At 44.9% G+C, this 284,981-nt stretch overlaps 2 protein-coding genes, 5 long non-coding RNA genes and 3 other non-coding genes across 59 annotated transcripts; 2 read left to right on the top strand and 8 right to left on the bottom strand.

The window, feature by feature from the left end:
• Positions 1–21,850: 21,850 nt before the first annotated feature.
• On the bottom strand, positions 21,851–25,539 carry LOC145541970 (uncharacterized). Its single transcript, XR_014079479.1, has 2 exons — positions 24,565–25,539; positions 21,851–23,180 (listed from the first exon to the last, which is right to left on the bottom strand). It is a non-coding gene; the product is annotated as an uncharacterized LOC145541970 (long non-coding RNA).
• A 42,249-nt stretch (positions 25,540–67,788) lies between these two features.
• LOC145543701 (uncharacterized) lies at positions 67,789–74,578 on the bottom strand. Its single transcript, XR_014080972.1, has 2 exons — positions 68,697–74,578; positions 67,789–68,111 (listed from the first exon to the last, which is right to left on the bottom strand). It is a non-coding gene; the product is annotated as an uncharacterized LOC145543701 (long non-coding RNA).
• A 6,153-nt stretch (positions 74,579–80,731) lies between these two features.
• Positions 80,732–119,448, bottom strand: SDC3 (syndecan 3). Its single transcript, XM_081586131.1, has 5 exons — positions 119,163–119,448; positions 90,776–90,893; positions 88,306–88,919; positions 85,733–86,024; positions 80,732–84,775 (listed from the first exon to the last, which is right to left on the bottom strand). The coding sequence occupies exons 1-5, from the start codon at positions 119,298–119,300 to the stop codon at positions 84,609–84,611; spliced, it is 1,329 nt and encodes a 442-aa protein (XP_081442257.1). The 5' UTR covers positions 119,301–119,448; the 3' UTR covers positions 80,732–84,608.
• On the top strand, positions 84,439–87,924 carry LOC145543700 (uncharacterized). The gene is made up of 2 exons (XR_014080971.1): positions 84,439–85,352; positions 87,857–87,924. It is a non-coding gene; the product is annotated as an uncharacterized LOC145543700 (long non-coding RNA).
• Positions 119,449–134,342: 14,894 nt separating the features above from the next.
• PUM1 (pumilio RNA binding family member 1) lies at positions 134,343–255,939 on the bottom strand. 50 transcript variants are annotated; one of them, XM_081586076.1, is made up of 22 exons: positions 255,860–255,939; positions 251,428–251,801; positions 220,607–220,675; positions 202,232–202,340; positions 201,084–201,262; positions 191,061–191,227; positions 188,770–189,040; positions 178,941–179,034; positions 177,459–177,563; positions 173,637–173,788; positions 168,985–169,123; positions 167,592–167,735; positions 166,417–166,713; positions 165,102–165,338; positions 153,931–154,198; positions 151,450–151,579; positions 150,341–150,475; positions 147,089–147,226; positions 144,198–144,323; positions 142,820–142,941; positions 138,121–138,313; positions 134,343–134,954 (listed from the first exon to the last, which is right to left on the bottom strand). In XM_081586076.1, the coding sequence occupies exons 2-22, from the start codon at positions 251,788–251,790 to the stop codon at positions 134,823–134,825; spliced, it is 3,570 nt and encodes a 1,189-aa protein (XP_081442202.1). In that variant the 5' UTR covers positions 251,791–251,801; positions 255,860–255,939; the 3' UTR covers positions 134,343–134,822. The 50 variants fall into 50 exon arrangements, with proteins under 50 accessions (XP_081442202.1, XP_081442205.1, XP_081442208.1 ...); XM_081586079.1 differs by having other exon boundaries at positions 150,347–150,475; XM_081586082.1 differs by having other exon boundaries at positions 166,417–166,632.
• Positions 137,208–137,292, bottom strand: LOC145543966 (small nucleolar RNA SNORD103/SNORD85). Its single transcript, XR_014081195.1, has one exon. It is a non-coding gene; the product is annotated as a small nucleolar RNA SNORD103/SNORD85 (small nucleolar RNA).
• LOC145543967 (small nucleolar RNA SNORD103/SNORD85) lies at positions 149,390–149,474 on the bottom strand. Its single transcript, XR_014081196.1, has one exon. It is a non-coding gene; the product is annotated as a small nucleolar RNA SNORD103/SNORD85 (small nucleolar RNA).
• Positions 168,791–168,867, bottom strand: LOC145543968 (small nucleolar RNA SNORD103/SNORD85). The gene has a single exon (XR_014081197.1). It is a non-coding gene; the product is annotated as a small nucleolar RNA SNORD103/SNORD85 (small nucleolar RNA).
• LOC145543698 (uncharacterized) lies at positions 234,185–241,908 on the top strand. Its single transcript, XR_014080970.1, has 2 exons — positions 234,185–237,682; positions 240,970–241,908. It is a non-coding gene; the product is annotated as an uncharacterized LOC145543698 (long non-coding RNA).
• LOC145543697 (uncharacterized) lies at positions 239,665–242,020 on the bottom strand. Its single transcript, XR_014080969.1, has 2 exons — positions 241,030–242,020; positions 239,665–240,386 (listed from the first exon to the last, which is right to left on the bottom strand). It is a non-coding gene; the product is annotated as an uncharacterized LOC145543697 (long non-coding RNA).
• Positions 255,940–284,981: the final 29,042 nt, after the last annotated feature.

Here is a 284,981-nt window from a genome sequence, read left to right as displayed (position 1 = left end):
CTGGCCACTGACTGTCCAGAAAGGCCAGCAGAGCCATAAACAAGAGCGGCGGGAGCTTCCAGGCTGGTTGGGGCCAGCTTATTTGGACCAGAGTAGAGCGCACAGGCCCAGGGTGTCCCAAAATAAAACTCATGTGGCTGGGGCTGGGAGCCAATCCCTCTGTGGAAAATTTAAGATAATTTTTCATGGCTGCAAGGTCCAGGCCTCTAGATGGGCCACCCAGAATCACCCCATTGCCAAGGTCCTGATGGTTCTAGACGTCCAAGGAAGCCATCCCCCTGTCTCTGGTCTCCCTCCTACTGCCAGGAGTCACAGTACGGCCAGAGCCGTCGGATATTCAGAGTGCTACCCCTTCCAGCATCACACATATGCGGAAACTGAGGCCAGAGAAAGAAAACTAAAACCATTAGAGCTGGGACTTCCCTGGTGGTTCAGTGGTTAAGATTCTGCCTTTCAGCGCAGGGTGTGCTCCTCTGGTTGGGAAGCTAAGACCTCACTTGCCTCGAGGCCAAAAAACCAAAACACGAAATAGAAACAATATTGTAACAAATTCAATAAAGACTTTAAAAATGGTCCCCTTTAAAAAATAATACTAAATACATTAATAAATAAAACCATAAGGGCAGACGTGTGCTTTGTCAGATTCTTGAGGGTATTGTGCACAGTTGTTGTTCAGTCACTCAGTTGTGTCTTTGCGACCCCATGAACTGCAGCACGCCAGGCTTCCCTGTCCTTCACCATCTCCCAGAGTTTGCTCAAACTCATGTCCATCAAGTTGATGATACCATCCAACCATCTCATCCTCTGTCGCCCCTTTCTCCTCTTGCCTTCAATCTCCCCAAGGATCAGGGTCTTTTCTAATGAGTTAGCTCTTCTCATCACGTGGCCAAAGTGTCGGTGCTGAGCGTAAATTAACACTGAAGGAAGCAACTGAGCGAGCTGCGAGGAGGCAGAAGAATAAGCGAGCAGAACATGGGGCCGGCTGCAGAAGGTCAGGGGTGTGGGGTCTCAGCCGGGGGGTCTTGACAAAGGAGAGGGGCCTCAAGGGGGCCTTGCAGATGCAATCTGTGCCCAGGAGAGAGGAGGGGATGAGACGGGCACTTCTGGGAGCAGAAGCAGAGCAGGCAAAGGTGAAGAGGTGGGACCACGACGCCCTGCACACACAGGGCTCATCCACGGCCAGAGGCCACGCTCCGACCACCCAGAGGGAAAGAGAGTCACCCGAGCTTGGACCCGTGTCCCTGATCCCGAATCACGTGCCCTTCCGGTGACCCGAGGCTGCCCACCCAAGGGCTGGAGGAGCCAAGAGCGAGCCCCAAGGACCCCTTCAATCCTTGGTCATATCGCACAAGGCAGGAGCCTCAAACGGAAAGAGTTTGGGGCTTGGAAATGTCCTTGTCCTCGGATTCCTCAGCGGGGAAGGAGCCTGGGGCCTCTGGAAGAATCTAGGTTTCAGAGTCAGACATGGAGCCCCAGTTCCCTCCCGGGTTTGCTAACGTTCACAGCAGAGGCTGCTGAGTCCCTGCCCATCAGGGCAGACTCTCAGTTAATCCCCCCAGCCCCAATGCTGTCATCCCCATTTTGCAGATGAAGGGACTGAGGCGCAGAGGTTAAGCAGCTTGCTCAAGGTCATAGAGTGGTAAGGGGACAAGCCAGGAGCTCAGCCCCAGGTTGCCTGACACCAGAGTTGTCACCAGCTCCTCCCATTTCCAGGCAAGTCGCTAAACCCCTCCTGGCCTCTGCATCCTCAAAGCCACTGTGACTCCTGTGGGGGCATCAGGATAGGAGAAAATGCCTGTCGGGGACCTGGCCCATCCCCAGCCATGCAGTCTACACATCCCAAAGCCCTCATCCCCCTGCCCTTTCCCAGGGTCCCTGCCTCCCCTCCCAGGACAAGGCTGGGCCCCTCTAGCGCAGCAGGGCAGGGGTTCAAGAGAATCAGGGGTGCACTGGGGGCCCAGCTAAGGGACCGGGCATCCAGGGGAACACGGGTCCTCTTCATGGCCAGCTCAGGCAGTTGGATCCACCCTTGTCCCCCTGGACCCGCTGGGGACTTGGGGTTTACATACATCTGATTAGCATAAATTAGCAGCTGCCAGCAGGAGGGAGGAACACATTCCGGGGGGGCCCAGTCTTGTTTTTGGAACCCTTATCGAGTGCTGCTGAGGGCTCCCCTTGTTCACCAGCCACCGGATGGCCGTCTGGTGTTTGTGTATCCAGCAGCGGCCCACCCCAGCCCCCAGTGAGCCCATGACCCGCGGGCTCCAAGGATAACACAGAGGGAAAGAGCGTGATGCCCAGGAGGGGACACGATGCCCCAGGAGCAAGATGCCCTCAGACTCCAGACCCAACCCCAACCCCAGACCCTCACCCAGGATCCCTGTGCGCTGGGAGAAAGACCTCTGTGCAGGGCAGTGGGGGATGCAGGGGGAGGGCCTGAATGGCCTCCCCCAGTTCTCCCATCAGGGAAGCAGCGGTCCTCCTGAGCCGCTCGGGCCGGGTTACTTTCACAGAGCCCTTCCCACTGGGCATACCAACCCAGTTCCCTGGGGACGAAGTTGGTGGGCCCTGACTTCCCAAGCAAACGGAAGACAACTTCCATCCCCCAAATGCCACTGTGTGCCAAGCCCAGGTTGGGTACTTGCTGTGTCATCCAAGGATCCCATGGGTGGTAGAAGGGACATGGACAGCTTTTGTCTACCCACCAGCCCTTCCCTCTGCTTCCGGTAACTGCAGCCATTAGAGGTGCTTATTAGGTGAACTATGAGCAAGAACTCTGGAATCAAAGTTCAGATCCCAGCCTCACCACTCACCAGCTGTGTGCCTCTCTGCCTCAGTTTCTTGGCCTGCAGAATGGGATCATTGTTACCAGAGTGAAATGAATTAGTGCATTTAAGGTACTTCTTAGACCTGCACTGGGATATGGTAAGTATGATGTGTTAGCTATTGCTAATTGCCTTAGCAAGGCTGCTAATCACAGGACCTTGCTCTCCAACCACAAGGGTGGACACGTGACCTGCTGTTGTTATTCAGTCATAAGCCATGTCTGACTCTCTGTGACCCTGTGTACTGCAGCATGACAAGCCTCCCTGTCTCTCACTGTCTACCAGAGTTTGCCCAAGTTGGTGTCCATTGAGTCGGTGATGCTATCCAACTATCTCATCCTCTGCTGCCCTCTTCTCCTTTTGCCTTCAATCCTTCCCGACCACAAGGGTAAACACGTGACCTAGAGGTGGCTAACTGGAACATCTCATCTCCAGCTGACCACAGTGATTGTCCCAGGAATAGACAAGCTCAGCCAATCAGACTTTTGTGCTGGTGTTTCTATTTGGATGTTGGTAGAGACGCTCTCTGTTTCTCTGGTGTGGCTGAGCTGAAAGAACAGCCCAATGCTGTGCCTGGCCCTGCCCGCCTGTCCTCACTCACCATGCCAAGCAGGAGAAAGTGTGGTGTAGTGTGCAGTGGGAGAAAGGGAGGCCACCACCTAGAGACAAGCAGAGCCCAGAGAGAGGTAAGACAGACTGGGAAACCAAGAGACATGGAAGCTGACAGCGTGACTGGCTGACAGCAAAGCCCACCCCATTATTTCCCTCCCTGCACCTCCCCTGCTGTGAGCCAGTGAAAATCCTGAATAACCTGAGGTTTATCATCTCTGTTGTACAAACAAGCAAACTGAAGCTTAGAATGATGTGTGTCTTAATCTATTGAGGCTTCCATAATAAAAAAAACGTAGTCTAGCTGGCTTACAAACAATGGAAAATTATTTCTTACAGTTTCGGAGGCCAGGAAGTCCCTGCTTCTTGGTTCACAGACGGCCATCTTCACTTGAACTCACATGTGTAAGGGGCAAGCGGACTTGTGGGCGCCCCTTTAATAAGGGCACTGATGTCACTTTGGAGGGCTCCACCCTCGTGGCCTAATTACCTCCCAAAGGCCTCACCTCTTAATACCATCACCTCGGGATTAGGTTTCAACATAGGAATTTGGGGGAGACATAAACATTTAGCCCAGAGGAGGAATGATCTGCTTATGGAGGGGAGAGGTAAATGGTGGAGCCAAAGGCAGGTGGCCCTCCAGAGTCCAGGGAGGGAAGGAAGGAGGGAGGGACAGAGACAATTTAGCCTCTTTGTCTTCGCATCCCTTCTTGGACTGGACATTAGCCCTCTGTTTGGACAGCTGCCTGGGAGAACCTGAGCTGGAAATCCAGCTCTGCCATTGTCTTGCTGTGGGAACTTTAGGCAACTCACTTTTCTTCTCTGAGCCCAGTTTCCTCATCTGTAAAATGGGTAGAATAGTCCTTATTTTACTATGTTAGCATAAACTCATGTCACATTGAGAGTGCCCAGCGCATACTCAGCACCCAGTAAATGTTCACTTTTCTATTCCCCTCAAACCGCATCATTCATCTCAATCCTCCAGGAAGCCAAAACACCTTAGATCTGAAGGGCCCTTCATGTTCTCAATGTATCACCAAGTCAGGACGGTAACCTCCATTTTAGAGACGGGGAACTGAAGCTCAAGACAGTTTCAGCAACATACCCAACTTGTCACACAGCAATGGACCTCTCAAACTCCAACCAAATTGTCCTGAGTCCCTGCCCCAGCATTCTTTGCAGTCAGAGGCTGAGAGTCCAAGTGGGAGAGATGAGGGTCGGGTAAGTGGTGTGGACTGAAGGGGGTGGGGGTGAGCCCTGAGCATCCTGCCCAGCTTCCAGGGGCTCAGCCCTTCCCACTCCCTCCAGGCCTAGGCTCTGGGTCCTCGGTAAAGGACTCCCCCTGCTGGCCAGACAGGGAACTCCAACCCAGGCTCCGGGTCAATCCCAGGAAAGGCACGCAGACAGTTAAGGAGCTTGGAGCTTGCACTCCGTGTGACTTTAGGGAAAGGAGTTTACCTCTCTGAGCTTCGGGTTTTTTCATAGGCCAAATGGGAGTAATAGTGTAATAAATGAAACAATGCTGGAAAATGCTTGGCACAATGCCCAGACCAGTGGTTTTCACACTTGAGTGTGCATCAGAATTACCTGGGCTTTCCAGGTGGCTGTAGTAAAGAATCCGTCTGCCAATCAGGAGATACGCAGGAGATGTGGGTTCAATCCCTGGGTAGTGGAGCTCCCTTGGAGGAGAAATGGCAATCCACTCCAGTATTCTTGCCTGAAAAATCCTATGCGCAAAGGAGCCTGGTGGGCTATAGTCCATGGGGTTGCAAAACAGTTCGACACAGCTTAGAGACTAAGCAACAATGAAAATAAAGAAATAACCCAACTGTGCATCAAAGAATGAATGATGAACAAAGCGTAAAATATGCATACAATGGAATATTATCCAGCTTTTAAATTTGACATATGCATGGATTCACCTTGAAGAGATTATGCTAAGTGAAACAAGACAAATATTGTATGATTCTGCTTATATGAGTTACCTCAGATAGCCAAATTCATAGAGACAGAAAGTAAAACGGTGGTTGCCAAGGGCTGGGAAGAGCAGAGAATGGGGAGTTCCTGTTTTCGCAGGTACTGAGTTTGAGTTTTAGAAGATGAGAACATTCTGGAGGCAGATGGTGGTAACAACAGTATGAATGTATTTAATGCCACTGAACCCCTACACTCAAAAATGGTAAAAATGGTAAATTGTATGTTATGCATACCTTACCCAAAAAATCAATCAATAAACATAAATAAAAGAGCACTTGGTACAAGATCTGAAGGATGAGCATTCCTCAAAAGAAGGGGATGTTGTCCAAGCAGAGGGAGCCATGTGAGTCCAGCCTGGGAGGCCAGGGTCCTCAGGGAGTCTTGGGGTGGGGCAGAGAGAGGTTGGGGCCAGGAACTTATCCCTGAGGCCCCTGAGACTCAGTATCCCCGTCTGCAACATGGGGATGATCCACTCACTTCACCTCACAGAGAAAAAGGATCTCCATCAACTCCCCAGAAACAAGAGAAAAACATCTCAACCGGGAGCTTGGTTTCTCTGAGATAGGGAGGCTAGTAATGGGATTACATTTGGGGGTTCAAAAGCATCCAAAGCTTCCCAGGAACTATAGCAACCCCATCTGCACCCATCTCCCCCTTAAAGGAGAGAAAACGGCTTCTCCTACAGTGGGGCCCTAACCCAGGAAGGAGGCCTTGGGGACTGGGGCCTGGATGAGCAGTGTTCCAGAGTGGCCACCAGGAGGCGCACTGCACCCACAAACCCAGCGTGTCTCCTACTCTGGATGGAGGGAGAGAGGATTGTCCTGGGGGCACTTTCCTAGGCAGCAGGCTCCAAGATCAGTTGAAAGCTGCCCCTGGGTGGGGAACACCCTGCACCATGAACTCACAGCCACGGAGATGTCCAGGTTGAAAAGGGTCTAGAAAGGGGATTCTTTACAGAGATGAGGAGTCCAGAGTGTAGAAGGCGCCTGGCAAGGTTGCATGGCAGGGCAGAACAGTACTGGAACCCCACGACTCTCGGCCTCCAGCACACACACCTATTCCTTCTCTCCAGGCTCCCGGAGAGCTGGGCCCAGACAGAGGCCAGGGACCAAGACAAAATGGAATTGTGGGGAGATGGGGCTAGAGCATATCCACCATCCCCTGTCCTCCCAGGACACAGACACAGAAGCAAAACTTGCCTGCATCCTTCCTGAGCAGCTCAGGAACCTATAGTGGGTCCCAGTGAGCCCTCTCTACTCCTCCAAGGGGCTTATTTGGGGATAGGGCTGTGACTGGCCAGGCAGACCAGGCTGCTGCAGTAGCTGGCTCAAAGCTCAGCGGAGAGCCATTGATTGGGTCTGTGGTCAGGAGGGCACTGGGGTCAGTCTGTTATAAGTCTGCAGAGGACGGTCATCAGATAGTCATCTGATGGGTCCCCCGGGCCCTCTCTGGAGGCAGCAGGACTGGGGAGGTGTCAGGGAGCCCCCTGGGTCTCTTCAGGGCCTTTCTCCCTTCCTCCGCATCCTGACCCCACTTCCCTCCTCAAATTGCCACTGAAAACTGTACTTCCTCCCTGTGGAACAAGGCCTCATCCTTCTAGGAACCTGTCCCAAAGAAACCATCAGAAACAGACAGTTGTAGCAGAGGCACCTTGGTGCAGAAGTTTGTGAATTCCTCAGAACAACTCTACAGCTTAGATACGATGAGTTCGTTCCCATTTTCCAGCAGGGGCACCCACAGCCTGGACAAGGAGGTCACATTTTACAAATGAAGAAATGAAGCCCAGAAAACAAACTGTCCTGCTATTCAAGCTCTCTAGGCACCCCCATCACTGCCCAGACCTTGGATAACAGAAGCACCTAAAAAGTCCCTCGACTCCCCAGGCTGTAGTCGAGTCTCTATAGGGGGACACTGACACGTGAAGAGACCTGCATGGAGAGATCAAAATAGAAGGGCAGGAAAGAACATGAGCTGGCTCCACAGCATCTTTCCCAGCTACCCCCTCACTGCCTCCTGCAACTCTATAGGGAGGAAAGCTAAGGTCTCATTTTTCAAACTACCTTCCAGCCAACAGTAACCAGGGACACGTTCTGGCCAAGGAGATCTAGGTGGGAGTCTATTAGAATGGACTTCACTTCCCCAAAACACAAAACCTCACAAATTAGAGAACTTTGGCCTTTCCACAACCTTCCTGACTGAAATGCAAATGTGAGTGCTGGAGGTCTGGCAGCCACTTTAGAACTATGAGGGCAAAAAAACAAAACACAAGCTAGAAACAATGGAGTACAGAGAGCCTATTCTCTGACACTGTCACTGAGCTGCCACATCAGCCCTAGATTTCTCATTATGTGAGAATGTTAACCCCTAGTCATTTCAACACTACTAAGTTTTCTGTTTGCTGCAGCCTATCTTGGTTTTCATTCCCATCTGACACAGAGCAGTAATGAGTAGAGGTTAAGAGCAAAGTCTTAAAATATTAGCCTATAGGTTAGCAACTATTTATTCTTGAGCAAGTGGTTTTGTGGTCTAAGAGCCTCCATTTTCTCATCTATTAAATGGGCCACAGGTGTACCTACTGATAGTGTGGTTGGAAGGGTTAAACAGGACACTTGAGTGCCCTCAGCCCAGGACAGAGCACACACACACACAGTTCAGCTGTTATTAGGAAACAAGCAAAAGGCAGTAAAGAGAAAGAGAGACCCTACTCTATATATTCTCCTCTCAAGAAAGGACATTTGGAAATGAGATTTGATTAGGGGAGATCAAGCATCAGCTCCTGACAGATCAGTAGCTCCCTGAACCCCCAGACTGTTGACTGACCTCACCTTTAATTAAGGGCAAAGCTTAGTAGACTCAATTAGCTGACCCACTAGGCAAGTGGGCTGCTTGTCAGAGAGTCAGGGCTGGCCGAACACACTGGGGACATGGGAAGGGTCAGGCGAGTGTATACTCCTCGGTTCTGTCTCGTCACAACAAAGATTTGGAGCAACGGACATTAAAGCCCTTGGCGCGTCACAGCTCTTGGGTCTTGGACAGACCATGTTATAGCTCTTAGACAAATCAGTGTTGCAGCTCTATTTTATTTAGATAATAGCAGGAAAATCCATCCTCGAGGCGTGAGGGCATGTTGACCCAAAGACTCAAAGAGAAGAACGCCCCAGCGGGCGAGAGAGAGAGAGAGCGCTTTGGCTCCTCTTTTTATATGTTTTTTCCTCCCCCGGGCCTGCCCTATGTAAATTGGGTTAGCCAGGAGTGCTGTTTGTTCTACCTGAAGTCCTCACTCCGGTCCTCGGACCTTCCTTTGACCTTCCTTTGTTCTATTTTCTCGGGCTTTTCCCTTCCTTGTCTTATAGCCACCGCCATTTTGGACTCCTGTTTTCTATTCTAACTACCTAACAGAAGGAACTGCCCCCTGTACACACACACACACACACACACACACACACACACACACACACACACACACACAGCCTTCCAAGTCTCTCCTGTGTCACTCTTCGGAATCAGGCATTCCACTATTAGGGATTCACTTCTTTGGATCCAAAGGCTTGAAGAAACTTGGTTCAGGGTAGGATTCAGGGCATGGATCTTTGTACAGCTCCCTGGTAATCTGGGCCAGCACCCTGCTGAAAAGCCATGGCTTTAGAGGCCACTAGTGAGGTGTGACGGAGAAGGCAATGGCACCCCACTCCAGTATTCTTGCCTGGAGAATCCCAGGGACGGCGGAGCCTGGTGGGCTGCCGTCTATGGGGTCGCACAGAGTCGGACACGACTGAAGTGACTTAGCAGTAGCAGCAGCAGTGAGGTGTGAGTGTCACGTCACCCTCTAAGCTGTGGTCAGCACTGGCGCCTGGGAGCAGGGAAGAGGAAGGAAAGGAACTCACACCACGGGGAGGCCACGCCCCTCACCAGACACTGCCGAGCACACTCAGCCCTCACCTTGTCAGCACAGCAATCCTGAGAAAGGAGGTTATTGTCCCCAAGATGAGGAAAAAAGCCTCAGAAAAGGTAAGGGACTTGCCCGAGTTCCCACAAGTAATATCAAAGAGCTGGAATTCAAACCCAGGCCTCAGCACTCCCATCACAGCCCCGGTCCCAGCCTTCCCTAACTGGCTCTGTATCCTGGACAACCCCACCCCCACCCCCAGGCCTTCTGTAACATTCAGGGGTTGAGAGTCACGATCTTGAGTGAGCCCAAGAAGTCAGACACTGCCTAAGACCGAACCCCAGCCCCACTCCTTACAGGTGAACTTAGGCCTGTTCCTTAATCCTGTTGTGCCTCCATTTGCTCATCTGTAAAATGGGGCTAATACCAGTCTGGCCTTCATACAGTCACAGTGAGGATGAACTGAGCTGATATCCGGAAGGTGCTTGGAGGGAAGGGGTTGTGTCTGGCATGGAGGGAGAGGCATCCTGCTTTGAGTCTCATGTCAGTCACTCACTTGAGTGGTGAGATCCACCCCCCCGCAAGACAGGTCCCTTGGAGGGGGTGAGGCTGGCATCGGAGTTGAGGCTGGCTCAGGGGGAGGGAGAAAGCACCTTCCAACCAATCACAGTCTGGATAACGTGTCAGGGAAAGGTCTGCCAGAGCCCCAGGCTCCTTGCTCTTTGGCCCCTTGCTGGTCCCACGAATCCCTGGGCAGATAAAGCCCAGCTCCTCACTTCCTGCCTCTCAATGAGGCCCTTTGTCTGGCAGGGATCAGAGGCCAGATCTGGCCCCACTAGGTCCTGATCAAACTGCAGTGCCGACCTGGCACAAAGGGCCCTCACACACGCCCGAGAGGCCCGGCTCTGCTCAGGACCCGCCCTCTGTCCCCCAACTTCCGCGGCCCGGGTGGCCGAGGGGAGCCCACGCCAGTCGCCTGCCCCACATCACAGGCAGAGGGCACAGAGGCCAAGACCTGCCTGCGGGGGGCCGGGGAGGGCCCTCGATAAGGGGGTGGCAGGAAGGGGCTCAGCAGGGGCCGCTGGGAATCAAAGCCTCCTAAAGTTCCCCATTCAGGAGCCAGAGGGCCCTGCTCTTTAAAATAAATAAATAATACGTTCAAAGTCCTCTTGTAGCTTCTCCTCCGGACTCAATGCCAGCTGCTCCCCAGCCGCACAAAGCTCTGCCCACTGCTGCCTCCCCCCCCACCACCTCTTCCTCTTCTCCAAACCCACTGACTCTTCCCCACCCCCACCAAACCCCCTAACCGTCCCCCCACTCCGACCTGGCCCCAGCCTCTCCCTCTGCCTGTGGCACTTCCCTCCACCAGCTCCCCATCCCTTGTCCTCACTTTTCTCCAGCCCCTGCTCCATAGCCTGTATCACCCACTGGCCTCCTCTGCGTCTGCTGTGGAGGTTTAGTCACTGAGTCATGTCCGACTCTTTGTGACCCCCATGGACTGTAGCCCTCCAGGCTCCTCTGTGCATGGACTTCTCCAGGCAAGAATGCTGGAGTGGGTTGCCATTTCCTTCTCCAGTGTCTGCTGAGTCCCCCCCAGTAAGTAGGCTCCATGTTCACAGACGTTTCACCAGTTTGGGTCAATGCCAGCCACCCAGAAGAGTGCCCAGCACATAGTAGGAACTTCAGAAACACTCATTGGGTCAGCGAATGAGCCAGGTATGGAAGGAAGAGTGAAAGTTTGTCAAGGCCAGGAAGGGGGATTTGGGAAGAGATGCTGGCAGAGGAACTAGATGGAGGAGGCTGAGGCATAAGAGAACACAGCGTGTTCAGGGAGGTGGGGAGTGGAGCGTGCAGGGTAGAAGGCGGAGGGTCTGAGTCTAGGGCTGGGTAGTTGCGCGAGAACCTGGCCACGAAGAGTTTTGTTCATTTATTCATTCATTCAGTATGTATTAAGCCCTATGTGGAGTCTGGCCTTCCGCCCACCTAAGGGGAGGGGACTTAACCCTGAAGGTACTTGGGAGCCATTGAGAGACACAGAGCAAGGGAAGCACATCTCCCTGCGGGTCACGATGCTCCACACTAGGGAACCCCAGTGGTCTCCCCCCGGGGGTCTGCCCCCCACACACACACCAGCCTTCACTCCTGGGCAGCCCTCTGGAGGTCTGGGAAGAGCACACCCAACTAAGGTTTCTCCTGAGGCTGCACAGTAACCGTCTCCATATGAGCCAGGCTGTCCATCTGTGACCCTCTCAGTATGTGGGTCCCCCCCGACCCAGATGGGGGACTTGAACCTCCCGGGCTGGTGGATTCTCTTCCTGAGAATCCAACTCTTACATTTTTAAGGTGGGGCAACTGAGGCTATCAAAAAGGATTTATTCAAGGTCATACTGCACATCAGTCACAACTCTTTCGTTTACAAGGAAAGTGAAGTGAAAGTGAAAGTCACTCAGTCGTGTCCAACTCTTTGCGACCCCATGGGCTATACAGTCCATTGAATTCTCCAGGCCAGGATACTGGAGTGGGTAGCCATTCCCTTCTCCAGGGGATCTTCCTAATCCAGGGATCGAACCCAGGTCTCCCGCATTGCAGGCGGATTCTTTACCAGCTGAGCCACAAGGAGAGCCCGTTTACAAGGAACAAGCACCCAATTCAGATGGACTTCTTTTAAAAGAAGAAGAAAAAGAAGAAGCAGAGAGGGAAGAAGGGACCTTACTCACATAACTAGGATGCTAAAGCGTGAACTTCAGGTACAGTTGGATCCAGGCCTCAAACAATGGCTGGCTCAGCTTGGGACACCTGCTGCCCATCCCTTGGACCAATCATTGAGCCAAGGGTCTGCAGAACTCTCAATGGCCAAGCCTAGGTAAAATATGCCTCTTGTTGGAATGGATATCAGGTGGGCAGAGAGTGTCAGCCCCACAGGACACCCCAGGACCGAGGAAAGACCAGGACCCTAAAGAAAAACCAGAGTGTTGACCTGAGAAGGGTGAAAACAGAAGCAAGTGGCCACCCTCCCCCAGGAACTCAGTGATCGAACCAAGGTCAGAACCCCTGCCGCCTGACTCCAGGCCTCCCACCATCCCACTGCCACAAATCCTGTGAGCAAGATTAACCAGACATCAGCGTGGGAGGGAGCAGATGGGGCCAGGGTGGGAGGTGCAGGAGCTGGAGGCAGGGGGCCAGTCGGGTGATCGTCTGGGCGAGAGGTAATGAGCCCCTTGACAGAAACGCATCAATCTAACTCCCTAACCCACTTTCCCACTTTGGCATTTTGCTGGGGGAAATATCTGTCACTTGTTGAAGATGAATGATATACCAACACCATTATTAATGTATTTTTAAGTGGTGTTTAGAATCCACTTCATTTTAAATAAAAGAACGTGATGAAGATCTCTCCTGACTTGTTTAGATGCTAGAGGCGCTGGCACGATGTGGCTGCTGTGACATCTGGACTCTGCCCCCAGCATGGTGCACTGAGCTAGGTCCACCTCGACCCAGTAAGTGGCAGGACAAGGCAACTTCCAGTGAGAGAAGCCTAAGGCTGGTGAGGGCAGGTCAGATGAGTGATTTCTTCTATAGCTGGCAAAAGCATCAGTGTCATTTTTCTGGAAAGTCATTTAATAGGATGTTTTGGCTCACTCATCACTTCTGAAAAGCTCTCTTGAAGATATCACTGGAGATGTTCATCACGGCATTGTTTACGACAGAGAGAAACGAGAAATAACCTAAATGTCCAAGCAGAGGAGAACAGTTGTGCAAACTTAAGGCAGGTCCACTCAATGGAACATTTTATGTCTATTCAAAGAAAACATTGCCTACGATGATTATTGACTTCAAATGATTTGATTGGGAAAAGCAGAAGTTTAAAGAAACTCAAGCCAAAAGGAGGGTTATTTTAAGCATCAGAGGAGTTTCCCAGAATTCAATCGCCAGCAGCACAACGAGACACACCAATCCTGCCAGGTCCTCAGACAGTATATATCTTCCCAATGGGGTCTCTCATCCCTGCTTCTCTCTCACTTCAATGTCCTCTTTCTGCAGACCATCTTGGTGGTTCCACCCGCCCCCCCCCAAACACACACACACCGCCGAGTTTACCTAGTACTGTATTCCATCACATTATTTGATTCAATCTTCTCCTCCTGTCAAAAGAAAAACAGAAAAGGAGGGAGGGACGAAAAAGAAAAAAAAAAGGAAAAAGAATATCTAGAAGGTCTCAGTTCAGTTCAGTTTGGAGAAGGCAATGGCACCCCACTCCAGTACTCTTGCCTGGAAAATCCCATGGACGGAGGAGCCTGGTAGGCTACAGTCCATGGGGTCGCCAAGAGTCGGACACGACCGAGCGACTTCACTTTCACTTTTCCCTTTCATGCACTGGAGAAGGAAATGGCAATCCACTCCAGTATTCTTGCCTGGAGAATCCCAGGGACGGCGGAGCCTGATGGGCTGCCATCTATGGGGTCGCACAGAGTCGGACACGACTGAAGCGACTTAGCAGCAGCAGCAGCAGCAGTTCAGTTCAGTCGCTCAGTTGTGTCCGACTCTTTGCGATCCCATGGACTACAGCACACCAGGCTTCCCTGTCCATCACCATCTCCCAAAGCTTGCTCAAACTCATGTAAATTGAGTTGGTGATGCCATCCAACCTCTGTCATCTTATCCTCTGTCATCCTCTTCTCCTCCCACCTTCAATCTTTCCCAGCATCAGGGTCTTTTCTAATGAGTCAGTTCTTCACATCAGCATCAGGTGGCCAAAGGATTGGACTTTCAGCTTCAGCATCAGTCCTCCAGTGAATATTCAGGACTGATTTCCTTTAGGATTGACTGGTTTGATCTTGCTGTCCAAGACTCTCACGAGTCTTCTCTAACACCACAGTTCAAAAGCATCAATTCTTCAGCGTTCAGCTTTCTTTATAGTCCAACTCTCACATCCATACATGACTACTGGAAAAACCATAGCCTTCACTATGTGGACCTTTGTCAGTAAAGGAAGGTCTCAGCCTGGTCAAACCAGCTGTGCTAGACCACGTGGGCTACCCACATGACACCAGGCTTTGATCTTGATTATTTAGATGGGGTAAGGCAGGGGAAACAGTTGCTATCTCAAATAAGAGTACATAATCCAGGGTGTATCAGTTATCTATTGCTGCATAACAAAAGACCCCCTTTAAACATTTGTGGTTTAAAGCAGCATTGATCTCACACTCTTCCTGAGAGGCAAGAGTTTGCAGCACAGCTTAGGTGAGTGGCCTAAGGGTCTCATGTGAGGTTTGATGCTACTTTTTCTGTTGGTTTGATGGGACTGGAGGACCTGCTTGCAAGCTCACCCACATGGTTGTTGACGAAGGCTTCAGTTTCTGGTTGGCTATTGGCTGGAGGCTACAATGCCTCCTCACACTACCCTCTCCATCAGGCTGTTCACAGCGGTACAGCTGGCCTTCCCAAGAGCAAATGATCTAAGAGAGAGAGAGAGAGAATGACCAGGACTGAAGCTGTTGAGTCTTTTCTAACCTAACCTCAGAAGTGACCCCACAAGTTCTTCCACATCTTATTGGTCACACAGACCAACCCTGGCACGAGGTTGTGGGAGAGGGACTATACAAGACTGTGAACCCCAGGAGGACATATCAGTGGGGGCCACCTTTGAGCCTGGCTAACACCCAGAAAGCCAAAAAATTGGTGCCTGAGAAAACCAATCAGCACCCACTCCCCCTGATGGCCCGATGGTTAGTCATTGTCTTCAGTGCTCAGGTCTGCTCTTCCCCGCCCATCACAAGCCATCAGAAACCATCCATTCCTCAGGACTGCAGCAGGAGCCACACTGGACAAGCCCCCCACCCAAACATCCATGAGAATGGCTCCAATTAAAAAGACCAACCACGACAAGTGTTGGTAAGGATGTAGAGCAACAGGAACTCTCCTCCACTGCTGGCGTGAATGTAAAACAGTACAACCATTTGGGAAAACAGTCCACCCTTCCAAGTACCCCAGACCTTCCATTGCTAGGGATTTACCTCGGAGAAAAGAAACATATAGCCACAACAAGACTTGTATATAAATCTTCCCAGAAGCTTTATTTGTAATAGTCCAAAACTAACAATAGAAACAACCCATTGTCCATCCAAAGTGAATGGGAAAACAAACTGGTGTATCCATAGGATAGAATAGCACTCAGAAATAAAAGGAATGCAGAACCCTAAGAATGAATTGCAAAAAGATTATGCTGACTGAAGGAAACTAGACCCAAAAGTCTACAAACTCTGTGATTTCCTTGAGGTAAACTTCTAGAAAAGGTCAAGTGATCTATAGTGACAGAAAACAGATTGGGGCTGGCCTGAGAGTGGGAGTGAAGGGAGGGAGGGGTGGCTAAGCAGAAGCACAAAACCTTCCAAAGTTTGATGGGGATGTCAACAGTATTGATCGTGGTGGTGCCTCCACCAGTATATGTACCTATTCAAGCTCTCCGGGATGTAGGTTTTCAATAAGTTGTATACATGAAAGATGCACAATGTATTTTAAGTTGTTTCTTAAAAACCCAAATGCATAATCCCTTAATTGAGGAACTCACCAAACTCCTGGGGTCAGCTTTGACGACTCTTTGCAAGAGTTGGTACAATGGGTTGTACCTCATGGATGGGCTTGAGTGATACCAACTGGACATCATCTCCTTGGCAGGTTTAGAACTTGTTAATCCATGATTCTGGAAACTGGCTTCCTATACCCACCAAAGGTCATTCAGCAAGTTCATGGCAGGGTGTGGAGCTAAGCACAGCTCTCCTGATTGCCTGGCCCTTCTCTTCCCCACGGCGGAAGGAGAAATAGAAGCACATGGGCTGCTTCATGGTTCTCCAAGCTGCTTGACATCTGTAATCTCATTTCCTCGATTAATCCCATTTAACACAGTTGAGTGTGTAATGGATAAGACGGTGCTGGGAGGACAGACAGCTTGTTTATTTATGGCAGGCATCTATTCTGATGGCTCAGGGCCCAGGCCAGGGCAACTGTTAGATATCTTGAATAACCCTCCTGGGTTAAGCATTCTGGGCTTTGGAGTCAGAAAGATCTGGGATGGAATCCAGGCACTACCACTTAACTAGTGGACGAACATGAGCAAACCATTTAACCCCTCTGTACCTCAGTCTCCTCCTCTCTAAAATGGGAATAATAGCAGTAACTGCCTCACAATGCTGCCAGGAGGATCAAATGGGATAACAGCTTCCAGCTCATGGTATGTGCATGCTAAGTCGCTTCAGTTGTGTCTAACTCTTTGCAACCCCATAGACTGTAGCCTGCCAGGCTCCTATGTCCATGGGATTCTCCAGGCAAGAATACTGGAGCGTCATGACCTCCTTCAGGAGATCCTCCCAACCCAGGGATTGAATCCACGTCTCTTACGTCTCCTGGATTGGCAGGAGGGTTCTTTACCACTAGCACCACCTGGGAAGCCCATCCAGCTCATAGTAAACATTTAAAGCCTGGCAGCTGTCATTACAACTATTACTACTATTAATCCTCACAATACTCTTATGAAGTAGGTCCCATTATTATCCCTACTTTACACATAAAGAAACTGAGGCTCAGAGAGGCAAAGCAATTCACCCAAGATGACCCAGCAAATAAGTGGCAGAGCCAGGACTTGACCTCACATCCCCTCTATGGTTCCAAAGCCTCCAGCAGGAATTCTAAGATAAGCAGCTGTGATCAAAGTCCCCTCAAAGCCCTCTAGTTACAGTTAGAGCTGAAGGGAACCGAGGCCTGGCAAGGATGGTGCAATTGAGGTCAGGTCAAGAGTCCCCTCTCTGGACTCTGGGCTCAGCCACTGAGAAAAGCAAGATAGCGCAGAGAACAGAGACCATGAGCCCAGAGAATGGGCCCCCAAACCCAACACATCCCTGAGAGTGGCCAGGCCTGCTCCTTCCACCAGCAGCCAACAGTCCTCAGAGGCTGAACCCCAAACTGTGATAGGGTCAGTGTGGGACCCTAGGCAGGTCCCAGCAACTGAGAGCCCTGCACCCGGCCATAAGCCATGGGCGCCGGACAAGATGGCAGCTCAGGACGTCTTAGTGTCCAATGTGCCAGGAAAGTCTGGATGCCGAGGGTAGTCAACTCCAGGTGGGCTGAGGACTTGAAAATCCAAAGAGGGTGTCCCAGGTAGAGCCCACTGGAGCAAGGTTCCAGCACCAGCGTGGGGTCACCATTGATCCAAACAAAGCGGCCTGTGGCGGGTGGGTGGAGCAATGGCTTGGAGTGGAGACAGCAAGCTTGGATCCACATTCCACTCCAATGTTCACCAGCTCTACCAGCCTGGCCATTTCACTGCCTGGCTCTGAGCCTCAGTATCTTCATCCACAAAACGGGGACAGCCACACCAGCTTTATCGGGTTATGTGGCACTTAAAAAAATCATTTACCTAAGCACCTGTGGTATAATAATCAGTGGTGGTTGCTTTAATCACTGCTTCTCACCTTCACCCATGCAGTTCGTGAAGGTCTGAGTCCTCGGGTTGTAGGAAAATCCATCCACCCAGACGACAGGCACCCCACAGTAGACACTGCACCCCACAGCGCTCAGACACAGAAATGAGTGCATACTCACCCTCGCACACAGAGACCCCACCTGAGCATGTGCATGCACTATCTGCGCTCCTGGGGATTCGCTGCAGGATTTGCTGGAGAGACACGAAGAGTTAACAGCAGCTCCGCTGACACCAGGAACCAGCCGGCTCCCTGCCAGGACCTCCCCAAAGGAGGAGACATTTCCTGTGGCTTGGCTGTTGGAGGAGCCCATGACCTGAGCGCTGCTTCAGTAGGTTTCTCATCAAGCCAGCAGGCCCCTAGCACAACCTATGGCACCAGGGGATCTGGAGAGAGGAGAACCCAGGGTCCTGGGGAGAAAGAAAAGGCTTCCTGCCCAGTTCACCCTCCTTGCAGTTTGAGATTGTACCAAACCCGCCTTGGGGTCGACCAGTGAGTGTGTGAGCCGCCAGGAGCCCAGGATGGGGGAGCCTGGTGGGAAGGAGGCTGGACAGAGAGCCGGGGGTGATGGGAGGTCATTGTGGCAGGATGGTACAGTGGTTACACCAGTGAGCTTGGGCAGGAGAGCCCTGATTTGTCCCCCAGCTCTGCCATGTATTAGCTGTGTGACCCAGACAAGTTACTTAACCTCTCTGGACTTCAACTTCCCACCTATCAAATGGAGATGATATTATGAGTGGGATAATGTTACACGGTAGGGTTACTGGGAGTAGGGGGGAAGAGTTAACAACATCACATATGCCCCTGGATGTAGCAAACACTCAGTGGTATGAGTCATTTTTATCAAGGGTCCAGGAGCAAGAAATGGCCTCTAGAAGTGGGTATCCCGTGGATTACAAAGCAACAGCTCATGAGCCCAAATGCAGCCACAAATGGCCTTTGTTTGGCCCACACAGTGTCTTTCTTTTTTCCTTTCTTTTTAAAATTTTGCCAACATTTAATAATCAGATTTCACATGAAAATCTGAATTTTCTGCTTCTCTTGAAAAGTATAAACATTGGCAATCCTAGGCCCGCTTTCCTGCCCGTCAGGTACCCTCCAGAGCCGAGTGGCCACTGCCCAGCTCCCCCCAGCCTTTCCTGGGTCCAGCCACCTCCCCTGCCTCTGCCCTGTGGGCCCTGGAGGTTGTACCCCCTGACCTGGTGCAGTGCCTTCATGAGACACACGGGGAAATGGGGCTCTAAAGGGGGCAGAAACCCAGCGAGGGTCACACGGCAAGTCGGCGGCAGAGCTGAAATTGGGGCTCAGGTGGCCAGATCCCCAGTCCTCCCTGAACACTGGGGAGATACTAACGAGAGAAACTGGCCATGCCCCCAAATCTCCTGTGTCTACAGCCCTTACTGGAGAGATACAAGCTTCACTGAGCATGGGACTCCTTCCCCGAGCCTTAATTTCTTCATCTTTAAAATGGGATAACCGTCCCTTCCTCAGGGTGATTGTGAGGAAGAAATGAATTTTTAAAGTAAGGATCTTAGTGCAGCAATTGATTGACAAGTAGCAGTCTTCATCACTGTTATCATTGAATCCCGGCCTGCATGATGCATGCTCACCATCTCATTGCTTCGTCTAACCAGCTGTTGTCACATCACTCTGCTTAGCCCCATCTGACAGATGAGAAAACTGAGGCCCAGAGGAGGGGCATGAGACTCAGACAGCCTAGGAGTGATGGAGCCAGAATTTGGGATTCCAAGTTCAAGCCAGTACTGTCTGGCTCCCAAACCCCAGCTTTCCTCATGCATCAGAGGCCTCTGCAGAGTCCACATGTGACAACTGAGGGCCTACTATGTGCCCTCAGGCCCTGTTGCAGACACGAGGGACAAGGTAGAGAACACAACAGACAGACAGGGGTAGGACTATAAACCATAAACAAATTGCGCAGGCTCTGGCGGTGGTAGATGCTAGGAAGAAAACAGCAGAGAATTAGAGAGTGCCTGGATCGGCAGAGTGGGCACCTTGGGCAGAGCCGTCAGGGCAGGCTGCCCCAGGAAGGTGACATTAAACTGGGACCTGAAGGCTGAGCAGGAACCAACCAGGCAACAACTGGGCAGAAGGCTCTAGACCGGACCAGGGCTGGTATTCCCCAGGCACAGGTGGAAGGCCAGTGTGGCTGGAACAGGAGGAAGAAGACAGAGACAAGGTCAGAAAGGTGAGTGGTAGCCTGAGTACTGAGCAATAGGGCCCCTGGCTTAAAAATAATAATACCCTCCACTCTTCATCCAGGGCATGCCAGGTGCCAGGCACTGCACTGAGACTTCTGCCTGCAAAACCTCATTCCATCCTCCCCAGATACCTGCGAGCTAGAGCTCATTGTCCTGCTTGTCAGTGATGACACTAAGGCTCCGAGAGAGGCAGAGGCTTGACCGGGACCACCCCAGCGGGGAGATGAGTGCAGGTCTGGAATTCCCATCTGAATGGCAGGCTGTCTCCAGGTACCACCTATTGTGAGCAAGGGCAGACCCCTGGCCTTGATGAGATCAGAACAGGAACTAAAGGGTCAGCTCCCAGCCGAGCAGGCCTCTTCCTGGAGCAATAAGGTTTTTAAGGTTCCCATCCCCGGTGACACCAAGCTTCCAGCCCACGGGCAGGGGCACACAACACACCCGCTCACATACCTATGCAGGCTCACACATACACAGCAGCCCAGCCAAGAGAAAGGATTGGGGAAGGGGCAAGAGATGGTCAGGAGGAAACTGTGCTCTCCATATGTAATGAGCTTTCAGGCACCCGGCGGCTGTGGGCAGGTCCCCCCAGCCTCCTTCTCTCATTGAGGGGTGCAGCTCATCACTCAAGCTGGAAGCCTGGGCAGCAGCTCCCAGTCTCATCTCTCCTACCCTCCCCACGTCTAACCCAATACAAAGTCCATCCTAGTTCCCACACCTAGTTCCCACCCCTGCCCCTGACCCGGGCTCGAAAGGCAAGCATCTTTCCTGCTTTCATGTCCCTTCAGTCCACTGCCATCCCCTCGAGCTGGAGAACCAGGGGCAAGACGCTGGTGGCAGGTCCTGAGGACTTGGGGCTGGGCAAACCGGTTCAAACGGAGACCAGAGCACTTGTCCGGTGACGTCACCAGCCCTGGGCACCTGCTGATGGACACCAGCGTCAGCCGTTGACATGCAAACACACACACACACACACACACACACACACACACACACACACACACACAGACCTTGAGTCTCCGTTTCGTGGCTATCAGGTTGCAGTGACGCTGCTCCAAGACAAAACAGGAAATCCCACGACGGGGCCAGCCAGATGGGGTGAAGGCTGAGAATCTGAAAACCTCCTCTGCGCTCCACGATCACCCTGTCCCCACCCCCGACCTGGAGTTCCCCTGCAAGGAACACCACCCCCCACCCCACCCCAGGCATGGACAGAGCCCCGTCTGGGACTTAGGGCCTCGAATTCCTGCTCTGGACAAGCTCCTTGCCCCGCACGGAGCCTCCTGTCTCTACCGGTAAGGCATGGGTGGATGATCCCCGGGGTCCTTCCCAGTTGAGACAGTCCACCTTTTATGGGCATTTTGGTTCCCAGACCCAGTTGGCTGGGAGTCTCCAAACCCTAAGGTGCAGTCAGCGGGCAAGCCAGCAGAGGGCGCGCACGCCCCGTTTACGGGAGACCGAGGCCCCCCAGCCCTGGAAGGACCCTGGAAACAGTGAGTCTTCACTTGTACCCTCTCCTACTCTGGTTTTCCAAGGGCTCCACAGTCTCAAGACCAGGCCTCTGTGCCTTTGCACATAATGCAGTGTCCCCCGCCGGCCAGTCCTGATCTTGCCTGCAAATCTGAGCGAGGCATCTCACCTCTCAGCTAGGGAACACTGTCCCTGCTCCTCTGGGCAATCACATCTCTCTGAACTGCTTTATCCAGATCCTTAGTGCACATTGCAGGTCTGGCATTAAAGAGGGATGGATGCATTGGTGGATAGGGGGATGGATGGAAGAAAACCACCTACAAGCCACGCACATAGTTTTCCAAAAACAAATAATATGACAGTGAAAATGATTTACTGGGGAGGAAATCATTTTAAGAAATAAAACGTTTACTGAGGTCTAAGGAACTGACAACTGGATGGACATTTGTATAACAGTATAACAATCTTATTAAATTCTTACCAAAGTCCTTTGGGGCAGGTAATGATGCCCCCATTTTACAGAGAGGGCAACTGAATCTTAAAGGGAACAAAGATTGCCCAAAGTAACCCTGCAGGTATGTAGAAGAAGCAGGATTTGAACTCAGATCTGTTTCACGATTCATCCTGCTATTACCCAAATGCCAGCTCTGAGCTCATGGCCCTCCTGACTCCCCAGCAGGGCCCTCTGGGTAATCCCAAGAGGCAGACAAAAAATAGACAGGCCTCGACTGGACTGGCAGCCATTGGTCCTAGTTTTCACTAATTCTATCTTGACTCTCAAATTCTAGAGAGCCTAATTCTGACCCTACTAATAAAAGCTGACATTTGCAAACTGCTTACTAAGCACCAAGCACTCTGGATGGAATATCTGTGATCCTCACCAAAACCCAATATGAGGCATATTATCCCCATTTTACAGATGAGGAAACTGAGATTCTGAAAGGTCAAGTGATTGTCTGATGTCACATAGCTAATAGGTGGCAGAGGCAGAATTCAAACCCAGAGCTCTCTGTTTCCACGACCCAAGCTCTTTACTTACACTCACATTTTCCCATCCTCCAGCAGACATTCCAAAGGTCTCCCCTGGCCAAGACTCAGCTGGACTCATCCTGAACAGGTATGACCCTCCTCAGGCCCCCAGACAATCAGAGTCAAGACCATAGCCCCAAGCCCTTGCTTCATTTTGACTTTCTGGAGTTCTCAACCAAGGAGGAGGAACTTTAAGGAAACTGAAATGAATACCCCTTCTCTCCAGAAGCACCAGAGTCCCCAAACCCTTGTCCTAAACTTGGCTTTGAATCACCCAGATCCTGGCTCTGCCACTGAGTCTCTCAGGGCTGGAGAGGGTCCTTTAATAGCTCTAAGCCTCCATTTTCTCATCTGTAAAGTGAGATAATAGGATCAGGATCTCAGGTGACAGAGGGGACTCCTAGCATATTCAGGGGCTCATTCCATTCTAGTTCCCTTCCCTTGAAGCTCCAAAGGTGGATCCAAAGACCCAGCCATGGGAGACCTCCCATTTATTCACACACCCATTCAGCAAACCTCTGGGCACAGCTGTTTTGTGCCAGGCTCTGTGCTCTGTGACCTTGGATGAGTCACTTCATCTGTCTGTCCTTCCACTGATCATCTATAAAGTGGAGATGAACATGGCACATCACCTGCCCCCTGGATGGTCAGGAGAGCTAGAAATCCTGCAGGTGAAGTCTCGGCACAGTCCCTGGTACAAAGAAAGAGTCAGTGGTGACAGCTATTTCGATATTATTGAGGAGTTTTCAAAGTCTGATTGGGGGAAGAGACAGCTAATCAAATAATTGTCATACAATGGGATCACTGCTAATACTGGGCTTAAAGGAAACAAACAGATTGCCCAAGTGGATGGGCACTGGGGACCGGATGCTGAGGGGACACAGAAGAAGGAGCAACTAGCCCTGCCTGGGGAAATCAGGGAAGGCTGCCCAGAGGAGGTGCTGTTTGAAGCATAAAGAGGATTTCATCACAAGAAGGAGGGAAGGATTCCTGGCAGGGGAACAGCAGTTGCAGAAGCTCAGAGACTCTTGGCATAAAGAGATGCTCAGTAAAGAGCTGGTTGTGTCTGGAAGTTTGAGGACAGGGATCTGGGAGGTGATGGTGAACCATGTCATTGGTCTGACTGGGGAGGGGTTGGGACTCTCTCCTGGGGCAATAGGGAGCCTGAGAGAGAAAACCCAGTTCATCTTTGAGGAAGAGGCTCCAAATAGAGGCAGGGCCAAGGGGGATGGTGCAGGGCAGGGCAGGGCAGGAGAGAGACTGAGGAGGAGAGAGAAAATCAAGGAGAAGAAGAGGTGTTAGGGGTCAGAGAACCTACTCTGACTCTAAGCCCCCAAGACTTCTGCCAGGAAGGAGGGGCTGAAGCAAGGTGAGGGGACAGTGGACAAGCACCTCCCCTGTCAGCCAGGGCCGGAGCCAAGGCCGGGGGTCGGGAGGGGGTGCTGCTGGCACACTGGTCACTCACTCCACTAATTGGATTTCTGAGAAATTGCTCTCCTCCTCCACACCTGGGCAGCCAGGCAGCTCCATTAAAGCAGCTCTGTCAATCAGCCCAGGAGAAAGAACTAGGTACTGAGCAAGAAGGGGCTGACACCGACCCTGGGGATTCTCAGAATGGCCCCTGGGAGGGCTGGGGCTCAGGGCCGATCATGCAGGGAGGCTGGTGGGGACACGGTTAGGGGCGAGGAGGCTGGAGCTAGCAGTCTGCTTCCAAACTCAGCCTTTCATGGCTGTGTGACCTTGGGCCACACTTCCTTAGCCTCTCTGTGCCTCAAATGGGAATCCTCATAGGGTCTATTCAAGACAGAGAGGGTGTTCTGAGGAATCTTAAATAAAACCTGTCAAGCGCTGGCCACACGGCAATCTCTGGGTGAGGGCTGGGAGCTAATGTTAGTGAGGAGAGGGGGGGTCGTCTAATACCCCCAACAATCTCAACCCACAGCTTTCAAAGGCTCCCAAGATAAAATCCAAGTTTCTTGGGTGTCCCCTGTTCCGTTCCCCAGGCCACCCCTGCTCCTCCCACGCTGAACCCCTACCCTCTGTCTGTGCTGGTGCTTCTGCCAGGATACCCTCACCTCATCCCCTTGTCTCTCTAATGAAAGTGTGAGTCACTCAGTCGTATCCAACTCTTGTGACCCCGCGCACTGTAGGCCACCAGGCTCCTCTGTCCATGGAATTCTCCAGACATGAATACTAGAGTGGGTTCCCATTCCCTTCTTCAGGGGATCTTCCCCACCCAGGGATCGAACCCTGGTCTCTCTCACTGCAGGCGGATTCTTTACCGTCTGAGCTGCCAGCAAGACTCCTCGTTTCCACAGTGGGTCTCTGCTGCGAGGCGCTGTTCTCTGGCTTGGGCCATCTCTCCTGCCCCATCATGCCGCTTCATCAGGGGTGGCTCTCTCCTCTGGACTTCCCCTTAGAGCACCGGCTAACATCTGTCATTTATGGCTTACATTCTGCTCCTTGAGAATACTGGGGACCCCCGGAGAGTGGGGTTGTTGCTGTTTAGCCGCTCAGTCATGTCTGACTCTTTGCCACCCCATGGACTGCAGCACACCAGGCTTCCCTGTCTTTCACTATCTCCCAGAGCTTGTTCAAACTCATGTCCATTGAGTCAATGATGCCATCCAACCATCTCAACCTCTGGCGTCCCCTTCTCCTCCTGACTTCATCTTTCCCAGCATCAGGGTCTTTTCCAATGAGTCAGTTCTTCACATCAAGTGGCCAAAGTATTGGAGTTTCAGCTTCAGCATCAGTCCTTCCAGTGAATATTCAGGACTGATTTCCTTTAGGATGTACTGGTTGGATCTCCTTGCAGTCCAAGGGATTCTCAAGAGTCTTCTCCAACACCACAGTTCAAAAGCATCAGTTCTTCAGTGCTCAACCTTCTTTATGGTCCAACTCTCACATCCATACATGAGACAGAGACTGTGTCCGAAAGCCAGAACCCAACACACCGTGGGCCTCAGCTAAGAGTGGGTGAGTGAATGAGTGTACAAGCACCAGCCAGCCCCAACGTAAACTGCCTCCTCTGAGACGGGCTCTGTGCCAGGTGCCTGGCATGGGGCACCTCACTTGATGCTCACAAGTGCTTTGTGAAGTAGGGAGCACCCACAGGTGGGTGCTGTGACACCCACCTCACAGATGAGGAAACCAAGGCTCAAGGCTGAAGAACTGTCCAAGGCCACCCAGGCAAGAAGGGGTAGAGAGAGATGAGAACTCAGGTCTGCCACACCCCCCCTCACTCCAGAAGTCACTCCCAGGCTCTCTTCCACTTCCTAAACCCCTCCCGCCGTGGACCAAACAAAACACACTGACAGGCATTACCTCTTCTGCGGGGAGAAACCACAGAGAACCAGAGACTGCACTTCCAACCCTGGCTGCCAGCTTTCCTGGAGGTGGGACCCGGAGCAGGGTGCAAGTAGGGAAGTGAGGGAGAGGGGGTGAATCAGGTCCGGCTCACAGAGCAGGCAGCACCAGGTGGGAGCTGGTGTTTTATTACTGATCTGTGTCATAGTTGGCTCAGATGAACCTTCCTCCCATTTCACAGATGAAGAAACTGAGTTTCCAAATGCTGGAGTGACTTGCCCAACTCACAGATGTAGTAGATGACAGAACAGAGGTTCCAACCCCTGCTTTCAGCACCAGACCTAGAACCTTATCCCAAATGACTTCCCAAACAGTTCTCACGCCTCAGTAACCTAAATGTGTCACGGGACCAACCCCTGCTTTCAGCACCAGACCTAGAACCTTATCCCAAATGACTTCCCAAACAGTTCTCACGCCTCAGTAACCTAAATGTGTCACTCTGCAAGTGACAAGAGCCGACATTTACTGAGCACTTACTATGTGCCTGTTCTAAGCCCTTTACTTGTATTATTAGCTCATGTAATCTCAGCCACCCTAATGTGGGTCTTAAGATTATCTCCAGTTTACAGATGGTAAACTGAGGCACAGATGGCTTGAGCCACCTCCCAAAGGCCCCAATGCCACAAAGAGGCTGGAACAGGAATTAGAAGGCAGGCAGCCTGATCCCAGGTCCAGCGGCAGGTTGGGTGTGAGATCGGGTAAAGGCGAGGTTATATAGAGGTCCATCATCCAGAGATCAGGCCGGGAGTCAGGGCTGGAGGGCACAGAAGCGGAATCCCAACCTGAGGACCTCCCCTGGAACCCCGCCCTCTGCTTGCCTGTGGATCTGGGGACTCGGAAATGGGAGGGGCAGGGGGATGCGCCTCCCATCCCGTTTCCGACCTAGGGGCACCCTGACCCGGTCAAGGTTAAGCTGTGCCTGGCTGGTCCCCAGGGCTCCCCTGGGAGCGCCTGGGAAGCCACACGGCGGCCCGTTTCATTAGCGACTTGGCCGCCGGCCTGCAGCGCTGGGGCGTGAGGTGGGGCCCAGAGGCCGGCCCTTCCTGGGCCTGGATGCTCCTCCCCGCTCCAGTATCCTTCTCCCGAGGGACTAGTCTCCATCCATCCCCTCCCTCGCCCACCTCCACGCGCAGCCGGGCTCCGTGCCAGGCCCAGACGTAGCCCTGCCCGGCTGCTCAGCTAACACAGTTACCACCGCGCGGGGAATGCCTTTCAATCAGGAGATTAATGAAAATAAATGCTCACGCTTGTGCCAGGCTTCCAATCCTCCCTGTTGAGAATGCTTTACATATATCCGCTCGGGCGACCTTCCCCCACAGTACTCAGAGGAAGTACCACTCTCAGCTCCATTTGACTGTTGAGGAAACTGAGGTCCAAGGACCTGCGCTAGTAAATGGTGAACACCCATTTTCTGGAAGTTTCCAAAAAAAGGAAAAAGGAGAGCAGCTGTCATTTACTGAGCACCGGGCTCACTAGAAACCTCACTGCTCTTGCTGGATATCAAAGAAAGTGCATGAGCTATCCTGTTTTTTACCTGTTAAATCAGGGAGGTAGGTACAACCAGGGTGTTACCACCAAATCTTCTCAGGAGAGAATGGCAGTGCAGTAGAACTAAGTTTTTAATTTGGACCTGAAGTTGGTACCAAAGCCACATTTTTGCACCCAGACCACATGCCTCTCTGTGCTGAGGCCTATGCAGGAGGCCGTGGGAGCACCAGCAGAGAGGTATCAGGAGAGGCTCCCTAGAAGAAGCGATATTTGGACTGGGTCTTGAAGGATGAGTAGGAGTTCACAAGAGGGCAGCATGCTGCAAAGGTCAGAATTCCCAAGGACAAGTCCTGACTTTCCCTCTTAATTGCTGAATGACTTTCGCAAAATTTGTTCGCCTCTCTGAGCCTCAGTTTCTTCATCTGCAAAATGGGGATAATAGTCCTGAGGTTGTCTGGATTGAGTGAGATCACAAAGTATAAAGTACTTGGTCAGCCATCACGAGAGGAGTGGTGGGAGGGTACACTGGCATGCTGACCACCCACTGGGTTGTGTATGCTGCCCTTCATGGAAATGCTTCCTTTCTGCTCATGAAAAGAAAAGAGCTGAATGATATCCCTGTTCTACCAGTGAGGAAACTGAAGCTTACTGAGGTTAAAGAAATGGCCCAAGGAAACAGAACAGTGACTGTAGGAGCCAAGATCTGAACCAAGATTCACCTGACCACAAAGACCATCACCATTTCACTGTATCTGCTCTAGCGGCTGTCTTGCCTTCCATGGATCCACCCACCACAATTAACCCTTTTCTCATTGTGTCACACTGAAGCAGGTTTCAGATTGGTGTCCTTAAAACATTCAACTGCACATCTTTGGTAACAAACCCTTGCCACAGTTTACATTATTCCCTCAAATGAGATTATTGGTTCCAGAGGTAGGAACATTACTGTAACTTTTGATGACTATTTTCAAAATGCTTTCAAAAGAGTTCCCGTTTTGCATTCCCACCTGCAACGCATAAGAGGCAGGTTGTCACTGGATTCTCACCAGTTTGTTTTTCAATCTCCCAGATGTCCAAGATGAAATACGGTGTCACATAGATGTGTTGACATTATTATTATTATTACTACCACTGACGCTGAGTGTTTTTCCGGGGCTGGAAATTTAACAGGATATGTGTCAGAAGTCATGGGTGTGGGGAGGGACAGGAGTCAGGCGTGAAGGCACCCAGAGCAGAGGATGTTCACTTCTGGTTGAATGATTGGTAAACAGAGTGCCCGGCTGGGGTGAGCAGGATTTCTGACGCATGGGAACAGGCTTTGGCACTTGCTCGTTCCTCTTTCCAGAGAACTCTTTCCTGGCTCCTCACCAGCTGCGCTCTCAGCTCCTACATCAGCTCCTCAGAGAGGTCCCCCTGACCCTCTCCATCTTACGGCACCCCCTTCCAGTGTCTCTCTGATTTATCCTCTTCACAGCCCAGCCCACCTAAAATGCGTATTCATTTATTTCCGGCCTGTTTTCTGTCTCTGTCTCTGGAATGTGAGCCCCTTGAGAACAGGGCTGATGCTGCTTCTCCCAGTGCCTGTATCCCGGGCCTGAAGCGATGCTTTTAATGAATTAATTCAGTGTTTCTCTTTGTGGATCATCTTGCCATCTAGCAGTGCTGTTCCTATTGGCATCTCTTTGCCCAGTAGTGAGCCAACTCCTACCTCGCGTTCCCCAGCCCCCATCTGCCCCAGCACCACTTACACGAGGCACAGTGTACAAGCTGACTTCCTTGAAGTTCCTACACCACCATGTTGCTCAGGCTCTTCCCTTCCTCGGACCCCACTTCCTGGGTACCAGGGCTCCCCTTCCTTAGGACTGCACCTCAGAATTCCATCTCCCTCCCTGTGTCAGACAGAAGCAGTCCACTCCCCTCTCGGACCAGCCTCTGGAGACCCACTAGCATCCCTGCCCCTAGAAGGACCACCCAGTCCGGGTTCCCTGCAGAGCAGCAGGTCAGGAAAGCGGGCAGAGACATTGATATCCACTGTGCCCTTACCCTCCTCCATCACGCTTGGTGCAGTGAGGGATGTTCTCTAGAGTCTTAACTCCCTACAACCACACTCAGCGTCAAAACCAGAACCAAAGATGATCTAGACTGTATGGGTTTTAACAATATTTTTTTTCTGTGTTCTCAAACTGTATCACTCTATTATCGCTAAGTCCTGTCCGACTATTTGTGATCCCATGAACTGCAGCACACCGGGCCTCCCTGTCCCTCACCATCTCCCGGAGTTTGCCCAAGTTCATGTCCATTGAATCTACTATAACCTTCACATAATAGCATTTCTCCTTTGGAATCTCCAAAGAACCTCCTGTGTGTGCAGGAGCTGTCTCCCTGATTCCACATGGCAGGTACCATCTTCCTTCTTGCCAGTTTACCTGTGGGCAAGGGCCCAGTGACCCAGTGGAATGCCAGAAGCCACCATGGCAGCTCTCTTGCCAACTCCACGGAGATCCACCAGCCAGTACTTCTTGGCCGAGCCCGAATTAGGCAGACAGCAACAGAGGACCTAGGGAGAGGGGTTCTGTGGGGTTCAGAGGAGAAAAGACTGTTACCTTTAGGAAACAGGTTGACCTGAATGAGTGGTTTTAACTGCAAGGCAAAGCGAAGGAGTGATTTGGTGCTAATGAGTATTGATTACAGGGAGGAAGCGGGTTAATTGAGTGAGTTGGAAAGTTGGTTGCCAAGGTAACATCTCACTTGGAATAAAATCATCACAGTGAGTGCAAACTGTGTCTGGAAAAGGACCAGAGGTGCAGCTGAATCTTCCCTGTTTTTGGACTGAGAATATGAGCATCGAAACATTGGGAGGTATGGAAAAGGACATTTTAACAAAGGCTAATTCCTTTCTACAAAGAAGACACATACAAGTGAGCTGAGGACAGAAGCCTCTCTCTTCTTCGGATCGCTCTGTCCACAGAATGCAGGCGAGAAACCCCGGGCCTCTGTGGCAAGTGGGCAGGATGTCAGCTTTCCAGTGGAAACAGTGGAAGTGACAGAAAGGAACTATTTTCCTGAGGTTTAAAAGAAAAGTTAAAGTTTCTTTGCCTAGAAGTTGATCACAGTTGAGCTTAAGAGAAAGGTGACAGTTTGTGCCTAAGGTTTATATTTCTTTATATTTTGCTCTATATTTGATCCTATTAAATGTTGAAAATAAGCCACTGGAAAGATCAGAGTAAACCTGATATCCCAATCTAGCAAATATTTAATACCTTGAGGTATGTGTTTTGTTTACTAACTTTCCTCTTTACGTGTTATTTTCATATCGTTAGCTTTCCTTCACCCTGATCTCAATTGTTTTTACCCTATTATATGCACCACTTCAAATTCTTTTTGAAATGAGTCTAAAGAAATACAATCTGTCATTTCTATAAGATGTTGTAGCGATAACATGTACATTTTGAATAGAAAAGCCAAAGAAACTGAATCTCAAGTGTTATATCCCACTTGTTAGTTATATCCACCTAGAAAAGGCTTTCCTGATACACCTATTACAGGCTCTCATGATGGCAATGAACAGAACCCCAGACTTAATATCTAAAAAGAGATGACAGACTTCCATTTGCAACTAGCAGGGGAATGAAATTGTCACAGCCTATAAAAATGAGGGAAATGATTAATTTTTTAATGAGTGGTGTCTGGCTGTAGCCTCTGTGGAAAGGTTAACCAAAACATAGCTGGGATAAATCTGTGTGAATTGACATGGGTGAGGTGCAATTTAATTATGACCATCAAAGTCTTGCTGGATTATCACACTCTAGACTGTGAGCACCTGTTCTTCTTTTCTCTAAAGACAGAGCAAAAGGCAGGAGAGTGACCTCCTTGTGTAAGAATTCTTAATGCATACACAAGACTTGAAATAACTTTAATTGCTTTTATTGTCACACCCCCACAGTTATCACCTTGGTGATAAAAGTTTCAGCTTTGTCTCCATGCACACATGCAGACAATGTATCTTTTTCTAACAAATTAGAATTGTACCTTTTTGAAGCTTGCTGTATAATACATATTAGTATCTTGTGAATATCTTCACCAATGAGTTACAATTTACATCATTTTAAAGGCTACATAGAAATCCATTCTGTGAATGGAACATCATTTATTTATTGAGTCACCTGTTTTTGTGCATACAAGGTAGAGGGTTGCTTTTTGTTTGGGGGGTTTTGTTTTGTTTTGTTTTTTAGCTGTTATAAACAACACTTCAAAAATCATCCTTGTAATTAAATCACTGACGCCTCCATGAGTTTCTCCTTTGAATAAATTTTAAGAAGTGAAATTTCTGGGTCAATTTGCCTGCAAATTATAATGCTTCTCCTAGGTATTTCCAAATTGCAGGAAGTGTTAAAAATTCAGTTTACATCTGGAAACCATGTCTTTAAAGAGAGAATTATTCAAGTAATTATAGAGGAAAATCAGAAAATAATATGACCAAAAGTATGAAAGTCAAAATCACTCATCGTTTTACCATCCAGATATAATGCCTGTTACTGCCTTGAAATCCACCACCTCTCTCTGTCTCTCTGTCTCCCTCTCTCTCACTCTGTCTCTGCTTGTCTCTGACTCTTTCTCTGTCTCTCCTGTATCTCTGCCTCTGTCTCTTTCCCTCTCCCACCCCCAAATCTATCTGCCTACCTATCTCTTGCTCGCTCGCTCTCTGTCCCTCTGTCTGTCCTTCTTTCCTCACCCTCTGTCTCACTGTCTCCTGGGTCTCTCTGTCTCACTCTTTCCTGTGCCTCGTTCTGTCTCTGTCTCCCTCTTTCTCAGCAAAACCGGGGTCACTTCTCGCACGGAGCTCTGTGGTCCAGGCAGCACTAATAATTCCCCACATTCGGGCAGAACCTGCGAGCTGGCCTTTCACATGTTATTATCGCCCTTTCCCAGGTGAGACCCCGAGGCTCAGGGCAAGGCTTCCTTGCCCAAGCCCCACAGCTCCTGAGTGTCTCCAGGTCAGGATTTTTTAAGGCTCCGGGCTGTCCCGGCCATTTCCCGAGTCCACACGTATGTGAGGCAGCTAAACACAATCCTCACCCAGCCCAGACTGTTGCCAGGAAACCATGGGGACAGGGCCTAGGAGGAGGCTGCGGGGACTGGCCGGTGCTTCTCTCTCTACCTCTGGGCCTGCATCTCTGCATCCATTTCCTCCACTTTGCACCTCCTCCAGTCCACGCTCCCCCATCCTCCCTCCTCCCCCGGGCCCCAGGCGAACTCCAGCATCAGGTCCCAGCCTCCATGGGACCTCTCCAGGAACCCTCCCCCTCCCCACACCCAAGTCCAGTTTGGCCACCCCTCCCCGGCCTCTCATAGGACCCTCTTCCACTAGCCTCACACATGTGCTCTGATGGCCAGTTTCCCTGCCGTCCAAGGCTGAGCCCCCCGGGACTCAGGGCAGGTGCCGGACCCACCATCCGCTCTCTGGGGCCCGACACAGGACACACACCAGGGAAGTCTGTTGAAGGAATGCACAGGCCTGCTGGGCCCTGGCAGCACGGGCCCTCCCCTTTCCTGCCCTCCCCCCTCCCTCCTCCCCCTCCCTTCTCTCCTCCTTTCTCTCATCTCCTCTGGTTCTCTCCTTCCATCTCCAGCTACACTTTCTCCTTCTTTGATCTCATCGAGCCCTGTGGCTTGAAATGTCACATCTACACTCTCAGCTCCCAAATCCCTCTTCCTTGAACTCCAGACCCAATATCTCCACTCACGTGGCCCCCCAGGCATCTCAAACACAAATATCCAAAAGTAAGCTCTGGGCTTTCTCCGCAAAAAGCCAGCTGTCCAGCACATCCTGGGTCTGTGCTTTCTCAGGTAGCAACATCACCCATCTACTCAGTCGCTCAAGACAGAAATTAGGAGTCATCCTTCGTTCCTTCCTGTTCCTCATCCCCTGCTTCCAGCCCATCAGCAGGTTCTGTCCACTCTGCTTGCAAACTCCATCCCACTCGGAAGCCTCCCTCCATCCCCATTGCCAGCCTCGCAGCCTGGGTACCACCATCTTCACCCTGGACGACTGTGATGTCCTTCCTCCTGGCCTTCTTTCCTGCCCCTCTCCTACTGCTCCCCACGTGGCAGCCAGAGGGAGCTGCTCCCGACAGAAATCAGGTCAACTCTCCTCTTAGAACCTGTGGATTCCACTGCCCTTAGAATAAACCACATTTCACATCCCAGCCTAAGAGGCTCTGCACGATCTGGCCCCCTGCCTGCCTCTCCTGTTCATCCTGGGCCTCCCTCCCCCTTGCTCACCACCTCCAAGACCCTCTGATCCCTTCCAGTCTTGAGAACACAGCAAACCCATTCTCACCTCCAGGCCTTTGTCCATGCTGTGCCCCCTACTGGGGTCTCCCGTCCCTCTCCTGGCTAACTCTTCCCACCATTCAGAACTCTTATCCTTATATGTTACCTATGCAGAGAAACCATCCCTGACGACATCACTTTCTCTGAAGAATATTCATTTAGGACTCCCCTGGCAGTCCATTGGCTAAGACTCTGCACTGCCAGTGCAGGGGGTACGGGTTTGATCCTTGGTCTGGGAACTTAAGATCCCACATGCCGTGCAGTGAGAACAAACTGTAAAATTTTTTAAAAAGAATATTCTCTTGTTTTCCCCTATCTCAACATACTACTTAACTCAATATGTATTATATTTGTTTCCTTTGTTTTCCATCTCTCTAGTAGATGCTCCACGGGGCAGAAACTGGGTCATCACATAGCAGGTGCTCAATAAAAATTAACTGACCAAATAATAAAGTGGTTAAGAGTGCACGCTGCCACATGACACCTGCATGACCTTGGACAGGGTCTTGCACCCTCTTTGCCTCAATGTCTTCAGTCATAAATTGGAAATAAGAGTCTTGCTTCATAGAGTTGTCACAGGGAGTAAATGAGATGAGGTTAAGTGAAGTTCTTCACACAATAAATGCATTAAAAGCATAGTAAATAAATAAGTGCTCAAGAGATACAAGTAGTTTTCAACACATGTGTCGGATGAATAAGCAACCCTATAAAGCACGTATTCAGAGACACAGGATCTAAGGCTCAGAGAGAACGACTTGTTCAAGGTCACATGGCTAACGAGTGTGGAGTTAGGGTCCCCTCGCAGGTCTGTCCAGCGGCAAGTGTGCCAACAGTGTGTCGATTCTCAGGGTGTATGTGGGTGCCATGGTGTGTAGATGGTGGCTGAATAGACCTGGAACTCAGAGACCAGCAGGGCCCAGGGGAAACAGAATAAAGGAACACAGCCCTGGGAGAGGAAGAGCCCAGGTGCGGGGTCAGAACGGGAGGGACCCCAAGGGTGTGAGCACATAAAGACATATCCCCAGTTTACCTAAAAATAAGGGAGTGTGGATCTCCATGTCCTGAGATTGGTGTGGGAGCCTGGAACCACCAGCAGACCCTGCATGCTGGAATTACCTCCTCTCTGACCCTAGGGACTCTCCTAACCCTGCCAAGGTGGAGAGGCAGGGACTCAGGGGACAGAGTGACTCCCCTCCCCAGGTATCCCCTCAGGATGCTGAGGTGCTGAGGCCAGGGGAAACAACGCATCAGCAGGTGGGCTGGGGTCCAGGCCCATCCTGGAAAAGGCCAGCTACGAGTTTCCATGGAGCCCGTCGCCATGGTAACCAAACCTCAGCGGCAGGACTCCAGCAGAGCCAGGAAAGACAAGCTCCTTTCTTGTCCATATCCCAGGAGCCTAAGGAGGGGGTGCGGAGGGAAGTGGGGACAATCAGGCTTTCTGAGCCAGGGTGGAGGTGGGGGCAGGGAGAAGTGGAGGTTGTCTTCCTGCTCAACGGGTCAGCCATAAACCACAGGAACGTGGCACCCTATTTCACGCCTCCGTGCCTTTGCTTACTATTCTGTCCCATGGAATAATAAGCCCTCTCCCCACCTCTGTCTTCCCAGAGTGCTCCCTGCTATCAACCATGCCTGACTTTTTACCTGCTGACCCTTTCTGGCAGAATCAGCCCCTCCCACCTCTGGCCACTCAAAGTCCTTCTTTCTCATACATTCCCAGTATGTCTGGCTCCCTCAAGAGCTGGGGGAGGGTGGGTGGTGGTTCAGAGCATGGGTTCTGAAGTCACAGAGACCTGAGTTTGAATCCCAGGTCTGCCATTAACAGGTGGGGTGACTCGTGGTAAGCCAGGTACCCCTCCGATCCTCAGCTTCCTCACCTGCCACTTGCCAGGTAGGTGATCTCGGGCAAGTTTCCAAACCTCTCTGAGTCTCGCTGTCTTTTCCAAGAGGAAGTGATCCCAGAGCCTGGGGCACAGTCCGCATGGTTGTTCTCACTCTACCTCTCCATCTTCTTGCGGGTGGACTTCCAGCTCCCACTAGACCTGGTTTTTCCCCCAGGCTCACACCCAGACTCCCACCCCTGTATTGACCCCCTCTTCTGTCAGGACAGGAGTCTGGCCTTGCCCATCTCTGTAGGGCAGGGTCTTTGAGGCCCCAAATGTCCCTGGTGCTCAGCACAGAGCTGGCATTTCCAGCCCAACGCTGGTGAGGGAGCCTTGTGATGGAGAACAGACCCCCTAGGGCATGCTGACAGCAGAGTCAGCCTTTGGGCTTCGTGTGTGTGTGTGTGTGTGTGTGTGTGTGTGTGTGTGTGAGAGAGAATGGCTGGTAGCAGATGTTCTAATATACACTCAGACACACACATGTATCTACTTTCTCACAAATTCTCATACATGCTGCATACAAACTTGTCAAAGGAAGGACAAGGGCATCCCTGGTCACATTGGTCTGTATCCCAGAGGCTACCCCATGACCCTGTTTCCCCCTCTGGAGCCCAAACCCCAAGGCTGTTTGTTTTTACAGAGCAGGTTAGGAGTGAAGCAGTGATCCTGCCTGGTCTTGTGAATCTGTGACTCAGGCTGTGGAAGTAACTCAGGTCAGTAGCCCGATGGTGGATCTACCTGGACACCGTTCTCTAGCTCTGGAAGCAGCCAGATCCCTGGGATCATGCAGACAGCACTCCTGCCTCCATCCTTGCTGCTGTGGGGCCAGTGAGGGACAGTCACGCTGTCCCCCATCCTGCTGCCACTTCCCTTTGAGCTCCTTGGGTGAGGCTGGGGTCTCTGATCCTCAGCCTTTCTGTTCCATCCTGGGCAACTGAGTCCACCGGGCTAGGCCACACCCTCTGCCTCCATGGAGTCCCTCCACATCCATCTTGAGAAGCAGGCAAGGAGGTGATTACGTCCCTCAAGGCACAAAGCTGCTAAACGTTTGCTGACACTGATGGAGCCCTTCCTCTATCCCTCAGCACTTCACCTGTATTAACCTTTGATCCTCATGTGAACTCTATAAGGGAGGAGTTACAGAGTTCCCATTGTACAGATGGGAGCATTGAGGCACAGAGCAGATAAGAAACACAGCTAGGAGGGTATCCCCAGCAGCATTTAAATTCAATTTGGGTGCAGAGCCGGAACTCTTGAGCATTTGTTACATCACACTGCACTGAGCCCTGGGGTGGGAGGGGGCTCCAAAGTGAGATCCCAGTCTCCCTCCCAAAAGACTGTGAGATCCATGCAAGTCACAGTCAGATGGAGAGCAGAATTCCAGCTCCATCCATTCATTCAACATGTTTACTTAGCCCCTGACATGTGTGAGCCCTGCACAAGGCTCTTAGCTGCTCTGAAAAGCACAAACAAACATCCTTGGTTGCACGAAGCAGTCATTTCAGTGGAGGAGACCCAATACACAAGGTAAATAAATAGCATGTTCGCAGGCAGTGCTAAAGGGAAAAATAAAGCAGGGAAAGGGAATGATGAAGGGCTGAGGGGTATGGGAAGCATTCTGATTCTCAAAAACCAAGGTGATGCTTGTGTTAAGACCGAAAGTGAGGAAAGCCATGCACTACTCACATGCATCTGGGGCAAGGACATTTCAGGTTGCAGGAAAGGCAGGTGCCAGAGCCTGAAGGCAGGAGCATGGCTGGGCAGCCCAGAATCAGCATGGCCAGTGTGACTGGAGTAACTGAGAGGAAGGGGGAAGTCGGAGTACGTTTGGATGAGACTAGAGGGGCATTCCGACCATGTGGGGACTCGAGGAAGCTGGCTTATGCTCAGGTGAGATGAGAAGCCGGAGCAGTGAGGTAACTTGACAGACAGAGCCGCCTGGGGGAGGGATCTTTAGACCTGTAGCCAAGTGGGCTTTCAAACACCCAACCCAGATGTAACCTTGGGTCACTGGCAGCCCAAAGCCAGCCCACCATGGCCACTTGGTATCAGAGAACCAAGCAGAACATAGCTCCTCTGCAGGCCCAGAGACGGCAGAGCTGTGCTCAGTGCCTTTCCCCACACTAGCCTATTATCAACCACAGGGGTCAGGGAGGGGCAGAGAGAGAGGGGGGTGTTACACTGATGCCCCTCTGCACCCCTCCTTCCCATAACAAGCCGTTTGGTTATAAAACGGCAGGAAATGAGTCTGGCCCAGGTATCCCGTGGTGGAGAACCTGGCCCAGGCAGGGAAGGCCCTAATTATTCCTATCTCCCCACCAGCCATGAGCTCCCTCTGACATAAAGAATAACCCTCATGTCTGCAGAGAAATGTACATTCTGTCATGGACTTCCCATTTGAAGGGGGGAAAACTGAGGCAAAGAGAGAGAAAGGGATTGCCTGCAGTCTTAGAGATAAGTGAAAGAGCTGAGACTTGAACCCAGGTCAGCCTCACTCCACCCCACAATGGCCCTTCCATTCCATATGCCCCAGCTGGTAGCTGGGTTACCATTTAGGGTTAGCATTTCAGCCAAGCCAGCACCACTGTCTATATTTGGAAGTTGTGTGTGAACGCTTAGGACATGGAACACTTTTAGTATTAAAAATAGCAAGGCGTGTGTATTTTACTGAATAAAAAATGTAAATAAAACAATAACAACAAATAGTAAACGTAAAATGGTACCCTATTATCTATACCTGCCAATAAGTATGTGACCCATAGTAGTGGTGGCTGATGTTTGCAAGCACTGACTATATGCTAGGACCATGCCAGGCACTCTATGGGCTCCAACTCCCAGGAGAACATCACCCTCTCATTCCAGCCTTTGAATGTGCAGTGCTCAGCTATTTCTTGGGATAATTTTGAGGACCGGTGATCTCAAAGATCTTTGCCTTCTCTGTGCCTTACAACTGGGTCTTGAACAGGCCCTTTCCTAGCTAGGCTAACACTTTGGAAAACCCTGTCTCGGGGGTCCTCATGCCGTCCCTTAACTCACTGTAAGGCCCTGGATCGAAGTTCCTGGAGCCTCAAGTTCCTCATCGAGAATGTGGAGAAGAGATTATTGGTATCGGGTAGCTGTGCAGTCTAAACATGAGAACCCATATAAAGCCACTGAGCTATGCTGTGCTGAGCTGTGCTCAGTTGCTCAGTCATGTCTGATGCTTTGTGACCCCATCAACAGTAGCCTGCCATGCTCCTCTATCCATGGAATTTTCCAGGCAGGAATACTGGAGAGGATTGCCATTTCCTACTCTAGGGGATCTGCCTGACCCAGGGATTGAACCTGTGTCTCCTGCATCTCCTGAATTGGCAGGTGAATTTTTTACCACCGAGCCACCTGGGAAGCCCCTGGGAGGGCTTCCATAGCAAAGCATATGGGAGTCCATTCACTTTCACTTTTCACTTTCATGCATTGGAGAAGGAAATGGCAACCCACTCCAGTGTTCTTGCCTGGAGAATCCCAGGGACGGGGGAGCCTGGTGGGCTGCCTTCTCTGGAGTCGCACAGAGTCGGACACGACTGAAGTGACTTAGCAGCAGCAACAAAGGGTAACGTGGTTAGCAGTTGGTGGGAATTGGTCCCTATTCCTGCCAGATTGGGAATAACAGAATGCTGCTTACAGCAGTGGCTTTCAAAGTAATATATTGCCTCTCCCTCACGAGGTTTTACTTCTCCAGCAGAGCTGGGGTGGGACCTGAGAATCTGCATTCTAACAAGCTCCCAAGTGATGTTGGTGCTGCTGGTTCAGGGTCCAGACTTTGAGGACCACTGCCCTGGCTCTGACTTGGGCTGCTCATTGCCACTGACCTGGGAGGGCCCTGAGGCCTGAGATGCCCCACCAGAGATTCTGATGTAATTGCTCACGGATACAGCATTGGGAGTTTTGAAGCCCCTTCTATCAGCCAAATGTCTCTAAAATGCAGTCAAAATTGAGAACCACTTCCCAGGAGCAGAGGAAGGAGCTGAACAGATGCTGAGTGAGCCTCCTGCCACCCCCACCCAACCGCTAAAAGGGATCAGCCTTAGGGATGCAGAAGGAAGCTACATCATTGCTAACAGTAATAAAAAGCTAACATTTCTGGGCACTCCCACATGCCACGTTGTTGTTGTTTAGTCGTTAAGTTTTATCCAACTCTTTTGTGACCCCCATGGACTGCAGCCTACAGGCTCCTCTGCCCATAGGATTTCCCAGGCAAGAATATTGGAGTGGGCTTCCATTTCCTTCTCAAGAAGATCTTCCCAATTTAGGGATTGAACTCACATCTCCTGCATTGGCAGGCAGATTCTTTACCACTGAGCCACCATGGAAGCCCCATGCATGCCAGGCACTATCCTAAATACTTTACATCTAATAATTCATTTTATCCCCATAACAACCCCATGAGTGGGATAATAGCATTATTTGCAATTTACTTTTCTGTCTAATTGATACACAAGGAAGTTAGGTCACTTGTTGAGGGTCAAACAGCCAGAAAGTGATGGAGAGGGATTTGAAATTCTCAAGGTCCTCACTCTTAACACTAGGCCACAGAGAATTAATTCTCTGTGAAATAAAGATGTCTCTAGTTGGGGAGGAAACCCAATTTTGCATCTATTTTATGCTCTGGAAGACTTTCAGGGACATTGGACCAAACGTGATGTGAAGTAGACTTGTAAATATCTGGCGTTGGCTTACCTTTCCCAAAGCACATTTACAGGCTTTCTCATATTGTGATGGCAGCTCTCACTACCACCCTTTCCCCAACCCACACTCCAACCAAATAAATTACTTTGCAATTTAATCCAATTAAACCAACATTTATTAAGTGCCTTCCTGTGCCAGTAGCCAGGCTACAGCCTGGGGACACAGGGATGCTGAGACTCTGAGGCCCTGAGAAGAAGCAGTGTGTCCAAGGGCGATTTCAAGGCAGAGCCAGCAACTCCACCCACTGCTCTGGCCTTGAGGAGCTGAGCAAGGAGCAGGGAGAGGAACATGGAGATGAGACCCTGCAATAGTGGGCTTTCCTTCCTCGGAAACCCACAGGCCAGGGGTAAACTGAGCCTCCGAGGGCTCCAGGAGAAGGGACTCCGTGTTGGCAGCTCCCCTGGTTGGCAGAACCAGGGGAGGGGTGTGAACATCCAGGCTTAGGGCAAGAAGAAGCTGCTGCTCACACCTGGATTTTGACTAAGTATAGCTCCATCGGTAAAGCCTGCAATTCAGGAGACCAGGGTTCGATTCCTGGGTCAGAAAGATCCCCTGGAGAAGGAAATGGCAGTCCATTCCAGTATTCTTGCCTGGAAAATCCCATGGGTGGAGGAGCCTAGCGGGCTACAGTCCATGGGGTCGCAAGAGTCAGACATGACTTAGCGACTAAACCACCACCACCACCTTCCCACCCCCAGCTAGGCATCTTTCCTACTAAAGAAGGGAATTGCTCCAGGCACCATGGAAGGCCCTACTGGGGATTTAACTTCCCAACAAGACCCTGATCTTTTATCTCCAGGTGAGGTCATACACACAATCCCAGGATCTTTGTCTGTTCATTATGTTAATTTGTAAATGACTACGGTAATTAACCACCATCTTTGTTACTCTATTTTGGGCACGTCTTCATCTTTTTAAAACCATATCCAGAAGCCTCAAAAAGAGAAGTAGTCCAAGTCTCTCTTCATCTCTGAGAGGCTCTGCTGACAGACTGAGGGACAGTTGCCCAGAGAGGAAGAGTGACTTGCCTAAGGTCATGCAGCAAGCCAGTGTCAGAGTTCAGACCAGAATTCAGGCATCTTGACCCCTACTCAGATCTCTCCAAGTTCTAAAGGACACTCTTACCTGACAAATCTGCTCTTACGTGTCCCAGTCCTTAAGTGGCCTCAGTAGCCACCATTATGCTGGTCACCCTTGCCCAGACCTCTCCACAGACGGCCCCACCTGGACATCTCATGAGCACCTCAGGCTCTGTGGCTCCAACTCTACATTAACCACCTTTCCCTTGAAATCGCTCCCCACCTGTGACCCTCTCCTCCCATCTTCAGTCTCTCAAGACAAGCCTGAGTGTTGCCCTGGGCACCTCTCTCTCCCTCACCCTCACAGCCTCTAACGAACTGGCAAGTCTCGTCCATGCTGCCTATCATCTCCATCTCTTGAACTGACCCACTTTTCCCATTCCCTTCACCGCCACACAAACTCCAATCTCTTCCTTTCGCCCCTCATCTATCAGAACAACCTCTCCCCCTCCAGTTCGCCCTTTCCTTCAACAAAAGCTGGAGCACCTACTGTGGGCAGGGACAGACGAGATCCCAGCTGCCAGCCAGACTGTAGGGAACCTACCTCTGACCACGCCTCTCCCTGACCCAGATCCCTTGCGTGGCTCCCCATCAGCCCTGGAGTCAAGTGCAAACTCCCCATCCAGGTATTCACATTCCTGGACCCTCTACCCTCCACAGAACCATCCAGGCTAATCTGCTCTTCTGCGCCTCCCAAGGCGATACAAACAAGCTAGTGTCCATTCTCCCAAATACATCAGCTCAAAAGATGTCTCCTCCAGGAAGCTGCCTTGCCTGAGTCCTCACACCTGGCCGAATGAGTTTTGCCCTCCTCTGGAATCCCAGCAAAACCCGAGGTGCATATATATATATATATGTCTGCCTCCCAGACAGAGCCGTGACTCCTGGAACCCAGGGGACCGAGCCAATGCTGGCATGGAGCCTGGCACCAAGATGCACCCATAGGTTGTGTGGATTAGATGGACTAACATGTAAAAGGATAGAGAAGTCCAACTATCTTTTTCATTCATTCATTCCAGTGCCTACACACTTGACATTTTCTGGAAGCTCCTCCAATTGTTTAACCTAGTTGTTTAACCTTCAGTTGTTAAACCCAGTTTAACCTCCAGTTGTTTAACCTAAATCCCTCTGCTGTAATTACTAAAGTTTATGCCTGTTCCCGGAGAAGGCAATGGCACCCCACTCCAGTACTCTTGCCTGGAAAATCCCATGGACGGAGGAGCCTGGTAGGCTGCAGTCCATGGGGTCGCCAAGAGTCGGACACGACTGAGCGACTTCACTTTCACTTTTCACTTTCATGCATTGGAGAAGGAAATAGCAACCAACTCCAGTGTTCTTGCCTGGAGAATCCCAGGGACGGGGGAGCCTGGTGGGCTGCCGTCTATGGGGTCGCACAGAGTCAGACACGACTGAAGTGACTTAGCAGCAGCAGCAGCAGCATACCTGTTCCTTCTCTAAGTCTGCCCTCTGGGTCTCTCCTTGCTCCATAGCACAGAGCGTTCAGCCTTCCCCTTGACTGAGTGACTAGTCAGCAAGAACAAAAATCTGTGAGGTACATCAAAGAAAGGCTGGCCTGCAGCCTCACCAGGGTCTCAAGACCTGGGCCGGGGCACAGAGCTTTCCAACAGTCTCAGGAAGAATGTGCCTCTGAGACTGGTGAGGCAGGCCTTGCGGTTTGAAGCAGTGAGTCACCTTCTGGCTGCAAGTCAAGGAGCTCTCACTGAGCCCTTGTTTGGAGAAGGCACCCGCCAGCAAGACCGGAGGGAGAGACGGCTGCGGAAGCAGAGATGCCAGGAGACAGGGAGATGCGCTCAGAGTCAGGGACCCCAGGGCAGAGACAAGAGGGTGAAGAAGGAGCCACCCAGCCCTAAGGGAGACAGACAGACAGAAGGACCCAGACAACCTGATACAGGAAAGACGCGCAGAGAAAGAGAGAGCAGAAATTCAGGCTCAGGGCAGAGGGAGAGGAAGAGCGAGCAAAGGCAGAGCGAGGCAAGGAGTAGAAGGCCTAATCGGACGACTGAAGCAGACAGGTCCCAGGGCTCCCCGCGCGCTCTTTCCTCCCCATCTCATCTCCCACCCGCAGCCCGGCCCGGCCGCGGACGAGAGCGGAGCCAATGAGCTGCAAGACCTGGGCATTACGTCACCAGAACCAGCTGCCATTGGTTAGCCCAGCCACCGGGGGGCTGGCTGTTGCTATGACAGCGCAGGCTGGCTCTGGGCAGGAATTCTAGGCTGAGGCTCCGGGTGGAGAGCCCAGTTTCCCAGCTCTTTCGAGCCTATGGCGGGGCGTGGGATTCCTTCATCTCTCCCCCACTCCCCCTCTCAACCCGAAGGACCTAAACTCCTCCAGAGGCGCTCATTTACACACACACCCCGTTGTCGCCTGGCCTCCAGTGGGGGAATTCAGGCATTCATCCTGCAAATAGCGGTGAGCACCATCCGCCGGCGAGGTGCCGCCTGGGTTCTACGGATACAGAGATGAGCAAGCCTCCATCCGTTCCTTACGGAGCCCCCAGTCTGAGCAAGCCAGTGGTTGAGCCGAAAATCACAAGACAGTGTGCTGAGGTCTAAAAGGATGGTGAGCCCTCAACCTGGCAGGCTAGGAAGGCTTCCAGGAGAAAGAGATGCCAAGGTGGGACCTGAAGGAGGAAGTGCGGGGAAGGGAATTCCAAGCAGAGGAAACAGCCTGTACAAAGACTGGGAGGCAAGAGAAAGCAAGGAACACTTGGGGTCCTACAGCAGGAAATGAGGGGGATGATTGAAAAGGAAGAGGAGTCGAGGTAAACAGAGGGTTTCCAAGTCATGCTAAGGAATCTTGGACCATATTCCCAGCAGGGTTTGGAGAGGAGAGATTAGGTTAAGTTGCACCGTAGAAAGATCTTCACTCTTGCTGCTGTGTGGAGGATGGGCTGGAGGGGGATATTGCAAAGACCTGGGAGATGACTAGGACTCCTGTGTGGAGATTGGGAGAACCAAATTCAGGAAGGAGAGTAAAGGAGGTGGCACCACAGGTCCGGTGACTGAATGGATGTCACCACTGCACCTGGGAAGTTGGGAGGGCTTTCCTGCTTTCCAGACAAGACCATCACTCCCCCTTCCATACAACACTGGTATTCTGTGTATGCAACTTTTTGAGTCATGCTGCACTGAGAAGATGTCTGTGTGTTTCCATGTCTGCCCCACCATACACACATCTCCAGACTGTTGTTCACCTCTATACTCCCAGCACTGGGCACAGAGCCTCATCCCAAGTACAAGTTCATGACACTGATCCAAACCCCCATCATCCCCCAACCCATGACCTGACCCTGGCCCAGCCCCCATCCAGCCTCCCCACCTTCCATGTACTTCTTTCTTGACTTAGAGTCAAGCTGTAGCCACCAACTACAAGTGCCCTCCCCTATCATGTCTCTCCCTCCTCTCAGCCCCCAGCACAAAAGAAAAGTCTCCTCTCTCCTAGGTCCAGATTTTCAAAGACTGATGGGGCCTATTTTCTGGTTAGCAGGGTCATTATAGTACAATCAGAGGGTTGTTATTGAGAATTAAATAAGGTTTGTTGCCTGGCACATAGTAACTATCCAATCAATCAGATAGTGATGACATTATTATTATGGAGCGTTACAGGAGGATGGAAAGGCTAGGACTCTAATATGCCTCAGCTCTGCACTGGGATATGGGCGTTTGCTTAGCTCATCATGAAGAGATGTTTTGACTCCTTGTGTGTCTCTCATACTTGCTATACACTCTCTTGGGGAAAACATAAGACAAAGTATGATGGTGAGACAAGAATCGTGGATTTTTGTCATGATGCCATGTTAATACTATTAAGTCTCACCTACATCCCTAAAACCATGATTACAGATGATCTCTTCCAAGTAAGACAGGCTGCTGCTGCTGCTGCTGCTGCTAAGTCGCTTCAGTTGTGTCCGACTCTGTGCGACCCCACAGACGGCAGCCCACCAGGCTCCCCCAACCCTGGAATTCTCCAGGCAAGAACACTGGAGTGGGTTGCTATTTCCTTCTCCAATGCATGAAAGTGAAAAGTGAAAGTGAAGTTGCTCGGTCGTGTCTGACTCTTTGCGACCCCATGAACTGTAGCCTACCAGGCTCCTCTGTCCATGGGATTTTCCAGGCAAGAGTACTGGAGTGGGGTGCCATTGCCTTCTCCATAAGACAGGCTAGCAGCTTCTTAAGTGTCAAGAGAATCAATCCAGATCTTACAATCAATGACTCTTCCAGGATGTCAGGGCTGGTAGTGTCTTTAGTTAAAATCCTCTCGTTCAACCTTTGTGGGATTTTGTTGTTGTTGTTGGTTTGGTTTGGTTTTGGTTTTGGCAGACCACTCTGCTTACAGGATCTTAGTTCCACAACCAGGGGTTGAATCTCCTGAATATGATTCTCCCCATCTCCACTCAGGAGTCCTAGCCATCCCACTGGTCCTTGCAATAGCCCCCTCCAGCCCATCCTCCACCCAGCAGCAAGAGGTTCAATCTCTGGCAGTGAAAACATGGAATCCTAACCACTGGAATGCCAAGGAATTCCCAACCTTTGGTTTTATAGATGCAGAAATTGAGGGCCAGAGAAGGGAAGTGATTGCCTGGAGTTGTACAGTTGAGTTGTATGGCAGAATCAGGAAATATTGTAGGTGCTCCAACTTCTAATCCACTGCATTTTTCCAACTCTTTTCTGACTTGCAATTGAATGGTGGTTAGAACTTTCTCCAGCCCAGGGCACATTTGGGGTCTTCACATACATTACTACTTCAGACATTAATGACAATCCTGCAAGGTGGATATGATTAGTCTCATTTGAAAGTCTCAGAGAGATAAAGTGACTCACCCAAGACTACACAACCTTACTGAATCGAACCCAGGTCTGTCAGATTCCAAAGCCCACAGTCTTGGGACTACAGTATGTTGACTCTAGGACCACTCGATAGGGTTTTTTGGGACATGTGGGCATCAGAAAGAGTTGCCAACATAATCACTGAAAGAAGAAGAGGTGAACCCCTCTATGTGATAAAAATAAAAGAGACCCTAGAACCTTTTACATGTTTGTGTCTTATATATCCATCCTGTTTTGTAGAAGCACTCCTTAAAATAATCCTATGACTCATGAAGTTACATCCCAGCCTGAGGATCTAGCAGGGGATTCTGAGAGGCTGATCAAAGACTTGAGCACATTTACATAGCTGAATGAGAGAAGGTTGCCACGCAGGGCCACACAGAGGTTTGCACCTGGGGAAAAGGTACCAGCAAGCTGGAAGATAGAAGGCAAGCAGGGTGGGGTTAGTAGGTTCTGGAATGCCATTAATTGAGTATTTTGAATTGTTCTTATGGTCCAAGGGAAAAAGGGGCCATCCCTCAATGCCAGGCTTCAGAGTCCCTGTTAGTTGGAAGTGTTTTCATAATCCAGGAGCATCAGAACCTGGTAACAGAAGTGACTGGGATGAAGGCTTAGCAAAGTGCTCATAAAGAAGAATTGAGAGTTTATAGCCAGGATCTCAAAACTGAGTCAAGACAGCGCTTATGAAATGATATATTATTGGGATGACAGCTAGGAGCAGTGGGCAGGGCTGGGATCTGTTTTAGAAGCACAGCTGACAGGACTTATTGGTGGATACTCTACATGTGGACTTGAGGAAAAAAGAGGAACCTTGAATGACCATGACCTTTCAGAAGCAGAGAGCCTGGTTTTCGAGAACAGCTCTCCCACTGAAAACAAAGATGCCTGATAAAAATTTAAAAGCCTCTCCAAAGCAATGATGAACTTGTGAGATCATAAGAAATGAACAGGGCAAGTTGGAAGGAAATATAAAAACTCAGAGAGGAAGGTGGTCACGGAAGCCTCTTTTGCCCTGAGGACATTGACCAAGAATAATACAGAGCAGACACAAATAAACAATGTCAAAAATAAAAGGGGGCGGGCCGTTCAGTGAGGATGCTACAGACATCAAAAAGAAGAGGACATGGTGAAAATGTTCCTGCCCAGGAAGTTTGAAGTTCTAGGTGAGATGGACAAATCCCTAGAAAAACAGAGCTTCCCCATACAGACTCAAGGAAAAAAAAAAAAACATGTTACAACCACTTTGAAAAAAGACTTTGGCTTTTTCTGGGAAAGCCAAAAATAGATACACGCTGTGACCAGCAGTAAGTTCTAGGTACATACCTTAACCAAATTCATGCATTTATGTATCATAAAAATGTATAAGAATATTTTTAGAAGCACAGAAGCACATTCATACCAGCTAAAAATTGAAAACAACCCAAAGATCCATCAAGAGTAAAATGTGGCATATACATTTTAGTGGCATAATATGCAACAATAAAAATGCATGAACCACAGTTACACACAACCACAGAAAGAATATTAGAAACATAAGTTTGAAAGGAAGAAAGAAGACACGAAAAAATATAGTTAGGGTGACTCCATCAATATAAAGTTCAAATATAGGAAAAATTATAATATAAATACATATATTTTCTTTTCAGCATTTATAAGAAACTTTTGAGTGCTGGCAGTGTTATTTCTTGGCCAAGATGATAATTTCTTGGGTGTTTATTTGTTAAGTTAGTGTTTTTTGGGGGGGGGTGGTTTTGCATACTTTCTTCTCAAAAGAATGTGGCTAGGCACCTGGATGAATAATGGTGCCAACTTCAGATTTGGAAATTTTCAGGAGAAGGGATGAAGTGAGAAGATGGAAAATCTATTTTTGCCATATAAAGGTTGACTTATCCATTGGACATTCAAGAGGTGATCTTGAGTGTGCAATTGATTATAGGATTTCAGAAGAGACCCAACTCTCCATTTTGACTGAATGGAAGAAGATATTTATAATAGACATATATGACAAAGAACTCACATCCAGAACTCATAAAGAACTTCAACAAATGAAGGGAAAAGATAGACCACCTTCTAGAAAAATGGGCAAGAGACTTGAGCACACTAGGTATTAATGTAAGAAACTACACAATGAGTAGCTTTATGGGAATAAAGTGAAATGCAATGGCATGGAATCCCCCTTGTTGCTTTGAGAGACTGTCACTTCCAGGAAAGGACCTAAGATGCAAGAAATTGAAACTCATATTTTTGGTTAAGTTCCAGTCCAAAGACAAGAGTTCAGAAAGTCCTGAAGACATGGCCAACAGAACTTTCACTCAAGATGGAGGCCAACCCATCTGATACCTGACACGTCCACACATGCTTGGACCTCTACTGGTCTTGAGCATTTTTTACTGGTGTCCCATGGCCAAAACTTCAAGATTTAACCAAATAAAGTCACCCCACCCATGTCATGGACCTGGGTCTTCTAGCAAGTAACCTTAGCTTTAATGCAAAATAATAATGTAGTTAATCTTAACTGGGGTGAGAAATTGTTAACTCACATGTTTCTTTTAACATAGTAAGGCAATAAAGAAATGAATCATAGTATTAGTACTTTTATAAAGCTGTGTTTACAGGTGTAGTGAATTTTATAATCATTGTTTTGTTTTATGGATGTTCTACTTGGTTTTTTATGGTGTATGAAATGAATTCCGAGCAACTAATTTTATGTCTGATTAGATTTACAGAAGTTGTTTAAGTGCTTAGGAATAATTTGTTCGTCATATTTGAAAGTCTCCCTTGTCAGGTATTTGAAGTGTTTTGAATCAGATAAATTGAATTGCAATTGTAGTTTGAAATATCTAAAGGAATTTGCTTAATTAAATGTGTAAATGGTGTTAAAAGTCTATGGGAATTTAGTCTATCAAATGTATGAGTTAATTGAATACGAATCAATGAACAAGTAAATGCGATCTTGCTTTTATACAAAAATTACTAAGTTCAGAAGTAAAATATCAAGATCTATAAGTTGAAAGAGAAAGTTAAAGAAAGAGCTATAACTTTAATAAATTGAATTGTGATAGGAATGTAAGTGATTGTAATTACCTCACACTAGCTGAATCCTAACATCTAAATGGCTTACAAAAAAAATAGAAAATATGTGGTAATTAATACACATGTGTTCCTCACTACCAGAGCATTTGCACTGTACACAGGTCCAGGTGGGAAAACGTAGTGTGCCCTGCAGATGGATCTCCACTCTTCTCCCATAGGGATCAGCATTTTGCCTGATTCTTTTCTGTACATTTTCCTTGTTTCTGCCAGACACCTGGGGGCACTCCCAGCCCAAGTCCCATTCAGACGGACTCAAGCATCTTAACCTATCCTGTGCTGGTTACTTACAGAAGGAAATGGCAACCCACTCCAGTATTCTCGCCTGGAGAATCCCCACGGACAGAAGATCCTGGCAGGCCACAGTCCATAGGGTCACAAAGAGTCAGACATGACCAAGCGACTAAGCATGTCACATGTTCATTGTGGCACAGAAGGAAAACCACACCCTACACTGTATATATCAAGATACGCAAACCTACTCCCCATTTGTTCACACAGGGTTAAATAATTGGGTAACCTTTTAACGATAAAAAGTAGGAAATAATAATTTCTTATTGATTTTCATTTTTCATGCTTTATTTGAGGAAGACATCCTTGAAAGATTATCATCTAGGTGTTTAACAGTGTTTCTGAAATATTTGGGTTAATTGATTGGGAGTTTGGATGAGCTGTGAAACTGTCTAGTCTTCAAAGTGTCACTTTCTTACACATCTTCAGGGTCAGAGTCTATTTGTGTGATGAGAAATGCTGTACTTCCCTTCCGGGCAGAGAGTCCTTCTCGAAGAGAGGAGGCAGCCTTCACGTCTCTCTCATCACTGGAACGCTTTAACTTCCCATTTGTTTTTCATCTTTGCACACACACATGCCTGGGGAATCTCTAGGGAGGAGGGCTGATGTGCCAGGAGGCATTTTCCATCCCTGGGTCCTTGGCCGAGTCACCGTATTTATACCAGGAGGACCTCACCTACTGCTCCAACGAGATGTTGATGGATGTCATTACAGACACTGAGAAATGATTCAGCTCTCCCTGCACAAAGGACAGGCTTTGGAGCAGCTTTCTGAAGGTCAAGGTTCAGTTCCTAGAATGTTAATATGTGTCCGAGCTGCTGTGAGCATGAGTGGTCATCATCTCTTTTAACCCTTGAGTTTTACAGTGTTGGACCTTGAGGATTGGAGGAGGAAGTGAGCTTTCCCAGGGCACCCCATTAAGGAGAGTCAGCCCACAGACAGGCCAGTGCTTGCTTCTCCTCACCGCCTGTGTTGTTTCGTACATCGATTAGATTTATGTCTCCTAGGTACCATGCTGGGGAGCTTCACACACAGGCTGGGCTGTATGGTTGCCGTTTGTCAGATGAGAAAACTGAATACAGACTCAAGTTACTCAAGTAAGTAACTTGCCCAAGGATCCTAACCTGGTTCTGGCAATGCCAAAGCCCCTCTTTGTTCCAATATCCAGGTCTGAACATGCGTGCTCAGTCGCTTCAGTCCTGTCCGACTCTTTGCGACACTACAGACTGTAGCCCACCAGGCTCCTCTGTCCATGGGATGCTCCAGGCAAGAATACTGGAGTGGGTTGCCATGCCCTCCTCCAGGGAATCTTCCCGACCCAAGGGATCGAACCTGTGTCTCCTACATCTTCTGCATTGCAGGCTGATTCTTTATCCACCAAGCCACCCGGGAAGCCCCTATCCAGATCTACTCATAACTATGGGCACATGGGCAGATTACCAAGAAGGGAGCAACATAATGATGAATGGAGAAGGGCTCGACACTCCAGTTGACAAAAGAGGCTCTGAGGTCCTTTATAACTGAGGGTCAATGCAGGGAACTTGCTTTTAGACTTTTCTCCACTGTAGTAAAATGACTCAAAGAGCTTTCATGCTGACCTTGAGGGTGGAGAACTGATTCTTCCGGGGAGTATGAACCATTTCCAAGTTGATTTATGAGGCTGTGAGGCTGGTGAGCTTTGCCATCCTCTATCTGAGAGCTATAACCAGGGACAGGGGTTGTGATGGGGTCTCTGTGTGAATGCAGGAATGCTGAAATATTGAGCAGCCCAGACACCAGCCTCTTCTGCCTCTGAGGAGACTCCATTCTCTACCCTGAACTGAGAGACAGTAATCCATATTGAACATTTTCCTTGCCTACTGCTGGAAAAGTCTACTACTACAAACTGGGGGAAACTGTTCTGGACTCAAGAAAATTCTCCATCCTCAACTCTAGACAATTCGATTCCTAGGCCTGAGAAAACTTCTGTCTATGGCTCTGGAAAACCCTCCATCTTTGGATCTGGGAAGCATTGCTTCTTGGGCACAGGAACATACCTCAGTGCAGGCTCTGAAAAACGTTGATCCTGACCCTAGGAATCACTCCATTGCTGGCTCTGGAAAACACACCATCCTAAGCTGTACGGAATACTCCCTTCAAGACTGAAAACTACTCTGCCTAGGGCTCTAGAAAACACAGTATCCAAAAATCTAGAAAAATGTTCATCACAAGATCTGGAGAGCTTCCCACTCTAAGTCTGGAGGTCTGAGCAGGATGCTGGTAACCTTAGCAATGGGCTCTTGGTGGGGGAGGGGACCTACTGATTGGTAGTGTTTGCTGATTTTCGTGGCAATTGGAATACTCCCATCATGGCTGATTTCGAATTAGCAGTTTGACATTGCTGAAAGTGGATTTGGGAGGGGACACTAGTCACTTCATACAATCACTAGTAAGAGCTGGCTGCCTTATCCTTCGTTTCTAGCCCCAGAGGGTAGAGGGCCATAACTGTAGGGTGTAGAGGACTCTGAGTCGCTGGGTGTGGGAAGACTTGAAGCCTCAGAGCAGAGAAGACTAGGTCTGGAGTCATCACAGCTCAGGGGTCTGAAAGACTACCAAGCCCTGGGTGAAGAAGACACCAAGACAGATGGGTAGCTAGTCCCTTGTCACTTGATTTATGGTGTCCCTCTGTCAGGGAACCATTGATTGTTAACCAAAACCACCCACCTTGGCCAGGCACAATGATCACCACTTGCTTGAGTTGTCTTACAACAGGAGATCCTGATCAAGAACTCGGTGCTGATGAAAACTAACCAAGAGAATTCAGGAGAGGCCAAAAGGAGTAAAGAGGACAGGATATGTCTTGCCCTAACCTCCCAGAAGTCCTCAGAACTGGAATCCAGCTTGGATGAGAGATGCCCCCACCACCAGGAAGAACCCTGAGTCACCAGATATGGACCAAGCAAGACGATTGGCCAGAGAACACCTGGAAGCTAACCTCTTTATCATAAAACCTGGGACTGCGAGCCCCGTGGCAGAGCAGTTCTCCTGGGTTCCCTTACCCTGCTGCTGTCCACCAGGCACCCCTTGCCAGTAGTCTCTTGCTTTGTCAGTACGTGTGTCTCCTCGGACAACTCACTTCCAAGTGTTAGACAAGAACCTGCTCTGAAGCTCTGGAAGGGGCCCCCCTTTCTGCCACCCCTCTCTAAACCAATCATTTCAACTCAAAGATTTAAGGGGACATGATAGGCAAGAAAGTTCTGAAAAGCTGACATTCCTAATGTTCTGATACGTCCTGCTTGCCATTAACAGGTACATATTGAAGACATCTCCTCCTGTCTGTGAGGCCTGGACTTTGATCGCCTGGAAGGTGAGGCCCATTTCAGCCTGCTGCGTGGATGGAAATGGTTGTTATTACAGGCCTGCAGCTCCGTCTGTGTGAGCAGAAAGGTGTGGGTCGTGGCATGGTGAGTTGAGGAGGGGCTACCAGTGTGAATTTGGCGGTCCTAAGATGTTGCATAGACCAGTAACAGGCTCTGCGTATATCAGAGTTGAAGTGTTGGGGGAGGGATTGTTGTTGTTCAGTTGCTCAGTCAAGTTCAACTGTTCAAGACCCCATGGACTGCAACATGCCAGGCTTCCTTGTTCTTCACCATCTCCAGGAGTTTGCTCAAACACATGTCCATCGAGTCAATGATGCCATCCAACCATCTAGTCCTCTGTTGTCCCCTTCTCCTGCCTTCAATATTTCCCAGCATCAGGGTCTTTTCTAATGAGTCAGCTATTCGAGTTCAAGTATTGGAATTTCAGTTTCAGCATCAGTCCTTCTACTGAATATTCAGGATTGATTTTTTTTCAGGATTGACTGATTTGATCTTCTTTCAGTCCAAGGGACTCTCAAGAGTCTTCTCCAACACCACAGTTCAAAAGCATCAATTCTTCGGTGCTCAATCTTCTTTATGGTTTAACTCTCATATCCATACATGACTCCTGGAAAAATCATAGCCTTGACTAGATAGACCATTGTCAGCAAAGTAATGTCTCTGCTTTTTAATATGCTGTCTAGGTTTGTTATAGCTTTTTTTCCAAGGATCAAGCATTTTATAATTTCATGGCTGCAGTCACCATCTGCAGTGATTTTAGAACCCAAGAAAAAAAAGTCTGTCACTGTTTCCATTGTTTCCCCATCTATTTGCCATGAAGTGATGGGACCAGATGCCATGATCTTTGTTTTCTGAATGTTGAGTTTTAAGCCAACTTTTTCCTCTCTCCTCTTTCACTTTCATCAAGAGGCTCTTTAGTTTCTCTTCACTTTCTGCCATAAGGGTGGTGTCATCTGTGTATCTGAGGTTATTGATATTTCTCCCTGAAATCTTGATTCCAGCTTGTGCTTCATCCAACCCAGCATGTCTCATGATGTACTCTGCATTAAGTTAAATAAGCAGGGTGACAATATACAGCCTTGACATAATCCTTTCCCTAGTTGGAACCAATCCGTTGTTCCATGTCCGATTCTGACTGTTGTTTCTTGACCTGCATACAGATTTCACAGGAGGCAACTAGAGTGATCTGGTATTCCCATCTCTTTCAGAATTTTCCACAGTTTATTGTGATCCACATAGTCAAAGGCTTTGGCATAGTCAGTGAAGCAGAAGATAATTTTCTGGAATTCTCTGGCTTTTTCTACAATCCAACGGATGTTGGCAATTTGATCTCTGGTTCCTCTGCCTTTTCTAAATCCAACTTGAACATCTGGAAGTTCTCAGTTCACATACTATTGAAGCCTAGCTTGGAGAATTTTGAGCATTACTTTGCTAACATGTGAAATATGTGCAATTTTGCAGTAGTTTGAACATTCTTTGGCATTGCCTTTTTTTGGAGTTGGAATAAAAACTGACGTTTTCCAGTCCTGTGGCCACTACTGAGTTTTCTAAATTTGTTGGCATATTGCGTGCAGCACTTTCACAGCATCATCTTTTAGGATTTGAAAAAGCTCAGCTGGAATTCCATCACCTCCACTAGCTTTGTTCATAGTGATGCTTCCTAAGGCCCACTTGACTTTGGACTCCAAGATGTCTGGCTCTGGGTGAGTGATCACACCATCATGGTTATCTGGGTCATTAAGATCTTTTTGGTATAGTTCTTCTGTGTATTCTTGCCACTTCTTAATATCTTCTGTTTCTGTTAGGTCCATACTGTGGGGAGGAATGGGCCTGACTAAAAGGGGGGGCATCTGTATCAAAGATAAATTCACATCTGCTGATCGCACAACTCCTAGAAGGCTGGCCAGAGACATTGTCCACTTCAGCAGAGCAAAGACTTGCCCTTGGGTCCAGATGCCCACTCTGTGCTGAGCACAGTGTAGCTCCATCATGCCTGGTCCAGAAGACACCCTTCCTAGGGACTGTGACACCTCACCCTAGCTCTGGACAATGCCCATCCTGAGCTCCAGAAAATGCTCCATCTGTGGTTCTTGAAAGGCCCTGCCTTGTCTCCAGAAAACACTTCCTTTCTTCAGAAGGAGCTCTTCACCAATCCTGACCCCAGCGAGCTCCCCACCCCGGCCCTGAGCAAGGCCTGAGGGACAGTCCATCCCTACCCCTAGAGACCATTTGGTCTCTGACTTTGGAGGGTTTGTCTGACAAATGTAGGAAAAAGCACTTTGTAAAACTAAAAGGCTGTGCCTGGCATGCCGCAGATGCTCCATAAACGTGTGTGGAATGAACGAGTGGTCCTGGGAGATCTTTGCAAACTGCAATGCACAGCACGATCTTCAGATATTATTCTTACTGTGACTAAATAAAGCACTTATCGGAGGTATTATGGGAAACTCCATATTTCTCCCTAACGAGATCTTTTTCCTGTGAGTTCCCACCAGACGGGTTGCACAGGGCCCGGCTCACAGTGGGCATCAATAAACATTTGATAGATGAATGGATGCCTGGATGGATAAATGAGGGATGTAGGGATGGATGAATCGCCGTGTGGATAATGAGTGAACGGCAAGATGGATGTAGCGGCTGACACATTTGCCTACTCGACAGCCACCTGCCTCTGCCCTTGTCTTCTTCTTTGCTAAATGAATCCCAATTTTATTCAAGTCTCTGGCAGCTGGGGAGGAGACTGAGGCCCCAGGCAGCGCATCTTTTTTAGTTCAAGGCCATCGTGATGATATGTTTTCCCTTGCCAGAGCGTTGTTTAGGAATATCCATGTGATGCAATTCTGACCCAGGAGACACAAGGGGAAGTCTACTGAGGATCCTCCAGGAAAGTTTTCCTCATTAAAGGAACACAGTGAAGAGACGTTCTCTCTCTGACCTTTGAACACTGATGAGTGAGGATGAGATGCTGAGAGGTGCTGGATCCATGAGGAGATCCTGTAGCCATGAGACGATAAGATGGAGGAGGGCAAAAACCTGACATTCTGAGTACCACAGAGCAAAAATAGAGACAGAGCCTGGGTACTCGAAGCTTCTCAGTGAAGCATGAATTAACCCATGAGTGTGTGGTGGTAGAGGGGAGTGGTAGAGGGATGGGTGGGTGGATGGATGAACTGAGAATGGATGAACAGGTAGATGGATGGATGGATAGATGGACTGGTTGCTGAATCAGAAGCCTGATGGAAAATATTCATGGGAATGGGGATAAATGAGCAGATGGATAGATGGACGGATGGATAGTTGTGTATGTTAAAATATAGAAGACCATCAATAGTATTACTGTCCCCCCTTGAAGAGCACTTATTCCAAGGCACTGCAGGTCAGAACTGGCTGAAAAGAACTGAGCTTTTTCACATTTTCCTCCAGACCCTCAGGACGGCTCCCTACTTGGTGTGCCTGAGGCCACCTGTCAGGGCCAACACTCACCTTCAGTATCAGTTTCTTGTCTGGACAGATTTGTCCCCACCTGACCTTTTTGTGCAGGGTCTTACCCTTGCCAGAGAAATGTTTGATCTGTTAAGAACCTCAGGTGACTTTGGAAAGCAGCCTGGCACAGTGGACTAAAACAGTCCTGGGTCCAAATGCTGTCCCCACAGCTTATGAGCTGTATGTCCACAGGTCAGCCTCCTAACCCTCCCCTCACTGGCATCAGCCTTCTCATCTCTGACATGGGGAATAACAGTGCTACCACAGGGCTGAGATGTGAAACTGAGATCATGTATGAAAGCACCCAGCACCACCATGCATAGCCCCCAGCAAGTTCTCATAAACTGCTGAGCCCTCCCGATTCTTCCAGCCAGCTCAGTTGCAGCTGGGTGCTCATGGATGGTGCCAGGCAGCAGTCAACATGTGAATGCAAAGGAGCCCAGGCACGAAGAGCGATCTCTGCCTCTCCATCCATCCTGCTGTGTGAACTGTCTCGAGGAATTGCTCCTTGGAGCCAGCACAGGGATTACGGAAGGACGAGAGGAAACTGAGCAAGCCCAGATTACTTCCTCCTTTTCCATGCCACGGGATGTTGGCCGGGTGTGTCGGCGCCCCAGAGCCTCAGTAACTTGCAGGTTCAGAGCTGCAGAGAGTCTGGCTAAGCAGACTGGGGTGGGGCCAGTGCAAAGTCGCAACCTCACATCCAGTCACTTCTGATACCCTTCTGGACCAACAAGTCATCACAGCAAGGCCAGTAAGTGTTCCCCCACCCCTGTATCTCTGCACAGGGTGTTCTCTTTGGTTCATGTCAAGTACTCCAGGAAACTTTTCCTGGTTCATCCCAGATCAAACAACACGCAGGACCCTGAAATTCTGCATTTACTGAATGTGTTCCACTGTCTTTTCCCATCTGTCTCCCCCCTAGCCTGGGGAGTCCTTAAACTTAGAGATGATGTCTCACGGATGTCTGTATCATGCCAGTGTGTAAAATGGTGCCTGGCACATCCTCAGCTGGTCCATTCTTCTATTTCTGAGTGTTTATTCTCAGGCATCCTAGTGTTCCTCTTTCCTGTGCACACGTGGCTAGGCAGTGATTCTGCCAGTGCCTCAGCTCATCCTCAGTCCTGTACACTTTTCAGAGCACTTGAACTCTCTCCTCTCATTAGCATGAAGCACTCAAACAGATTGATTCCCGATTCTGGGAATTATTAGCTCTGTGTCCTCAGGCAAGTTACTGAACCCCCATGAGCTTTAGTTTCCTTATCTGTCATTCATTGACTCAACAAACATTTATGGAGACTCTTCTAGAGGCCTATCCCAGGTGCTGGAAATGCCAACATGAGTCTAAAGTTATCCTGGCCTTTGCAGAGCTCACAGTCCAGGCAAAGAGATGAATAGTTCAACCCCCAGGACAGTAAAGATCCCACCAAAGTCTGGAAGTCGAGAGATACAGGGTCAGCTGGCCCGACCTGAAGGCTCCAGAAGGAGGTGACGTCTTGGTCAAGTCCTGTTTGGAGGATGAAGTGTTATCCCATCTGTGATGCACGGAGGGGCTCTTACAGCATGGATGAACGGCTGGCCACAGCATCAAACACAGAGAGGAACGTGCTGCATCTCAGCTTCCTTTCCTTCCCCTTTCCTTGTGAAGTGAGCAAGGCAGAGAGTTGCCTCCACTCTGTTCCATAGTAAGAGGCTGGGATCAGGGGGAGGAAGTGACAGACTCAAAACCCCTTGCAAGCCAGCAGCAGGGCAGGAACCAGACCTCACTGTGCTGATCGCTGGGACCAGGGAGGACCTCCCCAGACACCTATGCAGGTTGGTCTTCCCTCCTGTGGTCTCTGGGGTACCAGTCAGAAACTGGACCATCCCCTACTCCTTGCAGCACTCCTGAGACACTTCATAATCACACATCATTCTGAGTTTGATAAATAAAGGTAATTGTGGGACAATTACACTCTCTTCTCTTCCAACATCGTAATTGGAGCAAGATGCATGATTCTGTCTTGCACATGTTTTTGCCAGGCATGTCTGAGGCTTTCATCTGGGCCTCTTCCTGCACCGTAGAAGAGTGATGGCCTGGAAGCCGGCAGGCAGTCCCCCCGCGGCCCCTGACTAATCATCATGGATGTCTCCTGTCACATGCTGGGAAGGTTCCCAAGAAGATCATGGCCTTGTAACCACTGCCATCAATCACATGGTCGTGGTGCTCCCCATGGAGCCTGTGCAAGTGAGAAGCTAAAGATCTTTAGGAAACTGAAGATCCAAGTTCAAATCCTAGTTCCATTACCAATTGCTGTGTGACCTTGGACAAATTGCTTATCCTCTCTGAGCTTCAGTTGCCCCAGATGGGGGGAGGATCATCCATAACACTATCAAATGAAGCAACACATGTGACAATGCTTCCTGAAAGACCAGCCAGACATCACCTCTGTGCAACCTCCCCTCATAACTGGCAACAAAAAATCAGACCAAAGATAAGGAAAAGTGAAAATCGCTCAGTTGTGTCTGACTCTTTGTGACCCCATGGACTATAGCCTGTCAGGCTCCGTTGTCCATGGAATTCTCCAGGCCAGAATACTGGAATGGGTAGCCTTTCCCTTCTCCAGGGGATCTTCCTGACCCAGGGATCAAACCCAAGGTCTCCCACATGGCAGGCAGATTCTTTTACCGTCTGAGCCACCAGGGAAGCCCAAAGATAAGGAAAGACAAACAAAATAAAGATGGACAGGCCCTACTCTTAGTATTGGCAGCTCAAAACTGCCCATGGTCATTCAGGGGTACAAAGGAGAAGGAAGTGTAACTTTCTTAGACTTCTCACAGAGGACCTCACCTCATACTCCAACACCATCCCAGTGATGATGGGAGTTGCGGAAAGAAGAGAGGAACTGTTCTGTTGCTTTTGTCTTTGTTTTGGTTGCACCAGAGTTTAGTTGTGGCATATGGAGTCTAGTTCCCTGACCGGGAATCAAACCCCGGGCTCCCTGCATTGGGAGCATGGAGTCTTAGTCGTTGGACGACCATGGAAGTCCTGAGAGGGACTCTTGATTGACAAGTTCATCACCAGTGTAACATGGTGTCTCTTGTGTTCTCAGTTGCCTTAAAGTGAAGGCTCAGCGTTTCGGAGTTTCCCTTTCCCATCTCACCTTCCAAATATGGCAGCCGGATAAAGACAAGCGGGGAAAGTTGATAGAACTCTTGGAGGCAATAGGGTGGGGTCTCCCATCCAGGTGTTGCCCACCTGGTCCACACTGGCACCCATTTGAGGCCCCTCTTCCTGCTTTCCCTGGCACTGGCTGCCGTCCACACTGCTGGGGACAGCACTCATCCAGCAGACCTGGAACTGAGTCAGTCTCCGCTGTCCTGGCTGACAGAGTTCCCACCCTAACTGCCCGGGTCACAGGGTGTCCTTGCCTGCTGGTCTTTTTTTGGATGAGGGTGCTATGCTGGGTCTTCATTGCAGCGAGGGCTTCTCTCTAGTTGCGGTGAGCAGCAGCTATTTTCTAGTCCCAGTGCGCAGTCTTCTCATTGCAGTGGCTTCTCTTGCTGCCGTTCCCCGGCTCGAGCACAGGGTCAGCAGTTGTGGCGTACAGGCTTAGTTGCTCCGCAGCATGTGGGAGCCTCCTGGACCAGGGATCGAACCCCTGTCTCCTGCATTGGCAGAAGGATTCTTTACCACTGAGCCACCAGGAAGACTGTCTGCTGGTCTCTTGATCCTGGGGGCATACTGAAATTCTTGACCTCCTGGTCACTGTACTCAGGTCATGGGGACCCAGCAATGCCAGCTCAGCCTTGTCAAACCAGACACTCCCTCCCACCAATGTCATGTTCCCAGCTCCACAATCCTACCCCCTTCCCCACACTGGATAAAGAACTATCAGCACTGATGTGCTCAGACCCTGGGTTTCTAGTATCTCTGGTTCCATCCTCTCTGTAGGCTGATGCCCAGGCGGGTGGGTCCCTGGGTCTTTCTTTGGGACCCAGGCCCTGTCCCCACCCCTGACCCTGCTCACCAGGTTCTGTCTTGCCCCTCCTATGATGGCAGATCCTGACTTCCTCTCCTTGTCTGGCAGGAATTTCCCTCTCTTTATCTCCTCCATCCTCCCCACACGCCTCTTGTGATCTCAGAAGTGGCCAGACTGGGCTCTTGATATACAAAGAGGACTTTGGGGACTTAGAAAGCCTTTCCTGTCTCTCAACAAAGCCCGGCTTTCAAGACCATTATCTGGCTAAGGGCTGCAGGATCCTGTTCAGTCAAAAGCTGAACATCCATTCTTCCCTTTTGTGCTCTCGATCCCCAACCCTGTTCCTCTCTAAGACCCTGGAAGCCTCCGGCTGAAAAGGATGAGAGTCACATAAAAGCAGAGAAGTGACACACGGGTATTTTCAAAAAACGATATCGTTCCCATTATGCCAGACTCCCCAGGTGTCAGAGCAAAACAAGTCCACGGAGAGAGATTCTCCCCACCCACTCTAGAGACCCCGAGAGGGCAAAGACTGGCTTCAGGCCACACAGCAAAGCCATGGCAGGGCAGGAACTGGAAGCTGTGTCCCGAAGCTCTTCCCAACATGTCTCCTCTAGGGATGGGGGTGCTGGGTCTCTTCCTCTATTGGACACTGTTGTCTGAACACTGTTAAGCCACTCTTGGACACAGGGACTGTCTCTGTCTCACTCACGATACACCCCCAGCCTCCGGCCCAGGCTCTAGAACGTAGTGACTGGGACTTCTCCTCCCATTCCGTGCCACTGCTCACTTATATCACTGCCCCATTTTCTCGCTCGGTCACCATGCATCTCTCCACCCAGGTACATCTGTGGCTCAACTTCGCTCTCCTTGCCAGCATCTGCATTCACAGGGAGCTTGCTGTCTGACATGGAATCATCCTTCGCTGCCAGCCCCTTCCTCCTGGTGAGGTCCAGTGAGGCCTCTTCATACCCATCCTGCTCTTCCCCACTCCTGCTGTTCTCGGCTTGAGTCAAGCATCGTCTCACTGAGTTTTAGATTCCCCACGTTTAAATATTAGAATTTGATGAGATGATGGCCTTCAGACATTTTTACCAGTGGAAAAACAGAGTTGCCCTCTCTTAAGCAAAGAGAGGGAATCCTTGCATAGTGCCTGGAAATTGAGATAAGTGGATGGATAGGTAGATGACCGATAGATAGATGACATCGATAGATTAGATAGATAGACAGAAAGGTAGATATCCAATCAGTGGTTTTGTAGGCCTCCTAAAGCACAGATGCAGCACAAAATTTGAAAATCCTTGAACTGGGTATTTCTTCAGTGTGCTTCTGACAACTTGATTAGAACTTAAGATTCAGAATCTAAACACAGTAAGTCAGAACTACACTTAACAGCAAGTAATAAAATTAAAAAGATAAAAAACTGAACTGGGGTTTAAATACAAAAGGGTGTTCTTGTTCTCATGTAACAGGAAGTCCCGAAGAAGGCAACCCCCGGCTGAGAGACATACCCTCATGCCACTGGGCTCCTAACCTCTCTCTGCTCAGCTTTCCTCAGCTTATGACATTATCCTCAGACACATAGCCTCAGGATGACAAAATGGCTGCTTCCGCTCCAACGTCTTGTCTGTGTTCTAGATGGGAAGAAAGGGACTGGCAAAGAGCTAAAGTGAAGTTGCTCAGTTGTGTCCAACTCTTTGCAACCCCATGGACTGTAGCCTACAAGGCTCCTCCGTCCATGGGATTTTCCAGGCAAGAATACTGAAGTGGGTTGCCATTTCCTTCTCCAGGGGATCTTCCTGACCCAGGGATCAAACCCAGGTCTCCTGCACTGCAGAAAGATGCTTTACCATCTGAGCCACCAGGGAAGCCCATACCAGTTGGGTGATCTCCCTTTAAAGACTCTTCTGGAAGCCTCAACCAGTAAATCCGCTTAGATTTTATGGGCTAGAATTTGTCACATGGCAACTCAATATGCTAGGAAGAATAGGAAAAATTGTTTGGGCTTTTTCCATCTGTGCACACTGCCAACATGAAGAATGCCTGGGTCCTGTGAGTAAAGATAAAGAGGAAGATGGTAAGCAATTAACTGTCAGCCACAAGAGGCCTGGGGCCAGTGCCTGCCTGACATTTACATGTGTGGTTTGGGGCATGTCTCTTCACCACTTGAGGCCTCAATTTCCCCATTTCAAAGACAAGAGAATTGGGTCAGATGCTATAGGACTCTATCTGGCTCCTATTTTTTGTGCCGTATGCTTGGTTGTATTCGACTCTTTGCCACCCTATAGACTATCGCCCGCCAGCCTCCTCTGTTCATGAGATTTCCCAGGCAAGAATTCTGCAGTGTATTGCCATTTCCTACTGCAGGGGATCTTCCTGACCCAGGAATCAAAACTGCATCTCCTTTCTCCTGCATTGCAAGCAGATTCTTTACCACTGAGCCATCGGGGAAGCCTTTCATAACAGAAGCCCAGCTCCCATTGACTGAGTGTAAATCTTGACTCCACTACCTACTAGCAGTATGTCCTGGGGTGCCTCAGTTTCCTCATCTGTAAATTAGGGGTCACCACTGTGTCTACGCTGTAGGGTTGTGAGGACTGGATAAGCTCTTATATGTAACATATGCAGCTGAGTCTGAACGAAAGTCAGAGACCAAGATCCAGTATTACCACTGCAGCTGGTGAGCTTCTGAGAGTCACAGGTCCTGAGTTCTACTCCTGTCTCCCCTGGGAGCTGTGTGTCCTGGGGCAAGTCCCTTCCCCTCTCTGGGCCTCGGCAGCCCATCCTATAAAATGGGGCAATTAGATACTATCTTGGGCCCCAGCAGCTCTGAGAGTCACTCTCAGAAACTGCACTGGGCTGTTGATGGTACAGCAAGTCCCTTCCTGGGCTGGGATGGGAGAGGAGAGGGTCAGCTGGTTTCCTGTGGCTGGGGCAGTGACGTGGGCAGGCTGAATTTCCTGTTTCCCAGAGGGAATCCAGGGCCACCCACTCCCGTCACTGGGGCAACCGTCCCTACATCACCTCCTGGCAGGGGGAGCCCTGTGGGTGAGGGAGGGGCCAGCCACAATGGTTCTTTGCTTTCTGCCCTGCTGCCTACCCCTGAGAGCCTCGGGCCCATCTTCCAGATGAGGAAACTGTGGCATGGAGAGGTGAGGTCACTTACCCAAGGACATGAGGCTGGAGAGAAGGAAGGCTGAGATTAGAACCTGAGTCTTCTGAGACCATGCACCGGCCTCATCTAGCGCCCTCAGCACTGGCTAGATGCTCCTTCAGAGCCCCCCAGACACAGAAAGAGCCTGAAGCCTGTAGGCCCGATGACCTACGATGTGACTCACAGGGCACTCCCTGAGGCACAAGGCTCAAGGTCTCTGGCTGGACCCCTTTGTCTGCCTTTAGTCTGCCCACACTGAGCGGCCCTTTGACCCAGCCCTGGGTACACAGGGACCCATGCCATGAGCCCTGGACACAAAGAACCACAAAACAAATTGATCAGGCCAACATGCCCCTGACCAGGAGCAGGAGTTTTGGAGAAAGGCAGCCCCAGGTTCCGACCTTGACCTTGACACTTGCCAGCTGTGTGCCTTGGGCTGACGACTTAACCTCTCTGGGATTCAATTTCCTCATCTGTGAAATGGGGCTGTATTCGTTTCCTACGTCTGCTGTAAACAAATCACCACAAACTTGGCTTCAAACAACGGATATTTATCATCTCCCAGTTCTGGAGACCAGAAGTGTGATATCAAGGTGTCGGCAGGGCTGGTTCCTTCTTGAGGACTCTGAGGGAGAATCTCTTCCAAGCCTCTCTCCCAGTTTCTGACTGTCACAGCCCTCCTTGGCCTTCCTTGGCCTGTGGCAATGTAACTCCAGTGGCTGCCTCCACTACAACAAGGCCATCTTCCCTCTGTGTGTGTATCCAAATTTCCCTCTCTTACAAGGTCACCAATCATCAGATTAAGGCCCACTCTGATCTAGTCTGACCTCATTGTAATGTGATTACATCTGCAAAGACCCTCTATTCAGATAAGGCCACGTTCACAGGTAGCAGGGGTTAGGGCTTGAACATGTGTTTCATGGGGACATGATTCACTCTCCAATAGGGGCCGTGACAAGATACTTGTGCTGCTGGATTGTGAGGCAGATTTTATGAGTAATTCCTACAAAATGCTCACTCTGAGTCAAACCCATAGAAAGTCCTCAAATAGTATGTGCTATTAGTATTCTTACTTTAGTATTCTACTAAAGTATTCTAATACTTTAGTATTAGTATTCTCCCATCCCAGCCACAAGCTACAGCTTTGACTGTCTGCATGGAGCCCAGCACCTCTGGTTCGAAATCCTGACTTGTACCTGTCAAAGGCCCAGAGTCTGCACTAATAAAGGCCATCATCTGTTGTGCATTTACTGTGTGCTACACACTGTCTACACACAAAATGAGTATCATATCATTCTGTCCTCACAATCATCCTTGAAGTAGCAACTACTTCAATCCCCATTGAAAAGGGCAGAAACAGGTTCAGAGAGGTAAAATAACTGGACTGAGGTCACCAAAAGGAAGCTAACCTCAAACCCAGCAAGTCCAACTCACTTACCTACCAGCCTCCCTGCCTCCAAAATAGCAGTCCTTGTGCCAAGACCCACCGGCCACCTGCCAACAGCCCATCTGCCTGCCTGGTCCTCCTCTTGTCCTCATGGAAACCTTTCCTGAGCATCTTCCTGGGAGAAGGGGATCTGCCTGAATCTCTGTCCCTGCCGTCTCACTGCTGACCCAGCCTGGTTCTTGCTACGCCATCACCCCAGGCCCAGGGCCAGCCATGTATCTGGATCTTGAAGGACAGGCTACATTTTAAGTGTTGTAGCCACAAGAGAGGACCGTCCAGTTGGGAAAAGAGCAGCAGCGAAAGTGTGGAGTCTGAAAGAAGGGAGCATGTTGAGATACAGGGATGAAGGCTAAACAAAGCACAGTGCGGGGTAAGGTCATGTTGGACCTTGGAAGTCAAACTAAGATTTCTGGATGGGACCCAGTGGGTGAGGGGGCACCCTGGAGGGTGTGGGAGCAGGGCAGGGCCAGGCTCAGATCAATACCATGGAAACTCCCTCCAGCAGTGCAGGCGGGGGGTGGTGTGGCAGAGGGCCAGGAGGCAGGCTTCAGAGAGAAAGTTGTCACCAACGGTCTGCAGATGAAGGGCACGTGGGCTGATGTTTCCTGCAGGTGGGCCCTCCACCCCTGCCTGGGCACAGCGCCCTCGTGCTGCCTTGTCACCAGGATGGGCCCCACCTGGGTGGTCCTATCTGTCCTCGCCAGTCAGGAAGAGAAGGCAGGCATGCAGGTGACCTGAGGCTGGGGCCACTGCCCCCACTCCTGTCCTGAGCTGAGCCCTTGGAACAGGACAGGTAATAGTAACAGCTAAAAAAAAAAAAAAACAAAACTTAACTGAGCAGTTATGATGCTCCAGGTGCTGTTTCAAGCCTTAATGTCAATAATTTGTTTATTCTGACAAGCAGCCCTAGGAAGCAGGTGGCACTATTATACCCACTTCATAGATAAGAAAAACTGAGATGGAGAGACTTGCTAAGTAAGTGTTGAAGCTGGACCGGGAGCACACACCCAGGGGATACTGAGAGTGAGCCAAGCTGGAAGACTAGGAGTTGGGAGCAGGGGACAGTGTAGCTGTGACATCTGAGGGCCGATCTCAAAGGCCAAGTAGGCAGGAGAGCATCTCAGTGGGGGCCAGTGGAGGGTAATGACAAGCCAGAGGGTATGCTCTCACCCCTGCACCTGCCACTGAAAACTCGTCTGTGCTCTCCCCACTGCAGACACAGCCCCCAGCTAGGGGCCTCCAGATGACTGAGATTCTGCTTCTGCTACAATGAAATGGGGGCTTGAAATACAAGCCCACGTCAGTGAGAAAAAGGAAAGTTACGATTCTTATAAATCAGTCTCGTGCCCTCATACCTGATATCCAATTATACAACCCATTGTACAGACAAGGCAACTGAGACTTAGAATAAGTAGTGAAGATAGACTTGGAGGACCTCCAGGGCCCTTAGCTTACTGGAGGCAGTAAGAACTGCCTGAGAATTCACAGTTTACTCAGTTCAGTCTGAGTAAACTTGGATGAGCAATGAGACTTGATGCCTAAACTGGGGCTTGAGACTCCCACAGTTCCTGGGTTCAATTCCCATCTCTGCCTCTTGGTTGATTCATGACCTTGAGCAAATTACGTTTCTGAACCTCAATTTCCATGTCTGCAAAATGAAACTAATAGTCATCTCCTTATCCTACATTTACTTTTATACATTTATTGAACATCTAGTGTGTGCTAAACACTGTGCTAAGGACTGGGGATCCAGCCACAAATAAACCTTTTGGAATGTGTCAGGATCCAAAAATAAATGATGTGCCATTTCCCCTTCTCCCCCCACCCCTGTGGGTGTGCCCCACAGCACCTGACCCATGGCCCTGCACCCATACATATAATCCCACAAATAGTGGTTCTGAGATGCTGTAAGTGGAAACAGTGGTGCTCCAGTTGTGTTGCCTGAGAAGAAAGACAGCTGGGTGAGAATTCCTCTTCCAAGGCCCTATTACCTCTGTGTTTTCCAGAACTGTTGACCTGCAGGGCCAGTCTGTTGTCCTGATGTCGAAGTGTGACCGTGTGGATGGCCACAGGAGCCACAGGACCAGCTGGCTCTCAGCCACTGTTTGGGCACAAGAAAACATTCCCATCCTGGGAGGAATCCACTTCACTTAGCCTGCCTGGTGAGGGCTTCCAGCCTTTCTTCTGGAGGGTAGCCCCATGTAAGAGCTAACCCCATGGCCAGCTCAAGTACAGCCAGCATGGGCAGGGCCATAGAGGCCTCCAGACAGGCACGTGTGTGTGTGTGACTACTGTGTCTGTTTCTATATATCTGTGCCTCCGTGTGAGTTCAACTGTGCCTCTATGTTTGTGTGTGTCTGTACCTCTGTGCGAGTCTGTGAGTGTTTTTGTGCACGTATGCATCTCAAGTTTACCAACCCCAGAGGAGAGTGGGGCTTCAATGGCAACTGATGGCCAGATTCTGCAGGACTGATTTCCAGGCCTAGGTTAGCAGGGACATATAGGGCAGGCCTGCTCTGGGTCAGAACTGGGAATCTCTGCCCCATTCTAAGGCATCAACCTCCTCTCTGGTCTCCTGGCCTCCGGTTTCTCTCCCTTCAAACCCATCTTGCACTCAGACAGATCTTCCAAAAATGCAAATCTGACAGTGTCAAACCCACTCCTCCTACCCTGCCCCAACCACACAGAACTCTGACCAATCTCTGTGCCCTGGGGGATAATAGCCTTTAGCCTGGCTATTAGCTAGGGTATAGGTTTAGCTTCTAAGGCAGAGATGCCAAATAACACTGGCTTGAACAAGAAAGTTTATTTGTCCTTCATAAAATAATTCATACATAAACACTCCAGTGGCTGATTGCTTCTGTCTTGTTGTTCTGTTTTTCCTGGGCTGTTGCCTTGGTTCACAAGTTCCAAGGTGAGACAAGTTCACCTTCTGGCCAATGGGAAGGAGAAAAGGTAAAGCAGAGGGCAGATCACGCTCCTTTAAGGGAACAAACCTGAAACTACCTACCATACTACTGCTTTATCCTATTGGCCACGTGAATCACATGGCTTTCCTAGATGCAAAGGGGGCTGGGAAATGTAGTGTTTATTTCAAGCAGCCATGACTCATTTCTGTAGAAAGAAAGGATTATGGATATTAGAGGACAGCCAGTCTCTGCTACAGCCTGACATTCGGGGCCTTTCCCAGCAGCTTTATTCTGGGGCTTTGTACCTTTGAGCATGCTGCGAACTTTTGCCCACCTCCCCTTTCCTGCCTCCAATTTTGGAAAATCTTCCCTGACCACCACCACCCCAGCCTGGATTAAGGGTCTCAGTGTCCATTGACTATATGGTGTTGTGTGTAAGGGCCTGTCTCCCACCCTAGACTGAGAGCAACTCCAGGGCAGGGACCACAACTAATTTAATTCTGTGTCCCCTTGCCCAACACTAAGCCTGAAAGGGGATGGGCATCAGGGAATAGAGGATAAAGGAATGACGGAGAAGGTGAACCATCTCAATTAGAAATTTCCAATTGATAAATGATTATTGATTGAATGAATGAATGAGCCTAGGGGGCACCTGTGTGTTGACGTGGGGCTGGTTAGGCAGGCGAGGCTTCCTTGGGATCTCAGCTCTACGTACGCGGTCCCTTCTGTCGGGAATGCTCCCCACACCCCTCTGTGACAGCCCAGCTCAGGCTCAGCCTGTATGTCTCACCTCGAATGTCACTTCTGGAGAGAGGTCTTCCCCGACTCATCTCCACTGGGGTGTAAAGCAGTCCCTCCATAGGCCGGCCCATTCCCCACCCCACCCCCACTTCGACTGGCCCCTGTCCTGCCCTTTGGAGTCCTCAGTCCAACTGTAATTTAAAAATGTGCTCACACTGATTTATCCCCAGGACTGAAAATTCCATAAGGTGAGTCCATCTCTCTCATTGTGTCCCCAGGGCCTAGCACAGGGCTGGACGCACAGCAGCCTCTCAGTGAGAGCAAAACTAGTGAAACTGACCTCGACAAGTATATATAGAGGGGTTGATATTTGGTCCAAAGCAGGGGCTGTATACTGTTTGTCGCGTTAAATGAGCAGGTAAGCAACTTCAGCTGCATGGCTGGTGGCACCAAGGATCTGTGCCCAGGACTAAGCTTGCCTAAGGGGCTAGCAGAGACAAGGGGCAAGGAGAAAACTGCCCACCAGCCCCAGTCACAGAGCCCGAAAAACAAAGCATTTGGGAGCCCCACCTTCGCCTCCACTGCTGGGAGGAGAGGGACCCACTGGGGGCAGAGGACACTGCGGCATGAATGGCAAGTTACCCAGCTGCTCTGTGCCTCAATTCCCCACCATGGAGGGCGATCACAACAGTACCTTCCTCATGAGGTCGTTGTGAAGATTAAAGGGTTAATCCACAGACAGTGCCAATCCAGGTAAATCGCTCCTTTGTAAATGTTTGAGAATCATATAAAGGAGTAATGAAAATACATGTGCTCTGGGCTCAGGCTTGAGAGGACCCCTGTTCACCCTCACAGAGCCTCAGTTTTCTCATCCTAAAGCGATGAGTGCCAATACCTGCCCCCAGGGGCTTGGAGAGAAGCAGTGAGGTGAGAATGTCACCTGTGGGCTTGGCATCACACGCAGCACCAGGGAGCCCTCTCCTCTTCCCACAAGACAGAGAGGGACAGGGCGGGGGACAGGGCAGAGGACAGGGCAGAGAATGCCTGTCTGCCTCGCCAGCCGGAGGCAGGAGGCCTGGGGAGAGGGGAGGCCGCCTGGTGAATAATCTCATTAATGGTAATCATCACCCTGATGCTTGTTAATATAATAACACTGGGCTCCCAGCCGCTGCTTGGCTCAGAGCTGGCTCCTCAGCGCCTCTCATCTCTGCCTGGCGGGGGCTCCGTAAACACTCATTACACTCCCGTCCCCAGGGAGGCGGCCAGGAGAAGCAGCTATTCCAGGCACACAGCTCAACTCTGGGGCTGCAGGCTCTGCTTTTAATAAGCATCATCACCCACACTCAGGGACACACACACACACACACACAATTTTGCAACAATCTCCAAGCTCCTTGCTGACCGCCAATAATTGCTCACAACGGTTGAGGCTCTCACTGTAACAATGATAGCAGGTACTCATTAAACACTCCCTGCTTGAAGGGTCCTGGTCTAAGTGCTCCACTTGTATTAACCCACTTAATCTAATGAACATTCCTGTCATGTCCATTTTGCAGCCCAGGAAACTGAGGTACCTGAAGTAATCTTCAGCCTTGCCGGAACCACTGACCTGTGAGCGGCAAAGCTGGGGCCTGATGCTGCCTTACAGAGTCTTCGCTCTTTCAGTCCTCCTGGCAATTCAAATCCTCCTTCTCCTCACTGCACTCAAGAGGGAATGGGCTCAGAGAAGTGGTGTCATTTTCCCAGGAACACACAGCTAGGACCTGAGGGCCATGGGCTGTCTGACTTCAGAGCCTGCCATATTGTTCCCCCGGTGTTGAAAGCAAAGAAGGAAACCCAGAGATTAAGGGACTTGCCCGGAATCACACAGGCCTTGCTGCAGAGAGTGAGGGCTAGCTCAAAGCCTGGATTCCTGGCCACCTCTTCTCTGCCTCCCACCCTCAGCCCCACCAAGGAGCCTCTTGCTCAGAGACCCTAATTCAGACACAGAATCAGCTGGCTCCGACACAGGGGAGCTCAGCATCAGAGGGCCCCAGCCCACCAGGGGTTCCCTCCAGGCCGTGGTCACTCTGTGTCACCACTGACTTCCTAACTGTGTACCCCAGGGGATGTTACATCACCTCTCCAGACCTGAGTTTCCTCAAAATGGAGACACAGCAGCTCACCCCATCCCTGGGTCAGCTGACACTTGGGGAGCATTTACAACACTCCAGGACTGGTCTATGTGTTAGCCACGTAATATCGCATTTTATCTCCACTGCAACCCTAAAAGGAAGAGTCTGTGATTTTTAAGATTCTGTTATCCTCCAGGATTCTATGGTTCCCATAGGGTCTGTTATGAAAGACTCTGCTCCTAAAAAGATTCCATTAGTCTAGGATTCTCAGGTGCTAGAAGGTTCCATCCGTTGGTCTGTGAATCATAATGTTAGCGGATTTTATGAATTAGTGATTCGATGAGCCTCAAGGGCAAGAGGCAATTTATCACTTATTGGTCAACACTGAAGTCCACCCCCTGCCCTTGCCCCCTCCCTCCGCTATGACATCAGGGTCAGCCAAGGCAGAGCAACCTGCCCTTATGACAAAATTCAGATCCAAGGCCAGTGAGGACCGTGGAGGCTGCTTAAGTGCTTAGGGGGTGGGGGGTGGGGTGGCTTGCAGACAAAGTGTTCCATGGACCCGCCTCCGCTGCCCTGGCTTGGCTTCTCACACAATGGAACGACCTTTCGAGACTTCATGCAGCTCGCCCCCTCCCTCAGCCGGAAGACACCCAGAAATGTAGCTCTCCATCTCAGAGCAGTCCCCTCCCTGCTCAGAAGGGCCCCAGCAAGGAGGTGGGGAGCAGAGGGACCAGAAAGGCAGTTGTCTCTTCTTGCTCTTAGCCAGTCTGACCTCTCTGCCTTTGCTCGTGCCATTCCCCTGCCTGGCCTGCCCCTCTTCCTCTTTAAGAATCCTTCAAGGGCCAGCTCAACGTCCACCTCCTCCAGGAAGACCTGCCTGGTTACTCCCTCTCCAAAGTCCTGTCGCATGGCATTGGGTGCCAGTGTGGGACTCAGAGCCTCCTTTCCTCTCCAGTCCATTCTCCCTACTACCACCAGAGCGATCTTTCAGGGACACAGGTGACCTTGTCACTCTCTTTCTACAGATCCTGACTACTCTCAAGCATGGCACTAAGACCATTGCTAACTCTGGTCCCACCCTTTCTGTCTGACTTCATTTCCTGCCCCAGATTCCTGCACACCAAAGCTTGACCAGGTGAAGTGGGAATCTGCTTCCCAGATTTTGTGGGGACCCAGGAAGCCCTCGGAGAAGACAATGGCAGCCCACTCCAGTACTCTTGCCTGGAGAATCCCATGGACGGAGGAGCCTGGTAGGCTGCAGTCCATGGGGTCGCTAGGAGTCAGACACGACTGAGCGACTTCCCTTTCACTTTTCTCTTTCACGCATTGGAGAAGGAAATGGCAACCCACTCCAGTGCTCTTGCTTGGAGAATCCCAGGGATGGGGGAGCCTGGTGGGCTGCCATCTATGGCGTCGCACAGAGTCAGACACGACTGAAGCGACTAGCAGCAGCAGCAGCAGGAAGCCCTTCTGAGGCTGGGGCAACTGGGACCCTGCCTTGATCCCAAGAGACAGATGTTGAAGGTCTCCTTCCCCACCTCATTCTACACACACATACACCCACACCCCAAGCTGCCACCAGGGAGCCCACTGGGGTTTGCAGCCTTAGAGCTCATGTTAGCACCATGGACAGCACCATGGGCAGACTATGGGTGCTGCTAAAATCCACCAGCATGCGTGGGTATCCTGGGGCCTGCATGGATTTCATACAGCAGGCACTTGTTGAGCACCAGCTACATGCCCCACACCTGCTAGGTGTTATGGAAAAATACCAGAGGGAAAGATACTGACTTAATGCTTCACCCAAGAAACTTGCAGTCTGGTTGGGGAATTGATTGCCCCGGCAGCAGCTCTCTCCCTGCAGATTACCAGAGCCATGGTTACAAATCACAATTCTGATCATATCACTCTTTAAAAAACTCCATGCGCGCACACACACACACACCAATGTTTATAGGGTTAACTCCAAGCCATTTAACATGACATTCAAGGCCCTCTGTGTCCCAGACCCAGCTATTCATCTGCCTTTGCCACCCTCTGTAAAACCAACACTTCAGCCTCACTTGATTTCCATCCATCCCCAAACATCTGGGTGCTTTTCTCACTCTTCCCCACATTCAAGGAGTTTTTCCCCCTCTTCTTTTCACAGAGAACTCCTACATAGCCTTCAAAACTCAAACCAAATATTTCCTCCTAGAAGCCCCAAAGTTAATTGCTCCCTACTCTGTACCTGCATCACTGGGCATCACTGAATTCTAACTTACCCTTCATCCCTCACATCAGACAGGATTTAGCTAAATTTGTCCAGGCCAGTTAGAAGGCATTGACGCTTACCAGAGTGTTATGACTTTCTAGGAATTGTATGAAATTAACCACGATGCCAGTAATACTCCTATGCAACAACTTCAGATTTACTTGGAAGTCTAAAAATAATGTCAAAGCTGTGCTTTTTGTGTCATTTTTTTCACTCTAGGAATCTGTCTGCCTTGTCCTCGGGAAGAGAGAGCATTATTTATTATAGAGCTCAAATGCCTAGTAACTGTTAGTCTGTGGTTAAATAAACATAGCCTCTAATGAAAGGACTTTCCAGGTGGGTTAGTGGTAAAGAAACCACCTGCCAATGCAGGAGACGTGGGAGACATGGGTTCGATCCCTGGGTTGGGAAGACCCTCTGGAGGAGGAAATGGCAGCCCATTCCAGTATGCTTGCCTGGACAATCCCATGGACAGAGGAGCCTGGAAGGCTATAGTCCATGGGATCGCAAGAGTCAGCCACTTACTGAACATGCACACACACATACACAGCCTCTAATGAATCTAACACAGGAATGAGGTTCAGCACTATTCCTTTCACATCATGAATATTCTAAGGTATCTGATTCCAAGTCTGTCTTCTCCACCCCACCCTGTGAGTTCCCTGAGGGCCAGGACTGTGTGTCTATCTTTTAATTCCATATCCCTGACACCTAGCGCTGTGGCTGGCACAGAGCAGGCACCTATCAATATTGGGTGAATGATTAACAAACTAGAATGAATCACATGGGCTTGAGTTAAGATTGCCTAGGTTCAAATCCCCATTCTACCATGTGTTAGCTATGTAATTTTAGACATTTTAAAGAGATCTCAATTTTCTACTCTGTAAAATGGGCATGTTAATAGTATCGACCTCATGGGATTATTACATCTAAATGGAACACTGTATATGAAGGACCAGGCATAGGGCCTGACCAAAAGTAAGTGCCCAATAATGGTTCATTATTATTATCAGCGCTGTTGGGTTGAATTGCATGCTTTATACTCAAGTTCATCGGAATTCAGAGGAAAGAGAGCACCATGGAGTTATCCAAGATGAGGTTATGAACTAATATTTATCAAGCATTTTCTATGTGCCATGTATTAATTAAACCTCAGGACTATTCTAAGAGATGGGTACTATGATACCCCTACTTTATCCCCACAAGGAAACTGAGGCATGAGGGGTTAACCTGCTTGAGATTACATAGCCGAAGGATAGAGAAGTCATTACGTGATGAAGAACAGGGAAGCCTGGCGTGCGGCAGTCCATAGGGTCACCAAGAGTCTGACACAAATGAGCAACTGAACAACAACAGCAACATAGCAGATAAGTAGAGGAGCCGGGAGTCAAACCAGGACAGTGTGGCCTCGGTCTGTTGCTTAATTTATATGCCACACAGCTACCCTCAAGAGAGCTGGAGGCTGAGCTGGCCTTGGAGAGCAAGCCACAGGACAGAGCCATCCATGACAGGAAGAAGGACTAAGAACTTTCCCCTTCACACCTTCCTGACAGCCAACCCAGGGACACTCTTGCAAACCTTCTCTCCGATTCTCTTGCTCATCCGATGACCTCCATCAGGCCCTCCTTTCTCTCGAGCTCCACTTTCCCAGGTCTAAATATTTCTTCCTGGCCTCTCCCTCCCCTTTTTAGCCCCAAGGACTAACCGTGCCTAGGAGTTCCCAGAGTGGGCAATGTTGGAGTAGGGCTTTGAAGGACCCATAGGAGTTTGCCAAAGGGGGGGGGTCAAGGTTCATTGTACTATTTTCTTGTTTACATCCTCGCCTTCTCAGAATCTCCATGTGTCAGTTTCCTCCTCTTAGACATGAGAGTATTAAGAGTACCTACTGCCTCTCGGTTATTACAAAGATTAAAGGTATTAGTCTGCTTGCGCTGTCATAACCAAATACAAAAGACTGACTATCCTAGCATAAACAAGAGACATTTATTCTCACAGTTCTGGAAGCTGGAAGTCCAAGGTCAAACTGACAACCTGGTTGGTTTCTAGTGAGGACTCTCTTCCTAGCTTGCAGATGGCTGCCTTCTCACAGTGTCCTCATGTGGGCCTTCCCTATGTGCTCACAGAGGTGAGTGGGGGCACACAAGTTTTCTGGGGTCTCTTCTTATTAGGTAAGGACAACAATCCTTTTGGACCAGGGCCTTACTCTTATGACCTCATTTAATCTTAATTACTTAGAGGCCCCCATCTCCAAATACAGTCACTTTGGGGGTTAAGGCTTCAGCATATGAATTGTACAGGGGGGTGGGGAAACAATTCAATCCATTGCATTAAATATGCTAATAACACAAAATTCAGATCAGTTCAGTCACTCAGTTGTGTCCAACTCTTTGTGACCTCATGGACTGCAGAAGGCCAGGCTTCCCTGCCCATCACCATCTCCCAGAGTTTGCTCAAATTACTGTCCATCGAGTCGGTGATGCCATCCAACCATCTCATCCTCTGTTGTCCCCTTCTCCTCCTGCCTTCGATCTTTCCCAGCATCAAGGTCTTTTCCAATGACTCAGTTCCTCACATCAGAAAGTAATCTGATTTCAGTATTGACTATCTGATGATGCCTATGCATAGAGTCGTCTCTTGTGTTGTTGGAAGAGGGTGTTTGCTATGACCATTCTCTTGGCAAAACTCGGGTAGACTTTGCCCTTCTTCATTTTGTACTCCAAGGCCAAACTTGCCTGTTACTCCAGGTATCTCTTGACTTCCTACTTTTGCATTCCAGTCCCCTATAATGAAAAAAATAAACATCTTTTTGGGGTGTTATTTCTAGAAGGTCTTGTAGTTCTTCATAGAACCATTCAACTTCAGCTTCTTCAGCATTACTGGTTGGGGCATAGACTTGGATTACTGTGATATTGAATGGTTTGCCTTGGAAATGAACAGAGATCATTCTGTCGTTTTTGAGGTTGCACCCAAGTACTGCATTTTGGACTCTTGTTGCCTATGAGGGCTACTCCATTTCTTCTAAGGGATTCTTGCCCACAGCAGTAGATGTAATGGTCATCTGAATTGAATTTGCCCATTCCAATCCGTTTTAGTTCACTGATAACCTAAAATGTCAATGTTCACTCTTGCCATCTCCTGTTTGACCACTTCCAATTTACCTTGATTCATGGACCTAACATTCCAGGTTCCTATGCAATGTTGTTCTTTATGGCATTGGACTTCATCTCCAGCATTAGTCACATCCACAACTGGGTGTTGCTTTTGCTTTGGCTCCATCTGTTCATCCTTTCTGGAGTTATTTCTCCACTTTTCTCCAGTAGCATATTTCACACCTACCAACCTAGGGGGGTTCATCTTTCAGTGTCATATCTTTTTGCCTTTTCATATTTAATAAACACCTGCATAGTACTTACTAGGTGCCATTTGCCACTTTTCCAAATGCCACACACTTTTAAAAGTGCTTAGGTCATGCCCAGCACATGGTAAGTACACTCTTCATGTTCTATGATTATTACTGTGAAGACCATCACTCTTACTGGTGTGCACCTACTGTGTGTCAGTCATTGTATTGAACACTTAGATCTGCCTCCTCTTTGGGTCCCCACAAACTCTGCAGGGGACTTCACTGTGTCTATTATGCAGAAGAGGAAGCCAAGACTCCAGGACAAGCCAGAAGGAACTCACTGAGGCTGATGGAGAACCGACTTCTCTCCAGTCTCTCTCCGTATTTCCAGCAAGGTATAATAAAGATCTAGACTTGGCCTGAGCCTTGAAAATGGGAGGAAATGACCAAGTCCAAAGTCCTTCAATGTGGGAGGAGTCATTCCCAACCATCCCAACTCCTGAGACTGGTGTGGACAGTAAACATGGCCAAGGTTCCCCTGGAAAGTACTTCATGAGCTACGACACACCACCCATCAGGAAGGGCCATTTCTGTTAACTCCCTCTGGCAGAAGGTAAGCACCACTGGAGGAAGTGATAGCTGAAGCCACGTCTCTCATCACAGTTTCATGCAAATTCCTTCATCACAGTCATTCATGAGAATCAATTTCCATAAAACAGGAGGGGGTGGGGCCCCTAAAGGAGCTGGCCATCTGGAAGTGGAGGACATCAAGCCAGGGAAAATGTGACATTGCAGGAGTACAGAGCAGGGATGGGTGAGGGCCAGGGGGCTGGACTTGGAGTCAGAAAAGCCAGCTCTGCATTTCCACGGAGGAGTGTGACCCCTGGCATGTCTTCATGCCCCCTGGGAATCAATTCCTTTCTTTAATATTTTATTATGAAGAATTTAACATTTAAACTTAGAGTTGACAGAATAATTTAGTGAGCCCCCTATGTAGCCTGCTACTCAATTTATACAATTATCAACCCAAGTGCTGTCTTACATCCTCCGTTCTCTCACCCACTCCTCCCCATATTTTTTCAGCCAATTCCAGACATCCAGTCACTTCATCTGCCAAATTTTAGTCTGTTTAAAGATAAAGACTCTTTTTAAAAAACATAACTACAGGGCCATTATCACTTCTAAGAACACTGACAATGACTCCCTTATGACAAATATTCATTCAATATACAAATTTCCACTTGCCCCATAATTATCTCTTTTTTTAATAGAATTTGTTGAATCAGGATCCAAATCAAGTTCCCACATGGTTTGGTTAACATGCCTTTTAGGCTTATCTATAAAGTCCCTCTCCATCTCTTCCTCTCCCCTTCCTTACAATTTATTTGTTGAAGAAGCTGGGTCATTTGTCCTATAGAAGTGTCCCACAGTATGGATTCTGCTCACAGGGCCAATGTCTTTATCTGTTAAGCAAGGGGATCATTCTCTCCAAGAACTGAGATTATGTTTGCAAATGGGCTGTGACTCTTGCAAGGCACCCACAGCTGTCATGTGTTAATGTATCTTTTGAGCCTTTCAATACCCTGTGCTTCTGTTTTTTCGATGATATAGCTGAGATTCAGAGAAGCTTAGTAGCCTGCCCACGCTCACACAGTAGAGGGAGGAAAGGGCGGGTGGAACTGTAAGAACACTGACTCCATGTGGAGACTCAGACTCGAATCCCACTGCACCCTTTAATAGCTTTATGGCCTCAGGTTTCTGTAAACTTGCAGTTTCTTCATTTGCAAAAAAAAAAAAAAAAACAGCCAGGAGGCCAGAACTGCATGAGGCTAAAATGAGTTAATATGAGAAGAGCTGGTTCCAGGGTGCCTGGCAGTCGGGTTCTGATGCCTGCTCTGGCCCAGCCTCCTTGCTCCCTGAGTGTGGATAAGGCCCCGTGATAAACCTGGACCCTCAATCTGCCCCAAGGGCACCCTTAAGCCAGCAGAGACAGGGTGGGTGGCCCTCGGAAGCTGAGCACACTCTGTTCTTGGGGTAGCTTGGCAAGCAGCTGTGACCTCTTGGGTTTCAGGAAACAATCAGCTATTCTTCCTCCTTCCCCCTCTGTTTGTCACTCATCCCTGGACCAGAGGGCCCTGAGAGAAATGCTCCAAGTCTCAGCAACTCCCAGCCCATCGGTACATTCTATGTGGATGATTTCCAGGTGTCAGCCTCAGCTCGAACAAGCCTCAGCCTAAATCATCATTCACTCCAGAGCTGACACCAATATTTTGATTTCCACCCAGATTCCATGTCATTTATTCATTGAATAGGCAGCAGGCTGGACTCTGCAGATAATGACAATAATAATGACAGCAACAAGAGCCGGACGAATAATGGCCCACAGTGACACAGCACCTACTGTGTGTCAGGCTTGGCTCTGAGCACCATGCCTATGAGGCAGGTACTCTTATTGTCCCCATTTTACAGGTGAGGAGACTGAGCACTGTGAATAAGCCACCCAAGGTCCTGGAGCTAGTCAGTGGCAGAGTTAGCATTTGAATGAAGGTTTGCCTATTAAAGACTGACCATACAAAGAGGAACTGAAGTCCCGCAGCTGGCAGCCACATATGGCAGATGAGCTCCATGCTAGTTGCTTTTAATGTTATCTCATTTAATCCTTACAGGGGTCTCCAAATATCGATCTTATTGTTCACATTTACTCGTGAGGAAACAGGCTCAGAGAGGTAGAGCACTGGGCCCAAGTGCACACAGCTGGGTCCCCTTGACCCCAGGATCAGACTCTCTGAGAATACAACATGATGCATGTCACTCAAATTCAAATGAGAAGGTGGGGGGGGTGTGCTGCAGGAGGGAGATAACTCTAGACTGTAGGAACTCAGGGAGGATGGAACCCACTTCCTGAAGCTTCCTGGAGGAGAGACCACATCAGGAGCTGGGACTTGAATGGTGGCAAACCAACCCCTCCCATCATAGCAGGCTTCTAACTGGGGCCCAGTCCTCTGTAAGACCCTTAAGTGACATTGCTGGCTCCTTCACCCTAATTGACAACCGTGCCGCCCGAGACTGTCAGGGGCCGTGTGGTCTGAGGTTCCAAAGTGAAGACCAGGCCTTGGAGCTTTGATCCTGAATTGTCTGGCGGTAAGAGGGATGCTTGGCAGGGGGTGGTTGGAGATGGTGGCTGAGCAGGAAAGACACCCCCACACCAGCATCATTACATAGTCATGAGACCCTGGTTATTGGCTCTGTCCCCAGGATGGCACAGGGAGGCACTCAAGGAACTTGAGCGAAGGAGGGAGGCAGGATGGGTGGGATCTTGAACCAAATCCAGCCTCTAACCCACCCCAGAACCATCAACGTCCCGTGTGAGCATCCCACTGCAAGAGGAGTAAATCTCTGAAGGACATGCAGAGGACTCCTTTGGAGGAGGAAAGGTTTTGACCCTGACACTCATGCCTGGGGCTATCTGATGGTGAGGGGGCAGAGCCCCATGTGCTTCCAGAGAAAGGAAACACAGGAGATGCAGATTTTGGCTAAAAATAAAGAAGGACTTCTCAACAGGCAGAGTGACCTGCTGGTCTCCAGGATGCACCAAGCCCCTGTTACAAGAGGTATGCGGGCAGCGGCAGGGAAATCCCCCAAGAGGTGCTGAAGAAAGGATTTCTACCCTGAGGAGCCCAGAGCTGGCTCTAATGCCCTCTCAGCTCCATGACCCTGCAACCCCAGGAGGCCGTCCAGGCTCCCAGGCCCCAAAACTCCTCCTGGCCCAGGGTTCTGTTCTATTCCAACGTCATTATCCAAGACTCTGTGAGCTGAGGCTGATAGTTCCAGGCCCTCTGCTAAATGTTCCTCTCCTCTCATAATCCCACTACCTTCCATCTAGGGGGGTGTCGTTAACGCTTATCCCATTTCTCAGGTGAGAACACTGAGGCTCAGGCCAAGCTAAGGCTCAGGCTAAGTCAGAATTAGGAAACGTCACCTGGGTTTGAAACCAGGCCCTTCAGATCCTAAAGACATCTCACCTCAGCCAACTGATTCCAATATCCTGCAGTTCCAGGTTTGTCTCCTTGTGGCCTGAAACCAGTTCTTCCCCTGGGTGTGGACCACAGAGCCCCCAACGCCAGCACGTCCTGGCCCCTGCCCAACCGCAGCCCCCATTCAGCCTGGCCACAGTCAGCTCCGTGGTTTCCTGAACACTCTAAAGCAAGAGCAGCTGTTACCATAATGGTTCCCACGAGGGGTTGTCGGTCAATTTTCTCTGCTTGCTTCTCAATTTCCTTTAAAGGGGGATGTGGCTGAGACCCAAGTGGGGCCACGGACTGCCCCTCTCCATATGACCTCCATGATTATCTCACACTCTGACCACAATGCATCATTTCAGCTTAATTTTATTTCCTCTTATAAATGGGCACAGCACGGGAAGTGTTAAAAAAAAAAAAAAAAGAAACGAACAGTTCCTTCACAAGGCTGGGACGGGTGAGCACCCACAGTGGGGCAGGTACCTTGGTTTCTTTTTCCAGTCTTTTTCCACCGCTTTTTCCTACTGAAAGTTTTGGCCATGAACTCGGGACAGGTATGGTTAATAAACAGGTTAAGGGGAAGAAGGGGCAGAAAAGACCTGGGGGAGGGAAGGACAAATTCCCCCCGCCCCAGGCTGGGTTCTTGGAGGATCTGTACAGGAGAAAGGACGTGGCGGGAGGCAGGGTTGGGGGGGGCACACAGTCTTCAGGGGGCTCTCTGGAGCCACACTGCCTACGAAAAATATTTACATGCATTCACCACGCTGGGGCCACCACGCTGAGCTGCCTGCTGGGCACCCGGGGCATGCTGGGGCCACGAGCCCTTTGATGGCGACTCTGGGGCCCAGCCTCAGCATCTCCGTAAATCTGTACAGTTTGTGGGCTTCTATTTACAGGCAGGAGGCCTGGGGAAGCAAGTCCAGGGTGGTGGCTGGCAGGAGAAGGAATTCAGGAGCGCCAAGGAGGTGGTGGCCCCTTCTGCCCTGTGAGGCAGAGGTGCGTCTGCTCCCTGTGCCCAGGGCCTCAGACTGGAGGCCTGGACAGATGGCTTTGCCAACCCCAGGTGGGTCTGGCCTGAGCACCCCAAGCCACTGCCCACCGACCTGCCCGGCCTGGGCCCCAATATCACCTGTCTGCTTCGTATCGAGGGGACCAACCCTTCCGGGGAGGTACCCCTCTCGCCCCCTAGGGAGATAGAGCCTGGGCTCTAGCAGTCACAGTTGGGGGGCGGGGGTTACCCCGGCCTGCCTTGTGCTCTCTGGCAGCTGAGGCCCCAGAGAGGCTGTCAAGCACACAAGCCTCTCTTCCTTTGGAATCGGCCATGTTTCCTAGAAACAGTAGGCCCCTGCAGGGCACCTCCCCAGGAGCACCAGGGTGCCTGGGGACATATTTGGGCAGGCCCTGCACGCATCACACCCAGTGTCCAGGCAGGGTGAGGCCTTCACTCACAACCAGCTCATCCTTTCACCGCCTGCTCTCGGATCACCGTGCTGGACTTGGACTGTTTTTAAACTTCATGACAATAAAGCCTGGACATTTGTCTCAGGGCCAGGGCTCAATGAATGAAGCCCTCTTCTCTCCAGTGCTAAGGATGCAGAGAAGAGGCATCAGATGTTGGGTGGCAAAGCCCCAGGCCCCAGGTTAGAGGCCAGCCCACAGAAGGTGAGGAGTCAGGCCTGCTGGGGTCAGGCTGGACCCATGTGGCCCCTCTGGGCCCACTCCAGCCAGCCCAGGCCCTGCTCAGCCGTCCTGTGCTGGACCCCACCCCCACCAGGGGCTGTGCAGAGGCCACGCCCACTGCTGGGCCTCCAACCCCAGTCTCAGCATCCCTGGATGGTCCAGATCCTCTCTCCTCCATGCTCCCTGGCTTCTCAGCCTCGGCCTGCCCAGGCCTTCTCCCCGGAGCTGCTGCCCCAAGACAGCAGCCTGCCAGGGGGGCAGGGTAGAGGGAGGGGAGGCTGGGGCTGGCTTCGGTCTCCCTCGTCCCCCAGCTCTTCCGCTCCAGGAACGACTGAGGCCAGGTCACCTCCAACAGACTGTGAGCCTAGGATATCTCCCCCTGCTCCTGCCCCACAGACTCGGACCAGGTGGGTTCCTCACAGGCCTCCAGGCCATGCCAAGGTGGCCTATGGGTCTGAGAGATGGAGCCTCAGCCTGGGAAGACGGTGGGAGCTCCCTGAAACCTCACTCTCACCACCTCTGGCACCCCCGGCCCTCACCCTGCAGAAGTCTCCTGCCAGCGAGTCTTCAAAAGGGAACAGAAATAAAACCCGGCTTTCTGACTTTAACCAGGGTTGTGGGCATGGGGTGGAGGGGTAAGCCCCAGCCACCCATGACTCAGACCACATCCCTTGGCTCCAAGACCACTCTCAAAGTACAGCCCCCATGGGAGATTTGTGACCCCACGTTTAAAGTATCTACAGAAGTGGCCCCATTTGAAGGGTAACAAAGAAGAGGGAGGCGGGCTGGGGCCTGAGATACCCCCAACCCCGCCTGTCCTCAGCCCTCAGCCAGGGACAGTGTCTGGATGGACTGCTTCTAGTTGCAGCCAGTAAAAACACCAGGTTGTCTGGCCAAATGCATGGGCACAGGTCCACCGGAAGGTCCCTAAGAAGGCCCAGGGGTGGGGCTGAGGTGGGCCTGGTGAGGCTAAAGGGAGAGGGTGCAGAGGGCCCAGGCGCCAGGCCCACCCTCACAGGCACTTTGGAGACTTGTGTCCTGGGAGGCAGAGTCGACCCCCTAGCTCAGAGCAAGAGGACGATGGAAGGAGACCAGGAACCTCACCACATGCCCCCTCCCCACCAGGAGCCTTTGGTCCTGGGAGACCCAAGCCCCCTCTCCAGCCCAAGACTGAATTCCAGGAAGCAGCCTCCCTTCCTCAGCAAGTGGGGAACTTGCCCCCCAACCAAGCCCTTTGCAGGCTACAGAGGGGAGGGAGCAGGTAGGGTGAAGCCAGGTTCAGCAGGTGTGCAATGCCCTGAGGGGGCTTGTAGCCATGTCCCCCACACTACACTTAATTCCAGGAAAGGCAAGTGTCCAAGCATGACAGCAGGACTGTGTGGGTGTGGGTGAGATTGTGCACCCACATGGGATTGCGTCTGACTCTCTGGGGTTCGGTGGCAATGTGGTTGGTGAGGGGTCGTGAAGGCTGAGTGTGATGGGGCAACTCAGGGACCCAATATGGGCTGATTGTTTCGGCCTAATTGCACCCTCCCCAATGAGCCTGAAAGCTGGAGGCAACACGTGTGGTGTCAGAGTGTATGTGGGTGGGCAGAAGTAGGGGTGGCGGGATGGCAGAGAGAGAGGCAGGCCACACCGTTACCATTAGGTTATGATGATCAGTGACTTGCATTGTCATAAGCATTTGGGGTAGGGGGGCACATAGACATATGAGAATAAACATCTTTGGAAGAATGTGTGTGTCTGTGACATATCTGGATTAGCTAGGTGATCAAGATTGCATGTGATTTTGTCATTGCGTGCTTTTCTCTTTGTGTGTGATAATATGTGTAACCATGTGAGAGACGGTGTCTGTGCAGAGTCCACTAGGAAGAAGGAGGTGCAAGCCCCTCCTCACCAGTGGCTGCCAGAGCACTCTCGGGAAGCTGGGGCAGACCAAGAAGGAAGTGAAGCCTGTGGGTGCATGTGCATTGAGCAGAGGTGAGGAAAGATGACCCCACAACCCCAGAGAGCCCAGGACAAAACAGGCTGGTGGGTGAGGGGTACTGTCTCACCCAGGTGGAGAGTGAGCCTGGGACAGGAGCAACAGGGTGCAGTGTCCCAATGATTTCAAGGGCTGGGCTTGCCAAATGCTTGTCCTGGAAACCAGCCGGAGTGCCTGTCTGCCTCCAAAGGAAACCTCAGCCAGCCCTGTGGGGCCAGGTTGGGGCTGAAGTCCCACCCCTTCGTCCACCAGCCAATCAGGAGTTCCCTTCCTCCTGTCCATCTGATGTGAGGTCCTAAAGCCCCAAGCTGGTGGTTGGGGGAGGAGTATGTGGAACAAGTGATGAGCTCATAAGGGCACAGTCTGGAGCAGATGGCAGTCTCCCCTGTCCCTTGGGGAAGAGCTGCGTGAGGCTGGCAGTCTGGGCAGATCTTGGGAGGGTGGCAGAGATGAAGTAGGGCCAGGATGTCTCCCAGGCCCAGTCCTAGGCTGGGGCTGGGGGTGCCAGGCCAGGGACTGGACGTAGGGGTGGCGCTGAGGCTACAGGGAGGCACTCTGGCTCCGCTAGGCGTAGAACTCCTCTTGCTTGTCAGGCTTCTGGTATGTGACGCTCGCCTGCTTGGGCTCCTCCAGCGTGTAGCTGCCCTCGTCCTTCTTCTTCATGCGGTAGATGAGCAGTGTGACCAGGAAGGCAGCAAAGAGGGCGCCTACAACCCCGCCCACGATCACAGCTGCGGAGAAAGAGGGCAAAGGTCAAGGCCACAGGAAGGGCAAGGCATGCTTAGAGCCTGAGGAAAGGGCAGAGGGTCCTTGAAGGTAGAAGCAAGAGTTGGGAGAGAGCTGGGAATCTCAAACCTGAGACCAGAGTCGGAGTGAAGTTTGGCATCAATGCTAAAACACCCGCACTGGCTGCCACTGATACTCCTCACCACAGTCTGGCACTGTTCTAATCATCTGTGCTAATCGTATGAACACGTGGAATCTTCATACAGTGCTACTAGGGAGGTGCTGTGCTAAGGTTCTCATCAAACGTAAGATGCCATCAATAAGAAGAGCTCCAGTATTTTATATACCCTCAGGAAAGAAAAAACTCTGCCATCTAAACTAGGACACATCCCAACTGAGGAACAGTGAACATGAACACACGTGTGCTGAGACTGATTAACAGCAAAATGATAATCCCCATTTTGTAGATGAGGAAAAAGCATGCCTGGAAAGGTGAAGGACCTGCCCAAAGCCACGCTGCTCATAAGTGGGGAACAGGGTTTGGACCACAAATCAGAGACTCTTCAGGAGAGAAGGCCAAAGGCAGGTCCTCGGGGCTGGTATCAAGGGTGGGAGCAGATCAAGCCAAGGATGGGGCCCTAGATTAGGATCCAGGGGATAAGGTCCAGGAGGGGTAAACCAGCATGGCCCAGGGAGGTCAAGGGCAGACTCTGAGAAGAGGTCAGAGGGTGCTGAGGAAAGTGTGGGAGGTAGGACAAAGTCAGGGCCAGACTCTGGGATCAGAAGGGTCAGAAGCAGAACTAGAGGGTGGGTCCTGGGGTCCCCAAATCCCCAGCTTCCCCTTCCTAGAAAACAAGGCTCCTAGGAAACCCACACCCTACCCTCCCTCCTGGGTTCCTGGGGGGCAAACTAAGGCCCCACCAGCTGCCCCCTCTGGGCTCCTCCTAGGCCCCAAGTCTCACCTACGAGCACCTCCTTCCGCTCCAGGATGCTCTTCTGGGGCAGCTGAGCCGCTGAGCTGCCTGAGTCGATGGCATTGTCCAGGAGGCCAGGGCCTGGGCGGGCACCCTTGGGCAGCGTCCCAGGCGGAGGCGATGGCTTGGCCGCGGCCCCACCCACAGCCACCACCTCATTGGCTGTGTCTGGCTGTGTGGTCTCTTCTTCCGACAGCTCAAAGTCCCCACTGGGTCCCCCGCTCACTGGCATCTCTGGCTCATCCCGGATGGTGGTCAGGAAGGACTCTGGAGTTGGGGTCTGTAGGGAGGGTAGCATGAGCCCAGGAGCCAGGCCCAGAACCCCTGCCACAGGGCAGCCATACACACATGTACACTAGCCCACTGCCACCACTCCACTTCCCTGGGCGGGGCTGACACTCACTAAGCACTCACCGTGGGCCAGATGTGCTAAGCATATCACAGGCATTTTCCCCCTCACAATATCCCCATAAATGAGGTATCAGCACTCTTACATTACAGAGTAGGAGATAGGCTCAGAGAGGTTAAGTGACTTGCCCGAGGACACACAGCCAGTAAGTAGTAGATGCAGAACTAAAATCCAGATTTGTCCAACTCCAGAATATGTGTTCCTAACCACTACGCTCTTTTCTCATCTTGACCACATCCTGGTCCCCATCCCATCTCCATCCCTTCCTTTTCCAGCTGCCTTTGTAATAATCCTTAGCAGATTCCTGTCAGGGACCATTATCTGGGGATAGCTGGGTGCAGACTTTAAATACTTGGGCCTGATCTTCCATCCATGTGCCTGGGGCAAAAGTGAGTCCCTTAGCCTGAAGAGCAGTCCAGTAAGTAAGTGTAAGTCGCTCAGTCATGCCCAACTCTTTGCGACCCCATGGACTGCAGCCCACCAGGCTCCTCTGTCCATGAGATTTTCCAGGCAAGGATACTGGAGTGGGTTGCTATTTCCTTCTCCAGGGGATCTTCCCGACCCAGGGATTGAACCTGGGTCTCCTGCATTGCAGGCAGATTCTTTACCAGCTGAGCTACAAGGGAAGCCCCAAGGTCAGTCCAAGAGCACCACAAATCTCGGTGGCTCCCAGCATCTGGAGACAGGATCCCAACTAGAGCTGGGATCGCAGCAAGGATGGAGCTGCTTCACAGGTGCGCATGGAGAGAGTGGGTCCGGTGTCCAGGCCAAGGAAAGGCCATGCACATGTACAGAGGCTGCACCAGCGACCTGCTCTCAGTGCCCAGCACTGCGTCCCTGGCCTGCCTGGCCAAGCATCTGTGAAACACCAGGTTCCCCTAGCTGCTCAGAGGAGCCTAGAACAGGGCCTTTGTCCTGCTGAGGCTGGCTAGGGAGTCGGATGGGCTGATGCTGACCCGAAGGCAGCTCCACAGCCTGTAGGGGTCCTCCTCCATGAGATGGATGCAAAGGGCTTTAGTACCCCAGTCTATGTCACTACATCCCCTCCTTGCCCAGCAGTGCCAGCAAGGATCGGGCTACTTCTCCTTGATCCCCTCCCCATCCTGGCATTCCTGGTATCCTCATCCTCTTCCCTTGAACCACTAGCCCACTGCCACCTTCAAACCACTGCCCCCATCCATAACACCCTAAACACACACACACACGTACATGTGTGCACACACACATGCACACATACACACCCCAAGCTCTAGAGCTGACTGCCAGGTTCAAATCCTCACTCTGCCACTGCTGCCTGTGAAGGCTTGGAAAATGGCCCCACCTTAAGGGAGGATGGTAGCAATGCCCTCCCCCCGTGGGGTGGGCATGAGAGGGAGAGGAGATGGTGGCAGAGGTAAGTGTCTAGCACTGAGCCTCCACCCAGGCAGCACTCCATGAAAGCGACCTGTAGTATTCCTTTCCCACCGCCCAGGTCTTAATCCCCCTCAGATGGATAATAACAACAACGACGATGATGGTGATGATGGTGATGATGGTGATGGTGGTGGTGGTGGTGGTGGTGGTGGTGGTGGTGGTGATAACAAAAGTGAAACTTTTTGCTTGTTTAGTATTGCCAGGCACTGCTTTAAGAACCTTGGCTCTGCTGGGAAACTTAATTCCCACAACCCTGTGATTTACATTCTATTCTTTTCCCCTTTTCACAGATAAGGAAACAAAGGTATAAAAAAGATCAGTGACTTCCTGAAGTCGCATGGTGGTGGAAGCATTCCAATCCTGGCTGCAGGGCTCCTGAGTCTGTGCTTTTAACCAGAACACAAAGGCCCCTGGCCCCTGCCCCTATTAACATTCCCATTCTCCCAGTTCCTTCCCCATTAATGTCTTGACCTAACATCTAAAGACCCAGGCCGAGTCCCCTCTTCCATCCCCATCCATCTCGACCTCTGTCCTCATCCTGTGACTCACCCCCAGACCTGGCCTCACACCTCTCTCACCCTCCCGCTCCCTGTCTGGCTCATCTCCAGAACCTTCTAGATCTCACCCCTGTCCAGCTCCATCCTCCTCCCCCCACCTCACCCCGCCCCAGCCCTCCCCTCCGAGCCCCGACCGACCCTCCTCTGCTCTGTGACTCCCTGTCCTCTCCACACCGGCTCACCTGAGCCACCTCCGTGGGTCCAGGGGCAGTGGTCCCCAGGGGCAGGGTGCTCTTCTCAGGGATGTCAGGCTTCTGGGTGGTAGCCGGCCTGGGAAGGGCCCTTGGCCTGGAGGTAGCTGTGCTGACCAGCCTGGGAGTTGGGGCCTCCGTGTCCAAGACAGCCACCGTGGTGGGAGGTGAGGGCACCGCTGGGGTGGTGGCCTGGGCTGTGGCCGCTGTGGTCAGTGGAAGAGGCAGAAGCTTCCGTGCGCCGGTGGTCCTTACGACAGAGGTGGTGGCTGCGGACGGGGGCACCGCAGGGATGCTGGGGACGGCAGTGGCCACTGTGGCGGGCACTGTGGCCACTGTCAGGGCCCCTGCGGTGGTGGCAGTGGTGGTAGCCGTAGGGGTGGAGACAGTGGTGGCTCTCTGGCTGGGCTCTTCTGGCACCTCTGTCAACAGTGGGGGGCTGGTGGCTGGCTCCGGGGTGGGGCGCTCAGAGGGGAGCTCTTCAAACGGGGTACCCACAGGCTGGATGTCCATGGTGGGCAGCACCGCGGGTGTGGTGGACATTGCCAGGGTGACATCTGGGCTGAACCGCATGGCTGTCTCAATGCCCGACTCCTGCTCAAAGTCTGAGGGGGTTGCGGGGGGGAGAAGGAAAGAGCTAGGAAGCTGGTTTATTTGAGGGCATGAGGATCCCAGACAAGCAACGGCCATCAAGATGGGAGGCTCCCAACCCTCACCTTTTGCATAATTTTCCCAAGACAAGAGGAGGGAAAGGAGGGAGGCTCAGTCTGGTCAAAGCTTACCAGTTGACTGATGGGGCTAGTGATGCTTCCCAACTCCTCTCTTCCTAGCCAAAAATTCTAAAGGACCACCTCTTCCAGGAAGTCTTCCCTGACTATTCCAGCCCACCCAGTCTGGAGCTTTTCTAGCAGACTGATTCTAGGCAGTGGCAACTCAGGCCCTACTGGCTTCAGATCTTACTGGAGGTTGCAGGCAGGGGAGGGGAGGATGGCTGTGGCATCCTGGGAAGAGTCAGACATGCATACAAGCCACATGAGCACCCATGGTGGGCAAACAAGGTTCCCCCAGAGGCACAAGCAGACAGCAAGAAGGAGAACAAGCCCCTCCCACAGAGGCTGCTTGAGCAATCTGGACTCCAAACCCGGACAAGTGAAGGGAGGGCCTTGGGAGAAAATAAGGAGAGAGAAGGATAAGCCATACCAGCTCCCAGGGGAGACTGAACCAGGCGGCGGAGGAGTGGGGAGGAGCCTGAGAGGTGTGGAAGGAGAGACGTTACCACCCATTAGGATGGATTTTATGAAGATTCTCAGAAGATTTATAACTCACAAGATGTTTAAAGGAATGGGCCAAAGTGAGGAGACTAGAGGTGAGGCGCTGTAGGTGGCCAGCTCCAAAGCACACAGACCCTCACCATTCCATTAGACTCGGCCTGCCCCCTCCAGGGCCTCAATCTCAACACACACCCCTTTTTACTCTCAGTTGTAGAGTAGAGCTTCATCTCTGTGCCAGGCCCTGACGTCTTAAACTGAAGCCTTCCAGAGGCTCTGCACGCATGAGCGGGTGCCAAGTCGCTTCAGTCCTGTCTAACTCTTTGCGACCCCGTGGAATGAGCCCACCAGGCTCCTCTATCCATGGGATTCTCCAGGCAAGAATACTGAAGTGGGTTGCTGTGCCCTCCTCCGGGGAACCTTCCCCACCCAGGGGTCGAACCAGCCTTTCTTATGTCTCCTGCATTGGTAGGTAGGTTTTTAACCACTTGCCACCTGGGAAGCCCCCAGAGGATCTGAGAAGAAGGCAAATTTATCGCCATTTACAGATAAGAATACAGACTCAGGGAGGGAAAACGGCTGAAGATGGCACAGCTATTAAGTAGAGAAACTGGGATTCAACTTAGCATGCCTCCCTTATCTCAGGCTACTCTGCTGGCCTTTCTGGGCAGGACCATGGAACTGATTTGTCCCAGGCACCACTGCAGGCCCCTCCTGTTTTTCCATCACTGTCCTAACCCCGCCCTTGGCCACCGCTGATTGGACAGAAGGGGGCCACCTGACCCAAGTTGAGCCAATCAAGTGGGTCTCTGCTCACTGCACCTGAAAAGTTGACCACTAAATTCCTCCAAGTGGTCACAACAGTATGAAACCTGGGTTACTGAGAAGTGTCTGTGTTCCCTGACAGAGGCTGGAGGTCTGCAGGGAGATCCAAACGGTTCAGACAGAGACGCAGAGACAGAGAAACTGGGAGTGCTGGGCTCCTTAAGCCCCGGTTCCACCCCGGGGAGGAGGGCCCGCCCTTTACGTGCTTAAGGTCCAGGAGCTGCCCCTGAATGGCCTCTCCCTCCCCCACCCCACGTTTAAGCGAGCCTAAGGGCTCCTCTTCCTTGCCATCAAAGCCTCGGATGGGGCACTGGCGGGAGACTGGTCCTGCTGACATGACATGTAGGAAAAGGGAAGGGGGTACTTACAGCCGGAGCCCGACCCAGAGTAGAGGTCGTCCAGCTCGTCATCGGGGAAGGAGTCGTCATCCCCAGAGCCCTCGAGGTCCACGGGCCTCTCGAAGTTCTCACTGCGCCAGCGCTGGGCCTGCGGAGGGCAGAGTTGGGCACAGGGCTCAGCCCCTGAGGCCAGCAGCCTGGACAGGCCCAGAGGAGCAACCGACACTCTCCTGGGCCAAGTGACAGTGGAGGGACAGCATCAGATGTGGCCTCTAGAGGCAAACAGAGAGCCTCTTGCTAAGAGGTGCTGAGCGCGCCTCAAAGCAGCAGGTGCTCAGCACAGGGCAGCCCCATCTGCCCCCATCCACAGCCGAGAAGACTAAGGCCCCACTGCCCCAGGTCACCAGAGAGCACGTGATGTGATGAGATCCAGACTCTGCTAGGGATGCAGTGCCTCACACCTCAAAACCCCAAAGGCAGGACCATTCGTTCCATCAGACAGATATAGCTGTTGGGGAGGACTGGGGCTCTGGGATGGAAGAAACTTGGGTAACGGGGGAGGGAGAGAAGGGAGTGGAGTTCCTGGCTCTGGTCTTCCCCAAAACAAAGTCAGCTCCCCCCGTCTACACTTCCCTCCAAAGTATCTCATTGCCCAGAGTCAGCTCAGGGCATGGATGCCACTTCCATGTCTGCCAACAAGGGTTTCCTGGGGGTCTGCTGGGATGAGGAGTCCAGCCCTCCAGGTCCAAGACTCTTCCTAGAATCAGAACTTGGGAAGGTGGGGTGCTGTGGCTCCTGGGCCCAGACCACCCACCCCCCTGGCCCACTGCAACACCGGCCTGAGAGCCAGCACTAAGGACATCTGAGACAGGAGTGCAAACCTGGATCCAGACTGAGCCCGGCCACAGTCCCTGCATCCAGAGAGCTTTCAGAGAAAGATGAGCTGGTGCTCAACTCTAGAGGGTTATTAGCACCTGGGTCTTAAACAACTGGACTAGAGAGAAAAAAGAGAAATAGACCAAGGCATCTCAAGTAGGGGGAACAGAATCAGCAAAGGCTCCAAGGTGGGGAAGTAGAGCCTGTGCCATCAGAGCTGGGTCTGGGGGGCCTCATCCAGGGTCCCTTGGAACCCCTGCAGTCACTGCGGTCTGGTCACCAGACCCCTGTCTGCTCCTGGAACATGCCTGCCCAGTGTCTCCTGTCTCTTTCACTCATGCTGTTCCCTCTACCTAGAACACTCTTCCCTCCTATCCTCTCATCCTCCAACTTTCCACCAGCTAACTCTCACTCCCCATCCCTTCTTCTGAGAAGCCCTCCTCCTTTGAGCTTTCAGAGCATCCATCCAGTGCTTCTGAATTCACATCTCTCACATTCATGTGTGAATTCACATTCACATCTCACCACTTGTGAGCTGGGCTGGCATGGGTATATACTTCTTCTGTGACTGTGCCCACCCCCACTAAACTATACCTTGATGGAGCAGGACCGTGTCAGACACACAGTGGGTATCAGCAAGTATCTGGTAAGGAATGGGCTTGGTGTTGGAGGATGCAATTCCTGGGCAGTGGGGGGGTAGGGGTGGGTGCAGGACAGGCCAGAGTTGAGCTTGGGGAAGCCCCATCACAGGCTCTCAGGGTTCAGCTGGCAACTTTTCTCTTGGAAACTGGTCAGGTTTTATTCTGACTGCACGTCAGAATGTTGTAAAAACAGAACTCAGCAGTTTGGCAGGTCTGACGTGGAGTCTGAATACCCCTAACTGTTTGACTGACATAGGGAGCTGTGGAAAGTATGTTAGCAGGAAGAGGGACTAGCTCAGCATCATGACCTGTGCTCAGCCTCTCACACCCCCGCCCCTGACAGCCCCCTCCTGGAGTTCCTACAGAGCTAGAGAGAGGATCCCGATCCTGGCTTCCGGGCCCTGAGCCTCGACCACCTGCTCTAAAGCCCTACCCAGGCCAGGCAGGGCAGGAGGCCAGGGCAGGGAGCCAGGAGATTCCCCCCAGCATACCCATCCCCCCCCCAACACACACACACACACACACACACACACACACAGTCTCAAAGTAATGAATTAATCAGTATTTACTTGCTACCAGTGAGTCATGGAGTGGAACAATTAGAGTAATTGCTCCGTGACTAATTGCCGGGTCTTCCTCCGTTTTAGACATTTCAGGAACTTAGAGCAGCCACCATCCAACCTTCTCCAGTTGCCATCTCTGCTCCCACTTATCAGAAGAATAAAACCCCAGGACCAAAGGGAAGGGGCTAGGTGCTCCCCCACCACCAGCTTCTACGACCCCAGCTTAGCTGGGGTCCCTTGGAGATTTTCTGCTCCATTCTTAGGCCAGTAGCCTAAAGCCAGAGATGTGCAGCATGATGGGGCCTGAGCAGGGGTGGGGCCCAGACTGTCTCTCCCACGCAGGGCATCTTCACTGTCTCTCCATCCTTCCAAGTAGCTCTGGGAAGCTGAAAGCCCTTTAGCTGGGAGGACGGGGGCCTAAGAAGTCTGCAGTCCAGGGGACCCCCAAATTGGGGTAAAAGTGGGGGGCCAAAATAGGGAGTCCTCATGATTCCACAGTGACCAGCACCACACAGCAGCCCCTAACAACCTGCTCCCAGAAAGGCTTGCAGAAATTCAAACCCCCCACCCCTGCAAAGTCACACAGACCCTTGAAATGACACACTCAGAGACACCCTGACATACACTCACCTAAAGGTAGCCAGAGAGAGGCACCGCATGTTGGCATGCCTTTGGGTGCAAACAGGCACATACATGGGGGGGCAGACACTAAATGGGGCACACACGGTGCAGCTCTGAGGCTCAGAAACAAGTATGGAACCTCCTGTGAACCTGTCAGCCTCCACTCAGGTAGCTCTCACCTAGATACTATTCATCCCTAGCTCAGTAGCCATCGACATGACAACCGTTACCATGACGACCATCTCCTCCATGCTAAGGACCAGGAGCTCCAGCTCCCCACAGAGATGCAGGGGGGTGGGGGGAGGAGGGCGGGGGGAGCAGGAGAGGGAGAGATCCTGGAAGAACAGAGAGAATGACAGGGAGGGAGAGGGCGAGGCACTGGATGGGGACAGAGATGCAAGGACAGAGGGAAGCCTGGGTCAGAGGGGCAAGGGCGGGGGTGACAGGGAGGAGGGAGTGGAGGGAGGGCTGGGTGTGCGAGAGAAAGAGAGAGAAGGCAAGAGTGGGAGGCAGAGGGAGAGAATTCTCTCACATCTTAATTTAGCCTCACGCTCATCAGACACAAAGCTGGGGAAGGGGCCACCTCAGTGATTTTCCAAACCTGCATCCAAGAGAACATTCTTTCCAAATAATGAGCAGCCCCTAGATGGGGTAGAGGGGGTGACAGCCAACAACCAGGCACCCCTGAGTTCACCCTGGGAAACTTAACCCCGGGACACCTGAGACCTGTGGGGTGGGGGTGGGGTGCAGGATTCCATCTTGCCCACCCCACCCCAAGCCTGCTAAGTGCCAGCTGTACCCCTCCCTGGGGGACCAGTGCTCACAGGGCCTTCCCAGGAATGCTATAGGGGTGCTGGCAGCAGATGCAGCTACCAGGGCTGCAAAGAGGAGGCGGGTTGGAGAACAGAACACACGAGACAGCAGGGAAAGCCTGAAGTCACAAATACTAGAGGGGGTGGTGCCAAACAGCCTTTGACCCCCAAACGACCTATTTGCATAATTCCATGCATAATTAGCATAATAATTGTACCAATTCCCTTAAAAGAGCATCCAAATCAAATGCCAGCCTCCCCCTGACCCTCACTGTGCCCCTTCCAGGTAAACCACACACCCTCCCATGCCTAATAAACATGTCCCAAACAAGAGCGCCTGTATGCGTGTATGCATACATACATACACACACACACACAAACACACGCACCCAGCACAGATGTGCACACACAGTCATGATCCACATTTACCGACCCCAACCTGTGTACCCACAACTCACAGACAACAGCCTAGCACATTCCACCACGGGCTCACCCACTTGCTGCCCCCCAGCTGCACACACACAGACACACAGCTGCACCCCTCTCTTCACCTAATACACCGCACACAACCTCGGTAATACCCCACAACCATGCAGATGGCGCACACGGACCCTCCCCGCGACCAATCATTGCTATTTGTATTCCCCACGGCAGTGACCCCCTGGACTCTGACACAGAGTAAACAACCTTTTAAACAACCTTTCTTCATGCTTGCATCCTCACACCCCCCTACACACAGCCCACTGCGGAAGCCCCTGCATCTTCTGCTTCCTGCCACCACCTTTCCTGGCCACGACACCCACCCAGAGGTTCCCCCAGCAGCAGGGGAAACTCCGAGCTAGCCGGGGGAGCTACTGAGGGTCCTCAGGGGGCTCTAGAACCAGTGCCCACCCTTGCGGAGGCCCCATCCCAGGTGCTGGAAGCACTCTAACCTGTGCCACTGGCTTCAACCAACTCCGCCTCCCACAACTTCATTATACCCACTTCGCAGAGGCAGGCACTGAGCCTGGGGTTTATAATTGAGACATGAGCGTGGGTCCTCAGCCTCTGGGTCCTTCCTCCAAACCTTCCAGGTCGCCCCCAATCTGTTGCTCATCTAGAGTTCCTAAATCTGTGACCCACAGCCCCTGGACAACCTTAGCTCAGAATTACCACCTGCCCACACCGTACACACGCCGGCACATGGCAAACACCCCCAATGCTCCCAAGTACCCACTGCCCACAAGCTCCACACATGCGTCCCTGAAAAGGCACCCACAGCACCATACATATGTTCCCCCCCACCCCCAGACAACCAGCTACAGGCCCCTGACACCTGCCTCCCACTCCCCTCCACACACGTGCACCATGCACACACCATGCACACTTTCCCTCCGGGGTACATACAAGCACACACACAATGCCAGGGTGAGACGTGGCACCTTTCCCAATGGACACAGCCCCTGCCATTTTTCCTCACTTCCCCCTTGCCACCATCTTACTTCGTGCTGACCCACAGCCTTGACCCAAAGAAGTAACTCAGGCTCCCTGCCCTGATGGGACCAGCAGTGACCTGAGCTGCCAGCCACTGGCCCTCTCCACCCCTACCTAATCCTCTCCATAGGGTTTTAGAGCCACTGAGGTGGGTAACTTCCACCACCGTCCCTCTCCAGTGGGGTTGGGAGAGAGGGGACATGTTTAGGCAGAAAGACAAGGCTTCTCCTTCCTCCGGTCCCCAGCCTTCTTCCAAGCCTTCCTTGGAGACCAGAAGTCTAGGATCTCTCATGCCCAGCCCCTCCCACCTTCCTCCCCGCACCTTATCATGAGCCTGCCCAGAGAAACAGGATAACACAGAGCTTAAACCAGAATGAATCAGCTCCTCCCCTCACTACCCACTGAACATCAGGCAAGCCACTGAATCTCTTGGCACCTCAGTTTTTTCATCTGTAAAATGCAGTATGTGACTAGCAGGGGTGCTGTGAGGATCAAAGAAGATCATGCATGTAATAGGCTTAAGGACAGGACCCAACACTGGCAGCTGAATAAAGAAATGTAGCTGAGATTATTGCTAGGTGTATGTTAATATTTCGAATATGAATTCTGAAGATTTTATCTCATGTGAGCCTCACCAAACTCCTGAGGGGAGCAGCATCAAGACAGTTACACCCAGGCTGCAGATGCGACTGTTCATGCCCAGAGAGCCTAAGTGGGCTTGCCAAAGCCACACAGCAGGGGAGAGAACAGAGAGAGAAAAAAAGAGATGCTGGGTGAGGGGGGGAGGAACGGCAAGTTACAGAAACAGACACACAAATTAGGTCAGCTGGCGGGGGGCCAGGAGCCCAGCACCCTGTGCAGTGCTAATCATGCTGCAAAAACTAAGAATAAAATCAAGTATAATTAATTCTGCCCGCGCTTCCTTCTCCACATTAGCCAGACTCTGAGCTGCCCTCTCCTGTGACTAGAAGGCATGTGAGCAAGGGTTGGGGGCCCAACTTTGTGTTCTTTGGGTTCAAGTCCAGCTCTGCTTACTTGCTGGGTGACCCTGGGCAAATTACTCAACCTCTCTGAGCCTCTGTTTGGTTAAATAATAACATATTTTTCATGGAGCCATTGTGAGAATCAAGTAAGATAATGCACCAAAAGCACTCTTGTTGCTCAGCATACAGTTGGCACTTAATAACCATTTGTTACTATTACTGTGGTACATTTCCCCACCCTGCCCAGACCTCACCTTCAGGCCTGAGTGATCACTAAGTTCAACTCTCTCTTCTTACAGAGGTGAACACGGACACTCAGAAAGGGGATAAGAGAGGGTGGTGGGGGATTAGCCTATGACGCAGCATTCAGAGAGGTGAAGTGATTCATCCAGTGACACACAGTGGGACTTCACACCCGCTCCTGGAAGCAGGGTGGTCTCGGCAGAGCCCTCTAGACCCCCACAGGCTCCATCCCCACCAGCCCCCCCCACCGCCCCTGTCCCCTAAAGGCCCTCAGTCCTGTGAGAACTCAATGCCCCTCACGCTCACCAGCTCCAGCCCGGAGACCCAGAGCGTCACCACAGGAATGTGGGCTGGGGCCAGGCTCCAGGCGGCAGGACAGCCAAGGGGGCAACACAATGGAGAGTCCAGACCCGGGAAGGGGGACGCCTCGGTCTCCACTCCCCCACCGTCCACAGCTGCCCTGGCTGGGAACCCAGCACCCGCCACATTTACTAGCTGCCGGAGGGGTGCGGGGCGCAGAGGCTGCGTTGGTGGGAAGGGGCCACGGACCCCAAGTCCCAGGGAGCAGAGGAGCCTGGGGGAGGAGCAGGGGGCGCAAGGGCTGGGAAGGCCCCTCTACAAACAACCAGCACAGCCCAGACACACACCCGGTCCCCCACACATCTCCCCACCTCCCTTATTCCAAACACTGGCCCCCAAATCTCCCACCAGGGTAGCCTAGAAGGTAGGAAAACAGCCCTTTGGGTCCATCTCCTCTCAGCCAACTGCTCTGCAAAGAGACATCCTGACAGCGGCGCCTCCCCATGCCACAGCCACATTCCATCAGCTCCATCACCTTCTCCACTACCCACCCCTGCACTCCCAACCGTCCTCCCCAGAACCCCCTCCCCACGGTGGCAATATTCCTCATCTACACTGGACCAGAGAGTGGGCAGCATCCTGGCTCGGGTGACCGCAGCCTCTCAGACCCAGACAAGCCACCCCCCAGCCCCCTGAACCCCCTAGCCCTGTCTCTTCTCTGCACTTCCGATGTCTCATTTGGAAATGAACCAGAGCTTGGAGCTCTAAGACGCCTTTCTGATTCGGACACTCTGGGTGCCCAAGAATTCAGCCCTCGGGTCAAACAGAGCCAGGGCAGTGTTATTTATAAGAGAGAAAGTGGGGAAATAACCTACTTTCCCAACATCAGGGGACTAGTTAAAGAACTTAGAGCACAACCATGATGTGGAATATTATGCAGGTATCAACAACTGTATTTTCACAAATCCACACTGTCTAATCAGGTTGTTAAAAGGCATAAATGCATAACAAAAGGGTTTTTTTTTTTAACTCATTTCAAAGAATATGCAAGGACAAGGGAAAATGTACACTCTGGTTGTCAGGAGGCAATGCCGCATGCCTGTTGATGGGATCATACAAACAGTTCTGTCTCTCAATACCTGGGTGACCTTGGACAGGTACTTAACTCTCTCAGCCTGGTTTTCCTACACAAAGATAATAACCACCTTGTGGGGTTTACTGTAACAGACTTAGGTTGCCCACACATTAATGAATTACTCGATAAATGTTGGCTATTAGTACTATGATCATCATTAAGTTTAAAAAATAGGTTAAAGAAAAAATACATAGAACTTGATACTGGTAATGAACATTACCAAAAGTTCATTTGGTAATGAACTCAATACCAAAGTGTATTTCTAAACACTGAATTCTACTAAAGGTTCCCAGAGGGGTCTCTCTGGGTGGTGGGATTACAAGTAGTTTTTCATTTCTCACTCAGGATCTGTTTGTATTTTCCAAATTTTCTACAATAAACTCAGAGTACTTTTGTTATTAGAAATAGCATGCTCTGAGCTCCCCTATCTGCCATTCCCTGGTTCTCTGAAACTCCCTGGACCCCGACATTCTGCCGAGACCCCTGTTGGGGCTGGTCATGAGTTACGAGCAAACAGAGGAACCAGCAGAAAGGAAATGAACACAAAAGCCTCCGAGGGAGCTGGCAGGCCGGTGGCCCAGTGCCTACAGAGCTGCGTCTCACTGCAGACTGGCTGGCTTGGCAGGGCCCGTTGGCTTACAGTGATCAGACATCTCGGCCGCAGGCCACCTGCCGGCTTCTTCCAACAGCCTAGTTCCCACCCTGCCAGCCCCAGGCCCTCACCGTCGTCACCTACACCTGGACAGAGAGTGACAGCGCAATCCTGGGAAGAGCAGCCTCCTCCTCAACCCAGGGCTGGGACGCCCCTGTCACCGCTTCATCCATCAAGCCGCCTGCCCTCTAGCGTCACCCTCCCGGCCACCCTGACTCACCCTGCTCAATTATTCCTGTCCCAAGCTTCTGTCTGAGAGCAGGACCACCCACTGGGGCCCCCAGCTGCCCAGCCCGCATGCTCCTCCCACACTGAATCCTTTGTGGATTCCCTCCAGGCCTTGCACGTGCTATTCCTGTTTCCTGGAACACTCTTCCACAGCTCTGCCCAGCCAGCAACTACTCCCAGCCAGTCAGGACAAGCAGTACTTTTTATGAAGCACCTCCTGGGTACCAGGCACTATTATAGATACCCAGGTTCCCACAGGCTGCAGGACAGGCACATGCTCAGGAAGCTCTGGCAGCTCAAACACTGCCTCCCCTGAGAGGCCACCTCATGCCAACCACCTGCATTCTGAAGTGGGAAGTCCCTTCTTAGGGATCTACCTCCATTGTGTTGTCATTTCCAGGGGCAAGGGGCCACAACCGTCTCCCGTCTCTCCAGTGGGCCCCTTCTACCAGACCTCATGGAACCCACTGGGCCACCCTGGGAAGCAGGTTCTACCGTCCCCATCTACAGATGAGGAAACTGAGGCTGTTAAGCCACCAGTAGGGACACAATGGGATTTTTTTTCCCCCCTGACCATAAGCAACGGTTATAGCTCCCACAGAGGGTGCACACACTTAATATGTGCACCTGGCCTCATTTCTCTTCACGAACATCTTACTGGTAGGGACTATTAGCCCCATTTCACAGATAGGCAAACCAAAGTTCAGAGAGGTGAAGCAACTAGCCCAAAGTCACACAGCAACTATTTGAACCCTGGATTAGTTGAACCTGCACACCTACTTCCACCCCTCATCAGGAAGTTTCTCAAGGTGGGGGGGGAGGCAGTGCAGGAAAGCTTCAGAGTCTACACAACACTCCCCACATCCAGCCCAGCACCCTGCACAGAGACAGACTAGGAATGAGAAGAAATGGAAAGTTAAGTCCTGTTCCCATGACAGGTGACCCAGCTCAGGTGAGCAGCCCCACCCACCATCCTATGACTCACCAGCAGGTGCCCCTGGGATTGAGTCTCCAGGCTCTGCAACCGGCCCTGCCAACAGACTTGGCCCGGCAAACATCTCTTGGACTGACTGACAAAAACTCATCCTGACTTCCAGAGAGCCTTCGTCAGGTTCCATCACCTCACTGGGCCTCAGTTTGCCCTCCTACAAAATGGGATGATGATGCCCAATGTACCAAGACTCCAGCTGTGACACGCTGAGCAGTTACTAGACAACTAGTAAGTATTGAGGCATGACCCAGTGTCCCTGCTCAAAGCTCACCTCCTCAGAGTGACCCTCCCTGACCCCTAGCTCCATCCACATAACCTCCCCACACACACCATCACTCTGTCAACACCAGGCTTACTCTTCATAGCCCAACGCAGATTGAAATTAGCTTGTTTATTGGCCTCCTTGTCTAATGCCTAGCTCCCCTTCCAAGAGCTCCTGGGGGCAGTGACTGGGACGCAGTCGGCTTCCATCAGTAGTCATTCACTGAATACTGTGAATGGGATCACCCCTACAGACCCGCTTCACCCAGTTCTCTAATTACTATGTGATCCTGGGCAGGACACTCTCCTCTGGCCTCTGTCTCCCCATCCGTAAAACCAGATGGGTGGACAAAGTTCTCTCTGATCCCTCCAAAAGCCAACCAGGGCTCCAACTCATCTGAGAGGAGGGAAGAGAGACTGAGAACTGATTCCAGCTGTTTATCATAAAATGACTATGCAAATTATATGCAAAAACATGCAGGAGATTCGGTTCCCAGTGGAGCCTGCAGTTCTGGTCCCTTTACAACCAGGTGTGGGTTGGGAGGGCTGGAGCATTTACTGAGCACCTACTAAGCACCCGGCCCCTTACGGACAGGACCAGGTGGAATTGGCCTCCTTACTCAATAGATTCAGGCCAGTCAACCTGCTGGAGGTTACAGAGAACTCAGCTGGCAAAGTCAGGATGGCGTTGAGGGGAGCAAGGCAGGTGGGATGGGGGGCTGGTAGTGGGGGAGGGACTGGGAAAGCAGAGAGAGACCCCAGTGCAGTGTGTCTGGTCCTCACCCCACAGAATGAGACCTCAGGAAAGGCAGGCCAACAGGGCACAGGGTGCTTCTGCCCAGTCTTAGGGGCCACCTGAAGCCAGAGGCGGAGGTCGCAGGGACTTGGCCAGCCCTGGGGATCCTCTGGGACTCCAGGAAACCAGACAGACCCTGCTGGAGTGAGTAGGAGGCACAGCCAGTGCTTCTAGCTATGCTGGGACACCGTATAGTGCTGCCATCCCCCCCAGAGCCTCCACAGGCACAGGCTAGGCACACACCACACACACACAAAATGTGCCCATCTAAGTGTGAGTGTGCAGCCCCCTGAGGAGTCTGGCTGTGGTCTCTCTCACCCTTCCATTTGCCAGGGTATTTAGAACCAGTACAAACTCACAACACAGTGGAGATGCAACTCCCTACCCCCAGCCCAGGATGAGTCCCCTGGCTTCTGAGCGGCTCCATTTCAAGGGACAGAACAAGCCAGGCTCAGTATGAGTCACGGGGACCTCAGGGGCCCCCATCACCATTGCCTAGATAAGAAACTGAGGCACAGAGCAAGGAGTCAGAAAAAAACTGGAGGAGGCCTGCCTAGGGCCACATTCACTGCCAGGGTCACCTCCAGCCCAAGATGACATGCTATGAGATATGCCCCAGCCCTCACCCTCATCTCCTGAGTCCTAGGAGACAGGTGGGACCTCACCTCACAGTAAGCAGGGGCTTTGAAGCTAGACTGCATGGATCCAAATCCCAGCACTGGCCCCAGCAGCTGTGTGACCCTGGGCAAGAAAGTCCACCTCTCTGAGCTTCATTCTCTTCTACAAAATGAGCAAAATGATAGAATCAACCTCAAAGGGTTGGGAAGGTTAAATGAAGTTATCCAAACAGACTCTCAGGCCAAAGCCTGCTCTCTCTCAAATGGGTGACCTTGGGGCAAGGTGCCTGGCTGGAGCCTCAGTTTTCCCAACTGCAAATGGGCCAACAGGATAACCCACAAAGTCATGAGAACTGAAGCAAAGGTTCTGACAGAGTCTGTCTTCAGAACACACAGATTTCTTTCTCTGTTCCTCTGTTCTCAGAGGCCCTGTGATTCCTGACCACCCTCAGCTTCTCCCCTTGATAATCATGATCTCCTGTCACTACGCACATAGAGGTTTTTACAGCTATGGTGCTACTAAATCTTCTAAACAACTCCTCAAGGGACAAATTTTCTTCTCAATTTTGCAGTGAGCACCCTGCCTTGTCAAATACAGGTGTTCTATAAAGACCTGAGGCATGAATGGATGCAAAAATAATATGATCAGAAAGTCAGAAAATAACAAGTAGTGGTGAGGATGTGGAGAAGTCTGAACCCTCACACACCACGGGTGGCAATGGAAAATGGTTCAGTCACTCTGGAACACTGTCTGGCAGTTCCTCAAAAGGTTAGAGTTACCACCATATGGCCCAATAATTCGACCCCTAGGGTATATGTTAATACATCCAAGGGAAGTGAAAACATATGCCCACACATTTAAAAAATATCAGCATTATTCGTAACAGCTAAAATGTAGAAATAACCCAAATATCTGTCAACTGACAGAAGAAAACAAGGTGATATGTCCATATAAGGGCATATTATTCAGTTTAAAAAGAAGTGAGGTCTTGATACATGCAACCACATGGATGAACCTTGAAAATATTATGCTGAGAGAAAGAAGCCAGTTACAAAAGACCACATGCTATATGATTCCACTAACATGAAATGTCCAGGATAGGCAAATCCATAGAGACAGAAAGTAGATTAGCAATTGCTCAGGATTGGGTGATCAGGGGGAAATGGGGAGTGACTGTTAATAGGTATAGGGGGTATTTTAGGGGGTAATAAAAATGAATAATATTGGGAGTAGTTGCAAACTGTATATATACTAAAACCCCTTTAATTATATGTTTTAAATGAGTGGATTGTACAGAATATGAGTTAAATCATAATAAAGCTGTTGTTTAAAAGAGAAGAATGAATGTATGACTGTGGTTCAGAGAGGGTGAGGTACTTGCCCAGGGTCACACAGCAGAGCCTCAACTCAAATGCTCAGGTGGGAGAGGAGGTGAGCCTTATCCTGGCGCACCTCCTCACCTTGTTTAGTAACCCCTAACCAAGCCCCAGGTTAGCCTCCCCAGCCCCGACCTCCAAAGGGCAAAATTGATTCTGCAGACCACAAGTGGGAGAGGCCCCAGCACAGCAACTGCCTCCCCTGTGCTTGTCAAAGGCTACTTTGTCAGGTAGGGGCACTGGAAGGGGCAGGCTCAGCCAAGAGTGACCCTGGAGAAGGGAGATGGCTCCAAATTCAGGCTGGCTGCCACCTGCATCTCTAGACCCCAGTGTCCCCAGCTCGAGCCTTCGGTGGCACCAGGGTGTCCCCACTTGGACCCTTTGAGCACATGGTTGGGGCTGCCCTCAGGAAGAGACCTGAGGATACGTCCCTGCCAAGGAAGGGGTTAGGAGGATGGAGGGCCCCAGTGGTGAGTCTGAAGACAAGTCTGTCTGCCCCTGCCCCTGTGTGTCTGTCTAGGACCGTGTGAGGACAGACAGGTCCCAGGGCCCACCCCCATGCCCCACCCTGCCTGCACGAGGCTCCCAGGCACCAGCCTCCCCCTCAGCCCAGCTGGCAGCCGCCCAGTCCCAGGCTGGTTTCCACCCCCTATTTATTCACTGCGCAGAGGCCTGTCTGTCCTGAGGGCTGGGCCTCTGACAGGTGTTAAATGTCCCCCAAACCCCAACCAGGCTGAATCCAAGTTTGAAGCCTGCGCCACCTGAGTTCCCAGCCTCCGGTTCACCACCTCGCCACCCTTGTTCCCCATCTGGTCTGTGAGAGGGCAGGAGGGCCCCTCAGAGCTCAGGCTGCAGGGGAGGGGCCACGACAAACCCTGAGGGTGGGGGAATCCAGGAACCCCATGAGGACCGCCCCCCAGCCCTCTGTCTCAGCTATGGGTGGAGGGAACCAGAGAAAACCTCAGCATCACCCCATCATCGCCCCAGCATCCTCACCAGTTTCCTACCAGTCCAGTGCAGCCAGGTGCCAGCCAGCCCATCCCCAGGCTCTGCCATAGGCTCTGCCCCTCTCCTGAGTTCAGATGAAGTCCAAAACACCCACAGGGTTTTAGGGACCCTGAGTGCCCGGCCCTCATGTGCCCCACAGTCCAGGGGGGAGACACGCCCTCCTCTTCTCACCTGAACATGACTCCCAGACCAAAAACTCCTTCAGCTGACCCATCAACTTGACCCTCTGCAGGCAGCCTCACAGGCCCTGTTCCTGGGCATCTGCCATCAGTGCTCCAATCATACCAACTTGATCCCCCTCTGCACAGCGGGGGCTCCACCATGACCAGCCCCACACCAGGGCAAGACCCCAAGGACGTCCAGATGAATGTGCCCAAATGGTCCAGCCCTGGAGCTAGAGCAGACCAGAGCCTGTGGGAGAAAGGACTGGACTGGAAAAGTCAGGCTCAAAGATGGACACGTGGCAAAGGGCTCTTCTCAGGACCAGCTTGCTCCCCAAACCCCATGTGGTTGTCACATCTCATGAAGCCTCTCATGACCACTGCCCCCACGATGACCACTACTGGCCAACAGCTCTGGATGCAACAACATGCTGGCTGGACTCTGAGCCAAGGAAATCCACATTCTCAAAACCACCCCACAGCTGCCCAAGGTCACCCAGCTGATGAGCAGCGGTCAAAGGAGTCTGAAGCTAGAATCACCCTCTTTCCGCCATTATCACAGCCACCCCTTGTAGACTCACACACACACAGCCAAGCGGGGAGGCCAGTCTAGGAGGACTCCGCCTGCACAACCTCGGCGCCCCTATATGGCACCCTGCGCAGTATGTATGGCCTTCCCTCCCGAAGCACACTGGGGACAATCTCACCTCTGAGCTGTGGCCCACGCTGACCCCTCCCAGGCTGCATGACCTGACAGTAGTTCTCAACAGGAGCACTGCGGATGCCTGGGTGGGACAGTTCTCCCAGCCCTGTAGGATTTAGCAGCCCTGACCCCCACCCAGGAAATGCCACCAGCAGCATCCCCCACTACTGTGACAACCCAACGTGTCCTCGTGCATTTCTGAATGCCCCAGGTGCGGACACCTTCGATGCCCTGCTCAGGACCCAGTTCCTCCCCATCCCACCCTTGTCTCAGTGGCCACCTTCCTCCCCACTCAGGACCCCAAATTCAGCATCTCCAGTTGGGCCTCATTTTCCCACTTGGTCCAGAAGCGCTCCAGCCAGAAACAGGGTTCCCAGAAGTCAGAATGCCCAGAAGGCTTCACACTGAGGCCCCAGCAGGCAGGTGGTTAAATGAAGGGACCGCCTCCCCTGGCCTGACGCAGCTGTCACTCTCCCTAGAGACACACCAGCCACACCCCTGGCCGGCCTCTCCAGCAGGTCTGCACCCCAGGGTTGGTAAATTCCATGTAACCAAGTCTCGGATGGAACTCAAGCTCTGAGCTCTGTGGCATCCCTGGAGGTCAGGCAGAAGACACAGCTCTGCGTCCCCTGCACCCGCCCCCACCCAAGCCTTAATCACCTCTAAGGAGGCCGGCTGACCAGCTGCCCCTTTGGCCTGGGCTCCCTGGACCCTGGGATTAAGAGCTGGGATTAAGGACGGACACATTCCTGGTAGTTTAGAGGCCCAGCAACCCATGTATATAGATGTGTGTGCGCGTGTGCATGCAGTCATGTGGAGGCACGCAGGTGGCACTTGCAGGGGCATTTCTGGGCAGGGGTGCAGCTGCATTCATGCATGCACACCTTCAGGTTGTCTTAGGTGGGCTGAGATGCCTGAGATGTGGGCCTGGCTGTGCTCGTGTGAGCACAAGGGCTGTCTCTCTGTGAGTGGTTCACGTGCACTGGGGGAATGTGTATCCCTGTCTCTGAGTGCCTGTTCGTGTCCACATACATGGGTCCATGTCTCCACATGTGTGCGCAGGACAGGTGTGTGCTCTTTCACATATACAAATGGGTCTGCACGGTACATGCTTCTACCTGTGACTCAATCCCCCTACCCTGAGGTGGGAGAGTGTCTCCTAATTTCTGCTGTCCTCCTGGGAGCAGCTAATACCCATGGCCACCCCAGGTGTTGGAAGCATGTCCCCTTACAGCCGAGAAAGGGGGCTCCTGATTCCCCCAGCCTCACATCAGAGCCACCAAAACAGCTGATGGCAAAGGAGCAGCCACAAACCTCCTTCATACCCACGGGGACCCCTGGGCCCCCCGTGCATCAGCACAGACACACAACACCACACACGCACCCGCAAACCCAGCCCTTCACCCGAACCAAAACAGAAATGTGGCCTTAGCTCCACACAGATAAAGGATCACCCTGGGCGCAACCACAGCCTTGCAGGCAGCCCCCCAGACACAGACTAGATCTGAGATGGTCCCCAACAAGTGTTCCAGCTCCCCGCCTCATGGGACAACAGGACTCAGCCAAGCCAGGGCTCAGCTCCCTGGAGGAGACATTCTGCCTCTCACTACTGGGGATCCTGGACATCCAAGCTCCGTCTTTGGGCACCACGTCCTCCCCAAACAATGCAACCAGGGGCTCACTTCCTGTGGCCCTTTGTCCAGGAAACTACGCTTCTGGAGGGGAGGATGAAGGGAACAGGTCGGGGTGTGGGGTTCCTGGGCCCAGAGAGTAAGGAGTAGAGTCGCCCCTCTAGCCCTGACCCTAAACACCCCTCCACCCCCAAGACTCCTGTCCCCCTTCAGGTCCTACTCGCCCTGGGTCACAGCCGGAGAGATGGGAGGTTCCAGGGAGGGAATGAGGCAGAGTCCTCAGGGGAACCAGGGCAGGAGGAGGGAGACAGAAAAGGATGGAGGGAAGGGGAGGTACAGTGGACAGACAGACACACAGCGCAGGGGGTGGCCAGGAGATGGCTGGTGCTGGGAGATGGAGGGCAGGGGGGAAGAGCTCTCGTAACCAAGCCTGAGCCTTGGGTAATGAGGCAGCAAGTGCCCACTGCTCCCCGCTGCCAGCCTCCGCTCGCCTCTTCTCCCAGCTTGGGGATCACAGGAGCAGGGCGCTGGGGAGAAAGGAGGAGGTGTGACAGCAGGGGAGAGCCAGAAGTAAAACAGACTGAGGAGGTGCGAGGGAAGAGGAGGAGACGATGTAGCAATGTCTGAATTGAGGGAAATGAAGCAAACTAATAAGTGTGAGGCTGACCAGGGAGATGATGTAATGCAGGAGCAGCTGCTGCAACAATGTATCCAGGTGAGGGCTCCAGGGAGGTAACGATGGAACCCTGTGCGGAGCCAGATACTGTAAAGCTGATGCCACAGAACTGGGGCTCAGCAGTGAATCCTATCACTTGTAGAAGAGCGGTGCCTGGGAATCTAGAACAGGGAGGCAGGAGAGAAGGGGCTGGAAGAAGGGCTCACTGTGCTTCGGAGCTTGGAGGAGAGGTTGGTAAATGATCCCCAGAGAAGGGGACATCAGTTCAGTTCAGTTCAGTCGCTCAGTCGTGTCCGACTCTTTGCGACCCCATGAACTGCAGCACTCCAGGCTTCCCTGTCCATCACCAACTCCTGGAGTCCACCCAAACCCATGTCCATTGAGTTAGCGATGCCATCCAACCATCTCATCCTCTGTCGTCCCCCTCTCCTCCTGCCCTCAATCTTTCCCAGCATCAGGGTCTTTTCAAATGAGTCAGCTCTTCGCATGAGGTGGCCAAAATATTGGAGTTTCAGCTTCAACATCAGTCCTTCCAATGAACACCCAGGACTGATCTCCTTTAGGATGGACTGGTTGGATCTCCTTGCAGTCGAAGGGACTCTCAAGAGTCTTCTCCAACACCACAGTTCAAAAGCATCAATTCTTTGACGCTCAGCTTTCTTTACAGTCCAACTCTCACAACCATACTGGAAAAACCATAGCCTTGACGAGACTAGAAGGGGACATTTGTGCTGGGTTTTTGGAGGATGATTAGGATTTTGCGGGAAAATAACAGTCCATAGCGGGTGAAGAGCATGTGGGTAGACAGGAAAGCAAAAGAGATAACGTTGTACTCTGTACTCAGGGAACAGCCAGGAGTCGTGGGTGGTAGTGGGGTGTGGGGCCAAAGGATGAGGCTAGAGAAGCACGCTGAGAGCCCTGAACAGAATCAGTTGGGCATAGGGTCTCGGTGAGGTTAGGAAAGGCCTCCTGGTTGAGGTCAGTGGGAGCTGGGCCTGCAGTCTTCACATGAAGCGACAGGTAAAGAGAAGAAACATGGTACAGGGGATGCTGTCCTGCCTAGGAGTCAGGAGACATAGTTCTTGGTCCCAGCTCAGCCACAACCTTGCTGTGTTACTTCAAGCAAGTCATTGTACCTCTCCGAGCCTCAATTTCCTTGTAGGTTAAACAAAAAGGCTGAACTGTGCTGTGCTTAGTCGCTCAGTGTTTCCAACTCTGTGACCCCATGGTCTGTAGCCCACCAGGCTCCTCTGTCCATGGGGATTCTCCAGGCAACAATAGGGGAGTGGGCTGCCATGCCTTCCTCCAGAAAGGATGAACTACTAGCTCTCAAAAGACCCTCACTATGACTTGAGGTCATTCCTTTGGCCTCTTTCCGCTTCAGGACCATGAAAAAGTTGGACAACAGTGTGTCCAAGGCCCTTCCAGTGCAAATCATCTTTGGTCTTCTGATCTGTCCCCAGTCTGGGCTGGCCTCAGCCTATGGCTCAATCGGAACAGAAAACAGGCAGCAGAGAAGCCCCGTATGGAAGCCGAGAGCCCAAAGTCTGGGTTAGGGCTCCCCCACAGCAACCCCACAGGCTTACCCAGCAAGACCTGACTGGCCTTAAATTCACCCTCTCAGGGTACCACTCTTTACAGTTTGTAGCACACATGGTAGCCTGGAGCAGCGCTTATGTACCAGATAGACTCTGACACTAGATTCCTTGAGTTCAAATCCTAGTAAGTGTGCCACTTACTGGCTCTGTGATCTTGGACATATTTCTTAACTTCTCTGTGCCTCAATTCCCTCTTTCATAAAATCAAGGTAATAATGGTGTCTCCTTCATAAGCTTGTAAGGATTAAGTGAGCTTTTATACATAAGACATTTGGCAGAGTATGTCACACATGGCAGGCCCTCAACAAGCATCATTCAATATTAATATTATCACACCCATGCTCTTGTTGGCATCACATGCCAGCCACCCAGGGCAGGATGGAGCTGCACCCATTTTACAGACCAACGTCCTCTACCTTGAGGATGGAACCCAATGCCTTGCTTTGGACTCAGAGACCACCTTGTGAGCCACTGGGGCCTCCCATGCCAAGATACTATGGTGTTCAACTGTTCAGCCCCCAAAAATCCTGTGGCACAGGGCCAGGCACCCAGGAGGTGCCCAGTGAATGTCTGTTAAATGCAAGAAGCCACACACTCTCATTAGAAACAGCACGCCCTCCAGCAATGGCTCCTCCCCCAACAAGGAAGATATGTTCCCCCTTTCACATACGGCTCCCTTCCCCTAGCTGGTAGTTGCTGCTTTTAACCACATTTCAGTTCCCTATTATACCATGACCTTTCCCACCTCTGAGCCTCTGTCCATTTTGATCCCTCTGCCTATCAATCTGCCGCCATCCTTCAAGGCCTGAAACAAAGGACACCTCCTCCAGGGAGCCCTCCCTGATTCCCTAGAGCCAAAAACCAACTTCTCTTTCCCCTGACTCACTTCCTCAGCCCCTCACCTAACTGGAAGCTTCCTGAGATCAGGGACCAGGCTGAGCCCCCTCAGGGTTCCTAGTGCTCAGCACAGGTCAGACACAGAAGGGACATCAGTAAACAGTGGCTAAAAGTGACTAGCAGGTCAGCAGCAGAGTACGGACAAGACCTCAGGCACTGGACTCCCTGCCCAGGAAACCAGACTTGCAGTCCAGCCTCCAACTGGCCTGGATCATGTCCCAGAGGCTGGGATGGAAGACAGTGCTCAGCGTGATGGGCAAGGAAAGGGCACCTCCTACCCTGGCCCAGGAGGAACGACAGACAGGCCACCTGAAGGAAGCAGGCCTCCTGTCCTCTGCCCTCCCTTCCCAGCTGGGCTACCCCAGGTCAGCTCCTGCCCTCTCTGGCTTTCTGGTCTTTCTGAGAGTTCCTCAAATGTGAAGCCTGGAAGAGCCACTGGGTCACCCAGCCCAATTTCCCCACTCTACAAATGTGAAAGTAGATGCTGGGGGTGGGAGTGGGAGGTGGGAAGTTGCCCCATAGTCACAGGACAAGCCTGAAGCAGGTTCACTCTGAGACACAAAATCTTAGGGAAAGTATAACCATTAAAACAAGGAAAATACAAGTAACTATTCAGCAGCAGCTTCCTTTTAACTAGCTGCCCCTCACCCCAGCCTAGTGAACGAGATGTGACTGGCCCAGGTGACAGAGGAGGAGAAAAGGCGAACTCGAGGAGTCGCATGCCCAGGTTCACGAAGCTTCTGTGGCAGAGCTGGGATTCGAACCTGTCGGGGAGAGAGGCAGGGCCTCCTCCCTGCTTCACCTGCCCTAACACGGACACAACACACCCACCACAAACTCACCAAACAAGGCTCACCGACAAGAGGCAGGACACACACAAGATACACCTGCATACCCACAGCCCCCAGCACAGGGCCAGGCATACAGCAGTGCTCAGTTCACATCTACAGAATGAACAGAGTAGTCCATCAAGAGACAGGCCCCGAGCCTCCTCGGCCTACCCGACCAAACAACAGGGCATCTCAGGAAGCACACTTCAGCTGCTTGTTAACTGTCTCACCTGAAGCACATTGCCTAAGCTCTTCGGCCTCTGTGTCACCATCTGTAAAATGGGGTAACAATACCTACCACACAGTGTCGTGGTAAGAACTGAGATAAAGCATGTTAGTCACATGGAACTGTGCCTGGTACATCGCACGCGCTCTCTAAGGACTGGCCACTATCACGGTCACCGCTGCACCTGGCTCCCCAACAGCGGAGCAACTTGAGGGCAGGAACCAGGTAAAACTCAGCAGCGGACACCTCCACCCTACCCTCAATGGCAGCCTGGCCATGAGGAGTCACAGTAAACACATGGTGGGTGAGCAAAGGGTGCAGACAGACATGGGCACCTGTTCTAGCCATGGACCCTGGAGAGGGCGGCAGTATCTGGGTTCTGCCAGGCACCCCAAAAAGTAAGAATAGCCTTCCCCTGCTCCCAATATAACTGCCACCCCCACTTCTCCTGGAGCCTTGCCTGCTTAGTCCCCACACGGCCCCCCAAACCCCAGCCCAGGGAGGGAAGACAGGCCTAATGAGCAACCCGCAGCCCCCTGGTGCCCGCAGTCGAATTGGCAATCAGCTTGCTGCAATTAGATTTCTGAGATCCTGCTGGTGATTGATTCTAAATTACCCTTATTAAAGTCTGGGCTGGTGAGCAGAGCTTGGGGGATGGGGGAAGGGGGGGTTTGGGGGTGTGGCCTGGCTGGCAGCACAGGGGGTGTAGGGTTCTGGGAGGGCTTGAGTTGAGGCTGACCCCAGAGGGAAGCAAGCCCATGGCCCATCCCAGAAGTGGGGTATAGGCCCTAATCAGTATTATCCCCCAACCCCAACTCCCACCCCTCAGATTTCTCCCCAGCACCCCAAACCCCCAACCTTCATCACTCATCTCAGAAAACCTCGCTCCTGAAGGGATGTGATGACCAGGTTGGCAACAGAACAGACAGAATCCAGAGTAGGTGAAAAGCAACCAAACACCCAGCATCACCAGTACCCAGGCGTGTAAGCCCTGGCAGGTGGCTTGACATCTCCAAGCCTTCTTCTAAAGGGGTGGAATGCCACCAGCGTCAGAAGGCTCAAGGAGACCACAGGCTGGAGGATCAGCCCCAATTCTTGGGCAAGGCCCCCGGCCATCACCAGGCCTGAGGACTCCCATCTGCCAGCCTGGAAGGCTGCTGCGCTGATAGTCTCTTTAGGGCTCTTCCATCCTTAAGGTGCTCCGTAAACATCAACAGTCACCGACACTGGGCCAGGATGTGTGTGATAAATGGAACGCAGCTGAGGGGCTCCCCAGCTGGGAGGAAAGGGAGAGGGCCCGGTGTCACCATGTTCTGGGTGATACCTCCAACAGCAAGGTCTCTCTGGGGTTCCAGGACTGGAAGGGCCTGAAGAGTCATCAAGTCCAATCTACTGCCTCCAGACTGGACCATAGGCTGCCAACAACAGCTCCAAAGAACCAAAATCCCGGTGAACTCAGTACCACGAGGCACTGAAAAGTGCTTCCTCTAATCTGGCCCCAACCCTGCCTGTTGCAATCGGGAGTTCTGGCCCAAGTTCTCCCTCCTAGGGCAGCCCCCACTCCCAGGGTTCTACTTCGGGTCATCCATGATCCTTCAAACTTGGTTCCCACACTCTCCAAGAGAAAAGCTTGTCTCCACCCCACAAAAGCAATTCCTCAGTGAGACCAAGAAAGGCAAAGGAAAAGAGCAAGACCAAAGCAGGTAAGTGGAAGAGATCGCTCTTTGTAGGAGGAGCCCACTTCTTATCAGGCACTTTATTGTTCTGTATTCTCATTCTCAAAGAACTCTAAGGCAGAGGTACTCTTAGCTCCTTTTAAAGAGGAGGCAACTGAGGCTCAGAGAGGTTAAGTGAAATTACCAAGATCACACAGCCAGAAATTGGCAGAAGCAGGATCTCAACCCCGGTCCAGTTGGCTCTGGGGCCCCTGTTCCTTTCACTACTTCAAGCTGCACCCTCAGATTTAGAGACCCCCTTCACAAAGAGACATCGTCAAGGCCCAGGTGGGGACCCAAGGACAGGAAGAAGGCAGAACTCAGCCAGCTGGGGACATGGAGAACACTCTCCACCGGGTATAAAAGGCTGCCACAGGCATTCCCCGCCCTCCACTCTCTGCAGCCAGGTAGGGAAGGGGCCAGCTCACTTGTCAGGGGCCACCCTCACTCCATCCCCCAGCCAGGCCCTCAGCCACTGCTGCTCAGACTCCCCCTGTAATCACAGCTTCCTGTTTGGCACTGAGACTAGGCCTGGTCAGTGGGGGGAGGGGAGCGGACGCCCCTCTAGCCAGGGCCAGCTCTGGAGGGAAGGGGGGGCCGGAAGTGAGGCTGACCCAGCCTCCTGGAATCTTTGGAGGCTGGGAGCCAAGGCAAGAGGAGGAGGTGTCAGTCAACAAATGTTTACCGGGCGGGCGCTGGCCTGATGTTCCCAGGATACGATAGAACCTTAGGGGGATAGTAAGACTCGCCAGGTGGTCCAGCCCAGACCCTGTTCTCTGTTTCAGAGGGCAGCTGCGGGGCGAGCAAGGGCCTGGACCCAGGGACGGCTCCTGGCTCCAGCCACCCCGCCTCCCCATCCCATCCCCGACACAAAATCACAGGGCTCCAAGCAGCTGGGCTGGAGCCCAGAACCACAGGGCCTCTGTCCCACCCAGATGTGGTGACTGCGCCTCGGTGCTCAGACCACAGGCCCCCGCCCCCGCTGTGGCCCCCTGGCGCCTCCCAGCCCACAGGCACACGCTTGGACCCAGCAGGACTCTGCCAGCCTCACTGTCCCTCGATGTTTCACCCCAACTCACCTCCACAGGAGACAACACAGAGCCCCAGTCTGGGCTCCAAAGTTCATAGTCCTGGCTTCCTTCCTTCCTTCATTTCATTCAAACCATTCCATTCTGGGCCAGGCACAGTGCTGGCCTTGGGGGTGCAGCAAAGAGCAAGGTAGCCAGAGAGCCTCCCCAAGGTGCTCACGGTTTATCCAGAAAGTGTCTGGCCCTTCTCCAGACTGCTGTGTGACCTCCAAGTCACTCCCTCTCTCTAAGCCTCCATCACTCAGGCCAGAGGGACCCGTAGGTGTTAAGAGGGCCAGGACTCAGGGATGGGGTGATAGGGACATATTGGGACTCAACACAACTTTCTAAGAGTCAGAGGAGATTAAAGGCAGGCCTGGTCATCTGTGCAGAGAATCAGCCCCAACCCTGGGGGCATCCAGTGGGTGTCCAGGGGGCATGCTCACTTTTTAGACCCTTCTCATCCTGAGGTTCTAAACATTCCCCTCTCCTGGGCCATGGTCACGTGACCCAGACACAATCCCCCACCACTAACTCCTCCAGCTTGTTGACTGTCCTGCAGTTTATAAACCTCTCCCTTGATTCATCCCCCAAGACCCTCAGAAGAGCTCACTTACAGATCATGGGGCCTTGAGAGGTGGTGGGGGAGCAAGGGCTCCAGAGCCAGACCCCTCCCCCACCTACCAAATGTGTAGCATCACCCACCACCAAGGCAACAGTGAGAATTAAAAGAAAAAAGATAGGGGACATGCCTGGCCCAGAGCCTGGCAAGGAGCAGGCATTCATGAAAGAGGTAATGTAGGCATAATTTGGGAGTGGGGATGGCCAGAAGGAGAAGTAAGTACCTTGCCCAGGATCACATGGCAAGAGAGATTGAAATTAGGACTGCAGCCCAGTTCTATAAGCCTGCCAGGCCCTGGCTCAATCCAGTTCTGTCACTTTCCAACTGTGTGACATTGAGCAAGCTGCTTAACCTCTCTGTGCCTCAGTTTTCCTCATCTGTAAAATGGGAGTTCTAACAACTCCTACCTCCAAGGATTACCATGAGGATTAAATGAGCCAATACATACCAAGTGCTCAATGGGCAGGGCTCCCAGTGAGCATTAGCTGCTCTTTGTATTATTAAGCCCTTCGAGGTGTGGATACTGCCACCCAAATCAGGGCCTCGGCCCCTGTTCAGCTCACCACCTCCCATCCCCAGCTGCCTCCATCTGCTCCAGCCTGAAGGAATCCTACAGCAGCCCCCTCTGGTATGACCCATCCCTCTCCCCTCCCCTTCAGCAGCTCTGGGGGAAGGTCCCAGCTCTGATGGGAGGGGCAGGAGGGAGGCCTGCACTCAGAGGGACCTGTGGCTTCAGGGGTGAGGGAAGCTCTGTTTCTCCCCTCCCCCCCCACCCATCATGCCCCTCTCGCCCACCCCACCGCTGCCCTAGCATTTTCCAGGTCTCAAGTCCAAAGCTGCCCCTGCCCCAGCACTTCCCTGGGGCCTCCCAGGACCTTATGCCCCAGTCCATGGGATGGGACAGCCATTTGTTTTCAAAAGCCCACACCGCTTTTTTCTCCAGCAGAGCTCGACCCCATGCCAAACTCCAGTAAGAGGGAATAAGAAACATACTGAACTCACAGCTGGGGGGCGTTGTGCTGCTCCCCAAGGAGCAGAAGGTTCCAATCCCAACTCAGCCATGATATTGGTATGATTCCTCCCCCGACGCCCCCCAATAGCAGTTCTATGCATCAAGTATTGGTCCCCAGTTGACAGGTGAGAAAGCTGATGGTCAGGGCAGGCTACAGCTTGCTCAGTGTCATATGGCACATAGCTTAGCTTAAAACCTCCTCCTCCAGGAAGCCCTCCCCAGGCTCCCTCCTAGAAAGGTTCCATCTCTTGAGAGTGCACTGGCAGGCTGTGCTGGGTCTAGCCATGGAGCTCATTTTCTCATCACAACATCCCTGTGAGGCTGGCACTGTCATGGTTCCTATTTGACAGATAAGAATGTTGAAGCGGAGAAATCCCTTACTCAAAGTCTCTGTCCCCGAGTCCCTGCCATCTTGGGTGCTAACAGTTATAGATCCCTAAGGTATCCCTGTTGTCAGGGCCTGGCCTGGAACTGCCCAGGGGTTCCCTAACATTTAATTTTTACAGTGAGGACAATCTTGCCCTGGCAACTCAGTGTTCACAGCCAACCAGAGCAGCTGGCGGGGAGCGGAGTAGGGAGCTCCTGGATGCTTGAAATCATAGGGGGTGGGGAGTGAGCAGGAACTACCAGGGCTGGGGGCTTCAGAAGAATTCCCTGGACACTTCCCTGGTGGTCCAGGGTTAAGAACCCACCTGCCAATGCAGGGGGTACAGGTTCCACCCCTGATCCAGGAAGATTCCACATGCCGCTAGGTAACTAAGCCCATGCACCCCAAAGCCTACGTTCCACAACAAGAGAAGCCATGGCAATAATAAGTCCGCACACAACTAGAGGGTAGCCCCTGCTTGCTCTAACTAGAAAGAGCCCGCATGAAGCAATGAAAACCCAGTGCAGCCAAAAATAAACAAATAAACAAAAGAATTCCCTGATTTCCTCTTCCCATGGTCCCCCACCCTTCCACTCCCCACACCTACCAGGTTCCCAATCACAGAATGACAGCCTTGTAAAAGAACAAGAAGAGAACATTTGCCGAGTGTTTACTACGTGCCAAGCGCCACGCTAAGAGCTTTACATATTAACCCCATTTGTTCTCCTATCCTTTGCAGTTTTCACAGGTGGAAATGAAAGCACAGAGAGGTTAAGTCACTTTCTCAAGATCACATAGCCACAAAGCCGTGAACTCCCACCACTGGGAATTTAAACAAGACTCAGTGATTATCTAAGTCCCTTTCAGCCCTGACCATCCAAAGAAGGCAATTCAAAGCTAAAATTTCCAGGATGTCCACACGCTAGGTTTTTCTGGGAAGACTTAAGTATAACAACAACCGAAGTGACCCTGAAGGCAGATGTCCCTCAGAGTCATAAACAGCTGGTCTCTCAGAGAGAGGATGCCAGGACACACACACACCCCAACTCACCACGTGCAGCATGAATGAGACCTGTTACCCCTATTGAGGCCATCCTAGAAGCTGCCCCATACGTACACACACACACAAGCTCCCTTTCAAGCTGGTGAGCACCTTGGTATCACCCTTCCTGAGTCCTTCCCCTGCCCCGAGTCAGCCACTGCCCATCCCAGTGATGCCCTTGGGGGTCCTCACAATGGAGGCCACTTCTGAAACCATCCTGATTGGGGCTCTTCTGATCTAGCTTCAGTCTCTCCTGATGCAGGCATCACCCTCTTCCTCTGGTGCTGTGCCCCTTGCCCCTGGGCACCATCCATTAACCCTTTGGCTCCCAGGTCAGATGAGTCGACATCCCTCCTGGAAAGGTGTGAAGCCTGGAGAAGACGGCCCCCTCCGCAGCCTCATCTGGAGCCCCGCCCCTCCTCTCCTCCATGTCCAGCCCCCCCATCTGAGCCTCCAGACCCCGACCCTGGGGGTTGGCTTTATCTGCCAAGGGTTGGCTTTATCTGCCACCCGGCGCTGGGCCGAAGCCACGCCCACTCCACCTGGCCCTCAGACCTTTCACTTCAAGGAGACCTTTCACTTCACCTGCGCTCACTTCATTCTTTCCACCGCCTCGTGGAGCACAGACCATGAGCCTGGTTTTATGGATGAGGAAAAGTTCTACAAGGGGCGTGAGTTGCCCAGGGCTCGGGGTTCCTGCTGGGCTGCCGAGTCTGAAGCATGGCGACGGCACCCCTGTTCGTTCATCTAGACATCAAACATTCACTGAGCTCCTTCTGTGGGCCAGCACACAAGGCATCTCATTTCACCTCTCAGGAGGGTGTTATTAGCCCCATTCCACGGAGGGGAAAATGTAAGCTCAGACAGGTGAGACAAGTTATCCAAGGTCACACTACGAATCAGGGGTGAGAGCAGGATTGGAACCCAAGGCTGTGCGATTTCCAAGTCTCTCATTCCTAAGATGGTCTTCCAGAAGTGCAGCTGAGAAAGGCACCCAGTTGCCAGGATGGATTGGATCTCTGTCCCTCCCAGGGACCTCTTTTCCTCACCCCATCTGGGGGAGACCTGGGGATGAGGCACCCAGCCCACCAGCTCCAGTACTCAGCCTGGCATTCAACACTTCCCCACCCCACCCCACCCCACCCAGCTCAAAGCCCTCAGATAGATGGCGAGGACTGAGGAATAGCATGTCTGTCCGAGATGCCCCTGCATGACCTCCTCCCGTTTCACAGACTGGCCAACTGAGGCCCAAAGAGACTTGCAGGGGCAGAGTAGGCACCTGGGGGGTTGCCTGAGAGGCCTGGGTTCCTCTCACCCTGGGGAATGGGGGAAGGGCAGGCATAACTCCTAGAACCAAACAAGGGAACTAGAAGACTCCCCAGTTCATGGCCCGGCCAGGCTCCAGACACGTGCCCATGGGGAACTCACTTGGGACCTGGGTCCCGCAAGGAGGAGGGGGTGGCCTTTCTTCCTGCTGCCCCTGATGGAGCCAGGACTGAGCTCAACCCCACGCCTGCTGCGGTCAGTCAAAGAGACACTGAGGGGTCAAGTCATACATGCATACTCAGTGCTACCCGCACACGCGCGGTCCCCCGGAGAGGTGCGTGCTCCATGCACGGGGTCAACCATACACCTGTCTGCACACGCTTGCACACACACACAACCACAGAGGTCTCCCCGAACACAGTCATCCCCTGCAAGCACGCTCAGCATGGCCAACGGTCCCCAGCCCGGCCCCGGGTGCACACCACACACAATGGGTCACCCTGACACGACCACACGCAGGTAGGGCACGGGGCCCCCCATCCACGGGGACGGGCTCGTCCTCACGCCTCATCCTTCACGCGTGCACACCCCACGGGTCCCAGCACCCTCCACGGAGGTGGCCACACACGCGGTCACCCTCACCCACCCCCTCAGGTCACCTTCACACAAGTCACCCTCCACCCCTCCCCCTCCCCGGGCCGCCCGCCACCCCCCACCGCCCCCGGCCCTCCTGCAACGACCCTCGGAGGAAGGAACCGAAAGCACACCCTTCCCCCCGCCGGGGGAGGCGACCCCATTCCCTAAAAGTGGCCGCGGTCCGGGCACACCCACGAAGCACCAAGCCACGTCCGCTCAGACCCGAGACACGCCCAGCGCGGCCCCGCGCCCAGACCCCAGCCGGGACCCGAGCCCGCCCTCGGGGAAGGGTCCCCCCCGCCCGCGGGAAAACGAGCCCCCAGGAGGCAAGGGCGGCCAGGCACGGGCTCCCCGCAGGCCGCCGCGGGGCGCGGGAACGGGAGGCACTCACCCCCGCGGCGCGCCCCGCCAGCAGCAGCAGCAGCAGCGGAGGCAGGAGCAGCCCGCGGGCCCCGGGCCCGGCCGCGGCCCCAGCCCCGGCGCCAGCCCCGTGGGCGGCCCCGGTGCGGTGCGGCGGCCCCGGCTTCATGGCGGCGGCGGCGGCGGGCGCCTTTGTTCCCGAGGCGGCGGCGGCGGCGGCGGCGGCGCGGCCCGGCGGCTGGCCCGGCGCGCTCTCGGTCGGGGCTCCGGCTCGGCGGCCCGGCTCCGCCCGGCAGCTCCGCGCCCACGGCCGCCGCGCCCGCAGGAAGCGTGCGCTGCCGCCGGGCCGCCCCCAGCGCGGGGGGCGGGGCGCGGAGGGGCGGGGCCGGCGCTGAGCGCCCCCAGCCGCCGGGGTCCCCGCGCACCCCTCGCTCCGCACGCACCCGCCCGCCGCGGGATGGGGGTACCGAGCGGAACGTGCGACCGGGGACGGGTGGCTGGCCTCGCTGAACCTCGCTCTGGCGCCCGGGACCCGCAGCGCGCGCCTCCCCGGGCTGTCGCGGGGCTTGGAGGGGGAAGGACCCCGCGTGGAGGTGCGGGGTACGACCTGGCTCGTTAGAGGGTCCGGGTAGATGGGTCTCATCTGCGTGACCGCGTGTACCCTGCCGCTAAGGGCTCTGTTCACTGACTCTCCCAGGACCCATCACCCCCTCTAGCCGATCCACAAGAGGGGGCCACAGGTCATCCGAGTTCACTGAGCTTTGATGTCCCCAGGACACGGGTGGGCAGCGGGACCACAGAGCAGGCGTGGCCCTCTCTGGGCCTTAGTCTCCCCTCTGCGCCAGCGGGTGTTGACCTCTGGGCCCTGTCACTGGGTGGACAGACCTGGCCTGGTGCTTCTTCCCCCGCAGCTATGTGACCTCAGGCAGGCGCTGCCAGCTCTGCCAGACTCGGATTCCTCACTGTAGGCTGCAGACCCCTCTGCTCCCAGCGCAGGTGGTGTGAAAAGTATGTCCCAGATGCGGGGTGTCCTGCGCTGTAGTCATTTCCCCTTGGGTGCTCTTCGTGGGTTTCTCTGTTGCCTTTATCCCCTTTGCTTACCCACTGCGGTCTCCCACCACTAGCACAGGAGTCCCAGGAGGGCAACGCCTTGGTTCGTCTTGTTCACTGCCCTGTCCCCAGCACTAGCCCGGGGCCTGGTGCAGAACAGTGGTTCAGTGTTAATTCGTTGGATCAGTAGATGTGTTTCCCACTCACTCCCATCCACCTGTTTTGGAGGAAGAAGGGTATAGATATTTATTAAGCCCCTGATCCATGCCAAGTACTTTACATGAGTGACCCCATAAGGTAGGTATGTCAATAGCTCCACTTCCTAGATGGGAAACTGAGGCCCGGAGGGAGAAGATTATTTGCTGGCACTGGCCGGCTCAAAGTCTCTTCCTCCAGCCCCCCTTTCCCCAGACCCAGTGCAGGGCCTGCCGTCAGCAAAGGGGAAATCATTGAGCTGAAACGGGAACAATTCCCCCAAGGAACAGGAAACTGAAACCAGGACTGATGGAGCCAGTAGGGGAGAGTGCCGGGTGTGGACCCGAGGAACAGACCCTGGCACCAGCCACGGTTTGGGGTGTGGGATGAATCTGGACGGGTCCTTCCAGGGCCTTGAGAGGAGGGTCAAAGGGCAAAGGTCAGCTCAGCATCAGGTGGAGCTTCATTAGGCATTCCCTGCAAGGGAGCTCGAAAGAGCCTCATCCAGATGCCCTTGGGCAGAGATCTGGAGAGGAAGGCAAGGCAACTTCAACACTCTGACATTCAAAAATCCCTAGGAATTCTGAGCTCCTAGCCCCTGGGAATCCCATTGCCAAACCTTTAGGAACTCCGACCCATGGGCCCCTGGGGAAGATGGCTGGAGAGGGGCTGATGGGGCCCAGTAGGTGGGGAGCTGGTTCCAGTTGAGGCGGCACCGCTTGGAGTTAAAGAGCTCTGACTCAGCTGGGCAAACACCTGGGTTCAGACTTCCCTTCTGTCAGATGTGAGCTGGGTGACTCGAGATGAGTGAGTTTACCCCTCTGAGCCTCAGTTTCCCAACTGTAATGTGGGGAAAAAAATGACCACATGGTCACTCATTCATTCATCATCCAAAGATAAAGTGAATGCCGTGTGTGCCAGGCCCAGGGCCACGTGCCAGGTTGTAAAGATTAAATGAGCTCTTCTGGCCATTGAACTGGGGGTTCAATAAAGGTGGCTCAGTAGTGTCAAACTCTTTGCAATCCTATGGACTGTAGCCCGCCAGGCTCCTCTGTCTATGGGATTCTCCAGCATTCACTTTATCTTTGGATGATGAATGAATGAGTGACCATGTGTTCATTTTTTTTCCACATTACAGTTGGGAAACTGAGGCTCAGAGGGGTAAACTCACTCATCTAGAGTCACCCAGCTCACATCTGGCAAGGATACTGGAGTGGGTAGCCATTCTCTTCTCCAGGGGACCTTCCTGACCCTGTGATCAAACCCTGGTCTCCTGAATTGCAGGTGAATTCTTTACCATCTGAGCCACCAGGGTGGCTGAGATGATGCTTATTAAGTAAGGGACCCAGAGATAGTTACTTGCCAGAGGGGCTGCCACAGGCCCAGGGAACAGGCTGGGTCTGAGGAGCCCCCAAAGGGCAGACTTGGGGCCAACAGGGTCAGAAGAGGGCATTTGAGATGCCAGATGTCCGCTCTGTGTAAGGAGGGACTTGGGAACAGCTGGAACTGGCCACAGATGGCACTTGCTACTCTGAGAGGTAGTGAGCACTCTGTCTAGGCAGGTAGACGAGGCTCAGAAAACTAGCCATAGGGGAGGCCATTAAGACAGCCCCCATGCATAGTATGGGCATGGCCCACCTTCAGAGGTCCCTGCCAGTTCTGAGACTTCTGGAAGCTGTGGCCCTCTTCCCTGACGTCCCAGGGAGGCGGGGAGGCTCTTTGGTCTGGGCAGGCCCGGAGCGCCCCCTGCCGCACCTCAGAGGTACTGGTCCCAGCCAGAGCTGAGCCAGGTCTGAGCCCTGAGGGTCTCATTCTGCTCCTCACCCCTCCCATCTCCCCCACTCCGCTCTCCTTAGTGTTTACAGCTGCACACACTCACGGCGTTCCAGCCCCTGATGTTCCATGCGGTCAACACCCCCCTCCCCACGGCTACCTGTGCATTGGAGCCACAACCCAGCTTCTCAGGGTCTTCCTTACCCGCTATCACCATCCACACAGGCATCTGGTCCACCCCACTCGGAGCTCAACTTCCATGGCTGGCTTGGCCCCTCAGGGGAGTCTTCCTGACTCCCTCAAGTGGGGCTTAATGCCCCCATCCACCCCACCCACCGCAAGCCAGCACCCTGGACAAGACCCAAGCTTGCCCTCCCGGCCCTTTCAGTCTCTACTCTCTGTCACTCCCTGCCCTGCTCCCACCCCGCACCCACCCAAAGTGGGAGACCTCAGTACCCCCAAAGGACAATGGAGCAAAGCTGACTAGACGCCAGGCATGGCTTTATAGATGCACGTCCCCTGTAAAGTGGCTTTATCCCCACTTTACAAGGGATGAGCCACAGCCCAGAGGAGTTAGGAGACGTGTCCAGGGTTACCCAGCTCGTGAGGGAGAGTTAAGCTCTTGACCCAGGCTCTCAACAGTATCACTGCAATGCCAGGTCCAGAGGTCTGTCGAGGAGCATTTGATGAGGGAGGTTAAGAGTCGGTGAGGCGATTCGCACCATTATGTGGACACAACCAAATTGTGGAGGCACTCAGAGGAGCCTGGAGACAGACCACCCCGCTACAGGCGTGCCGAACAGCCCGGCCTCACCATCCATCCCACTCAGACCTTTCTCTGCCCCAGCCAGGGCACCTGGCTCCAGCAAGGCAGCAAAAGGGAAGTGGAGGCCTCTGCTGGAAACTCTGAGCTCCAGGCCTGTGTTGCATTTCCAGGCCTGGAACACAGGAGGTGCTCAGCAATCGTTGCCTGACTCCACCTGCTCCCAGAGGTTTGGCTAAACACACTGGCTCTTTGGAACTCACACTGCCGTGTAATAATGAGAGCCAGGACCTCCTGAGGGCTTGCCCTTCGCCAGACACCATCCAGGGCATCTGACAGCAATGCTCTCCCTACTCTTCTTGTGGCCCAGGATTCGTGTACAAAAAACACACTCGCCTCCTAGCGTCGTTGCCGAGAGGAGTCTACCAGCAAAGCCTGGCACACTTGGAGTGGGATGCATGGGTTTGCGCCTTCCTTGGTCCCAGCGGGATGCATGGATTTATGCCTTCCTTGGTCCCAGGTTCCAGTTGGGGAAACTGGGGCCCTGAGAGGCTTAGGTGGGAAGTGACAGAGGGCTGACAGAGCTCTGCCATGCTCTTCTCTGTGGCCACACAGGGGACTTTGTGATCCTCACCAGCCCTCCAGCTCAAGGCAGTCACAGGTCTGGGAAAAGCAGTCTTTGCCTCGCCTCGGCTTCCCCTGACTGCCCCTGCCGCTCTGCACCTACCTTTTCCCATCATAACTTCCCGTCTTGCCCAAGACTCACGATGGAGCCAGAGCATGGATTCGCTTCCGAGAAAAGCCCGAATGACAAAAGTCCTGAGATGTCATTGACCCCAAAATCAGGAAGCGAAAGAGGATTCTGGCAAGAAGGCGCCGGCTGGAGCCCACAGAGGGAACTTGGGACAGCTCGGGCTGTCTGTCTGCTGAACCAGCAAGTAGAAGTGTCACAGGATAAGCTGAGTGGCTGCTGGGAGAGAGTCTGCAGGACCTGGGTGGGAGCGGGAGGGCTTGGCCTCCATCTGTGGGAAGCCCCCTGCCCACCAAGGGGCCTGCCTGTGTGAGGGTCCCAGAAGGTCATCCTCGAGCCTTTCCTGAGCCCCACCATGTGCCAGGGACTTGAAGGCACATCTCCTCAAGATGAAGAGTGGGTGATGCCCCTGGGCATACAGCTGCCAGGCATGGGGCCAGGATTTGAACCCAGGCCTCTCCTAGGTCTGCGACCTGGGGGTTTGCAAACTAAGGACCCACAGGGTTCCTAGGAGGCCTCTTGGGCAGGTATGGAGGATGGGGAGGGAGGAGGGGGAGAGAGGAAGTCCAATTTTGTTTGAGATGAGTGACCTGGGAGCCAGAGAGCAGGCCTGGGCTGGTCACCCAAGAGGGGAGAGTAGAGGTCAAAGAGACCCCAAGTGGGGCAGGTGGATGCAGAAACCTTGTCTCTGGGTCCGTCTGGCCCAGGCACCAGACCAACCAGGGCCCGGGGGGAGGTGGAAGGGGAGAAGGAATTGCCTAAAACAGCAACTGCTCCAGGAGTGAGGCTCTGACCTCAAGGTGGGTGGGGATGAAAGCAGGGGTGGACCCAACTCTGTGGGACCTGAGTTTATACAATTTGAGGGGATCATGAGTACAAAATTAGGGACTGGCTTTGGAAGGGAGTTGTGCCAGTGAGGGTCCCCAAAGCTTAAGCTTCATTTGTTTTACATTCATCTGAACAGAAGCCCACAGCCCAGCCAGATACCACTGACTGAGTCCAGCAGAGTCAGCAGAGGAGCCTGGGCAGGGAGGGGCTAACCCCACTCTGAGGGCCAGGTATCCTGGGGGGAATATGGGAAGGCTTCACCTCCACTGAACCGTGGCAGCCAGCCCCCAAGAGTGGGTGCTCTGAAGTGGTCGCACTTGAGGCCCCACCCCCCTGAGAAGAGGGCTGCTAAAGTCTTGAGCTCGAGCTGGAGGCTTCCAATGTCATATGTGTGGATGAAGCTGAGAAAATTCTGGAGTTTGCTCGCTGTGACCTAGCATGATAGTACGTAGGCTCTTGAGTTGCTCTCCTCACTTCTCCCCCTTCATCTGCCCATTTCACAGGTAAGAAAACTGAGGCCTGAAAAAGCGGAAGTGACCAACACACAGTCAGTCTGTGGCAGAACCCAGGCGGCTTCACCACCAGCCCTGGGCTTTGCTTTACCTGCCCCCCTCTCCTAGACCGATTGCTCTGTGGTTTGTAAAAACTCTCAAGGTAGGACCAACCGCACAACAAAGACCTCATTCATGTCCAAGGCTCTACCCATGGTGACGCCTTCTAGTCAGTCCAGGGTCACAGGGCTCAGAAGTGGCTGTTGGGGTTGAGGGGAGCACACACCTGCCCTCTTCCCTTTGAGTGGGGAGGGAGAGAGAGAGGGGAAGGGTCAGCAGGAATGTAGAGGAAGAGGAGACTGCAGGAGGAGATGAGGGCACTGCTGTACCAGAAGCCATTTCACTCACACACCCTCGTTCCTGGGAACAAATTGCACATTTGGAGTCATTTTCCTGGAAGAAAAAAAAAAAAAAGCCTCTCTAAAAATATATTTTCTTTCTCTCCTCATCCTGGGGCTAGAGCAGCCCAGCTGGGCAACAACCAAAAAAGCCGGTGGAGGAGAGTGACCTGGAATTGGAAATGGGGTGGGTGTGAGGGGAGGGTGAGACGGACAGAGGGGGCCGGAGACCCTCCTGATCCCACGCTGATGGAAGCTGAGAGAGCACGACCGTCACCAAGACATGTCATGCATCTTGTGGGGCTTTCCTCCTTGAGACTCACCGAGACCAGCAAAGCTCACCCTCAGGTTCCTGAGCCCCTGCAGAGGGCCAAGTAGGCACAGATCTAAGTGCTGAGGGAGCTGCCATCCAGGGCTGGAGGTGGGCAAGGAGCAAGGACAGTCAGCCCTCTGCATTCGTGGATTCAGCCCACCCCGGATGGAAAGTATTCAGGAAAAACAAATTCCAGAAAGTTCTAAAAAAACCAAACTTGAATTTGCTTCATGCTGGCAACTATCTACCTAGCGTTTACATTGCATTAGGAATTGTGTTAGTCACTAAGTCGTGCCTGACTCTTTGAGACCCCCATGGACTACAGCCCAGCAGGCTCCTGTGTCCAGGCCTGTGTCCATGAGATTTTCCAGGCAAGGATACTGGAGTGGGTTGCCATTTCCTTCTCCAGAGGATCTTTCCAACCCAGGGATCGAACCCAGGTCTCCTGTACTACAGGCATATTCTTTACCGACTGAACTACAAGGGAAACCCATAAGGAATCTAGAGATGACTTAAGTAAAGTATGTGCATGGAAGTATGTGCGTGGGTTCTATGCAAATATTAATGCTATTTCATATAAGGGACTTGAGCCTCAGTGGATTTAGGTATCCACAGGGGTCCTGCAACCCACCCCCCAGGGATGCTGAGGGGTGACTGTACCTGCATTCATGTGGCACGCATGGCTCCCTGCTCTGTTCCTCACCCTCTGTGTGCCCTGAGAAGGTCACTCCCCCCACCCTCGGTCTCAGTCTTTTCATCTGTAAATGGATCAGATCTGGGACTGCCAAACTTAATTCCCAGCTCCCAGCATGGGGCCCTGGCATGGGGCATGTCAGAGGGCAGAAGGGGGGAGGGACTTGGGCCCCTGGGCTCTGAGGAGAGGAACTCTGGGTCAAATCCCAGCTCTGCAACTTCCTGGCCAGTGACCTGAGACCACTGTCTTCCTATGAAAGTTGGAGTAACCGCTCCTTCCTCCCAGAGTTTGAGGCAGGTGAACAGGTAACACAGGACAGCACCCTGCTCAGGGCATTGGCCATTATTTTCCAGTCATTCCCGGCTTGGTCCACTCCAGGCCCGAGGGGTGTGGGCCAGGGAACCCTCCTGAGCCTGAGAGACAGAGGCTGATGTAGACCTGACACAGGACAGCTGTGGTCTCCAGGGAGTCCCTGGTGCAGTCGCACCCCAAGACATATCTCCACCTGGGGCTCCGAGGAGCATCAGGAAGTTTCCTGGAGTCCTGGCAAGGGGGCAGCTGGTAGGGGTTGGGTAGCCAGGCTCTCCAAGGCCGAGACAGAGCAGAGTAGCATGTGCCTCACAGGAGAAATGAGAGAAATGGGCCTTCTGATTTGCCTAGAACCATCCTGGCCTACACCAGTTTTTGTGCTGTGTATTAGTTATCCACAGCTGTGTAACAAATGACCCTCAACACAGCCGCTTAAAACAGCAATATGCACTGACTATCTCACCCAGTTTCTGTGGGTCAGGAGTTCAGGGGCAGCTAAATAGGTGGTTCTGGTTTGGGGTCTCTCATGAGACTGCAGTCAGGATGTCATGGAAGGCTTAAAGGGGGCTGGAGGCTCTGCTTGCAAGATGGCAAGTGTGACTGGTGTGTTAACCCTGGTCAACGGCAGGGACCCTCAAGTCCCTACTACCAGCCTTGCCACAGAGTGTCCTACAAAGTGTCCCAGAGAGAGCAAGCTGGAGCTAGTGTCTTGTGTAGGGGAAGTCACACCCTACTCTTTGCACAATGTCCTATTGTTTGCAGGCAGCCCTCTTCCATGCAGAACACATGAGGATAAGAACATCAGGAAGTGGGGCCACCTGGGAGGCTGTCTCCACATGATGTAACCACTTTCATGCTTAAAATTGTCCCAGTTTAGAGGATAAATTGGTCACCCTTAGTGAAAATTCCAAGGTCTCCAGCATAGCAGGGAAAAATAGGGCAATAATAATAATAGCAGCAACTTTCATGTGTGGCTTGCTATGTGCCCAGCTCTGTGTCAAGTGCTTCCAGGGTGCCCTGGGAGGTAGAAGGACTATTATCCTCTTGTGTAAGAGGATAAATGACTCACAACGGTCCCAGAGGGCTGGTAGAGCTGAGATTTGAAGCTAGGCACCTGTGGGTCATAAAAAGACTCAGAATTTTTCATTGTATGAAAGCTTTGATGCATAACCCAGAGATGTAGCCCCTAAAGAGATACTAGGGCCTCGGGTCACATTAACAGAGGCTTGGGGCCACCCTTTATTTTGGGGGGCTCCAAAATCACTGCAGATGGTGATTGCAGCCATGAAATTAAAAGATACTTACTCCTTGGAAGGAAACTTATGACCAACCTAGACATCATATTAAAAAGCAGAGACATTAGTTTGCCAACAAAGGTCCATCTAGTCAAGGCTATGGTTTTTCCAGTAGTCATGTATGGATGTGAGAGTTGGACTATAAAGAAAGCTGAGCACTGAAGAATTGATGCTTTTGAACTGCGGTGTTGAAGAAGACTCTTGAGAGTCCTTTGGACTACAAGGAGATCCAACCAGTCCATCCTAAAGGAGATCAATCCTGGGTGTTCATTGGAAGGACTGATGTTGAAGCTGAAACTCCAATACTTTGGCCATCTGATGCAAAGAGCTGACTCATTTGAAAAGACCATGATGCTGGGAAAGATTGAGGGCGGGAGGAGAAGGGGACGACAGAGGATGAGATGGTTGGATGGCATCACCGACTCAATGGACATGGTTTTGGGTAAACTCCAGGAGTTGGTGATGGACAGGGAGGCTGGGAGTGCTATAGTTCATGGGGTCACAAAGAGTCGGACACAACTGAGCAACTGAACTGAATTGAACTGAACTGGGTCCACTCTGCTCACAGGACCAGCCCTCTGACCTCATACCAACCCTGTGAGGGTGGCAGGGCTGGGCTGCCGTGCCAGGTGACAGTTGGGGAAAGAGGTTACACTTGAGTCCAAGGCAAACCTAGGGTCTGTGAGCCAGATACCCTGCCGTCCCAAGCCAGAGTGAGGGACTAGCCATCTGCCCAGCAGAAGCTGGGGAAGGAGGGAAGTGGAAAGCTTAGTCTTAGGGCAAATGCCAGACGTCAGGTCTCTGGATGGGACTCTTCACTCCGGAGCCCCCCAAGCCAGGGAAAAGCCATCCCAGCCCTCACCTTGGACCCTTGAGCCCTTAGGCTTCTATAAGGCATTCTTTAGGCAGCAGTACCCTCGTGTGGCTACCGCTGGTAACTACATGAAGCCGCAGGTTTCCTCCCTGTAAAATGCTTCACTCTCTAGCGCCTCCTGCCTGCACGCTAAGTCCCTTCAGTCCTGTCTGACTGCCACCCCGTGGACTGTAGCCCACCGGGCTCCTCAGTCTAGTGCCTCACGCTTCTCTAAAAACTCAACCAGAAAAGAGAGACCAGCTATCCCTGGAGCTGATGGAAGGTGGCAGGAGCAAGATAGCATGGACAGAGCACTGAACTTGGTTTCAGGAAACTTCAGATAAAATCCTTACTAGGTTATTGACTCACTGTGTGGCTTGCGTCTCAACCACCTCACCTGAAAAACGGGCTGATAACGTCTACCTTATCTTATTGCCTAAGGCTTTCAAGAGGATCAAAGGCATCCAAATATGAATGTGCTCTGTAACCTGTAAAGCCCTGTGACCTGGTAAAGGATTATTATACAAAGTGTGATGGAGGGACTCTGTTATCATCAAAGTGCGTTGGAGGGACATGTTGAAGGGACTCTGTAAGAGACCAAGAATGCCAGTCTCATACGGTGGCAGCCCAGGACCTCACATCCTTGAATGGACTTGTTAGCAGCTGGTACTGGCAGTCAGTCAAATGAGGAGGTTCAGCCTGCGCCCTTAAATGCAATCCTGCAGAGGGGGGGTCCACCCCAGCCTCAGTCCCTCCCACAAGGTGCCAAGGGGAAAAGTTTCAGGCCAAGCATTGGTCTGACCCAAAGACTTGCATCAGAACCCAGAACCCATTTCCACATCTACAAGATGAGAACCACCACACATGTTGACATGGAACAACAGACTGGTTCCAAATAGGAAAAGGAGTACGTCAAGGCTGTATATTGTCACCCTGCTTATTTAACTTATACGCAGGGTACATCATGAGAAACACTGGGCTGGTAGAAGCACAAGCTGGAATCAAGATTGCCAGGAGAAATATCAATAACCTCAGATATGCAGATGACACCACCCTTATGACAGAAATTGAAGAACTAAAGAGCCTCTTGATGAAAGTGAAGAGGAGAGTGAAAAAGTTGGCTTAAAGCTCAACATTCAGAAAACTAAGATCATGGCATCCGGTCCCATCACTTCATGGCAAATAGATGGGGAAACAGTGGAAACAGTGGCTGACTTTATTTTGGGGGGCTCCAAAATCACTGCAGATGGTGATTGCAGCCATGAAATTAAAAGACACTTACTCCTTGCAAGGAAACTTATGACCAATCTAGATAGCATATTAAAAAGCAGAGACATTATTTTGCCAACAAAGGTCCATCTAGTCAAGGCTACGGTTTTTCCAGTAGTCATGTATGGATGTGAGTTGGACCATAAAGAAAGCTGAGCGCCGAAGAATTGATGCTTTTGAACTGTGGTGTTGGAGAAGACTCTTGAGAGTCCCTTGGACTGCAAGGAGATCCAACCAGTCCATCCTAAAGGAGATCAATTCTGGGTGTTCACTGGAAGGACTGATGTTGAAGCTGAAACTCCAGTACTTTGGCCACCTGATACAAAGAGCTGACTCATTTGAAAAGACCCCGATGCTGGGAAAGATTGAGGGCAGGAGGAGAAGGGGACGACAGAGGATGAGATGGTTGGATGGCATCACTGACTCGATGGACATGGGTTTTGGTAGACTCCGGGAGTTGGTGATGGACAGAGAGGCCTGGTGCTCATGGGGTTGCAGAGTCGGACACGACTGAGCGACTGAACAAGATGAGAACCACCACATTTCTTGCAGGACTGTTGTGAGAAATGAGAGAACATGTAAAAACTATCTCTTGGGTGCCTGGCCCAGTTAGTTCATAATGAATGACTTTTCGTCCCCGGTGGCTCACACGGTAAAGAATCTGCCTGCGGTGGGAAACCCAGTTGCGATCTCTGGGTCAGGAAGATCCCCTGGAGAAGGGAATGGCTATCCACTCCAGTATTCATTCTTACCTGGAGAATTCCATGAGCAGGAATTTTGACTCCATGGAGTCAAAAAGAGTCGGACACGACTGAGCGACTAACACTTTTAAACTTCTTTACATAATGGACAGGGATTGTTTGGTTCACCAAAACCCGTGCACAAACATCTGGAGGAGTGCTATTAAAGGTAAAAAATGATAAATATCATTTATTGCACTAATGTGCCAGGCACTCTGCTAGGCTACGTAATTCAGTTCATCCTCACAGCCAACCTTGGACATGAAGTACTGTTTTCCCCAATTTCACAGAGAAGAAAATTTGGACTCAGAGAGATGACCCAGGTAATAAAGGGCAATTGGGATGAAAACCTGTATTTGTCTGACCACAAAGGCCTCAAAGACACAGGATTGAAGTAAGATGGTGGAGGTATCACATTTCCAACCTAGCACCTTGCTTTCTTACCTCTAAAAACACAAAACATTTCTCTAAATATTGAGTAAAAGGAGGAGGGAAAAAAGTACAAAATCTAAGTATAAATAGTCCAGGTACAAGAGAAAACCTACATGAGTACCTCCTAGGTTGCAGGCACTTGACATCTTTTATTTTTTGCCTGAGTCCTAGCTACAACACGAGGGATCCAATCCCCCACCAGGGATCGAACCCAGGCACCCTGTATTGGGAGCATAGAGTCTTAACCACTGGACCACCAGGGAAGTCCCTTGACATGTTTATTAACAATTCCATCTTACTTCAGCTTTCAGAGGTATTACTTCAGTCTTATAGAAGAGGCAACTGAGGATCAGGCAGGCAAAATTACCACCTCAAGGTCACAGACAGTAGACCCATGGGAGAGAAAGAAATTCAACCTCTTGTTTTGCCTGCTTTGTTCACAGCCTCTGCAAAGGTCCAGTAAAACCGTAACTGTCTAAAAGCTGTTAACTTTCCATGATTTAAGAACCACTTCACATACACGCAATTGATGGCCTTCCATCCATTTCCAGCAAGGAAATTCGGTTAAAGATTAGGTAAAAGGACTACCCTGGTGGTCGAGTGGTCAAGAATCTGCTTCGCAATGCAGGGGACAGGGGTTCGATTCCTGGCTGAGGAACTAAGATCCCACAGGCCACAGGACAACTAAGCCCGCATACCTCAACTACTGACCCCTTGTGCTGCAACTAGATAAATCTATGCACCCCAGCAAAAGCTTCTGCGTGCTGCAACCGAGACCCGACACAGCCAAATAAATATACAAATATTAAAAAAAGATCAGGTTAGGGTTAGGTATTTGAACCCTGGTCTGATTGCAGAGCCACACTACTCAAGAGTCGCACACACTTCCAGCATGCCATCTCTAGTGGGCTCATGATGACTACGGCCTCGGAAGAGGGTTCGGGAAGGACTCCATTATAGCTGCTAAGGCAAAATCAGATTCTGGACTTGAACCCTCCACTGTCTCAGCTACTTTCCCCTCCGCTTCTCCCCAGACCACACGGGCTGCTAGTGACCGTCCCTCGCCCTTGGGAGGGGACCCTGGGAAGTCCCTTTTCCATCCACCCTGAGGCTTCACTTCCAGTGCCCCTGGCTGAGCCCATCCTGTCGTTGCCAACCAAGTTTCAGTGGTGGTTTTCTGCCAAAGCTGCTCCTGGAGCAAAAATGGTAAAGAAGGGGAGGGGGGCATCTTCAGGCACAGATGGCAGGTACTTCAGTGAGCTACAGCCTCCTGAACTCACTGCTGGAAGAGGTCCCCAATGTGATGCTCAGAAGAGTGAGCTAGGGACAGCAGGCCAGCCTGGGCCAACCTTGGGGTGAGGACACAGAAGGGTGGGGTGCAGACAGGAGCAGCCCAGACAAGGAAAGGGAAAGGGGACCCCAGGGCAGGGAGGCCTTCCCTACCACCCTGCCTCAGAAAGTGAGGAGAAGACATTTAACTTAACCAGGAGACATTTATAATCTGTTGGATTCTAATTCAGGCCCTTTGGGCTCACAACAGGTGCAGAAGCCCAGAGAGTGCAAATAAAAAGAACCAAGCAGATAGTGGGGGTTAGGCCTTCTGAGGATGCTCCCTGTGATGGGCACCCAGGAAGGTGAATTTTCTGATTTTTCAACAGAAGTTGGACATCACGATGCATGTGGGTCAGGCTAAACCCTCTCACAAGACAAAAACAAAACAAAGAAGAGACACAAATAAGAAAAGGGTTGTCTGCTCTGGGGTACTATAGTGGAAATAATAATAATAATAATAAAGCACAAACTCAGATTCCAAAGTTCTGTATTTTTCAAAATAAAGATCACACATTGTTTAGAGACAATCTACACAAGAGTTACAAAAAATAGTTGCCCAGGCATAAGCATACACAGGTTTGTTAATTATACACATATGGTTACAAGTGTGCTTGCAAAAAAGTTCATTGGAAATATACACAAGGCTCTGGAAATGTACACCGTGTAGTGTTACAATTCTATATTCAAACAAGGAAAATTGACAGTATGTTACATTCACTTACAAGTAGACAAAATGCAAAATACAGTTCATCTTCTGTACAAAAAGGAAGGGCAATTCACACTTTACAAGGTGAGAGGGGCTCTGATTGTAGGAAAGTTAGGGCGGGGTTGAACTTTGCACGTCCTTTTGACTGTCACAAAATAAGCAAAACATTACTTTTTTAGGATTAAAAAAAAAAAACCACTAGTGTGAACTGAATTATTTTGAATAACATTTAGAAAGGATCTCGCTACTATCTGACTAGGTGACAAATAAAACCAAGCTATTTTTTTTTCTTTTTAAAAGTTAACTAGGCTGTATAAAGAACATTTATTCCTTCAAAAGAAAAAAAATTTACTTCTGGTTGAAATTACAATTTACAATATACAACACTATATGCTACGACCATAAAAGGTGTGAATATACACTGAATGCACAGGGCTGGCTAATTTTCTTTTCTTACCAAAAAACGTGTTTATGTTGATTCAAACTTCTCCACATTTACATTACAGGTATACAAATGTACAATTGTACAATCAAAAGTATGTTCGACTACTAGGGTACATTATAGATACAGATTAGACATCAAAACAAGAAAATACTACAAATTTGTATATATGCAAAGTCTACACCAAGTATACACTATATATTTATAGAAGCAAGACCAAAAGCAGAGTTGGGATTTTTTTTTCTCATGCTAAATAATCAGATTTTTGCCTTTCAATGTTAACAGAAAAAAATCCAGTAGGCAGTAAACAATCATACCCGCCTGGCCTTGAAAGACATTCTGGGTGCTCACATCTCCTCCTCACAAAACGGACTACACCATTTTTTCTTCAGCATAATAGTCTCCAAAAAAGGCAATTTTCAGAAGTTTCATAAACTTAATGTCATAAACTGAGGCTTTTGCAACTCTGAAATGATTTTCATTATATATATATATTTATATATATATATATATATTTTTTATAAACATTGTTAAATGCCAGCTTGGGGTCATTTAACTAAAATTCAGACTTCTCAGGTTTTTTTTTGTTTTTCTTTTTTACTAAAATGAGGAAGTGGGGAAGAGCTATTTGCAAAACTTGCCAATGAGGCAAATGAGTTAAAAACTTTTTTTCTTTTTTTTTTTTTTAACTTTTTTGTTAAACCAACCACCCTGAAAGTTCCCACACGTGGAATATAGATACAACATCAAACAAAATATGTGGCCTCCCATGTACACTGGTTACCTATGTACAAATATCCTATACACCAGTAAAACAACAGGGCAATCAGTCAATTAAAAAAAATAATTAGTACATGTTATGCGTAATAAAATTAAACAAATTTACAAAGGCTTTTCCACTTGTGGATTTGATTCCTTTTTTTGGGAGGAGAGGGTAATCCTGGAGCAACCATTTCACCCATTTTTGGATTCTACACTGGAACATTTCTGGTTGCTGGTTGGATTCACCAGTGGGCCAGTGAGGTCAGTGGGAATGAGGGCACGGGGTGACACCGCCTCAGATAATACCATTAGGGGGGCCACAGATGGGCCCTAAGTCAACGCCATTCTTCATGTAGTATTTCTCCAGCTTGGCCAGGATGTGCTTGCCGTAAGTGTACTTACGAAGAGTCGCGATGTGGGGCCGGATCTGCGGAGAAAGCACAGTCTGTGTTACTCTGGCCGGAGACAGGCTCCAGGGCAACTTGCTCCCAGGAGCAAGTTGCCCTGGGGGACACCATGTGGTGCCCACAGGTACGCACACCCCACAAGCAACATCTTTCACTAGCTCAGCCTGAGCACCTGAATTCATGAGCTACAGTGACCCAGCAGATGAGGAGAGCGGCTCCTGTCCTGAGCGCGGATGCAGGATGTGAGGGCTCTGGAGGTCAGACAACCACAGACCACTTCCAGGACAGCGTGTGGAGACTGTGCATCCTGAGACATGACCACACCGTCCACCCCCGGCATGGCAGCCCCTGAGGGAGGCTCTCAGCCCCATGGCTCTCTTGAGCAGCAGGGACTGCTTTCTGGGGACCATGAACCCTGCCCTCATCACCTGACCCTGCTCTCCAGTTCATAGCAAATCACAGAAGCTACTAATGATAACAATAAAAAGGATGAACATGAGCCAAGAACCGTCCATCTTGAAGCCTCATAAGAGGTGTGATTATCCTCGTTTCACTGATGAAAACATGGAGGCACAGTGGTTAAGTCACTCATCTAAAGTCAAACGGCCCCCCACTGTCTGGCTACTCCTCTCACAGCTCTGCTCCAGCCTCATCTTTCACCTCTCCAAGACACTCTGCCCTACAAGCATCTCTTCTGTTGCTCCCCAACAACCCCTGGGGCAGACCCATATCCGCAAGTCCTGTGCATCCCACACAACTCAGGAGGTGCTTCCTCGCTGGAACCACCTTTCATCGTTGGTGACCTCACAGAGCCTTCTACATACCTCACCTACAACACATTGCGTTCAGAAATCATTTGTGGAATCACCAACATGCCACACAGACAGTGAAGACCTACAACATTGAGCTGCTTCCCCATCACAGCTCCCCAGTTAGTTGTCAACACAGGACAACGTGCCAGGGAAGATGGACACTCTCTCTCAAGCCTGAGTGTTCCATGCAGACTGTTTTGTCTGTTTAGTTGTGCCCTCAAAGCAAGGAAGGGTCAGGTGGCTCCAAAAACCACTTCTGTAACCCACATGGGACACAGACCCATATTAGCTTTACACTCTCACCTAGGAGCCGGCCTGGGAAACTATGCACAGTCCTTGGCTCAAACTCCCAGCTGTGGCACCCCGACCATTTGCCTAACCTTCCTAAATAAACTCACTTGCAGAAAGGACACCACACTTCCATTTGGGTTGCAATCATGACTACATACATAGCTGATGCTTTTGTCCTTAGTACCCGAGGCTCCAAACCCCTTGCTTTTGGCAGCTCTCCTTTTAGAAACTAAGTGAAATTCAATCCCTTCACCTGTCTGTTCCCAGGACTGGCTCACTGATGAGTCCAGCCACTTAACCTTTACATCTGTCCTCTTCCAGACAAAACACTAACAATGTGCATATACAACACTGTTGAGCTCCATCTTCCGCTTGATTTAAAGGGAAATGGAAAGGAACCTGTTCCATTCTCAATGCTCCCTCTTCCTAAAATGGGTATGCCTAGCTGTGAGAGAGCAGAAGTCTTAGGCTTTTCAGATTCTTAGGATTCCCCCTCCTCTCTCAACTCCCTCAATCAAACCAGTTGCGAAGCCCCCTTCTGTCCACTTCTCTTGAATCTCAAAACCGCCACTCACCTCTTGGCTTAACTGTTTCAACAATCCCCTGTCCAGCCCTCACTGCCTCGTCTCCTCCAAGTTACTCATCGGCCAGGACCATTATTTGAAACGTCAATGTGATTCTGGCACCACAGTCCTGTCCCACTGGACTTGCTGTACTTCTCCATTTAAATACAGTCTTGTCTCCTGCTTCTAAGCTTTCACACACTAGGTTCCCTCCACCTGGAAAGGTTCAGGGCTTTATTCAAATGTCGCTCTCGTAGGGAGCCTTCTCTGTAGCCCCTTATCAGGAGAGGCACCCTTCCACACTCTCACAGCCCTCCCCAGTATTTCCCCAGCATCAGTGTAATCGTCTACAACACTGCTGGGCCTACCAACACAGTGTCCTGGTGAAGGGAGAGTTCACGGAGAGCACGTGTGCTTCTAAGTATTTGGTAAATGAATGAACTTCCAATGTTCTCTGTGTCTCTTACATTCCCTCCGCCTTCACCAGCATCGTGACAGGCCCATCTGAGTCTCACAGCTTAAGGACTCTGGACTCCCCAGCCTTCAACTGTCATCGCCAACACCAACAGGGTGTTTTGTTTTCAATTGGAGGTTGGTGGGTACCTCGTCTGGCTCAGAACTTGAGTCCAGAGTAAAGATTCTCATTACCGAACTCTGTTCTCAGAGAGGGCAAGTGGCTCATCACTGCCAGACCACGGTCACCCCCTCCATTGAGAAGGGCTGGATGGGTGAATTCAGAGCCCAAAGGCTGAGGGTTCAGACAGGCAGCACCCGCGGCGCGAGGTACTGCCTCCCGCAGACACAGTGCGGCCTGCACACCTGCCTGGGGCTTCCCTGGCCCCGTGGTCTGTGTGGGGCCAGCTGGACCTCCTCCATGACAGCTCTGAGGCCATGAGCCTCTTCACGCGCTTTCTGTATCAGCTCCCACTCACAGCACACAACACCTCAGATTTCTGTCCCATTTCTTCCTGTCTACCTCCTCTGTAGCCTGGACTTCTCCTCCTACAAAGACTCCCCTCAAAGGCGTGAGCACAGGCTCTCACATCACCCTTTCCCACGTGTGCTCTGTGGGCAGTGCTCAGTCTCGGCCATCTCTGTGCTTGACGGCTGGCACACAGTGGGCATCAGGTCAGTGTGCCAGACCAGGTGCTGCCTTAGGCAGAAGCTCGTTCAGTCAACGGTGGTGGAATGAATGATGAGAGGGAGGAAAGGAAATAAGGTAAGGAGGTTGATCGGACAGACCGAGAAGCTGGTCTCCTGGGAGACAATAGGTACAAGACAGGGAGGGGACTCTCCCACAAAGACTGAGTTTAACATTCACCCCAGTGAGTTACTACTGATGGAGGGACAGCAAACACAGGGACAGTGGCCACTCCAGATAAAAGGAAAAAGAAGTCACAATCCAGTGACAAACTGTGCAAGAAGAAGCAAGATGCCCACTCTCCTTTCCATTTCAGAACTGAGAAGGAGCGAGGGCCCAGCTCCTCCTCTCTGATTGAGACCTGCACAAACTGGCCTACCTTGTGCATGACGATCTTCCTCTGGGCTGGCTCTGCCACATCGATCATCTTCTGGACCACATAGTTGGCGTACTGGTCCTTCATCATGGTGTATAAGGCACTGTGGGGACCATCGTTCATGGAGCACACCTCGTCGATAAGCACAGCGCGCTCTGTACGGGAGGCGTGAGTGACACACTTCTCCACAACATTGCTGTAAGGAGACAAATCGAGGGCCAATCCTTAGAGGGACCTCGTTAGCCTGGGCTTATCTGGCCTGGGCTCTGACCTCAAGGTCAGCAGCAAATGAGATTTCTTGGAAGATTAATTCCTCATCTGTTCGGCTCTATGGGACCCTATCTTTGCCATCTGTGATCTCCAACATCGACCATGGCCAAGCCCAGATCATGGAGGGTACCAGACCCAACCATCTAACAGGGGAAGGTAAACCCAGGTAAGTAAAGGTTCACACAACTGGGTATGAACTGAAATGGGTAATGAACATAATTTCAACAGGCATCAACATCTGTCAATTCTCTCCTCACCTCTGTGAGCTTAATGGGGCCAAGAACAAGTCTCTCTCACATCTAGATCCCTAGTGCCACACACAGAGCTGGGCACTTAAGAGAGGCCCTACAGACTTGCTGAGTGAAGGCAGATATAAGGAGAAACCACAGTCGTCAGTCAACTACTTCACACTGTCTCTTAAGAACAAGAAGGACCCCCAGGTGCGTCCGCATTTCTAAACACTTCACAGATGTCTCAACCTTGGAAAGGAAAAAAAAAATGCGGTTACTTTTAATCAGAGTTCCTCTACAATCCAGAGGGACTGACTGCAGAGCCTGATTAAATCACACCCAGCCATGCTAAAGGGTGCGCCTCGCCCAGGAGTGACTGATTACTCATGAATGTCTGCTTCTGTCCATCAGTGAGTGGTACTCAGCTTCTGTGCCTCCGGGAGTATGAGGAAGCTGTGTGATGTCAAAGAACAAGAACAATCCTTATTCTTTGTATTTGTATTACTGGAGCCAGTACTTGGCAGAGAGAACATTTGGTAAGTAGGCAGCTGAACACTCTGCAACGATTTCATGACTGGGGGAAGAGCTGCTCTGGATCACAGAACACTCAAGTAGAAAAGGAACTTTCAAATCTGGCTAATGCAGAAAGCTCTTTTCTGACCATTCTGAAAGATGCCCATTTAGCCTCTGCATGAGAATTTCCAATGATTTGGAAGCGATTCTGGGGCAACCGACCATAAGAGTGAATGGTTTCTCTTAAACATTCTTCATATACTAAAATAAAATGTGTTTCCCTGAAATTTCACCCATTTGTCTTAATTTTGCCTTCAGGGGCTGAAAAAAGGATGTCTATACCTATTCTAGGAACACCAGAAGGCAAGAGATAAGTGTCTCACTCCTTCTTTCAAAGGCCAGCCCTATATAATCAAACAGTCATCACAAATAACCACCACCAAGTCCCTACTCCAGGTCCATACACCAAGTCCCTACTTCTATTTTTAAATCAAAAGAGAGGGTGGTGGTTCCACATCGTTCTGAAAGGACCCTCGCCACGTTATCTGGTTTAGCATTCCGAGCATACTGAGTTTAGCATACTGAGCATTTATTACATACGTGCTTTTATTTAGAAAACAAAATTCTCAAACTAAAATGTTCAAGAACTACTACCATCCTACCAGACATTTCTTCAATCTTTCTTCTTAAGACACACAGAGAAAATCAAATCTGATAATCACGTTTAAGACCACAAACAGCCTCTCCCTTCTGATACAGCAGCAGTATGTGAAAACCTTCCCCGTCACGTTCCTCCCACAGCACTCTGCAGTTCTAGCATGAGCTGAAGGTGTGGCGTGTGGAAGTGAATCTCCTAACAGACACTGGCTTCTCCCTTAGAAGAAAAGGGAGTTAGGACATTACTGAGCCAGTCACGATATCCAAATGTTCAAGCAAAGAATCATCACTTTTTAGAACTGCCAGGCTGAGGTGCCCTTTCAACCACCCAAGACCAGCGTGGTCAGATTTAGAACAGAATTTTCTACTAAGCTAGGCTGGCAACAGGACACTCATTCTTGTGGGTGGAAGACTGACTCCTTGACAGTAACCTGTCTTTCAAGAAGGTAATCAAGGTCGGCTATCACACTTGATAGAATCACTCACTGATCAGGATCCCACCTGGCCAAAGTCTCCCTGCCACCTTAACACACAATCCATATTGTTCCAGTCTTTAAAGTTTATTCTAGTATTTCTGAAACTGTGGTTCTTAACCAGATTGTGGGTGATAAAATCAACTTAGTGATTTGAGACTAGCTTTTTTTGTTTGTTTTTTTAATGAAACAGAGTAGTCAGTATCAATTAATTATGGGCAGTCTTCAGTTATGTATGTACGTGCCTATGCATTCAAAGTGGATAAAAAATTTAATTTGTATTCTGGGTTACCATCAAAAATGTCATAAGGTCACTAACCTGCTTAATTGGTTTGTTTCTATTCAATTTTCAAATTTACTGGCTCTTTTGTTATCTTTAATTTACTGTTAAAGCCATATAGTGAATTTTATTTCAGATATTATACTTTTCTACTCTAGAATTTCCCTGTTATTCTTTCTGTAATAAAGCTTCTAATTCTCTACTGACATTCATCTTTTCATTTCACTATACGCACATTTTCCTTTACATGTTTGAGTATAACTGAAATACTTTATAATACTTTACCTTAAAATATAATATTTTAAAATACTAATTACCTATATAAAATTTGTAAAATGTATAATTTATAAAATTCTAAAATTTACACTTTTATATAATTATACTTTTTATAATTTTAATACAAATTTTTATAAACATTAATTTTAAAAATAATAGTTTTTATATAATTATAAAATTATATACTTTATAAAATGCTTTATAATCCTTCTCTGCTAACTCCAACATCTAGGTGGTATGGAACTATATTCACTGGGGATTTTTCCATTCTTATTTTTTCTTGAGTATAGGTCACATTTTTCTGTTATCTAGACATGACCAATGATGCACTGTATACCCTGAGTTCTGTCATATTCCTAAGAGTATTACTCTCCTAACCCCTTTTTTGGGCATGCAATATCTTTGCTGAAAGCAAACTGCAAACTTCTCCCATGCAGTAAGCAGCAGACAAAATCTCCTGTAAACTCTTTCAGCCTTGGTAGGGTTGCCTCGAGTTCATCCTATGCAGTGTGGTTCAGAAGTCAACCCGATACTTGGAAAGTTTCAATTTAGGCTTCCCCCTGGTTCTCTTCCTTTCCAGCATTTCTCCCCTGTCACTCTGCCACTGCCTTCTGGAAACACCAGCGAGTTTCTACCCCAACTTAGCCTACAGACTAAAACTTTCCTAATCATAGTCAACAACACCTTATAAATTTCAAAGTTACCAACACACTAGATATTTAATGGTTCTCAACACAAAAATGATAATTATGTGACATGGTAACAGTTAAAGTTACTGTAGGAGTATTACGACATATAAATCTATCAAACTAACAGATTGTACACCTAAAACTTGCACAATGTTACACGTCAATTATGTATCTCCCCACTCTCCCAAAAAAGGAGGTGTGGGAGGAGGAGGAGGAGGAAATTTTCCCAACACAGTTAACCTTCTTTCAAGTATCAACAAGCACCTCTACTCATTTCTGGCTGTGCTCCTGGTCTAATGCCTGCAGGTAGTTTCTGGCATTTCGTAAATAATTTATTACTTGTTATACGTGAGAGGGTTGGGCCCAAAGTAGCTACTCACTCATTATCAGACCACAACTGTAATACTTAACACTATACAAGTGTGAGACATTAAATACACTGAACAAGACAGTAAATAGGACTGTGACCCCAAAAAGAGACCTAAGAGGTTCTGTCTTCTATTTTCCTGATCCTAGCCAATGTCCAAAAAAAGCAATATAAGGTCTAGGAGATGATCCTAATGTGGTTAGGGTGTTGAGACACTGGATCTGGGGGTGGTTTTATTTTTTGTCTCTATTTTCCATGCCATAAGAAGATTTAAAAGTGAACAATTTAAAAACATCAAGGCTGTATGAGTCACCTGCCCCGCAATTTATTTTAAAAACAAGAGAAGAAAAATATTCCAAAAAATACAGAGAATCATGTTATGCATACGATAAGATACACAGCCTCTACTCAGAAGATCACATCACTAACCCACTGGAGGGCCATCAATTTCTTCCTCAATCTCTGCTACTTACAAACTACCTAAAACATCTTTCACAACCTGGGAATAACTAATACATTTAATTATTGGGCTGGTATGATATGAAGACTTGAAAAGAGCTTTTGAAGAATATGAAGGCCTTATATAAAGATATGGTTACCTTCCTTCTAATTCCAGTATCAAGGAGGAAACTAAGTAAAGAACATTTCACAATTTCAAAAAAGTAAATTCATGAAATATCCAGTTTACCAAAATACAAAATGTATATGCTTTAGAAACAAATTCCCCATATTTCAAAGTGGCTCACTCTAGGGGAGGGAGGAGTCCAAGGAGCCCACTAAGAGACGTCTTATGTTTCATATTTTGCAGCAGAACTCAATAGCTATGTATTACTTTAAGGAAAATAAACATTAAAAAGAAGGAAAAAAAGCACAACAATTTCTCTAGACTTGAAATACTATTTAATCATTTCTTCTGGAAAACAGTCCGTGTAATTCAAAGCACATACCTTGCAAATTTGTGCTGACTCAGCACAAGTACATTGCCTCGAATTTCTGCTACAATCTTACTTTTATCCTCAGGACGACCATGCTCCAATACATGCTGGATTACATAATTTCCATACTGATCCTGTTTCAAAAACAGAAAATTTTAAATTTATATAAACAAGCTCTATGCTACCTAAATTCTGACATTAATCAACACCTATCTTTAACACCAAGATGGCTTACCTGAATACTAAAGAACACATACGGAAATTTTTAAATGGATAGGTAGTGACAATTTCACGTTCACTTTTCCCTTTCATGCACTGGAGAAGGAAACGGCAACCCACTCCAGTATTCTTGCCTGGAGAATCCCAGGGATGGCAGAGCCTGGTGGGCTGCCGTCTATGGGGTTGCACAGAGTCGGACACGACTGAAGTGACTTAGCAGCTTAGCAGTGACAATTTTTCCCTATCATAACAGGAACACATCATTACTAGACAATGGAATGTTTCTGTATATATTTACGCCCAAAGATCCTAGTCAGGGATTTCAAATAAAGAGCTATTTTTCTAACAGAAATGTACAAATGGGTCTCTGCACCTGTCTTTAACAAAGAAAAATTGGAAATACTGGCAACACCTAATTAAATAACATCACAAGCATACAATTTCACCTAAAGTGAAAGACGTGTTTAAAGAATAAATGTGTGTGAGCAAGGAATTCCAACGGCACAAATATTTGTAAGATGTAAAAAATTAAGGGCATACAAGAATACTTTTTTTAAAAAGTGCGTATGCCAAACGTGTCTGCTTCTGGACAGCAGGATTATGGAACATTTCTTGTGTTCTGCTGCTCCTTTCTGCACTTTCAATTTTTTCTACAATGAATATTTAAAGCATTTATAATCTCACACCTCTCAGCAAAACAAGCAACAAGCACTACTCCAAAAACTACTTTATGACAACATACTACATGAAGGAAGTGTTCAAACAGTATGATATAGGAGAAAATTTTAGAAGCAAAAATTGTAGAAGCAAGACAAATTTTAAAAACTACAGAAATCAACTAATCCATTGAGTTCATTTGAAAACATGAAACTGACAAACTACATGGCCTGCCTAAGTGGCCATGGCTAGCTTAATCCACGACAGAGCTCTGGATTTTGACAGTTCCTGGCAGATCTCTTGATGACTCAGAGGTAGATCGCAACTCCAAGCCCAGGGTTCTACTTATCACCCATATTCATAAAACATGAACCAGGCTGGTATAAGTGAAAACTTGCCCAGAGCTTCAATGGGCATTTTAAACACATTAACCCCTTCTGGAAAAGAATCCTGTGCTAAGAAAACACATAAGCCCACAGGTGTTTTGCAGTTACTCTACTGGCAACTCCACTACCTGTACAAGTTGCTCTGTGTGCTGGTGAAGCTCCTCTAAAATAGGGAGTGTCTGGTCAGGGAGACAGTGCTCCAGGATCCTCTGAATCACTCGGCAGCCATAAGGATGTGTGGACAAAGCAAACACCTAGGGCAGACCAACACAAACAAGAAAACCAAAAATAACAGGTGCCACTTTTAATGCTTCAGTATTATTTATATACATTTTCCCATTAATTTTCCCAATGACCTCGAGAGACAGTCATGATTATTCTTGGTTATACAGATGAGAAAAACCAAAGTGCCTAAGTTTACATAATGTGCCTAAAGTCTTAGAGACAGTAAATGACACAGCCAGGATTTTATTTCCTACTCTGACTCCAAGTCCAAATTATTAATATGGCATTTAAGTTCTCTCTGCAAATAATAAGGTATGTATGGACATGTGAGGATAAACTCTTATTTCTTAAACCTATTCCAGGAATTCACAGATTTATACAAATTCAAAACTAAGAAGGACCTTCCCAAAAAGTTTATTTAGAAAGGAATAGAGAATTAATTAAAGAAATCATTAATCATAGAAAATTAGAAAACACAGTTAAAGAGTCCACGGTGTCAAATGATGGCTTTAAAAACAGAAAAAGGGTTTGGATCACAGCCTGAATGCTTTCACATAACCACAGGAAAATATTCTGAGTTGAGTTGGGGTGTTTTCCAGCAAGAAGCAAGAAAGGATTCCTCTTTTGTTGAGTCTGGAGCAAGGGGAACACACAGGCTTCGGATCCAGAGGACCCAGTCTCAACTCTGCCCTCCGGGCCAAATGACCTGGAGCACCTGCACCTCAAATTTACTGTCAGGAATAAAGACAGTAATGACACTTAATAAGCTCCCTAGTGGCTCAGACGGTACAGAATGTGTCTGCCATGCAGGAGACCCAGGTTTGATCCCTGGGTTGGGAAGATCCCTTGGAGAAGGAAAAGGCTACCTACTCCAGTATTCTTGCCTGGAGAATCCCATGGACAGAGGAGCCTAGTGGGCTACAGTTCATAGGTCTTAGATGTTTACCAAGTGTCAGTCACAGTACTAGGTGTTTTATACGCAGCTTCATGTGTACAACTGTACACGTGACACACTGTACTGTTCTGCTCCATTTTAGCTTTATAAAAATGGCAAACACTCAGTCTAGAACACCTTGACTTATTTCACTCAACATGGTAATTCAAATATTTACTTACAATACTGTGAGCTTCTATCATTTATTCTGTTTATCAATCTGTATAGTATAAAGTTGAGAAAGATTTTTTTGGGGTGGGGGAGGTCTGATCCTCTCCTGATGGACATCTAGCTTATTTACTCTTTTCCTATTAGGAGACTCATGCTGCTTTAAACATGGCTAAATATATCTGGTGGAGTACATGACCAAATATTTTATCAGGTATATATCTACGCCGGGAATGCTTCAAAACTTCAAAAGAGTTTGATCCCTGGTTGAGGAACTAAGATTCCACATGCCACGTGGCATGGTCAAAAAAAGGAAAGAAAATGACCTACTATTTGTGGTCTTATTTTGCATTTTCATGATTACTAATGGGATTACTTTTTCATACGTTTCTTCTGTCTATTCAGGCTTTTGGCCCATTTCTGAATTAACCTGTATTATTCTCTTTGACTTTAAGAGTTCTTTATATATGCTGGCTATCAATTCATTGGCATTTTCCATCTTGAAAATATTCCCTCCCATTTGGTGGCTTAATCCTTTTACTTTTTTGTGTATTTCAAGCACACACAAAGAAAGATCCTAAGTTTAAACAAAGGCACTCTTTTTTAAATTAACTCAGAAAATCTCAAATAATCCTCAATTACTGTCCGGGCTTCCCTTGTGGCTCAGCTGGTAAAGAATCCGTCTGCAACTCGGGAGACCTGGGTCCGATCTCTGGGTTGGGAAGATCCCCTGGAGAAGGGACAGCGTACCCACTCCAGTATTCTAGCCTGGAGAATTCCATGGACTGTATAGTCCATGGGGTCACAAAGAGTCTGACACGACTGAGCGACTTTCACTTTCAGTGTCTGTACTCTACTTAACCACTGCTGTAACTGAGCAAACCGCAAAACCTAAACAACTCTAAAATCCCATTTTGATACAGGCTTTAGCAGTTCACATGACTATACCTGAAAATTTACCTGATATTTCCAATCTCCCCTCCTTTTCAAAAACAACAACAAAAGCTGTGGTATGACAAAATATCAACTCTGCTTGAAAGTTGGTGCTAAAAGCACACTGGTTCTTATGATACACAATAAAAAGGAGAAATCAGAAGCTAGCTCTGGTTGGATGCCACTTAACAGAGTTCAAACAAACCTGATCACTGCCCCAACCAACGCCCCAAAATTAAGAAGCACCTTGGCGTTTTCTTGAGATTTGGGGAGGAGGGGGGAAGGTGGATGTGTAGGACCTCAGTCAACCCCTGCATTAGAAATGCAGAGTCTTCACCACTGGACCACCAGGGAAGTCCCACATCTTGTTAAAGATATAGTCACACATAACCTGTGAGACTGGTTTTATAAATCACCTAAATTTTAAAATATGATAAAAACTTTTAAATATCAAGATAAATAGTACTTAGCCAAATGAAAAAACTTACTCTTCAAATATACGACTTAACAACTCTGATGATAGTATCTCATCCTGACATGATCGGACACCTGCTTTAATGATGGAGAGAAGATCCATAGACAATTAAGGGAAGAGCTGGAGGTGCACAGAGCTAGTATCTAGTAACACTGAAAGAGGACTGCTATTGACTGCAGTCTAAAATAGACACTAAGCCCTTGAGAACACTCCCACTGTGTTCTCTGCTCACAATGGAAACACCCATCAACTTGTTTTCCTTATTTCTTTACTAAGTCACTTACCTGCCCCTTAAACGCATCGATGATAAACTGCAGAGACTGGGGCTGCACACATTCAATGCACTTCTGCACCACGTGATTGCCATTCTGGTCTTTCACACACTTGAGCACGTGGCCATCCAGTTCCCGAACCATTTCATTCTAGTTGAGACAAGGGAAGAAAGCAGCACCAGAATCACAGAGAGCAAACACATGGACAGTCAACGTTCTCCTTACCAAACACAAAAGCACGGAGCAGGGAATCCATGACAATGAAAGTGGGACAACTCAGCTGAGGCACTCAGACAACCTTGATAACAAATGAGGCCTGGAGCTTTTCCACATGATAGCAAATTGCCTATAACAATAACCAGTCTTAAGAAAAGTTCCCTAACTTGCAAAAGACCTCTCGGGAGTTCCCAAAAAATGCAGTCAACTTCAAACAGAAAGGAGCCGGTATCACATCAGCTATACTGTATTAGAGACTATCACATACAATTCACCATGTTTTCACCATGACAACCCTGTAAAGTATGTATCACTAAAAATGACAGTAATTAATCTAGAGCTGACTCTAGCTAGGCAGGCCTCTAAGTGTTTAACATGATCTGACTCATGTATCTGCCTGACAGTCCTATGCAGTGGCCACTATTACAGATGAGGAAATCAAGGCACAGACAAACTAGCTGACTAGTTAAAAATCATAGATCTGGACTTGCCCCAATTCAAACCCAAGTAATCTGACTCCTGTGTGTGGCAATACAGGTCATGTCAGCAAACGACTAGTCAATTAAATATTACCCTGCACACTTCCCTCCACCCATATATATGAATATATGAACATACTGAGTCTGAGAAGGGTTAAAACTATAGACAGTGACTGAATCAGAACTGTAGCCTGAGTCTGTGACTCCAACATGATCCTTCCACCAGACCAGACTTACTGCATAATCAGCTAGAATAGTACTCTCAGTCAATGAAAAGTGCCCAAAGTCAGGGAAAAATACAGGACAAGACCAGACATTATGTGGTGTGTACGTGTGTGTGGGTGACAAGGGTACCGAAAAAGAGCCGCTGGGATTTTTATTGGATCCCCTCCCCAAACTCACTGCCTCAGGTCTCAGGTCTCCTTAAGCTGAATAGCTGCACCACGGCTGGGCCCTGGTACTTTCTGCCCAATTTCTTTGCTGTATACAATCTCTATATATTACCTACATGGTGCTGACTCTGTATTTACGGTATGGGAAAAGACAGCAAACCAGTTTAAGATGGTGACATTTATAAATACAATTGTCTTAAATCCTTGAGATGTTAAGCAGGTAAAAGCACTAAAAGATTTTCTAATTAAAGAAATTCAAGACTACACTGCCAGGGACTAAACAAGCAATAGATTCACGACAGTTTGCTGAAGCAATTAATCAAATGTCAGAAAAGAATAATTTACAGAAACATAATTATGAGAATGATAAATACAGGAACACTTCTAATAATCAAAATGAAGGGGAAGTGGCTTCCCTGAATATTTTCTTGAACCCAAAGAGGTAAAAATTCCACCGAAGATCAGTTTATTTCACCTAAAACACACTTACATCTGGAAAACAGTAAGTTATTCGTACTGGGAAATGTAGTTTAGACCCAGAACAGGAATCACAGAGAAACCAGATCAGGAAAAGATACTCAGGAATATATAGGGCAGAAAGAACAATGGGGGGGGGGAGGGGCCCACGCCCGCGTGGTGGCAGGGAAGAGAAGGGAGACAAAAACTACAATGCAGCCACTGGATCAGAAAACAAACAAAAAACATCCAGTAAAATATGAAAAGCTGGAGACAAAAATCAACAATGTATCATATTCGTGGGAGAGGGCAAAGATATGAAAAATACCTGGGAAATCAAAATTTCCTGCTTGCTTTCAGTAAGCGGGCATTATGGTCAAGAGAGGGGAAAAGTTCCATGTTCAAAAGAAACAAGAAAATTAACAAGGAAAGATTCAGCCATCAAATTTTCATCCTGGAACATCCCAGAGAAAATTAAAACTGTTAACGATCTGAACATTAGAAGAAAACAAACTAGTAGCCTCATCCCGCTTCTAATTACTTACACACAACATCCACTTCTTACCGCTGTACCTCCTGTGCTGGGCACTGAATGAAATGAACTCCCAACCTGCTGGGTGTCTCCTACAATCCCTCCGCCTTCACCAGCATCGTGACGGGCCCATCTGAGTCTCACAGCTTAAGGACTCTGGACTCCCCAGCCTTCAATTGCCATCGCCAACACCAACAGGGTGTTTTGTTTTCAATTGTAGAGGTTGGTGGGTACCTCGTCTGGCTCAGAACTTGAGCCCAGAGTAAAGATTCTCATTACCGAACTCTGTTCTCAGAGAGGGCAAGTGGCTCATCACTGCCAGACCACGGTCACCCCCTCCATTGAGAAGGGCTGGATGGGTGAATTCAGAGCCCAAAGGCTGAGGGTTCAGACAGGCAGCACCCGCGGCGCGAGGTACTGCCTCCCGCAGACACAGTGCGGCCTGCACACCTGCCTGGGGCTTCCCCTGCCCCGTGGTCTGTGTGGGGCTGGCTGGACCTCCTCCATGACAGCTCTGAGGCCATGAGCCTCTTCACGCGCTTTCTGTATCAGCTCCCACTCACAGCACACAACACCTCAGATTTCTGTCCCATTTTTTCCTGTCTACCTCCTCTGTAGCCTGGACTTCTCCTCCTACAAAGCCTCCCCTCAAAGGCGTGAGCACAGGCTCTCACGTCACCCTTTCCCACATGTGTTCTGTGGGCAGTGCTCACTCTTGGCTATCTCTGTGCTGGCGACTGGCACGCGGTGGGCACCTGATCAGTATGCCAGACCAGATGCTGCCTTAGGCAAGAGCTCATTCAATAAACGGTGGATGAATGAGTAAGAGGGTGCAAGTGAAGAAAACTAGAAAAAGTTTTGTTTGTTGGGGTCAGTTCAGGTACAAGAAATTGACTACTTTCTTTCCTACTTACCAAACGAAAAACCCACCTCTAAAATCACACCTACTTAAGACTTAATTCTGGTCAAAGGGAAAAATGTTTGAAACCACTGGTTTAACACAAGACACTTGATCCACTATAAATTTACAAAATTAACTGCACAATTCATGCTTGCCATGCACAGAAGGCAGCCACAAGCACCAAAGAAAAACTGAGAGAAAACTACAGACTGACAAATTTACAAGGTTCACTACATGTACCATGAAGAAACACCAAACACCAAGAGAAAAGTTAAAGGGGAAACTTACAATTACCTGCTGGTCTGAGGGAATAAACTCAAGAGCTTTCTGGATAACACGGCAGCCATACATCTGCAGTGCCAATGACAGGACGTGGCCTCGAATCCGTTCAGCCAAAGCCAGCTTCTGTTCAAGGCTGCCAAACTAGACATAATGTGTGGGTGAACACCATTACTTAGGTAGAAAGAAAGAAACCAGAGAAAGCAAAGCATTCATTATTCTGTATCAACCACTGGCATACCTCTTTTAGCCCTGTCATCTGTGATTAACTAAGCCTTTTGTTTATAAAGCCTTTGTTTCTTCAAGACAGTAGTTATCAGAATCTGATTATGAGGAACTCTTTTTAATGTTAAAAAGACTTCTCAGATATCCAACTGTAGTACCTTCTGCTAAACAAATACACAATTCCTCAAACATGCCCTTAACTCATCAATACTATTAAATATACCTATATGCCATTAATTACAAGAGCATTTACATTTATTCTAAAAACAACAGTACATGTGGAAGACACTGTTTATTATTAAGGCTTTAGACAGTATCTGTGGGATATTTAAGGATTTCTTGCAGCAAACCTACATCACTTTAGGTGTATGAGTCCATAAGTTGAAATCAAGTTCTTTCATCTTTGTGAAGTTTAAGCCAAAGCACACATGCACCCTCTCTTCTGAACAGACTGTTGTACGCTGCTATAAGAAATGATAACGTCTGTTTATACAAGTCAACAGGATCAGGGGGGAAGTTAGTAAAATCGAGGGGTAGGACTGCACAATGTTAAGTCTTCCTAGAATGTTTCTCCATCCTTGGCTTATTATTTTCATTTGAATAGCATATGAGACTGATGGAGACTTTATGAATAAGGATGCCCAACCCTCTCATTTTCCATACAAGGGAACTCAAGTCCAGGGACATTCTCTAAATTGGAGTTCTCCAGCTTGTCCCAAATCGTACTGTTATAATCAACTGCTCGTTTGGCCAGCCTAGCTGCATTAACCTCTGGAGTTGATGAGCTTCATTTTAAGGACTGGAATGAAACTGCAATTCTAAAAACAGCTAATGAAAATCAAAATGCTGTGGAGAGTCTCTAACGGCAAAAGACAGAAAGAACAAAGGCTTACTTCAAAGAACTTCTGAATGACGTAATTTCCAAATACATCCACCATCAGCTGGTAAGCGGCCTGCAGGATTTCATTGAAGACAAGCTGGCGTTCAGCTGGTGTGGCACGCTCAAGTTTCAGCTGAATGAATCTGAAGTACAAAGTAAAAAGAGCAATCACAGCATTTTAGCAAGACTTGGAAAATATCTAAAGACTAGCTCAATTTATGTAATTTTTCAGTTCTTAAGCTATATGTATACGTGTGCATGTGCATATATGCACACACACAACTGTTACTTAAATAAATCACTTGAGCTCACTTACTTGAAGAATTACTGAAAAGGGAAAAACAAGTTACACTGTGAAGTATCACCTAATTTAACCAAGCTTTTAGAAGTATATTTAAGTTGCAGTACATGCCATTACAACAAGACATGTATTTCCATGTGGGATGGAGGGAGAGATGGAAAGTAGGGCAGAAAAAGAGAGGTGAAGGCAAGAGGCACAACACCAGGAGAACTTGGCCAGACGTTTTCTTTTACAAACCAGTCCCAAATCAATAAACTTAAAAGCCCATGGTCCCTATTTTAGTCTTCAACACACATTCTTACGAAGCAGTACACCTTCATTAATGGTGTGGAACAGTAGTCATCTATGTGCAGTATCTTTCTAAAGTAGCAGCTACTCAGTTTGCCTTTAGCTCAGGAGACTGTATGAAAAAAAACATGTTTTTCTCTTAATCTGGACTTTAGGATTTAAATATGAAAAATCCTTGCCCAGTAGCAAGCTGGCAGAACTTAAACAGGAGGTAAGTTCTTTGGGAGTTGTTTTAGTGGAACCACCAGGGAGAAAGAAAAAGGGAGAGAGAAGGCTGGATGATGTCACCATAACTCTGCCTTGTCCTGAGGACCAAGGTCCCTTTCTGTGAAGTCCACTGGAACAGAGAGGGGTAACCAAAGCTAAATAATAGCATTTTCTAATCTCTGTGCAGACCCTTACTTCTACAGAAGGGAACAACAAAGGAAAGTGGTGGCAACATCTTATTCCTGAGCCAAGGGATCCAAATTTGCATTTGAACAGTGTCTCTTTGAGAGAAAGATTCTTAACAGTGATTAAAGTAGCAAGTATTGTACACAAGTCTTTGTGTTAATACTTCTTGAATTGTAGACATTCTGTAAGGTTCTCATGAACAAATGAACACCAGGCTAATCTTTCAGAAAGATAAAAAGGTTTGTTTCAGCATGTGATCCAGATGTGTCCGACTCTTTGAGACCCCATGAAAGGCAGCATGCCAGGCTTCCCTATCCTTCACCATCTCCCGGAGCTTGCTCTAACTCATGTCCATCAGGTCAGTGATGCCATCCAACCACCTCATCCTCTGTCGTCCCCTTCTCCTCCTGCCTTTAATCTTTTCCAGCATCAGCATCTTTTCTAAAAAGCGTTTTCGTATCAGGTAGCCAGTGTGTTGGAACTTCAGTTTCAGCATCAGTCCTTCCAATGAATAATCAGCATTGATTTCCTTTAGGATTGATGGGTTTGATCTCCTTGCAGTCCCAAGGAGAGACTCTCAAGGGTCTTCTCCAACATCATACTTCAAAAGCATCAATTCTTTGGCACTGAACTTTCTTTACGGTCCAACTCTCACATACATGACTACTGGACACGACTACTGGAAAAACCATAGCTGTGACTATAGGGACCTTTGTCATTTGTTAGCAAAGGAATGTCTCTGCTTTTAATATGCTGTCTAGGTTTGTCATAGCTTTTCTTCCAAGGAGCAAGCGTCTTTTAATTTCATGGCTGCAGCCGCCATCTGCAGTGATTTTGGAGCCCAAGAAAATAAAGCCTGTAACTACTTCCATTGTTTCTCCATCTATTTGCCATGAAGTGATGGGACCAGATGCCATGATCTTCATTTTTCGAATGTTGAGTTCTAAGCCAGCTTTTTCACTCTCTTCTTTCCCTTTCATCAAAAGGCTCTTTAGTTCCTCTTTGCTTTCTGCCATAAGGGTGGTGTCATCTGCATACCTGAGGTTGCTGATATTTCTCCCAGCAATCCTGATTCCAGCTTGTGCTTCATCCAGCCTGGCATTTCATGTGATGTACTCTGCATCTAAGTTAAATAAGCAGGGTGACAATATACAGCCTTGACGTGCTCCTTTCCCAATTTTGAACCAGTCTGTTGTTCCACGTCCGTTTCTAACTGTTGCTTCTTGACCTACATACAGGCTTCACGGGAGGCAGGTTAAGTTGGTCTGGTATTCCCATCTCTTTAAGAACTTTCCACAGTTTGTTGTGATCCAGATTACTAAATGGCTATTGTCAATCACTTTGTATCTGATGGCTCTCACAGCCTCTAAAATAAGTAATAGGAAGTATACCAAAAGGCAAATTTTGTTTCATTAATTTTATCGCCATTTCCTTAGTGTATACCTTATCTGAGGCATGGAATTTAAGGCATTAAGATTTAGGTTACCTTAAGTGCCAAAGCCAAGTCCTCACCTGGAACCATGCTGGTCTTGGGAAAACTCCATTATGTGCCCAGCAATCTCCCGCAACTGTAAATTGGGATACCGGTTATTTCGAAAATCTTCCAAAAGCCTGCTCCTGCCAGAGGGCATGACATCAGACATTCCATATCGCAAACGGGAGGAGGAGAAAAGGGTGCTGCTGGGGCTGAAGAGGCTGGAGGCACTGCTTGCGCTGCGGTACTTGGCTTCAGCGCCTGGAGCAGCAGAGATGTATCTTCCACTGCCATTTGTGAGTCCTCCTGTTGGTTACAGAACAGGAGAACTCAAGACTCATTCTTAAGGAACTTTGCTCAAGAGAAGAAAAAGCATCCCATACATGAAATCTTGTATCACCTTTGATTTCTTTTCAAATCTGTTGCTTTTGTGTTAAGACTCAATTCTATTAGTGCCATGATTTTTATAAGGCCAACTCACCAAGTTGGAAGAAAACTTTTGCACAAAAATTGAGAGGAGAATGATATTAACCCTGATAGGAGACTGCTAGCAATAATGAAGCAAGGGTTAGTGAGTCCCTTCGTAATAAGTGAAATAAGGAGCAACGTTCCTGCTGTGTGAACCAGGATCAGAAAAGACAAACTGCAGAGACGATAGTGGTTTTCCACTCTCATCTCTGTGGAGATTTCTGCCGTCAGTGAATAATCCCCACTCCCATCTGAAACCTTTCCTTTAAAAAAAAAAAATGGGGTACCCAGGTTAGTCTGTTTTATAGAGTGGGTCCCCCCAAAAAAGTTTTGAAGGCATGGATTTGCGACTAAACACAAGTATGAAAATCACTAAGGCAACGCAGGCCAACGATTAGACATAAGGGATGGGAAAAAAAGGATATATGCTTTGAAATGGAAGGCTTTCAAGTTCTTCATCAGGAATGGGCAGCATCTAACTTCTACTGGAACAGAGCCTAAAGCAACTGCAGTAGCAACAACTTTCAGGCCACTAATACTGCCGTCTTGACTGCTGACAAGGGAATAATCACTGTGAATCCCCAGACAGATAAAATAGAGGGAAGACTGAAAAGCCTATCAAAAGGTAAAGCAGAATTTTAAAAATTATGAGTATCTATTTTCTTCTTTTTACGATATTGGGTTTTTTTTTTTAACTTTAGATTGTACTGTAGAAAGGATGTGAAGCCTTTTTTTTGGTTCTTCCCTCATTCCTACATTGCAAAGTAGGTAAGAAATGCCATTTAAACCACAAAGAGAGCAGACAAATAACAATCCAGGAACCTCGAGAGAAGTCACCCAACATGAACTGCCTGTTAACTACAGAGTTTTAATGACAGTCTGGTCTGGAGTTCAGTGGTAGCTACAAAAGGATACTCAGCTTGGATTTCTCGACAGAATTCTAGGGCCCAGTTTCAAAGGTCTGGGTCTCAATGAAAACTGTGGAACCAAAAGGAAATGGCTCACATTTTATTTAAATATTAAAATGTGTTTAAATAATTAAATAAAAACTACTTACTGAGCATTTGTCCTATGCCAGCCTCTATGCTAGCAATATTTCATATCCACTTTCTATCAAATTCTTACTGGCATTACGGAAAAGGGAGTTTTAAAAATCCCATATAAGTAACAGCAAATGAAGACCCAAAGATATGAAATGCCTCTCCAAAGATACAAAACTCAAATTCATCATGGCCAGTATTTATCACAGAACTCTTAACTCCACAGTTACAGCTTTGCAACCAACCACACGATACTCCTTTTCAGATACAGTTATACAGTTTTCGTTTTCTAAAGGACATTGTTATTCTTGTCAAAATTCCATAATATTTCTTAATCCAAAAGGAAAACATTTCTTTCAGGAAAGGAAGACAGGAGGCTTGTAAGAAAAAAGAACAGCAGCCATACGGCTGCTTTTTATTCCATTTCAAAAATAATTCTTTCTTCCCCAGTTTGAGAAAGGAGATAAACAGGCAAAGAGGAAGTAATCAGCCAGGTCAGCAGTACTGGAAGAGTGTGATAATATCAAGTAAGGTGGTGAAGAAGAAGGGATGGCATGAATACACAAGATTTTGAAACAACTTAAAGGTATTTTAAGAACCTGGTCACTAACAAAGACACTTAGTGAAAAGTAACAAATCAACAAAAAAACAACCAAACCCCTAGAAGGTCTGAGAAACATCCAAATTAACATGGAAGGAAGCCAGATCCTTGGTTTCAAGGCTAAATTGCAGGACCCAACCCTGAGCACTGTCCTACTTCTATATACTTCAGTTACACAAGCCAACAAATGCACTTATTGTATAAGCCATTATTAGTTGGATTTTCTGTTACTGTGGCTAAGAGCATACTGACTAATTCATAACATAAAGGATTGGAGTAAATAATGGGCAGATTTACACATCTGCCCTGAAGTTTGATTTTTGGCTCTGGTATCCTTGGATGCCAGACAGGATACACAAGCACACATATATACACACACAGCTGTTATTATTGAGAAAGGAAGTACACAAATCTGAAAAAAAAGTTTCTCCAGGTACTATATTATAAATGGCAAACTAACAGTTAATAGGAATATTCTGCTGAGGCCAAATAATTTTCTTTAAACATTAAGCCAAAGGTTAAAATTCCTGCTTAAAAAATGTGGTTTCCTGTTGTTTTTGAAAAGGTACCTGGCAAAGAGTAGACCATCATTACTTGTTGACTGCAGCTTCTTTATAGATACATAAAAGTGTTTTCTTAGTTCACTGTAGTTTACACACCTATATGCACTTATGCCCAAACTTTCATCCCTTGGAGGTGGCCTCTGAGAGTGTCTAACACTTGTTTTAAAAAGAACATTTCATTCAGGCCCTCTAAGGGAGCTTCCTAATGATTCCACAAAGTTTTCAGTAATATTTTGATGGTGGTGGATTTCATAGAGCTGTGTCCTATGACATTTCCACAGCGATCAACAGCTTAAATGTTTTGTGTATGTGTAGGTTTCCTGCTTCACATGTAAGGAATGTGGAAGTCACCACTTCACCCTAACAACAAGCAAAAAACTAAACAATCTGAAAAATCAAAAATTCTTCTTGGATCCATAAAGAGGGGAAAAGTAGAGAAAACCATTGTCGCCAAGATCGGAGAGACAGACATATAGGTCATCACGCCTAACCTGACCAAAGGCTCAAATAGACAACACTGCCCAAACCAGTACCAGACTAGGAAATCCTGAACTGTAACCAACAAACTATTAAGTGTTGACAACCCTGAAATGCGCAACTCTGGCCTACTCAAACTATCTTGCCTCAATAAAGGGAGAAGGAAAAAAACTAAGAAACTCTCGTAAAGTTGACGGTCCAGAGATATAGGCTCACTAACACAGTGAGACCTAATTGTAAGTCTATAGAACACTCTCCCTTCCCTCACACTTCACCATCACATTACTAAAAACCTATTTATGGCATTTCCTTTCACTTGATATATCAGGCATGGCTATCAAGGCATAGCAAAAGGCAAAAAAAATAAAATCTGAAGAGTAAGAACACACAACAGAGACATATATGACAGGGATACTGAAATTTCAGAATGGGAATTTAAAACAATTATGATTAATATGCTAAGGCCTCTAAAATATACAGCATGCAGAAAGAGAGGGGCAATGTAAGCAGAGAGATGGAAATCCTGAGAAAGAATCAAAAAGAAATGCTAGAGATAAAAAATATTGCAACCAAAATGAAGAACACTTTTGATGGGTTTATTAGCAGACTGAAGACAGATGAGGAAAGACTCTAAGCTGGAGGATCTATCAACAGAATCCTCAAAAATCAAAATGGAAAGAGAACAAAGACTCAAACAGAACAGAATATCCAAGGATTGTGGGGCAACTACAAAAACTGGATCATACACATAGTGGGGATATCAGAAGGAGAAGAAAGAGGGAATATATGAATCAATAATGACTAAGGATTATCTAAATCAATGTCAGACACCAAACTGCAGATCCAGGAAGCACAGGGAACACCAAGCAGGAAAAGAAAGCAAAAAATTATACCTAACTATCATTTTCAAATTAGATAAAATCAAAGATAAAGAGAAAATACTGAAAGAAGCCACAGGATGAAAAAAGTCTTACTTACAGAGCAGCAAAGGTAAGAATTACATCTGACTTCTCCTCAAAAAGCATGCAAGCAAGAAGAGAGAAGAGGGTAAGTTTTGAAGGAAAGAAACCCACCAACCTAGAATTCTGTATCCTGCAAAATTATCCTTCACAAGTGAAGGAGAAATAAAGACTTTCTCAGCAAACAAAAATTGATGGAATTTGTTGCCAACAGGTGTGCACTGCAAAAAATGTCAAAAGCAGTTCTTCAGAAAGAAGCATAAATAACACAAGCCACAAACCGATCCATATAAAGGAAGGAAGAACCTCAAAAAAGGAATAAGTAAAAGAGAAAATTTTCTCTTATTCTTAATTGATCTGACAGACAAGTTTGCTCCAATAATAGCAACAATGTATTCAATTATGCTTGCTTATGTCTATATCATATACCTACATATATACACACATATGCTTTTTATACAGCTGAAATGAATGACGGTAATTACACAAGGGATAGCAGATAAAGGTTAAGATTATTCTGTGATTATGAAGTCCTCTTATGGTCTTATTTGAAAGTGGACCTCTGTTAACTGTAAATGTATAGTGATCCTAGTCAAACCACTGAAAAAGTTGGAAAAAAAAAAAAGGAAGTAGTCTAACTGATAGGCTAAGAAAAGAAATAAAATGGAATAAAAAAATGCTCAATTAAAACCACAAGAGGCAGGGACTTCCTGGTGGTCCAGTGGCTAATATTGCACACTTCCAATGCAGGGTGCTCAGGTTCAACCCCTAGTCAGGGAACAAGATCCCACACGCCACAACTAAAGATTCCATGCAGCCAAATAAACAATTTTTTTTAAAAAACCCTCAAATGGCAGAAAAAGAATGAAAGACAAACATAGAAACAAAAAATAGAAAACAACAAATATGGTAAACATTAATCCAACTATATCAATAATCACTTTGTCAATGGTCTAAATGTACCAATTACAGAGACTATCAGAGTCGGTCAAAACATGTAATTCAACATATGCTATCTATAAGAAACTAACTTTAAAAATACACACATACAGATTAAAAGTAAATGGATGGACAAAAATATACCATGCTAAGTTAAGAAGTGCTTCAGTTACTTTATCCAAAGGGTTTTCTAGTATTCCAGCCATCTAGGATCCCATTCTCTTGCTACATGGAATGTTTTCATTCATCTGGTTTTGCTTTCTGTACTCAGAGATTTAGTAGATGATTAATGGGCAAAACCCTGCTTTCTTTGCCTTTTAAAGAAAACTTCCCAAGGCACTCAACATCTGGTTCTGAATTTAACACAGGCAGAGGCAGTGCTGCTCACAAAAATGTTTATAAAGTGAGTTCTCCCAAAACCACTCCTTAATACCATAACCAAGCAACCCTTCATGAAAGTAAGCCTAAGAATTGTCTTTAGTGCATAATGCTGAATCCAAACTATGTTAACTTTCACTCGGTTAGTTTTACAGATGACAAGTCACTTTCAGATAACTAGGTGATCAATCACAAAATGCTACATTTCCATTTAGAACAGAGAAGCACCTGAAGGCACACACGTGACTAGTAAACAACCTGAGATTACTGCAGGTTACTGAACAATAAATTGGAAACATCAACTGCAATTCAGGCAGGGACATGGAAAATTATTTTGTTTGATCTTTGTTTTTCTTAAAGGATTAGGAATTCTACCATGATAATAAAACTAAATGCTTGCAAGCAATGGACAATCCAAAATAAAACTAGCATTCTATTCACAATAGCATTAAAAAAATAAAATGTACTAGATCTAGTTTAACAAAAAGCACGTAGAGACCTGCACACTAAAAATTTCAAAACTCTGCTGGGGAAAAACGGTGCATGCAAAAAGATGATCAATCACCTACCTCATGCAATACACAAAATTAACTCAAAACGGACCAAAGACTTTAAGAGCTAAAAAAACAAAAATTTTAGAACAAAACATAGGAGAACGTCTTTAGTAAGACTTTGAGTTAGGCAAAGATTTCTATACTGTAAAGCATGATAAAGTGGCCTCATCAAAATTAAAACCATTTTTTAAAAAATTAGTTATTGCACTTCAAAAACAACCATTTAAAAAGAAAAAAGACAAGCAAAAGATCAGAACTATGCATATGCAAAAATGAAGTCTGATAAAGGACTTGATTCCAGAATACAGAATTCAGATGGTGCAGTGGCAAAGAATCTGCCTGCCAATACAGGAGACCTAAGAGATGCATGTTCAATCCCTGGGTTGGAGAGATCCCCTGAAGTAGGGCAAGGCAACCCACTCCAGTATTCTTGCCTGGAAAATCCCATGGACAGAGGAGCCTGGCGGGTCCATAGTGTCACAAAGAGTTGGACACAAGTGAAGCGACATAGCACACATCCAGAATATATAAAGAACTCTTACAACTCCATGGAATAAGACAAACAATGCACATCCAAAACTGAGCCCAAAAAATGAGTGGACATTTCACCAAAGATATACACGAATGGTAATAAGCACATAAAAAGATGCTATACATTACTGTCATCAGGGAAACGCAAATTAAAACCACAATGACATAACTATTTCATGCCCACTAGAATGGCCATGTTATGTAAGAAAAATAAGAACAAATGTTGGCAAGGATGTAGAGAAACTGGAATCCTTGTACACTGCTGGTGGGAATGTAAATGATGAAACTGGAAAACAGTTTGAATTTCTCCAAAGTTTAACATATAACTTTTATATTTAGCAATTCTACTTCTAGAGAAGTGAAAACATGTTTCCACAGGAAAACATCTAATAGACAAAAACTGTAAACAACAAACATCCTTCAACTGTGAAAAGTTAGACAAAATGTGGCATTATCCAGAAAACAGTTAATTCAGCCAAAAAAAAAAAAGAAAATGGAGTAAACTACTGACACATACTATATCATGAATAAAATCTCAAAAACCTTTGAAGAAAAAAAAAATAAAAAGAAGTCAAAAGAGGTCACATACTGTATGGTTCCATTTATATCAAATGTTCAGAAAAGGCAAATTTAAAAACAGGAAGTAGGAAATTCCCTGGCCGTCCAGTGGTTAGGGCTCTGCACTTTCACTGCAGAGGGTACTGGGTTCCATTCCAGGTAGGGAAACCAAGAATCCGTAAGCCTCAAAGCACACACATCTCCACCCCCACACGCAAAAAAAGAACACAAACAGAAAGTACATCAGTGTTTGACGGGGGTTAAGGGTGTGAATGGGCTTCCCTGCTGGCTCAGCAGTCTAGAATCCACCTGCAGTGCTGGAGTCATAGGAGATCAAAGTTGGATCCTTAGATCAGGAAAATCCCCTGGAAGAGGCATAGCAACCCACTCCAATATTCTTGCCTGGAGAATCCCATGAACAGAGGAGCCTGGTGAACTAAAATAAGGTTGCACATGACTGAAGCAACTTAGTGCACGCGCATGCACATACTCAAGGGTGTGAATGGGGATTAACATAAATTAAGAAAAATCTTACAGAAGGGATGAAAATATTACCAAACTGATTTATGCTAAAGATTGCACAATATAGAAAGTTACTAAAAATAATTGAATTGTATGCTTGAAAGAAGTGGATTTCAAAATATGCAATATACAACTCAATAAAGCTGTTTTGGGGGGACTACCCTGGTGGTACAGTGGCTATGACTCCACGATCCCAATTGCAGGGGATGTCAGGGAACTAGATCTTACATGCTGCAATTAAAAAATCCCCATGCCACATCAGGCTTCCCTGGTGGCTCAGATGGTAAAGAATCTGCCTGCAATGCAGGAGACCCAGGTTCAATCCCTGGGTTGGGAAGATCCCCTGGAGAAGGAAATGGCAACCTACTCTAGTATTCTTGCCTGGAAAATCCCATGGACAGAGGACCCTGGTAGACTACAATACACAGGGTCGCAAGAGTCGGACACAACTGAATGACTTCACATGCCACATCAAAGATCGGAGATCCTGCGTGCCACAACTAAAATCCAGGACAGCCAAATAAATAAACAGGTATTTTTTTAAAATAAATTGTTTTTAAAAATAGAAATCTGATTTTTAAAACAGGTGTGGAAAAAAACACTGAAGAATCTATACTAGGTACTCAACACGTGAATGTTGAATAAATAAGGAAGAATGTAATTACTGCAGGCAGTGTTTTTTTTTCCAGAGTATCCTAACACATGTCTGTCTACTGGGAGGAAATGTGAAAATATATGGTAACATAGAGAAAAGATCCACACTGGAATAACAGAGATACAAGCTGGAGTGTGCATTTAAACACTTACAGCTATGGGGTGTCATGAAAGTCATTAAACCATGATGAGTTTAAGTTTCCCTGTACAGAGTCATCTGAGTACTTAACACAATGAATGAATGCTTACTTACTATGGTTGTTAGTGACCTAAGAACTGATAGTTGGTGGCAGCATTATAGTATCAATAGTAAAAACTACATTAGGAATGGCCCAATATATATTTGGTAAAGAAATGTTACATTTCCTTGGTGACAGATGGTAAATAGACTTATTGTGGTGATCATTTTGTAATGGTTAAAACTAAAGCATACAAGAATCTTTTTCTCAAGGAAACAGACTGAGGTGAGGCAAAGCACCACCAGTCAAGACACAAAATTCCTCAAGAGCGCCATGTATGATTAAACATCGCACATGCAACAAAGGCAGTCCAATGGAAATACATATGTCTAAAATGCTCATACGGAGTAAAAAATTTTTTAATTTTATGTCAAAAATAAAACTAGGCAGACAGCAAGAGTCATTAAAATAAGAAATAACTCACACCAATAGTTAATTCCTTCTTCACAGGGGAATTGTAAATTAAGAAGGATGTATTTTATTAAATTGCTGATATATTGGAAAGAGGAAAGGCACCACGCATGCATGCAAGTAATGTTTCCAGCTCCATTTTCAAACACCTAGAGCCATAGCATTTAGTTCAGAGGCTGACACAGTCCACAGGACAAATCTGGCCTGCCACCTATTTTTGTAAATGAAGTTTTATTGAAAGATAGCTGCACATTTATTTACATGTCGTCTGTGGCTGCTTCTGTGCTTCTATAGCAGAGCTGAATACTGACTACAGAGACTGACTGACAAGCCTAAGATAGCTACTATCTGGCTATTTACAAAAACAACTTTTTGTAGATTTGTTTACTGTTAAGAATATGCTGATACAATTTAAATGTTTAAACCAAGGAATTAAAGGATAAGAGTTCTGACCCTGATAACACACTGGTTTAAAAGATATTCTGGGCACACTACATGATAGGATATACCCTGACTTTAGAGTCTGCTCAGAGAGAAGACCTAAGCAAGAATTAAGTCAGTTTTCCTCACATCTTTATCACAGGCATAATACCATATCTTCCAGAATGGTATGTATAACACCCAAAACTGTTAACAGCAGCTGGTAATAACTATTCAATAAATGTTAGTACCTTCCATCTACATACTAAGCTGGGGCTTTCATCTCCTCCTTGTAAGTTTGCATTAACCCTCATTCTTTAAAGCCAGGTCTCCTGTCACAAAGAGACACTGTTGTGCAATATACCCTATTCCTTATTTATCCAATATGGACGTAGCAATCTGTAATGTCACTAAAACTTTTCTAAAGTAATGCCCACATATAACATGAGACAGTTTCATAACTATAGTTCTTATCATGTAAAATCTCAGGATACACACACACACTCTCACATGTCTATGTATATACATACATAGTTTTGCCTTTGAACTCATTTCTCAAACTCAGAGAGCACTCTTAGTTCTAGAATAATAACTATATTATCCTATCCCCTTCAAGACTTTTGATTTTTATAATCATTTTTCAGTCTTTGTCATTCCAAATAAAAAAGGACCAATCATTTTTAATCAGTCCTCATTTCTGTGTCCGTAATCTTTCTGGTCAAAAACAAAGAAACAGACAAAAAAGATCCATGTAAACTATGGACTTGGGATGATAACGATATGTCAACGTAGGTCCATTAACTGTAACAAAGTACCACTCTGGTGGGGGATGGTGATAGTAGGAGAAGCTGTGAATGTGCAGGTCAGAGAGTACAGGGAAATCTCTGTGTTCTCCACTCAATTTTATTATGAGCCTAAAACTGCTCTAAAAAATAAAGCTTTAACTTAAAACAATAATAAACAGAAGATTTTAAAATCGGAATCCTCTAGCAAAGTGGTATTTCCCAGGACAGTCCTGATTCAGGCTTGTCATCACAGATGATTATTAACAATACCCCATTAACTCTCTTAAGTGTCCTGGGTTGCGAGATGAATTATATGGTCACCACACTTCTATGCCTCAACTTTCTCCATCTAAGAAATAAATCAGTACTTCAAAATACAAACTTGATAAATGACTAGAGGAAGGGAGTGTGTGTACCATCTTGCATCTTGAAATATTTAAAACTTTGCCACCCAAATTGTTAAAATAAGTTTCTTTTCATCCTTAAAGCTGGCTGCTTAGGATCCTCTTTTCCCTCCTCATTTTCCAGGATCCAGACGGTAACATTTTTTTAAACCCCATATACATAATAAGCTAAACATATAATCGGGAAGGATCTATACTCATTAGCATCCTGTGTAGTTTAAGAATGTATATAGAAATAATTTTTAAAGAATCTGACAAAATTTTTAAAACAAAATGTTTTATGTGAGACAGTAAGATATTAAACATATACATGGAAAGGGAAGGGAATCTGAAAAACAAAGCTAAATATTAACTGTGGTGCTATTTCAGTAGTGTTACTAGGTTAATATACTCTTTGTCTCTATTTCCCAGCTTAATTAAAAGGAACTTATACTGTTTATACTGAAAGATTCTCACATGCAGCCAAAGAACAGCCAAAGATGTTCATACTAAAGCTGAAGTGAATATACAGGGGATGCACCCAACTTGGATAAATTTCAAACTGCTGTGCTACCTAGGTACAGCCTAAATAACATGAGGTACTTTAGGAAGGCACAGAACACCTCTAGGATAAAGGGATCGTCCTTTGCTTATGCAAAGTACTTCTAATGTCATCAGTGGCAAGAGATTTCTAGAGTTCAAGGTGGTGTAGAGTAATGGTTCTTACCCAGGTTTAAGCTTGAAGAGGATCCATGTGAAGAGAGGGAAGGAGGTGGTGTCTGTGAATGTCCTGGTCCCTGACTAGGGAGAGGCATGCCCACGGGTCCAGGAGAGGAGGAAAAGCTAAGGCCGTTATAAAAACTGTGTCCAATGGGGGTCAAGCTGCTCGATGTCCTCTTATAAAGGTCACTGCTGCCAGTCAGGGAGTCACGGCGGGAGCCACTGCCAGTGTTGGAGTTTGCAACTAAAATGGAATTAAAACAATGCAGATAAGAACAGGCCTGTTCTTCGAAGAACAAGCCCAGTGACCTGTTCCTAACACTTTGATCCAGACTCCTTACCACCGCAAATTTGTCAGCAGAGACAGCCTAACTGTTCATGTGGCAGTTCTAGGGGCAGGTAAAGTAATAAAGAGGACATGGCTCAGGTTAACATGAAACGTTTTTTTCAAACCATTACACGTATGTTAAATTCTCCTTCCTTTTGTGTCTCACATTATGGGGGTAGGGGTGGGTTAAAATCCTCTGATGGCCACACAAGTTATGGGAAAGGTGAAAGAAAATGGGCTAGAAAGAATGCCTTTCATCAACCCAAAGGTTCTGGTAGAAAAATGGAGTAGAAAAAAGATTTGTGAAGGGGGTATTGCCCCACTACACAAGACTTACATGTAAAAGCCTGGTTTCTCAAAGGGTTCAATCAAGAGATATTACTAGCCCCCAATTCCAATTTAAGATACTGTCTCTCAAATAAACCCTTCTGTTTTGATCACATTGTCTTACAAACACTGCAATTATTTCATCATTTTCCTCACTACTTTCCCACTTAATTTCTCCCATTAAAACATTTAAAATATCTTAGTCTAATTTCCTTCCTCCCACTTTTCCATAATATCCACCTTAACTCTTCTCAAGACTATAGAAAACTCGTGACTCTTTAAGGCCTGCAGGTTGTGCAGTATACCACCCTAAGATTTTTGGTAAGTCCTCCTCCCTCAGTTTTTCATATCCATATTTGTATACTTCCCTCCACATTCTCCCCAATACCTGCAGAAATCTCCCCAGATTTTCTAATCCTTCAAAAAACCTGACTCTGAGAGTATAAATAAGTAGCAATGTGCGTGTAAACCTGAAATAGGCCCCAAATGTATAACTTGATTTGAACAATCCATTATCTCAAAGACGTGTGGAACAGCTGGGTTCCCATGGGACTCAGTCCAGATCTGCCTGTGGTATCTGTCCAGGGTTCCATGCACTGTCAGTACTTCCATAAAGATTGTAAAAAATAATTAAAATTTAGTTTCAGCACATCAGTCTGATTTCTACCTGCTGTTCCAAACCCTCCAAGGGCTGATCCCAGGGTGGCGCCGAGAGAACTGCTACTTCCAAATCCCAAGGATGTGTTGGCAGGCTGGGCGGAGCCCTGGGAGAAGAGGGAGCTGCTCTGTGAATTGCTGCTCAGAGAGTTGTTGCCGTAGAAAGAGCTGGATGCCAGGTTGTTACTGGGCTGCTGCTGGGGCTGGGGCTGGGGCTGCTGAGTTCCTAAAGGGCGAAATGGTCCATTTGTTGTTCCAGCAAGACCACCGGCTGCTCCATTTGCTGAAGCTGCGGCCGCTGCAACAGCTATGTAGAAGAAAGCAAACCACATGGCTATGAAAGAGACTGGCCACATTTCCAAACTGCATTGTTATCCTTTTGAAAACCTTTTAATGCTGCCATATCTTTTCAAAGCAGACACAAATCTTGTAAAGAACTATACAAATCTGTCTTTGATCCCTTCACATGAAGCTTCTATTAATATTTTTCTACTTCTACTCTCCATTCAAAGTCAAAATACCACTGGAGCCAAGTTCACTATGTGGGCAGATTATAAAGACTCTATAATTTAAGATAGACATGGGCATCAAAAGTACTCATTTCAAATACAACTACTTCCTAAAGTTTCAAGTTCTACAATTACCTACATTAAGGACATTTTCTCCAGAATCACATACTGAAGCCCTGCAATTCTTAGGACACTTAAGCGTTATTTCTCTCCCCTAGATATCCCCACTGTTGTTCCCAAATTTATAATATATATAATAATACAATATATATATATGACATATATACATACAAAGACTTAAAAATCTTTTGCTGCCTTCCCCTGCCATAAGCAAGAAACAAAACCAAAACAAATACCAAATCATCTTAAAATAACGATATGAATTTCTGTGAAATTAGCCTTGGACTTCTGCCAACAGTGCCATTTTGTGTGAGTAATCCAACTTCCTGTGCTCACAGTTGAGCAGGTCCTTGCTGCTAACCAGCTGGTACACGTTGTCAACAGAATCAGAATCTATCAAGGTCACTTGCCACTTCTGGCTCTCTCTCTTTGAAAAATTACAGGATAGAATTCTTACTCTGAGAATTGTCAAATAAAAGTATATTTCAACACAGTTTAAGAATATCAACCATTCTCCCTTTTAGATCTGAGTGAGTCCACTAAGACATAAGCTCACCTGCTTGTGCAGCTGAGGAACTAATGATCACTGGGGCGGGAGCTACAAGTCGAACAGGAGCTCCAAGACCATTTCTCGCTCCTGCATTCACCACAAGGGCGCCGGTTTGGTCATAGTAAGCAGCGGGAGCCAAGACTGGATAACCTGAGAATATTAAGGTGACAGATAAGTATATATGAAACTAACAAATGTTTCCTGGACACCAGCATACTGTAAATAGCTACAAACTCAGCACTAGGGACAGAAACACCTAGGTTTATATCCTGGCTTGACCACTTAAGATAGTAGCATAACCCTGAGGGTCTGGGTAGTATCCTCATAAGGTGAATAATAATACCTGACTCACAAAGTTCTTGTGAAGATTAAAAGATGAGTGTGAAAGATGTAGCATGCTACATGGCACAGTAGGGGGTAGTGTAATTTATTATACACCAAGTGTTAGAAAGGGAATTTAGTGGGACAGGGAACAACTGTTCTCTTCAAAGTGCTAACTACGGTTATCACCAGCAACCATACACTGACAGTTATTTCATGTTTTCTTGGCTATACAATTCCTATCACATAACCTAAACACAAATATACTGCAAGTTAGCAGGGAAAATCTAGACAAGCTTCCATCAACAGGTTCTTCCAATACTCTGAGACAGAATCTTCAAATGCTATTGAGCTGTAAGATTAATTACAGTTGACTTCATAATAAGACATAAATGCTTAGTAACTAACAACATGTATGATGTTAAGTTCAAGTTACTCAGTGAATTCATAAATAGATAAGCTGATCTAGTTATATGCCAGGGTCAGTAAGAATCCATAAACTTATACTGAGGTCTCAGAAGGACTTGTTTCAAAGGCAAAACCTCAAACTACAGGCAATCCATGCAAAGAATAAGACCAGGAGACAGTAAGCTAAGAATAACATATATTCAGCATACCTATCAATCATAGATAGACAGCTACAAAGCACCTCTACTGTTGGTCTGGGACAAATTCTAGAGATGTAAGGGGAACATGATCAAAGAATAGTAGGAATGTCTTCCTAATAATACTGTTCACAGTATCAGCCTTGGAGTGATGCTCATGCAACCTGGCCACTCCTTTCATTCTTAACACTGAGGGAGAAAACAGACCACCACCAAAGGAAAAGAGGATAATCCAAGCTCTGTGTGGAGGTTCACATATTTCTAACGTGTCAGATTATGACTGGCTCAGAATACTAGGTGCTCTCATCAATGAACTATGGTCTAAGTGAGGGCAAGTGTATGTCATCCTTGCCAGTCCCCAAATGATGATAAGCCTAAGCAAGCCAAAAGCACTGCCATTCTCCTCTGAACCTCCCCCTAATAAGCAGACCTTTTCCCCCCTCAAGTGATGAGGGACAACAATGCAGCCTCACCTGGCATGCCTGCAGCCAGTCCTTGTCCAAATGCAAGGGCAGAATTCACTGCTGCAGCTGCCACTAGTGGATCGGCTTGCTGTCCCTGTTGGTTCTGATTTGGGGTCAAAGGACGCTGGCTGGCTCCTCCACGGAGAACCTGGGAGACAGAAATAAATCAACGTTTTCTTCACTGGAAACATCTAAGACCCAACACGTGCTTAAGTTATATCAACTTTAAAAATTTATAGTTGTAAACCATTTTTCCAATAATGGTTTTATGTGACATTGATGTTAGGATTAAAAAAAAAAATCAATTAACAGCATTTCATATAGTGAAATTTCATTCTACCATTTTTAGTTTAAGAACATTATGAGTTAAAAGCATTTAAAAGTTATAATTCAGTCACTAATCAAATACTTAATGCCTAACATGTGGCAGCTATTGGGAATAAAGCAATGAGCAAGACACACAAAGCTCCTGTCTTCTTGGAGTTTTTATTCCAGCAAATGGGAGCTAGACAGTAACCGTATAATAATCAAAAGAGGGTGAAAAAAATTATGCTGGAGTGGATGAGAGGTTTAGATGCGATAAACAGGAGTAATTTACCCACATCATTAAATCATAATATCTGTATTAAAAAAATAAAAACCAAACACACAAAAAAGGTTATATTTTCTTTATAGAATATAAGAACATTTTCTCTACCCTGTAACACTATTCCCAGTCATCAGAGCCAAACGGCCCCAAATGAAATCAACAGATTTGATTGTAGGAGGCGTCTGACCTGTTTCTATTTTTCCTCATAAATTTCACAAACAGAGAGCAATCTAAATCGATATAATTATCAGTCAAGAACACTGAGATTTCAGTGCAGAATACCTATTCTGCCACCGTGATAAAGGATCTTTTTCTTTAATTAATGAAAGATAAGATGCTGATAATCATTCTTAAGAATCTATTCCAAAAGATCTATATATGACAGTGAGCAAAAATGCAAAACCCAATAACAAGGCTAAAATTACCAAAGTTTATGCATTTTACAAAGTTTTCAAAGATGAAGTTCTTTATCAGATCATTTTCATTATCACTTTGCTATTTATAAAGGTTCACATGTAATCAAGAGCCCGTAGCACAGGAAATGATACTATCAAATATTTATTAAATGAGTATTTAAGATGAAAGACACTGTCCATATTGGCAAAAAGAGATGTACAGACACTTAATCCACCGAAAGCTTCTCATTTCCTTATCTACAAAAGTAGTGAGAGTAATAGTTGATCATGCAAATTTGTAGGAAGTATTAATGTCTGCAAGGTACTAAACCTAGTAGCCAGGAAACAGTCAACCAATAGTTAATTCCTATCAAAATATTAGGCAATTTATCTGTGGCTGAAAGAATTCTAATGGACTTTACAAGACAAGGAATGCTTCAATCTATATAGATAGAAGACTCAAGAGAAGTTGCACAGGTGAGAGTTTGGGCCAAGATTGAGAAGATGCCTCACCAACAGTCCACCCAAGGAAAGAGCTCTCACTCAAGGAAAAGTAAACAACATTTACGGAGATACAGCAAACACTAATAGTTCAAAAAATTTTTTAACTTTAAAAGAAGAAGAAAAATCAATGAAAACACCCTTTTCACAGGGCATAATGAATTAGGCTTCTGTTTTGTTAGGAGTTGTGTATGAGGTCAGAGGAGAGGGAAATGGACAAGGTGTCTGAAGAAAGGGGCAGTCCAGACCACTGAGTTCTGTTTTACAATGAGGAGAGCAATGTGTATCCTTCTGGTCAACTCTCTAGAAATCCATGTGGTACCCTTGATAATAAACCAAAATTCATAAGTCAGCTCTCAATATTCATATTTTAATTTCATAAATAAATGTCAAGCCTGGGAAACAAATATGTAAAATTTCACAAGTAACATTTTACATATCGAATAAAATCAACAAAAACGACTGAATATCTATTTGTAAAACGCTATCCTACGAGTCAGTTTACTATTTTCATGATGCAAACAGTATTAAATTCTAATTTCTTTTCAAAGGTAGTGATTTAAATGCAGCATTAAAATTTAATAACCAAGATCATCAGAGATATTTTAACAATCATTCATCCTTTTATAGTTCATGATACTTGGTAGAATCATCATCTATATAGTCTCCCCTCATCTAGAGGGTTCATTCTAAACTTTTCTCTCATGATACAACACCCAGCATCAAGACACCACTAAGATTACCACCATGCCTGAGTTCACCTAATATCCAGAATTTTTTCTTCACCAAACATTATGACATTTTTAAAAAATGAACATTCTTATCAGGTGCCAAAGGAATCTTCAAAAAGAATGAAAAAGGAATAAGAAAAAAGATGGAGTGGCCAAAAGGTTAACTCCAGCAATTAGATTTGGAAAAGAGTTAGCATATCTAGAAGGTAACAAATGCTTTCTGATAAAAGGCAAAGGCCAAAAAGGTAGAAAGTTTTAAAAGGACCTCTCATTTAAATGACTATAACCAAAAAAGTTCACCAGGAAGATCATATTTTCCTAAAACATCTGAAGTCAGAAACTGGCAAAAATGACTCTGTAATGAAAAACTGGATACTTGTCAAAAGATAATTTTAATAACAACTTTTTCACAGTAGAGTCTGTTATTGTCGGTGACAGAAAACTCTGAAATAACGCACCTGACTGTCATGCTCAATTTATAGCTTAGGATATATTCAGAGATGTCACACAACTTGCCTTAGTTGCAACCAGTTAGTGGTAGAACAAAGACCAGATCCAGGTTTTCTATCACTCCAGATACCATAACATGGTCAAAAGATAGCACAAACTGTGAATTTACACACTTGGGTTCAAATCTTAACAATTTAATACATGTGTGACCCTGGGCACAGAAATTCCATTCCGTCAATCTTATGCTTGGAAGTCACATAATCTACTTACTAGAATTAGAAAGAAAGAAACTATATGCAGAGAGCACTTAGTGTTAAACAAAAAGCTTTCAGTAAAAAGTACTTATTACTATTTTTCTTATTCAGTCTATTACAGTTGATTTGAAAACACGGCTATTACTTCAATCTTTCAAATCCATGATCTAGCAGCCATTTAAAACACAAAGATCATCACCTGATAAGTACCAACTTTACACAAAGAGTAGTTATTGATATTAAGAAATTTATTAATAGTGGCCACTCTTCTGTCAACAAATTATCTGCTGAATCCCCTCTGCACGTGGTACTAGAATTGTATCTATTGTAAAGAAAACCACATGTTAACTTCCAAAAAATCATCTTACTGAAAAAATACTGAGCCAGACAAAACTAGATAGAATTTCAAGACCTGGTTTTTCTATAAACCTATGAAATCTAAAAAATTAAACATATACTTTATTAGTGAGAATGATAAAAAGCAAACAATTCTTGTTTGGATCATTATCATATGTACATATATGAGCATGGTGTTTTTCCTCAAAACGAAAAATAAGAAAGCTTTAATTTGATGATGCTTATCAAAAGCCTAAATGGTCGTTTTATTTGCTCAAAAAATTTTTCCATTTCTAGGACATTATACCATGGAAATAATCAAGGATTTACGCAAAGGATATTAAGCTTATTTGCAACACCAAAATATTGCTAAATTATAGCAGCAGTTACATAACTATAACAAATAATAATGGACTGGTCAAAATAAAGAATGAGGCACTCTTCAATGGATTTAAAAAAAATAAGTAACACGGAAGAGTATAACAACATGCAAAGCCATGTGGACAGCATAATCCCAATTTTATAAGAAATTAATTAAATAGTAAGACTAGAATGACAGATACCAAACATTATACTGGTTTTTTTCTGACACAAGGATTTACGGGATTTATTTTTCCCTTCAAGTAATTCAATTCACCACAACTTTCAGAAATAAATAGGTATTATTCTAGTAAGCAAGAGAAAAGAGCCTAATATAAAAAGACACTTAGTTTTGCAATTAACTATTCCTTTTCTCATCTTGGTTAAAAAGCTTACTCTAAAGTTAAAAAACATATAAATAGGTTTAAGATTTATGTCCAATTCAATAGATGTTACTACACACAAAATAGACAAACAAGGACCTACTGAATAACACAGAGAACTATATTCAATATCTTGTAATAACCTATAATGAAAAAGAATTTGAGAAAGAATATATGTATATGTGTATATAAGTATGTATAACTGAATCACTTTGATGTACACCTGAAACTAATACAACACTGTAAATCAACTATTCTTCAATTATTTTTTTATAAAACTGATGCCATAAACAAGCAATCTGAAGAACGAGTACCTCCCCTTTGGTAGCAAACTACTTAAAAGAGAGAGCCAGAAGTGATCTGAGAATGGTGCTTAGAAAGTAACCAAAGTATTAAAGCAAGAAAACTTGACCATCACTAAACTGGAAAATTGTATTACACGGTATGTCGTACTATGATCTCACTTCGTCACGCTGACCAAAGACCAGATACGTAAAAGGCATTCAGTAAAGCACAGGCGAATCTGTCTGAACTCATGTATCACACAAGGGAACTCACTCATTCACCATTCACAGTTTCTCTATCAGGAACAACATTACCCTTTAATTATACACAATAACTAATATTCACACTTAGGTGGGGTAAATTTTGTTGACATTTACCTGCTGCTGCCCTTGCTGAGCCTGTGGGGTGGTCTGCTGATTAGCAGAATTTGTTGCTGCAGCAGCGGCCGCGGCTTGCTGCTGGAAAAGACTGGCAGGGTAGACTCCCCAGGGAGTAACTCCGTAATACTGGGGAGGGACCACAGCCGGGCCTAAAAATAGCAAGAGAAAGGTAAGAAAAATTTAGATTATTAACAATCAGAGTTTCCAAAGACTATACTTGATTCAGCAGACACTGCTGTAAAATATCAATATATTGATTCATTCTAGCTAATCATGAATTCTATTTTTTAAAAACAGAAAATATTATACGTGATTCCCACACCAAAGTCTTCTAAAGTCAGCAATATACTCCAGGCCTAAAGAAGTTGGTGAAGGACCAAGCATTGGAGATACTGAAAGGGAGTATAACTGATAGAAGTTGGAAGAGACTAAGAACAGATGGAGGAATTGGCCTTGGTCAAGAAGAAGGCAAAGATGTGTTTTTCCCCTGAGAAAGAAAAAAATACACAGGATATAGACAAAGTTTGCTGTTAAAAGGGAAATGGAACATTTGTATGCTTAAAGTGATGAAACACAGCACAAAAGATGAAGCTGCACACTGCTTTCAATGTAAGGACGGCACCTGACGCGACTGATGGGGACAGGGATCTTGGTGCTTCATTAACTCCAGAAGCATGAAAATCCATCAGTTGCCTGACAACAAAGCCCAGACACGCCACCGAACCACCACGGCTCAAATGTGAAGAGGCTTGTTTTTCCCATCTGTATTTTTAATGTCACAAAAAGCATTCAACACAACTACATTTAGATATTGGGATGTGAAATTTTAAACTTAAGTCAAAGCTGAAAACAAACGGAAATGAAAAAAAAAAAGAAAAACAAAACACCTCGACTTCTCACAGACCTGAGTATTCTATAGAAAACTGAGCGTTCTGTTTTAACCTCTTTGGCAACAAGCTACCACTGCAGTCTCTGCCAAATAGAACAAGCAAGAGAGAAGTTAACAGAGCTATGCGGACAGCAACATGGGTGGGGCAAAAATCTAAACCACAGAATTCTCTGAAGCTGGTGGCAAGAAACATCAAGGCTCATTTGTCAACCAAGACAAGGGCACAAAGCCAGCATCTCACATGTGCGGGAACACAGATCTAATGAGAATTTTCCTAGTTAAAGCACAGTTTCAAATATTTGCAACTTGATTAAATAATAACTGCACTTTTCAGTGAAATTGCATAGAGCTGTTTCAAATACATCCTGCTATTCTGACATAGCAGCCAATCCTGTAGAAATATGTACTTCATTAAGCCAAAATAAATTGGTTCATGTTTTTGCTTCTCCATTAAATTCTAAAACAAATAAGTCAAATTATATTACCGTCCAGTATTACTCTAATGTTTCTGATTTGGCATTTTCTGTATCTGTAGTCTAGGACAAGATCAAGAATCTGTTTATAAAGGTGTCCAAGGTCAAACACAGTGCAAAATGAAGGTGCTGCTTAGGAAGGCTACGCTACAGTATAAGTTATTTTTTAATAATAAGCAAATTAGTTAAAAAATTTTAAACATGTGGGCATGTTTGGCTCAGGGTGCATCATTAATTGAGCTTGATTCCCTCAGGATGCCTGTTTCAATTTCTGTGGATTAACATTCCACAAGAATATGCAGTTTCACAGTTTGGGTGGTTAACATTTCTGCTCTGTGCAAAAGCACTTAAGTCATTTTCATTTTGGCTCAGGTGATAAGTACAAAAGCAAGAGTCTCATCATCAAACTATGATCTCAGTGAGGACAACTTTTGTCATCTCTAAGACTGGTTCTTTGTTTCAAATAACATATGGTAAGTTAGTAGAGGAAAGTTAGTAAAGGAAAGAAAGTACAGAAAAGATAATTCAAGACAACATGGACACTAAATGACAGTGAAGTACATGCATAGGCTTTGAGCAAGATCTGACTTAAACCTCAACTCTGTAACATTTAAATTATGTGACCTCTACTACTCAAAGCAATCTACAGAATTAATGTCATTCATATCAAATAACCCATGACATTTTTCACAGACCTGGAACAAATAATCCTAAAATTTATATGGAACCAGAAAAGACCCAAAATTGCCAAAACAATTCTGAGAATAAGAACCAAGCAGGGGGCATAATCCTGCCAGATTTCAGACAATACTACAAGGCTACAGTAATCAAAACTGCATGGTACTGGCACAAAAACAGACATACAGACACCCGTGGAACAGAAGGGAGAATCTAGAAATAAACCCACGCACCTACAGTCAATTAGTCTTCAACAAAGGAGGCAAAAATATACAATGGGAAAAGGAGAGTCTCTTCACCAAACAGTACGAAGAAAAGTTGAACAGCCACATGAAAATAAATGAATTTAGAACACATTCTCAGACTGTACAAAATGTCTTAAAGACTTAAGATATGACACCACAAAACTCCTAGAAGAGAACAAGAGAACATAGGCAAAACTTTCTCTGACATACATCATACCAATGTTTTCTTAGGTCAGTCTCCCAAAGCAATAGAAATGAAAATAAAAATAAACAAATGGGACACAGTCATGTTTACATCCACAAGCAAATAAATACAAAGTGACAAGAGAAAGAGTAAGGATAGGTTAACAAAGGAAGCTTTCTAGAGGTGACAATACCAGCTAAGAAGCTTCCCAGGCAAAGTAGGGGGAAAGAGTTTACTCTAGAGGACTAAGGAGACCATAATGTCCAAAGAGGCAGAGGCCTAAACCAGTGCAGTGTGTGTAGCGAACCAAAATCAATTTAATACTGCTAGAATGTATGGTATGAGACAGTGGCAGGGGGGAGGGGTAGAAGTGGTACACATGTGGAGAGGTTTGTATAGTCATGGAAAGACTGCTATACATAATGGGTCCCAATCCTCACTAATCCTCAGAATGTCATGGTAGCTCCTTTCAAATACTAATTTCAACGAACAACCCACCATCACCACCCAAGTAATCTGGAATGACCAGCCATGCTGATGTTAACTGCAGTATAGTATATTAGGTAGGTAAGACAGAAATCAATAAAGGATTTGAGTAGAAGGATGACATAGTAAGATTTGTGTTTGAGACTGTTTTCTCAAACAATCTAGATGGGTGAAGGAAGGGAGAAAAAGAAAGCAAGCTGGTAATATGTAAGAGAGAACAGCTGTAAAAGTCTAGGTAAAGATTAAAAGGATCTGCCATAGTAGGAAGATATAAGCAAGGGGAGAAATTCCCGAAATATATATGAGCAACTAGGTGACTCAGTGGAGCAAAAATATCTATACAGTAACACAACACTATAAATTAATTAATTAATTTTAAAAGGAAGTGGCCTAAAGCAGAGGTCCCCAACTCCCAGCCTGCAGTCTGTTAGGCACTAGGCCACACAGCAGGAGGTAAGCAGCAGGCAAGTGAGCCAAGCTTCATCCACCAGTCACCACCGCTCACATTACAGCCTGAACCACTCACCCCACCACGCAACCCCTACCCCCACCATCTATGGAAAAACTGTCTTCCACAAAACTGGTCCCTAGTGCCAAAAATGTTGGAGACAAGTGTCCTAAAGGCATTTGTACCAAGCCAAAGAAAAAAGACAGGAGGTAGCTGATTAACCTCATTTTAAATATGTTCAAGTCTGAGGTTATAGGTGGCAGAGATATTTAGCTGGCAGTTAGACAGTCCTGAAAATCAGGAGAGGAATATCCACTGGAAACATGGATTTGTAAAAGAGTATAAAAAAATGAATGCCCATCACAGGGACTTTTTTTAGCAGGTGAGAAAATCCCTCATGTGGCAAAACACCTCACCTAGTGTCGCTGCTGCAGCCAATCCAGCTGTGTAGGGGTCCGTCCCTGGGGGCGCAGCACTGATGATATATGGGTTGGGGACGAACGCAGCGGGAGCTAAACCTGCTGAAAACATACCTGTCAGTAAAAACAAACCTACCAAACTCCTACACAATCTGGCTAACCATTCCGTGGGGAGGAGAAAAAAAGAGAAGATACAATAGGTTGAGAGTAAAATGGACTTTCAAAAAGATAATACCTGTACTAAAGATTATGGTGACATCCATCTATTGTCTCTTTTTAATAACCACTGCTAAAGATTACAATTAAAACTAGTAAGCAGTTTTAAATTCAGCACAATTTCTAAAAGACTAATGAAATTATAATAGGTTAAAATAAAGTGATTTAAAACAATTTGTAATGGGATAGAGGGAATTTATCTCCATTTAAACAATTTTCCAGTTCCCCTCAAAGAAAATGTATGCCTATTTATAAAGACTACTACCTGTAAGTACAAATTAAATCAGACCCAGGCAAAGGTTTTTATGTCTAGACTTAATACAGGTGACCCTTTGACAACACAGGGGGTAGGGGTGCCAACACCCACACAGCCAAAAATTCATGTATAACTTTAAAATCAGCCCTCCATAGCCACACTTCAGCATCAATGATTCAACCAAGGATCAAGTAGTACTGTAGACCATATTTATTGAAAAAAATTCATATATAAGTGGACCTGCACAGCTTAATCCTATGTTGTTCGAGGGCCACCAGGCTGGAAGCAAGTCTTTTCTTCCACAGCATTTCACAATCCGTGACTGGTGACTTTCTATCTATTCAATCATGTCATTTTAACCACCCCTCTTTATAAAATTTCTACTTGTATAGCACTATTTCGAAGAGACCCCAAAAAAGCTGTGGAGGGGTGGGGGTGGGGGGGCAGTGTCAGCAATAAGACAAAAATATGTTCCATAAGATAAAAAATATGTTAATATCAAGACATTAACAAGTGCAACAGGTACAGAGCAACTTTAAAAAACAGTGATTATGATAAAACTTTTTAATTTGTTCAACACGTTACTTGGAAAATAGGTTTACAGGTACTGCTGCTGCTAAGTTGCTTCAGTCGTGTCCGACTCTACTTGCCACTTAATAAGATGTGATGTTGAGACATCCATAGTCTATACATGCCCAACAAGCACAAAATTGCTGTTATTTAAGTTCATCCAAACCTACCAACAGAGCTGATGCTAGTCACTACTACAGGAAATACTTTAAATCCTGAAACAGCTGGCAGAGCAGTAACTGGATACTAAGAAATCTAATCAGTTAGGTCTAGAAAAATAAGAAGGTGTCTAAAGACAACTGGATCAGAGTTAGAGGCCGTTTACTCTGAGATCTGTCTGGACATTCACAATCAGTCCATACTAGCTGAGTTTCACAGCAGCCACTGTCCTAAGATGGGGCCACCCCTACAAGGGAGCTTTTGGCTTAAGGACTTACCGATGTGGGGTTGATGCGCGGCTGCTAGCGCATACTGCTGCTGCTGAGCGGCTGTCAACTGCTGGACAGCAAGCGCATTGGGTCTTTGGAACAGCTGAGGGAAGAAAAGGGCATGATGAGGTTAGAGAACTGATCTCATGAAGGAATTTTAAAGCCTCTCTGAACAAAAATTTCCATAAACTCTTGTTTAGACATGGTGCTTTTAACAAAAATGTTCTCGTGCTCTACTCCATTCCCTTGGTATCTATGATGCTTCATAGTTCTGTTTTCTCTCTACTGCTCTGGCTTTATTTGGCAAGCCGAGTTCCCATGTGCTGACTACTTACTTCACAGGTTATCTGTCCCCTGAACCATAAACATACATACAAATGCCCTAACAGTTGTTTCAGGTCTGAGGGTGCTGCCTGATCCAGAGCAGGCCAGAAACTAAACAAATGTACTACAAATGAGTTACCTCACCGCACCGAGTGCTGTTATCTCCCTTCAGTTCTATTGAGAACTCCACAAACACTCTGAAATAATTCTCACCTACTCACATTTTAGACAGGAAAATGGAAAGTTTTCATTTCATCCCCTGGCTGTCTCTTCTCGGGAAAATACTGAATACCTCCCTCAACTAGTGGTTTATAAAAACGGGTAAACTGGACAATGTGCAACTTTCAGGGGCTCCCGAGTTTCCTAGAATACCAATCCTTTTACATGCAAGAAATAAAACAATAGAAGTATAGCTGCTACTAACAAAACTTGGATTATGAGCTTCGTTTCCAAGAAAAGGAAAGGAGTTCAAAGGTCTTGACAATAAGAATATCCTAAGATTCTCTCTTATTACAAAGTCAATCATTCATTTTACAATCATTTATGAATCAAAACCTGATAGGCACTGTGCAAGGAACTAAGTTTACAACACTCAATAAAATGTTCAGACATTTTAATATGAATAATACTCATACAAAGAAGGGGGATACCTGATTTTGGATTGCCCTGATATGCCTCCTTCCAAGGAGTTATATACTGAAGACTTCTTTATTTACTGAAATCAGACTGGGAGAATTTACTGATGGGACTTCCCTACAAAGGACCTCCAGCCTACCTGCTTTTTCTACAGGACTTTTCAGTGGTTAGGCTAACATCACTGGATGATATATAACAGATACCGTGGATCTGGAACCATGGATGTCTTCATAAAGAAACCTGTTTCGGATAGTAGGTGATAATGTCATTCTGACAACTCAGCTTAATCACTGTCACAACTGAAGTATGAGTCAATTGTGGTGAACCTGATTGTTATGATTTGGTTACGTCTGTGCTTGAAGTATAAAAACAGACTGATTTTATTTTTTTTTTAAAGGTGAATATTCTGAACATACTGACCAACTTCACCTGTTACCTCTCTTTCTATATATTTATCTTTCTAAAAACCAGAGTAAAATAAGTCTCTGCTTTCACAGTATGAATGTCAAAAGTAACCATGTAGTACAGGTTTCAAAAATACTTTAGTTTTTTTAAAAAAGAAAAGAAAAACTTCATTATAATGCTGGTAAAAAAACAGCTCTACTTCATAAGCACTGACTAAATGACAAGCATTCAAAAGATATACAGGACTCTCTTGGAAAATATATCAACACAACTGTTCACTCCAGGAAGGGAGCCAACCAGTACTATTTGGTAACTACAACCTTGTGATCATCGCCAAGTTGGTTTGGTTTCACCTGAAGGACAGCGCCTCATACTCCTCCTACCAACAGCTCTCCCCAAACCCCTCCCTTCAAGAGGAGCATCCAGGAGGCAGAAAACAATAGTGGAAAGTTGTTTAAAATTTTTTTCCAAGGCTGTAAAAAACACCTCCTAGTTCCACTAGGTATCTACTATTCAATGGGTCTCTGGAATTTTCCTAGCCTAAAACCTTTTGAAATATTTAACATCTCAGACAATGCTCATGCTAGCCTCTTCCCTCTACCTTTCTTGGCCCTGCTGCAAATAAAATAACTCATTTCAGTCAACAGATATTTTTTTGAGCACTTATTAGCTAGGGTCTGTGACATGAAGCTATGAGAATAAGGATACTGTGCTCAGAATATAACTCTTGAGGTTATCTTGACTTACTAACCAAAAACAGTACTTTAACACCATTCCATTATGACTTAACCTCACTTCATATGTTTTTAACATTTTTTAACATTTCATGCAACATTACATGTGTGTACATATGTATATCTGTAAATATACATATGTATATACAGTGTATGAATAAAAGTAATCACTCCACGTAACATTAGTTTGTGGTTCTCACTACTGTGTTACCACACTGAACACTGGGACTAATAATTTTAACTAGAAACATATAGGCCCTATAACTGCTCCCATATATCCTATGTTTGAGAGTTATTAATATGTTCATGATTGTGACAGAGAAGGAATTATTTTCAATGCATTCTGCAGTAAACAATTAAACGTAAGTAAACTATACATCAACAGCAGACAGATTTGATCCTAGCATAAATTACAGCAATTCTGGCACATTCTCTCATGTAAACAGTCCAATATTAACTGGAAATAAAGGTTATTAAAAACAAAACTGGGTAACTGGCAAGTGATAGATTCCAGAGTATCCTGAACAACGCATACAAATGCCATCTACTGGGCAAAGTGCTAAACTCTGTCCCTTTCTCACCTCAAAATAAAATGTACTGCCAGGCCTGACTTCTTACGAGTTTAAGGCAATATGCCTAGTGGAGAGCGGATAAGAGCACAGACTCTGGGGCCAGAAAACCTGGACTTGCATCTCAGCTCCACCACTGACTGTGTGTGTGGGACACTGGGAAGGAAAACCATTTTGTGCCTCACTCTCTTCCTCTCTCTACAGATGGACAAGAAAGATCTGTCTTCCTCATAAGGTTGTTTGCTAACTATTAAAATCAATACACACAAAGCACTTAGAAGTCCTCTCTATGTGACACTGTTTCTGATGAATGAGGAGAGCGCCCCCATACACAGACAGCCCTTCTGTGGGCCACCTGTTACAGCTCGTCATGTAGCAAGGCAGTCGGGGAAGGGACAAAGAAAGCAGAAGGCAAGACTCTTCCGAGTCAGGTGGCACTGACATATATACACTATCATGTGTAAAACAGATAACTAGAGGGAAGCTGTTGTACAACACAGGGAGCCCACTCTGGTGCTTTGTGACATCCTAGAGGGGTGGAATGGGGGTTGGGGTGGCTCAACAGGGAGGGGACATTTGATTTGTGATGATATATGGCAGACACAACACTGTAGAGTAAAAAAAAAAAAAAATTAAAATACTAATAGCATACACAATAAACTAACAAAAGTGATTAAAAAGGATGAAAGCAGGAGTGGGAGGGGAAGAATAACAACTGTGTATCTTTTCACATTGTTTTGATTTTTTGAACCATGTGAATGTTACTACCTACTCAAAAATTAAATTAAAGGTTAAAAAGTATATAAAACAGACTAAAAAAAAAAAAAAAAAACACCACTTCTGAGCAGTGTTAAAGTCAAAGTCTTGCTGAGTTTATAAGCACCACCTGCTTTAGGTCACAAAGAGGAAAGAAAAACCTTTTTTGCTTTTGCTGTTGATACGTAATTTTAAAACATACACCATGCTGGAAAAACTATGAATGCAGTTGAATCTGACGGTGAGACAGCTCCACACACAGAGTTTTATGTTTCTAGTACTAGAAACTGAAACAGAGATGTCTGCATAGCAGGGTTTTAAGACCTGCGAGCTTCACGATGTCTTAATTTTCTTATCTATAAAAATGGCTGCCCTACCTGACAAGGCTATTGCCAGAATTCACAGAGAAAAGCCTTCTAAACACTAAGTATTACATCAATAGTGGGGCTATAAATTTTAAAGAAAAAATTATATTCTGGAGCTAGTCCTCAGTTTATGAAATTTTTGAAAATTTGCTAGTGTCTATACCTTCTAGATCAAAGTTCATTTTTGATCAGGTTATCTGAACAGCTGCAATAGTTAACATATAATTACAATGATTTTTAGTGTAACAGGTACATACAAACTATGCTGTCAAAATTTTAAAAAAAAATCACATTTCTTTAGCAGATGAACAATCTGATTTCAAAATAAATGACTTCTAAATAAGTGAGGAAAACAAAATACAGCCTTCCGTCAAGCAAATTATCTTTAGAGAAAAATCATATTCTAAAATTTCATCAAAGTCAAAGAACAATAAAGGTATGTTTCAAATAACCTAACTGCTAGCTAAAGTCAGCATTTCAACAGTGACTATACACATGATGCTGACAGAATAATCTTCCTCTCATTTATAAACTGAAAAGAAAGCCAAGAATTTTAAACACCTATATTAAAACTATGCAAACTCAGTCTCATAAGAATGACATTTAAATCACTACCACACATTAAAAAGCAATGATTGCCAACTTCCTTTGCCATCTGACTAAGGCTTTCAGAGTATTGCTTCTCTGTTAAAAATTCATGCTTAACAGATTAGAGTTTCAGTACATCAGTACACAATTTTGTAAAGCATGCCACATCGTTAGGCTATTTTTACACTAACTGAACCCTAAAATAAAGAGCATCAACAATTAACCAGATTAACCCACCTGATTATCAACTTAATCTTGGCTGTGGTTTCTGTTACATGATTTTAATATAATGAAACCTAGCAATAATTTTCTAAAATATATTTAAACAGAGATAATTTCATGGCTATTTACTGTGTAAGCATCATAACACAAAACGGTATGAACACATTACATATGAACTGTTCACTGAGTTTTCCAGGATTCAAGAGAAGACAATGAGGAGAAGGAGAAAGTAAGGAGAGTGGTATCAATGAGCATTTCCAACCACCCTAAATTAAAGGTTCCTAACCCCAGACCTTTGTACCTGAGGCAGGTAAAATTACTGTCATGAAATTTATCATGTCTTTCAATTATTAGTATAGGCAACAAACCACATTAAATTTAGTCACACTTCTGTGATTCAATCACAAATAGAAATCATGTATTTTACAACTCCTAGACATCTCACAATCTTGTTTATGCTCACCATCATGGCCAGTACAACTACCTCTATCTCATGCATCATATGAAAAAGAAGCAAATACCCATCATTCATTTTGCTCTTAAATACTGTTATAGCTATTTTTATATAATTGGCTTCTTTTGTAATCATACTTACACTATACATTTTAAGACAGTATTCTGAGAATTCAGTCTGAGATCTTACCTAACTGTCAAGGGGTTCACGGCACCATAAAAGGAATCCCTGCTATAAATACATCTTATAAGATGATGTCTTATAAGATGATGGTTAAGATGATGGTTCACAGTGATTACATAAGTAGCTTAGCTATCCAAAACCAAAGTATCCCTAAAGACAGTCTGTAATGAACTAAATGAAAAATACCTTCCCTGTATTTTCAGGATGCTCTATATTATGTATCTAAATACAGGCTGATATTAACAGTCTTATGAAACCAACTTATTACCCCAAATGAAATGAAATAGGACACAAGAAGGATTTATTTTGTCAATTATCAAACCAGATCCACTCATAAAATCATCAACATATCCTACCAATTATAGCAAATAACTCCAAAACTCCAAACTTAAACCAAAAAAAAGTTGATGCCCATTTAAGAAAGTCATGATGAAGAGCAAAATGTACAGGAACAATACGTGCTACACTAGATGTTCAGTCCAATCCTCACAATCATTAATATTGTCTGTACTCAGTCCTGGCTCTCAATGCCTGTGACCTGGACTCAGTAATCAAATGCATCTATTTCTGTTTTCCTTTTATGTGTACCTTCTACTCTTACTAACCTATGATCACACCATCGTCTTTTCCATCTCCATAATTCTGTTCTCTTAACTGCAGGGATATACATTCCATCTCTCATTCAAGTTAGGTCTATACAAACTTGGTCTTCAATGAGCCTTCCCCTGGTCTGATAAGATTCTTGACCAACCAATTTAACATTAGTTCCTCAACCGTTCCATAACTGTTTTATATACTGTAAGACAGTCTTACTACGAACATTAGCTCTGTTCATTACGGACAAAACCTAAAGTCCCTGCAAGGATACAACAGTCAATAGTTAACTGACTAATATGGACAAAAAAATGTCTAAAACTGCTTCTAAGCTAACACTCGGCACAAAAAAACTAAATCATGATAATTAAGTCATCACTTCTTAAAATGCCTTGTTAATGCCTGTGCAAGAGCACAGTGAAGTCGGTAAGACTCACAACACTATCTATGTAACCTCACAAGTCACCTCTTTTCAACCTCAACTACCATCCAGGGTGACTATTTCTATATTATCTATTGAACACATATGATAATGTCTAATTTTAAGCTCTCAGTTTACTATTTTCTCCACTGGAGTTTTCATTCTTTTCCTGGTATAAATAAGTCTTGCAAAGCACAGCTCAAGATCCATCTCTTCTGTAAGTCCTTCCTTGCCTAGGAAACAGTACGCTATCCCTAGGATGTGGGCATAAATAGTCTCATCACTTGTCATCAAGTATTTCCTTATACTATCTAAATGACCAAATGAGCCACAATAACTAAATTGAGAACCATGGGGTTGGGGGAAGTCTGTTCCATTCATGAGAGATATGCCTGACTACAGGTAACAACAAAAAATAAAAACAGAAGGTTATAATCTGCAATCCACAGATCTGTGATCTCCATCAAGTTATGCACAAAATTGAGTCTCAAAAGAATCATGTATGTTTTTTTGATGTGAGGACTATGGCTTTTGATCAGATGGCAAAAGAGGGCTGTGACACTAAAAAGGTTAAATACTGATTCAGGAAATAAACTTCCTGGCTATTAAAAAGGTCCCATTATTTGTCTATGATAAACAACCTAGTGGGCTAGACCTAAAGGACTCACATATTAGAATACATGCAAGACCTCAAAGAGTGGCCTCCAAACCTCTCCAAAGGCTAGCTTTCAATCTTAGTTCGGTGAAGTATATTAAATACAGGGGATGTTCTGAGATAATGTAACAGGGGTGTGGAAAAGGTTCCCTGAAAACGTGGTCCATCAAAGCAAAAGCAGAGGACACAGAGAGATCAAGACCCCATCTTACCCTCTGCTGTTGCTGCTGCTAAGTCGCTTCAGTCTTGTCCAACTCTGTGCGACCCCATAGACGGCAGCCCACCAGGCTCCCCCGTCCCTGGGATTCTCCAGGCAAGAACACTGGAGTGGGTTGCCATTTCCTTCTCCAATGCAGGAAAGTGAAGTCGCTCAGTCATGTCCGACTCTTAGCGACCCCCTGGACTGCAGCCCACCAGGCCCCTCTGTCCATGGGATTTTCCAGGCAAAAGTACTGGAGTGGGGTGCTATCTTACCCTCTAGGTGATTACAATCTAGCAGAGGGCTATCAGATAAGGAGACATCATGACTCTTTTTCTCAGAGGAAGCACAAGGCACTACAGAGACAGAAATGACTACTTTTTGATTTAGAGATCAAAAATGGTAAACAAAACAAACAAACAAACAAAAAACGGTAATATAGCACTGGACCTTGAAGAATGAGAGCCATTTTAATTATTAGAAATGGAAAGAGGAATAAAATCTAATGAAAAGCAAAAGGGTAAAAAGGAATTAGAAAGATAAAGTATAGGAACAAACACCAATTTCCAGTAGAGAAAGGGTTCTTCCATCTTAATAACTACTGGCTTTTATGCAGCAGCCTTTGGGAAGATAAGGGTCCTGAGGAGTCTTGGGTCAATTTCTAGGCATGCTATCAGTACAACCAGTATAAGAATGTGTACAACCATCTACTCAAAATAGCAAGAGTTATGAGCCCATGGGACAAAATAACAATAATCACATCCTATGATGCTGGTGTAACTGTATAACAATGATCCTATATTGCAGGAACCAAGACATGCATGGAAAGTCAGAATTCAACAACAGCTTAACTTGCAAAATAATGGCATTTGCTTCCAAAAACTGCTGAAATGTGATCCATGGTGAAGGCACTCCAGGTTTTATAAATCTGAGCAGGTTGTGTCTTTGATGTAATTGTGTGAACTATTTGTGGGCATGCAAAAGTACATTTCTGTTCAAGTTCTAATAATTATCCAGCCTCCTCAAAAATTGGTAAAATTATTCTGAAACCCAAGTTCAGTAAATCAAAAGTGAATTCCAACTCTGATTACGAGATAACAATTAAATGACAGAGAATCAGAATGTCATTCATAAGAGGCTGGAGACAAAACACTTCTTAAAGAACAAGCAAAGAGTCAGACTGGGTTAGATTGGGAATGGAAGCTAAGAACCAAAAATGGCTGCAGATCTCAGGGTTGCCAGGGGAAGTTCGATGAGACAATAAAAGAAAGAATTCAGATAAAATTTTTTGAGATAACTAGGTTACAGGAACTTGATTAGAAACAGCCTACACTTCACATACCTCAATTTTGATAGAGAAATTACTACACTAATATTCTAAACTGGACAAGTTGAAGTCTACACAGTAAGAGTGTGTCCCTATGTTTGCTGATGTGCCACAAAATATCTTTAAGTCTAATATTTCCTCAGCATCTGAAGTAATTTCTGACTTCATTCAACACTGCTATTTTGAGGATTCATTGTGAAAAAAATGCAAATATATAAATAAGACAAAAAGCACAGAAAGTCAAATTTCCATGGAAAGGTGAGCATATCTATTGGGAACTACACGGAGAACAGTGTACACTGTTAGTTCACACTCTCTAGAGAAAGACTTTGTTAATTACACCTAGGATATCCAACTGATATGAACACAGAGTGCATGCACATCACATCATCCCTTAAAGGGGTTTGTTTCTGTAAACTTCACATGGTTAACTGTATTATCCAGCTATCTATCAAGCAAAATTCACTTAAAATCAGCCATTTAAGACAACTAAAGGGACAGTGTGGTACAATTTGATCTACAAAGACCATAAGCCAACTTCCCCCATAGATATATAATTTCTAAACTACAAAATGAGATTTTAACTTTTCAAACCTAGAAATTTATATGTATGCTCCAGACTAAAATTAAGGAGTATCAGAAACTGATGGCCCATCAAACTGCTTGAGGCCACAAAGGAGAACTTGTGGAACTTAACATGAACAGGAAGTTACCTGCCCCCTTTTCATTAATTTGGCTAATTTTCCTTAAATAAAGAAAAAAATTAAAAAGAAGAATCTGTAAACTCTAGAGAGAGTCATACAGTGTCTTCAAAACCAGAGGCACACATAAAATATACTCCAAGGACTTATAAATAAAAGAAGAGCCAAATAATTTCACTGCAGATTTTATTTTGAGTGATTTGTGTTTTTCCCCTGATCACATGTTAACTCTTTTGAAAGGTATGACATACATCTGTTATCTGTAGTAACTCACTTAATTAAAAGACAAGACTAATAAGACATCTGGCACTGGACTCCTGACAGTGGCAGACAACAGAGTTTACTATTTTAAAAACAAAAACCAACAGGATTACAATCACATTAATCTTCAGTGAGATTAACATTCAAGAGGATTGTGTTACAGGAGGTAACACTGCAACAACCCCTCCCCAGGCCCTGATAAAAGAGAGGAGCCAAAGGAATTACACAGAGCAGGGTGGTCTCTTGTCAGCAAGCCTCAGCATGGGAATCATGCTGGAGGGGAAGATGCAAATGCTTTATAATCCATGTCACTGTTGGATAAATAAGGACTGGCCACCAAAAGCCTAAAATATTGCCACCTTCCTCCCATCCCCCCATTCTCAGTTACTTAAATGTTGCTGCCTGGAGGGAGAGCAGAGAAAGTGACAGAGACACACACAGTACCTGTTGTTGAGAATTGTAGTCAAAAAGTCCCACAGTTGCTGCTGCTGAGTCCACAGGTACCTGCGTGCCTGAATAATCAAACTGTAGAGGCTCCATGCCCACATGTTCCATGGGGTCCAAGGGGACACTCTGGGACTCCATGTTGGAGAAATCCTCCACAGGCTTGGCACCATTGGTGCTGGTCAGCTGGGCTAAACCCTCAGAACCATTCTGGTTTGGACCCAGAAGATCCACTTCATTAGCAGAGTTCTGGCAATTACCAGGGGTACGGCTAAACAGAGAAAGTAAAGGGCATTAAACCTTATTTTAAGTGGGGAGGGACACTACACCAACCTAAGTTTAAGGACAATGTCCTTGACACGGCTTAGTACCAATAGTATTTAAAACTATTTTGAAAAAATGACCAGAGACCCTTTACGGTGCTTAAATGTTACATCCTATAAAACGACTCTTCTATTGCTTGCTTCCCACCACAACCCACCCCTTAAATTTATATTAACTGCTATTAATTTACCATCTCTTTTACCAAGGGGCCCAGATGTGAGGAATACTGGATGAACGGGGGGTGGGGGTGGGTCGTCACTCTGTGGTATTCATGATAGCAGGGATCCCAAAATACAGGTAGTAAAACATGCCCCCCAAAAGCAACATCCTACTCTTTAAACAGTCAATAGACAAAGTAGTTTCTAGGGAAAGTTCCACATCTGAGAATAATTCTATTTAAAAAAAAAAATTTTAATAGGTGAAAAATTTTTGTTTGTATTTCCTAGGTACCACTGGCCAACAATAAAGCTGACTCCCCTTTTCCTTTCAAAGAAACCAGAATCAAACCATTACAAAACAGTACAAAATAAATTCACTTTTTAGGATAAGCTCCTGATAAGGAGTCAACTCTAAGAATTAAAATATGACGATGTAATTTATCATCTGACCCAGGACACTCCTAAGAGGAAAAAAGGGCAGTATTAATAAATATCTTGGGACAGAGATATAAACAAATACTGTCCTGGGCAATCCAGGACACATGATCACCCTATGCAAAAAGACAGCAGAACTATCTAATTCCAATTCAGATTAATATTGAATAACATTATATTCTAGTCAGGGAAATATAGCCTGTGACTACATTTTTAGCCTAAAAGAAATCCTATAGCTGGCACAAATTAAAGCTCTTGTAGTTCCTTAACACACACACACACCCTACTACTACTACCATCTGCCCTGGAGTCAAATACCACAAAACAATACCACAAGCTGCTGTGAGAGATTCAGGATGGATACCCAAGCTCATTTGAAAGACCTGAGGTAAGTGTTTATTACTCTGTGACTCAAATTTCTTACAAAGACTAATTCTTTACACCCATGAGATGCAAAAATTAGTTTAGGAAGACTAAACAAATTAAACATTGTTCTAAAAGGAATGATCCCCTCCACATACACAATATTTTAATTTTGGCTTTGCAGATTATTAGGATAAGGGATGCTGTGTGTGTGTGTTTAGACACACATTAGCTTTAGACTAAAATTATTAAAAATTAAATTCTCTACTGGACATCAGTGACTGAGGATAAAAATCCTCAGTCAAAATTTTTTAAAAAAATTAAAACTCACATATCATCATGTAACAAAGGTTAGTTACATAAATGAAGAATACTTGCCAAATGTGGAAGACAAACATGGTATCATTAATACTGTGCATATTAAAATTACAGGGTAAAACCTGCAAATCAATTATGACCAGAGATGGAATGAGAGGCCTCCATGGAAGGAATATGATTAAGAACAAGTCACTGGAGCTGTATCTCTGGTTCTTCAAAATGAAGAAAACGATACCTGCCTACCTCAAAGGGAGCTTATGAGTCTCAAGTGAAATAATACTTAACTGATCTCAACTGTTTTTCACTCTTCCTTAATATGCCACAGTAATATGACACATTTCCATTAGTTACCATGATTTCTCCCAAGATAATGATTTGGGAGAAATCCCAAGGTGCTCATCCCAGGTGATTTTGAAATTTGAGAATCAATGAACTGATCTTTATGAAATCATTCTGCAAATTATAGAGCTCCATACAAATGGAAAGTCTATTGTTTTGGCAAAACATCAGGTATGGACAGATCTTAAAAAGTTTCACCTTAACAGTTCACACAATTTTTGTGGTATGGTCTACACTAGTCCCAGTTCTTTAAAAAGACACGTAGGGAGGGAAAAAGAAAACTAAAATCAAAACTAAATCAAAACAAAAACCCATAGCCCCCACTCAAAAGTCAGAAGTGTAAAACATACAAACCTAAAATCTTTGACGTCTGCGTCAATCCCATTCTGCACTGGTAAACCATTGGTCTTGTCCATCACATCACCCTCCTCCTTCAAATCTCCTAGCTTATCTCCATCAAACGTACCCTTGTTCTTCTTTTCACCTTTGTCGTTTTCATCACTGTCTGCATCCCTTGGGCCCTGTTTAAAAAATAGCTTCAGCTTCACTAATCATCATCAACTAATAATAGCGGGCAACCACTGTGGACACCAGACTACACTAGATGCTAATTAGTACAGGATAGTGTCCATGACCTTTCAAGACATTACAATCTAATTAACAGACAACACAGAGGCAGGAACACTGCAGAAAGTCTTGCCAAATGGGGGAGACAGACATACATTTATGTTACAGAGTTTAGGACAGTTTTATCATGCCCAATGTTCCACCACCCCATTTTTTTCCTTTCTACCAAAAGCCCAACCACAACTTTGTATTTCTTGGTTCCATTTCTCTACTCTAAAATCTAACTCTCTAGAATAACATGGCTCCTAATAATCCCCAGGAATTATAGCTAATATTACACTTGGGAAGTATTAAGCCTACAAAATGAATTTCCTACTTCAATTGCCTATGTAAACTCCTTCCTTATTTCTGAATATGGGGCTAAGTGTGGCCCAACATCATTCCAAATCACTTACTCTATACACTTCATGTTGGGATATATGCCCTGCCAATTTGAACCACATTCTCCCCAATTCCACCCAATGCCTCACCGCTTACTGAAACAATAAATCACTAATCATCCTTAACTTTTTAATCCTTCAAAACATGTTAAATCTAACTAAAATTCTTTCACAAAGAGTACTCTAAGTGTTTCCAGTTGTCATCCACTCCCTGTCCCACACATACCAAGGATTACATGAGAACACGTTAAGGCAAATCATCGATACAACAGAGTTTATCTCTGAAGCACTTCAAACTACAAAGACTGAAAGACTGGACCTAAATGGACTGATGTGGTGCCAAGCACACCGATGTCCTGTTTTTTAAAGAAATTAAGTCTGTCTCCTCTTACCAACAGTCTAAGTTAAGACATGAACTTTTAAAGCAAATGTGTCTTGATTTTCAGAATGAAAAGAAGGTTTGGTATAGTGACTTGACATGGTATAGCAAGCTTTGCAAAACCTTACCCAAGGGTTAAAATAATTTTTGCTTTTGTAAAACTAGAGAGAGGTAATCTTGCCTGTTTCCATCACTGACTTCTGATTTAAGAAAGAAACAAACAGACCTAGATCAAAAGAAAGCTCCTGGAAAGGGTATGATCCAATCAAAAGATGATGAGAACTACTGCTCAGCATTTCCAGTCACCACAACCAAATTTCAATGGGGAGGGTGGGGGCCACAAATGGAAGATAAAGCAGCAGACACAGCTGTGAATGGGTAGGCCTGCAAATGCAAAATAAAAAGATGCTCTCAAAGTAGTTCTTAGCCAGCCTGACACAGAAAGACCAGACACAGGGTCCTTGACAATCTTAGACCTTTCAACAACCAATTCAAAGCCCATTTTGCTTTTAAAACCATCCTCTGCTCAAAAGTAACACAGAAAAAGAAAGATTTCATGGCTAATATGAATAAAGGAACATATACCAGAAGGAATTTAGAAAGGATATACCACTTAGTTTCATGTAGCAGCAAGATGGTAAACTATAGTTTTGGCAGCAAATGAGATGTAACTTTCACATCTTCCAAGTATAACATTGATACTGGTTCAAAGAGTAAATGAGAGCCAATTAAGCATGACACTGAGATCCCAAGCCAGACAAAGTACAAAAGGATTCTAAAGACAGAAAGTGCTTTCAAAATGCCCAGAAGTAAAAGCTCCCTCTTCCTGCAAAGGTAAAACTGACAGAAACTATGTAGTAATTTTCATATCCCCAGCACTGAATACACTGCAGGACAGAAGTTCAAAAAATAAGATAAAGAAAACAAACAAAGAAAAACATCCTGCAAAACTGAACTGCTAAAATAAGAAGGATCCTCCCATTCTACTTATCATCAGGTAAGAGTCCAAGAGGTGGTAATAAACAAGTCCACCTGAATTAGATACCACTAACGTCAATAATTTTTTAAAGTATTTTAGGATCATCCCACCAACACACTTAAATAATCTTCCACAAATCTACAAATCAAGGCACTGGCTCAGGAGCGACATGCAGCTCAGCTCCAATTTCTCACGAGGAGTTCAGTCTACAGGAAAAAATGGGAAGGAAATGCAATAAAGTAGCAGTAGAAAGTTTCACCAAGCAAACAGTCTGGGTACAGAAGAGGCTCACTCACCAAATCAACATTTTTCATGATCTTTCCTCAGTGACCCTTCACAAGGGCTTGCTGAGAAGCTGCTCCCCCTGTAAGCCAACTGCCCTGACCTGAACACTCAGTCACTGATACTTACTTTCTCAATTATACTGCCAAGGGCTAGATTTTCAAAGATGTCCCTGGGATGGGCTGGTTTTTGTCCGTGTTATACCATCTATTTACATAAAATAGTTACCTAGTTTTCTACTCCGACTAGGCTATTAATGCCTCAGCAAAACACAGAACAGGTAGGATGACTTCTATATCTGATTTCGATGGGCTATAGGGGATATTTCCATTAGGCAGAAAGTCATGAAGATGAACATTTATGATGTGTAAACTTTACTGTACATGGGTCATAAAAAGTTTTAACAAATTCAGTAAATCAACAAAAGCACTAAATTAAAACAGTTGACATGAGGTCTGATTTATGAATGACACCAAGAGCACAAGTGGGAAGCTATCCTGTCAAAAGTCTGTTATTAAAACAGAATATATAATACAGAGTTGGGGATCATAAAAATGGTCTCTTAGAAATCCGAGGACCTTAGTGAGAGAGAATAAGGGTATATTTGGGCTGCTCTGTTTTATGGAGTTTTAAAACTTTTAAAAGTTTTAAAACTTTAAAGTTTTTTTTAATGTTTAAGGTAAGGTATTCTTTTAGGAAACTACTAACCCAGATTGCACAGAACTTACAGTCTATCTCAACTGCGAACATTTACTGGACTTTGGACAGGTCATTAAACCTGAGTCTGAGTTGTCTTATCTATAAAACAGGGATCATTTTGTTTAAAACAGAGTAGTCATAAGCATCAATGAAATGATGCATATGTAAAAGTTTATTATAAAGTAAAAAACACTGTATACAAGTATGACACTAGTGAAAACTATGCACTGAGGGAATATTTATGTAACGTGATATTAACATTAAAAATGAAGGCTCTCAGTAAGTGGTTTAACTCCAATAAAAGTGTACAGCCAATCTGGCCCTCCCAGATATACTGACCTTTTCACAATGCAGTGGCTCTATGGTTGGTATCAAACATCACAATCTTTTAAAAATTTGCAAGTGACTGGGCTTTCTCCCAGAGATTCTGATTTAACTGGTCTGCAGAAGCTCCCACAAACCTAAGTTTCTCTTACAATAAGCACTCACAGTTGAGAACCACTATGTGTGTGGGTGTGTGTTATGTTGCTTCAGCTGTGGCTAAATCTTTGCGACCCTATGGACTGTATGTAGCCCACCAGGCTCCTCTGTCCATGGGGTTCTCCAGGCAAGAATACTGGAGTGGGTTGCCATGCCCTCCTCCAGGGGATCTCCCCCACCCAGGGATCAAACTCAAGTCTCTTATGTCTCCTGCACTGGCAAGTGGGTTCTTTACCACCAGCAGCACCTGGGTAGCCCAAGAACGATTAAAATTAAGTCCAAACAAGCATCCTAAAGACCGGAGTTACGTTTTTCTTTTTTGTCACATATTACCCAGCACAAATTAATACTAAAAAGCCTATTAACTAAATGAAATAAAAAACAAAGATGGATTAATAGTATCCTCCCGTTCTAGGCTCTGTTTCGATGAATTTCAACTCAAAACTATAACCCAAATATAGCCCTCAGAGAGTGCTCAAAATGCAAGAAGCCAAGCCCAGTCAAAATCCCTAGAGTGGGGCCAAGGAGTGTTCTTAAGAGATCAGATCACAGGTATACACATTAGAACATGTTCTGTTGCCTCATTACCAAAGAACCGAGAGAAGAGCAGAAAACTAGGTACTGTGGAGATCAGAGTCATTCAGTCTAGTCCACCTTTCTCAAAAGGGGAATGAATATGTCAGGGAATATTAATTCAGAATGAAGTCAGAGAAATGAAAACTTAATTTTTCCTGTTACTGCAGATATTATACCTCAAAGCTCCATGTGGCAGAAGTCACATTCAATGAGGTTAGTAATCATTCTTTTTTCTAAAAGGACTATTTATGTATTTGCTTGATACACCAGTCCAAAAACCATCACATTAACTAAAATATTCGTTTCCCTGTGTACACTTCTCAAATTTTCACAAAATGCCACCCAAAACCAAAATGTCAACTTTCCTTAAAGTTCAGCAGTTTTAGCTTCACTAGTAACAAAGAAATTTCAAATATCTAAAAAAATGAGTAAAAGTTTGAAATTACTAGTCATGAATTACTTTTAAGTTAATATACTAAATATAATACTATTGTGAGAAACTAATAAACAAGCCAGTGGAGCATATACTATGGCTAAAAGATATGAATTTAGAACACTATGAATTCAGGTCCCATCACTTCCCTTCTAAACCTCATTCTCCTCACTGATAAATTTTCATAGGGACAACAACATCTACTTCAAAGGGTTGTTTCAGGTATTAAACAAGGCAATTCATGACTGTGCAATTCCTTTTAAAAGATTCTTAAAAATATTTTATCCAATTTTCACATTTTGCCCGTATACCTTTGTCAGACATAATCAGTCTCACTCACCTCCACTACCCCTAAAGCTTCAAACTTGCTTGATACCTTATGTTTCCCCCTGGAAAGACTATGGCTTTCATCATTAACCCCTCTGTCCCAGTAACTTTTATGAAATATCTGTACACAATCAAGCCACCAACTATTGTGTGTGTGTGGGGGGGGGGTCAGTTGCTCAGTCATCTCTGACTCTTCGCAACCCTAGGGACTGCAGCCCATCAGTGTCCTCTGTCCATGGGATTTCCCAGGTAAGAATACTGGAGTGGGTTGCCATTTTCTCCTCCAAGAGATCTTCCCAACCCAGGGATCAAACTCGTGTCTCCTGTGTTGGCAGGCAGATTCTTTAATGTTGAGCCACCAGAGAATCTCCACCACCTATTATTACATTTCATCAAATCTGAGGTACTATCAATTTATAAGACACAGCATCATCTTATGTGCTGCTAAAAAAGGAAACACTGCTAATTAAAACACATCCAATTTCAAATGAACAGAATTTGGGAGGTATGCACTTTAGAAACAGTGGAGCACAGAATATACCATGCACTGTGTATATGATCACCCAATTCCTGGTGTGCAAAAAGATAAGAAAAGTGTTCCCCTCTGTTGTACCATCACCAGATCCAGCAGGAAAAAAGAGATGAAAACCATAAAAGGTTTTCTGAAAATTGCATGGCTTTTTTTTTTTAACTTTTTTATTTAGTCAGTGTCTAAAAGCTTGACATTGCAAAGCAGAGCACAAAGACTTCTTGTTCAAGGGAAGCTCAAGTCTGAAGGGGCTACATCCTGAGATAAAAGTTTCTGAATTGAAATCTTTCAATAAAACTATATTATCAGTATTTATGATACTTTAATTGTATCTAAATCATCTATGGGTCATATCAAACTGCAGCCTTTGATTCAATAGTCTGGAGTTGAATCTGAGAGTTGTCAATTCTAATAAGCTCCCAGATGCCAATAATGCCACTGGCCCAAGGACTACATGGCCCAAGATTTTAGAAGGCTTACAAAGTATTTTCATATATTATATACTACATAGCCATATGAATTAGACTTTCTGCAAATGAATAAATCAAGGTCCAGTTAAGACTCAAGTCCCTGCATTACATTATACAAAGTTTTTAAACAAAATCTACTGAAACAACACTGACTGCCTGAAACAAGGGCACTGGAAACTAGAAAAGCAAGTTATCAAGTTTTGTGACCTAAGTGAATTGCTATTAGTGTGCATGTAACCTCCAGGTCAGAAAGCAGCCAGTCTCTACAAACAAGCAGAAAGGTCTTCCCAATATATTTTTTTTCTAAAAATCTTTTCACCCAATGGCCTAAAAACATAGTGAATACATATGACTTATAACCAACCAAAACCAGGCTCTGTTTTATTTCGGGGTGTTTGAGTGGGCGGGTAAGGGGATGTCTTTATCCAGGAATAAAGGAAATAAAAAGGAAATAAATCAGATTTAAAAACCTGACTCTAACTTAACTGGTATTCTGAGTTTTCCCATTATTCTGAAAACTGCTACCCTGAAGTTTCTGATTCATACTTGGAATACTACCAAAAATTTCCAGTGGGTGCTGAGAACAAAACAATGCTGTCGGATTCTTATCATCAGCCTGCAAGCACTCTTATCACAAAAGCCAAAATGACTAAACTGAGTCCATTTTTACATTCGAAATGAACTTAAGAAAAGCTCAGGAAAGCTAGACAGGGTAAAATACCTTCATTCAAGCTTTAACCATAAAGAAAACCAATGTAATTACTTTAGTTCTAAACCCCCTTAACTCAATGGTTCATCAGAGTCTGGCTTATCTGTTGTCAGTTATCTGGGAATAGCCCCTTAGTACTTGATTTGAGGTGTACATTCATTACGCCATTAGGCATGATGTTTTTAGCTCTTGGGGGTTTAAAATAGGGCTTCTCTGAGGTTAACCAGAAGAAATGCTGGTATGACCACCTAAAAAGAAAAACATCTGAATGCTCTAATCTGTAAACCACCAATGACTACTCTTTAGAACAATTATCTACTGGAAACAGATATTGTCTTCCTTGGTCTCTGAACTCAGCACTCTAAAAGGCAAGATAGATTTTTTCTTAAAAATAAAAAAAGGCTCACCTCTTCCCAGAAGATGTATGTATACCATGACAACCAAAAGTGATGTATGTATACCATGACAACCAAAAAGGTGACCAGAGTTGTGATCAAATGTCACCTTAACCAACAGACAGCAAAACCAAGAGAAGCACAAGATCAGCAGGAAACAACCAAAAAGCTGATAAAGCAGATCACTGATCCCAGTTCTCCATCCACCAGAAGATCAGATGTGCCAACGTGATGGACTGACGTCATTGGTCAGTCTTCCCGTATCACCGTTTAGGTGCAACTCAAGTCAAAATACAGGATAACGTTTCATTACACACAACCTTCCTTCTGAGAAACTGGAATACAGATTTGGAGAATTTTCATTTATCTTTATGCAAACTTCAGAAACTCAGTAAAGCAGATGCTTTTTAGAGAATTCAATTTTCTGACCTCTATCCTGAGGTCTTAACTTCCCCTGGTAACAATACTATAAAAGAGCTAAAAATCACCAATCTCTCGAGACAAGTAAGGATCGAAGCCACCTTTACAAAATCAAATAAAGATATGGAATACAAAAGACACAACTTCATCACAGATTAACTAATGAAATAATAGTTTAAAAAGGAAAAAAAATAAATAAATCAGCCCCAGTGTTTTATCTTTCTCCTACTTCTAATTATTTTTCTGCTTCCTACAAACTTCATGGCTTCCCTCATAGCTCAGTTGGTAAAGAATCCACCTGCAATGCAGGGGACCCCGGTTTGATTCCTGGGTTGGGAAGATCTGCTGAAGAAAGGATAGGCTACCCACTCCAGTATTCTTGGGCTTCCCTTGTGGCTCAGCTGGTAAAGAATCCACCTGCAATGCGGGAGACCTGGGTTCAATCCCTGGGTTAAGAAGATCCCCTGGAAAAGGGAAAGGCTACCCACTCCAGTACTCTGGCCTGGAGAATTCCATGGACTGCATGGGGTCGCGAAGAGTCGGAGACAGTGACTTTCACTTTCACAAACTTCACAGTAACCCAGGCACATGTCTGGTGGCTAATGCCCAAGACTTAGAAGCTGGTCACACATGATAGAGAATTCATGGCAAGAACCTTAGAGGTTCCAGTTCACCACAGTAATGATTTAGCTATGATTTTTCTCCTATAGTAAATAACTATAAGTTATAGGCAGAAGTTGTGCTTCCCTGATGGCTCAGAGGTAAAGAATCCACCTGCCAACGCAGGAAACTTGCAGGAGACATGGGTTCAGTCCCTGGGTCGGAAACCCCTGGAAGGAAATGACAACCCACGCCAGTATTCTTGCCTGAAAAATCCCATGGACAGAGAAGCCTGGCAGGCTACAGTCCATGGGGTTGCAAAAGAGTCAGATACAACTTACCGACTAAACCACAACATAGGCAGAGGTTAAAAGGCAGCACTTCCTCATGCACTCAAGATGAGCAAATTGTGAGAGGTAAGAAAAAGAGGTGAGCTGGGGATAAGTTGAAAGAAGAGAAGTAACACCCTTCTTCCCATGAGACAACATGCAAATGATCATTTTGCCTGATCCCATTCCTCACATCCAAAGGGTAGATCTTATTCTTCCCAAGGAGCCTCTTGGGAAGGTTCAAATACAAGCAGTATTTTCCAATCTGACCTATGAGCCACTGAACCTGACCTATGTCTCTGCAGGGTCAAAAGACCCAGAAGTTAATCAGGTCAACTTTGGAACAGCTAGTATGCAAGAATCAAGACAAAATCATCAGTTTGGTCCCTTGCTCTTCCTAAATGTTATTATAAACATGAATGAGCCTGTTCTGGCTTAATCCTCAAACCAAACTTCTAGGTGTAGAGCTGGGAGAAATCCAAACCAGCCTCTTAAATAAGCTCATTTCACTCCCCCTGTCCCTCTCTTTTTTTTTTGGTAGAATCAAAAGCTCCAGCCACATGCCAAGTGCCAATGTCCACTGAAGCATTACCTTTGACATGGGTAGAATAAAGTTAACTCCAGGTGGATTCTGGTTACCTTGGATGACACCTGTTATTTTCCTGACGACCAAGTCAACAATCGTTCATTTAGTGTCCACTAACATGTTAAAGAACTGAACTTTACACTTGAGAAAGCTGCACCAAATATGTACTGCTGTTGACACTAAATAAGTTTCAAGTGGAACTGGAAAAATAGAACCAAGCCTCGGACACCTAGCAACAGATGTCTAATGATAAAATACTAACAATAAATGCTATTAAGAAGGAAGGTTTCTTAAAATGACTGCCAGCAGGAGTATTAGCCCAAAAAGACTTCAGGGAGACAATGCTTTGAAAAGGTACAAAACATGATGAGTCAGGAGAAAAGTAAGGAAGATAGAGTTAGGGTGCCTTTCGTGATCTTCCTAGCTATGACTTGGAATATAAAACCAGTCAAAGAACACAAAATGAGGAAGATTCAAACAGAAATGCATCCTAAGACTTTTAGATCTATAAAGCCAACAGTATAAGAAAGAACTAGTCTTGAGAAAGGCTATCGAAGATGCTTAAGGAAGACTACTTAAGACTTGAAAAAGGGAAGAGGCTACCGAGATGCTGCGTTGCCTAGAATTTAGCATCAGAGAAGTCAATGGTGATGAATCTGAAAAAATTTGCAACACAGAATTAACACAACTTCTGATTTCCTGATAGACTGGGTATGAGAAGCAAAGTTATTCAAAGAGGGCCAATGATCATTCCATAATTAAAGCTTAGCTAGCAAAAACAAGAATGAACCCACATTATCTGATCCATTTTAAGGATCCTCGGGTATTATCAAATCACTGCTCTAAGATCTATTCCCTATTGACATTCGCCTTCAGCTTTGTGTTAATTCCTTCTCTTTTTGTGTGTTTTCTGGAGGACCAATGAACTGAGACCTAGATTTCAGTTCTTACCTCACATTACTATAAATGAGTCCCAAAAAAACATCATTTCTCTATTTTTAAAAAGTTTGGTTATATCTCCTGCTGTGTTTGCTGAGATCTAATTGCAATAAAAGTGTTCTTAAAAACTCTGCAATTAGTGCTGTGAATATCTAAGGAAACTAAACAGGCATGTTTTTCTTTAAGGGGAAGGGGAAAGAGAGAGAGAGATAGGAACAAGTTCCTCAAGCCAACTTACAAATCCTCCTTTTCTTAGACAGGAATCGCCCGGGGATGAGCTCAATACATACTCCACCATGCTAACGCCTAGTCCCCCACTCTCCGACCGTGGGGACAGTACAGAATTGACCTCACTGTTCACATGGAAACTCTGACCAGGTCTTCTCTGCACCATGATTGGCTGGGAAACTGAATGATCTACAAAAAAGATACACAAGCATGATACAGTGCAGCCAGAGGCTCAAACAAATTACGAGCGATGTCTCACGGATAAACCAATGACTGGGAATCAGGAAACCTGGCATGGTTAATTGAGCCAAAATGTTGTATTGTGTTTTCCCTAAGTATAATATGCTACCTAAGCTAATGAAACAGAACACACCCTTCATATATCCAGGACAGCAATACAATAGTTCACATAACTGGTTTATCTAGCTAAGTGGACAAATTAATGTTTACCCCTTTCAAGTAGCAGAATTCCTTTTTAATATATTTTACTGGTAATGTCACTAAAAGGAAATGAGATTTTACTGCCCTTTTTAAAATAACAACATAATCTGATCTTTTCTGATGACCACTGTCATCTGAGGTTCCATTCTTACATTGTGCTGTAACACAGCACATCAGCTTTTGAATGTTCTGACTCCTTCCTCCCCATCATCTGTCATTTCTTTCTGCTGTCAGTGTGGCTGCCTCTACAAGTTCTCCCCGTCTCTCTCTTCAGGGGTAGTCAGTCAGAAATGCATCCATGCCCAGTGACTTATTTGGCCCCAACCACATTTTTAGATAGATCACCCCATACACAGTACACAGGGGCAATGGGAGGAGAAAGAAACATGAACTTCAAATGGCAGGCATGGATCTTCTAATTCCAAGTATGCTGACAGCAGTACAGAACAAGAGGCTGTAGCTGAAATTACAGTCATTTCAACTAAGACCATTCCCCTGTGGCTAGCACTTCAGCAAAAATATTGAAGATTTGATTTTGCATTAATTATGTTTTAATAAATTACATCATATAAGCTCCTTCATGGCAATTATACTACAGGACAGGACACTGCTTGACATGCTTATGTCACTGATGTAAAATTCATGACTTGCCAATTGCTGAGGAAAGGAGCTCTAAGACAGGCATAAATCACAGTACAGATGCTAGATCTAGATTACCTGATGTTCCCCAGGCACTGTCTCGCCATTGATCACCCAGGAATATTCCTTTTGGTCCATCTTTGCTGGATTCATCTGTTTCCCAAAACTTTTTACCTGGCAAGAGCTGCTGCAAATTAAAAATAATAGATGCTTTTAAAGAATTCATAAAGGATGAAAGTACAGCAGTCAACACTTTCTTTTAGACAAGGGTACTGAAGATGCTCACGTGCCCTGAAGGTCTTTAATTACAGTGTTCTGACTCTGCAGACTGTCCTCAGAGCACTACTTAATCTTTGGTAAAAGTCACAAAGAGGCCTAATGCAAGCAGGGCTACAGATCAACCCATCACAATACAGGCTCAGCTTAAACATCTGGAATTATTCACTTAATCTATGCCAAGATTTTTAAGGGGGGAGGGAGGGGGACTCATATTAGATCTATCAGCTAACTGCTCACTAAGAAGATTCCTACTGAAAAAGAAAAGTATCTACAACTATTGAAAAGGCTACTTCTGCCTACATTTTACTAACTGACCCTACAAAGTTATTCAAGCTTGGGCATGAACTCAGACGCCAGCTATGGAACACTAGAGGCAAAATTTACCTCCTTCATACATAGAGATTCGTTTAAGCAAAACATTTTCAATACCACAAAGAAAAAATTAAAACAAACAAAAATCGACAAAAAAACCACTTCCTAACCACAACACTAACCTATTCCAAGATTTTGGAAAGACAGATCAGTTATTCCCCCATTACTGGAAGGGAAATTAAAATCTCCTAACCTCAGTTAATCTTAAGAATACTTAGTAATGCCATTAAAGTGACTTCACAAAACATTCCATGCTTCCTAGAAATGCAGGCATCACCAGCTTTAAATTAACTTCAACCAAAGAAATGCAAACCACCCTTCAAGCAAAACACGTTACAGTTCTGCACACAATCAAAGCATTAGTGACCCAAGCTACAAAGTAAATTTCCATTACTATCCCATTATTCTTCATCCGCTTTACTCACTAACAAAACGTCCCTCTTATTTATCCTGTTTTCACCTCAGCTGCTACTAGTCAGACAAGAAACTCACAAGTTTGAGATAATACTTCATCACTGCTTTTGAGCATAAAAGAACACACCTGAAGAATTGAATTTCTCAGAGGAAGAGAATAAAAAAGCAGAGAGTCCAAAACATTTGCTCTCCTCCTTGACAAGGTTTACCTTACCTACTTATACCCTATAACCCAATGATAAGGAGAAACATCTCCACTCTGCTCTCACTAAAACGAATCTCAGCTTTCCAGTCCAATTTCTGGGTTTCTCAGCATCAATTTATTTGACTTCTATGAAACTATCTGGTAGACATGGGTTACTACCTGAACCAAAGCAGTTTCCCACTTATTTTTCAGGCCCTAACATTGTTTCCTGGTCCAACAAGGTCATGAAAAAAAGACCTATTTTGGTCTGACATTTAATTGCACAGATCCACTGGTTTACTTGATGATAAGCAGTTATAAGCAGTCAATTCCTAGTGTGCCTCTAGGGTTCATTCTCTCAAAGAAACAAGGACACAGCTGGTCTGTTAACTTGAGGGACAATGAGGACAGGTGGGAGCAAGAGCCCAGACCACAGCTAAGCAATGGAGTCAGGAAGCCCTAGACTAAACAACTTTGATGTGTCCTAGGACAAAATGCAGGACTGCCCTGGGCCTCATTTTCTTTGTACTAATGAAGGAGATATTTTTCAGGATGCTGTGATGATTAGATATTGTAGATGTGTGCCTAACACAATGTCCACCACAAAGGAGGTTCTCAATAAATGTATTCAGTGGCATTACACCAAGGCAAAACAGCTGTAAACCGCAGAAGGGACAGTGAAAATTAACGTGCACTACTAATGCACAACTCAAGAATTCTTGTTTTTAAACTTCTTTTTCTCCTCTTAATTTCAAAAATGCCCTCTCATAAGACTACAAATAGAATTTCTTTCCCTGTTGGTAGATCTTTCTCCTGTATTTCGTACAGATTGTGAGCAAACAAGAGTCTGCATCAACTTCCCTCTGCACCAAAAGAATGTCAGCACAAGGGACACTTCACCAGTCGGTTAACTTTAGTCTCACAGACTGAAAAGAGAGCAAAGGTGATGAAATACATTCATGGCACTGCTCATCCCACTCAACACAAATTTGGAAATCTTTACTCAAAACTCAAGCTTCTCTAAGCACCAGCCTCCATGTGCAAACATAGTCTGTCCATAATTTGTCAAACTGCTTACTGAAAGCAGTAGCCTTTGAACTCAAGGCTTCAAAAATGACTTCTAAGACCCTGTCATCTTTCACTGTAGCTTGCCAGGTTGTTATAACACGCAAAGCCAGTAAAACAGGTCCACATAAAGCAAGCCATTTTCAGGTCAACTTCTCTCAAAAGGAAACAATAATACAAGAAACATGTAGAAAGGTACTAAAAAGCAGAGACTGTATTTCAAAGTGGTAACAGATGCAACAAGTCTCAAAGGGATACAGTTGCCCCTTGGTATTCATGCAGGATTGGTTCCAGGAGCCTCCTTGGATACTGAAATTCTCAGACGCTCAAGCTTTATATAAAATAATGTAGTACAATGCACACAATGTGTACATATTAAAAAATTCAAGACTCCAATCAGATACTAAGAGGAAATGGTGTCTCCCACCATGAACAGTATCTATAAATATAAATCCTGAAGAGATGCTAGGAGCAGTCCCAAAAGTACTAAAACCCCGTACGATCTGGCGAAGTAGCCAAGAAGATCAATTAACTATTACTAATAAAAATGGCAGGGAATGAAAAGGAAAGTCTGTAAGAGATAAAGAAAAGGAAAGTTGCAGCAGAAGGCGATAACAAGTCAATTCTAAAGTCTCTGCCTCTAGGTCATCAGTCCCTTATGTAACTCCCCCTCTTCCTTTGACTGTGGGCTGAACCTAGTGACTTGCTCCCAAGGAACAATACAAAGCAAAAATGACAGGAGTGTTGCTTTCAAGACTTAAAATACTGACTCCCATCTTGTTTCTGCTCCTCTCTCACCCCTGCTCCTTTCTCACTTTAATGAAACTAGCTGCTATATTGTGAGCTGCCCAACAGAGAAACACATATGGCAAGGAACCATGAGAGGTCACTGGACATTAATTCGCTAGGAACTGAGGTCCTCAGTCTAACAACCTGCGAGAAACTTAATCCTGATATCAAATATGTGAGTGAGCTTGGAAGCAGTTCCTTCCCCAGTTGGGACTTTGAGATGACTGTAGCCTCAGCTGGGGCTGAAATCTTGACTGCAGCTTGTCAGGTACCCTGAAATAGAGAATCTTGCCAAGTCATGACTGAGATCCTGTTTTGAGCCACTAAATTTTGGGGTAATTTGGTAAGCAGCAATAGGTAACTAATATAGCTGTGAATATACACAAGGGTTTTCTTACATTTAAAATATCTTTAAGATTTTGTTTTCAACAAGCAAGTATTGTTCTACTTCTAATATTTTTTAATTTGGAAAAAATTTCATCTGTTTCACTTTGTCTTATAGCCCTTCTGCAATAAAAAAAATTACTGGTTTTTTAAATTCTGCAAAATTAAATGGACTTAGATATGTTAAGCTTACTGAGAATTAGTAGCAATCACAAAGCCAGTAGTCATCTAAAGCAAAGACACCGTTTGAACCTGATCATACTAAAAGAAGCTGTAATCTACTGAATATAAAACAAAGTGATGATGAGTATCCAATTATTTCAAATTAAGATTTAAGCCCTCTAAAGGTTAACATCATCCATAGCACAGGCTAAAGCATCCAGGTTCGCCAACCTGCAAACCTTCACTCCTTGCTGTCGTCGTTCAGTCACTAAGTTGTATCCTTTGAGACATCATGGATTGAAGCATGCCAGGCTGTCCTCCACTATCTCCCCGAGTTTGCTCAGATTTATATCCATTGAGTTTAATTCATGTCCATTAAACCTTCACGTAAGCCACACCTAAATTCAATCACCAAACATTCAAATGCAACTAGTCTATGAAAAAGATGGTCACTGCTTACCCCATTCAAGAACTTGAACAGGAACAAAAAACAGATCACAGCAGAAGTTTACAAAATTCAATTTAAAGAAAGATTAAGCAATAAGAGGATTAAAAGATTTGACAATTCTAAAGGAAGATAAGGGAATTAGGAATTGGTCCAACAAAAGAAAAGGAGAGTCAGGGAGTCAGATGAAGAAGTACCCAAGTTTAGGGAGAGCCCATAGGATGCACAAACAAGCCTGTCCTTATAAAAGCAATTACTGCATCAGATTAGACAGCAGTGTGGGTACAGTAGCCACTAAAAACATCCAAGTTCCCTGGCTCAGACTCTGCTTATCAAGCAAACTTCTTAAGAGAACTTTGTTTCCGCCTACAGCCAAACATGCTGATCCACTTGAGAATTGCTCTCTCTCTTTATAAATTAGTAAACAGCATTTTAGTTTCATACACTCATCTCTTGCGGTTCTAGTTAGTACAGGTCAGTTCCATAATCCAATCATCTCTAAATTAGTACATCCCCTTTAAGACTACAAATTGAGAACCAGGGCTTGAGAGGTCCTACCATCTGACACAGCGATACAACAGACCTTGTACTCTTCCTTGTACTGTCCCATGACATGGGATTCCTAATTTCCCCTCCAATAGTTTCTGTTCTTCAGTTTTTAGAAGAAAAACACAGACACTATTTAATCCCAGCTTGAACTACAGGTTTGTAAAAGAAAAGACTTAAGAAGAATAAAGAAATCAGTAAGCTTATTCATGAGGCCTCTGGAGAAGAGAGTAGAAACCAAGCACCACTAGTTTATAAGCAATGTCAGCCACTTGGGAAACCTCTATAAATTTTGTTTGGGAACACTTTTTTTTTAAAAAAAAAGACAATACACAAAGCCACACTTGCACAATCAACCATCACATTAAACTCTACCAACAGCCCTTTAAACAAAAGTGTTCTAAAAGGCTAAGAACATCAAAAAACCTCCAGGCTTCTTATTTTAAGAAGTAATCTAGTGGGTAAAGCACACACAACTACTCTGAAATCATTTTTAAAACTGGACAAACAAAAATGGCTTCATGTTCCAACTGTGTTGAATTTATTCATCTAGGTCTCAGTTTTCTCACTGATAAAATGAACTGTTATAAACACTGAATGTTATAGCATGTAACAATGCGAAACTCCAGAGTAATCAGTCAAAGAGTTAGCTGTTAATATTATTTAGTAACAAAATAGTAACCAACAGAACTTCACACTTCTAATGGCACAGCCAGTGAGATGCTCCTGTGTATACAACTCACAAATGTGAGCGCAACATCACCCAGCCCACTTCAGTGTAAATCCCGTAAAATTAAGAGCTCTAACAAGAACACTGCAAGAAGAACCATGATTACAGCTTTGCAGAAACTAAGAGGCAAGCTGATTATTAAGGACTGGATGTGTTTGACCATACCACCGCTAATACCTGAAAAGATGGAAACTCCAAGTAAGTATGCTGTACTCAAGAGGAATAAAATAGGTAACTACTTACACACTCAACAGAAGCTACACAGAGCTCTCTCTCATAGCAGAAATTTGGCTTCTTAAAGAGTACAGGGATGCTACAGCCCCAAAGGCATGAACAGGTTTGCTCATCTCATGTGGCAATGCAAACTTCCCACACAAGCTTAGTTTCACTGTAATGTAGCCAATACAGGAATCAAATACCTGATATTTTAACTAGCTGGTAAGATACAGCCCCCTCCAAAATGTTTTAATCTCTTGGTAAATACCCTCATTACATTAAAAGAATTTGACATCAACTCAGAGAGAGGACCACTCAGCACTGATGGCAGAAAAGAAGTACTATTGGGAAACCAATAGCTCTGACTGTGATAACTGTGTAATTTTCAGAAAACCATTCTCAAAAATATTAATGCCCTAAGGGATTTCCTGGCCCTCCATACCACAGAAATGTAGTGAGATAGTTCATAATACTTTATACTATACACATAAAGCTTTATTACTGAAGTTTTAACACAAAATGGCTTACATATAGAAGAATAAATCAATATTCTTTACAAGGTATAAAGAAAAAGCCTTGTACCTACATTCATTCACTGTTAGGACAATTCTTTTGGAAAGGATTGTACATTAGGAGTCATGTTCACCTCCTACATTGTTGGTGGAAATGTAAATTGATGCAGCCACTATGGTAAACAGTATGAAGCTTTCTTTACAAATTGAGTTGCCATATGACCCAGCAATTCCACTCCTGGGCATATATCCAAACAAAACGGGGCATAATCCAAAAAGATGCATGCACCCCTCTGTTCATAAGCACCACTATCTACAATAGCCAAGACATGGAGACCACTTAATGTCCATAAAGAAGACGTGATATATACATACAATGAAAAGAGCAAAATAATGCTACCTGCAGCAACATGGATGGGCCTCGAGATAATCATATAAATGAAGTCAGAAAAAGAAAGATTGTGGAATCTAAATACGGTAAAAATGAACCTATCTATCAAACAGACAGACTTACCGATATGGAGAACAGATGTGTGGGAAGGCGGAAAGGTGGGAAAGTAAAGGGTTGGGAGTTTGGGATCAGCTGATCCAAACTATTACATACACAAGATGGATAAACAACAAGGTCCTACTGTATAGCACAGGGAACTATATTCAATATCCTGTGATAAACCATAGTGGAAAAGAATACGAAAAATAGTATGGGTACGTGTGCAACTGAATCAGTTTGTTGTTTAGCAGAAATTAACATTGTAAATCAACTACACTTCAATAAAATTTTTAAGAATAATAAAAAATTTAAAAGCTAGGTAAAAAAAAATTCATGTTCATTCCTGAGTTTATCAACATTAAATAATTCAAAGGGGGGGAAAGCTCACATTCAAAGTATAAGAGCAAAAAATCTGGGAGCAAATTAAATGTTCAATAAGGTACAATGCAAGCTCACCCAGAACAGCTATCATGACTATATGTAGTATTTATAAAATAACATTAAATTTTAAAAGCAAAATACAAAATCGTACATGTAAAGATTGCTTCTCTTCATGGACCCTTCCCTTTTGGATCAAAATTGGAAAGAAAAATAAAAGGTGAAATAAGTGCTTCTTGATGTAGAGGGATTATGGATGACCTGTTATAAAATACATTTTTATTATGATTTAGAACTGATTTTTAATAAAAACTGACATAGTGGTACAGAATCCACTACAAATAAATAAGGCATTTTCTCTTAGCAGATACATTTCGTTATAACATAATTTCAAACTGACCAAAGTTAGTGGGAATTTTAAGAGAGCTCACACCACATGCTTCAAATATTTTGAAGCAAGCAGACAGCAACTTCCAGTCCACTTTGAAAACTGTAGCTTAAATAAGGAACATTGAAAATGTTCAATAGTTTAATCACAGGTTTACTCTTTCCAATCAATCCATCCTAGAAGAGATCAATCCTGGGTGTTCATTGGAAGGTCTGATGTTGAAGCTGAAACTCCAATACTTTGGCCACCTCATGCGAAGGGTTGACTCATTGGAAAAGACCCTGATGCTGGGTAGGATTGGGGGTGGGAGGAGAAGGGGACGACAGAGGATGAGATGAGATGGTTGGATGGCATCACCGACTCGATGGACATGGGTTTGGGTAGACTCCGGGAGTTGGTGATGGACAGAGAGGCCTGGCGTGCTGCAATTCATGGGGTCGCAAAGAGTCGGACACGACTGAGCGACTGAACTGAACTGAACTGAATCTTTGGTTTAAAAAAAACAAAGAATATGGTGGTTTTGCTTTCAAGTTTAAGGAATATTATCCTCTAAATTCTCACTTCTCACTTCTACATCTACGAATTAAGGAAGTGTCCTGCATCAGTTACTCAATACTTCTATGCAAAGATTATTTTTAAATGTTTATAAACATTTTTGCTGTTTCATTTTATTCCAGTCATTAAAAACTGTTGAAAAATCAATGTTTGCTATAATTTTTCTCACATTTCACTACTAGGAAGCATCATAATCTGACATCTAGCAATTCCTACTTAAAATATTTAGCCTATATGGCAAGATGACTACTAGTGAAAACAAATTTCCATATTAATGGTCTCACAACATCTTTTCGTTAAAATCTAAAAAAAAAAAAAAAAAAAAAATCTAATATATTCTTTTTTAAAAAAAAAAGTTTAATTTTTTGCATAGTTATAACTGCAGTATATAAAATTAACAGATTTTTAAAAAATATTTTCCAGGGTTATTAAACACTTATCATAATAAGCACTGCTAAAAGCTGTATCTAATGTCCTTTAATAACACTTCCACCATTAATGATAACATTACAAAAATCACTTAGGCCTGGCCAATATGTGGTAATTTGATCTTCTCTCTCGTATCTGGAAAACCAGTACTGCTTTTCTGACTACTGAAAAAAATAAAAGGTTAGCATCTGAAGTACTTACAGATTTCAAAAAGTAAACTATTACTTGAACTTATACACTGAAATGCACAACCTGCAGAAGCCACTACTGGAAGTAACAAAAAACAGTAAAATAAATAAATAACCGGAAGGAAGTCTTTGCCTTGAATGAAAGATTAAAAACCTACCAGGAATCAAAGTGATACAGTTACAAAGTATTTCAAAGTAAGCACACTAATAGCATGATGCAGACTGTTAAACTTCACAACCTATAGAGATGAAGAAAGGAACAGTACCTGGCACAGGATGGTCAAGGAACGCCTTAAAGGAGGGAGGAGTAGAAAGCGGAAAGGACTTTCCATAAGAGCAAAGGTAGAAATGAAAGCAAGTGGGGCAGGTTGCTGTTGTTCAGTAGCTAAGTTGTGTCTGACTCTGTGCCACCCCATGAGTCATAGCACACCAGGCTTCTCTGTCCTGGTGTCCACCAATAAAAAAGAAACCTGGCCACCAACTAGAGGAGCAATAAGGAGAGACTGACAAAAGCACAACTAGTCTAGCTGCCAGTGAGGCTTAGTGGAGCACTGAGGAGCTGGGCTCTAATCCAACAGGCAGCAACAGAGAATAAAATCATAAAAATTCACTTTAAAAGATTAACTTAACATCCCTTTATTAAATGGAGTGAGGGAAAGCAAGCAGATGCTGGGACACCAAGCAAAAAGGTCACCTCAGTAACCTAGCCATAAATGGTAAAAGAAGGGATCTGTGGAAATGGGAGCAGGGAAGGTAATACAAACTGCTGCTTAGATGCCTCACTCAGCTTTCAAGGCATTTTAAATTATTTAATTTCAAAACAAAAGATTCATAGCCCATTATGATGATCAAGAATGAAGTCACAAAGTATACATAAATAAGCCAGTCTACCACTGAAATTGTCTTAATCGGGAATCCATTCCAGAGTCAGATGAGGGCAAAGACCAGAAGACAGGATCCAACTATGTAAAAATATGGTGTCATATATAAGTTTAAGTCTACAACTTCAAAGTGTAAAGTTTTAAGGCTGTCCTGAGGATTCACTGTGAGTTTCTGGGGAATGATAAGAGCAAAAAGAGCAATCAACTAAAGACAATAAGAATTTGGTAGCTTTGAAATTTTAGGACCACCACAAACTAGACTGAATTGCAAACAGTTCTTCAATTGAGGACAACTGTTAACTTAAAAATGTTCTCTGGGGACTTCCCTGGCTGTCCAGGGGTTAAGACTCAGGGAGCACAGCACAGCTGGGTCAAAAAAAAAAAAAAAAAAAATATATATATATATATATATATATATATATATATATACACTGTCTTCAACAAAGCACAAAGTTTTTCCAATGTTCTTTACCACACAAAAAACACAACCACCGTTAACAATTTTATCCTTGAAACTAAACACATACAAGACATTGGCTGCTCTCATAAAGCATGCCCTTCAAAAATAAAAAAAATCAGAGATACTGTTAGTACCTCAAGCTCCATGATATTTTATGGTAAATTAACCTGGGGCAAGTTCCACACTAATTCTTTCTCCACTGCACATCCCTTCCTGAAGCCACTGAAAGTAAAGTTTTCTTTATACCTTCCCACTTCAAGTCACTGGAATAGAGCCAAAAGAAACTTTTCTCTGATTAACTTCACCAACAGTAAATTATATTCAGAAAATAAAGAAATGCCCAAGGTGAACAAAGAACTTCCAGATGTTCAAGCTGAATTTAGAAAAGGCAGAGGAACCAGAGATCAAATTGCCAACATCCACTGGATCATAGAAAAAGCAAAGAGTTCCAGAAAAACATTTACTTCTGCTTTATTGACTACGACAGAGCCTTTGACTGTGTGGATCACAACAAACTGTGGAAAATTCTTAAAGAGATGGGAATATCAGACCACCTGACCTGCCTCCTGAGAAATCTGTATGCAAGTCAAGAAGCTACAGTTAAAACCGGACATGAAACAACGGACTGTTTCCAAATTGGGAAAGGAGTACGTCAAGGCTGTATATTGTCACCCTGCTTATTTAACTTATATGCCGAGTACGGTATATCATGCGAAATGCTGGGCTGGATGAAACACAAGCTGAAATCAAGATTGCCAGGAGAAATATCAATAACCTCAGATATGCAGATGACACCACTCTTATGGCAGAAAGCAAAGAGGAACTAAAGAGCCTCTTGGAAAGGAGAGTGAAAAGGCTGGCTTAAGACTCAACATTCAAAAAATGAAGATTATGGTATCTGGTCCCATCACTTCATGGTAAATAGATGGGGAAACAGTGGAAATAGTGGCTGACTTTCTTTTGTTGGTTTCCAAAATCACTGCAGATGGTGACTACAGCCATGAAATTAAAAGACACTTGTTCCTTGGAAAAAAAACTATGACAAACCTAGCTTTGTTAAAAACAGAAAACAGCATATTAAAAAACAGAAACATTACTTTGCTAACAAAGGTCTGTCTAGTCAAAGCTATGTTTTTTCCAGTACTCATGTATGGATGTTAAGAGTTGGACCATAAACAAAGCTGAGTGCCAAAGAATTGATGCTTTTGAACTGTGGGGTGAGACAAGACTCTTGGGGAGTCCCTTGGACAGCAAGGAGATCAAACCTAAGTCAATCTTAAAGGAAATCCGTCCTGAATATTCATTGGAAGGACTAATGCTGAAGCTGAAGCTCCAATACTTTGGCCACCTGATGCGAAGAACTGACTCACTGGAAAAGACCCTGATGCTGGCAAAGATTTTTCAGCAGGAGAAGGGGACAAGAGAGGACAAGATGGTTGGATGGCATCACTGACTCAATGGACATGAGTTTGAGCAAGCTCCAGGAGTTGGTGGTGGACAGGGAAGCCTGGTGCGCTACAGTCCATGTGCTCGCAAAGAGTCAGACACAACTGAGTGACTGAACGGAATTGAACCAGGTTTTTCTGCACAATATAAGGAAAAGCATATAAGGAAACAGAAGACAATGTGATTATCCTGGCCACCTTTAAGTTACCTATGAATAAAGTCATTTGTTTTTATCTAAGTATAAATTACAAGGTTTGATCTACAACATAATCATATTAAAGTTATACTAGGTCTAGACTTTAAATAATTATATAAATGATTACTTGCAATAGTACACTGGGAGCCCAGTGTGCAAAAGATAAGCTTCCAGGTCACTTAGGAAATCTGTAAAGTGCACGAATAAAACCATGAAAACATCTAGTTTGCTTCATGACCTACCCCCTTCATATTCCACAAGCAGGAAGCAAACAGCTCATTGAAAACAGGATAGAGTCTTCTTCCTCAAGATGGGACCAAACACTCAGTTTGGGACCCACAACTAAGATGGGACCCACACAACCAGTCATCCTTGGGCTAATTTTAACTATTAAATTGACAAGAGAAGTGTCTCAATATGCCAGTTATGGACAAGTTCCCTCTTTTATATGTTCCACGAGTGGAAAATGTCATAGATGTGCATGTAACACAGAAAATAAACTATTTCTTCTATACATTTGGCTAAAATGAGGACCACAGAATGCATTAATCAATTAAGTGACAATGAATTAATTTTCGTCTTCTGGGTCCTCATCAGCAAAATCAAAGTAAACAAGAAAGAATTACACATAACATAGTTTAATACAAGTTTGAACAAGAAATATAACAAGAGCAATTCCAATTTTCTAAACATCATTATGTGTGGTTGTATATATAATGAGGGTATTTCCAAGCCCCAGCAGATGGCCCAGAGAATGTGTCCTATGCTTACAGCTACATTAAACAAAAAATCTTTTATAATAAATGCCTTTTATATATAAGGTTCAACTTGGATGATAACAGCATTGCTGATATGCTATTCATCTTACGCACTCTGGTAAAATAATTATTGAATAGTTTGAAAATATAAAGATTTGCAGAACAGACTGAATAAATACTTTTCAGTTTTATCTGTTCCTCATCCTTCGCCCCTTCAGAACTCCACACCCCTGAAGGTGGAAAAGTAATATGAATACAAAATACAATCAATATTTACTGAATTGAACTGAGGTCTCTTGAGGTTCCCTGGGGGAACTTCTCAAGTAAAAGAGAAAATAAAGAGGAATTCATACTTAGAAAAAAATACTTACTGGTAAACAATTCATTCAACACAATATTAGGCAGCCAGTTAGCTTACTGTGTATTAGCTGACGCCTCTGCCCTCAACAAACTTATGTGCAAGGAAATAGAAAATATTTACACAAATCACATATATAAAATAAATTAGGGCCATAGAAATGATATAAACAAATAACTTGCTACTTGAATTCCCTCTGTAGCTTCTGGTTGGTGAAAGCAAGAAACTTTTCATAGGAGAGCTGATAAGCGAAGCTGGATTTTTGAGTACTGGGTAGGCTCTGGACACGCAAAGTAACAGCAGGAAAGCTCAGGATCTGCAGTAATAGAGAGCCAGGTTTTAACAGCTGGCTCATGATTGTGTTAACCTCTGTAATCCATGTTTGTGCAGACGTCATCATATTGTAGGACCACTGTGAAAACTGTTAATGTGTATGAAGTGATTAATAAAGTACCTGGAAAAGGTATATGTAGATTGCAGCTACTATTATTTCTGAGCCTAATGAAACAGAATTTGAAGTCAATCCACATCTTGATATTTCTGATCTTAGGTGGAGTCACTTGACCTTAGAACTCACTTCCCTCATGTAAAAATGGTACCAGTATATCTCAAAAATTTGCTGAAAGATTCACACAGCAAATGAAATCAATGCCAAAGTTTCTTGACAAGTCTTAATGTGTTACTGCAGTTAGTTAGCTTGCTTTCAAATAAAACATACTGATGTGGATGAAAAAAATAAAAACTGAGAAAAAGGAGGGTAAAAGAAGAGAAATTTAATGAAGACAAACTAAGCAACATGTGGATCAGTTATTTCCTGCTTCAGAGGAGCATGTTTTACTGTATTCAAACATTCCAAGACAGCTCAACACATACAGTGGTAGGTCAGCCCATTTTTCCCACCGCAGGACAGAAGGAAGATACTGGAATGAGTGGGGTTCCACACAGGTCTCAAAGTCACAGGACAGAACTGGGCACCAGGTTTCAAATGCCACATGCACCCACATTCACAGGGTTAGAAGACACCTTCTTATCTTCCTTCTCAAAATGCCCAATCCTCATCCCAAAACTAGGAAGAGATCCGAGAAACTTCCGAAATAAGACTCATATAAAGGTCACTTCTCCTCTAACACAATCATTAACAGAATACAGGATAGTTATTAACTTCTTCCAGGTCACTTGGCCTGCCTGGCTATGTTTTCTCTAAAGTAACCATTTCATTTTAGTAACAAGATGTCAAAAACGCTCAACAATCAAATGGTATTAATACAAAATGAACAGAACTAGGAACCTTTCACCATTCCTTTGCATACTCAAAAGCTGCGTTTGGTGAGGAAAAGATATGTTACACTGCTGGGTTGATATTTTTATATTAAGGCATCACAGGCTCTATTTATTTTTCCTTCCTTCTGCAAGAAAGGATGCATGATCTTGCTGGCAGACAACATATTCCTTTCCAAAATTCAATCCAGTTTAGAGTCAACTGAGTTACTTTTATGGGACTCTACCTGCAAGAAATTTACGGTGTGAGGTTAGCCTGTCTAGGGCTGTGGATCATAAAAGTACTTTTAGCTACCCCAAAGCCTCAAATTCTGTGAGCTATCACGCCATGATGAAAGATGTGGACTTAGGCTCCTACCTGTCCCAATTTTGAAACTACCACCCTATGAGCCCTGATGGACAAACACTTCACTATCTTATGCAGCTGCAGATGGTGAATGAGTCAGAGACCCCAATGAAAAGTTACAGAATCGTTACATCACAGTCTAAACACATCTTTTAGATACCCTCTGGCAGATCCTAGAAAAAGCAAAACTATTCCTATGTCCTATCTTTTTAAAGAGAGAAATCAGGACAAACTTCAAGGATCTTAAGACTGAAAAGGATCCTGGAAAACTATCTAGTCCAATATCTGTGTCTTACACATGGGAAAAAAGCAAAGTCCAAAGAATATGAGTGTCTGAGGCAAGGCCAGAAGCGGTGATATAACAGTTCTTCTTGTCCGGTGAGCTCCCATCTCACAAAGCTATACCTTTCTTTGGATTAAGAGCTCTTCAAATCACTGTCAAACTCCTTACTCTACAAGCCATTCTGCTTTCTCACATTTACGGGCAGAATTCCTAAGTAATGCCTAATGAGAACCTATATCTATGTTTTAAGTATATCTCACCTTATTCTACTTTCAGGGAACATGGTAGGATTCATTATCACTCCACATACAGAAGCACTTTCCAGATTTCATTCCTCTTGTTTACAAACTTGTCTATTACCAAGGGTAAGTTTTTCTATGCTTCAGTTTTCTAAAACAAAGATGAAGGGCCACATATCTAAATATTCCATTTATTCCAGAAATAATCACTATTATTAATGTCCCTGAACACTGTCAAGTTAACTATATGTAAAACATTAAGGAAATTTAAAAAGAAAAGAGTTCCTTGGTTTTTTAAAAGTGAGAAAACCACTTATTCAGGACAAAGTGTCTTTTCCGTCAAAGACTCGAAGTACTTTCAAATGAGAACTGCTAACCTCTGCAAATCCATCCCTTTCAGGACATAAACAGTAATAATGCTGCCCTCCTATATGTAGGTTAAATAAGTCATGCAAGATCGTAAGCCAAATAACTATGATAGAAACAGAGCCCAGAAACATCAGGGCAATGAGCCTTCCTCAGTACTACAAACATACACTCTTGAATACTCAACTACCAGAAATAGTCTGTGCCTTTAAACTTTTCAGGACTGAACTTAGAGTTGAATGAAAGCGGCTGCTAGCAAGGATAGTAGATGAAATATCTGAAAATAATTTGTAGCCCTAAGCCTAACAGATTTTATCTTCCTTTTTATGTGTACCTTTTACAATAGGAGGCAAGTAAAGCATTTGTACTGTGTCCTTCAGCTATGAACAGCTGTATTTCAGACAACCAGCAAGGTTTGAAGGTGAAGTTTTAAATAGTCACTTCTGAGCAAGGTTTCTAAGAAACACTCTAAATACAGCAAAGTGACTCTAGGAGTCTATCAAACATTGGCTTTGACAAGGGGAAAAAAAATAACAAGAGCCAGGCAGCACTAACTTTACCAGAAATCAATTACTTTGAAAGAAGCCAATTCTCTGAATTCCAAAGATTCATACATTCTTGAACACAGGTATTATTTGCCCTAAGGAGGACTCTCACACAAGCACACAGACACATACAAACACAAATAAAATAACTGTGCTTGGCTTATGCAGTTTACTTGAAAGTTTAGTGTTTATGTGGGTAAAGACTATATTTACACACATCCCCTCCCAGAGATGCTTTATTGTTTAAAGAGAAGGAAATTCAATGATATTAAACTAATTAGAAACTTTTTTATTACAAAAGGTTATTTTCTTCACGTCTCTTTTGTGTCCATCTCCCTTTTATCTCTACAAAAACATTTTCCCAACCTACCTCTATATGAATCCTAACTCAACTATGGGACATTTCTCAAGTCCTATACCTCCTGCATTCAAGTAATCACAAACTAGTCTTGCCAGTACTGATCACTAACCTTCTCAGAACATGAACCACACAAAGAAAAACAGCGCACACTTCCCGTCGCCATGTATATTCATTCCATGCTCAACTAGCTAAACAAAGAGTTTCTCGAATTTAAAAACTTCACTCCATACTTACTTAGTTTGTACCCTTTGTGCCTGGACACTGGGTTATGCTTTCAAAAACTAACTTCAGTTAAGTATCCGTATTTTGGGAGGGAAGTATATTAAGCATTTGTAAAAATCCTCCCCCAAATATCTATTGTTATAAAGCTTACTAAAATGAGATTTTTGCCATCAATTCTAAGTACTGGCTTTATTCACTCTCATGCTTTGGAGAGGTAGCCAGGTCCCAGCTCCATCACTTCCTAGATTTATGACCCTGAGCAATTTAATTCATCTCTCTCGGCCTTTTTCTTTATTTGAATAAAAGAACCGTCCTGAGTTATTGATGAGATAATGCATGCAAACTTCTTAGCATCTGCCTCAGAGGTGGTCAACAAACAGTAGTTATTACTCCTTTGTTAGGAACGAGGAAGAGGAGTGACACTGGATCGCTGCTGGAGTGAGTATTTGGTTTGGTCATTTGCATGTGCCTACATCAAGGTCTGAGGAATTACATACAAACGTCAAAAAATGACGTTTCTAACAAAAGGAAGGAGGGTGCGGTCTGCAGACCTTGGGAGGAAGGGACATTTTGGGAAGAAAAAAAATGATTTTTTAAAATATTTCTGTTAATTTAAATAAAACTTTCTGTTCACTGTTCTTTGATTACAGTTAAGTCTTCAGAGATTATGAAGTGTTGCTTACAAAACAGTAACAGGGTACTATTTTTATTTTGTGTAACTAATTTTAAGACTGGGATTAGATTTTGGTAGAATGAACCAGGTTACCTTCATAAGAATGGGGAAGCAGATAAATGCGGTTTCCCCACCTATACTTAGTATCAGATACATCTGTTAACTTTCTGTTCAAATTCTGCTCCAGAAATACAGTGAGAAAATCTTTTACTTAATAACCAAACAGGGTTTATTAATGTACACTGTTTCAATAATATTAGGCAGGTACCGGAAAACTTAAGAACACCTACCAATTCGATCTGCAAACTCTAGAGGAAAAACAAAAACAGGCCACAAACCCACGAAGCCAAGATGATCGACTTTGACCACAAGATGACTCGGAAAAGTTAGAAACAAAAATCTTATAACCAAGAAAGCAAGAATCTTAGGATCAAAGCACCAAGACTTTAACTAATGCTCAGCCACAATAGTAGTCAAGGAATATTTGTTATAAATCAGGAAAGAAATTATCTTAATTTTGAGTCCTCAGAACCTAGCACAGTGCCTGGATCAAAGAATACTGGCTAAATCATTAAGAACAAATGTATTTAATGAATGGTATAAAAGAGAATCTAGCATATAGCTATTCTCCCTCCTTTAAAGCATTAAAATAGACGTAGGAGCTTTTAAATATTAGATATACAAAAAATAAAACAGGAAAAAAAAAAAAAGCCTAAGGCTACTCTCCAGAAGAAAAGAATCACAACCAAATGTCTAGCTTGTGAACCTGTGACATTTCCAGCAATTAATGCAAACTGTATGTTTTGCCTATCACCAAAACACTTATTGTCAACATATAGAAGCACCAGAAATCAGCTGTCCTTGATCTATATTCCTCTTTTAGAATTATGGCAATCTTCACTATCAATATAACAGATGGTAGTAAATTTTGTTTTTTGCAAATTTTAAACATTACAAACGAACCAAAATCCTTGTTTCTAAATTCTATCTATGTAACGGGTGACTAGCTCAGGCCGCAATCTTCTGGAATTATTTACCAAAAATCTCAATTCCTTCTTCACAATGGAACTGCAAACAACATTCACAAAAGCTGCAACATCCTCTAAAAATAGGTTATCAACATATTGACTAGCAACCGATCTAAAAACTCTCTGTCACTGCAAAGAACCTAATGACTGAAAAATGAAGCAAAGGTAAGGACATTTGATGCATATAAAACTAAGTTATTTTGTAAAATTTTAACACCTCAATTTCCAACTGACTGTTTAAGATAATACTGATTAATTTGTGCTTAATTTTGGTTTTATTTTTAACATATTAGGCTAAAGTTAACATTCTCTTTATAATGAGATTGCTTTGGCAAAATTCTGCAATATCCCACTCCTATCATGAGGATGGCAACAAGGAAAAGCAAGCACATACTTCTGGAGACTAGATTCGGACACATTTGATGAGAGACAGCTCCAACCTTCCCTTAAAAACAGACCCACATTTCTGACACACCAATTTACTTACCTCTCCCATCGCTCTTCCCTCCAGAGCAAGTGCTTGAAAATCATGATTCAGTTCATCCATAGAACGTACCTAATGTTTAGAATAGAGGAGGGAAAAGTTTCACGTTAGCACCTTGAATTTTACATACACATTAAATACAACTGAAAAGCTTTTCGACGTTTACTTTCACATATTGACAAGGAAAATAACAATAATCAAATGACTAAGATTAAACATTCACTTACCTTTAACCATCACGTTCAGCAATGACCCCTGCACTTTCTCCCCTCCCAATCCCTTTTGCTTTCAAACATGAAAAACATAGAGTCCATAAAAAGAAAAAGGAAACTTCATCACAGGAGAATTATGATAGCTATTGTTCATACATTTTAACTTAGTAAGTAAAGATCAACATGTTGAGGGGCAATAACGTATGTAGATGATTACGTGACCTAAACCTTGCTACTGGCTCAAAGACCACAGTGCTTGTCCACAACTGTGAACAGTTAAGTACAAATTAGGGGACTCACTTGATCCAAGCTAGTATGTCTTTGACAAACCTCAGGGAAAAGCACTACAAACTACATAACTGAGTGCCCTCGACATTTCTCCAAATCGGAAGATCTCTGGGAGCATCTAGAATCTCAAACCCAGGAGGAAAAAAACAGCAAGAATCACAAGAATCCCTTCAAACTTTACCTAATTAAATGTACTACCCACATCATAACAATCTTTCTAGACTTCAATTAACTCATCTTCAAGGTCATTACTAGAAGGTAATATTTAAGAGCAAGAATGAAGTGTGGAATAGATTACACACAACAGTCATCATTCAAAAATCCTTTCTTGTCCAATCTACTGGATCTCTCAGTTATGAGCAAGAAGCCACCTTTGCTAAGGCTAGAGTACAGTCCCCCGTTTATTAAAAAGGAAGGCTTTCCAGCCTACCTAAGAAAGATGGCTGACTGCCTGAAGTGGAACATTCCCAAACCCCCTCATCTAATCATCACTACCTCCAAATGTATGTGTACAATGTCTACCACTGGGTGAATGCAAAGAGCCAAACTAGGGCCAGGCAGGGAGAAGGTAGAGTATGGAACATGAACTGGAATACAGCTGGAGGGATCAATTTAAGAATTTTATTAGCATGCTGCCTGGATACCACTCAATAATCCTAATTCTACCAAAGTGACAGCACATAAAAATACAGTCACATTGTTCTGAATTATACATTTTCAAGACCCAATGCTACAAATGATATACTGTGTCACTAAGATGTAACAGCTTTGGGATGCTTGTCAACAATGTAAATTTATAAAACTCAAAATGACGCTAAACTGACCGTCATTGCAACCTAGCCTGTGCAACACAACTACTGAAGCCCATGCCCCTAGAGCCTGTCCTCTGCAACAAGAGAAGCCACTAAATTGAACTGAATTTAATTAAAAGATTACTAATTTGTGGCTCAACTGGTAAAGAATCCACCTGCAATGCATGAGACCTGGGTTCGATCCCTGGGATAGGAAGATCCCCTGGAGAAGGGAAAGGCTACCCACTCCAGTATTCTGGCCTGGAGAATTTCATGGACTTTACAGCCCATGGGGTTGCGAAGACGGGCACAACTGAGAGACTTTCATTTTCACTTTCAATTTCATCTGCACTTTTGCTGAATGTCTATAAGACTTCTTCTTCCTTCTACTAAATAATCTATTCCCTTTGGTTTCCCAAAACTACTTCCTATTTTTGTCTTTGGGCTACTGGCCAGTTACTCATTTTACACCCATCCAGTTTCTCTACTGCTGCCCCTCCCCTAAAAGGTATCTCTCACTCCCTTTTACTAAAACCGCAAACTAAGATAACCACTTTAGGGTCTGACCTACCTCATATCCCTCACTTCACCCCACCCAAGAAGGATGATCTGTATAAACAACCGAGAGTCTGAGTTTCCTTTCTATTTCCCAGATCCCAGAACTTTCTTTTGTAAGTCTTCTGCTTCTAACAAGGATCTTGTCCTAACCAAAATCATAATTTCGAAAACTAAGTTGGTGTTTTTGGAGAAGGAAATGGCAACCCACTCCAGTATTCTTGCCTGGAGAATCCCAGGGACGGGGAGCCTGGTGGGCTGCCGTCTATGGGGTCGCACAGAGTCGGACACGACTGAAGCGACTTAGCAGCAGCAGTTACCAATATAGGAAGTTACAAAATCAAAGTAGATACACCCAGAACTACACACCACATTTCGGAAATGAAGCACTAAGTAAATGCATCACTTAAAAATCTAAGAATGATATTCAAAAGTGCGCTCCTTGAGAAGCCCACTGTATCACACCCATACCCTATACCCTTATCAGAATCAATGGATGATAGACACTTCACCATTTCCATCTGTAAAACTGAGGTAGCGCTACTTGACACATTTGTTATGAAGATTAAATGAAACAACATGTCCAACACTTACTAGGCATGTATTCAACTACATCCACTTCACAGTTTCTTCTCTTTAAGTTACTGAAATGTCTCCACACATCCATCTTTTTTTTTCCCTATCCTCAGTTCTGGCCATTCCAGGGAGGGGAGCCTCTCTGTCTACAGGTCAGCATTTTCATAATCAATATTAGAAGCACCTAGATCATACACACGTCTAACTTACTTTCTAAAGCTTAGCATTTCAAAGTACAACCATTTTTTCTCTTCTCGATTCTCAGCGAAATCATCAATTCAGAGAAATTTCCATTCTCCATTCTAATCAATTCAGAAACTTCTAAAATATAAAAATAAAAATCATCACTAGTTAAACCTCAGGTTCTTTCTGTTCTCATTAAAAAAACTCAGTAGCCACCTTCTCAAAATCCTTCATTCCTTGATTTCCATACCACTATGATGTCCTGGTTCTCCTCCTACTTGTCTGATTCTCTGTTTAGATTTCTGATTTCTGTCTTTCTTTTGGCCAGCCAACATTACAGTCAAAGAAAAAAAAACCTGAAACTTAAGACTTGGGTACAAAGTAATCCAAATGTAAGAAGTTAATGATCCAAATATGTAATGAATTAGTTTATAAGATTTTTAAGCAGATCTGTATTACTAAACATTAAATCTCAAAGAACAAAGCAATTATTACCATGGTGGCCAATGCAGTCCAGCATAAAACCTAAAAAAGAAGCAACTATTGACAGCATTCTGGTTCAGTTCTTGGCCTTATTTCAGTTCAGTTCAGTCACTCAGTCATATCCAACTCTTTGCGACCCCATGAAGCACAGCACGCCAGGCCTCCCTGTACATCACCAACTGCTGGAGTTTACCCAAACTCATGTTCATTGAGGCAGTGATGCCATCCAACCATCTCATCCTTTGTCGACTCCTTCTCCTCCTGCCCTCAGTCTTTCCCAGCATCAAATGAGTCAGCTCTTCGCATCAGGTGACCAAAGTATTGGAGTTTCAGCTTCAACATCAGAACACCCAGGACTGATCTCCTTTAGGATGGACTGGTTGGATCTCCTTGCAGTCCAAAGGACTCTCAAGAGTCTTCTCCAACACCGCAGTTCAAAAGCATCAATTCTTTGGCACTCAGCTTTCTTTATAGTCCAACTCTAACATTCATACATGACTACTGGAAAAACCATAGCCTTGACTAGACGGACCTTTGTTGGCAAAGTAATGTCTCTGCTTTTTAATGTGCTGTCTAGGTTAGTCATAACTTTCCTTCCAAGGAGTAAGCGTCTTTTAATTTCATGGCTGCAATCACCATCAGCAGTGATCTTGGAGCCCAAAAAAATAAAGTCTGACACTGTTTCCACTGTTTCCCCATCTATTTCCCACGAAGTGATGGGACCAGATGCCATGATCTTAGTTTTCTGAATGTTGAGCTTTAAGTCAACTTTTTCACTCTCCTCTTTCACTTTCATCAAGAGGCTCTTTAGTTCTTCACTTTCTGCCATAAGGGTGGTGCCATCTGCACATCTGAGGTTATTGATATTTCTCCCAGCAATCTTGATTTCAGCTTGTGCTTCTTCCAGCCCAGCGTTTCTCATGGTGTATTCTGCATATAATTTAAATAAGCAGGGTGACAATATACAGCCTTTATGTACTCCTTTTCCTATTTGGAACCAGTCTGTTGTTCCATGTCCAGTTCTAACTGTTGCTTCCTCACTTGCATACAGGTTTCTCAAGAGGCAGATCAGGTGGTCTGGGATTCCCATCTCTTTCAGAATTTTCCACAGTTGATTGTGATCCACACAGTCAAAGGCTTTGGCATAGTCAATAAAGCAGAAATAGATGTTTTTCTGGAACTCTCTTGCTTTTTCAATGATCCATCAGATGTTGGCAATTTGATCTCTGGTTCCTCTGCCTTTTCTAAAACCAGCTTGAACACCTGGAAGTTCACGGTTCATGTATTGCTGAAGCCTGGCTTGGAGAATTTTGAGCATTACTTTACTAGCGTGTGAGATTAGTGCAATTGTGTGGTAGTTTGAGCATTCTTTGGCACTGCCTTTCCTATTTACTAGCATTTATTTATTTACTGGCCTTATTTAATTACTAGCATTTCTGTCCTTGGATTACTGTCCCTTAACTGCTCAGGGTGTCTTTACAATGAATGTCCCTTTACTTGAGCCAGTTTGACCAGTTCTCAGCTGCTTTTAAACAAGAACCAAACTCTAACACAATAGGTATCACTGAGTTGGTTATTAATGAAATCACACTGGAAGTCTGTACTTTAAAACAGTAATTCAGAGCTATGTACTGCACTTGGAAAAATAAAATTCCCAACAAATAAACAGTTTTCAAAATATTTTCTGTAATACACAATTTTGAAGACACCTCCCTGGAAAGGGCAACTTCATGATTCCTACCACCTCTGGCCACAAATAACTATACCAAAAGTATTCTTCTAAATGGCTAAACTTCTAGTATCAATCTGAAGAGAAATGATAAGCTAATCAGATTCCTCTTAGCATTTGGGTCAGAAAGCTACGTATAAAGTGAAATTCGCTAAAGATCCGGCAGTTGGAGCTGTCACTTTGGGTCAAGTATAACCTGGTGAATAAGCAGATGATCAACATATAGAAGAGAAAAAATGTGCAGGGGAAAAAAAAAAAAAAAAATCGGAGACAAGAGACTATAGAACCCCTATGGAAACAGCCTTCTGGTGCCCCTGAGGCCCATGTACATTTCCTGCTCTGAGGTTCGGACAGAATCCCTGGTGTTCTTTCATTTAATGCTCTGAAATTTTGCTACCTAGAACAGACGTCTATAACTTGAGACTAAAACTGCCCTTACTAGAATATTTATTTCCTCAACCACTGAATCTGTTATCAGGCACTTTTCTCCTCCACATCTACCTTTGTTCCCCTGGAGGATTTTTGCAAAGGCAAGCCCAGTTCACAATGGCTCCATTTCACTAACATAGATCCAGAACAATACAAGCAGAAGATCTGGTGCCAAAAACCATTACGGGAAGAAGATACCAGTGAGAAAAGGCCAAGCAAATGCAGGAGAAACTTGAGCAGTGAGAAGAAATGGAATGTGAGAATTAACCTAATTTGAATTTAATCATTAAGGAAAAGGGCTTCCCTGGTGGCTCAGACAGTAAAGAGTCTGCCTGCAATGCAGCAGACCTGGGTTCAATCCCCGGGTTGCGAAGATCCCCTGAAGGAGGGCATGGCAATTTACTCTAGTATTCTTGCCTTGGAGAATCCCTATGGACAGAGGATCCTGGCAGGCTACAGTCCATAGAGTCACAAAGAGTCAGACACAACTAAGCGACTAAGCACAAAGCACATTAAGGGAAAAAAACTTAATAAGTCTGTTCCACATCATCTTCTGGTCTATTATATCTGTATTATAAACAATAAAACAACAAATATTTACTGAGACTTATGTTGTGACAGGCCCTGTCCTATAAAAATCCTTATATGCTGTATGATCTCTTTAATAGTCATAACAATCTGAAAATGCAAGTACTCTTATCCCCATTTTATTAAGAAAAACAAAAAGTTATTACATTCCTCTAGTAATATATAACTAAATCAATAGTATTCTTGATTACTGGGAAAAACCAGAAACAAAAAACTCTTTTTAGCTCGGGAGAATGCAAACCCTACTACATGATGCTATTTATTCAGTGTCAATAACAACACTAAATACCAGTATATTTACTGAGTTTTCAAGGCACTGGACTGCAAAATTATTCCAGTTTATAGATGAGGTGTAATCTGTCCAAAGTCACAGAGCAGAAAGATCAAAAGTGGAATTCAAATTCAGATCTCTAAATCTTTTACTACCACTTCTATCTTTTCTCATTAAAGGCAAGCACAAAGGACCCAGAACACCTGGCTTAAACAACTGTTGTTCCAGAAACTCATTATTACACTATTTTTATAGTCTCTTCCATGATACACAGCAGGGTAGGGGAGGAATGAAGTCATCACAGCAGCCAGAATTAGGTCAAAGTTCTGGTTTTTTATTATTATTTATCATTTAAAAACTGCTACTACCTTTGGCAATTAAATACCATTGAAGTTACAGATCATCTGATATGTTGATGGCATTCAGCCTGGATGGTTAACCAACCAAAAAGATAAACTATCCATTTATCAAATCAAATCAGTTATCAAAACTGATTTGCTACCATACTATCATAATATATATACTTCATGTAAATGTCAGCACTTTCTAAACATAAAACGATTTACAAATTGAAAAGAATAAATAATATTTCAGAAGCAGTTAATGAACCCTATGAAACTAGTGACCTTTAAATATAAAAACCTCACAATTTCTGGTTCTCTCTTTTTCTTAATTTTACCAATCATGATCAAGTTGAAATTGGTAATGAGAGCAGGCCACTTTAAGAGAGAAGCTAATTAATATGATGAAAGAACCTAATCTAAAAAGTATAAAACTAAAGACAATGATAAATCTTTATCTCTGCGTGTCTGGAAACTACTACCCATAGTGATCTGTCTGAATGGTATACAGCTGGTTTCCAAAAGAAAGAAATTTGACAATATGCATCAGGTTTTATAAATTTTCATGCCCTGTGATCCAGCAGTTCCACTTTAAGGAATTCATCTGAAGCAAATAACCAGAAATATGGGCAAAGATTTGTTGACAAAGAACCTTCAACATGGCTTTGTGTTGGGAAAAGTGGTTTACAAAAAAGTTTAAATACAGCAGGAATTACTAAATTCTGCATATATTCATTTCCAGAATTTTATGTAGCTACTTAAAACAGTTTTGAAATTCTTAGAAGAGAATGTTTATGTGTAAAGAATCTATATTAGGCTACAAATCTGTATACATAAAAAGAGTATGTATTTCCATAGAGACATGCACAAAATAAGTAACATATTCAAATGTTAATTTGAAACTTCTTCAGTAGTTTCTACGTTTTCTATAATGCCAATGAAACAACTCAGAAAGAATCTTCTGAAAATAAACTTAACATTTATGAAGTCTTTTATATTAATATCTTTCAAACTAATAATCCTCTTCTAGAAACATCTTAAATAACTAAAAGAAATGAGAGGGAAAAAATAAGCAATGAGCAAAGGTGCTCATTGTGCAGTTATTTTTAACAATACTCAGTAAATAAAAAGGTTATGGTATACTCAGAAGCTGTTACAGAGACAGGATTCTCCTTCTATGTCATACAAAATAACTGTTATCACAGCTAGTATTTATTGACTGTGTCCTAGGTAGCAAAGTGCTTTCGTTCTCAAACTATGAAATAGTTCCTAGTTATCCTCCATTAGTCACTTTTTTAATATAGGAGGAAACTGAGGCAGAAAAGGGTTACATAACTCTTCCAGAGTTACACAGACAAGCTGATTACAGAGTCTGACTCTGAACCAGTGTCCTGTATTCAGTTCAGTTCAGTTCAGTTCAGTCGCTCAGTAGTGTCCAACTCTTTCCAACCCCATGAATTGCAGCATGCCAGGCCTCCCTGTACATCACCAACTCCCAGAGTTTACCCAAACACATGTCCATCGAGTTGGTGATGTCATCCAACCATCTCATCCTCTGTCGGCCCCTTCTCCTCCTGCCCCCAATCCTTCCCAGCATCAGGGTCTTTTCCAATGAGTCAACTCTTCGCATGATGTGGCCAAAGTATTGGAGTTTCAGCTTCAACATCAGTCCTTCCAATGAACACCCAGGACTGATCTCCTTTAGGATGGATTGATGGATCTTGCAGTCCAAGGGACTCTCAAGAGTATTCTCCAACACCACAGTTCAAAAGCATCAATTCTGCGGTGCTCAGCTTTCTTCACTGTCCAACTCTCACACCTACACATGACCACTGGAAAAACCATAGCCTTGACTAGACGGACCTGTGTTGGCAAAGTAATGTCTTTGCTTTTAAATATGCTATCTAGGTTGGTTATAACCTTCCTTCCAAGGACTAAGTGTCTTTTAATTTCATGGCTGCAATCACCATCAGCAGTGATCTTGGAGCCCAAAAAAATAAAGTCTGACACTGTTTCCACTGTTTCCCCATCTATTTCCCATGAAGTGATGGGACCAGATGCCATGATCTTAGTTTTCTGAATGTTGAGCTTTAAGCCAGCTTTTTCACTCTCCTCTTTCACTTTCATCAAGAGGCTCTTTAGTTCTTCTTCACTTTCTGCCATAAGGGCGGTGTCATCTGCATATCTGAGGTTATTGATATTTCTCCTGGCAATCTTGATTCCAGCTTGTGTTTCTTCCAGCCCAGCGTTTCTCATGATGTACTCTGCATAGAAGTTAAATAAGCAGGGTGACAACATACAGCCTTGATGTACTCCTTTTCCTATTTGGAACCAGTCTGTTGTTCCATGTCCAGTTCTGACTGTTGCTTCCTGACCTGCATACAGGTTTCTCAAGAGACAGGTCAGATGGTCTGGTATTCCCATCTCTTTCAGAATTTTCCACAGTTTATTGTGATCCACACAGTCAAAGGCTTTGGCATAGTCAATAAAGCAGAAATAGATGTTTTTCTGGAACTCTCTTGCTTTTTCAATGATCCATCAGATGTTGGCAATTTGATCTCTGGTTCCTCTGCCTTTTCTAAAACCAGCTTGAACATCTGGAAGTTCACGGTTCACGTATTGCTGAAGCCTGGCTTGGAGAATTTTGAGCATTACTCTACTAGCGTGTGAGATGAGTGCAATTGTGTGATAGTTTGAGCATTCTTTGGCACTGCCTTTCTTTGGGATTGGAATAAAAACTGACCTTTTCCAGTCCTGTCGCCACTGCTGAGTTTTCCAGATTTGCTGGCATATCGAGTGCAGCACTTTCACAGCATCATCTTTGAGGATTTGAAATAGCTCAGTTGGAATTTCATCACCTCCACTAGCTTTGTTCATAGTGATGCTTTGGCCCACTTGACTTCACATTCCAGGATGTCTGGCTCTAGGTGAGTGATCACACCATCGTGATTATCTGGGCCATGAAGATTTTTTTTGTACAGTTCTTCTGTGTATTCTTGCCACCTCTTCTTAATATCTTCTGCTTCTGTTAGGTCCATACCATTTCTGTCCTTTATCAAGCCCATCTTTGCATGAAATGTTCCCTTGGTATCTCTAATTTTCTTGAAGAGATCTCTAGTCTTTCCCATTCTGTTGTTTTCCTCTATTTCTTTGCACTGATCACTGAGGAAGGCTTTCTTATCTCTCCTTGCTATTCTTTGGAACTCTGCATTCAGATGGGAATATCTTTCCTTTTCTCCTTTGCTTTTCACTTCTCTTCTTTTCCCAGCTATTTGTAAGGCCTCCTCAGACAGCCATTTTGCTTTTTTGCATTTCTTTTCCATGGGGATGGTCTTGATCCCTGTCTCCTGTACAATGTCACAAACCTCTGTCCTGTATTAGGGATCAAAATGTTTTGGGGGTACTCCAACTGTTTAGGCAACAAAGTTGCACTAGATGAAAGCCTGCTGGAAACCCAAAAATGGAAAAAGAGATGACTAGATTACCCTGTCACCCAGCTCAAAATCTGAAAATATAACAACCCATACAGTCCATCTCTGGCTAAAACTCGAGGATTCCTCTATGTTAACACAAGGATAATCAAAAGGAGACAAGGAGTCATGGGCCTCCAGGAAAAAACTACTTAACCAAGGAAAGGAAATCTCAATATATAAAAGAGAAGACTAAAAATGATCTACCTGTTGAAGGAGAGAATAAATAACAGGTATATAGACAAAATAAAATTAACCATTCACAAAGCAGAAAAGAGTAGGACACCGAATAATTAATGACGCAAACAAAACTGAGAAGAATTCAATCTGGAGGAAAAGGACACAGATTCAAACAGAAGATAATTGGGGGAAAAAAAAACCATCAAATGTCCATCGACTGATGAATGTATAAACAAAAAATAATATACATCATACAAAGGCATATTGTTCAGCCACAAAAAAAGAAATGGAGTACAGGGAATTTCCTGGCAGTTCAGCGGTTAGGACTCCACATTTCCATTGCAGAGGGCACAAGTTCGATCCCTGGTTAGCGACTAAGATCCCACAAGCCATGCTTGCTCAGCAAAAAGGAACAGAAAGCAGAGAATGAAGTACTGATACATGATACAATATCCATGAATCTTAAAAATATGCTAAATGAAAGAAGCCAGACACAAAAGGCCACATGATCTCACTAATAGGAAATATCCATAATAAACGAGACAAGAATAGGTTTGTGCTTGCCAGGGACTTAGGAAAGGGGGAAATGGACAATGCCTACTAATGAGTACAGGGGTTCTTTTGGGAGTGCTAAGTGTTCTAGTGTTAGAAGCATGATGGTTGCTTAGTACTGTAAACATACCAAAATCCACCAAACTGTAAACTTAAGGGTGAATTTTGTGATATATGAATATCCTTTAACAATAACGCTGTTATTAAAAAATAGGAGATGGCAAACACTGTCTATAACAGATCATGAAATAAATAATACAGGCTTTCTGGGCTACATGGCTTCCCCGATGGCTCAGCAGTAAACAATCCATCTGCAATGCAGGACACACAAGAGACACAAGGTTAGATCCTGGGTCTGGACAATTCCCTTGAGAAGGAAATGGCAACCCACTCCAGTATTTCTTGCCTGAACAATCCCATGGACAGAGGAACCTGCCAGCCAGGCTACAATCGCAAAGGGTGCAAAGAGTTGGACACAAATAGGCACCTCAGCACGTAACACTGCGGGCTGCACAGGGTCTTTGTCTATATTCTTTGTTTGCAGTTTCACACTAAGTTGCTTCAGTCACGTCCGACCCTGTGCAACCCTATGGAATGTAACCCACCACGCTCCTCTGTCCATGGGATTCTCCAGGCAAGAACACTCAAGTGGGTTGCCATGCCCTTCTCCAGGGGATCTTTTCGACCAAGGTATCGAATCTGTGTCTCTTATGTCTCCTGCACTGGCAGCAGGTTCTTTACCATTAGCGCCACCTGGAAAGCCCTTTAACTTTCAACTACAAACTTAAAAATGTAAAAACCATTGCTAGCTCAAAGGCAGCAAGCTATATTTGGCAGAGGCCATAGTTGGCCAAATTTGGTTTAAAAATAAGTCATTCCTTTTATGTTTACAAGTAATGTGTGCTAAGTTAAAGTTAAAACGATCCACAAACTAAGCAAAGATCTCTTATCAAACTTATAAATGGAACTTCCACAAATGTTATTGGATAAAGGCAACATACAGAAACTAGCAATCAGAACTTAGTACTTTTATTAAAAATCAAGATCATATAAAACTAAGAATTAAACACCACATTAAAAAATAAAGATAGCTGCTCACATGAAAATATACTGAACACCATTAGTCATCAGGTAAATACAGATTAAAATCACAATGAAAGATCATTACATATGTATCAGAATAGCTAAAATAAAAACCAGTAATACTACCAAATGCTAGTAGGGTGCAGAAAAATGTGGGATTATTCCAACATTACTGGTTTAGAAAACAACTTGGCAGTTTCTTAAAAGACTAAACACAGAACTACCATATTATCCAGCAACTGGACTTCATTCTGATGTTCACAAAAAAATTTGTACATGAATGTTCACAGCTTTATTTGTAATAATTAAAAAATGGAATCAACCCTGATGTAAACTACATCTAAAGTGCATCTATACCACGCACACTATGCAGCAATAAAAAGGAATGGTCTACTACAGGCAACAACTTGGATGAAACTCCAGAAAAGTATGCAGAGCAATAAAGGTCAGTCCTCAAAGGCTGTATATAGTATGACTCCATTTCTATGACGTTTATTGTGGAAATGGAAGACTGAATACATTAGTGGTTGGGGGGAGGCCCCTACACCCCTGCAAAGAGAAGGTGGATGTATTTAAAAAGGGCTACTCAAGGGTTCCTTGTTTAAGAGCTACTTAGTACTTTGTGGTGGTAAGTATATGAACCCAGCAGATCATAAAATTATATTGAACTTCATGTCAAATGAGTACAAGTAACCCTGGAGAAATGTGACTAGGACTGGGTGGATTTTATCAATGTCAATAAACTAGTGTGATGCTATAGTACCCAATGCTACCTGCAAAGGTTATACTGTAAAATGTTACCACTAGGGGAAACAGAAAAAAGTATACAAACCATCTCTCTGTCTTATTTCTTACAACTACAGAAATCAACAAATAACTAAGTCAAAATTTTAAATTAAAAAAGATGACTGCTATGAAGAAATAATGAAGACACAACTTAAAATAATTCCCAAGGAAAAATCTAAAATAATCAAACATATAACCAAAGGAACCTTCCTCAAGCTATAAAACTTTGCAAATCAAAAGGTCTCACCCACAGAGTACACAAAAATCACATCCTGACCAAACTATCCTAAAGATGGAGAATTCTGTTAAGTATCAGAGCAGGAGGAAAAAACAGAATTTACTCTTGGTTCTCTAAAACACTACCTGCCAAAGTCAGTAAGATCTACTAACTACAGTCCAAAGATTTTACGTCTTGACACAATTGTCTTTCATGTATAAAGGCTACAGGAACACAATATACAAAAGAGGTAATAAAATACGTCACGCGCATGCCATGTTTCAAGCAATTACTATACCAAGCACTCCAGTCAACCGAGCACATAAAATGGATAAACTGCCATGTAACTATTTGATGATATTGTTGTTTGTTGTTGTTTCAGTCACTTAGGCACGTCCGACTCTGGCAGCCTCATGAACTGTGCCCCGCTCAGCTCCTCTGTCCCGGGGTTTCCCAGGCAGGAGTACCGGAGCGGCTGTGATCTCCTTCTGCAGGGGATCTTCCCAGGGGAACCCACGTCTCCTGCATGAGCAAGTGGATTCTTTACCACTCAGTCACCATGGAAGGCTATTTAATGGTACACGACCAGTTAAAAGGCTCCATTTATTGTTACACACAACTCAGGTTCTCAAATGTAGCATGCTAAGTGAAAGAGTATTTACTTGGGCTTCCCTGGTGGCTCAGCTGGTAAAGAATCCACCTGCAATGCAGGAGACCTGGGTTCAATCCCTGAGTTGGGAAGATCTCCTGGACAAGGGAATGGCTACCCTCTCCAGTATCCTGGCCTGGAGAATTCCATGAACTGTGTAGTCCATGGGGTTGCAAGAGTCGGACACAACTGAGCAACTTTCTTTTTTTTTTTTTAAGTGAAAGAAACCAGATTCAAGAGCTACATACATTTACAGTACACATATGACATTTTGGAAAAGGCAAAACCACAGGGACAGAAAACAGCTGCTGGGAATGGAGGTACGAGCTGACTGTGAAGAGGCTCCAGGGTGACAACAGAAAAAGAAGAACTACAACTCTGCAGCCTTGGAAATGAAAACCACAGTCATAGAAAGTTAACATGAAAAGGCAGAGGATTATGTCCTAGATGAAGGAACAGATAAAGGCCCAGAAAAACAACTAAATAGAGACAGGCAATATATCAGAAAAAGAATTTCAGAATAATGATAGTGAAGATGATCCTGGATCTTGGAAAAAGAATGGAGAAGATGCAAGAAGTTTACCAAGGACCTAGAAGAACTAAAGAACATATAGAGATGAACAATACAATAACTAAAATGAAAAATACACTAGGAGGAATCAATAACGAATAACTGAGGCAGAAGAGTGGATAAACAATCTGGAAGACAGAATGGTGGAAATCACTGCTGTGGAATGGAACAGAAGAAAAGAAATGAAGACAGCCTAAGAGAACTCTGGGACAACATTAAATGCACCAACATTCTCATTACAGGGATCCCAGAAAGAGGAGAGAGAAAGGATCCAAGAAAATATTTGAAGAGATAATAGCTGAAACCTTCCCTACCGTGGGAAAGGAAAGTTAACCAAATCTAGGAAGTTCAGAGTCCCACACAGAATTAACCCAAGGATGAGACTTCCCTGGCGGTCCAGTGGTTAAAATCCAATTGCCAATGCAGGGGACATGGGTTCAATCCCTAGCCCAGGAATATTCCACATGCCACAGAGCAACTAAGCCCATGCACCACAAGTACTGAGCCCATGCCCTAGAACCAGAGAGCCACAATTACTAAAGCCCTCAAGCTCTAGAGCCCAAGACCTACAACAAGAGAAGTCATCGAAATGAGAAGCCTGTGCACCTCAACAAAGACCCAGTGCACCCAAAAAGAAACAGACAATAAGGGACTTCCTTGGTGGTCCAGTGGTTAAGAATCCACCTTGGGGAATCAGATTTGACCCCTGATCAACGGCTAAGATCCTACTGTGGAGCAACTAAGCCCAGGCGCTGGCACTACTGACTCTGAGCCAAAATGAAGACTTGACACAGTCAAGTAAGTAAAAAAATTTTTAAAGAAACAATTATCCTTGTTATTAGAGAAAAGAAATGATTAACATATTTAGGTTTTGAATAAAATAGATGGATATATTACGAAAGATTCTTAGGGCTGAATTACAGATGAGGGTTGCGTTGGTTGGTTTTTGGTTTGTTACTTGGGTGCTTTTATTTTTATGATTTTATAACTACCCTTTCTGAAATATTTACAATGAGCATTTACTGATTTTTAGAACTCAAAAACACCTACAAGTCATTCTTTTTAATGGGAGGAGAAAATTTTGACTTTTAAATCACTGTTCATTAGGACACAGACAATGAAATTAGGCCACAGAAAGAGTCCTTAGTTCACTTATAATACTGAGAAACAAAATTACAATCATCACCAGAAGAAATGACTCATTTTAACACATCTGCAAAGTTGGTTGACATATTTTTAGATGTAAGAGGAATAAACTCTAGTGTGATAACAAAGGCATTTTATATTATTAATCAAACATTTCTCAGAGACAGCTTCTCAAGTTTGAACAGTTCATTATTACTGTAACAATACAAATAGTTGGCACAGGAAATAAGAGCTCCCTATCTAAAAGGTCTTTGGCCATGGAGCCTAGTAAATGTCTTCCTCCATTCAGCAGTCTTGTCGCTAACCCTCACATCTCCTGTGTTTCAGCATTCTACTGTTTGTAGTACGTAAGGGAGTAGGAATTCTCAATGAGTAAGTCTATCCCGATACATCACAGCAATATAATTAAAGTGGGCAGCTACCAAGCACATCAAACAGCTCATTCTGGACTTCATGATCCTAAGGGAAAACATAATACATAAATCCAAAACTGTATCTGTGGGAGAAAATATTTTAATAGACTTCTATCTCCTTTGGATAAAAAAAAAAGTAAGATATACTAATGAAAATATCAGTGATTCTTAACCAAGAGACAGAATACAAAGGAGGAGACAGAACTTAATCTTTTTAACACATACACTGTATGTATTTTGTATGGTTTGTTTGTTTACAGAATTCTTTCTAATGTTATACAAATAGTAAACCTTCATTTGCTCCTTTTTCAGAACAACTACTACCTGTAGTTTCTTACCCTGTAATTTGCATTACTGTGAGGTCATGAACTATGGAAGTTTTCCCTCTCAGAGTTGAGAGGGACTTTAGGTATAACAAATTTATTAGGTTTTAAACTTGGAGACTGTGGATGCCCTAGAGTAACATTTGAAATTGGATTTTTAAAAATCAGAACACGTTTTGTTTCCTTTATACTAAAAATGATGGCTTTTAGGAAATTTTGAACTATAAAAACAGTAAATCCTCACTATAAACATTTTGGAAAGTAGGGATACCAAATTACAAAATGGGGGATTAAGGCTATTGAGAAAACGAAAGCAGGGAAGGGAGACAGTTACAATTTAAATAATGTTCACAAAAAGCTTCACTGAGAAGGTAACTTAAACAAAGGACTGGAAGAAGCTATATGAGCAACTTTCATAGACATCAGAGACAGGAGCACTCAAGCAAATGGACTGCAAGTAAAAACTGCTGGATGGGCTACGAGGGTAATTCTAGAGATAACAAAAATTGCTTTAATGTCATTCCAAATGCCACTAAAATACAACAAATAGAAGCCTAGACTTAAGCAAAAAGCAGATCATTGGTTGCTGCTGAGATGAACTACAAGTGGCCAACAAAACTTTTGGAGAAGATGGGAACTGTCATTATCTTAAGTGTAGTGAAGGTTTCACAGCTGAATACTTTGACATTTCAAAACTTAACAAATTATACATTTTAAATGTGTGCATTTTATGTCAGTTATACCTCAATAAAGATTACTTTTCAAAAAATAAAAACTAGCCCTACAGTAAGAATAAACATATCAATAGAACAAATGAATCAAAACAGATGCATATATGGGAAGATTATTTATTATAAAGGAGGTCTTTCAAACCAATAAATACTGCCAGAATTAGTAATTAACAATTTGAGGCAAAGTAAAATTACATCACTATTTCCTGCCTACACAATACACAGAAACTCCAGATTAATTAAAGATGAAAATATAAAACTATAACTACTAAAATATTACAAGAAACACAGGAGATTGGGTGAGGGATGATCTAAGAGCGTACAGATAATGAAATCAGAAAGGACAATAAACACAGCTGGTGTTAGTCGCTAACTCGCATCCTATTCTTTGCAACCCCATGGACTGTAGCCCACCAGGCTCCTCTGTCCACGGAATTCTATGGGAGAGAATACTAGAGTGGGCTGCCATTTCCTTCTCCAGGGGATCTTCCCGACCCAGGGATCGAACCCAGGTCTTCTGCACTGCAGGCAGATTTTTTTCTGTCCAAGCCACCAGGGAAGTCCCAAACACAGTTAAAAGACATATAAAAACAGTTTTATAAATTTAAGAAATTACTACCAAAAAAAAAGTGGACAAAGAATACTCAAAAGGTATTCGTGGAATTTTAAATTGCTACAGTCTATCTGGAAAACAATGTAGAAATATGTATCAAAATATTAAATGCATTCTTCTGTTTGATCTGTCACTTTCACATCTCTGAATATATTCTAAAGAAGTGACTCTGGAATACAAAAATATAACTGCAGTATTGTTTACTATAGCATTATTTAGAATGTCAAAAGTTAAAAAACAACCTAAAATCGAAACTGAGATAAAACAGTCACATTACTGTACTTCAATACACACAGAGGTAAAGAATCCACCTGCCATTTCAGGAGATACAAGAGACGGATTCAATCCCTGGGCCAAGAAGATACCCTGGAGTAGGAAATGGCAACCCACTCCAGTATTCTTGAGCCCAGTCGTGTCTTGACTCTTTGGGACCCTTAAAAAAGTAGAGGTATTTACTGACCTGACAGGATGACTACAATGTATTAAGGGCGAAAAGACTATCATGCAGTGTGTGCATGCCTGGACACACAAAATTATGCAATATATTTAGAGAGAGCAACTGATCCCATTTGGTTTAAAACTACAATACATTCATGTATCTGTTTATATATGTGCAGAGAAAGTTTGGAAGGAAATAACCAAACTGTTAAAAGTAGTTAACTCTGAAAAACAGATTACTGACATTTTTTAAAACAAACATGTACTATCAAAAAGTTTTCATTTTAGACAAAGTAGATTAGTGATTGCCTAGGTATGTGGGTGAGGAAGGTGCTAAGTGACTGGTAATAGGCACAGGTTTTCTTTTGTGGGTGATGAAAACATTCACTTTGATTGTAGTGACAGCTGTAAATCTCTGAATATACTGAAAACCATTGAGTAGTATATTTTAAATGGATGAACTCTATGGTATGCGAATTATATCTCAATAAAGCTATTCTACTTTAGAACAAAATCTATAACCAAAACATAAAAAAATAATTCACAATATTCACACTGCACTTTATACTTAATTTGCCAATAGAAACCTTAAAAACCCAAACAGCAACTCGTAAAAAGCTTCAAACAAGAAAAATGAGTCACTAGCTTCCCTGGTGGCTCAGTGAAAAAGAATCCACCTGCCAATGCAGGAGATACGGTTCCAACCTGTATCCCCTTGAGAAGAAAATGGCAACCCACCACAGTGTTCTCCAGTATCCTTGCCTATGAAATCCTACGGACAGAGGACCCTGGCAGGGCTACAATTATAGTCTATGGGGTCGCAAAAGAATTGGACACGACTTAGCAACTAAACAACAACAGAAACTGTTAAGAGCAGTTAACCATTGACAATACAGGGATAAATTATAACCTTGATTCTATCTTCATAAAGATACTATCCTTCTTAAACAATAATAGACATATTCACTTACGAGAACAGGAATGAACTTTGAAAATGTATTAGGTTGAAACCGTATGGTACCATTTCCCAATATGTGATGTTGACTACAAACAAAAAGTTTCAGTGTTTAACAAATTAAGCAAAGTAAAACTTGTTTCTACAGCCTCCTGTTTGCCTAGCTCTAATGTGGTTTTAAAGACTCCCCTCCACTCCCCCCCAAAAAAGCATAAAACCAGAGTTGATAGGAATTACTTTAAGAGCTTTTTAATGCAACTCTGCAATAAATGCTTACTGACTCCTTAGCTTCATGCCAAAAAGCCTCTCAAGTATTCAAGACCCTACATTCTGTTACACCTTACACCTTATCAATTCAAACTGGTATCGTAATACTCTTCAAAATAAAACTCTCATCAGTCTGTCTCTTCAACAAGCCCTGATGACATAATGTATTTACTCATCATTTATGAGGTACATGCTATTTGCCAGGGGCTGGAGATATAAGGTTGAAAGATTCTTCAAGAACCATCACAGTGGTTCTTAACCAAGCTGTACATAAAGATAACCACGGAGTGCTTTTTTAAAAATATATAAACTCCATCTCATCACTGGATATTTTGATTCAGTGGGTCTGGACTTAAGCCCAAGCGTCTGTTCTGAAATGGATTATTAGCACCCAATGGTGAAGGAAAAAGTAAATATTCAACTCCAATTGAATATTTGGAGCTGAATGCTTTAATAAGACGTGCACCAAATGATGACAGCACCAAAAGGGGACACAACCTATAAGAAAAGAGATAAGGGGAAGGTTTATCAGAGATAAAAATACTTTAGTTGAAGATGAGACAAGTGGCTAGGTGGATGAGGAAGGAAGGGGATTCCAAGCAGAGAAAACCACATCAATAAAAATAGCACAACTATGTTGAGCAATTGCACCAACTATAAAAATAGCATGTATGTTGAGAAAGTTATAGTACTTCAGTAAAGCTGGAGTGCCAATAAAGCCTGGAGAGGTAAATTAGCTCAAAACACAAAGGGTGTATACTATGCTATCCTGAGAAGCTTGAAAGTTAATTAGCCTAAAAGCAACTGGAAAAGCCAAAAACAAAATTTAGGTAAGGAAGCATGTGTGCCTGCTGAGTCACTTCAATCATGTCTGACTCTTTGCCACCCCATGGACTGTAGCCCTCCAGGCTCCTCTGTCCATAGGATTCTCCAGGCAAGAACACTGGAGTGGGTTGCCATGCCCTTCTCCAGGGTATCTTTCCAACCCAGGGATCAACCCCAAGTCTCCTGGATTAGCAGATGGGTTCTTTACCACTAACGCCACCTGGGAAGTCCTGGCAAGGAAGAGACAAAAGCAGATTTGTGTCTTTAGAAATAACAATTTGGCAACAGCAAAGAAAATAGCCAGAAGGAAGAAAAAGAGGAGAAGGGTGCAGAAAACCAGTCAGAAGACTACTATAAATGTCTAGGCAAGAAACATGAGCAGATCAAACACGGCAATATGAATATAACCTTGGAATTGTCTGAGGCAGGAGGCAAGAATCTAAGGGTTGCCTGTAATGGAGATACCATACACAGAAACAAGACACAGGGAACGAAATCACTTGTGTTCAGTTTTGAACATCATCTGTTTGAACAGGCCATTCACTGAGCACCTAAAGTGAAAAGTGAAAGTCGCACAGTCCCATCTGACTCTTTGGGACCCCATGGACTTCACAGTCCATGGAATTCTCCAGGCCAGAATACTGGAATGGGTAGCCTTTCCCTTCTCCAGGGGATCTTCCCAACCCAGGGATCAAACCCAGATCTCCCGCACTGCAGGCAGATTCTTTACCAGCTAAGCCACAAGGGAAGCCCAAGAATACTGGAGTGGGTAGCCTATCCCTTCTCCAGGGGATCTTCCAGACCCAGGAATCGAACTGGGGTCTCCTGCATTGCAGGCGGATTCTTTACCAACAGAGCTATCAGAGAAGCCCACTGAGCACCTATTATGCATCAAGTACTGGGCTCCTATAATTAAACATGCAAACTAAGTCTGTACTAGTGTCCCTAAATTATAAGTATGTGAGCAACAAGTAGGGCTTAAAATGTGTGAAAATGTGTAAAAAAGGCGTGTGTGCAGGTGTGTGTGTAAGAGAGATGGATAAGCTGACTACTCAATCCATGATGCACAACAGTAGGGTCTCCAAACAGATTGATCTAGTGGAAAGAGCATGAGCTAATCACCTTAAATATATGTCTTCTATGAGACCTTAAAACATTGCATCTCATTTTTCTGGCCCTGAATTTCCTCATCCATAAAACAGAAATAATAAAAAACGACACAGAGTTACGGGGGCCTCACATCATATGTAAGAAGACTAGAATGGTTCTGGCACACAGTGTATGGAGACATGTCAATAAAACTTATAGGTACAGGAAGGTACTCAATACCAAAACAAAAATACCTCTAGATTTCACTGGATACACTCAATCTATCCTAACAACCTCAGCACAACACACTCACTAACATTCTTTTTAATTAAAACAGAGATAATTAATGTAAAGGAAACCACTGCACTGATGGGAAAAAAAAAGTTAAATGGTTTCTAAGATCTTTGTCAACACCAAAATTCCACTGGAAATGTATCAATTCACCAATTCGGCTTTCAGTCAGTATGGTAAACCAAACTCTTAACAAAAGGTTTGAAATTTGTCCTTTTTCTCTTTTTAACATATAAAAATTTCAGGGTCTAAGTTCCCTGGCAGCCCAATGGTTAGGACTAGGCACTTTTACAGCTATGGCCTAGGTTCCTTGGTTGGAGAAGTAAGATCCTACAATCCACAGAGCAAGGCAAAAAAAAAAAAAAAAAAAATTCAGAGTTTGAAATTTTGTGAAAATTAAAAATGTACAAGACGAAACCAAATTACCTATAATCTCCCCACCCACATAAATAAAATTAGTATTTTCCCATATTTCCTCTGAGTCCTTTTTCCACGTATGTCACTCTTAATGGCTATAATACAACTTAAGGCCTATTTTCTAGATAATAAGTTAGTAAGTGAAGGAACCATATCTACTATAAAATTATTCTCACCTGGTTTGTTTTTGGTCACCCAAACACCCAACAGCCCCATCTTAACACTCATTTCAATACAGACACCAACAATTCCTTCCACCCTTCCTTCCTCCCCTTCATTCTCTGGAGAAAGAGTGATATATTAATTTCACTGTTTTGTACTTTACTTTAAGGCTTCTGACCTGTATAAGTAGTATCTTCCTAACGTGTCCAAACATGGGAAAAATGAAAAATCTGAATCAATAAATTATTAGTAAATTATAAAGATCATTTTTTTAATTAACAACAGATATGGTGCTTCCTCCCTTCATGAAACTATAAATTTCTCTGGAGAAAGAAAAATTCCTTCCTCCCTTCATGAAAGTATAAATTTCTCTGGAGAAAGAATGATATATTAATTTCACTGTTTTGTATTTTACTATAAGGCTTCTGACCTGTATAAGTAGTATCTTCCTAATGTATCCAATTGTGGGGAAAACGAACAATCTGAATCAATAAATTCTTAGCAAATTATAAAGATCATTTTTTTAATTAACAACAGATATGGTGCTTTTAAACACATACAATAACAAGAATTAAGTTAATGAACCATTCCCTTATTAAAAGACCTTAGGGTAACTTTCTTTAATAGCAAAAAATTATTTGTCATTAGTAGATCAATTAACTGTATATTAATGACATCTATCGAGCAGAGTTCCCTAAAAACGCCTGCTCTAATTTACGCATTCCGCTTCCCAGGGTTGTAAACAAGTTTATTTATGCTGTTAACCTGAAAATACTTTCTTCATAGATAAAGAAGAAAGTTGTCATTAGCTCCAGTAAAACTTGTCACTTGGAAAAATTCCAAACCCATGGTATAAAGTTGTAGATAAACTAACCTCCAAACTATTTCTAAAAAGCACTGGCATCAGTGAAGACACTTTCATTACTTTTGTCTGTATATTAGACTTATGCGCCTTTAAAAATTATTAGGTACCCAGAAGAACTGAAAGCATATCGATAAAAACCTGTACACAAATGTTAGAAGTAGGACTGTTCCTAACAGCCAAAACCAAAGCCAAAGGTCTGTCAACTGACAAATGGATAAACAAAATATGGTATATATCTATTATATAACAGACTATTATTCAGCAGTAAAAAGGAACGAGGTACTGATCCATGCTACAAGACAGATGAACCTTTAAAATATTATGCTGGCAGTCCAGTGGTTAAGGCTCTGCACTCCCAATGCAGGGGGCACAGGTTCAAACCTTGGTCAGGGAACGAAGATCCTGAGTGCCACACAGAGCAGCTACAAAAAAATTTAAGAAAAAAAAAAAATCACTTGAAAATTATGCTAAGTGCTAAATTATGCTAAGCCAGTCACAAAAGACCACATATCGGATGACTCCATTTACTATATGAAATGTCCAGAAGAGACAAATGCATAGACAAAGAAAGTAGACTGGTGGGTGCTTAAGGCTAGAGTGACTGCTACCGGTACAGACTGAGGGATAATGAAAATGTTCTAAAACTGATTGTGGTGATGGTTGCACAACTCTATGAATATACGACTGAACTGCATACTTTAAATGGATGAAATATATACCAATAAAGCAATTATAAAAAATTGTTAGGGCCCCCAAATTCCACAAATCTAAAAGTTTTCCTAATGTGATTTTCAAAAACACTAAGATACTTTAACTATAAAAGAACACTTACTAAAGAAGAAAAAAAAAGACAAATTTGCATCTGCTGAATCTTCTGAAATTATTAATATGGCAATTGAAAAACAATTCTCAAAAAATATTACAGAAAAAAACATGAACATTCCTCTTCAACTTCAGGTTTTATCACCAATGCCATGTATACCCTTTCAGCCTAAGTTCTTCAATCAAATTCCCAAATATTAAATTCACCTAACCGATTGCCAATCACTGACCACCACTTCTCACAATATTCACAGTAGGGAGCAAAAACGTAGAGGCATTCTACTAAGCTGAAACCACACTCCCATTTACAGCTCTGTACCTACATCTAGAAGATACAGATGGAGAAGGCAATGGCAACCCACTCTAGTACTCTTGCCTGGAGAATCCCAGGGACGGGAGACCCTGGTGGGCTGCAGTCCATGGGGTCGCTAAGAGTCAGACACGACTGAGCGACTTCACTTTCACTTTTCACTTTCATGCATTGGAGAAGGAAATGGCAACCCACTCCAGTGTTCTTGCCTGGAGAATCCCGGGGATGGGGGAGCCTGGTGGGCTGTCATCTATGGGGTCGCACAGAGTCAGACACGACTGAAGCAACTTAGCAGCAGAAAATACAGAAAGTGAACGTGAAAATTAGGGAAGGAAGAAGGGGTCAGAAATCCCTCAACAACAAAAACTCTTACCCTGGGAGGGAGGGGACATGGGTGTACCTATCACTGATTCTTGTTGATGCATGACAGAAAACCACAAAATTCTGAAAAGCAAATATCCTTCAATTAAAATAATAAAGTGGCAAAAAAAAACATCTTACCCTATCCTCAGCACGCACTTTATTGGCATTGCCCTATGTTCCTCTATGAGTGTTAAGCCATTTACCAAAAGTGAATAGATTCTAAGCAAGAGCTAGAATTTTTTAAGTATTCTTTCCAAAATACCAGAGGGCTTCCCTGGTGGCTCAGAGGTTAAAGCGTCTGCCTGAAATGTGGGAGACCTGGGTTCGATCCCTGGGTCGGGAAGATCCCCTGGAGAAAGAAATGGCAACCCACTCCAGTATTCTTGCCTGGAGAATCCCATGGACGGAGGAGCCTGGTAGGCTACAATCCAGGGGTCGCAAAGAGTCGGACAGACTGAGCGACTTCACTTCCACTTCCAAAATACCAGAAGCGTAATTCTGTACTCAGGCTCAGCCTATTTACAAAGTATTAAGCAAATGCTGTTGCCCAAGAAAAAATGGATACATGCACAAAAGATGTGTGTATCTTCTCCAAATACAGAGAGGTGCAATGAAAAACAGTATCCTTATTTTATCACTTCATGGTTTACAAAGCACTTCAACCACAACCAAACTGAAATCTGAAACACAGCTCTTCCTAAGTAACTATGTTTTTCTCTTACTAAGAATCTCCTGATTCATCCCATTTCCCTCTTTTCTTTGGCCACAAGAGCACCCAGAGCGAATTCTATAACCCACCACTCTGTTGTGTATTTCTAAATTCTACATTTACCTCCTTCATCTTCCTAACATAACCCTATTTTCCCACTGCTATATCTCCTATACCTAATCAAGTACAGATATGAGAGTTGGACCATAAAAAAGGCTGAACGCCAACTAACTGATGCTTTCAAACTGGTGCTAGAGAAGACTCTTGAGTCCCCTGGACTGCAAGGAGATCAAACCAGTCAATCTTAAAGAAAATCAACCCTGAATATTCACTGGAAGGACTGATGCTGAAAACGAAGCTCCAGTATTTTGGCCACCTGATGCGAAGAGCTGACTCATTGGAAAAGACCCTGATGCTGGGAAAGACTGAAGGCAGGAGAAGGAGACGACAGAGGATGAGATGGTTGGATGGCATCAATGACTCAATGGACATGAGTTTGAGCAAACTCCAGGAGATAGTGCAGGACAGAGGCCTGGCGTGCTGCAGTCCACGGGGTTGCAGAGTCAGACACCACTAAGCAACTGAACAACAACAACGTCTCATCACCACCTATCCGATTTTTTCCCCCTAATTCCGTAACAAAAACCTTTTGAAACAAAACAAAGATATAAACTTCTACAAGGTGCCACCTAGGAGGCACATACAATCAAGTACCACACGGCATTAGAGAAGGGAATCTGAATGTATACTTTTTGTACACTGGAATCTAATCCTTAACACTGGAAAATAATTCTTGAAGTTACAGTCAAAGAAAGCCCGCTGATGATCCTTTCGACCAAATATAAAATGTTTTAAGTCTCTGTGAACTCCAAATGTAATGAAAAAGGCTCCAAGAGTACAAGTGAAAGAGAAAACACTAAAAAATATGAAAGCAACTTTAACACATGTTAACAAAGTGCCACTGGCCCAAATGCTGAGGCATCTAAGCCATCTATCTCGAAAGACAAGAGACACATGGCCTACCAAAGTCAAAGAGCAGGGACAATGTAAAAGGATATGCAGGTAATGAGGAGACTCCCAGTGTGAGAATACTTGGGCTCCCTCCCAATTTAACATAGTATTAATTAATTATATACTGTAAGAATTAACTCACAGCCACTGGAGATTAATGGGGCGGATGTCAGGATACAACTAGAAAATGGCAATACCAAGTGAAAAAAAAAGTGGGGGGAGTTAGTGCAGAGTCAACGAGAAGATTTATCCACTGAATTCTGCCTGGCTATCTAGAATTATCTCCCACAAGATTCAGCCACTGAATTCTGTTTGGCTGTCTAGAATTATCTCCCACCGCTGCCAATCTATGGTGGGTAGATACTGACACATCCTAGTGCCAAAAGACTACTAACGAAAGCAAGAAAACTTGAGTTGTCCTCTAAATTTCCTTTCTCAAAAAGCAGAGCTTTCTACCTATCTCTTCCCCCTTAAAATCCAGTACAGAGGCCACAGCTCAATTGATTGACCTTAAAATTCTTTTCCCTATTTCATCACCCACTTTATCTCATAACACTTTACAGAGAAAACAGATTTCACAATGAAAGAATAAAACAATTACAAAAAGTCAAAGACTTGAGGCTGGGCTTTGAATGATGAAACCTTTAATACTATTCAGGAAAGAAAGATCTGGTTATAAAAATTATTATTAAAATAAGTATGTAAATTTTTGTAGGCAACATTTTTGAATAGTATTATTTACTTAGTGAGATGTGTTTTCATGGGATTTTTTTGTTTTGATGGCAATGCTCAGGCAGCTTGCAGGATCTTAGTTCCCCAATCAGGAATTGAACCTTAGCCCCTGACACTGAAAGTGCCAAGTCCTAACCACTGGACCATCAGGGAATTCTCTCTAGTATTTTATAATATCTTGATCCATATCCACTGTCTTGTTTACTATGAGTAAATTTTATAGGTCAAAAAAGAAAAAAAAAAAAAATTCATGGTACTTCCTTCCCTCACTCCCCTCCTGAAGACCTCAATCAGACCCAAAAATGAGGGCTTTGAAGTTTCTAACTATACCAAATACAATAATATTATGTATTAAAATAAGGGATACTTGGGACTTCTCTGGTGGTCCAGTGGTTAAGAATCTGCCCTGCAATGCGGGGAAGGCAAGTTTGATACCAGTTTGGGGAACTGCAATCCCACATACTGTAGGGCAACTGAGCCCATGCACCACAAGGAAGATCCAGTGCAGCCAAAATTAAAAAATCAGAAATAAATGTCAAAAAAACAAGTAATATTTACTATGTTTATATTCTTAAGGTAAAAAAGACAAATACAGAAAGAACATAAAGAGTTTGCACACTACAACTTTTTAAAATAAACATATAAACAAATCTGAATACCATTCATCACCTCAAAATATTATAGTTCCTAAATTTAATTTTAAATATCTCAGCTTGCAAGATTTTTAAAGTACTCCATATTACCTTAACACAAGTTCTCAAGCTGCTAAGTTTTTAAACTTTTATTTAAAGAGGCGTCATGCTAATAATCAACTTTCAGTTAGAAAACAAAACTTAAATATTTTTCTAAAAAGTATTTAGGCACAAGTTAAAGAGGGCATTATTAAAAGATGGAACTCAGGGGAATTCCCTGGTGGTCCAGTGGTTAGGACTCTGTGGTTCCACTGCAGGGGACACAGGTTTGATCCCTGGTCAGGGAACTAAGATCCCACATGCCAAGTGGCATGGTCAAAAAAAAAAGAAAAAAAAAGATGGAACCCAGACACTAAGAGAATTTCTACATAAGGCAAAAAAATCCTAATTTCAAAGGTTAAAAAAAAAATTAAGTATAAAAAAGTGACTGCTCAAAATGGGAGTAATAACAAGAGAAACGGATATAAAATAAAATACCTGGCCCACTACCTGGCACTTCCCTCCAATACTGCTGGCTGGCATCACAGCCTGTGATATTCTTTACTTCACCAGCTTACTGATGAAAGCATTCTGCCAATCTGATCTTAAACTTTGTTCCATTATGCAAAAAGTCTTAAAAAAAAGAAGGGGAAATAAGCCCACAAACAGTAATGGCCCACTGGAATGGCAGAATGTGCTAGCAGCAGAATCACTTTATATTGAGTCACTCAGTCTCAACAGAGACTTTCCTACAATTTCTGCATAGAATACACATACGTTAAGTAGTTTTAAAAAAAAAAGTACTTTAGCATTACCGATGGGGGGAGGGGAGGGAAGTCAACATTATTTGTATTCATCTCCTTGTTATCAAATTTATCTCTAAAAATTCAAATAAATTATAGCCAAGTAATTCTTTGATCTTAGAATGTGTTACTCTGGTTTGGTTTAGGTTCTAGGGCTAGAAATATTCCCAGGGAGGCAGAAATACAGAAAGAGCATGGGCATTGGGATCACCAAGACCTGATTTCAAAACAACAGTCTACCTGGGAACTAAGCTTCAGTTTCTCACTTCTCAATAAAGGATTTTACCTCCTTCATAAGACTGTTCTGAGGATTAAATATAGGAAATATTTAGTCCAGTCCCTAAAACATAAGATTCTCAACTTCTTTCACAGTTCCACCTGACAGATCAGACACGAGGGCAGCGATTCTCTGCAACTGAGCTACGGCCCCAACTCTTCAATTATATTACACTCATCATTGCTTCTTGTCCAAGTGGTCACTATCTATTGCCATGTATTTCTAGCAGAACAGCTAAGCTCCAAGACTCACTGCTTTCTTCCCTCACTCAGTCAACACCAAAACCACTAAGTTATAATAACTCTAATGACTACAGGAGAGGTAATGTGTGGGTGGTCCACACTGCAACACAGCAACTACCTAATGCAGTTCCCTAATGCTGTTCATTATACCATGGTATCCAGACCAACAGAATTGTGTATGATAAATGCCAAGTCCAAGTTGAGTCATTGGTTTAGGCCCCCCTAGATGTGGAATAGGTTTTGCCATTTAACATTAACATTGATTTGCTAACTGACCTGGATAAAACTGGTCAGAAAGTCGGATTCCATACGTATGGATTCCATACATGATTCCATACGATAGGGCTCAGCACTCAAGTCCAGAGTATGTCTTCACAGCACAGCACAACTAGGGTTTCCCCCTCCCTCCCCGCCCCACAGCCAGATTTTAGATCTTAAAGCTCTGCCAAGGGCTGACTAAGAGTTTGACTTGCCCACCTAGCAAAGTACAAACCAAGCACCTTGATTCTTCTTTCAGTTTTTATCCATCAGTCCATCGTTAGGAAAGCCAACCCAAGATTTTACAGATCTATAATATAAATTATAATATATACTTTAAAAACCAATGGTCATGATTTTTAAATAATGTTTAACCAAACAGGGCAAAAATTACAGGCATTCCACCTCTGCTCCCTAGACAGATCCCTAGACAGATACCATCCAAATTAACCACCTCCTACCTTGGTTTTACCCTACACACACAGCTACCTACATCTCAAATTCAACATGTGTTCTACAGAATTTAGTCACCTTGTCCCCAAACCACACTCCCCTGTATATTCCTTTTCCTCTATTACTCCATTTTCCCAGGGACCTAAACTTTCAAATTCAATCACCAAATTCTATGCATTTCTCAGTCCCATCCCATCTTATCCACTGCTCACACCAGGGCTATCAGAGTAGTAATCTAGTCTCAGCTCTTACCCACTCCAATCTCTTACTGCCAACTCAACCTTCCCAAAACACCACTGGATAAAAACCACTCCATACAAACATGCTAAAAACCCTGCTGCCTACTGAATTAAATCTTAGCCTGGCACTCAAGGTCCTTATCTTTGTGACAATGTCCTTTTTCCCCCAGCTTTATTTTAAGGCCATAAGATTAGGGGCTCATGCATTCAGTAACTTTCTTCTGAAACTCTATCATATGCCAAATTCTAGGAACTAGGAACTGGGATTATTGAGATGGATAAAATTTGATCTCCACCTCCAAGACCTTAAGCAAACAGGAAACAAAGTACCTTAAGTAATAGATATATAATAAAAAATGTCCTAAGTGCCCAAGAAGAAGCCCCCTACACCTCATATTTCTTAGTATTGCTTACCTACACATAACAGATGTTAATGAAGTAGCACTGATACTGATGACTGTTCCAATAAACCAAAGACCTGCAATCAACATGCTCAATAATTTGTTAACTAACAAGATTCCACCTCATTTCTATGATGGTAAAGAACTGTGGTAAACCAGCTGTCTGGAAAGGTCAAGGGGAAGCACAACTGAGTGTGCTTGTGCCTGATTTATTTCTGAAGAACAGAAGCATGAGAACCCCTCATGAAAGACGTCAATTCTTTCTGCTAGTCAGTACTCAGATATTCGCAAAATAAAATAAAGCTTTTACAAATTCAACCTATACCCTATTCCAAAGAATAACCAGATAAAAACATTCTAGCCTTTTCATCACTATCAAGAAGTTAGGAAACACGTATCAGGCTAAACTCTCTTCTCAGTAAAACATGCTGTGATTCCAGCTATAGTTTTGGATTAGTAAAAGCAAGCACGTTAAAATTAACCAAATGAAACAAGCATTTACAAGAGGACAAAAATAGTTAAAACCTAAAAGCTGCAACCACTCCTTTCTAACACAAAACATTAGATATATCAGTTCCATGTCAAATTTCACTTGAGCAGCTGATTTTTTTTTTATCAACTTCCTTCTACTTTCAACTATAACATTTTAAACACAAAAGTCACCAATACCCAACAGGAACAGCTCTAAAATATGTATTGAGCCTATAAACAGCTCAAATAGATCTTAAAAGATTATATGTTTAAGATGAAAAAAGTATCCCTTGTTTAAAAAGTACACTCAGAAAAGGAATATGCACATTAGAATAAGCTTAAGTCTTTCATTTTTAATGAATTGGTCATTTGCTCTTTAGCACCACGAGAACAATAAATGACTCAGTGACAACATTACAAGGATCATCCTTTAAAACAAGTGACTGCTTAGTTTAGACCAAATGAAGTCATTAGCAATTTAGGCTTTTAAAGACATTCACTGAAAGCAGATATCCTAAGTGGACAGTGATTATAAAAAGAGTTTCAAAGCTGAAATAGTGAACTTTTTTTTACCTGATGTTCTGCATGAATGTTATCCCCAGTAGGCCATCGATGTTTGCTATTATTATAGCCGCCTCCACCACTTCCTCCTCCCCCAAGCTGCTCACCATGCTGCCTCTGAAAGAAGTAGTCCACCATAGCGTCGTCCTGGGAACGGCCTGCAACTCCTATGGATCCTGGGACAGGGCTGGAGTGTGTCCCAGCTGCAAGAGCCTGATTTGCAGCTGGTTGTGGCTGCGCTTGCGACCCTGTTCCAGATGTCAAAACAACAGGCATGTTGGGATTAGCTGGTTCTTGAGGGTGATGTTTCAGGTGGGGGCTGAAAGAGTCCTGCCAAAGCACTGCTTTTCTCTTCAAGACACATGCAACGCTCATTCCACCAACACCTAAGGACAAATAGGTTACAAATGTTTACAATTTGCATTTCTTAAAACATAACCTGATATACGCACCAAGATAAAAATGTGAGCTCCCTGGCTTTTGCAATCTATCATCTAAAATAATTTCTACCAAGCAGCTAAATGTTTTATGACATATACACAATTTTCTAAATTGAAACCTCTATTTTGAAGTTGCTGAGTGTGTGTGTATGGAAATAACTGTAGTTGATGGCAGGCACTCTGACAAGAAATTGAGATCAGGACTCAATATGGCAACTTCAAGGAAACCAAAACTTCAGGAAAACCAAAGGTTAACAGTATGGAGTTAGACTTTAATTAACAACTCCTCTATCCAACTTATTTATACCTTAAGCCAACTGTAGCAGATACTTTTTAAATGAATAAGAGTTTTACAAAATATCCCTTTACAGCTGGAGCAGACAAACACTAATAAACCAAACAAAAATCCAAACCCCATATATAATTAGCAATGACTCAGAGTGTCGAAACTTGAAAGGATACTTTAAAATGTCCGACGTTATTCGCAGGATGCTCTCTGAAAAAAACAATAAGGCCCCCTGACTAAGTAAGGACAGCAACAGAATGTTCTTAGACTGAAACTTTTCAGCTGCTGCACATGGGGAAGATAAACTCTAAATTTTTACCAATAACTTACAATTATAATTGTAATCACATCATCTTTCTACTAATATTCTGACTCCTACAGAGACAAACTAAATTCACTCCCCTTGTGTAGAAAGACTCACTGTAAAAAAAAAACACACACGAAATGCTTCAAAACAATAATAACTGTATGGCAAATATACTGCAGACATTTCCTAGTCATTCCTGTTTTACAGATAAAAACATTAAGGTATAGAGGAAAACTTATGTGATGTGCCCAAGGCCATTCATCTACTGAGCTGTAGAAAAAGGATTCAAATGCAAATCTGAAAGCATCCAAAACTAGTTCTTTCTATAAGCCCCTTGCTACCACACCCCAGTAAACCAAAACAGGCTCTATTTCTCTCACTTGCACCTGCTATTCTTCTCTAGAAGGATCAACCAAAACCCTCCAAAATGTTACCATAAAACACCACTTTCAAGTTTTCTTAAAATCAAAAATTATATTTGTACAAAACATACAAGTTGTCAGCCTATAGGGGCTTAAAAAAAAAAAAGTGCTTCAAAATAATTATCAGTTACCAACTAGAACAAACCTGTCCACAGCCACTAGAATCTAATTTCAGGGCTATCAACCTAACAGTCCATTACAAATGCCATATCTCCTTTTGGCCCTACTGTGACAATTTATAAACAGACTCACAAGATTTATAAGAAATCTTTTAAATTATTTCTCTTTATACAATAAACATCCTGATAAAGAAGCATTTGCTTCTCACAACTAATTCATGTTTTAAAAGACACAACAGAATTTTTAATATTTTTCAAAGCTGAATTTGGAAATGCCTAGTTTCAGTTAACAGCTTCAATCCATCAGAACCTTAACTGGAGTAATCCAGCTTTCTAGACTACAGTTTCTGCTTTCATCAACAGTCATGTTCATGCTTAAACACGAAAATCAGAAAGTCATAGTTTACCATTGGTACTAGCACAGTCCTAACCAGCCTAATGCCTTTCTCTTTGATTTTCAAAAGAACTCACTGCCCTCTCATTACCAACAGTAGCCGGTCCCATTCTATTCCACAAGGGACTATCAGTCTAATAGTCTGTGTTGTAGAGCTAAATAGGGGTCCCAAAACTAAAATTTTACCACTAAACTACAACTTCTCTGAGCCTGTTTCCTCATCTAGAAAATGGAAGAAATCCTTCCTTTATGACTCACAAATGCTCTTTAATCAAAATAATACATATAAAAGTTTTTAGTAAATTTAAAAGTCACATGCTGAGGCCCTGGGAATTCAGTCACCACCAGTTAAAGCAATGGAGCACCAATCCCTAAGAGGATTCCTAAAATAGCAAATACAATCTTTTCTGAAATAAGATTTGCCATACTACTTATCTAATGAAGAACTTCCATATGGAAAAGGTATTCACCATTGAAATACACAGACCACAACTTCATCCTATCAAGGCAATGGTATGGGGGGCAGCGGGAGAGTTCCTATTAAATGTTCAAACGAAACAATTGGCTTTTGTAAAGCTATCTGTATGCCCTGAGACTTCCTGCTTTACCTAATGAGGCAAGGCAGTTTCTCAAACAAGAGAAAACCTGGCAGAAGGGACATTTTGAAAGTGAGCAAATACCTAAGCAATTAACAAGTGTCTTGGGTAGTTTTGAAATATCTTGGCAACTATCAGCATAAAAATTAAGAAATCAGTCACTTAAATATTAAAAAACATTTAAATTGCTGATGCCTTTTAAAGAACTCTCAAAACCCACTAAAAAGTTATGTCAAGCACTTGAAATGTGACTTTTTTCCCCAAATGATACATTATAAAAATAAGTATTTTTAACCAACTAAAAGAAGTGCTGAATTCTAGTTACTCTTCCATAGTTTTCAAACTGTTTTCACCAAAGTTGTTATTTTTCTTTAGTCTTGTTTTTAATATCACTAACAGGTTTTATTTCAAACAAAGGAACATGATCTAATCTATCCACCGCTCACCTTTTATTTACAAAATGCTTTGTGGTTTAAAAGGTGTTTATTTTTACCACACTAGGAAAAAAAAATTCTGCGGTCATAAATTTATTTTAAAGCAGTTCATCCCAACCCAAACGAAACTTCAAACACAACTTCAAAAAGCCGTGGCCTTGAACAAAAAGAACCCATTTGGGGCTAAGGCAAAAGGCAGAGTTCAAAATCCAGTGTATTTCCCAAAAATCCAGATAAAGAATCAAGAGCCCCCAAGAGTGTTTTTTGTAAAGTTAAAACTAGCAATGGGTCAAAATGTTTATTTTGCTTACTAAAACTGCACTGGGAGCCACCTCTGTTTCGGTGAGTCTTGATGTGTTTTTCATAAAACAAACAAAAGGCTAAAACTACAAACCTACGGTTTCAGAAGTAACAGACTTTAAAAACAGAACCCCCCCAAAAGCTTCGTAAAACCCTATTCTTAATCTCTGGCAGAGTAGGAAGTGAACGAATTGTTACAGTCAACTAAGAACAGTGTTTTCTCAATTGGACAACGAAGAGTAACAACCTATCAAGTTATGGGAAGGATAAAACCTTTCCTGGCAATGTTGTGGGGGAGGGGGTATATAGTGGTGGGTGGGGGAGTTACGCGAGCGTATTCCTCACTAGACGTGGGAGTGGTACTGACAAGTATTAACAAACGACCTATGTTTACCAAGAACCTCCGTGAGGACTAAAACTATCTAGTATTGTGTATCTGTTTATCTACTACAGATGCACGAACCCCTCTTTGAGTTAAGACAGACATGCACCAATACAGACAGCCTCAAAGAGGAAGAACCCACCAAAAACAAGCTCTCACGGAAACAAAAGGCCACAAGTACTCAGGAGCCTAAAAAGCGATCTGAAACTTCCTGATCGCCTACTTCTCCACATTTAAGGCTCGCAAAGTTCCCCCATGGTGGATCTCGCCTGCAGGCAAGGGCCACGGCTGCTTCTAAAGCGATTTATTGTTCCTCCTGCTTCGCCGCAGCCACGGAAGCTCAAGAAGTCGAAGAAATCCAGGGTGGTACAGAATTACACTTCATGGCCACACACAACACTCGGGCTTCGCAAACCCATCAAAAAAGCAACCCGAACGGCAACATCAATCTTCAGGGCCCCAACAGGGCCAAGCAGAAATGTAGAGGCACATCTATGCCCAAGGCCCGGGCCTAAACCCCCGGCATTTTCCTCGCTTCGACCCCGCTCCCCACCCCCTCCCTCCTTTGATAACAATAGGGGCCTTGCTGCTGACTCCAAAACATGTACGAGGAACAGCGAGTGAGAAGCCTCAGCCAGGGCCCCGGCGGCTTTTCCAAAGCCCTTCTCACCCCCGCAACCGCTCTCAAACACCAATACAAAGGGACAATCTGCTCGCTGGGGGTCCGGAGCAGCGTTTGGGGCTAGCGGGGTGCGGATACTCACGGGCGGAGCGGTAGGATGAAGATGGATTTCAGCCCCCCGATCTTCTCTCTCCGGCGCTCTCGCTCCCCCTTACCTTTCACTCCGACAACATGGCGGCCCACTGGGGACTGGGCTGGCGCGGTGCATCATGGGATAGGCTCGGGCCCCGACTCCGGCGGTGGCAGCTGCATGTGCGGAGAAGGCAGGCTGCTCTGGAACAGGTTGCCTGGTTGCCATGCCAACCCGGGGCCTGTGTGAACTTGGGAAACTCGCTGGCAACACAACCGCTGCGCGCGCGAGTTCCCTACCGCAAGACAAGCGTGCGTCGCCGCGGCGGGCAGAAGGCGGAGTCCCGCGGGCAGGCACTGGAGCGCCCAGGGTGCGCGGATCTTGGCCCAGCACCGCACAGACCTGGGCACGCGGGGTCAGAGCAGTGCCCCCAGCCGCGGCGCCATCCGCCCCGGCGCCCTCCCAACTTCACCTCCAGATTATAACGGCCTCCAGGGTTAATGGACGCTTACTCCAAGACTCTGGCCCGAGAGGTGCTGGGTTCAAACTCCATTGCCGCAGCTTTCTGGCTCTGGCATTATTTAATCTTCCTGCCTACGTTGCCCCATTTGAAAAATTCAGAGGAAAATGAAAATTGCTACTTAACAGCATTGCCCTGAGGATTAGTGAATAATATGGTTTAGTAGTCCATTTAATAATGTGAAATGCTTAGTACAGTGCCTGAGACAGGCCCGATACAGAATTTGCGGAAGTTTGGGAAAAACATAATGCCAGGAAAGATTGAAGGCAGAAGTGCAAGAGGGCGGCAGAGGATGAGATGGTTAGATAGCATCATCCACTTAATGGACCTCAATTTGAGCAAACTCTGGGAGATGGTGGAAAACAGAGTGCTAGTGTGCTACAATCCATGGAGTCTCAAAGAGTCGGACTCAGCCACTGAACAGCAACATCAAGCTCAAGGCGAAAGTGCAGGACCCCTTGTTCAAAATTGTTAATAAATTTCAAGACAGAGATAGCAGAACATTAACATAAACCAAAGATGCAAAGCCGACTTTGTAAGCACTGATTCAGTGTTAGCTGATGTTGTTCTGTCTGGTTCGGAAAATAGAAAGTTGGGCATTTGATGAAAAGTAATTTTTCAAAATCAGTATTTGATAAAGGGTTAGTCGCTCAGTGGTGTCTCTTTGCAACCCCATACACTGTAACCCACCAGGCTCCTCTTTCCATGGGATTCTCCAGGCAAGAATACTGGAGTGGGTTGTGATTTCCTTCTCCAGATATTTGATAAGATAGCTATTATAACTCAAACTAAACCCAAGATGAATTGAAAACATAGGCAAACCACAACCCTGTAAAAGATCAAAAGAGATTATAGAGGGAGAAAGCTTTTAAATAGAAAGGGAGAATGTTTATAATGAATCAAAATCAATAAATCTCTTTGGAAATTGAAAGAAATTTAAACGTCTATATAGAAAGAGTGCCACCATCAATGCATAAATGAGAAAATAGCTTTGAAGTATTATAATACTAGTGGTAGACAAATGGTTAATCTTCATGATAAATACTGAAATCCTCTAATCAATTTAAAAAAAGCATTTTGAAAAAAGAGTACAGTCCAGACATGGAAAACAAACTTACAGCTATCAAAGGGGAACTGGGGAAGGGATAAATTAGGAGTTTGGGATTAACAGATAGATATTACTGTATATAAAACAGATAACTAACAAGGACCTACTGTATAGCACAGAGAACTATGCTCAATATTTTGTAATAACCTATAGGGGAAAAGAATACACATCTGCATCACTGTACTGCACATCTGAAAGTAACACAACATTGTGAATCAACTGTACCTCAGTTTAGAAAATAAAGAAAAGGAGCAATCCAAAACAGACCTGAAATCACTAATGGCTAATAAACACAGAAAAGATAACCAGGGACTGACAAGTGGAGGGTGGGTAGGGAAGAGAGGAGACTGCTAGTAGATTTGGGTTTCTTTGGAGGGTATTGACAAAAGTTCAAAATTAAACTGTAATGGTGGTTGCACAACTCTGAGAATACACTAAAAGCCATTGAACTGTGTGTACATTAAAAAATAAAGTTTATAGTATGTGAAATATATCTCAATAAAGCTATAAAAGTGAGAATAAATAATAAGAAATGCAACTTTGAAATATAATATTTCATCTATTAAATTAACTGGCAAAAATTTAAATAATCACTAAATCTTGTTTTGGCAGGTTTTGTGAGAAAATCAGCACTAATATTGTTTATATTATTTAAGGAGATATTACTTTTAATGTTATTTTTATTTAAAAGATAAGAGAGTGAGATTTTTATTTCTGAAAAAGAAGATAAGACTTGGAAGTTAAAGATCAGAGCTCTGCTACTCTGCAGCTGTGTGACCTTGGATGTATTCCTGAGTGTCAGTGCCCTCATCTGCAAAATAAGGGTTTCTGTACTTTGGACAGCAAGGAGATCCAACCAGTCCATCCTAAGGGAAATCAGTCCTGAATATTCATTGCAAGGACTGATGCTGAAGCTGAAACTCCAATACTTTGGCCACCTGATGCAAAAAACTGACTCATTGGAAAAAGAGCCTGAATCTGGGAAAGATTCAAGGCAGGAGGAGAAGGGGATAACAGAGGATGAGATGGTTGGATGGCATCACCGACTCGATGGACATGAGTTTGAGTAAATTCAGGGAGTTGGTGATGGACAGGGAGGCCTGGTATGCTACAGTCCATGGGGTCGCAAAGAGTTGGACATGACTGAGTGACTGAACTGAACTGATACTCACAGGACAATTACAAGAGTTAAATAAACTAATATATATAGAGTGCCTGACATAGAATTAGCATTCACTAAATGTAGCTGTTTTATTGTGGTTGTAGATTCATTTCTGAATCCCCAGAGAGCAACTTAGTTCAAAGCACAGGGAGGTTGCTCATTAAGCATTTGTTAAATGAATGAATTCAACAGCCATTTAGAGTGACAGCTCTCAAATCCAACAATCCTAAAAACTATTATGTTGTATTCAGAGATCCAGCTCTTTAGCCAGGCCAGAAGTTACTTACTTTGTAAGTAACTTACTGAGCCTCTGTTTTCCTCCCATGGAACATAAGGTTAACATAACATCACTAAGTGTAATTTTTTTTAAGTGTAATAAAGCAGATAAAGCATTTAGCCCTATGGGGCCAGGACAGTGGAATGTGCTGAGTAGCCAAATTAGAAAAATGTAAGAGGAGAAAACTCAGGTGACATGAGAAAATTACAAAATTTCCAGAACTTTACCATGCTGTGTGCTCTGTGATTATATTCTGAGATCCATGATTAACTCAGTTTTAAGCTTTAGCTTTCATTACTCAGAGATTCCATTACCAGTTTGGCCACAGTCATGAGGAACCATACCCCATTCAGGCCTCTCCTCCATCAAAAGCTATACTCCCAACAGAAAACTAGCCATCCATCCCTGCTTTCCCTTAAGAAACTGTTCTCAAAGGACCTGAGGTACCCAATATAACCTGAAGTCCCAAAAATAACTCTTATCAGAACATGACTTGCAACAGACTCATAAGACATCGTATTATCAAATGCTTAGCTATGTGCCATGCACTGCAAAACTTTTACATACAGTATTTCATTTAAAAGTCTCTGCATACCTATGATATGGACAGCATTATTCCCATTTAAAAATGAGAAAACCAAAACTTGGAATGTTATGGAAACAGATTAGTATTTATCCAAGCAAGGTATCTAAGGTTATTTGCTGAGAGTTGTCTGGTTAGAAGGCTCTTGTTGTTGTTGTTGTTTAGTTGCTCAGTTGTGTTCAACTCTCTTGTGACTCCATGGACTCTAGCCCACCAGGCTCCTCTGTCCATGGGATTTCCCAGGCAAGAATACTGGAGTGGGTTGCCATTTTCTTCTCCAGGGTATCTTCTCTATCCAGGGAGTGAACCTGGGTCTCCTGCACTGCAGACAGATTCTTTACCATTGAGCCATCAGGGAAGCCCAGAAGCTTGTCTTAATCATTCCTAAATCTTGAAATCTTTACAATCCAGCCAATTAAACCCATGCATAACAGACAATGTAATTTTCAACATTTTCGAAAACCAAAAATCTAATCAAATTGACCTGGTTGAGGATTAAGGTGGATTAATTTAATCAGTAAAACCTAATCCAGTCCATTGTAACCTAATCAGACAAAGAGAGATCTCAGACAGAAATATTTAGTGAAAGCCATTCAAGAACCCCTGGTTCAAGAATTTCAAATGTTACCTCTTCGTTCATATGGAAGTGGTTGTCAAGCTGTGATCTGAAGCCCACTGGTGAGTCAGCAAACCTGGCCCATGATGACAGCTGAGAAAAACTCCTGGAGTGAACAAATGCTGTTCAATTCCAGAGACTCATTCTTTCTTATAGCCAATGCTATTGGATGATAAATGTTACTATAATGTGGAAATGTTACTATAATGTGGTATTTGTACACTGAATGTAAAGCACTCTCAAGCAACGTTGGAACACCTCCAATTTTCTGGAAAGATGTTTTGTTATCAGTGCTGATTTGTGTTGCTTTTTCAACTGTGGTACATTTGAGTTTTTGTGTATTTGTAGACTTTCCCTTGGGTGGCACTTCCGCTCATTGTTTTGGTGCTTGGATAATTGTTACACTGTTAGCATTTCCATTGTAATTTTGTTTCTTAGCAAATCTTGGTTATTAGAGTGCTTTTCCCATAGGAAGGTAGTAGGGAAGGTTTGGGCTGTTCCAGCATTGGTGACTAAGCAATTCCACCCAACTCTCCCACTGAGGAAAACTAGTAAAACTGGAAAAATCTGAAAATCTCCTCTTGAAATCATCAGAAAGTTAATAAGTCAATGAAGAATTAACTGAACAAGGATCTGGGAAAGGAGAGAAACTGAGGAAGGTAAGCCCCACAAATAGAACTACTAGTCTTTCTGAGGTGTAGTTAAGGGCCTACCTTGGGTACTTCCCAGAACAGAGATCGGAGTCCAGAACCTGCTAAGAGAAAAAGCACCTAATAAACAGCTCTCACTTGAGACTGGGATCCTAAAGGACTATACCCTGAAAGTAAATGTACATAGAGTAGACAAGGTCTTACAGATTGAAACTCAGTTTCAAAGTATCTGAAACCCTAAAATTGTCTGAATGATCCCAGCATGCCAATGCCCAAATACTTGGCAGAAAACAAAGTGAATCCTCTATAGTTAAAGATATCATCATCTAGAACTTGAATTATTTCTATGAACAATTATGCAAATGTATTTATTTCACAAACAAAAATAATTAGGTATACTGGAAGACAAGATAACATCAACAAAAAACAGCACAACAGCGACACAATTGAAAGGCATGCCAAAGTAGCTCATATTGTAGTCATCACAGTGTTTATTGTGTTCAAGAAGATAAATGGAAGATTTATAATTCTGGCAGTAAAGTGTAAAGTATACACCATAACCAATTCTATGACTGACCCAAGGATGGAACCCACATCACCTGCATTGGCAGGCTAGTTCTTTACCACTGGAGCCTCCTGGGAAGCCCACATAGCTCTATACATATGTTCAAGTTTAACAGACTGTACACTTCATGTATATATTATATATATATGTACTCCTTTATATGTCTCACTGATTAAAATAAAAATCAAGAAACCTTTTTTAAAAAAATCAACTCCTCAGTCCACTAGCCTAATGTATTTGAGTTAACCATTTTCTTACAGGTTGCTTAGAAAGAAAAGGGAGCTAACTCCATCTTTTTTTGTATTTATTTGAAAATTTTAGATGTATTATTAAACTGTCAAGATTAAAAAGAAATTTGAAATATATTTAAGGGAAACACAGTCCAACTTCCTTTTCTGTTTTATTTTGTTGGAATGTATGAGTAACTTAACTGGAGAGGGAAAAAATTCCTCTTGCAGCTATGTTGTCAAAACATTTAAAGTGAGTTCCCATTTCCCATTTAGGATGAAATGATGTAATGTCTGGGATCTGATTCAAAATAATCAGGAGTGGGGGAAGTAAAAGAGGGTATAAATGAGTCAAGATAGTACAGGAATTGATAATTGTTAGAGTTGAATGATGACTATATGGGAGTTTTATAATACAGTAAGAATAAAAGACCAAAAACAGACATGATTTTTTAAAATCTTCTTTGCTGTAGAAAATTTCAAATACATATTATAAATTTAAAAATAAAATTTAGTCTTAACTACTCTTTGTCTTCTGTTCTTATATATATACATTTCAGAATCAGCTTGTCAATCTAATACTATCTGATTTTGATTAAAAATCTATTGAGGAATTTCTCTGGAGGTCCAGTTGTTAAAACCTTGTGCCCCCAATTGCAGGAGGCCTGGGTTTGATCCCTGGTCAGGGAACTAGATTCCACATGGCTCAACTAAAAGATCCTGTGTGACACAACTAATATGGAGCACAGTAAAATAAATTAAAAGTAAATAAAATATATTGAATTTATAGATCAACTTATAGAGAAGTGTCTTTCTGATACTAAGCCTTCCTACTCTAAATTTGGGATGTGTCTAACTTTTTAAGGTCTTCTTTGGTATTTGGCGGGGGCTTCCCTGGTGACTCATAGAGTAAATAGTCTGCCTGCAATTCGAGAGACCGGGGTTCAATCACTGGATCAGGAAGATCCCTTGAAAAAGGAAAGGGTAACCCATTCCAGTATTCTTGTCTGAGAAATCCCACGGGCAGAGGAGCCTGGTGGGCTACAGTCCATGGGGTGCAAAGAGTCGGACAGGACTGAGACACTAATACACACTTGGTATTTTTTTTAGTACAGTTTTATAATTTTGTATATAAAAATCTTATACCTTTTTCATTAGATTTACTCCTCTGTCATAGTTTTGTTGCTATTTTAATGTTTTGTTTGTATAATTACATCATATAAACTTGCTGATCTATAGAATAGCAAATGCCTTCTTTGTATTTGTTTTGTGTTCAGTCGCTCAATCATGTCCCACTCTTTGTGACCCCATGGACTGCAGCACACCAGGCTTCCCTGTCCTTCACCATCTCCTGGAGCTTGCTCAAACTAATGTCCATTGAGGCAGTGATGCCATCCAATCATCTAGACCTCTGTCATCCCCTTCTCCTGCCTTCAATCTTTCCCAGCATCGGGGTCTTTTCTAATAATTTGGCTCTTTGCATCAGGTAGCCAAAGTATTGGGGCTTCAGTTTCACCATCAGTCCTTCTAAAGAATTTCCTTTAGAACTGACAGGTTTGATCTTCAAACTATTTGGTTATTTTGCATATAGACCCTATAATCAACTACCTTGCGATATTCTTCTATTACTCTAATAACTTGTCTATAGGTTATTGCCTTTTTTAATTAAAGTAATCATGCCATCTGAAGATAATGACAATTTTATTTCTTCCTTTTAAATAGTTATGCCCTGAGTTTATTTATTTATGTATTTATTTAGTTTTGGCTGCACTGGATCTTCTTTACCGCCTGAAGGCTTTCTCTAATTGTGATGAGTGGGGGCTACTCTTCATTTTGGTGTTCAGGATTCTCTTGTTGCAGCGCACAGGCTTTAGTTGTATCAGCTTCAGTAGTTGTGGCATGTGGGCTGAGTAGTAGTGGCTGGCAGGCTCTGGAGCATGGGCTTAGTACTTGTGGCACATGGGCTTAGTTTCTCTGCAGCATGTGGAATTGTCTCTAATCAGGGATCAAACCCATGTCCTCTGCATTTGCAGGTAGCTTCTCATCCACTGTACCACCAGGGAAGTCCACCATGAATTTCTTATTCTGTTACTGTACTGGCTAGAGCTTCCATCACATTGTGAGGAGAAACAGTGAAAGTTGGCATGCATATCAGGTTTATAACTTTAAAAGGAATGCTTTCCAAGTTTCTACATTTATGATAACATTTGTTGTGAATTTTTTATAGGTACTTTCTTTCAGTTCAGTTCAGTTCAGTCTCTCAGTCATGTCCAACTCTTTGCGACCCCATGGACTGCAGCACGCCAGGCTTCCCTGTCCATCACCAACTCCCAGAGCCTACTCAATCTCATGTCCATCGAGTCGGTGATGCCATCCAACCATCTCATCCTCTGTTGTCCCCTTCTCTCACCTTCAATCTTTCCCAGCATCAGGCTCTTTTCCAATGAGTCAGTCCTTTGCATCAGGTGGCCAAAGTATTGCAGTTTCAGCTTCAGCATCAGTCCTTCCAATGAATATTCAGGACTGATTTTTTTTTTGGGATTACTGTTCTATTTCTAATTTATGTTCAATTTTGTCAAATAATTTTCCTGCATTTACTGAAATGATCATATGGATGTTTTTGTCCTTAATCTGTTATAATAGTGACATCTCTAGATAGTCTAACATGTATATATTTATTCCTGTGATAACTACAACTTAGTCATTGTATGTTTCTTTTATTCATTATTGGATATTATTCACTAATATTTTGTTTAGAATCTTTGCAGCTATATTCACAAGTAAAATGGATTTGTAATACCTTTTCCATTTTAACTTTATCTGAAATTAGTATCAGGTTATATTGGCCTCATGGATTTGGCAGATGGTGGCTATTCCCTCTTTCTCTATGCTGTGGAAGAAGTTGTATAAGATGATCTGTATATAAGAATAATCTGTGGCTTGAAAATTGACAGAATTTGCCTGTAAAACCATCAGGGCCTGGTGATTTCTTTGTTGGAAACTGCTTACTCCTCCAATGTTTAAAAACCTTTCATTATGAAATAATGATAGAATCACAGGAAGTTGCGAAAAAATATGTACTAGAAGACCCTCTTTACCTTCCACCCAGTTTTCCCCAATGGTAACATCTCGCATAACTATAGCACAATATCAAAATCAGAAAATTGACCATGGAGAAATTCACATGACTTATTCAGATTTCACCAGTTTTACATGCACTCATTTCTGCATGTGCGGTTGTATACTTTTATGAAATTTGATCACATGTGTGAATTGGTGTAACCAGCAACCACCACAATCAAGATGCAGAGTTATTTCATCTCCACAAGGATGCTTCTACTCCCCCTTTATTAATCACTCCTCTCCCCTCCATTTCTTCTTTAAAAATTATTTATTTATTTGGCTGCATCAGGTCCTAGTTATGGCATATGGGATCTGTAGTTGACGTTCGAACTCTTAGCTGAGGCATATGGGATCTAGTTCCCCGACTAGGGGTCGAACCCAGCAGCCCTGCACTGTGAGTGTGGAGTCTTAGCCACTGAACCACCAGGAAAATCCCCTGCCCCCCCATTTCTAACTTAGGCTACCACTAATCTATTCTTCATCTCTATAATTTTATCTCAAGAATGTTATATTAGTGGAATCATTCAGTAGGTAACCTTTCAAGGCTGGCTTTTTTCACTCAGTATAATTCCCTTGAGTTCTATTCATGTTGTTGCATGTATCAATGTTCTTTTTTCATTGTTGAATTAAGTAGTATTCAGTGACACAGTTGAACCATTGATTACAACCTTTGAAGGACATTTTGCCTGTCTCCAGTTTTTCACTATTACAAGCCAAACTGCTATAAACCATCATGTTCAGATGTTTTGTTTCATTTTTTGAACATAATTTCCATTTCTCTGAGATAAATGCTCAAGAGTACAATTTGAATCACTACCAGGTTACTTGTCTTGGGGTTTTTCCTGAGTCAATTTCAGTTGTTACATTTTCTAGGAGGTTGTTCATTTCATGTCAATTTGGAAATTTATTGGCATAAGTTTACAACAGTTTTCTCTTACCACCTTTCAAAAAATATATTTTATTTATTTGTTTTTGGCTTCACTAGGTCTTTGTTACTGCTTTCTCTAGGTGTGGCAGGCAGGGGCTCCTCTCTGGTAGCAGGGTGCAGGCTTCTCTCTGGGATGGCTTCTCTTGTGGAGCACTGGCTCTGAGGCATAGGCCTCATTGCCCTGGAGGCATGTGGGCTCTTCTCAGATCAAGGATCAAATCTGTGTCCCCTGCATTGGCAGGTGGCTTCTTAATCACTGGGCCACCATGGAAGTGCTCTTATTATCTTTTAAATCTGTGTTTTCTCTGTAGTTGTAGCCCCTTTATTATTTATGCTTGGTGCATGCTCAGTCCCTTCACTTGTGTCCCATTCTTTGCGACCTTATGGACTGTAGCCCCACCAGGCTCCTCTGTCCATGGGATTTTCCAGGCAAGAATACTAGAGTGGGTTGCCATGCCCTCCTCCAGGGGATCTTTGCGACCCAGGGGTAGAACTTGTGTCTCCTGCATTACAGGTGGATTCTTTACCCACTGAGCCACCTAGAAAGAAAAAAAAAGAAAGCGAAGTCGTGTCCAACTCTTTGCGACCCCATGGACTATAGCCTACCAGGCTTCTCCGTCCATGGGATTTTCCAGGCAAGAATACCGGAGTGGGTTGCCATTTCCTTCTCCAGGGGATCTTCCTGACCCAGGGATTGAACCTGGGTCTCTTTCATTGCAGGCAGACACTTTACCCTCTGAGCCACCAGGGAATACTGAGCCACCTAGGAAGCCCTTTATTATTTATATTATTTATTTGTGCTTTTCTTTTTATTCTCATTAAACCTCACTCTGTTAGCTTTTGAAAAAAAAACCCATTTTTTTCTTCCTCTTTTCCATCTGGAATCATGGAGGGTGCAGAAAAGGAGAAAAAGTTTCCTGCTGTATCACAGGTCTTTAAGAGTGAATTTCACAGAGCTGCATCTGAGAAAGCAGTTCACAGATCAAGCATCTAAAAGAAGTTTCCCCAAAAAAATGCTTTGAAAGACAAAGAAGAAGCTTACCTACAAAAAAGTTAATCACTATTACAAGGAATATAGGCAGATGTATAGATTGAGACTTGAATGGTTAGGATGACAGGAAAGTTGGCAACCTCTATCTACCTGTGAAACCCAAATTGGCATTTGTCATCAGAATCAGGGATATCAGTGGTGAGCTCAAAGGGCTGGAAGGAGTTGCCGGTTCTTTGCCTTTGCCAAATCTTTGATAGCACCTTCTTTGAGCACAAGGCTTCAGATAACAATGTGCTAGGATTATGGAACCATGTATTGCCTGAGGGTACCAGAACTTGAAGTCAGTAAATGAATTGATCTACAAATGTGAGCTATGGCAAAATCTACAAGAAGTGGGGACTTTCCTGGTGGTCCAGTGGTTAAGACGCCATACTCCCAATGGGAGGGGCCTGGGTTTGATCCCTGGTCAGGAAACTAGATCCTACATGCCATAACCAGGAGCTCACATGTTATGACTAAGACCTGGCTCAGCCAAATAAAAAGATAGATAAATATTTTCTTAATCTAAAAGCAATAAATGCTGGAGAGGGTATGGAGAAAAGGGAACCCTCCTACACTGTTGGTGGGAAGGTAAATTGGTACAGCTAGTATAGAGAACACGATGAAGTTTCCTTAAAAAACTAAAAATAGAGCTAATACATGTTCCAGCAATCTCACTCCTGGGCATATATCAAAAGAAAATCACAATTCAAAAGGATACATGTATGTCAATGTTCATTGCAGCACTATTTATAATAGCCAGAACATGGGTACAACCTAAAAGTCATTGATGGAGTAATGGATAAAGAAGATATGGTAAATATATACAACAGAATATTACTCAGCTATAAAAAGAATGAAATAATGCCATTTGCAGCAACATGGATGGACCTAAAAATTGTCATACTGAGTGAAGAAAAAGACAAATATCATATGATACTGCTTATATGTGGAATCTTACCCCCAAAAATGGTATAAATGAACCTATTTACAAAATAGCAATGGAGTTCTAGATGTAGAAAACAAATTTACAGGAAATTCCCTGGGAGTCCAGCAGTTAAGAATTTATGCTTCAAATGCAAAGGGTGCAGCTTCTATCCCTGATCTAAGTACTAATATCCCACATGCTTTGGGGCACAGCCCCTCCCCCCCAAAAAAAACCACTTATGATTACCAAGGAGGAAAGAAGAAGTGGGAGGAATAAATTGGGAGATTGGGATTGACATATACACACTAAAAGTGAAAGTGTTAGTTATTCAGTCCTGTCCAGCTCTTTGTGATCCCATGGACTGTAGCCTACCAGGCTCCTCTTTCCATGGAATTATCCAGGCAAGAATACTAGAGTGAGTTGCCATTCTTTTCTCCAGGGGATCTTCCCAACCCAGGGATTGAATCTGGATCTCCTGCATTGCAGGCAGATTCTTTACCACCTGAATGACCAGGGAAGCCCCATATATATTTATTTTATACAAATATATGTATATATATACATGCATATATGTAGATATATGTATATGACTAACATCTTAGTCATTGATGACTAACTAAGATGACTAACAAGAACATATTGCCTAGCACAGGGAATTCTTTTTAATACTGTGTAATGACCTATATGGGAATAAAATCTAAAAAAGAGTGGATATATGTATAACTAAGTCACTTTTGTGTACAGAAGAAACTAACAAAACATTGTAAATTAAATCAATAGTACTTCAATTCTAAAATTTAATTAAGAAACACAATCCCATTCTCATAAATTAAATTCAAACACTAAAAGTTACTATTATTAAAATATTATTGAAATTTACAATAATACTTAATTATAATTTCAAAGATTAATTAAATAATTGTCCATGAGAGAAGAGGAAGGAAAACAGGGTTGGAAATGAGGGAAAGAGATGTTATTCTGGCATCAGTGGGAGTTGTTGTTGTTCAGTCACTTAGTTGTGTCTGATTCTTTGTGGACTGCAACACACTAGGCTTCCTTGTCCTTCAACATCGCCCAGAATTTGCTCAAACTCATGTCCATTGAGTTTATGATGCCATCCAACCATCTCATCCTCTGTCGTCCCCTTCTCTTCCTGACCTCAATCTTTCCCAGCATCAGGGTCTTTTCCAATGAATGTGCTCTTCATGTCAGGTGGCCAAAGTATTAGAGCTTCAGCATCAATCCTTCTAATGAATATTCATGGTTCATATCCCTTAGGATTGACTGCTTCAATCTCATTGCTGTCCAAGGGACTTCAAAAGTCTTCTCCAACACCGCAGTTCAAAAGCATCAATTCTTTGGTGCTCAGCCATCTTTATGGTCCAACTCTCACATCTGTACATGACTATTGGAAAAACCATAGCTTTGACTATACAGACCTTTGTCAGCAAGTGATATTTCTGCTTTTTAACATGCTGTCTAGGTTTGTCATAGCTTTTCTTCCAAGGAACAAGTGTCTTTTAATTTCATGGCTGCAGTCACCATCTGCAGTGATTTTGGAGCCCCCAAAAATAAAGTCTGTCACTGTTTCCAATTTTCCCCATCTATTTGCCATGAAGTGATGGGACCAGATGCCATGATCTTCATTTTTTGGATGTTAAGTCAGTTTTTTCACTCTCCTCTCTCATCTTCATCAGGAAGTTCTTTAGTTCCTCTTCACTTTCTGGCATTAGAGTGGTGTCATCTGCATATCTGAAGTTATTAATATTTTCCCTGCAGTGTTGACTCCAGCTTGAGTTTCATTCAGCCCAGCATTTTGCATAATGTACTCTGCATAGAAGTTAAATAAGCAGGGTGACAATAAACAGCCTTGACATACTCCTTTCCCAATTTTGAACCAGTCCGTTGTTCCATGTCTGGTTCAAACTGTTGCTTCTTGACCTGCATACAGGTTTCTCAGGCGGCAGGTAAGGTGGTATGGTACTCCCATCACTTCAAGAATTTTTCACAGTTTGTTGTGATCCACACAGTCAAAGGCTTTAGCATAGTCAATGAAGCAGAAGTTTCTCTGGAATTCCCTTGCTTTTTCTGTGATCCAGCAGATGGTGGCAACTTGATCTCTGGTTCCTTTACCTTTTCTAAACCCAGATTGTACATGTGGAAGTTCTCAGTTCACTTCACTGAGCTCTGTTGGTAAAGAATCCACCCTCAATGCAGGAGACCCTGGTTTGATTCCTGGGTTAGGAAGATCCCCTGGAGAAGGGATAGGCTACCCACTCCAGTATTCTTGGGCTTCCCTGGTGGATCAGCTGGTAAAGAATCTGCCTTCAATGTGGGAGACCTGGGTTGGGAAGATCCTCTGGAGAAGGGAAAGGCTACCCTCTCCAGTATTCCAGCCTGGAGAATTCCATGGACTGTATAGTCCATGGGGTCACAGAGTCAGACATAACTGAGCGACTTTCACTTTCAGAGAGAAAAGTGATAAAAAGAAAGGAAAAGTAAAACATAGATTAAGATAAGAGGAAAATTCTTAAAGAGATGGGAATATCAGACCACCTGACCTGCCTCCTGAGAAATCTGTATGCAGGTCAAGAAGCAATAGTTAGAACTGGACATGGGATAACAGGCTGGGTTCCAAATCCAGAAAGGAGTACATCAAGGCTGTTTATTGTCACACTGCTTATTTAAATTGTATGCAGAGTACATCATGAGAAATGCTGGACTGGAAGAAGCACAAGCTGGAATTAAGACTGCTGGGAGAAATATCAATAACCTCAGATATGCAGATGACACCACCCTTATAACAGAAAGTGAAGAAAAACTAAAGAGCCTCTTGATGAAAGAGCAGAGTGAAAAAGCTGGCTTAAAACTCAACATTCAGAAAACTAAGATCATGGCATCCAGTCCCATCACTTTATGGCTAATAGATGGGGAAAAATTGAAACAGTGACAGACTTTATCTTTGGGGGCTCCAAAATCACTGCAGATGGTGACTGCAGCCATGAAATTAAAAGACACTTGCTCCTTGGAAGAAAAGTTATGACCAACCTAGACAGCATATTCAAAAGCAGAGACATTTCTTTGCCAACAAAGGTCTATCTAGTCAAAGTCTTGGTTTTTCCAGAAGTCATGTATGGATGTGAGAGTTGGACTATAAAGAAATCTGGGCGCCAAAGAACTGATGTTTTTGAACTGTGGTGTTGAAGAAGACTCTTGAGAGTCCCTTGGACAGCAAGGAGATCAAACCAGTCTCTCCTAAAGGAAATCAACCTTGAATATTCACTGGAAGGACTGATGCTGAAGGTGAAACTCCAATACTTTGGCCACCTGATGTGAAGAGCTGAATCATTGGAAAAGACCCTGATGCTGGGAAAGGTTGAAGACAGAAGAAGGGGACGACAGAGGATGAGATGGTTGGATGGCATCACTGACTCAATAGACATGAGTTTGAGCAGGCTCTGGGAGTTGGTGATGGACAGGGAAGCCTGGCATTCTGCAGTCCATGGGGTTGCAAAGAGTCAGACACGACTGAGCGACTGAACTGAACTGAAGATAAGAGCACTCAAGTATGCTGGGGGTTGGGGGAGGGCACAGACTTAGGAATTTAAAAAATGTCCTCAGGGTAGGTAAGCCAGGTTGAGAAGGTGACATGTGAAAAAACACTTGAGGGATATCTGGGAGAGGGGAAGAAGTCCACAGACAAAGAAGCGACGGGAGGTAGATGATATAGAGCCCTGGAGACCAAGAGAAATAAGTGTTTCAAGGAGGAGGAGGGAATTTAACAAAATGAAGGTCATTGATGACCTTGGCCGAGCAGTTTCATTGGAATCGTGAGGTCAAAAACTAGATTGGAGTAGGATTAAAAGAGAAGATAGGGGGAGTTCCCTGGTGTTCCAGAGGTTAAGAATCCATCTACCAATGGAGAGGACATAGTCCAGTCTCTGGTCAGGGAACAAAGATCCCACATGCCACAGGGCAATTAAGCCCACTAGTCTCAACTACTGAACCCACCGGCCACAACTAGAGAGAAGCCTGTACACTGCAATGAAGCTCAACCAAAGGAAGCACGCTGCATGGAAGATTCTACATGCCACAACTAAGACTTGAAGCAGCCAAATAAATAAATATTTAAAAAATAAAATAAACAAGCTCTGCTTTTTTTGACTCCATTGTTGACCAGTAATCGTTTGAAAAAAATGAAAGAAAGGAAAGTATTTTATTGGTATCAGTGGCCTGGCCAAATGTGATATGTTTTATCTTATAGTTCACACCATCTGCTACTATGTTTCTGTATCGTGAGGTTATTGTTGAGTTTCCAACTAAATTTACTAATACTTTCATAAAATGACACAAATTATTATGTAATAGCGAGCATGAATCTACCATGAAAAATCTACAAAGCATTACACAGATAAAATTAAAGATTATTATATAATGACTTGCTAATTATATCAATTGTTCATGCGCTGCCCTAGAAATTTCATTAGTACAAATATTATACATTGTTAAAGTTTATTAGCACATAACACTGATAATAAAGTGTTATTTGGCTTCCCAGGTGGCCCTAGTGGTAAAGAACCCCAAAACCCCCCAAAACTAAGAATGCATTAAACCAAATATACTTGCTGCCTATCAGGTACCTGACCACAGAACTTTCCATGTTAAACAGGCAACTCTGGTTGAAATGACCTATCTTGGGTAAGAAACATTAAGTTTCTAGAGAACAACACTGGTAGAAAGTTTTGGAAACTTAATACTCCTAATTCTTCTAGAAAAAAAAATCACTAAATCCTGATTTTTTTTTTTTTTAACCATGTTTTGAGTTTTGTGTGCTCTTAGTTCACTGACCAGGGATTGAACCCACACCTTCTGCATTGGAAGCTTGCAGTCTTAACCATCGGACTTCCAGGGAAGTCCCCTACCTGAAAGGATTCTCTATTACGTCTACATTGTAAAGTCTTTGGGGATGGGGGCAGAGGAGGGGAGGAATCAACACTAGAATGAGAACGAAAGCAAAAGTGGGCAGCATATACTGCATATTCTTAATAAACATGAAGCAAGTTAAATGTACACCAACCAAACTGAAATCTGGTTCCAAAAATATATCCACATAAAAAAGGAGAAAAAATGGGTGCTGTTTTGAACATGTGATACCTGTGATTCACTTTTTGATGAGGGAATATCCAAGCTCATCCAAGAAAGTTAATGAGTGTGATAATGGGAAATCGTCTTAATTTGGCAGGAATCATAGCAGAATTTGATACAATTATGTCAGAATATTTATGCAAACTATAAACATTGACACAAAGTAATACAGTGCATTGTTTAGGGAATAAAAGACAAAGTAAAATAATTAAATACATAAAAATGTAGAGTCAGGGAATAAGAGCAAGTTGAACAGAGTAAGAAATGTTAGACATTACTCAATTATTTTAAATACAACTCCAGGAACAAGTTATGTAGAATACATAAAAATTATTTTACATCTGTTGATTTCCAAAATACAAAAAATGCCTATATGTGAACACCTTGGGGGATTTTAGCAGATGAATTGATTGGGGAAGGATTTTGCATTCTCAGCAGACCACTTACAAAAACTGGATCTAGGCAAAAATAACCCATGAGGCCAGGAATATAACAATGCAACAAAAATGCATGGAAAATCATAATAGATTATAACAGAAAATTCTTGAAAAATAATTCTGGGAAATCTGCTTTCTTTGTTTTCGGTATTCTTTAAACTTGATAGTGAATGATGTGGTAAAAAATTCTTTTGACATCAGTGAGTTTTTAAGTATTGTCTGGGAACAATTCAGAAAAATTTCAGTTATGATGCAGTGCTGGAGTGTTTTGAACATGTCTTCTCAAACATAAGTGTCCTTTTCTGACACTGAATGTCAATGCCGAATCCACAATGAGAAAGTTAAGTGAATGCCATAATGTCACTAAAAACTCAAGATGCAGGATGCAAAGCCCTTTTTAGGAACTGTTGATTATATTATTACAGATATAATAATAGATTCTAGAATGCAATGTATATTCTAGTAAATTTCAACTTTTAAATGTAAGTAAATTTCAACTTTTAAATGTATTTGCTCAGGGCTAATATGAAAGGGTGTTTAGGGAAAATATTTTAAATAAACTATATAGGAACCAAACTTTAATATAAATAATAGCCTTGAAAGCATTGAAAAAAAATTAAGATGCTCTTTGTCTAAAACAGGAAGCAAGATTTATGAAAAATGAGTTATTGATGCCAAATTACAGAATTTCAACATTGATGCCATTACCCATCTAGTAGAAAATGCTAAGAAAAAGGAGGAAGACTCATTTTATTGTGATTGCCAAGAACCAAAATTCAGTTTCAAATTATTTCAATTTATTTTGCTATACTCAACCCACTAATAACATCCTTAAAAGAAAGATTTATGATACTGAAAGAATATCATGACCTTTTCAAAATGTTCTAATCCAGACAACATACATAACTTGAAAAACATGATAAATGTGGGCTATTGAAACTCTGTAAAAATTGTAATTGAAATCAGCTTTATACATAAAAGAAGACTTCGATGGGACATTAGTGTACTAAGAACCAAACATCCTAGACTTCCCTGGAGGTATCAGTTCAGTTCAGCTCAGTCGCTCAGTCATGTCCGACTCTTTGCGACCCCATGAATCGCAGCATGCCAGGCCTCTCTGTCCATCACCAACTCCCGGAGTTTACTCAAACCCATGTCCATCGAGTCGGTGATGCCATCCAACCATCTCATCCTCTGTCGGCCCCTTCTCCTCCTGCCCCCAATCCTTCCCAGCATTAGGGTCTTTTCCAATGAGTCAACCCTTCGCATGAGGTGGCCAAAGTATTGGAGTTTCAGCTTCAACATAAGTCCTTCCAATGAACACCCAGGACTGATCTCTTTTAGGATGGATTAATTGGATCTCCTTGCAGTCCAAGGGACTCTCAAGAGTCTTCTCCAACACCACAGTTCAAAAGCATCAATTTTTCGGCGCTCAGCTTTCTTCACCGTCCAACTCTCACATCCATACATGACCACTGGAAAAACCATAGCCTTGACTAGACGGACCTTTGTTGGCAAAGTAATGTCTTTGCTTTTAAATACGCTATCAAGGTTGGCCATAACCTTCCTTCCAAGGAGTAAGAGTCTTTTAATATCATGGCTGCAATCACCATCAGCAGTGATTTTGGAGCCCCCAAAAATAAAAGTCTGACACTGTTTCCACTGTTTCCCCATCTATTTCCACTAAGTGATGGGACCAGATGCCATGATCTTAGTTTTCTGAACGTTGAGCTTTAAGCCAACTTTTTCACTCTCTTCTTTCACTTTCATCAAGAGGCTCTTTAGTTCTTCTTCACTTTCTGCCATAAGGGTGGTGTCATCTGCATATCTGAGGTTATTGATATTTCTCCCAGCAATCTTGATTCCAGCTTGTGCTTCTTCCAGCCCAGCGTTTCTCATGATGTACTCTGCATAGAAGTTAAACAAGCAGGGTGACAATATACAGCCTTGACGTACTCCTTTTCCTATTTGGAACCAGTCTGTTGTTAAGAAATCCACCTGCCAATGTAGGGGACATGAGTTCGATCCCTGGTCTGAGAAGATTCCACATGCCTTGGGCAACTAAACCCAGGGTGGCCACAACTACTGAAGTCCACAAGTCTAGAGCCTGTGCTCTGAATCAAGAGAATCCACTGCAATGAAGAGTAGCCCTGCTCTCCGCAACTAGAGAAAGCCTGCACACAGCAAAGAAGACTCAGTGCAGCTAAACGTAAATAATTTTTAAAAAAGAGTTGAATTAGTGTCACGTAAAAAAAAATCAAGAGTATGGGGAGGGATAAATTAGGAGTTTTGGATTAGCAGATATAATCTACTATATATTAAAAAGATAAAGATCAAAGTCCTAGAGACTTTCCTAGCGGTCCAGCGGTTAAGACTTGACACTTTCAATGCAGGGAGCATGAGTTCAACCCCTGGTCAGAGAACTAAGATTCCACATCCCAAGTGGCCAAAAAAGAAAAATCAAAAAGTATTAATAAAAATAAAGAAAAAGCAAGGTTCTAATGGGAACTACTGTGCTCCCTATAGCACAGGGAACATATTCAATATACTGCAATAAACCATAATTAAAAAGAATATGGAAAAGAATATATATGTGTATGTACCTATATGTATACATATGTATTTTGGGAAAGATTGAAGGCAAAAAGAGAGGAATATATGTATTATACACCAGACACTAAAACAGCATTGTAAATCAATTATGCTTCAATTAAAAAATAAAATAAATCAGAGCTTTGTTTTGCATTTCCAAATAACAGTGCTGTTATGATACATAATATTCTTTTTTGAAATAGGGGTTCTGCTACTTTCCCTTCCTTTTCCTTTCCCCTCCATTCCTGGGGCACCCTCACATCGAGGCCCTTATTTTTCCCCTTGTCCCCAGCAGACTAAGAGCTCTTTGAAGCCCAGGACCTCAGCTACCCTCCGGCAGGTTGGGAAGTGGGGACGGGAAGTGGGGACCAGCCTGGGAGGGCTCTGGTTAATGTTAAATGAGAGAGTGAATGGATGAATCTTAAAGGGAGAGAGAAAGGAAAGAAGGAGCTACCCTCTGCCCTCTGGGGCCCTTTCCGCGGAGTCCGAGAGCCCGGATGGAGTCTCTGGTCCTCTTATCGTTCATAGAACACTTTCCCCACAGCGACAGAGGCACCGCCTAATGCTACTCCCTGCCCGGAGCGCCATTCCAGCCCCGGCTTCCCGGTAAACCTCGCCCAGCGCAGCGCCCTCGACTCCGTTCTCCGCGCGGGAGGGGGGCAGGGAGTGAGCGGTCCAAGTCTTCGGGGACCCAGGTGCGCAGTGACAGGTGTGTGTGTGGAGGGGAGGACTGTGTCCCAGCCCGGGGGGTAAATAAACGTCACAGATGTCCTGTAAGCCAAAGAGAAGAAACAGACTGCTAACAGAAAGGTTCGCTAGCACCTGGTGTCGGGGCCTCGCTGTATTTTCATTTCGTGTTTGCCATTCCATGCTGCCTACAACATGTATTACCTTTTACAAGGAAAACAAAGCCAGAATAAATATTGCTTTCCAAGGTGTCTTTTTGTGGTTGTGTTTTGATTTTGTGGTTTACTATTCTTTATTTTCAGTTGGGTGAAGCCAGGCTCCTTTTCCCAGGGCACAGAGACTCTGCACACAAACCCCAGGAATTGAAATTATAAGTGGGTGGAAGGGCCTGGGAGAGGAGCCAGGCCCTGGAGAGGGCCGGGTGTGGAAAGGCCTTTGAATATGAACAGGGGCAGATCCTTACACTATTAGGTGCCCTTTAGACCACTGCCCCAGTGCAGGCTCTGTGCTCCTGTCCATACCCCCCAGCTTGGCCACACTAGTGGGGTGAGGTAGGGGAAGGGGAACACAGGTGTGGGCAGCCCAGAGGAAGCCTTGGGTTTTTACCACATTCCCTCTGTGACCTCTCTTCTTAAAAAAGAACAATGTCACATCTGCTCTTTTTCTGTAAACATCTTTTAAAACTTTGAAAAACCAAACAATTAAAATATTTTTAAAATGTGATTTTCAAAGCAACTTTTGGGATGGAGCTATCTCTTACTTCTTTTACCCTTTGGCTGCGGGCACTACAGGGTCTCTAGGAATGGAGGTGTTGCAGGAAGGGGGACCCTCTTCCAGGGCCCGAAACTGGACTCTTATCTAACACTCAGAGATGAATCGTCCGAGGAGACACATGTGCTGACAAAGCAAGAGATTTTATTGGGAAAGGGCACCCAGGTGGAGGGCAGTAGGGTGAGGAAACCCAGGAGAACTGCTCTGCCTCATGGCTCACAGTCTGGTGATGGGATTAGTTTCCGGTTGTCTTTAGCCAACCATTCTGACTCAGAGTCCTTCGTGGTGGTGCACGCCTTGTTCAGCCAAAATGGATGCCATCGAGAAGGATTCTGGGAGGTGGTGGAACATGTGGGTGTCTCCTTTTGACCTTTCCCGAACTCTTCTGGTTGGTGGTGACTTATTAATTCTATGTTCCTTACCAGGACTTCCTGTCATAAAACTCATGCAAGTGGTTACTATGGTGCCTGGCCAGGGTGGGTGGTTTCAGTCCGTGTGCTTTCCCTAACAGAGGAGGGATAGGTCCGGGCCTGACCCTTGGAGCTCCCGCCAGGCCTGCCTCCCTCCACTGGAGTCTGAGAGGAAAGCATTCCCTCAGGCCAAGAAGGAAATAAGTCCCCACAAGACGCCTGACCCCTCAAGACCCTCCCAGGGACTTGCACAAATTGCTTTTACAACCAGCATAAAAATTCTGGGGATTTTGGAGTGCTAAGAGCTTTTCTTCTACTTTTCCTAAGGCTATTTCCTGCTTAAGAAAACCACAGCTGTCCTCAACAGCTGAAGAAACACGGGGGAGATCTAGAAAGGAACTTCTCCCAACTCCACCTCTCCATTCTGCCTCAGAGTCCAAGTGAAAGCTTGGCTCCCCACATAGGGCTGACTGGAAGGACCAGCAGGCCAGTGAACACTCAAGACTGTAAAGCCAGGCCATCAGAGGCAGGCTAGAATCCCTGATGGCACACCTCAGTTTCTTCATCCACGCCTTGCCCTACAGGCTTGATACATGTTAATTCAGGTCATCCTCACCACAACCCTGTGAGGCAGATGCTATTAATATTATTATTGTGTTGTGTGTTGTGCTAAGTCATTGCTACCCTAGGGACTGTAGCCTTCTGGGCTCCTCTGTCCATGGGATTTTCTAGGCAAGAACACTGGAGTGGATTGCCATGCACTCTTCCAGGGCATCTTCCTGAACCAGGGATCAAACCAGTGTCTTTTGGCTCTCCTGCATGGCAAGCATGTTCTTTACCACTAGCACCATCATTTAAAAATATATTTATTATTTGGCTGTGTGGAGTCTTAGTTATAGCATGGGAACTCTTAGTTGTAGCATGTGAGATCTAGTTCCCTGACCAAGGGTTGAACCCAGGCCTCCTGCGTTGGGAGCTCAGAGTCTTAGCCACTGGACCACCAAAGAAGTCCCAGCTATTATCTTCATTTTAAGGAGAGACCCATAGTGGAGAAAGTTGCTAAGACCACACAGTGAGAAGACAGCATAGCTGGAGCTTGAACTCAGTCAGTTTGAAATCACTAAACTCCACTGCAGCTCTTTGTGGATCTTTATCTCAGAGAATCTCTCTAAGGAGACAGGAATGTAAAATGGTTCCCTGAGACTTCATGAACTCTCACTCAACACTCCATCACCAACACTTCCCTGGTGGTCCAGTGGCTAAGACTCTGTGCTCCCAACGCTGGGTGGCCTGGGTTCAATCCCTGGTCAGGGAACTAGATCCCACACGCTGCAACTAAGACTCCATGAAGCCAAAACAAAACCAAAAACAAAACAGCCCATCATCATGGATTGTCTTATCCAGTCCATTCGGAGGCAGTCATGGCCTTGGCCTTGTCTATATACACAAATGTGGTGAAGTCTTTATGTGCTCTAAAAAAAAAATCATACTGAATTTAAAAGGAGAAGAAAGAGAAAAAGGAGAAGGAAAGAAGGTAGAAGAGGGGGGAAAACAAAAAAACAGACTCTGATGATTTAGGCAGACTACTGAATTTCTCTCTTTAGTGCTTTTCCTTTAAAAGAGCAACTACTTTTAAACACTTTGGCCACTTGATGGGAATAGCCAACTCATTAGAAAAGAGCCTGATGATGAGAAAGATTGAAGGCAGGAGAAGAAGGGGATGACAGAGGGCAAGAAGGTTGGATGACATCATCGACTCAATGGATGTGAGTTTGAGCAAGCTCCGGGAGATGATGAAGGACAGGGAAGCCTGCCTTGCTGCAATCCATGGGGGCACAAAGAATCAGACACAACTGAGCAACTGAACAGCAACAAAAGGGGGCTTCCCAGGTGGCTCAGTGGTAAAGGATCCTCCTGCCAATGCAGGAGACCCAGATTCAATCCCTGGGTTGGGAATATCCCCTGGAGAAGGAAATGGCAATCCAGGCCAGTATTCTTGCCTGGAGAATCCCATGGACAGAAGAGCCTGGAGGGCTACAGTCCCTGGGATCGCAAAAAGTAGGACACGACTTAGTGACTGAGCACCCTAAATGAAAAATAAATAAATAAAAGAGCACTTATAGTCATTAATTTTTCCTTATTGTTTTAAAGGTTATACTTGCCATATGTGCTCATTACAAACATTTCAAAAAAACCCAAGAAGTCACAGCCATTATGGAAAATGCTACAGAGAATCCACAAAAAAATTAAAAATAGAACTCGGACATGGAGTAACGGACTGGTTCAAAATTGGGAAAGGAGTATGTCAAGGCTGTTTATTGTCACCTTGCTTATTTAACTTATATGCAGAATACATTATGCGAAGTGCCAGGCTGGATGAAGCTTAAGCTGGAATCAAAATTGCCGGGAGAAATGTCAATAACCTCAGATATGCAGATGACACCACCCAAATGGCAGAAATTGAAGAGAAACTAAAGAGCTTCATGATGAAGGTGAAAGAGGAGAGAGAAAAAGCTGGCTTAAAACTCAACATTCAAAAAACAGTCAGGGCATTTGGTCCCATCATTTCATGGCAAATAGATGGGGGAACAACAACAGAAACAGTGACAGATTTTATTTTCTTGGGTTCCAAAGTCACTCACTGCAGACAGTGACTGCAGCCATGAAATTAAAGACAGTTGCTCCTTGAAAGAAAAGCTATGACAAACCTGGACAGATATTAAAAAGCAGAGACATCACTTTGCCGACAAAGGTCTGTATAGTCAAAGCTATGGTTTTTCCTGTAGTCATGTGGGAGGTGGACCATAAAGAAGGCTGAGCACCGAAGAATTGGTGCTTTCAAACTATGGTGCTAGAGAAGACTCTTGAGAATCCCTTGACCAGCAAGGAGATTAAACCAGTCAATCCTAAAGGAAATCAACCCTGAATATTCACTGGAAGGACTGATGCTGAAGCTGAAGCCCTACTACTTTGGCCACCTGATGTGAAGAACTGACTCATTGGAAAAGACCCTGATGCTGGGAAAGATTGAGGGCAGGAGGAGAAGGGGACGACAGAGGATGAGATGGTTGGATGGCACCATGGACTCAATGGATTTGAGTTTGAGCAAGATAGTGAAGGACAGGGAAGCCTCATGCTGCAATGCATGGGGTTGCAAAGAGTCGAACACGACTGAGCAACTGAATAACAACAAAAACCCTTTGATCCCGCAATCCCACTCCTGGGTATATATTAGAAGGAAATGAAGTCAGAATCTTGAAGAGATATCTATACTCTCATGTTCACCGCAGTCTTATTTACAACAGCCAAGATATGGAAGGAACCCAAGAGTTCACTGATGAATGGATAAAGAAGATGATGTATATATACAAAGGAATACTACTCAGCAATGAGAATGAAAGAAATCCTGTAATTTGCTACAGTCTGGATAAAGCTGGAAAATATTATGCTTAGTGGAACAAGTCAGATAGGGAAAGATAAATACTGTATGATCTCACTTATATATGGACTCTTAAAAAAAAGTAGAACTCATAGAAGCAGAGTGGTGGTCTCCAGAGGATGGAAGGATGAGTGAACTGGGGAGAGGTTGGCCAAAGGGTACACCGTTGCATTATGTAGAATGATGACCACAACTTAATACTACTGTATTGAGCCCTGGAAATTCACTGAGAGTAGGCTCCAGGTGTCCCCATCACACGTACGAAAAAGATAACTGTGTGAGGAGATGATATATTAATTAGCTTGACTACGTATATGTAGTCATCATTTCACCTTGTATAGGTATATCAATCACCACATTGTATGCTTTAAATATATTTGTGTATAACTTTTAATTTAACATATATAAATAGATGGAAAAGAAAACCCCCAAAATCAAACATGGATGTCCTCTCTGCTCATATCTGTTGCTGTACAATTCATTTTTCTTCCTCAATGAAATATCATGAACAATACGTTCAACTCTACTGCATCCTTTTTACCAGCTACATAATATTTCATAGTATTATTATTATTATTATTTTAATGGATCCTTTCCTACTCAGTTCAGTTCAGTCGCTCAGTTATGTCCGACTCTTTGCAACCCCATGGACTGCAGCATGCCGGTCTTCCCTGTCCATCACAAACTCCCAGAGCTTGCTCAAGCTCATATCCATTGAGTTGGTGATGCCATCCAACCATCTCACCCTCTGTCATCCCCTTCTCCTCCTGTCCTCAAACTTTCCCTGCACCAGGGTCTTTTCCAATGAATCAGCTCTTTGCATCATGTGGCCAAAGTATTGGAGTTTCAGCTTCAGCATCAGTCCTTCCAGTGAATATTCAGGGTTGATTTCCTTTAGGATGGACTGGTTGGATCTCCTTGCAGTCCAAGGGACTCTCAAGAGTCTTCAACACCACAGTTCAAAAGCATCAATTCTTCAGCACTCAGCTTTCTTTATAGTCCAACTCTCACATCCATACATGACTACTGGAAAAACCATAGCTTTGACTAGACAGACCTTTGTTGGCAAAGTAATGTCTCTGCTTTTTAATATGCTGTCTGAGTTGGTCATAGCTTTTCTTCCAAGAAGCAAGTGTCTTTTAATTTCATGGCTGCAGTCACCATCTGCAGTGATTTTGGAACCCAACAAAATAAAATCTCTCACTATTTCTATTATTTCCCCATCTGTTTGCCATGAAGTGATGGGACCAGATGCCATGATCTTAATTTTCTGAATGTTGAGCTTTAAGCCAGCTTTTTCACTCCCCTCTTTCACTTTCATCAAGAGGCTCTTTAGTTCTTCTTTGCTTCCTGCCATAAGGGTGGTGTCATCTGCATATCTGAGGTTATTGATATTTCTCCCAGCAATCTTGATTCCAGCTTCTGCTTCATCCAGCCCAGCATTTCTCATGAGGTACTCTTCATATAAGTTAAATAAGCTGGGTGACAATATACAACCTTGACATACTCCTTTCCCTATTTGGAACCAGTCTGTTGCTCCATGTCCTTTCTTATTGGAGAACAGTTATTCTGTATGTAATTTTCTTTTCACTATTTCATATAATCTTCAATAAACATTTTTATAGAAATATCTTTGTCTTCTTATGAAAGTATTGTTCAATAGATTTCCAGAATAGATTTCTGCACCTAGAGAAATATGAATGCATAATTCATGCTTTTGGCCTTCCCCTGTAGCTCATATGGTAAAGAATCTGCCTGCGATGCAGGAGACCTGGGTTTGATCCCTTGGTTGGGAAGATTCCCTGGAAAAGGAAATGGCAACCCACTCCAGTATTCTTGCCTGGAGAATCCCATGGACAGAGGAGCCTGGCAGGCTACAATTCATGGGCTCACAAAGAGTCGGACACGACTTAGCAACTAAACCACCAACCAATTCGTGCTTTTCTTGAGTGAACTAAATATTTATCAAAAGCTTATTATGCCACATACTCTTTCCGGTGCTGGGAATGCAACAGTGGGTATGACAAATGAAGTCTTTGCCATCAAAGAGCTTACATTTTTGGAGGTGGGGAGAGGAAGGTGAGAAAGTAAATAATTCAAATGCTAAGACCCAACTCTCCAGAATGATTGTCTAATTTCAAAACCCATTAGTAAAATATAAGGGTACACAAATACACACAAACACTTCATTACCAACACAGGCTATCAAGAACCTTTTTTAATTTTGTCATTCTGATAGATGAAAAAATTGCATTCTTTTGTTGGATTTTTATAACTTTGCATAGGAGGGATTCCAAAGCTCTTTTAACATTTCAGCCCTTTCTCATGTGAATTGCCTAGGTGTATTCTTTATTTTTCTATTAAATTGTCTATTTATAGGTGTTCTATGCTTACAGTATGTTTATCAGTTATATATGTTATAAATATTTTCTCCCAATCTGCCATTTGTATTTTAACTTATTTTTGGATTCTTTTGCAGTACATAACTTTAGATTTTTTTTCTTATCAAATTCATCACTTTTTTACATCATGATTTCTGGGTTTTTTTGACCATTTGGAACACCTTTCTCAACCTTATGTTATAAACTCGTTGTTCACTTGCTAAGTCGTGTCTCACACTTTGACCCCATGGACTGTAGCACACCAGGCTCTTCTGTCCTCCACTGTTATAAACTTACTCACTTTTTTTTCTGTCCTGAGCTTTAACAGTTTTAGGTTTAATATTTAAATCTTCAAGGGCATGGACTCCATCTGAGAATCCAGCAGCTATCTGAGAACTGTCCTCCTCAATCATGAATGACCTGGTGGGTCTTTCTCTGCTACAGAAGTTGACAAATACTGAGCCATCCTTAAACAAAAAACTCTTTCCCATATAGTCCTGCAAAAAAATCACTGTGAACTGTGGGAAAGTGCCTTCCCAGTCTGCACTCCAGCAAGTTCTACTAATCCATAAAACCTACCCTTTGTTCTGGGTGCTGGCTTCTCCCAGTGTCTCCATCGCCCTTAACTGGCAATTAGAAGAGGTTCACACTCCCTGCCTGGCCTGTCACCTGCACACAGCACTCTGTTCCCACTACAGCCAGTGCCTCCCACTCTTGTTCAGTGAATCCCACTGGGAACTTCAGTAGAACTCCAGTCCCACAAGCCCTAACATGCTCCCTAAATATTTGTTGAATAATTATGTACACAAACAAGTGCATGCTGAGTCCTTACAACATGCGCTTAGCTTAAATATATATGCTTTATTCATTCCTACATATTTTTCTACTTACAAAACAATGCAGGATTATTATAAAATATTTGCAATTATAGAAGTCCACAAAATACCCATGTCCTACAAAACATTATCCTGTCCTTTAGTGATAACTAATACTAGTATTATTTTGAATTCTTACAACAGCTATGCAAAATATGTTTTATGGTCCCCATTTTCCAGATGAAAAACGTGAAGCCCAGAGAGGTGAAGCGAGTTAACCAGGGTCACAGAGCTGGTAAATTAGTAGGTTGAGTCAGGATTGACAAGAGCAGCAGTCTGGCCCCAGAGCATTTGCTTCCTTCACTGAGACCTATTCTTGTACCCACAGATTAGCAAATGAAAGATCCTGGAGACCTTTATGGAATTAAATGGAATAATGGATGCCAGGCAGCCAGCAATTCCTGGGACCACAGGATTACTAGAAGTGGCAGGGGCTCCTGATAGTTTCTCATGGACTTGCCACTTAGAATTTTTTTTTAATTAATTTATTTATTTATATGACTGGTCTGGGTCTTAGTTGTGGCAAGCAGGATCTTTAGTTGTGGCATGTAAACTCTTAGTTGCTTCCTGGGGGATCTAGTTCTCCAACTATGGATCGAATCCAGAACACCTGCATTGGGAGCATGTAGCATTAGCCGTTGGACCACTAGGGAAGTCCCTGGACTTGCCACTTTTGATCT

This window comes from Giraffa tippelskirchi, chromosome 3 (assembly GCF_054371585.1).
Source record: "Giraffa tippelskirchi isolate mGirTip1 chromosome 3, T2T-mGirTip1v1.2.pri, whole genome shotgun sequence".
Taxonomy (NCBI): Eukaryota; Metazoa; Chordata; class Mammalia; order Artiodactyla; family Giraffidae; genus Giraffa; species Giraffa tippelskirchi.
Note: the sequence above shows the minus strand (reverse complement) of the source record. Positions and strands in the feature narration are given on the sequence as shown.

Coding starts and splice junctions, on each gene's coding strand:
- SDC3 (XM_081586131.1), bottom strand. CDS start 119,300: ATGAAGCCGGGGCCGCCGCACCGCACCGGGGCCGCCCACGGGGCTGGC. Junction 88,920..90,775: donor CTCTGGGTCGGGCTCCGGCT/GTAAGTACCCCC, acceptor CAACCCCCTCAG/ACTTTGAGCAGGAGTCGGGC. Junction 86,025..88,305: donor GACCCACGGAGGTGGCTCAG/GTGAGCCGGTGT, acceptor CCCTCCCTACAG/ACCCCAACTCCAGAGTCCTT.
- PUM1 (XM_081586076.1), bottom strand. CDS start 251,790: ATGAGCGTTGCATGTGTCTTGAAGAGAAAAGCAGTGCTTTGGCAGGAC. Junction 220,676..251,427: donor ACATTCATGCAGAACATCAG/GTAAAAAAAAGT, acceptor TCTAAACATTAG/GTACGTTCTATGGATGAACT. Junction 150,476..151,449: donor TCATTCAGAAGTTCTTTGAA/GTAAGCCTTTGT, acceptor CATTATGTCTAG/TTTGGCAGCCTTGAACAGAA.